Source organism: Saccopteryx leptura, chromosome 1 (assembly GCF_036850995.1).
Source record: "Saccopteryx leptura isolate mSacLep1 chromosome 1, mSacLep1_pri_phased_curated, whole genome shotgun sequence".
In the NCBI taxonomy this organism is placed as follows: Eukaryota; Metazoa; Chordata; class Mammalia; order Chiroptera; family Emballonuridae; genus Saccopteryx; species Saccopteryx leptura.
Window position 1 is genome coordinate 174609310 of NC_089503.1, and position 241035 is coordinate 174850344.

The window sequence follows — 241035 nt, forward strand, 5'->3', positions numbered from 1 at the left end:
GGAGCTACTCCATTCACGCCCATTTTTGTACCCACCACCAATCAGGATCCTTGCTTTCTCCTAGGTCCTCAGCTCTCCCATCACTGCTAGGTCTTCTTTCCATGAGCACATCAACACCCTAAGGCTCTGCCATCTTAAAATGGAACCTTCTGTTAACCCCCTCTCCCTCCAGTACACCCTGTGGCTTTTCTACCCTGTTCATTGGCTAGCTTCCACTTGGTGTCTAGACGGTCTCACCCACTAGTCATTCCCCAAACCAGTGCTGTACGGGTTCCCAGCACTGCTCTGAGCTCCTCAGTGACCTCTGCATAGCCAAAGGCAGGCCTACTCTTGTCAAATTTCCATGTAGCATTTGACAATGACAATCTGTCCATCCATCCACTGATCCATCTGTCCATCCATCCATCCATACATCCACTCACTTACCCATCACACAGTTAGCTGATGCATCTGTTTTCAGAACTGGCGACCTGGCTTCTGTGCTACAGCTCTCTCTTGGTCCACCCCCACCTCTCCGGTCACCTCTCCTTGGTCCTCTTCCTCAGCATCTTTTCTACTTGCCCTCAAATATCAGTGCTTTCCAGGGCTCTACCCTTGACCCTGGGATTGCTCCCTCTTCACACTCTCCCACTCTGCCCCCACTTCTCCCTGGGTATTGATGACACCCAGAGCTCTGTCTCCAGTGTGGGCCCCTCCCCCAAGCTCCAGAAGTCTCCTGAGCCCTTCCTGTTAGGGTCTCTGAGTCTACATTGTCATCGTCACTCTATGATCAGTGAATGGCTCCAGATCATGAGGGTCATCCTTGAGTCCTTCCTCTCTTTTTTGTCAACATCAAATCTCTCCCTTGTGAGCAAAAGAGTGGGGTCCCTTTAACAGCTCCCTGTGCCTTTGGAGAATGGAGCCCAGTACTCCTCGAGAGTGTCAGGGCTTCACCCACTCTACCTCCAGTGTGCCTACTTCTTACTGACCCCAGCTGTATACCTTCACTTTGAAATAATAATGGCTAAAATGTAACAAGTGCCTACTATATACTAGGTGCTGAGATAAGTGCCTTATGGGTGTTGTCTCACTGAATCCTTACAAACCCTGTGAGCTCATTACCAGCATCCCATTTTACAGATGGAAAAACTGAGGCCCTAAGTGATTTCTGTTGGGCCTTCATGTGTATGGCCTCTTAGACTTCCAGCTTGTTGTGGGTCCTACACAGCCACCCCTGGACTTCACTTCACAACCCCAGAGCAACTGCCGCCCTTACTGTGTTCCCAGAACCCAGCCCATATCAGAGTCCTGGCAGTCTTACCTGCTAGAGCCTCATTTTCTGTGTGCCTCAGTCCTGTCTGCCTGAGTTTCCAAAAAACATTCTTTTAAAAGTCTACTAACTGAAATCCTCTTCCTTCAGGGTATTATTCCAACTCATTCTCCTCACCGCCACAGAATTATTTCTTCAAAACACTAATCTGGTCATGTCCCTTCTAGTTTAAAACCCCTCAAAAACACCTCTTTGTTCTCAGGACAAAGTCTAAACTCTTGGCTTGGAACTGGCCCTGCTGGCTCTCTAACCTCTGCTCTCCCTCTCCCCAGGCAGCCCGGATGCACAGTGGATGTGTGTGCTCCTGCCCTGCCCAAGTTCAAGGTCAGCCTCCCTCATCTCCCTCTTTCTTCTTTACATGCATTTCTGGTATGAGCTGGACAAGCTCTGTTGCTGACCACTGAGAACACAGAGATGAATGGACATGGCAGCAAAGAGCAGGAACCCTGCTCTCATGGGCTTCCCAGACGAGTGGGGAGGGTCAGCCCTCCAGAACAACTTTAATAGAGTGTGGCAAGTGTTGCAATGACAGGCACACCTCCCGGGTTCCACGTCGACTCACTCCCAGAGACCTGGCATTTCACAGGTCTGCTCTCTTTGCCTCCCATACCTTCGCCGCCTCAGCTGCCTGCTTCCTGGTCCACCTCACATCCTCAGGGGCAGGCAGTGGTGGGACTCTGCTCCAGGACACCTCTGAGCACCCTGCTGGAGGCTGGTGGGTACCCTGGACACATCTCTGTAACAGCCTCGAAAGCCAAGGAATAGATTCTGAATTTTATCCTAAATTTAATAAGGCCCCATTTAAAGATTTTAAGCTAGAGGGTGACAGGATTGGGTTGTGGTGGCAGCAGTCCCCTGGTTGCTGTGTGGGGGAGGAATAAGAAGACAGGAGTATCCACAGCAGCAGTGCCAAGCCCTGGGTCAAGTTGGAGTCCCTGAACAATTTACAAAACGTCCAGGCCTGGGCCCCATCCTAGGGATCCTAGTGCAATTTGTCTGTGGGGTAACCTAGGCCACAGGGGTTTTAAAAGTTACCAGATGAACCCACTGTCCCTCTCTGGCTGAGATTGAGAACAGTGATCTTAATTCCTAATTCAGGTTCACCTGGCAACCACCTGGGGAACTTGTAAACAATGCCCAGGTCCGACCTGATACAGGGAACCAGAGGGGGCTGGCGGGAGTTGAGATGCAGGTTTTAAGGAGGCAGCACTCTGGAGCTCGGGGATGGGTTGCACAGGAGGGTCTAAGAACTGGAAGGCCATGAGGTATCCTGCTCTCCTGACTTGATCAAGGGGTAAATGGTAGCAGAACACATCACCCCAAAATATACTGCTTTGGCTTACTGATTATTTTGAGCTGTAGGCACTTAAAAACCAGTGAATGCAGAAGAGGCTTTCTCTTAGCTCCCCTTATCAATTGAAAGACAGATCTTCCAAATGGACCTCAGCTGTCTCAAATCCCTGCCCCTCGAATTTCATCAACCAGAGAAGATTCACTCCCATCACAGAAGAGGATAATTAAAGTTGACACGACACCCAGACAAGTTTTGTCACAAACTATACCACAGCTCCTATCTATTCTTCTGAGGGCCCTTTACCTTTTTAAAAAAAATCATTTACTCTCCCCTAAAAGGTCTACGTGTACTCTCTCTTTCCCCTATTAACATGGTATTTAAACCTGAATTCTAAGCCACCTCTTTGAGTTACTCATTTCTTCCTTGGTATCACCCACTTATACAAGAGATATGCATGTTAATGCACTTGAATTTGTTTTTCTCTTATTAAGCTGTCTTTTATTGAAGGAGCCTCAGCCTACAACTCAGAAGGGAAGAGACAAAATTATTTTTCTCCCCCTTCCAGGAGCAAAACCGGTGGCTTCCCCAGGCTGGGATCAACTCCCCCAGCCTTTGCCCTAATCCTAACTCTACTGCTGCCACCTATGGTCTCTGCAGCTGACAGCCACTCAGCTCACGTAAGTTGCAATATTCCAGGTGTGTTCCATTGGACGAATGCCAGGTCCCGCTGTCTCCTGATGTTTGAAAAACCTGGAGAATCTCTGTGCTACCCTAAGGGACTTCCTCTTCCAGTGAGGGCGGGGGGAACTGAGCCCATGGACAGCAGACAGCACTCTGAACCTCCCACAAGAAAGGGTTGACACCCAGATCATGGGATGTGGGAGCAGAAAGGGACATCAGAGACCTGCTCTGTCACCATGGGGGGTGCCTGTGTGGGAGAATGTGCCTGGGCTCATCTACAAGGGTGTCTTTTTTTTCCTGCATCTCATCAATTCTGAAACACATTTTGTCTCATATTTAATGTTGAACAATCAGGTGGCATTATACAATCAAGTACCATTATTTAAATGACAGACTTTAAAATTTATTAGCGGCACACCAAACAAAAGAGCACCTTACAATCCATGACATCTTAGAGATGGTGGTATCACTGTACTTTATTTTTATAACCAACCTGAACATTAATTGAACAAGAGGTTCCATTGGCCAAGCACACAGTCATCTGGCTTCACGACAACGAAAAATCTGCCAACCAAGCAATTCCTTTGGGAGCTGAGGTTGTAGCTCACCTGAAGCTCCAAGCAGTTAAACAACACACAGCTCTAGGTCAGGTGACAACTTGAGTCTTCTGACTCAGAGGACAGTCTTTTCTGTAGATGTCTCTGAGAAGGGTGCAAGCTAGGTAGTGCCTGCCCCCAGCTTATTTGGGGACTCCAGCCTGAGCAAGGCCAGAGGTGGCACCTTCACCAGCCAGTGCCCCCCCCCCCCCCACCAACTTTTCCTCCTTTGTTTGAAACCTAAGCCTGAAGAACTTTCTTAGACGCACTGCTCATTAATTCTGGTCCCCTCTCCAAAGCGGTTCTCTTGTTTCACATGGACCAGCACACAAGAAACACTGGTGACTTATTTTTGCAAATCCCGTAGGGCTTGGCACGACCCACAGGCCGGGAGACGCTGGTCCTATAACACAGCTGCAGATGGGGAGCAAGCTAGGAGCCAATTAATGGTCAAGGTCATTGGAAAAACCATGAAAGCAGCCTCAAGTGTTAGGCCCTGAGGGCTCCTTGAGCGGCAGACCTGGGTCAGCACAGCCAACATGTGCCCAGCCTCCCCTCTGCCAAGGCACCTGCTTCCTGAAGGGGCTGCAGCCCCAATGAGACATGATGTCATTGGTTTTTATCACATTTCAGTAAGAGGAGACAGAAAAACAAGCTTCGTGGAGGTAAAGTGCCCAAGCTAGGGGGAAAGAAAACACAAGCTTTCCAACCCGTTGGATCAGGTCTTCAAGATTCAGGAATAAAGCTGCCTTGTCATACTGGCCTGGACTGCGGCGCCTGGGCAGAATGAGGACCCCGAGTGTGTCCTTCCTGGGAGTTGTCTGTAAAATAAGAACGTTTCATTTCTGAAGAGGTCTGTCTAAATGGAAGGTATTGTGATCACGAAGAAAAAAAAATTAACTTCTAAGTAAAACAGATGAAAAGTCCCTTTAATCTTAAGAAAAATAAAATTGAGCAACACATTGTGTATTTGTATATGTATATATATGTATGTATATATGTGTATATATGTATGTGTGTATGTATCTATATATGTATATATAGGTACATATGTATATATGTGTGTGTGTGTTTGTGTGTGTATGTGTGTGTGTGTGTGTGTATATATATAGTTCACCTGTTGAAATAATGTTGTTTCTCTTTGTTGGTGTTTTAATTTCAAATTTTTGGCTAATTCTATCTCTCCCCAGGACAGAAGTTAACCCCATTTTATATATGCATATGTTGACTATTTATTTTTGTTATTATTAAAGTATTAATGAGATGCACACATAGAGTTAAACATTAAATAACACACTGGTTCATATGAAAGCTTCCACTCCCCTACCACCCCAGCCTTCTTTGATCTTTCCAGCCCCCCACCCCACCCCAGCACAATCACTGGGTGTTCTCTTTTTGTTGGAGCTAAGAAGCACACTTAGACCACAGCCCACCCCTAACAAAGAGAAGGCAGTTAGGCAGTGGATGTCTTATCAGCTCTTCATGAATTGGTCTACTACTTGTCTTTTATTCCTTTCATAAAAATTAAAAAAAAATTGTCTCCTTAAAAATTCGTTTTCAGGCCCTGGCCGGTTGGCTCAGTGGTAGAGCGTCGGCCTGGCGTGCAGAAGTCCTGGGTTTGATTCCCAGCCAGGGCACACAGGAAAAACGCCCATCTGCTTCTCCACCCCTCCCCCTCTCCTTTCTCTCTGTCTCTCTCTTCCCCTCCCGCAGCCGAGGCTCCATTGGAGCAAAGATGGCCCGGGCACTGGGGATGGCTCCTTGGCCTCTGCCCCAGGCGCTAGAGTGGCTCTGGTCGCAACAGAGCAACACCCCGGAGGGGCAGAGCGTCGCCCCTGGTGGGCGTGCCGGGTGGATCCCGGTCGGGCGCATGAGGGAGTCTGTCTGACTGTCTCTCCCCGTTTCCGACTTCAGAAAAATACAAAAAAAAAAAAAATTCGTTTTCAATCAAAAAGTGATACCACATGGAAAAGTGAACAAATTAATTGGTACAGACAAAATGCGTTGTCACAAGGTGCGCACGACCACCCTAGCACCATCAGGGTCAAGAAATGAAACATGGCCAGCATTTCAGAAGCGCTCTCCTGAATCTCTCCGCAGCCTTCCTCCCCAAGGTAACCATTGTCCTCACGATCGTTACAGATGAGTTTCGCCTTTTTGAAATTTCTGAAAATGGAAGCACTCAGTATGTAAAAGTTAGGCCTCTGCTTGTTTGACTTAACATTTTTGTGAGATTTACTCATGTTGTTGCATGTAATTAATTGGTGGATGGCTATTTATATGTAGGTTTTAATGACCATAATTTATTTAGCCATCTTATGGTCGATGGACACATGGTTTGTTTCCAATATCAGCTGTTACAAATGATGCTGCCATACCATTTCTGTCTTCTGGTTCATGTTAGGGTTAAGGTTAGGGTTAGGATTTCTGATGTGTATATAACCTACGAACTGAACTGCAGGGTCATAGGGCATGTGTGAACTCAACTGTAGAAGATAATGAGACTGTTTTTTGTTTCGTTTATTTTTCTTTTGTTTTGTTTTTATTTATTACTGATTTTAGCAATACAGGAAGGGAGAGACAGGAACATAGATCTGTTCCTGTATGTGCCCCAACCAGGGATCAAGCCAGCTACTTCTGCACTTTTGGATGAGAGGCTATTTTTTAAAGTTAAACCAATTTACATCCCAACCACATGGTTGATCTTTAATTGCTCACATCCTTGCTAATGCTTGATACAGTCTGTCATTTTCATTGTAGCCATTATGGTGAATGTGTGGCTGTCCCTGATGACTACAGAAAGTTGAACATCTTCTCATTTGCTTTTGGACACTGGTCCAAAAGCAAATGGTCCCTTTTGGGGACTTCTCGAGACTCTTGTCCATTTTCTTTTGTGTTGTCTTTCTCTTATTTTTTTTTTAATTTTTATTTTTTTTACAGAGAGAGAGAGTCAGAGAGGAATAGACAGGGACAGACAGACAGGAACAGAGAGAGATGAGAAGCATCAATCATTAGTTTTTCGTTGCGACACCTTAATAGTTCATTGATTGCTTTCTCATATGTGCCTTGACCGTGGGCCTTCAGCAGACTGAGTAACCCCTTGCTCGAGCCAGCGACCTTGGGTCCAAGCTGGTGAGCTTTTGCTCAAACCAGATGAGCCCGCACTCAAGCTGGCAACCTCGGGGTCTCGAACCTGGGTCTTCTGCATTCCAGTCCGATGCTCTATCCACTGCGCCACCGCCTGGTCAGGCTGTCTTTCTTTTATTCATTTGTAGTTCTTTCATATTTCTGCAATGAGTCCTTTCCGGATACAGGTGTTATTTTTATGTGCTTATGCTGTGTCTTTTTAGTCATTGATGATCTCTTTTGATGAATAGAAGGTCTTTCTTTAAATGCGGTCATCTCTCTTGATTTCCTTCTTCCCTCGGATTGTAGCCTCTTAACTGCCTTGCAGCTCTCCAGTGCCCCTAAAATGATTTAAAAAATAGTTTCTTCAGCTTTTCTAGATGTTTCCAATGGAAAAATTGGGCAGAACTCCCTCTGGCGATCACCATTAATTTGTATAGTTCTTTCTTCTGGCATTTCCTATTTCTTAAAGTACACTCAGGATGCTATTGCTTGACCTAACATTCTAGACATTTTATATTGATTTTGTCCTGTGGTTGGTGAGCATTTATCTATCTTACACTTGAACTTCATACTTTCCTATCCTCCCCACTAGAGTTATTTAGTAATTTCAAACTTTCAATCACGTTTACTTTTCCTTATATCAAGACTATCTAAAAATATGAGTCCGTGCCGATTCAAGTGGTTGACAAGAAATGTTCAAAGTCAGTTATATTTGGGGCAGTGAGTCGGTTTCTCTCTGAAGTTTTCAGCAGCCCCAAACAACATTCTAGATTTTCCCCAAAGAGTCTCAATGTCAAATACAGCAAGTTTTTGCCCTTCTTAGAATGAATTGTGGTGGTTTTTCCTATTCAGGAGTTCCGCCAAAGGACCACACTATGTAGAATTAATCAACTTTCTGACTTGGCGCTGCTGTGCAGTGGAATTCAGGAGCAAGTAGCACCCCAGCGGGCCACCTGGTGCCCACAGCTCACTGCTGAGCTTTGCTCTCGCCATACATACAGAGACTCTTGTGAAGTAAGACTTGGAAAAGTGGCCTCAGAAAGAATTTCAGCTGCTGGGGGTGTGGCACAGAAGAAAGGGTCTTTACTCATGGCACTTCTACCCCAGAGGAGTGGGCAGCCAGACAGGCTCACCCTCTCAAAGGGGGTAGGCAGTAGTGCTTGTTGAAAAAGAACAGCTAAAGTGCTAGGAGTTTGCACAGAAGGGAGAGAGGACTTTGCGTTGGAGGCATCCCAGGAGGCTTGGTGGGCTGGGATTTGAAGAACAGGTAGGATCAATGTACAGAAATGGGAGAACATTCAAGAAGGAAGGGTAGAATAGGGTGTGTGTGTGCTATGCATAGGAACAGTGCTAACGGGCACAGCCATTGTTCAAATATAAAAATAGTAAGTGCAGGGCAAGCTCAGTCTCATGGATTAGAGGGGCCAAAAAAGCCAGGATGAGAGTAGCTACTTTGTGTGTGTGTGTGTGTGTGCGTGCACGCATGTGTGTGTGTTTTGGAGGAGTTAACACTTGGGAGGCACAGACAGGGGAAAGGAGTGATATTTGTCCTCAAACAGCAGCCCCTGACCTAAGGCTCTGCTGAACTTGGACGAGGCTGTATGTCAAGCCGTGGGGTAATTTTGGCAAACCGTCCTTGCTTTAAATTTAATACTTTTAGAAAAACATTTCTATATTAAAACAAACATTTAAAAAATAAAACAAAATGCAAAATACATATAGGCTTCTTTGATGATAATACAACTTCAAAGAAATGTTGACTCCCCAGGAGTCCCCTCCGTGTTTGTATCTTCTTGTGGCCATTGGATCAATTAAGGAACCAGATCTGAGGAGCCCTGACATCCTTGGCCAACTCAATTTTCACAGCAACTCTACAAGGTAGGTACAATCATGCGTACAGATGAAGAAACTGAGGTTTATCATGGGTATATAACATGCTCAAGGTCACTGAGCTAATGAGCAGCAGCATCAGAACTCAGACCAGGATCTGTGTTCAAAGGCTAAGTTTTTCCCCAGGAGCCTGGGTGGTTGATAAATGATAAAAAAAGAGATAAACCTTAGATAGGCTGGTGCTAAATCACAGAAGGTCTTGGATACCAGACTGAAATAAAGGTTGCCTGCCAAAAAAATGTTCATAACCCACCAGGGTTTCATCTGGAGGAGCCGAAGGTAAGACCAGGAAAACAGCTGTGGCCACAACAGATCAAGTTATTCTCATCTCGGCTCCTCTGGGGCCACCTCTTAACCCTGAGACAGAGCATGACCTTGGCCCAACAAGGGCACTGTTCCCATTGCAGAAGTAGAAAACGTATCTCTTTTCCTCCCTCCCTCCCTCCCTTCCTTCTTTCCTCTCTCTCTCTTTCCCTCCCTCCCTCCCTCCCTCCTTCCTTCCCTCCCTCCCTTCCTTCCTTCCTTCCTCCCTCCCTCCTTCCCTCCCTCCCTCCCTCCCTTCTTCCCTCCCTTCCTTCCTTCTTTATTTCTACTTAGTTCTGTCCTGCAGAGCACAAAGGGCTCAGAGTTACTGGCCAGCCCCTTCTGGAACTGAATGCTGGAGAAAAGGTGTCCTTCCCAGGACTAGGAAATATTCCCTAGTTGACACAACAGGAGAGAATGGTATTATTGAGTCTGAAAGGGAATCAGGGGAGAGTGGACACCTCTGGGGGCAGCTGCAATCTTTTAGATCTATTACTTTCCACTTGGAGGTCAGTGAGACAAAACGTCGTGTTGCCATGAAAATCAAGAGCTTTCTGTTTTTTTTCATAGGAGGGAAAAGAAACTTCAAAAAGGACCTCCAAATAGTAATTCAGGGCAAATACAAAGCGGAGAGTTATTGGTGGCTTGAGATCAGTTGAAAACTGCTCCTTTGACTAGGAGACAGTTGCTACGGTTCGCAATGGAATGTTTTTGTCTTTCTTCTTTTCCTTTTTTAGTAGGTGTTGCGAGAATTTATTAAGAAACCAGCCGATATCCTGGAGATCCTCGGGCCACCTCAGGTACTGCTGTTGCTGTACAAACCCTCTGATGGACTCATGTTTCATCAGCTGGTACTGAGACAAGGACCCGACTACCACCACGATGAGGGCGCTGTTGAGCTCAGCTAAGCTCCTGCTCTGGGCATAACGGAAAGCTTCCAGGCACCACCCATCTCTAAGGAAGTGCCTGCTCACAAAGCAGACAGTCTTCCTGCTGCTCCACACGGCATCATGGATGTTGGCAGTGTGGGTTTTCCCTGGCATAAAGTCTCTTTCTTCGAAGCACAGGTGAAATCTGTTTTGGTCGCTGTACTGAGCATCGAGGTGTTTTAGCAAAGCATTCTGTACCCATTCAAAGTCTTTGCTACTGAAGCACACATAGGCATCATATTTGTATGTATCTAATTGTCTTGTCTCAGTTTGTTCCTTGAACACCAGTCTCTGGACTGTCTTGTAACAGAGGAAGCAAGACCCCCGGAACTTCGTGACTATGAGGACAGTCATGAGAAACAGAATCAAAGTTACAGTGAAGAACATGTAAAGGGAAAACCTCAGAGACTTCAAGCTTTCCTCTTCATCACAACCCTCTGTGGACAGAGAGTAGAGGGAAGTCCCAGAGAGCGAGTTGGGGTATGTGCAGTATATGTCTGCACGAGACCCAAATATGGTGACATTGGTTTGATTGAGCCACTTGATGAAAGTGCTAAGTTCACACTCACAGATGAGCTTGTTATGAGTGATGTCCAAGATACTAAGGGATGCAAACACACTAGGATCCGGGGAGAGAAGCTGGTTTCTGGATACATCCAGGATCTCTAAATTAGGAGGTAAGTCACTGGGAGAAAGAACTGTCAGCCTGTTAGAGTTGAGGTGAAGTCCCCTTAATGTAATCAGAGAGCTAAATACTCCTGGCGGAAGGAAATTCAGGTAGTTACTATTCAAGTACAGGACTTGGAGACGGGAAAGCCCCTTAAAGACATCCCAACAGGACCCTGTCTCCCAGGCAAGTTGCAACATATTTTCTCCAAGGAAAAGCTGCTCGAGGCTGAGACTCCCTGAAGGGGCATGAGTTTGGGGACAAAAGGAAAAGCGATTTTGATTTAAAATGAGAATCTGGAGATGTGGAATCTGGAAAAGAAAGTAGAGATTATCCAGGCTTTCTAGCCTGTTCTCTGATAATTGGATAAAGTTGGCTGCAAGTTTGATGTTTGGCAAAGTAATCAGTTTATTGCCACCCAAGAAAATAGTAGATACGTTTGGGATAAAAGGAATTGTTTTCAAAGCATTATCCTGGAGGTCCAAGGTACTTAATCTTCCCAGGGATCTGAATGTATTGTCCTGAATGATCCCAATGTGATTCCTTTGCAGATCAATATAGGCGACATTGGGTAGTCCATAGAAGTTCGAATTATACAGTTCCCCCAGAAGGTTATATGACAAATTGAGAACCTGGAGTTTGTCGAGTCCATAAAATGCCTCATCTGCAATCTTGTTGATCTTGTTGTGGGCAAGGTTCAGGACCCTCAACTCCTTGAAGGTCTTAAAGAGTCGGAAGTTCAGGGAGAAGATATAGCCACGCGAGAGGTCCAGCTGTATGACTGGGCTTCTGGCCAGGCCAGCAAACGTGTTCTGGTCAGGATCTTTGAGGTTATGGTATCCAATCCCGGAACCCATAATGTGGGAGGCAAGAACCAAAGAGGAGATCTGGCTGCCATTGATGGCATTGCTAAAGTATCTTGTGATGTCCACAGTCCAGCCATTTTGAGAAACATCTAAGGTGTCCAGGACCATGTTCCTGAAGGGGTTCCCACACTTTCCCCAGTCCACCGAGACCCTGTTGTACAGGTGAGTAGCAGCAAGCCTTAGGAGGGACAGTGTCTTCCCTTGGAGGGGCTGAAGGTCGTGTTCACACACAATGGCTATTTCGTTGAGGAAAAAGTCAATGGACTTCAAGGAATTTAAATCCCAGATGAAGAATGAAGGGAAAGGCTGTGAATGTGATTTATGGACAGGTCCAGGCGAGACAAAGACTCTAAATTTCTGAAATAACCATCTTTTAACACAGCATCAGAGAGATTACAGGAAAAGAGTCGAAGTTCAAAGAGATGGCGCAGTCCCTGAAAAGCGTCTAAATGCAAGAAGGCCACCGAAGTGTAGCCCAAGTCCAGGACTTTAAGATTGGACAGGTTTCTGAAGGCTTCTTTGTCAATCGTTAGGGAGGTAAACTGAGCCCCAAGCTCCAGCAGCTGCAGCTTCTCCAAGAAGGGGAATGATGTAGCTGTGACAGTCTTGATAAAGTTGAAGCTGAGCAGGAGGTGCTCAGTGGTGTTGGGGACCTGGGGGACGTGGGTAAGATTGCAGAAATGATATAAGGCTATCCGACCATCAAAGGAGCAGGAAGAAATTCCAAGCACAGGACTGGCCATGAGCACCACTCCTAAGAGAAGGTAAAGGTGATCTCCCATTATCCTACAAAGAAGAAGGGAGAAAGAAAATACAGTGATCTAAGCTTGAGGCATTGCACGTGGGTTTTTAGCACTAGGGAGATCCTTTGAGCGTTAATGTAATGTGCCTGCTCTCTTAGACCCTTTGATCTTCTGGCTCCATGAACATGGCTGTTGACAGATATGGTCTAGGGTAGACAGAGCTGTTCTTTCTATCACTTACATTGCATTTCCTACATGCCGCAGTGGTTCTGAACTGTTTTGAGGTTATGGACCTCTTCGAGAATCTGATAATAGCTCTGATTTCTTGTCCTCCAATAATGTACTTGCACATCAAAACAAGTTTTGAATTTCAGGGGTTTCACTGACCTCTTGAAGCCTGCCTCTTTCAACTTCACATCAAGAAACTTTTAGTTTATATAGAACAACCACCACATTTTATATTCTGCAACAGGGCTTGGAAAACTTTTTCTGTAAAGGGCCAGATGATAAATATTTTAGGATGGCAGTCCAAATGCCATAGTTGCCAACCTCTTTCTAGAAAAAAAAAAGAGAACAGAAACTTTGATTTCACAAGTGAAGATTTTAAGTGTCTGTCAGACATGTTCTGAACTACCAGCAGTTATGGGAAAGAGCTAATGTGGCCCCAAGTTGCTGACAGCTGCTGTTTTATCCAAGCATCAGAATGGATTCTCATCTTTTATAACCAAACAGAAGAAACCCTGCAGAGACACAGGAGTGAGAACAGCTCAGAACAACAGAGCTAAAGTTTCTAGTTTCACTCCTATCTTTCATACACAACTCAGTGCCGCTCCACAAGTAGACACTTAACTAGGTGTTGACCTTGAATGTGTGGTAATTAGTCATGAAAGAGAGCCCCAAACGACATCTGTCCCAATAGATAATGATTTCCAAATCCACTGGCTTGTGGTGGCACAGTGGACAAAGTGCCGACCTGGAATACTGAGGTCACCAGTTCAAAACCCCGCGTTTGCCCAGTCAAGGCACATATAACAAGCAAGCAATTAATGAACAATTAAATTGAAGCAACTATGAGTTCATAATTCTTGCTCCCCCCTTTCTCTCTCTCCTCTCTCTGTAAAACCAATAAATGAAGTCTTAAAAATAATTAAAGAAAGAAACAAGCAAAACCCAGCACTACTGATACCTGAGCCTGAGCGCTAGAAATGCAGGTTCAGTGGGTCTGATAGAGCCTGGAACGTACATTTTATAGCCAAATCCCAAGTACTATACTTTGAAGCAAGCAGTTCTTGGACTATGATGTGAGAAACACTCAGAAGCCCGAGATTCTCGTAGAGGAAGGACGCAGAGGGTGGCTGAGGGCTGGGCTTTATTACGAAGGCTGGGCTAACATGTATCCAGGGCTTTGAGGGGTAACGGAGCAGCCTCACTACTCCTGCCAAGTGCTGTTAATTAAGATAATGAGCCCTGAGGGAGAAGGGTCAGCATCTCTTTCATCCGAGTGGAATCCATTTAGCGTAACTCCCAGCCATTAGCGGAGCACATTCCCTTTCTTGCCTTAATTGCCGGGACATCACCGCTGCTTGCCTGAGCTTGGCTGAGTTATGGGCCATGGTGTCTCTGTGGAAGCGGGCACCTGCGCTCCCCGAACACCACCGTGAGCCCACAGATCCCTCGGGCCGGGGCCAGGGCTATTCCTGTGCTAATATAACGCTTGATCCTTAACAAATAATAGTACTCATGGGCTCCTTGGCAGGCCTGGGGATTCTGAGCTGGGCTGCAAGGCTGTGGAGAGAACGCTTCTCCTGACAAGTGGTGGCCCACACCTGTAGGCGACCGGAGCATGCGCGTGGAGGACTCGCTGAGTACGTTGAATTCATTTCCAAATGAGCGCTTGGAACAGTTTCCCCAAAGTTCATGTAGCATTAAAGGTCCTGGGCTGAATCCAAATGTGGATGCGAAATGCAAGTTTAGCTTTGGATAAAGGCTGAAGGCCAGGGGACAGACAAGGTGAACATCACACAGGGCACATGTGTTCTCTAGATGCAGAATCCAGTAGCCGGTCAGGACAACCAGCTGTGGGCACCATGAAGTCCCAAACATTGCTAAGGCTGCAGTCCTCCCAGCCCAGCATCCTGCCTCCCATGACAGTTCCGAGAAAACATGTGGGCTACAGTTGCAGCTCCCTTCATAACCACCATGATGACCTTGAAGCACTTCTGGAGTGACCTGTTTTTCATTCAACCCCACCTCTGCATGGAGACCAGCTGCTGTAGTTAGAATTCAGACTTGTCCTGAGGAAGTCTTGCTAGGCTGAGGCTCCTACTGTGCGGGGGTCACTATGCTAGATGTGGACGTGTCACTGCCTGCAGGGGGCTCACGGTCCTAGAGGCTCTAGAGCAGTCATGTTCAAAGAAGGGTCCCAGACCAGCAGCCTTGGCATCCCCCGGGGCTGGTGAGCTTGGCCTGCCCTGCTGAGTCAGGAGCCCTGGGCGGGGGCCTGGCAGGCTGTTGGATCAAGCCCTCTGGGTCTCGCTGATGCACACTCACATCTGAGAACCACTTGGGATTGGGTGTGGAGGGAGGACAGAAATATATACTAATGCCTACGATACCATCTGCTGGGCAACCTTCACCTATACGCTCCTCCCCACACAGCTCTGAGCTTCCTCCTTTTTCTTATTATCTCAGTCTTTGAAAGGTACTCATGTTACCCCCATTATACAGATGAGAAAACTAAGGCCCAGGAAATTTAGATCACTTAATTAAGACTACACATCCCTGTCTTCTGTATGCTACCCTCTCCTGGGTCTCCTAGCTGACGACCCCAGTAAGTCTGACCCAGACACACGCATCTCTCCCTCAGCTGCCCGAGGGGCTTGCAGAGCACAGCGGTGATTAGAAGCCCTTTGCCGGCTCCTGCTGCCCGTGAAGGTCAGACTCTTCAGGACAGGAGTTCAGGGGCCTCCCGTGGACTATAATTGAATCCTGGAATGGTGGATTAGAGAGGGCCTTAGTGCTTGACCTCTCTCATTTAACAAAGGGTGAAAGTCAAGCCAACCTGCCTTCCCGGCTAAGTCTGCAGTCTTGCCCGGGGCTGCAAGAATAGCTAGCTTTCTCAGAACTTGGCCTCCATCAGATTCCTCTGCTCAGGCTGGTCCCTGGGCTGGAATGCTACATTTGTCCCACTGCTCATTCAATTCCAAATGACCCATCCGAGGGGCCAGCTCCTCCATGAACTAGCTCTCATATTCCTGCAGGCACACTTGAGCTCCCCCCTTCATAGTCTGTTCACAGCGCCACAATAGCACTTTCTTTATGCTGTGCTCCCCCCCACCCCCAGATGGTAAATTTCTTGAGGACAACAACCCTGAAGTACATAGCACAACTGAAGCACTCCCGGAATATTTCCGCCATTAGTAGTTTTTGCAATCATTTTACTTATCTTTTAAATTTTATTTTTTATTATAGTTGATAGTCAATATTGTATTAGTTTCAGGTGTACAACAAAGGGATGCGACATTTATATGCCTTACCGTGGGATCCCCACGGTAAGTCTAGTACCCACCTGTCACTGTACATAGTTGTGACGATATTATTGATTATGTCCCCCACGCTGCACTTTGCATCCCCATGACTTATTCTATAACTGGAAGTTTGTACTTCTTTCTCCATGAACATTTTGAATAAGACGTATTTTTATCAGGAGTACATACCTCCCAGTCCAAACACAAGGAGCGTCTAATACGTTCTTCTTAGTCTCGGGGTGCAGCTCCCCTGGTTGTTTAAGAACTTCAGTTCCTGAGACTATAGGAACATCATCACAGTGATGATGGTGGTCAGTGTTTTCTTAGTGAATCAGGAGAAACAGCTTTTGTTTTCCTAAGGAAGAGCAGGGAATCCAATTAGGAAGGAGAAACAGAAAACATTACGTAGGTGTTTTTCTATGCCACACATCAATTATTTTTGCAGGAGAATTTAAAACCTTGGGTGTGTCTCTTATTAAGCAGAATTTTAATCGGAAAAGATCAAAGTCATTGTGTTAATCAAATTATGCCCAGAACCTCAGATCTTCAGAAATCTGAGGTCCAGCCTCTGGTTCAGAATGCGGGTGTCTAAGCCAGTCGGTCAGATGGGCAACTTTCTTATCTGTAATGCCGGAAGGGGAAACTCTATACAAGGGGTCGGGAACCTTTTTGGCTGAGAGAGCCACGAACGCCACATATTTTAAAATGTAATTCCGTGAGAGCCATACAATATGTTTAACACTAAATACAAGTAAATGTGTGCATTTTATGTAAGACCAACACTTTTAAAGTATAATAAGTCTCTGAATTCTTTTTAATAACGTTGTTATGCTGTTGCTAACCAATGATGAATAAAGTACTTCTTACCATTAATGCAACTTCTGGTGCTGCATGGTTTTGCTGATGGCTTTGCAGTCTGGTTGATACATGGTGAGGTTAAGCTTCACGCAGGCGTTGAGACTTCCATCTGTTAAACATGATCGTAGGTTGTCTTAACATTCTTTAGATGTGAGAAAGACTGCTCACATGCATATGTAGAGCCAAACATTGTCAATACAGCAATACTCACATGCTGCAGTGTGTGGTATGTGATGGGAAGCGCGTTCCAAGTTTTGACAATCAGCTGGTCCGCGGGTTGAAGTTTTTTCATTTCTCCCCACTGTGTTTGCTCACCAACTCTGCTTGCTGTCATGCAAGTCTTTCCAAATCTTCATTCAGTGACTTGAACTTATTCACCCACATGTCTGAGGCCTTCAGGTCAGCAGCTTGTAGTTCAAAATCTCTGACCGAGACATCAGGGATGTAACTCAGGTTGGCATTGTCCACTGCACACTTGTGTGGATAGATGATGAACTTAAAAAGACGAGTGCGCTCACGAAATTCTCCAAAGTGCACTTTGAATGACTGCAGGAGATTAGATGTGAAGCCTGCTAGCTGCTGGAGATCAAGATGTTGAGCAGGGTCACTTGCTGTGCATGCATCTTTAAACTCTCCCAGTTTTTCAAAGTGTAGTAAACGACCTGTTTCAGTGTCGGAGATGAAGAGTTCCAGTTTGTTTTCAAATGCAAACACTGCTTGTTGAAGGGATAAGACTGTATTTCCAACACCTTGCATTTTCACATTGAGCTGGTTCAGATGTTCAGTCATGTTTACAAGATAGAACTTCAGGAGCCACTCGGTGTTAGCTAACTCAGGATGCTTGACATTTTTCATTTCAAAAAAAGTCCAGATTTTGCTCAGACAAGCCGTGAAATGGCTGAGCACCTTCCCTCTTGACAACCAACGGACATTGCTGTGCAGAAGCAGACCAGGATAATTATTCCCAACTTCATCCAGCAGTGTTTTAAACTGGTGATCATTTAAAGCTTGGGCAACAATAAAGTTGACCACCCGAATGACCAGCGACATCACCTCACCAAGCTGCTCACCACACATCTGAGCACAAAGTGCCTCCTGATGTAGGATGCAGTGAAAACTTAGGATGGGTCTCTTTTCATTTTCACGAAGAAGTGCTACAAATCCTGTTTTTCCCCACCATGCACAGAGCACCATCAGTACACATGGAAGTAAGTTTATCCATCGGTAGATTTTTTTCTTTATTGAACTCAGTGAAAGACTTGAATAAATCCTTCCCTCTTGTTGTCTCTTTCATAGGCAAAACAGCAAGACTTTCCTCACGTAGTGTGTCACTGACAGCATACCTTGCAATCACGCTGAACTGGGATAAACGGCTTACGTCTGTTGACTCATCCAAAGCGAGAGAAAAGAATGGTGCTGCATTTATGTCCTTCACTTGTGTTGCCTCAATTTGATTTGCCATCATGATGGTACGATCGTGAACAGTTCTTGCCGACAGGGGCATGTCTTTTATTCATTTGCTTATCTTGTCTTTATCCAAAAAGTCATCAAAAAGTTCATTGGCAACATCAAGCATGAGTGTTTTGGCATAGTCCCCATCTGTGAATGGCTTTCCATTTCTCACAATTGCTAAAGCACCAGCAAAGCTAGCCAAATTCCAGTCACCTTGTTGGGTCCAAACATGGAGTTGCTGCTGACTAGCTTGCACTCTGCACAGTAGCTCTTGACATGCTTTCTTCCTGCTGTCCCCTGCTGGATATTTCGATGCAAATGTAGTATGGCGTGTGTTGAAGTGCCGCTTTATATTTGACCGTTTCATCGATGCAGTTTTATCATTGCATATTAGACACACTGCAGAACCTGCTCTCTCAACAAAAGCAAATTCCTCTGTCCATTCCTGCTGAAAAGTATGATACTCCTCATCTTTTGTTCTTTTAGCCATCTTCTTTGTCAAAAGGGTTTCTGCAATTAGTTAGCTAGCTACTTGATTAAAAGGAGGGAAGTTTACTTCCTGACCTCACAACAACCCGTGTACAGTACGCATTATCCAAAAAAATTTGGTGTTGTCCCAGAGGACAGCTGTGATTGGCTCCAGCCACCGGCAACCATGAACATGAGCGGTAGGAAATGAATGGATTGTAATACATGAGAATGTTTTATATTTTTAACGTTTTTATTATTTTTTATTAAAGATTTGTCTGTGAGCCAGATGCAGCCATCAAAAGAGCCACATCTGGCTCATGAGCCATAGGTTCCTGACCCTTGCTCTATACTATCATAATGCAGCCCATTTTTGTTAAATCACTGTGGTGGAGAAGTGTCTCCCTTGGATCTAGAAGTCCCTTTCACAACATTTCTGTGGTCATTTGGTTACTGGGGACTCAAGCACACGGGTGTGGACAATGCACTGTTTACAGTGAGTAGAGACTTGCAGGTTAGTGAAAAACCCCTAAGATCACCACCAGAGTGGGACATTTCTAAGCAGCACGACTAGGTAAATTATGGCTGAGTAGGAGTTGGGTAATTACTAGGTCTCAGATTTAGGATGAGACGGATGCTGGAAGTTGAACTGACGTATATTGCTTTCCATTATTTCATAGAAGATTAAACTGATGCTCACAGGGGTTAAGCACTTGCCTAGGGTCGTAAATCTATTGAATTGTGGAGCTAGGACTTGAATCCACTTGCAAACTTAGTTGTCACTTTTGATCTTTAAAAAAAAACCCACCTGACTATATGGAGAAACAGTTACAGATCCTCAATGGGTGCTTTGCATATTAATTACCTGGAGTACTTGCTGAATTGTGCGTTTCTAACAAGCCTCCAGGGCATTCTGACGCTGCTGGTTCACTGACCACAATGTGAGTGGTAGGGGCTTAGGTGACCCGTTATTTGAGCCACTGCTTACAACTCAAAATTGCCTCCTCCTGGGAATGCACCATGACTCGGATGCGCCATGATCACTTTTGAGAAGAGAGCTTCCTTAAGACAATCACCCCCAATTCTTCTCGGCCCTGAAGGGTGAAGGATCAGTACTTGCTCAAAGAGGATTCATCTGAGGTTTCTGAGGAGGGGGAGCTGGACAGGTCATATAGTTTTACTCGGGAGCTATGGAAACGGGAGAGCTTGGGTGTAATTTCTCTGGTTCCAGGGCAGGTGCTTCTGGAGACCAGCAGGGGGCGCGCCAAAGGCAGAGACCGAGGGGAGGAGCCTGCATGTAGGAGAGGCTGAGCTTGGGGGTACGGAGAGGGCGGGGGGCGGCAAGAGCTGTTCTAAGCTGAGTTCCACGGAAAAGCCTGTCTTGCTCGTTTACATTTACAGTGCTGGCAGGCCATTCCCAAAGATCGCAGGGAGAGGAAATCACTACTGACTTTCAGAACAGGACTGTGATGTCTCTTCTTCCTGAGCACGCACCTTAGAAGGAATTACCCACCCTCCACCCCTCGCACCCTTTGAAGCTGTCTCAGTTTTGCAGTGGACACAATTTTGACTTCTTCGAAAGATCAAAACGACAACGAAGTTCGTAGCTAGCTTCCAATTCTAGCTCCACAATTTAATAGACATGTGACCTCGAGCAAGTGCCTAACCTCTCTTGAGCTTCATTTGAATCACCTATATACAATAGCACCAATAGCAGTTTTCACTAGCCCTCCCCACCTAGAAAGCATTTACGTGGGCTTCTGAGGACCCTCTGGTGACCAAGCCAGAGAATCAGTTATTGGTGCATAATTCTGTTATTTCTTACTTGCTTAAGTAGAGACATCATTTATCGAACTGCAGGCACCTCACTAGAAATGTTTTCCTTTTAGAAACCACTGAAGGGGAACAGTGAGAGAAAAACAATGGAATTTCTCAATACACTGGGGTGAGCTTGGGGTGAACTTGTCTCGCTTGTCTGCATTCATGGGAAATTCTGTAAAGGCTTCCCCTACTGTCTTTAATATCTCAGGTGGTTCCCTTTGCAGAACCACAAAACAACAAAAACAGCAGTCAGAGGCACTGATATTCAAAAAACAGGATGTTGGCCCTGGCCAGTTGGCTCAGCGGTAGAGCGTCAGCCTGGAGTGCGGGGGACCCGGGTTCAATTCCCGGCCAGGGCACATAGGAGAAGTGCCCATTTGCTTCTCCACCCCCCCCCTCCTTCCTCTCTGTCTCTCTCTTCCCCTCCCGCAGCCAAGGCTCCATTGGAGCAAAGATGGCCCGGGAGCTGGGGATGGCTCCTTGGCCTCTGCCCCAGGCGCTAGAGTGGCTCTGGTTGCGGCAGAGCGACGCCCAGGAGGGGCAGAGCATCGCCCCGGTGGGCAGAGCTCGCCCCTGGTGGGCGTGCCGGGTGGATCCCGGTCAGGCGCATGCGGGAGTCTGTCTGACTGTCTCTCCCCGTTTCCAGCTTCAGAAAAATACAAAACAAACAAACAAACAAACAAACAACAGGATGTTGAAAACCCAAATGGTTTAGATACAGGATGGCTACTCTTCTGTCTGCTCATTATGAGCTCGTTAGCATGCAGATTTAAAGCATCTGTTGCAAAGAAATAACTCCATCTGAGTGATTACTAAAAACTAACAACTAGCACGGTACATTTAAAATCCTTGGGGAAAGAGAGCTCACCAAGGAACTGCATATCTTGACCTGTCTTCAGGTTCAGGCAGCACCGATATTCTCAATTAGAGAATTAATGTCTCTGGTGCCGAGAGCCTCCCTGAATGGAGCTCAGCTGAGGCTGGTGTGTTGATGGGCAAAGCAAATTGCCAGGAAAGATGGGCAACTGCAAGGTCAGGAGCCAGACCAGATGGGAGCTGGGAGTCCGGTATTGCATCCCCAGAAAGTAATGACACGGACAATCTGCTGAGAGCAGCAAAAATCATTTGGATTGTGACGCACACTGGAAGCAGCTGGGTGGGTGGGGCACTGGAAAGAAGAACCTTATTAAATTGCGATGTTAGACACAGAGAATGGAAATGGGAGAAGAGATGATAAAACCCTGGAGAACCACCCTGTGTGGGGTCTGGAGTCTGTTAGGCTGGTAAAGGCATCCAGAGAAACCTCCCTGAGTGGACAGAATCAAGTCTGCTCTGTAGCTGACAGAGAAACCCCCTCATTCAGGGTTAAGGAGGGGATAGGGAGTCAGGCCAGCTGGAGTGAGTCCAGGGTCTCCATGCCTGCTAGATGCAGAAGAGGAAAGATGATTCCATTGGCTGAGCTGCAGGGACCCTGAGCAGGGACGGGGCAGGGCTGGGAACCACACCCTTCCTGGAAGTACCCATTCTTCCTCTTCCCCAGGGATGTGAATGGAGTGAGGAATCTGCCCTGGGCAGGGTGCCCGGGGTGGCTGATCTCCATTGAGTGTGGGTGGCATCACACAGAGACTTGGCTCTGACTACCTGTGGGTGGTAACTTCCAAGATGCCTGCGATCATGGCAAAAGCACTGGGCTGGGAGGGGAGAAACCTGGGTTCCAGACCTCCTCCACCATCATTTGGGCACCTTAACGAGTTTGGTTCCCCTGTCCTGTTCCTGTATGTGTATAATGGTGAGTGTGAGCTGCAAGCATTTTTTTGTCTCCCTGGAAACTCTAAAATTATCTCATGAGATTTGCTGAGTGTCATGACAGCAATCACAGACCAGGGCACAATCTTCCTAGGAGTGGAATATTCACCTTCCCTTTTGGCAAATGTGTGAGTCTGTTATAGAGGCTCTAGAAAATATCTAGTGGAAAGTAATGTTATTAATGTACCAATAAAATGCACAAATAAAATAGATCCATATATAGTCTGACCTTAAATAGAAAATCCTCCCCCCTCTCCTAAGGATTTACTCTCAGAGGGGATTGCTTTTGGGGCTAGATAATGCTATTTTGAGGGTAGAAAGCTTCCTCCCTATCTTTCCCCACCCACCTTCACACCTGCAACCTCCCCACATCATTGCTCCAGGCCAGGTATGAGGCAGGATAGTGCCCAGAAGAAGCCTGTATGTTTTTCTGCCTTTGATTTTTGAAATATGGCCTCGGGTCAAGGGCTCAGAGGCTTTTCCAGGAATTGCAGTGTGGGGAAGAAATGGGAAGAGAAAGTAGGTTTGCAAGTCACCGGAGGACAAGACCCTGGCAAGACCTCAGAGTGCCACTGTGTGGTCCAGAAGGAGCAGAGCCCAGGGGACAGGGACAAGAACGTGCTCACTGGTAACCCGTGTGGACCACACTGGTGAGCAGCATCACCCCCACCTCTGCCCCGGGGTCCTGACAATGTATAACATCTGGATGCTGTGGCACCAAAGCAGTGGTTTCTATTCTCCCCAACCTGATGAGATAAAGGCTTCAAACTAATATTAAATTGATATCTAGAAAAGAAAAGAAGAGGCAGCATTTCTTCACACCTGAGCACGTTAGAGATTCATCCTCTCTCTCCTTTTATTGTGCGTGTTGGGAAGGAAAATAAAATCAGCCTTGGAACTACAAGTGCTCCTCGATTTACAACAAGGTTACATCCCAATACACCCATTGAGTTGGAAATGCACTTAATACACCCAACCTATCAAACATCATAGCTTAGCCTAGCCCACTGTAAATGTGCACAGAACACTTACATTAGCCTACAGTTGGGCAAAATCATCTAAAAAGCCCACTAAAGGATTGAATATCTCACCTCATTTATAGACAACTGTACCGGAAGTGAAAAACAGAATGGTTGTATGCACTGCTGACAAGTCGAAAACTGTGTGTATCCAGAACTAGTTATGTCTCTGACTAGGATGCAAAGGAAGTTCAGATTCACAGAAACTTGGAGCTGAAAGTGCCTTTGGTTCCTGCTTTTATTACGTCTGTTTGCGTTCAAGGGCTGGTTCAGTTTCACTGTCTACAAAACGGAAAGGCCCTGTAATGAGTTCTGAAGATCACATGAGAAGAGACATGTAGCTCATAATTTTGGGTTCCTGCCACGCTTTGCATGTAGTAGATTACTTGTTGACTATTCATTTGCTTATTGACTGTGAAAGCCAATCTAACCCACAGTGAAACTGGGTCTAGAGAGATCATGGGTTTGGTGACCTTGGGCCAGTCATGCTGTCAGCAGTGTCAGGACTATGAATCTTGTAGCAGCATCAGGAACGTGAACATCAATCTATTTTAAAGCATGAACTTCCTTTTTGTTGTCTGAAAATGAGAACAATAACAATACCCTCTTATCAGTACTCAGACCAGTGTCTTGCTCCATGTAAATACTATTTATGTGTTTGCTGTCATTATGGTGTTATTACTCTGGGTACAGTATAGGAAGAAATGTCTGGCCAGCACCATTATGAAGGAAAGTCAAGTCAGGGGGCATTTGAGACAAGTGCATCATGGGATATAGAGGTGAGGCCTAATCATTTCAGCATTGCAACATCCCATCACTGGATTTAGCAATACCATGACTTTGGAGATTACCCAAAATGAAAGTTCTCTGGGACATTTGTGGGGGAGGGAAGAAAAGAGAAGGGAAGAAAGTTTACACAAAATATAATTAATGTGGACAGGGGCGTTTATCCAAATTCCTTAGCATAAATGGGCTTCTTCTCCCCTCCATTCCTCTGTAGTCAGATCTCTATTGTCTTCTCTTGGCACGAACGTCCCTCCGTCCTTGCTGAGAGATAATCTATCCTTTCTTTCACGGTTAAATTGCTCAGACATGAAGTCAAACAACTCTACCTGATGTTCCCACTGCCCATTCACTAGCCTCTTTTTGACTCTATGAGATCTGGCTTTCCTATGGGAGCTACCCTCTCAAAAGTTGCCTCCTTCTGGTCTATTCTTGTCTAAACCTCCTGTTCTCTTTTTTAGCATAGGCAGCTTTTTCTTCTTGAAAAATCTCTTCCCAGTACCTGATTTTCTTCCCTTTCTCAATTCTGTCATTCTTTTTTCCACCAGTTCCCTCTTTCTCTCACCTGCTCTAGCTTGTCTGCTCTCCCCAAGACCGTAGGCTTCTCCCCTCAGTAGACACATTCACTTTCACAAGTTGGAGTCTGCCCACTACACTCCCCAGATCTCCCTCTGGCTTTGACCTCACCAGTACTCAAAGTATGTGAATATTTCGGCTGATTAAAGGGCATCCTTATTTTGATGTCCTTTTATAACGTCAGCTTCAATATGCCCCAAAGCGATTTAATAGTTTTTGAATTTTGAAAACCCCCCAGAGAACAGAAACATGTTTGCACAGCAATCAGAAATGGACTTTGCACTCGGCTGGGGACCCAACTCATGGGTGACACCACCTCCACCGGCCTTGAAGGTCATAAACCAACCTTCTCCTTTACTCTTTCTAGAACGAATCACCAGATCCTACTTCTTTCCCTTCCAGTGTCTCTACAGACATTGTCCTTCCTTTTACATTTCTATCACCCTGGTTCAATCTCCCCTCTCATCCGTGTTTGCTGAGCACTCTCTCTCAGGAAAGATGATAGCCAGTGGGGCGTCCTCAGGGAAACACACAATTACTGCCTTCCAGAGAGCTAAGTTGTGAGCAGGGAGGCAGTCTCAAGAGGGCGGGATAGTGTTAGAGGATGTGCACCCATGCTGTGAAGCCAAGGAGGAGCACACCCAGCCTGAGGGACCGCTACACCCCAGGGACAGAGACACTGAGTCCTAAGAATCAAGAACAAGCTAGAGGTAGCAGTGGGCATTCCTGGCAGAGGCTGCCCAAAGCATGGTCAAGGGAGGGAGGCCCACAGGTGGCTCAGAAGGCACAAGAGTGAGTTCAAGGTGGGAGCTGGTGGGAGCTGAGCCTGGAGAGGATACCCTGGGCCCCATCAAGAAGGACCCTCCACCCCATCCTGAGGACAGTAGGAGCTGCTAAGGGTTTGAGCACTGCCACGGCACTGAATGCAGACTCCTTAAGGCCTCTGGGGTTTAGCTCTCCCAAACTTATCTAATCTTAAATTCCCAATAATAATGCTTAACCCATGCCTTCTGCCCCAAGTAGGTGAGGCGCCTCCCTATGCCCTATAACCAGAATCATTTACCAAATGTCTGTGTGTGTCCACCACCAACTCTGGCTCAGAGGATTGTAAGGCGAGTGAAACCCAGCCCCGCCTCAGCGAGTGGGCCAGAGACCCCTTAACTCCAATGGGCAATACAGGGTGTAAGAGCTTTGATAGAGGCGCATGCAAGGGGCAATGAGGGCAGAGGAGGAACTCCAGTTCTGCTTGAAGACTGGTGTCGGGAGCCGATCCACAACTGCTGGCTGACAAGGTCACAGCAGGAGAAGACCCACAACTGCTGGCTGACAAGGTCACAGCAGGAGAAGACCCACAACTGCTGGCTGACAAGGTCACAGCAGGAGAAGACCCACAACTGCTGGCTGACAAGGTCACAGCAGGAGAAGACCCACAACTGCTGGCTGACAAGGTCACAGCAGGAGAAGACCCACAACTGCTGGCTGACAAGGTCACAGCAGAAGAACCACAACTGCTGGCTGACAAGGTCACAGCAGAAGAAGATCAAAAACTGCTGATTGACAAAGTCACAGCAGAGAAGACCAATGGCTGCGGGGTGACAAAGTCACCACAAAGGATAGGCACAACGATACTCCCCCCTTTGACTTTTTAAATTAATCTGGCCTTATATCCCCCCTTTTCTGGGTGTGTGCTATTATTTGTGGCACAGGGATAATAGTACCATGCTTTCCCTGTAGATTTGTAGTGATTTCTTTGGAAATGAGACAGAGGGTGTGAGTTCCACAGAAAAGCCTGCAAGCCCCTTGAACTGGGCTCATAGACATAAGAGGCTGGCTATGATATCCCTCGTGAAGGGTTAAGTTTGTAGGAGAATTCCTTCTTAATCATGTTAAAAAGAATAGATTGTGACTTGTGAATGGGTAGGAAGCAGTGGCTGTGCACAGAGCACCCTTAGGCCTTCACTTAACATTTTTCCTCCCTAGCCTTTTCATGTGATAAGTAGAGAAACATTCCTTTCTTCTTTGATCTGCAAATAGTGGTATATTCTGAGAAGAATAGAGTCAGAACTTAACTAGTGTTTAAATATAATAAGTAAGTAATATTTGATTAGACAATAGTATCTTAGGTAAGGTATAGTAGAATGGCCCATTGTGTGGCCTAGGATGAGAGCGTAGTCAGCAAGAAAAGAATGTTTTACTAAGAGAATTGTCTTTTGACTAAAGGCAATTGCTAGGCTTTCTCAATGAGATGTTCTCATGAGATTTAAAAATGTAGGGAAATCCATGGAATGTCTTGTGTTGCTGCTGGGCTATCTTGCAAGTGCACTCTGCATGTCTTTGGGTGAAAGCTATTCTTAATGTTATGTTGATTTCTTTAGAGGCAAGCCTTTCAGAATCTTGTGAGAAAAAGTAGGACACTGCATAAACCCAAGGCCATTTACCTGAGCAAGCGGTGGTGCATTGTTAGTCCTCTGCTAAATCTCTCTCTGCCCCTTAACTCACAACAGCAGTAAAGTTAGTTAACTTTTAGAACTAATACTCTAAAAGCTTTTACTGATGTTGTTATTGCTATTCAAGTTATTTTGTATTTTGAATGATTTGCTACCTGGTTTGTGACTCATAGATGTAAATTAACTGTTATCCGGAAACATGCAAACATAGTGAAACAAAAGTAATAATTAACACCATGTGATTGTAACTCGGTGTGCGTGTATAAAAAGGGAGCTATACTAGCATTTGGTAGAGATGCCTGGCAGTAAATGCTAACCGGAGAATAAAGAGAAAGAAAAGAATTTGGCTCTCTCACTCCATTTTCGCCGACGCCGTCTCCTCCTGTGGGACCCCTGGATCCCCCCCGGGGCTGGACCCCGGCAGACTGGCATGAGGGGACAGCCAGGGAAGTCTTCAGTTGAGAAGGTGCCATTTGAGATGCTTCTTTGAAAAGGTAGAGGAGTCCCCAACAACACTCCGGATGGGAAAGCACGGGCAAAGCAACAGGCATACAGGGAAGACCTGGACAGAACCTGATGGGAGGTCAGTGTGGCAGGGGACAAAGAGAGTGACAGGGACAGAGCTAGAAAGGGAGGCAGGGGAATAGGGCTGCGTCTGGTGGGCAGTGAGTTCTTTGCTTGTTCTGAGCTTCATATAAGACTGCAGCATCCTTCCCTCTGCCTGGCTCTGTCCCCGCCTGTCATTTCTAAATGCCACTTGAAACCTAATTGCTCTGGAAGCCCTCTCCACCTTCTCCAGCCCTCACCAGCTGTCTTCTTTGAAACAGCAGATGATAAACCACTTAATGGTGCGCTCACTGTCTCTCAGGCACTGTGCTTGTCTCCCCACCTAAACCTGGAAGCTTCCGAAGGGCAGGAACAATGTCTTGATCTTGAGTTGGTCCCATACTACTAAGTACACTTGGCCTACACAGTGTGGGGAGGGGCAGGAGGCGCTGCTGCAAAAACCAGCCCCAGGGATTTCCCAAGCCTGAGGCTTGACTAAAGAGTCAGATCTGCCATCTGTATTCTTCTCCACAAACTATGAGGGAAACAGACACACTTGGATTCAGTAAGCCTACGTTCCAGGGGTTTCTTGTTACTGTAGTCTGGGTGCACGCGGAGACAAGCAAACAGGCCCATCTTGACTTCCACACTCAGCAAAGCCAACTTCCTCAGGAAGGAACTTCAAGACAGGTGACTCTGTGAAGCTGGACACAGCTTCCTCGGGGTCTCCCCTCCTCAGACACAAAACCAAACACTTGCAGGGTGGGCTTTGCATTTGGACATGGGAATCTAAATGCTTCCTGCTTTGCTCAGAGCTATAATGCCCAAGGGGACGATCCCGTGACTTTCCTCAGGATGAGAACCAGACAGGCTGATATGCACGGGTGTGGGCGTACTGATTGTTGAAATATGCTTGGTTATTACTGCAGCCTGGGCCCCTCCTAAGGAACCCCAGGGGACCTGCCCCCAAGCCCACAACTGAGGGGTTAGTGTCTAGCACCAGACCTTCTCCCAGGGTTCAGCCCAGGGTTTCCTGGCCTATGAGGAGGCTGCTGGCCACTGTCTTCCATGCACAGGGGTGATCCAAGTCAGGGAGTCTGGAAGACCTTAGGCAAACCAGTCAGTGCTCAGACTGGCCCAGTAAATGCAGGGAAAAGCTATCAGACCACACGTGCCTGGCTAGGGCCTGGCTGCTACCAGGGCAGCCACACACATCATCGGTCATTACTACTGCCCATCACTCTTCCAGGGCCGAGTGAGAGGATGGCATCCCAGATGCACTTAACGTCCAAACAGTGCATGATATTGACTGGGTCGCTGCTCAGCAACCGTATCACTTGGAGGCTTGTGTGTGGGCCAGGGGCGCATAGGGGTTCCAACAGTCGGGGACTACACAGCGAACCCACGACAAGGAGGAAGCCACCATCAGCTCCCACTAACGGGGGCCTCAGCAGCCTCATTGAGACCTCGCTTCTCACCCCCAGGACAATCGGGCAAACCCACCTTCATCCTGAGAAAATGTCACCCAACCTGTGATTTTCCAAGGGCATTGCCATCATGCTTTTATCTTCTTAGATTATTGTTATTATTATTTTGTGGGGGTTTTTTCTTTAGTTGGAAACGGGGAGGCAGACAGACTCTCGCATGCGCAGAACTGGGATCCACCCAGCATGCCCACCAGGGGGTCATGCTCTGCCCATCTGGGGCGTCGCTCTGCTGCAACCAGGGCCATTCTAGTGCCTGAGGCAGAGGCCACAGAGCCATCCTCAGCGCCCAGGCCAACTTTGCTCCAATGGAGCCTTGGCTATGGGAGGGGAAGAGAGAGACAGAGAGGAAGGAGAGGGGGAGGGGTGGAGAAGCAGATGGGTACTTCTCTTGTGTGCCCTGGCCAGGAATCGAACCCGGGACTCCTGCACGCCAGGCCGACGCTCTACCACTGAGCCAACCGGTCAGGGCCTATTATTATTATTTTTAACATGAAGGTCAACCAGGTTTACCTTGGAGCCTCTGCCCGAGGGCTCTGCCACGTGCTATGCGGTGGACGGGTTCAAGGCCTTTCGTGGAGCCGTTCAGGCACCATCTGGGATTCCCACGGCCCTGCTGGAGGTGGCTGTCCCCCTTTTCCAAGGAAGAGAGTGAAGCTACTTGCCCCTTTCAAAGGTGGGGACAAAGTGAAAACAAAGTCTGATAAGACTTCAAAGAAGGACAAGTAGCGTTTCCTTGTGTCTCGCCTGCCGGGCACAAAAAGTATGCACATTCCTCCCCTTCCCCCTTCCCGGCCAAGGGACCCCCACACCGCCCAAAGACCTCCGGGCTGGGGGCAGAGCGCGCGGTCCAGGGATGGGAAGCCCGGCGCTGGGACGGGAGCTGGAAAGAGCTCAGGACCCCCCAAGAGGGAAAGACACGCCCGACCCGTCGCGGGCAGCCCGATACCCGCGACTCCGGGCCCCCGCGCTGTCCCCTGCTGGGGCTAGGCCTCCCCGCCCCCACCCGCCGGGCTGCGTCCACTGAAGAGTGCTCACCTCCGGGGACGCCCGCCCGGGCCTCGGCTCGCTCCTCCTCGCGGAGCGGACGCCTGCGGTCCGGCTCCGGAAGCCCCGCCGGCCCTGCCCACCTGGGCCGCCCCGCCCCGACCCGCCGCCCAGGTAACCTCTTCGTGCTCTGGGGCGACTGGGGCGACCTCCAGAGCTCCACCCTCGGGCGCCTTGGACTAGCCCCGGAGACCCTGTGGCTGCGGGAACACGACAAGGTGTCCATTTGCCAAGGAAGAATAGAGGGGCCCGTGGGTTTAGGGGGCAGGGGGCAGGTACTGGGTGTAGGGGGGGGGTTCCCTGGATCCGAGAGGAACGGCTGGAGAGGGGCGCAGAGCTGCAACCTCTGTAGTTATCCAAAATGTCCATCGAGGCGTTCTGGGGCAGCATCGCCCCTGCCCTTCTTCTCCGGTCAGAGGAGGATCCCTGGGCCCCAGGACCTGGAGTAACTGTCCAGAGGCACAGCCAGGGCTGGCAAAGAGGGACTTGACCTCATGCCCAGAGCAGTGCTCTTTCAGCTGCACCAAACATCCAGCGACATTGTGAAGATCTTGATGACAGCCAGTCAGCAAGTGCTGCGTGTATTTGGGAGCTGGGATGATTTGAGGAAGAAGCCCAGAGTCTGGTGGAGAACCAAAGAGAAGACAGACATTCTGTCCCAGGAGCACAGTGCTCTGACTGGCCTTCTCTTTCTTTCCTACCTGTCTGTCCGCTGCTGGGCTTTGCAGCAAGAGGGACCTGTCAAAGGAAGGAACCTGGCTCCCCAGAGGCCAGAGCAAACAAAGGGTTAAAGAGAGGTGAAGATGAGAAATTACAGTGGTTCTTTGGTTGAAACCCAGTTCAGTGACAGATATGGCACTGTCTTGAGTAAGTCATGGGGCAGAGTGGCTGAGCCCCCTCCCCCAGAAGCCTACCTCTGGGACCTGGGGTGTGATCACAAAACAGCTGGCGCCGCACTCACTGGCCAGTGAAGCTTGGAGGTCTGATCAGGCAAGGTGGCGTCGAGGCACTTAATTACAGCGCAAAGATCTCATTATAGAGTCTTCTCGGCTCCCCTCCTAGGCTTGCAGCTTGAAGTGTGAGTGACAAATTGCCTCAAGTAGGTCTCTAAGGCCTGTGTGCAAAGGAGTGACACTGCCTCCTCTCTCCATGCCAAACCCATTGGGGGGCGGTGGAGATGGAGGGGTGCCCCCACTCTGCTGTGCGGGTGGAGTGGGGAAGGGTCTATAAGGGTACCCAGGCAGTGCTGAGAGCTGGCAGCCTCAGCCCCAGGCCTTGACCGTAAGCCACACTTTGTGGGGGTGGGCCCATATTTCCCTGTTTGCTAGGTGGGACCCAGAGCACAGGTGGGGAGATTGATACATGGCACCTGCTTACCCTGCTTGACCCTGCTTCCCATGTGGACAGTGCAAGACCAGCAGGGGCCTTAATTACCACATAAGCCGGAGCACTGGGAATATATAGGGAAGGGACGAACATTCCAGGTAGTCTTCTGGCCTCCCAGGGACTTCCAAAGCCCTCTCCCCAGGTTGACACTTGGTTTTGGATATGGGTTCCAGCCACCTGACCCCAGGGACTCACATCAGACCTGAGAGGACCCTTATGTCCTGTCTACCTGGCTCTGTCTTTCAACAGGTGAGGTCATTGGGGAAATGATAACTTCAACCTGAATGGCCAGGACAGTTTAGGATCATCTCAACTTATGGCCCTTGATACGAGCTTCGGTTCTCTCTCCAGTGTGGCAGGGAGGGGATCAATGTGTGATCAATGTCGTTGCTGGTTAGGGCAAGGGGCCGTCACTTGCTTTTTGTCCATTAAAATCCAGAATAGTGTACACACCCTCAGGGGCACTCCCAGACAGAGCCTTTTAGAGGTTTTGTGTCACTGCCCTGTTTAAACCTTCAGTCACTTCCCTGTGCGCTGAGAATAAAATCCAGATTCCATATCTAGGCTTCATGAGAACAGAAGTTATATCTGATCTGTTTACTACATCAAATCCAGTATCTGAAAAGTGTCTCCCAATAAATATCTGTTGCCAAATGAATGAACGAATGAGTGATATTAGCAGTCTTCATTGTAAAGGAAAAGTTAGAACTCAAAAAACTGGTAACAAGCATTAGTGATTATTTCTAAGAAAAGGTAATGGCCAAACAAGCTTCAGGGTAGTACAGATACCAAGGTTGATCACGGACTTTTAAAAACTAACCAGCAATCACATCTTCAGCTACAGACCCTGAGCTACTTGCTAGAAATACAAATCTGAATACAATTTGTCTTTTGGTATCAAGGAACTCACTGCTCAGAGGGGAAGATGGGCATAACATATGTACCTAACTCTGTCTGGAAGCCCCTGCATCCGGGACCTGGTGATGCCGTTGTGTCAGGTGAAAAGATAAGGATTATTTTGTCAGCTGGATAGGACAGAGGAAGAATATTCCTGGCCAAAGAAATGAGGGGAGAAGGGAGGGGGCTCACTTGGGGAACTGCCGCGGGGGATCCAGCAGATGGTGTTAAGCCATGGAGTGACATCACACCTTTATATCTGCATATTAGGTGTGGAACTCTTAACAGCATTGTATAGACTAAAGGGGGAAAGGGAATGGGTGATCATTAGAAAATAAGCCTAGTTAGGAAGCTACTGCTATTGTCCAAGCCTGGCCAGGGCACACAGGAGAGGCGCCCATCTACTTCTCCACCCCTCCCCCTCTCCTTCCTCTCTGTCTCTCTCTTCCCCTCCCGCAGCCAAGGCTCCACTGGAGCAAAGTTTGCCTGGGCGCTGAGGATGGCTCTGTGGCCTCTGCCTCAGGTGCTAGAATGGCTCTGATTGCGGCAGAGCGATGCCCCAAGATGGGCAGAGCATCATCCCCTGGTGGGCGTGCCGGGTGGATCCCGGTCGGGCGCATGCTCCCCGTTTCCAGCTTCGGAAAAATACAAAAGAAAAAAAAAAGAAAAGATAATCAGATTGTAAATAAGAACAGTGATATTCATTCATTTTGGCCAATGAAACTGTAGGAAAGGCTAATTTAATCTATGGTAATAGGATAGGCCACAGCTACATAATTTGTGGGGTCCACTGCATTTTACTATGTGTAAATTATACCTCAATACAGTTGATTTAAAAAACCCCTGTGCTATTTACTTTGCCCTTGCCCTATGCCAGCCATTTTGCTAAGCATTTTATAATATTAACACTTCAGTGTGTGTGTGTGTGTGTGTGTGTGTGTGTGTGTGTGTGCGCGCGCGTGGTTATGTGTATCGCATCTTCTTGATCCACTGATGGACATAGACAGACGTCTAGGTTGCTTCCATAGCTTGGCTATTGTAAATAATGCTGCAAAGAACATGGGGGTGCATAAATCTTTCCAAAGTGTGTTTTTATTTTCTTCAGATAAATACCCAGAAGTGAAATTTCTGGGTCACATGGCAGCTCTATTTTTAATTTTTTGAGAAACCTTCATACTGTTTTCCACTATGGCCGCACCAGTCTGCATTCCCACCAACAGTGTACAAAGGTTCCCTTTCTTCCACATCCTTGCCAGCACTTGTTATCTGTTGACTTTTTGATAACAGCCATTCTAACAGGTGTGAGGTGATATCTCATTGTGGTTTTTATTTGCATTTCCCTGACGATGAGTGACGTTGAGCATCTTTTCATGTGTGTGCGACAGGCCAGCTATTATTTTAATATTGACAATGGTTTGATAAGGTAGGCATTATTCTTCCTATTTCTCAGATAAGAAACTGAGGTTTAGCCTGACCTGTGGTGGCGCAGTGGATAAAGCGTCAACCTGGAAACACTGAGGTTGCCGGTTCGAAACCCTGGGCTTGCCTGGTCAAGGCGCATATGGGAGTTGATGCTTCCTGCTCCTCCCCCCTTCTCTCTCTCTCTCTCTCCTCTCTATAATGAATAAATAAAATCTAAAAAAAAAATTTAAAAAGAAACTGAGGTTTAGAGAGATTGAAAAACTCATCCAAGGTAACCACACTTATGTAACACATAAGTTACACAACCTCTTCTTCAGTTTCTCCACTTGTAAAATGGGGATGATAATGGTTCAGAGGGTTGTGGTGAAAATTCAAGCACTCGATGCATGTGTAGTGCTTAAAACAGTAGGACTCATCATAAGCACTTGAAAACACTGGTTATTAATATTGTATCCTACCACCAGCATGGTGCTTGTTTCATAAGAGCATTGTGTCAGGGAGTGAGGTTTCTAAGGCAGCAATGCAACAGCTGGCCCAGGACAATCCATGACCAGGGATCCCCGGCGACTCCTTGCCCAGGAAACGCTGTGCTGTCACAGCCTGTGAGTGAGGACAGCCTCAGAGGGAAGTGAAATGCAGAAGGGGCTTGGGGCTTAGAGACATGAGATGGACTAGAGATAGAGGGCACGCTCCTCTTGGGCAGAGGGAAGGGACCCAGGAAGACAACTCTGGCAGGAGCAACTGGAGACCAGACAGCTAGGAAGGTAGTCAGTTAGGAGCCACGGGGATTTTGCATTCACCCTGTAAGGTGTGAGGAGGCCTCAGAGTTGTCAGAGCTGGAAGGAGGTTGCCCTGTCATGAAAGCAGATTGGGAAGCATTTGTTTAACATCTTCGCACCAGACTGAGCAGTGGAGGGGAGCTGCTGACTCCCCAGCGCAGAATAACTAGGGTGATTATAAAAGAATATTTGCTCTGAAGAGAGCAGTCAGTAATCAGAATAGATTTCAATATTTAATAGGGTGTTTCTCAAATTTTTCTTGACCCAACCAAAGAATACATTTTACACCAGTAGTCAGCATGCATGCACACACACACACACACACACACACGCACACACACGCACACACACGCACACACACACACACACACAATTGATACAGAAGTTACATGAAATAGTCTCTTCTCTTATTATGTGCAGTGCATTCTGAAATTTTCTATCCTATTCCATTGTTTTATTTTCTTCTTTCTAAAATTTTTTATTGGCTTTATTGGGGTGACATTGGTTAATAAAATTATATAGGTTTCAGGTGTACAGTTGTATAATATATCATCTGAGTATTGTATTGTGTGTTCATCACCTCAAGTCAAGTCTCCCTTCATCATTATGTATTCCCCTTTTCCTCTCCTCTACCCCCACCCCTTTTCCCTCTGGTAATCACCATACAATAGTCTGTGACTATGAGGTTGTTTGGAATTTTTTCTTAATCCCTTCTATTCTATTTTTTAAAAATACTGGACATTAATCAAAGTCCCATGATGCTCAAGAAGTCTCATTCTGCCATTGGAACCTTGCTTTCCAAAATTATGCTAATGTCCATTGCTAACACTTAGGGCACCTGCTTGAGCTTTATATATATATATTCACTGCCTCCACCCCACGTGCCTGCTTTGCAAGTGAACGGGAGGGTGACATAACTTCTAACCAGTAGCACAGCTGGGATTTGAGTTCCACTCGATGCTAAAACCCCCGGTATTGTCAGCCATTGTGTTTCAAGGATCTAAGAACAAGAAATTGGGAAGTCACAGTGGCCAAGTTGCCCACATCCTGAACGCCCTGAAGGAAGCCCAAGAATAAAATAGAAATGTCAACAAACTGAGCAGGGCGCCGGCCAAGCCAGAGTGTACACCACCGCCAAGATCTCCGTTCACAGAGAACGTGCTGTATTGTTTTCAAAATGGGCACATGTTCAAATAACCCCTATAAGCAGAAGGCAGAAAGGCCAGCCCTTGCTGTCCCCCCCACCCTGTCACTGCAATCCCTTGGAGCCCTGGCTCAGCATGGCCCTAGCTCAGCATAGCCACGAGAAACAGATTTTTTATAGACTTTGTTTTTCAATCTAGAGGAGGGTGTAGAAACACAGCCTGCTGGACCAGGAAAGACTCCATCCACCCCATCTGGCCTGCACGGAGGGGACACTGGGAGCCTGTCAGCCCAGGGAGGGGTCTGGGGAGGAGAGCATGTGGCTAGAGAGACAGGGAGGCTTTATAAATAACTCTGCCCTCCCTCTGCCTTGCAACCAGGGCACCATGACAGGCTGTGAAATTAAATGAAGAGCGAGCAGGGCCCGGGAGGAGCAGTCGGGCAGCTAAGGGGTGTGTGTGTGTGTGTGTGTGTGTGTGTGTGTGTGTGTGTGTGTGTGTGTGCGCGCGTGCGTGCATGTGTGAAACAGACACAGAGAGAAGCCTCTGAACCCCATGTGTATTTCTGATCTCCCTCCCTGTTTAAAAACAGAATCAAACTCTCCTACTTCGAGGTTTGTCTGCCCACGCCCAAACTCCCGGCCAGTCTGTGTCTACCCTCGTCCTCACAGGATACCACAGACTACTTCTCAGGGAAGATTGCCTTTGAAATTTCACATCTGACACCCTCTGGTCCGGAGTGTAAGGGTGATTAGGCATCCTGTTCTCAAACAGGGGCACCGGAAATTAAACCAGATCTTCTGGGGAGAGGGACAGGCTCTTCTGCGGAGCCCAGCCTCCCCTCTCTGGTCTGCCTTGGGAAGTCGAGATGTGCTACAAACCTACTCCCTCAGAGTTGTGTCCCTGAGGCAGGGAGATGACTTCTGGGACATGCTGGAATGTCCGGGGTGAAAACTCTATTTGGGAACGGGTGTTCATCTTTGCAAGGAGGTTAAGCGTTTCCTTCACTAGCTCTACTCTGTGGCTGGTTCTTTGATTCCACCTCCTTCAAAGTCCCCTTCTCTGTTGAAGCCTCTCTCTTAGACCTTCATGTTTCCCCCTCCCTCATACCCTTCCCTGTGCCAGCAGCCTCCCTGCTCTGAAGCTGACCCAAAGGAATTCCTGTAATGCTATGGACTTCATTGTGATCCCCCAAATCTCACCATAAAGCCCTAACCCACAATGTGATGTTATTTGGAGGTGGGGTGTCCAGGAGACAATTAAGAGTAGATTGAGGTCCTGGCTGGGTGGTTCACTGGATAGAGCATCGTCCCAGCACACAGAGGTCACTCATGATGGGATTTGTAGCTTTAGAAGGAGGGGAAGAGCCTGACCTGTGGTGGCACAGTGGATAAAGCGTCGACCTGGAAATGCTAAGGTCGCTGGTTCAAAACCCTGGGCTTGCCTGGTCAAGGCACATATGGGAGTTGATGCTTCCAGCTCCTCCCCCTTCTCTCTCTGTCTCTCTCTCCTCTCTCTCTCCCTCTCTGTCTCTCTCTCTCCCTTTCTCTCTCCTCTCTAAAAATGAATAAAAAAAAAATTAAAAAAAAAAAAAGAAGGAGGGGATGACAGAGCAGCTCCAGCAGATTGATGCATCCTACAAGTAATTCTCAGGCTACATGAAGATGTAGCATTTATTGAGCGTGGCACTCATCGAGGAACTAGAGAATGTTGAAGTCTGAGATGCTACTGTCCAGTTTTTAAGGAACATACAGTCTGGTTGGTGATATAAAACTCACTATAAGGCAAAGATATATATTAAGGTTTCTGAATGGGATCAAGTCCTTATGCAGATCAGCATATTCTGGGCACATTTGGCTCAAGAGTGCCCATTAGCCGATATACACAGTCATGCCTACAGCCACACTTTTCTTCTCAAATCCTTGGTAGCTAGTCTGTGTGATCACATTGGAATGAAGTAAAGAGACATCTGCAGCTTGAGTGTCTCTAGTGTCAATTCCCAGAGTGACCTTCACAAATGGCATCATACGAGTTAAGTTCATAACTTAAACCAGTGGCTTTTGCCAAGTGGCTGCAACAGTGACACAAGGAAGACACACCTGGCCCTGGAACCTTTAATCAACTTGACTTCGATGGAGTCTGGCCGCTTTCTTTGGATGATTTTGAAGCCAGAGTCGGACATATCTCCTTGCTCACTGCCTTCCATCGCTTGATTAAATATTTACCTAATAATTTCCTTTACTTCGGCTAGGGGAAGAGTTTCTCGAACTTGAGGATAACCTTTGAGTGACTTTGTCCTCATAGTCCCTCCGAAGGATGTGAATTTGCTCCAAGCTCTGGGATTGAGGTGTTAGCCACCTCTTCCGGGGTTCTCTCAATGAGAAAGGCTTGATGTCAAGTTCAGCTTTTCTTCTCTCTACAGGAGCCAGCTGTTACAGAATTATGAAAAGCTGTTCCTTAGAACACGCTGCCCACTCCTAGAAATCTCCCTGAGACCTACAGATCCTGTGGGAGTCCATTTATATAATGCCAAACGAAAGAGTTTGCCACAGACAGAGAACTTCAACATCCTCAGATAAATAACTCTGCAAGGGAGAAAATGCAAATCATGGCGTAAAGGGGGCCTCCAATTCCACACAGCGCATACCAATGCGGCTTTACCCTTTAGCAGTATTGTGCCTACTTATTTTGTGCAGATAGATGCCCTGCGTGAATTTGTTTCCTGACTGTTAGAAAAAGAAAGACTATTAGCTGTTTGGTTTTCCCTTTGGAAACCCAACAGGCACGAGGTCAGGTGCCAAGTCTTTGAACACCAGGCTTAGGCAGTGACCACACTTGAGAGCATCACTTCAAGCAGGACTGAATAGGTTAAAGCAAGTCCAGAGGAAGGGGCAGGCAAGTCTCAACTCAGTGATTGAAGGTCCCCCTAAAGTGCAGAACCTAGAAATTCTGTAGTAGAAGGGCAACATGTGAATTCCCTCCTGTTCCTTTCTCTAGGTCGGTACATCCTGATTCTCTCCTCTTTAAAAGCAAAGCGATGGCTAGGCCTGGGATGTTCCTACAGAGTGAAGGTCTGTCTTCTGTGTCCAGAGCAGAGCCCACCATGTGTATGTCGAATAAGTATTTGTTAGAAAGGGGGATGGGTGTTGGATGGAGAGGCGATCGCTATCAATCCTGACAGCAGGCAGTAGAAGGGTAGAGAAAGAAGGAGAAAGAAAAGACAGAAGGAGAAAGAGGAAGAGGAAGAAGAGGAGGAGAAAAGGAGGAAGGAGAAGTCAGGGCAGATGGAACGTGCAGTGGGTTTGGGCACTGTGATCGTGGGTTAGCAGAGACCTCATTGCACATTTACTGAGCGGCCCATGGTATGTGGCATCAGATACCCTGCCTAGGTGGTAAGACTGCTTCTGGTTCCATAGCTCTCCCTCTCTGCCCACCCTCTGTGAAGTAGGTGCACCTGCCTCCTTCAGAGCACAGAAGGAGGAAGACTCGAATATGGAGAGCAGCCACCATGTGGGAGTGTGGACTCTGCCAGGCGCTATCCTAAGCAGTCTATCTCATCATTGTCTTTAATCTCTCAGCAAACTGTGAGCTGGGTGCTGTTAGCATCCTCACTCACGGGGGAAGGATGGGAGGCTTAAGCGTCAGTGATCTTGCCTGACTTTGCTTTTGTAAGTGACAGAGCTGACATTTAAATCCAGGTCTGCTGAGTTTCAATGCCCAGGAGTTCAAGTAGACATTACTGTCCAAGTGCCCACTCCAGGTGCCCAGAAAACCCAAAGCTGGCATGGCTAACCCAGCGTTGGGGGCCCCTGAGGGTCTGCAGGGCCAGAGCGCTCCTGAGAGGCTGGACATGCCCATCCAAGATGGTACTGGACCAAAATGGAGAAGGCAGCCTGTGACCTATGGACTTGTGAATTCAATGCTGGTGTTAGACAAGCATCCGACTCAATTCTTAAACAGAGGATTCCTGATAAGCCCTAGATACAGATGTGGTGGTTGATACAAACCACTATATACTTATAGTGGTAGTCAACCTGGTCCCTACCGCCCACTAGTAGGCATTCCAGCTTTCATGGTGGGTGGTAGCGGAGCAACCAAAGTATAAATAAAAAGACAGATTTAACTATAGTAAGTTGTTTTATAAAGATTTATTCTGCCAAACTTAGCAAAAATCCGACATCAAGTACTTGGTAAGTAATTATTATTATATGCTTTAACTTGCTGTAACTCTGCTTTATAAATTTTATAAAATCAAGTTACTTCCCTACTTTATAAATCATTATTACTGTGGAACTGGTGGGCAGTGAGAAAATTTCACTACTAACAGAAATATAAAAGTGGGCGGTAGGTATAAAAAGGTTGACTACGCCTGTTATAAATGAACGAACAACAGGTCACAGCAGACTAACCTCATTCTTCTTTATGGTTTTGCTCTCCTGATGGTTTCGGGGGTGTCGGAGATGCTCTTGTAGACAGATTTCCACAGGGGGTCTGCTCCAGTGTCCCCTGATATCTGTGAGGACTGATTGAGAGAAATATCTACTTCCTTCGCTCTTACCCCCCTCCTACAAAATACATAGTGGGTGCACCTGCTTCAGAGAATAGGAAATGCTACACAATCGGGACAGAACTGATTTAAGGAATTTTCTGGGACTCCAGGATGCGGGAACGGGGGGGGGGGGTACCATTAATGTCTGCCCCTTCTGACCAATGGGTCAAGAACTGCCACTGAGGCCAGTACTGTGGCTGGTGTCCCTGTCCCCACCCTTATCCTGACCAAGGTGGTTGCTGAGTTTCTAGAATGTAGAACCCTCCTAAAGGGCTGCTGGGGGGCTGCTCCTGAGCCCCACATGCCAGAGGGAGAAGCAGCTGGAAGGAGTGTCACACACTGTTGGTGGGGACAGAAGAAGCAAGAAGCAAGTATTTGACTCTGAATTAAAAAAAAACAAAACTTTTTTTTAAAGCGAGGAAAAAGAATTTTTACCCTGTCAGAGCTGGAAGTGATCTTTGAGACCATCTGTTGTGCTCCCTTATGTACCAATGAGGACCCTGGGGCCTGGAGGGGTCCCCTAGTGGCAGCCCCAAGCTGTGCTTGAGTGACCCTGACTCCTAGGCCCGTGCTCCACAAAATCATGGTTCTCCATCTCACCCTAGTGACTTCTCATTCTCCTAAGTGACCACTTACCTCCTGAGCTTACTCCTGGGCTCTGGCCCTGAGTCACCTCTTCGGTTCCATCTCTGTCCCCCGTCCCCCTCTTCATAGCCTCCCCTTCTTCCCTCAGCCGGCTCTCCACCTGGGACCTTACGGCCCTAAAGCACAGAACTCTCTCCTTTTACAACCCCATTCTCCAGCTCTCCTGTACCTCTGACACCCCCCCACACACCCCCTGTACCAGCTCTGCTCTGCTGCCCGAGGGCACCTCCCTGGGTGCCAGGCCTGGGGCCCGGGGTCCTGTGCTTGGTGCTCCCAGTTTGTAGCTGTCTGTTCACCAGTCCTCACTTCCCACACGACTACAGAACACAGGCAGGCCCTGCACACAGCAGGTGCTTAATAACTATTTATTAGCTGTAACTGGGTCTATAAATATTTCTCACGGGCTCCAAGCAGAAAATACTAGTCTTGCTATTTCTTCAGGCTCCAGCCTGCCCCCTTGCCCCAAAACTCTATGTGCATCGGCTGGCATTTGGTTTCTTTATCCCATGGTCTTGGAGGACCAGGGTCTGGGGTCCCTGCAGGCTCTGAGTATGTTGGTAAGTCTCCTACTTAGGTATCTGGGACACTCACTGTGCCTCGCGGGTCCCCCAAACTTGGTTTCTGCCCAGCGTGGAGCCGGCATGCTGCCTGCCACGGCAGTTAAACACAACTGTGTCGACACCCCACACTCGATGTTAAAGTTTTATGGTGCCGAGCCGATGTGAGCAGCAAGCAGTGCTTGACCTGACAAGTGACTGCGGCTCTCGGGGGCCCTGTTCTGCGAGACCAGGCATCTCTACTGGGGACCTTCCTTTTTATCACCCTGGAAATGCATGGGCATTAACTTTTACGCTTTAAATCCAAAATGGACAATAAATCTAGGGAAGCAGGTTAGTGTTGATCCCCAGGGCTGCCTACGGAGGAGGCCTGAGTCCTTCAGAGTCCTTGGGGAGGCTTCTGAGGTTGTCCTGCCCTCCCTGAGCAGAACTTTCTGTGGCACTCAGGGAGGGCAGTGCTGGGGGGGGAAGGGAGGGCAGAGGGCCGAGGGTCAAGGATTGACCATTTTTCTTTGCACAGAAAGCTTAGCACATAGAAGCCAGGGAGGGGCTTCCGGGGCGAGGTCTGAGGGGACTTGGTAGGACACATTTTATCCATCCGCTTGGGCCAGCTCCAAACCAGCTCCTTCTGCAAACACGTCAGAGGCGGGCAGGGACAAAGGTAGGTCAATGGTGCGTAGGGACACATGCATCACCCCACCGATACCCTCCATCACACTGGGAACACAGCTGTCACTTACCAAGTGCTTACTGTGCACTGTCACTTAGAGCAACTGTCATCCTCTCCATAACCCAGAGGAAGGCAGAGGTGAACGATCTCTAATCTCTGCGTGAAGAAACTGAGGCCCGGGAAGGGCAGTTACTCGTCCAAGTACACGCCAGTTAATGGCAGAGTCCGGCTTTGAAGTCAGCTGTCTCCCGTTGCACAGCTTTAGCTCTCACAAGCTGTTTCGCTGCCCCTGTGGGGGATTCACAGGGACCAAGGTCGTGCGGGGAGGGCTGCCCAGCACTGCCTGGTGTGGGGGGAGGGAGCAAAGGAGTGGAGAAGTGTCCGCACCCAGCAGTGTGGCCCACAAGACTTTGCACTGGACACCCACCTGTCCAGCCTGCTGTGTGGCCGGGGCACACCACTTCTGCAGGAAGAAGGGGCAGGCTGCCCGAGTGCCAGCTGCTGGCATGGCTAGAATTAGGTGGGAATGGCCCTAAAGATCCCACACCAGCAAGCCATAGCCTTGCAATTAAAAAAAAAAAAAAAAAAAAGCTATGTGGAAGCAAAGTGTGAAGATGTCCTGTGACTTCTGCTGGGCTTGTGACAGGGGACACATCAGTCAGAAACCCATTGCTCCATGGTTCCTTGAAGTACCCACTTATGTAAACACCTCAGGTCGCCTGACCTGTGGTGGCGCAGTGGATAAAGTGTCAACCTGGAAACGCTGAGGTTGCCGGTTCAAAACCCTGAGCTTGCCTGGTCAAGGCACATATGGGAGTTGATGCTTTCTGCTCCTCCCCCCTTCTCTCTCTCTCTCTCTCCCCTCTCTATAATGAATAAATAAAATCTTAAAAAAAACAAACAAACAAAAAAAACAACAATAAACACCTCAGGCAGATGCCACAGACAGACACCCTGGGGCTTCCTTCTGCAGGCTCCCAACCTCGGTCCCCAAGGCGCCTCCCTCCCCAGAGCAGGCTGCGCTGGCCAGGGATGTCCTCTCACCACACCACACCTCCAGGCTCAATTCACAACACGGCTGGTGTGTTCTCACAGCCACTAATGCCTGAGGTGGTTCAAGAAAGATTGATTCTGTTCATACCCAGATGGCCTTCGGGAGCTTTGAAATGAAGAGTCAGAATAGGGACATGCTTAGGGCATCATGAGGATTCTTTCCTGCCACTGCAGCCCACTACAATGAAAGAATAAATAAATCACCATAATTAACATTTGTAGGTGAGATGCTGATGTGACCACAGACTAAAGGAACCGAGGTGGGGATTCAGGTTAGACATTGTCTGATGAGGTCAAAGAACAGATAATCCCTTCCTGTGAGCCTCAGTTCTTAGAACAATGTTGGCATGAATACATGGATATATGTGGCATCTGTGGCACCTGTCTCTCAGGTGCGGGGGCTAGACAGCAGCATGTATGCACCTGGCTCACAGGTGAGGGGGCTGCACGCTGCTGCTGTCTGCTTTGGGGTGGAGAACGGCTCCTGGAAGGAAATGAGACCAGCCTGGAGATAGCCGCACAAGCCCCGTCCCACCTGTTCAGTGGGAAGGGAGGCACTTACCTGGTGGTCTCTAAGACACTCCCTCCATTTAGGGGACATGGAAGGGAGGACAGGTATAGGCATGGGGAAGAGCGGAGACCTGGACTAACAGGAATGCTGGGAGGGCTGCCTGGTGGAGGTGGGCTCAAAATGAGCCCTGAATGTCCCCCACTCCCACCCAGCCTTCCAATGTCATTTCTCCTTGAGCGAACCAGGTGGTGCGAAAATCATCTCCTTCTATGGGGCTTGTAGTACAAGTTTGTGCCTATAGCAGGTGAGACCATCCGTGAACAGTTATAATTACTAAACACAGTGACTCACGTGCCCAGCACGCTGGTGCTGCCCACAGAGCCACTCACTCCCCAGGGAACCGGGCCGGGCCTCAGGGTCTCAACACTTTATCTCCGTCACCCGTGATCGCTGTCAATGCCCCACCCTGACCACCCAACTCCACGCCACTACGAAAGTCACACTTCAAACTGACATTCGCTTTTTAATTTTTAATCAGTCTGTGTCAAGAACAGGATTTGCTCGGGCTTCTGGCTCGCACAGCTCTATCGTGTAGCAAGGCAATGGGTCAGTTTGTTTACCTTCCTCTAAAACCCAGTGGGAGGAAAGGAACTGACTCCATGTATGGATTTGTATTTGAAAGACACTTTAGGACTTGGGACCGTTGTTGTTTTTTGTTATCAATCATTTCCTTAGGAACAACACCCAGTGGGCCCCGGGAGCCCTCGCTGCAGGAAGGCAGGTTGGCAGATGGGCAAGGCAGCCAGAAACCTTGGAAGGAGGCGGGCACAGCCGTCTTTGGGCTGGGAGGCTGGCCTGAGGACTTTTCAGGACAAAATAAGAGGGGAAAAAATAAATAAATTCAACCTCAGACTTTATTTGGAGGGAAAATGTGTTTACAGAAACAATTTCTGTTTTGGAAAAGAAAATATGGCTGCGTTTGGGAGTGAGGGCCAACATTCTTAAGAGTTAACTAGAGAGGACTCACAACTCTGAGATAAATGTGTCGAGTGGAATCTTTCTAAAATGGCGAAACAGAACATAAACCTCGCTTACTTTCTCCACCATGAGATGTATTTGAACACATTCTGGCCATGTGTAAAGTCACAAGACTTATTATCCAAAGCCATGAACCCAGGCGCTAGACCATGAACACAAATACAAACGTTATTTCACCAAAGGACAGCACGGAGTGCATGAACTCTACTCTTTGAAGCAACTTCCAGAAAGCAGAGTCTGCCTGAGTCTTGCCTTTCTCACTGGGACTGCCACCTCCTGCTGGAGTCTTGCTCTAAGTAGAAGTGTCCCGATCCAGGAAGATTGTCCAGACGTCGAACGAGAACCTTCCCTTTGGGAGCCTCCAGGGGGCACTCTGCTGCTCTTCCCAGCTCAACCCAGACTTCCCACAGAGGCTGATCCAGCCTAAATTGGAATCCAGAGACAGTTGGAAGCAGATTTTTTGGAAGCAAATTTACATAATGTGACATGCTTTCAGAGGACGCAGGTAGTACTCATGACATAAGTCAATGGGACGTGGGATTCAGTGGCAGGTGCGTGGGCCTGTCTCCTATCCCCCAGCATGAGATGCACTTGACACCTTCAATCCAGGCCCACACGGGGGTTTCCCCTCATCCTTTGTTTCCCATTGGTCTTGGCAAATCTTCCATTTAAAATATCTGTCACCGCAGTTTGTCAGTGTTTGTCACCCACCGTTGAGTCCGTGATGTACGATGTGAGTCACTGTCCCTGTGTGGACAAGTTAGAACATATCCCCCATTACCCCACGCTCTGTCCTTCTGTGGCCTCACACCAAGGTACAAGGTTCCCATCCCCAAAGGAGCAGTAGAATCATGGGGACTTGGCCTGGCTACGGATCTTCTTCCATTAGAGGGATCTCTATAAGAGAAGAGATGGTTATTGTTTAGTACACCGAACACACCACCTTGGTCTGCGACTATAAGCTTTATTAGAATATCCACAACTCCTGAAATCAGTAAGGAGAAGAAAACTTTAAGTTCCACGTAGCAGTTAATAATGAAAGAAACAGAATCTTCCACATAACAACTATATGCTGGGGAATCTCAGACCCAGCTCATAAAAACTAAAATGTTAGATTTTAACCTTGTCCCCTAACGGTCATATAAGCCAAGAGGAAACAAGTTCAAGTGCAGAGAGGCAGCAGGACCTGCAGCAAAAGGACTCAGTGCGACCCAGGAGACCCCTGTCTCTGCATTACTGCCACTGTTGTCGCTAGGAGCTGGAATCAGGGCCTCATTCGCAAAATGGGGCTGGTGTCCCCTCCCCTGGGAAACACCCCTATTTAGACTGAAACATTTTTCCTACTTTACATGAGCCACGGTCTGCCTTTCCTGTGACAAGCAGACATACATATATTACATATATTCTACTTCACGCCTGGCAAAAATAACCTGTGTGTACACAGAGCTTCTCCGGGACCAGGCCAGGGTCTCACCTCCTGGCATGTGTGTGTTACCCTCATCCTAAGGACCACTTTTAGAAACCCTGCCTAATTAAGGGAAAAAGGGGAAAAGCATCCTATATCTTAAAGATGCTGTGAAAACCAAGTACCAGCCACCGGAGCCCCTCTGCTCTGGATGGCCCAGTGCCCTTCTATGCCTCCTGAAACTTCAGTCAATGGGCGCATCATTTGTGGGATGATGACAACTCCTCCTACTAACTGGCCTGGCCTGTGGCTTCCACATGCAGAGGGAGCAAGAAGCAATTTAAGCTGAGTGGGGGGGAAAGAGATGGATTCGGCTCCGCGCTGGCTCGAAGATGCAGATGCTGGGTGGAGATGCCTGTGTGCGCCAGGGTGTTCAGGCCTCGGGGCAGACACTTACCATCTGCAATGTCGATGCCCAGGCTGGTGGATGCCACCTCCCCTGCCGTGCTGGCGATTGGGTCAGTGCTGTCGGAAGTGGGGCGGGTGCCCCCTTGGCACATGGGAGAAGAATATAGACTCTGGAGCATCTCGGAAGAGCCCGAGACGCTATCACCAGGTTCTGACTCCCCTGGGGCTGTGTCCGTGTCCTCTGAGCCGGGGTATGCTGGGGGGCTCTGGTCATCCACGGGCAAGGGGCAGCCTTGGCCCGCAGAGGCCAGGTACCCGGGGCCTAAGGCACTCCTGCCGCCCCGCACAGCCTCATCGTAGGATGGGAGCATGACGGGCACACCGTCCACCACCACGAAGTCAGGGTCGCTGCCGGAATTCCTGGGAGGCCCCCTGTGCAAAGAAAAGTGAGGCTTTGTCAGGGACATGCCACCCCAGGAATGGAGCCACCAGTGCCCCTGACTGCAGCTGAGGGCCTCAGGGCCCACGATGTGCAGCAGACCCCAGCATGGATGTGCTGCGGAAGAACCAGCCTCCCACCTAGGCCTCCTCTGGCAGATGGCGCTGTTGCCATGGCCCCTCAGGGGAGCAGAGGTTTCTTCTCCTCTTTTTTGTGCCCTCCTGCCTGTCCCCTCTACTCTCTCTTCACGCTTCCTTCCTCCCCCTTGGGCCTCTGGTCATAACCTGGTGGGAAGGGGACCGTGTGGCCCATTCCAACCGAGCATCAGTGGGCCTCCCTGGTGTCTCTTGGGAAGGCTGCCAGAGCAGAACAGCTCCACTAAGAGTATAGGAAACTTGGGACATTACGTGCCCACAGGGAAAGGGGAACCCCTGTGATGTTTATGCCTTTTTGCTTCCTGTTATAGTATTTTTAAAAAATCACTAATTTTTAGTCAAGATAGGAAAACAACAGGGAAAAAGAGCTTGGAGCACCATCTTACCACCTGACTCAAGATACATTGGAATCACGTCCACCTGCTGATCCAGTGGCTGCTTGCACATCAGTTACACATGTGCCACCTGCCGCAAGGGGTCCTGGAAGTGGGCAGACTGTCTCTCATCTCCACAGGCAGTCCCTTACGTACCATCCGTGCTGCTCCTGGCCCTTCCCCTTTCAGTCTCATCACCCTGCACATCTGAGCCCAGGGGACTGGAGCCCAAGCAGAGCCAAAGCCCCAGCCTCGTCCAACTACCACCCTTGGCTCCTGACCTCCTAACCAGAGTGCCGAATGAATGGTCAGTCTCTCCTCCCTTTGTCCCAGCCATAACACTCAGTTCCCACAGACACAGACATCAGCATGCCCTCTGTGTCTGTACCTGTGGGACCTGGAGAAAAAAACAAAAAAACAAAACTACTCCATTCTGGTCTTGCCCTTGTTATCTATTTGGCTAGATGAGCCCAACTTTTCCAAAAACAATTAGAACAATGTCAGATGAAAATTACTCCAGGGAGTAAAAAAAAAAATCAAGTGGAAGAATTTGAGGGAACATTTTTTAAAATCTTAATATTTAGTCGATATAACTTTTCTTCGAAGCATACATAGAAAAATAGCTCTTTGGACCGCTTTAATGGACTCCAATGTACCATAAATCACAGTGTGTAGTTTCGCGTTTCTTTATAATCCGCAGGCCTTTTTCTGATGGTGTAAGAGCTACACGAGAGAATATGGTCCTTTGATTCATAAGTAATAAGGCTGAAGAGCGAGAGAGCGGGTGGCAGGTTTGAGAGATGGTTCTGGCATGTCAGCAGAGCTGGCTCCAGAGCCAGGGCGCCAGTGACACTCCCGGGCCTGGTGAGGGATGCCAGTGGCCCCCAGACCTAGCACATGCCACCCTCCTTCTGCACTGAGCAGCCTTCTCTTCTCCAGGGTATGGCAGGCACGACCCTGGGGGTTAGTCTGCTCCCGTGGGCAAAAACAAGCGCCCTTTCCTGGTGCAGAAGGTCCCAAAAGGAGGAGATTGACAAGGGGACGGATTCCAAGGAAGGGAGGTTCCTCAGTGACAGCCGCTGTCTCCGTGAGCCCTGGCTCGTGTCCCATGACGCTCGGCGCCCTGCCTCCTTCTCCTAGTGTTCACGAACCCGTCCCTTTGCTTTCTAAATGACGTCTTCCAGAACGGTGATCTGCCAGCAGCAGGGCCAGGGACACTTCTTTGTCCCAAAGGGTGCTGTGAGAGAATGTGACAATCTCCTCTTTGGGGATGACGGGTGGGACAATGAAGACACCAACCCAAGCTCCTTCATGCAGCCCTGCACAGGCCCCGCTCTGCATGGTCAGGTCCTGCTTTGAGGCAAAGTCTCACTAGCCTGGTCCTCACCCCCCATCCAGAAGTTTTCCCAAGACTTCGCATAGCACATTATGTTTCGACCTCTGTTGGGTCACACACCTTGACCTTGTCCCCTGATTAGCTCTGTATATTCCTTACCCTCCCTGTGGACCGGAAGCTCTGGGGGACAGGACTCCAAGACCACATGTGTGAGGGTGGCAATGCATATGGCGCCCCCTGGAGGACAGGCCTGGTGCACAGCACTACTTCTGAGTTTCCCTCTCACGGCTCACAGGCGGTAGGGGTGCAGGCAAAAGAGGGAAATGAGGTCTAGGCATTCAAAACGTCCAGCAAAGTTTTTAGCTCTCCCTGTATTCTCCCTGAGAACCTCAACTTTGCACTCATCGAGGGTCCAGCTCACGGTCTTTTCTCTTCTGCTCGAGGTGGCTGCACTGAACCTGACCAACGGCCATGGGTGGCACTGACCTGGAGGGAAAGTGGGCCTTGAACTTGGTCTGGAACATCCTGGCAAGGATGACTAGCAGCAGCACCAGCAGCACACTGGTCGCCGTGAACGCCACGATCTTCCACGTGGTCAGGAGGGTCTCGTGGGTGTTGGGCCACGTTTCCTCTGGAGAGAGAGAGAGAGAGAGAGAGAGAGAGAGAGAGAGAGAGCGCACAAAAGGGCACATGAGGTTACCAGGCTGTCACAGGTACACAGGTCCCCCCGTGCCTGTCTGCAGCATCTGCCTGGCACAGGAGCTGCTCATGACATGCCCCTGGGTGCCCCCCAGGCTGGCTCATGTGCTGTGGCACTGGGATCCCAAAGCACTAAAACCCGTCTCCAGTGGGATTTCCACTGGGTTGAAGGCAGACCTGCATGCTGACATTCCAGACCAGGAGAGAGCCCGGCATGGGGCTAAATAAAGTATCTGCTTCTCGGGCACAGAATGAGAGAGGGGTCCTTGTGCTAGGGGGATGGGGAGCTGAGTGGAAGCCCCTTGTGTGTGTTCTGGAATAGACTGTGAGGTGGCTGAAGAGAGGCCCCGAAGGCTAGAAGGGCTGTGATGCCCATTGGCCGTCACATCTGCTGGGTATGGGGGGACAAGGGCCGACCCTTCCAAAGCAGAGTCCTGTCCTTTGGATGCAAGCCACACTGTCTCTTACACGTCACCCTCCATTGCTGCCGATTCCTTTCCCCTCCCCTCGCCTTGCTCGGAAGCACGCCCTAGACCTCCTCTGCACTCCTCCTCTGGCTGGTTCACATGGCCACCTGTGGGCTGCCAAGTGCCTCACCTGCTGTGTCCAGGGCAAAGTGTGCAGCCATCCCCACTGCTCAGGGCAGGTGGCCACAGGCACACCTGGAAAACGCCAACACGGGTGGGCTGGGGACAATGAGTGGGTGTCACTGGTACTTTGGTTTCTGTCGTGGGGTCCCTATCCTGGTGCCCTGAGACCAGTGCTAAAGTTGGTTGGCGAGTAACTTGTTATGAACTGTGAAGAATTTAAGGTTGCAAATGGCTTACGTTTCTCTAAGCAAGAGCACATCTTACCCACCATAATACCAGTTTTTGTGGACCCTGGACCCTCCGGCCAGGGCGAGGCCCTCGACGTGTGCTCACCTGACTTGATACAGTAGACTTGATAGGAAGGAAACCAGTCCCCATACTGGCAGGTGATGTACTTGTAGTCACTGGTGAGGATGTAGCCGGGATCGCAGTAGAACTCCACGACAGTTCCGTGGTTGTAGCGATCACAAGGCCGTGGGTGGCAGACGAAATCACCGTGACTCACCGTTGGAGGTAGCGGACAAACTTGGGCAGTGGGGGAGAATAAGTGTTTCAGTACCACGTGCTCACCACGTGCAGACCCCACAGACCAAAGATCGGGCCAGAAGGCCACACCCCTTAGAGACATGTTTGCACATTCATCACCAGACTAGCGAGTTGTCCTGGAGACAGTCCTTTCCTCTGAATCTCCCTGGGAGACCCACGATATTCTGAGCACATGCTGCTGTCACATGGTCTTACAAAGCACGTTGTAAAAGAGAGGTTCAATTTCCATTGCAAGGGGTATGCCTATTTAATAGACAGTATTAAGCTCTTCTATTAATAATGCATGCTGCCCTGGCCGGTTGGCTCAGCGGTAGAGTGTCGGCCTAGCGTGCGGAGGACCCGGGTTCGATTCCCGGCCAGGGCATACAGGAGAGGCGCCCATTTGCTTCTCCACCCCTCCGCCGCGCTTTCCTCTCTGTCTCTCTCTTCCCCTCCCGCAGCCAGGGCTCCATTGGAGCAGGGATGGCCCGGGCGCTGGGGATGGCTCTGTGGCCTCTGCCTCAGGCGCTAGAGTGGCTCTGGTCGCAACATGGCGACGCCCAGGATGGGCAGAGCATTGCCCCCTGGTGGGCAGAGCGTCGCCCCTGGTGGGCGTGCCGGGTGGATCCCGGTCGGGCGCATGTGGGAGTCTGTCTGACTGTCTCTCCTTGTTTCCAGCTTCAGAAAAATGAAAAAATAAAAAATAAAAAAAAAATAATGCATGCTATTAGGTGCCAGGCAACCTAGTAAATAAAGCTAAGATTTTTATGGACAAAATAGTTATGGAAAGGAACAGCGACTATCCAAACCTCTGAGCAGTGTCCCTAACCTGACTCCCAAACGCCCTGCTGGGGTTTGGCCTGTGGCAAATGGGCAGCAATTTGCTGGTTCTGCATGTGGACCCACCCCAGCTGGGGCAGGCAAGGAGGAGGGAGAGAGAAAAAGGCACTGGCAACATTTAACTGGTCCTGGGATGTCACCAGGGACGCAGCAGTGAGGGCTTCTCCCTCCACAGCAGCCCCGCCATGCAGTTTCTAGGCAGAACCCAGGGAGGAAAGGGTGTCCCCTTACTCCGACCCCTGAAGGCTGACGGGCTGTCAGAACTGCCTTTCCAGGCTGAAGTGTGCCCTGCCGACCAGAGCAAAGGTGGAATGCAGACTGGGAGATTCCACATCTGCTGTGTGGCCAGCTTGACAGTGACCTTTACCACCCCAGTGGCCCCCAGAGCTACCCTAGCTCCTCTGCACCCCCATTAGTGCCCCCTAGCTATGTAGGGAGCTCCTGGGGGCAGGAACTTTGCTGGGAGATGAGCTCTTTTCCTGGTCAAGGGTACTCAGAGTAGGGGTTCTCCTCCTAACCGGCCCTCTCAACAAGCCCCCTGTAGTATTAGAAAATTACCAGAACATGTTCAAGGCCCAGCAAACCCCGGGAGAGGTCAGAAGAGGCTGGCCAACGTACGCCAGTGGGCTGTCAGCAGCACGTTCCCTCCCTGGGCCCGGAGGATAAAGAACTGTCCAAGGCGCTGTGTGAACTGGGGGGCAAACGGTCCCTCCTGCGGCGTGCTAAAGAATGGTGGGGCCACACCAGTCAGTCATGTCATAAGGGGAGTTGCAGGACACAGGACACAGCATCCGGACACAGGCTGTGGAGGTCCCCAAATTTATGTTGTGAGCTGCAGGGGTTTTAGCTTCCCTGTCCCCTTAATGAGGGAAACACTTCCTAACTTTTAGGGTTGTGGTGACGGTTAGAAGTAGGTGAACGTCCAGAACACAGGAGGCACTTCATACATAACAGCTACTAACTGGTGATACAAGTGCCACACTTTCTGGGGTTCCTGTCCTGCCTTTGGTGCCGGGTCCTTGCCAGGCTCCATGAACAACCAAGACACCTGGGTGGCACCAGGCCAGCCCCAGCGTCCCTCAAGAGGGTCTAAATGTGTCACCTGCACGTTTTCTCAGAGGCCACTGCAAACCATGCATGGGAGAGGCTCTGGTTCCAAGACTGTCATAATCGGCCACAATGGAGATGTATTTGCCCCCTAAGTGGAAATATTTATAATATCTTCACACCTTGTAGTGTTCCTAATGATTGCACTTGGCTGGCCATTAGCTTTGCTGCAAGGGAAACCCCTGTGTGTCCTGGTAGGAGCAGAAGGTAGGGGCCAGTCTTTTACCATGGAAGAGACAACAAGTGTGTGGTTAATAATAAACTCAGGACGCTGACTTCAAAGTAACAGGGTGGGAGGAGCCGAGGCTTTGGAACGTCCGCCTCTTTCCACTGCCTCTCTCTTGTTTCTTCTGGGAGGGGACCAGCACCTTCCTCTTCGCAGACAGGGCTCCCCTCTCACCCAAGTCACCACTTCCATCTCAGCCCCTGATCAGTCTGCCGGTGACTCCCAGCCTCTTCAGTGATTGCTGTTCATGACACAGGGTGGTGGTGGGGGTGTCTTGAGGTCCCCAGGTCAGGCAGCAAATGCCACCTTGTGTTTGGGGGGCACTGGAAACAGAAACCCACACTGTCCCCACCACCAGTGTGTGGTCAAAGCATGGCTCCCGTGTGGCCTTTCTGTCTACCCAGGCCTCCACGCCCACTGTTTAAGCTCGGGGAAAGCCAACTAATTCTACTGCCTGAAGTGGAGTGAAGCTAGAAGGGAAGTTTGATGCACTTCTAAGTGGGGAAGAAACGATTCTCCAACCACCTCTTCCTGTTTTGCGTCATCAGCACGCTGACAGCCACATGGGCACAGACAAGGGAGCTGGTGGCACTGGACAGGCTGCATGTCAGACACCCTGATTACATCCTTTCACACACGGGAGAAGGTGGCCCTGCTCTCTCTGCGTGAGCGGGGACACCCCTCTCCTCCTGCCTCGGCCACCATCTCCTTGGTCCCCAGGCCTCCAGACTCCAGCTGAAGCACACCACCAGCTTTCCCGGGTCTCCGGCCTGCAGAGAGTACATCATGGGTCTCCTTGGCCTCCGTAATTATGCAGCCAATTCCTATAATAAATAGCCTCTCTCTTTTACCTCTGCCGTTGCTTGTAAACTGAATACTCAGAATGCTTCTTCTAAGGCTCAGGGACTATTGAGAAAGAGGTGGGCATGTGAAATTGTAAAAGTTGGATGAGAGGAGTACAATGAGAAGAGTCCTCCCTCTTAATTGAACCTGGACCCAGCTGCCCTATTTCCCTCGAGACTGAGGAAGGACCAACAGAAAGGGAGGCTTCATAACCTCAGAACCAGCTCAGAAGGGTCCTGTCCTGTTTAATGAGATACTGAGTTGCTTTTCAGAGACAAGAGACCAAACCTGGAAGTCCTGCAGCCGAAGCATACACAGAGGAGAGAACCTGGACCTCTGGCCGCACCTGGTGCCAAAGTCTCACCCCAAGAAACCAAAGGACCAGAACACAGGTGGAACATTAACCCCAGAACCCTCCAGAAGCCAAGGGTCTATTATCCAAGAAAATCTGGTGTTGACACCCCTTTATCATACATGGCCAAGTTCCAAGGTCCTCCTATTAAAACTTGCTCCACTGGGGCTTCCGCATACCTGTTCTCCCAGCTCCTGAGAGCCCTTAACCCGCCCAGTGAGCAAGATGGGTATGAGGCTGCAGTAGGTTCTTTCCCATCGCCTACTCAATCAATAAACCTCTCACTCTAAAAAGAAATCCTCTTTTATTATCTATCTATCTGTCCATCTACCTACCTACCTACCTCTCTATCTGTCCATCTACCTACCTACCTACCTATCTACCATCTACCTACCTACCTATCTACCTACCTACCTATCTTCTATTGGCTGTTTCTCTGGAGAACCCTGATTAATACAGTTTACCCACCTGAGTCTCCAACCCCACCCTAAATCTACAGGCTGGATTTTACAACTGGAACTGGAGGTTAGAAACAGCTCAAGCCTTGGTGAAGGAATAGGTGTTGTTTCCTGATAACAGGTGGAAACACTGTTCTCTCCCTCTCCCCTCCCCAAAACCACAGCATGAGCAGCACCTTCAACAGGGAACATGGCAGTCAGAGACGAGTCAGGAGATGTCACGCATCAGCTGGCCAATAGACGGATGGACACCAATGGGAAGCAGACCAATGCAGTAACAGTATTGGGGATGGGTGTGGAAGAGTCGATTTTAGGTGGCATTTAAACTGAATTCTAGAGCAGCTCTGTAGACTAGTACTGGTGCACAAACGGTTTGTAATGAGTCCACAACAAAATAAGTAGAGAAGTCAAGAGTAGCTGTTTAGAACTTTTTGTAGTAATTTTGACCTTGTCACAACATCTAAGGGTGTTTTTTATTTCTATTTATTAAAATGTAATTTTACTACTGGTGAATCAAGTAATAAAAATGGGACTTGTATTACATCTGTCTTCTTGTTTTATTTTATTTTTTTCTATAATTCATTTTTATTTAAGATTAGTCTGAAATGTGCTGGAAAACAAAACCCAAACCACTGGTTCTTTCTCCACAGATAGACAAGAAGCCCTGATAGTTCCATCGCTGCATAAACAGACCTATGACAAAGACTAGAAAGGACCCAGTCGAGGAAAATGTTGAGAGAGACAGCCCAGGCAGAGGGAACGACACATGTGAAGGCAAGTTGGAGGCATGCAGAGAAGCTGGAATGGTGGTCGTGTGCGACAAGGAACCGGGAGGGGGTGGAGAGGTAGGAAAGTGTGTGGCAATGCCACGGGCCCCGTGGCAAGAAGTGGGGATCTTATCACGTCAAGAGCAAGCACAGAACCAGTATAGGCACTGCTCCTGTGGACAGAGCCACCCAAACCTCTGTCTTCTAATAATCGCAACTGCCATGACACCAGCTGAGTTTGAGTAATGATTCCAGGCAGCTGGACGAAACCCTCCACGCAGAGCCGTAGCTGTTGCCAAGGCTACGTGCGAAAACTTTGCTCTTAGCTCAGGGAAAATCAATGAACATTATACAGCACACTCCACTGTCTGTTTCTGTTTTCCTGTAACAACAAGGAAAGCCAATAAATGTGTCCACCAAGGAAGCAAATGATGATGAGGCTGGGGCTTTGCTTGTTCCCAGGCTGGAGGGAGCATGGTGTTTACTTGCTCAGAGGGGTGCTGGCAGATCAATCTAAGATCAATATTACCCAGAAACCCTGAGGGAGGAGCTCAGATCTGCCTTCCATTTCTGAGTTATCGCATTAGGGTGTCCCCGAAGATATGCAGAAGTAGAATACATCGGATGACAACTGTGAAACTTCAGTTCCAAAAACAAAAAATAAACAAACAAACAAAAAAACACACCAAGAAAACATAGCTTCACCTAAGAAATCTGAAGTGTGTCTGGTTTTGGAGTCAGGATGAAGCCATGGAGGAGGGAACAGATGTCAAACTGTGATTAATGGTGACAGTTTTTTTTATTTTTTTTTTCAGTGCGGGAAGGCTGATGTTGAAATCAAAAGCTGACAGGTGTTTCTGGTTCTCATGAGGCTGCTCTTCTTTCTTTGCTGGGACCTGAGCACCAAGAGCCCAGCACAGCCTCTATTACCGCAAAGTGACTGGACACAATGAGACATCTATGATGTCAAAGTGTACTGATGTTCGTACCTTTTATCAAAGAGAACTCCCCTGCTGTTGGAGTTCTTGATGGTAATCAGGGTGTCTTAATTTTTGGAAAGGGGAAGAAATCAGGGACACAGGATATCTGTCTAAGATACTAGACACTGTGCTTTCTTCAAAGTGAGGTACAATAAACAGTCGTGTACACTAAAGTGGTTACCTTATGAGATGCGGTGCAGTGGGCAGGGTGGAATACAGTAACACAGGAAGCCTGGACCCCAGGCCTTGAATCTGAAATATCCTTGGGGAAATGTCAGTCATTCTTCTCTTTGGGCTATGCTGGTAGGAACCAGGTTGGGGAGCTTTATGATTTGGGGACAGCAGTCACCCACAGTTAATGCAAAGGGCAGCCATCTCTTTGAACATGCCAAGCAGTAGAGGAAGGCTCCTCTCATAAGCTACCTTAATCATAGTTGTCTACAGAATTCTTGGCTTCTCAGCTTTTTACAAATTACTTTTCCTCCCATTAAAAAAAAAAAATTCCCTCCGAATAAGTTATTTATGATATGAAAATACAGATTGATGTAGGCACAGCTGTTTGCTGGAAATTGCTTGAGGTAAGGACTAGTTTTAACATCTGAATTCCTATATAATTGGCTTCTTTTTTTATACCTCCAGCTATTTTTTTCCACCTCCTTAATGCCTAGACTTATTAAATCCCTGCACAGGAGTGGAAGAGATCGGGTTAGAAGATGCATTAGGTTCTCATCCATCAAAGAACAAACTGGCCGGGATGGGACCCAGGTCTCAGACTTTTCTGCAGGAGCCGCGGTTACTAAGAAACAGTGAGTGGTCAAAGCGCTGTCTCTGCTAAACACATGAATGCTAGAGAAATCCAGGTGCGACTGAGAGTCGGCACCATTGTTTTACAAAAACGAAACCGGAACAACAACTAAAAAAACCCCTCCTCCTGGACAAAAAGAGAAAATGAACCACATGAGAAACCAAGAGGGATGTGAAAAGGTGTGAACATTTTTCCTGCCTATCACTCTAAACATCTAATTACCTTGAAAACAAAGACAGGGAATTTGGGTAATCATTTTTGAAGGAAAGTGGGGATGGTTGGAATGACCCCCAAACCACCCAGCCCAATACTTACAAGCAATTCCCCTAAAAAGGACCCAGGGAGTGAATGACTCAAGGATTTATAACCTTCTAGGTTGCACCTGATTATAAGCGGTTTTATTGCCCTGAAATACAAGTTCCCTAAATTCCCAGAGACGAAAGGAGGAAATAAATTCTGCCTGGAGCAGGAATGGAGAAGATATTCTAGAGTTTAAGGATGAAAGTAGAGACTTTTTCATTTGTATAGGTCATCTATACTCTGAGCATCACAAAGTCACCCTCTTGGTACAAGCTAGTGGCTCAAACCACACTGGTCCCAGCTTGTGACGCTTCGCTCCTCTGCACCTTTCAGTGACTGACATTTAAATCTCATGCAATAAAGACCTCTGCTGGCTGTGAGTTTCTCACTAGGAGGCAACGACGACAAGGCAAAGTGCGAACCCCGTTGGTGGACCACGCACCCAATGGAAGAAAGTTCTCTGCAGCCACTGAGGGTATGAGCTCAGATACATTCAGAATGGTGAACCGCTGGAGAAGCTTGTGTGTGGGATTCTCACGGACGAGCAGCTCTCTGCAAAAGAACTTGCAACATTCTGTCTGGCACAATCTTACAAAGGGCTTCCCCAGAGCCACAGCACGTGGGGATTTTCAATCTTTAGATTTATTCGCTGACTAATGAGCCAACCCATCCCCACACTTTGCTCCCAAGAGACAATTTCATAAAGACATGAGTGGTGCCACTTGGGCTCTAATCTACTGTATCCCCTGGGCCAATGGAGGCCCCCCCGAAAGGCTGCCTGCCCAGTGACAGCCCAGGGGTGGGGGGTTTGGGAGCAGCTGGGCTGGAGCCTGGTGGGACTCCATCTGTGAGAGTGAGCGTGTGGTGAGGGGAGGGGTTATTCGAGTCCTCCCTTGGTCTTCTCATTTCTCAATGTCGTGGGAAAAAACATTCCAGAACTCTGCCACCTTTGCTCCCTTTGGTGGGGAGAAGATGTCAACGTAAATCTCTGCATGTGAATGAGGTAAAAAAAAATAAAACATTCCAGGGGTCCAGGGGAGCTGGAGGGTTGATGGTCACGCTTCCGGATGCAGCTGAAAGGAAGGCGAGGTAGTGAGACACCTGCCAAGGGGCTAAGGCTAGTGACCGGGACACGGAGAGAGGGGGAGGGGGAGTTCAGGGCTATCTACCCGACTGGGACTCATACGATCCAAGAGAAAAATAGCCTAGAAAGAAATAGCAGGAAAACTTGGTTCTACTTGAAAAATAGGAACAAGGTCCCTTGGTTTGCTTAGCATAGAAAGCTTCATGTTTCTAGATTCAATATAGAAAAAAAAAAAAAAAGACGTTTCTTGATGCCACGGCACAGGCTACTTTTGAGTCCAAAAGTGATGTGTGACCGTGAAGAGGAAGAAGCTACAGTGGCGATTACTCATTGTGAGAGCGAGAGAGAGAGTAAAGCCCAGGATCCCTGAGACCTGCCGGTGCGGCACATAGGCAGTCACTTCCCAGGAATCACTCCGCTGTGATGTACGAACGGTGCACAGGAAGGGTATTACAATAATTTACTATTGCATGTGAACAATACATTAACAAGATGGCTTGCTGTTTTGCCTTTCCCTCTAATGAAAGAAAAAAAACAGAGATGACGTCGGAGTGATGGCACGGTAGGAAGCGATACCGAAAATCTCCCCATAAACTCAACAAGTTCTTCAACCAGAAACAGAAAAACCTATCCTTGGAGTCTTCAGATGCTTCACAACACACCCGAAGGTAGGGTCGAGGGAAAGATTGACTAGATATATGGTCAAACCCCGGGGGAAATAAGGAGTAAGAAATGCTCCGCCTTCCTCTCTAATCCAAACAGGATGGCTTTCACTGAGAACTCTGAATATAGAAACTAAGGCGGGCATAGGGAGTGAATAGATCCAGGCCGTGGTACAAACAGCTAAACCAGGCTGTGGCACGGAGATCCAAGCCGCAGAAAAACCTGGGCAATTCAAGCTAACACGCGTGCCAAACCCAGACAAAGAAAGACAAGTGGGGCAGCCATTTTCCGCATCTCCTGGTCGGAGCGCGCGTGGATAGTGGGCAAGAGATTCCTACGAACACTTCAGGGGTGGGCGCAGCCCGTGCTAACCCACAGAGAAGCAAAATCAGAGGCCTCTGTGTGGGCAAAAAGCAGCATCTCCTAGGAGCCCCAGAGCCCTGAGGGGACCGGGCACGGGGAGGGAGCTAGAGCCAACTCCAACGGCGGAACTTTTCTGTGTGGGAGGAGGGCTTTCTCGGAGTGAGAGGCGTCCCGCCTGAGCCTGATATTCTGGTCAGCGCGCAGGTACGGAGAGTGGGCAGGAGATTCCTCCGAACTCCTCAGGGGTGGGCGCCCATGTTTTCCCACAGAGGAGCAGAGTCAGAGGCCTGTGAGCGGGCCAGGAGCGGAAGCCCCAGTGCCCTGGGAAAGCCGCACGGGGACAGAGCGAAAGCCAATTCCAATGCCATAACTTTTCCGTGTGGGCAGAGGGCTTTCTCGGAGTGAGAGAAAGCCTGATTCCAACTGGCCTGATATCCAGGTCGGGGCGCACGGAGAGTGGGCAAGAGATTCCTCTGAACTCCTCAGGGGTGAGCGCCCGTGTTTTCCCACAGAGGAGTAGAGTCAGAGGCCTGTGAGCGGGCCAGGAGCAAAATCTCCAAGCCGCCCCAGCACCCTGAGGGGGCTGCGCACAGGGAGAGAGCGAGAGCCAATTCCAACGCTCGATCTTTTCCGTGTGGGTAGGGATTTCACTCGAAGTATGACCTGGCTGGTCTGACATCCTGGTGGGCGCGCACGGAGAGTGGGCAAGAGTTTCCTCCGAACACCTCAGGAGTGGGCACCCGTGTTATCCCACAGAGGGGCAGAGCCAGAGGTCTTTGAGTGGGAGGAAGCCCCGCCTGATTATGCTAGCAGCTCTGACTGACTGAGCCTTACTCAGAGCCCTGTGCTGAGTGGGAATAGAGTGGGGAGTTGCCAGCTCTTTGAGCCTCTTACTATCCAGGCAGAGGCAGCAGCAACCCCATAGCTGGATTATCAGGCTTCTAATTGTGGAAGGAAAGACTAGGAGAGAGGCTCCAGGAACACTCTCACAGTGAGAGACCCTCTCACTGTTGGAGCCTATAAACACTAATGAGCCTCGACTGCCAACGAGACTGAAGCCCAATACATGACATCGCCATAGAGAATTATCAACTGCAAACCTCTTCCAGAGCGTGCCACAGGGGCAGAACCCGGGGTACAAAGTCACCGACCAGAAAGACAGAAAAGAAAAAGCAAGACGACAACCTCTCAAAATCAAGAATAATCTGCAGACTTTATAACCTATCCCATTTTATTATATTTGTTCGTCTGTGTCTCTTTTCTTCATTCTTGATTTTTTTTTTCTATTCCAATTTGGTCATTTAATTCTCTCTCAGTCTTACTCTCGCTTCTCTTTGAACTACACTACCCATAAGTGTTACATCTCCCATTATCTTTTCTTTCCTCCTCCTTTCTCTCTATGAGGGTTGCAATCCAAAACCCCTAACTCTCTCTTTCTCTCTCTTCCTTTTTCTTTTTTCTTCTTTAAGTGGTTCCATCTTTTCTCTCTCTCTCTCTCTCTTTTCTCCCTCTATATTAGTCTCTTCCTCTCTCCTTTACGTCTTCTCTCATTCAAACCTCAATAACGAACAAATTATCTTATCTGGGACTCAAACTTAAGTTTGTGGCATTTTGGAGGGTTTTTACTTCACCTTTTTAACACATTAGCAGTGCTCCCATCCCTGGCTCTCCATTTTATCTAGTTCTTGTTCCACTAAATACAATAGTAATTTTTTAATTTTCCACCCCTTTTTCCTGTTTCCCTCTTATTCCTCTCATCATAACTCTGAGTCAGCCAACACCTAAAAGCAAATCATTTTATTCTTGACCCAAATTTTTTCCTAATTTGCTTTTTGTGGGTCTATACTGCCCCCCCTTTTTTATATGTATATATATATATTTTTTTTCTTTTTCCTTTACCCCTTTATTACTTCTCCCCAATTCAGGCCCTCCACTACAGGTATTGTTTGTTCTATTTAGTACAATATAATTCACAGTTCATCACAAGATTTTCTCAAGAAAGAGGGGAGAGGAGAGGAGAGGAAAAAAGGAGGGGAAGGAATAATTCCCCTTTTTTCTCAAATTTTTATCTTATTTTATTTTTCTTTATTTAATGATTAATTTTAAAAAAAAAACGCAATTTTTTATTTTTATATCTTTTTATTCCTTATAAAATCTCATTAATACTATCAAGAAAACCACCCTCAGATGCCATTAAAGAAGAGAAAATCGAATATCATGGATACAAAAGAAAGAGAGGTAACACAGAGAGATGAGGAAAAATCTATGGAGAAAAAATTTAAGATATTGGAAACCTTGGAGTTAAACAACAGAGAATTTAAAATAGAAATCCTAAAAATACTCAGAGATATACAAGAAAACACAGAAAGGCAATTTAGGGAGCTCAGAAAACAACTCGATGAACACAAAGAGTATATCTCCAAGGAAATTGAAACTATAAAAACAAATCAAACAGAGATGAAAAACTCAATTCATGAGCTGAAAAATGAGGTAACAAGCTTAGCTAATAGAACAGGCCAGATAGAAGAGAGGATTAGCGAAATAAAAGACAAGCAACTTGAGGCTCAACAAAGAGAAGAAGAAAGAGATTCAAAAATTAAAAAAAATGAGATAGCCCTACAGGAATTATCTGACTCCATCAAAAAGAATAACATAAGAATAATAGGTTTATCAGAGGGAGAAGAGAGAGAAAATGGAATGGAGAACATACTCAAACAAATAATAGATGAGAACTTCCCAAGCCTGTGGAAAGAACTAAAACCTCAAATTCTAGAGGCAAACAGAACTCCAAGTTTTCTTAACCCCAACAAACCTACTTCAAGGCACATCATAATAAAATTGGCACAAACCAACTGCAAAGAAAAAATTCTCAAGGCAGCCAGGGAAAAGAAGAATACAACATATAAAGGAAGGCCCATTAGATTATCATCAGATTTCTCAACAGAAACTCTAGAAGCTAGAAGAGAGTGGACCCCAATATTTAAAGTCTTGAAAGAGAGGAACTTTCAGCCATGAATACTATACCCATCAAAGCTATCCTTCAAATATGAAGGAGAAATAAAAACATTCACAGATACAGAAAAGATGAGAGAATTTATCACCAGAAAACCCCCACTCCAGGAAATACTAAAGGGGGTTCTCCAATCAGATACAAAGAATAAAAAAAACAACAACAAAACCACAAGTAACAGCTCCACCAAGAACACAATAAAACCAAATTTATACTGTGACAACAAAAGAAAAAAGGGGGGGAGAGGATGGAGATTAACAGTAGCAAAGGGCGATGGAGTGCAAAAGTACTCACAAAATAGTGCACTACAATGAACAGGGTAGGAACCCTTTTCATTACTTAATGGTAACCACCATTGAAAAAACCACCACAGAAGCACATGATTTAAAAAAGATAGCAACAGAGGAAAGATGTATGGAACACAACCAAATAAAAACAAAAGATAGAAAAACGAAAGAGAAGAATCAAACAAGGCACAAAACTAACAGAAAGCAATCTATAAAATGGCAATAAGGAACTCACAAGTGTCAATAATTACACTAAATGTAAACGGATTAAACTCACCAATAAAAAGGCACAGAGTAGCCGAATGGATCAAAAAAGAAAATCCAACTGTATGCTACCTACAAGAAACTCATCTAAGTAACAAGGATAAAAACAAATTCAAAGTGAAAGGCTGGAAAACAATACTCCAAGCAAATAACATCCACAAAAAAGCAGGCGTAGCAATACTCATATCTGATGATGCTGACTACAAGACAGAAAAAGTACTCAGAGACAAAAATGGCCATTTCATAATGGCTAAGGGGACACTGAATCAAGAAGACATAACAATTCTTAATATATATGCACCAAACCAAGGAGCACCAAAATATATAAGACAGCTACTTATTGACCTTAAAACAAAAACTGACAAAAATACAATCATACTTGGAGACCTCAATACACCGCTGACGGCTCTAGATCAGTCATCCAAACAGAGAATCAACAAAGATATAGCGGCCTTAAACAAAACACTAGAGCACCTGGATATGATAGACATCTACAGGACATTTCATCCCAAAGTGACTGAGTATACATTTTTCTCCAATGTACATGGATCATTCTCAAGAATTGACTATATGTTGGGCCACAAAAACAACATCAGCAAATTCAGAAAAATCGAAGTTGTTCCAAGCATATTTTCTGATCATAAAGCCTTGAAACTAGAATTCGACAGCAAAAAAGAGGGAAAAAATCCCACAAAAATGTGGAAACTAAACAACATACTTTTAAAGAATGAATGGGTCAAGGAAGAAATAAGTGCAGAGATCAAAAGATATATACAGACAAATGAAAATGACAATACGACATATCAGAATCTATGGGATGCAGCAAAAGCAGTGATAAGAGGGAAGTTCATATCACTTCAGGCGTATATGAACAAACAAGAGAGAGCCCAAGTGAATCACTTAACTTCACACCTTAAGGAACTAGAAAATGAAGAACAAAGACAACCCAAAACCAGCCAAAGAAAGGAGATAATAAAAATCAGAGCAGAAATAAATGAAATAGAGAACAGAAAAACTATAGATAAAATTAATAGAACAAGGAGCTGGTTCTTTGAAAAGATCAACAAAATTGACAAACCCTTGGCAAGACTTACCAAGGAAAAAAGAGAAAGAACTCATATAAACAAAATCCAAAATGAAAGAGGAGAAATCACCACGGACACCGTAGATATACAAAGAATTATTGTAGAATACTATGAAAAACTTTATGCCACTAAATTCAACAACCTAGAAGAAATGGATAAATTCCTAGAACAATACAACCTTCCTAGACTGAGTCAAGAAGAAGCAGAAAGCCTAAACAGAAAAAAAACGCTGCTAGGGTCACAGGCAAGGTGGTTATAATACAAACAGTGCCAGGATAGAGGAATTTGCCGGAAATAAATGTTTACAGGAAACGAAACAGCAGAGGGTGTTGGGCACTGATTCTACATGCTTAGACGGGAGAACGAGAACGCATCTGCAGTCCACAGAATCAATGACCTCTGTGTTGTTATGGACGGGCTTCCCTAAGTAATGTCACTGACATTGGCAGGGGCAGTACCTAAAATTTCTTTATTCCCAGGCCCAGGGGACACACATCTCTCTGCAAGGGGAATGGAAGCTTCTTTCATTTTTGAGAATAATTTTTTTTTTAAACCCTGTAAGACCTTGACTGATGGAGACTGGGTTCCTGGTTAGGGTTCTCAATTGGCGGTCCACTCACTCACTCACTCGAGGGCTGGGAGTCTGAGGAGATAGGGGTGCTTGTTGTGACCCAGTAAATCACTTCATTTCTCTAGTCTCAAGTTCCTAAGGAGGCAGAATGAGATGAATGAGTTTCCTACTTGACAGTGGCAGGCTCTTTCTGCAGATAAACCTGAAGTGGGAACACACTATGTGAAGCAGAGCCGCAGGGGGTGGGAGTCAGAACCGAACTACATAGGCTGCTTGGCTTCCTGGGGAACTCCCTGGGCCTTGGAGCCCCTACCCACCTGGCCAAGGTCACCTCGCCTGGTCCAAACCTCTTACATTAGGCTGAGAAGAGAGAAGGGAGTAGGCTTGGCTGGGCAGAAAAAGCAGAGCCCTCCCCATCCCTTCCCACGAGTAGAGGCCCTGCTGCTGTCCTGGGCAGAGAGGACAGAACAGGGACATTCGCTTCTCTTTTCTTCTTTTTCTGCTGATTTAGTTTCAGACTGGATCCAGCTGCTGAGAGGATCAAGGGCAATTCTACAGGGAGCTTGGCAGCCTGGGGAGGGGCTAATGAGACCACAGCCCTGGCCAGTTGGTCCATTCTGCATGGGGGAGGTCTGGGAGGGTATGGGTGACCAGTTGGCTACTGCTATTATCATTTCAGGTGAGGCAAGCAGGACTTGAATTCCTCATAGCAATGGCCCCAAGCATGCAGTACTGTTCTGGTTGGTACCAGAGCCCAACCTGGGAAGGAGGGAGAGATGAAGGGAAGGGAAGGGAAGAGAGAAGGGAAGGGAGAAGGGAAGAGAAGGGAGAAAGGAAGGGAGAAGGGAAGGGAAGGGAAGGGAAGGGAAAGGAGAAGGGAAGGGAGAAGGGAAGGGAGAAGGGAGACGGGAAGGGAAGGGAAGGGAGAAGGGAAGGGAGAAGGGAGAAGGGAAAGGAAGGGAGAAGGGAAGGGAAGGGAAGGGAGAAGGGAAGGGAGAAGGGAAAGGAAGGGAGAAGGGAAGGGAAGGGAAGGGAAGGGAGAAGGGAAGGGAGAAGGGAAGGGAGAAGGGAGAAGGGAAGGGAAGGGAAGGGAGAAGGGAAGGGAGAAGGGAAGGGAGAAGGGAGAAGGGAAGGGAAGGGAAGGGAGAAGGGAAGGGAGAAGGGAGAAGGGAAGGGAGAAGGGAGAAGGGAAGGGAGAAGGGAAGGGAGAAGGGAAGGGAGAAGGGAAGGGAAGGGAAGGGAGAAGGGAAGGGAGAAGGGAAGGGAGAAGGGAAGGGAGAAGGGAGAAGGGAAAGGAAGGGAGAAGGGAAGGGAGAAGGGAAAGGAAGGGAGAAGGGAAAGGAAGGGAGAAGGGAAGGGAAGGGAAGGGAGAAGGGAAGGGAGAAGGGAAGGGAAGGGAGAAGGGAAGGGAGAAGGGAAGGGAAGGGAAGGGAGAAGGGAAGGGAGAAGGGAAAGGAAGGGAGAAGGGAAGGGAAGGGAAGGGAAGGGAAGGGAAGGGAAGGGAAGGGAAGGGAAGGGAAGGGAAGGGAAGGGAAAGGAAGGGATGGGAAGGGAAGGAAAATTCCCAGAGTCCACCATTATATGCAGTCCAGCTTGGACCAAATCATAGAGTGTGTCCTCTGACGTGATAAGAATCCAGGGTACGGGGACCATTTAGAAGTTGCCATGGGCAGCTGGGCAGACTCTTTAGAAGGCAGGGTATGTCCTCTTTCACGCAAGACAGTGCTGCGCAGCTAGAGAGGAACGCCAGGATGCTTTTGGCTCTTGACTCTGCACCTCAGTCGAGGCCACGCTGCAGGGTCTGTTGTCCATTGTTGACAAGGGAATAATAACACTTGGAGTCGCCTGGAGGCTAAATGAAAATCACACGCGAAGCGCTTGGTGCTCAGATTGTTGTAAAGTACCAAAAAGCTAAAAACTGATATTGATATTCTGGGAGGAAAGGTCAGGCTTTCCTATCAGACTTTCCTGTCCCATCCCTCCTTTAGGGAGGGGAGGAGAAGAATGTAGAAGTTTCTGGCTTGCAAGAACAATGGGTTATTCAGTTTTAAATCTAAAATAAAGGTTAACCTAGAAACTTCTTCTCTTTCAATAGGAGGCAGAATTTACATACCACCTTGCATTGATTGTAGTTCCTCCCCCTTCCTGGAATCTTGAGGGTAAAATACCTCTAGGCTAGTGAGGGAAGATGAACCCTGAAAGATTTGTAAACATCTTTGATTGTGTTACCTTGAGAGTCTTAATGTTTCTGTGTATCCCCTAAACAAATGTTGCCAGCTCGTACCATGATGTCATGCTCTCCCCCACTGGCGTGTGAGCAAGGGTATATAAACAGCCCCTGAACTACTTTTGGCACTGCACAATTTGGGCCTGCAGATGCCCCATATGAGGCTGGCATATTTAATAAATCTCCTCCTCTAATAAAACTCTTCAAAATTTATCTGGACTGGATGTCTCTACATGAACTCGATGAAATAAGGTACAGTGCCTTTCAGAATCTGGGGTGCGGTACTTTACAAGATGACCCTCAACAAACACCTGTTTCCACTCCCTGCCACTGTCCTGCTGGTGATAGAAGGCTCCAGGGGTGACTATATGAGCTATGTCTCAGGGACATTGTTAGCAGGCTTCAAGGGGGAGACTCCAATCACCCCCATCCTGAGGACAGGGCAGCTGCTCTGGGGACAGTGTTCGGTGAGGAGTAGAGTCCAAGGATGTGGCTGCCAGGAAGAAGTTTCAGGGACCAACTCTGCCAGCTCCTCCCCTGCCCATCTGAGGAGATGGATTTCCCTGGCCAGTAGGTAGCAGAGCTGGGCTGGAACCTAGCCCGTACTTTCCAGCAGGCACTCAGGGGAGCGAGTGTAGGCTCAGCAGGTGCAAGGCGGGCCACCTGTGAGCAGGTGACCTTGGGGAAGAAGGAAGCTCACTGAGCCTCCATTTCTTCATTTGCCAGTGGGCACCATTCATTGCCTGTGACACCTTTGAGGATGAGAGATCGTGGGTGAAAGTTACCTCCACAGTGCCTGGCATTGAGTAGGCCTCTGTATGGCCAGTAGTTGTGGCTGTCGTGGCCAGGCACATGCAGATTTTCATTGGATTCATGCAGATGGTAAAGAAACAGTGTAGTCAAAAAATGGTGGGCCATTCTTTTATTAAAATCTCTCATAGGCCAAAGAGCAAACACAGAGGGAAATCATTTCCCTTTCATTCAGAGCTCGCAAATCCCTGACACCTTCTCCAGTTCCATAACCAGGAGAATCTTCTCCAGTTCCTCCTAGAATCAAAGGCCCCACCAGTCTCAGTGGAGCTTGCAGAGCCCCTCAGCTCTGGTTCCCCATCTGCCCTCCTTCTCTTTCCCTGCCAACATGACTTCTTCTTCAGCACTCTGCATTCTCTCCTCTCTCACTCTGCAAACATGGCTTCCTCTCTGCCTCTCTCCTTCTTCTCTCCCTTTTCAAAACTTTCTGGTGCAAAAGCCTCTCCTCCAGCAAACATTAGCAAAACAATGGCCTCTACCAAGCAGGAAGTTAATCCGTAATTTGCAATCAACTACCCTGCTCTGAGGGCAAGCACACATGTGGCTGCCCAGTGCCATTTTCTAACAATAAAAGTGAGCAAACTCAAAAAATACAAATTTATTTGCCCAACGGCCTCCAAAACTGTCGAATGAATCAAGGGAAGTGCTAGCTATAATATTGATAGCTCCATTTTATACACTCCATGCCAGGCGGGGACTGCAGAAAGAAACAGGTGCTTTTTGTCCCTAAGGGACTCCTGGGAACATGAGCTTCTGAATGTTGCTTCTTCCTACTCAAGAATGTAGGTGAGGGAGGGAGAGGAGATTGAGAGGCATGGCCCTTCCCATGGCCAGGTGGCCGGATGGTGCCAGGGCTGGGTGTGGTTGTGAGAACCTGGCACCCTCAGGTGGGGGGCCTTGGAGAAGCCCACTCATTCCTGGCACCAATTCATCTTTGCAAAGGAGGTGCTAGGTGTGGTGCTGTGCAGCAGGGTGCGAAGGCGCAGGGTGCTGGAAAGGGAAATTGGTGATGCCTAAGGCTTTCTAAAGTCTGATTCTATGATCCGTGATCCAAAATCAGCACCTTAAACCCATGTGACTCTGTTCTGTCATTTCCCTTGATCTACTTAAACTTCGATACAGAAGTTTCCAGTTAAATAAGAAATCTAATTCGACCCTTTCGTATTAAAGGGTCTCAGGCAAGAAGGTAGGAGGAGGGGCACCAGCTGGCCTGGGAGGTGTCCCCACTCTGGTTGGGGGACTGACACATGACACTTGACCTCATCATGGGCAATAATTTACAGTAACCTTCTTCAGCACAGACCCGAACTCCAGTTTTGTGCTTTGAATGGGAACGACTTGGGCACAGAGTGGGCTGTAGTTACACCTGAGGGGCTGCAGCTGCTCTCTAGGGCGGCCAGTCTTCCACTGGGGAGGCCCCGGTTTCTCAGCTGTCTTTCCCGTTCACTGCAAAGGATTCACTTTGATGCCCCAGGTGGTTCTGCAGGAAGGCAGGGTTCCTGGAGGGAGAAATCCAGGCGTCGTCTCTGGTTCCTGACTGGGTTGTGACTTGGGTACAAAGCTCACTGCAAAGGTGGTCTGGGAGCTGGGAGCCCTCCATGTCCAAACTGGCTTTGAGTTTTGATCCCAGATTAGAACCTTTCAAGTCCTTTCACATTTGGCCACACAGGGCTTTCCAGTTACTTATTTTTCTCCTTTTCTTACATAAAGGACACAGGCCTGAAAGGACTCCTTGGGCACTGGTAGGTCCTTAGGAAATCACACAGCTGCATTTACTGTATTTGATTCTGAAACTGATTAAACTTCCATCTCCTGCCTGCAGGAGCTCTAAAATGAATGGGAAGGGGAGAGATCGCTTTGGGCATTCTGAGTTGGGTGATGGGTCAGATTTAAAAACAAAGCATGGCTGATGTTCAGCTTCTGAGGGGGTCAGGTTTGTTTATTGCTGGGAGAAATGCCAGCCAAAAGGCTGAGCAAGCCTTTTGAAAAGGTCAGCATCCTGGAAGCCACTGCCTAAGTCGTTGCAAATGAAATGTTCTGTACCTGTGGTTCCTGGAGTGATTCATTTCCCCATTTGGGAAGAGGAAGCGAAGCGTACCGGTGCAACAAAGAGCCCTGCACCCTGGATCCATGGTCCCTGACTCCCAGAATGCCTGTGTCCCTGCTGCCTTCTAGATAAGCACCAGACGTCATGACCCAGACCCAACACAGCAAGGGGACTCACCCACACTACCCTCCTCCGCTCTTTCAAAATCACAGAGACCCTCTTTAGAACCCCTTTGGGTGGGTGGCCTCAGAGAATAGAACCACATTCTCACCATCAGAAGCCCTAATGGAATTCCACCTGGAACAGGAGTGACATTTCAGGAACAAGGCATTAAATATATGAGCCCAGGGACAGGACACGTGTGTAAAGTGTCTGCCTCTATTCTCTGCACCTTGCAAAACAGTTGGCCTATAGGCACATACAAATGTGTTTACTGAAGGACTAAATGGATCTCACAGGCATTTATTTAAAAGAGATCATGGTTCCTTTTTAAACTCCCACGTAATGCTTGGCTGGCCCTTTCTAGATTGGAGCCTGTCTTTCCCTCTAGAGATCATACTGAAAGGACTTCTGGTAAAAGGATTTTGTCCTCTAATTTAATAGCTGAGCAAACAGAGGAATCTTTAAGTGTGGGGGGTGGGACTCTAATTCCAAGTTTTGTCTTGAGCCATCTGTCCTCCTGGCTCCTTGCTTCCTGCCTCCAAGGTGCAGTGACATGACCCCAGCTGGCGTTAACCTGCCCCTAGGCATTCCTGTTACCAAACACCCAGCACCTATGCTACTTCTGGGCTATCTGAAAACCTGAATGTGAAGAGAATGTTCCAGTCACTTAAGGCTTTTGGCTGGTTCTTCCTCATGTAGAGAAAGAGCCCTTTTTCTGCCGCTGCCTGTAGCTGGCATCCCTTGCAACATGGGGTAGTTAGCGCCTCTTCTTAAACTGCCCCATGTATGGACGCGGCCCTCCCTGTGACTGTTAGTTGCAAGGCTGGTTCATTTACTTATTTTTCTGCCCCTCCTGCCCTTCCATATCCCTATCTTTCAAACCCCGGGCCAACCTCCCTCACACACACCACGGCATTCTGCCTGGGCTGAAAAGCTCTGCAGTTTCACAACGCACAGTCCTTCTGCATGAGTGAGATGTTTAGACGCATTCTCTCTCCCCAAAGCTGAAGTGGAGACAGAAAGCGTGCTGCTGGCTCATCTCCGGGGAAAAGAACCAAGAACCCTGTCAATCCCTGGATAGAAATTTTCATTATATAATTGTGGTTTCACCGACTAGAGCTTTCATCTCACCATTTCCAAATGCAGAAGCACACATGCGCCCCTGGGCAAAGGTGCAGACACAGACGCCCTCTGGAACGCGCTGGTTTCCAGATAATGCGACCTATCATCTTCTCCTCCCCAGGAGACTATGAACGCTTCGGAGTAAGGAGTTACGTCCTCTCCTTTCTTTGCAGCTCTCCAGTTTGCTGCTGTTCTGTGCCTAGCAGGTGTTCAATAAGCACCACTGTCAATGCAAACTGAGTTCTTAGCCCTTACAAATGAGAACATGCCCACCTTTATTGTTAAAGGTTGTTTTTCAAAACAAGATTTTTTAGAGTCAGTGTGTGAGTGTGCATGTGCAAATGAGCCAGAAAGCTTCAAAAACAGAGACTGGGAAACATTAAGACACAGAGATGAGGCAAAGCACGCAGATGCAACAGATACACAGGAAGACAGACCAGCACGTGGGAGCCCATGGAGCTCCTTCTGGGTCCCAACGTGTACGTTCATCTATTTTTAAATGACATAACCAACACTATGGTTCAAGATTTTCTGATTTCGGGAGCTCTGCCCCCACAACACAGTGACAGGAAAACAGTCATGCTCCAGGATCGTGCCCCTAAATAATATCATTACAACAGCAAGGGCCTTATAATACATGACCCACACCTTTGCTGAGGCTGCCAGGGCTTTTTATTCCACATTAGAAAGTCCTTCGTGAAGCCAGGCATCAATTATGAGCCTGTTGACATGTGAGTGTGACAGCTATCATTCAATGTTGCAGCAAAGCCTGCCCTCGAAAAGAGCTCCTCATTTCACTAAGGAGAGGAGGGTCCACGTGGCAGAAGGAGCCACAGACCAAGGGTTGGAGAGTCTGGACAAGTCGGGTCATCCTTCAAGGTGTCAGTCTCCTGGTCTGGGAAAGGAGGCATAATCCATGACCCACTTAAATGTGGGACCCTGTGGGCACATAAATGGTAGCTGAGAGCTCGCTGCAACCCAGTGAGCAGCAGGGTCTCCCTCTAGACTCATGGTCCCCTGAAGTTGCAATTTCTACAGGGAGAATAACTAGACTAGACAAATCCCTTCCTGCATGAGAAGTCTCTTAAATTTTTTTGACTCTTTAAAAAATGGCTATCAACCTATCAAAGCATTTCCCTGTTGGATTATAAAGCACTTAGAACCCTTAACCCAGGGGTCCCCAAACTTTTTACACAAGGGGCCAGTTCACTGTCCCTCAGACCATTGGAGGGCCAGACTATAAAAAAACTATGAACAAATCCTTATGCACACTGCACATATCTTATTTTAAAGTAAGAAAACAAAATGGGAACAAATACAATATTTAAAATAAAGAACAAGTAAATTTAAATCAACAAGCTGACCAGTATTTCAATGGGAACTATGCTCCTGTCACTGACCACCAATGAAAGAGGTGCCCCTTCCGGAAGTGCAGCGGGGGCCGGATAAATGGCCTCAGGGGGCCGCATGTGGCCCGCGGGGCCGTAGTTTGGGGACCCCTGCCTTAACCCTTTGGGTAGTGAGTTTTTCTCATGCTTGCTGACCCCTGGGAGTGAGTTTTTTTCAAAAAATGAAATTAGTTCTAGTTCCAGTTTTATTAACTTAAAATCATGTTTGTTTAATAACCAATTTGTGGAAACAAGAATAACATACATTTGCCTTTATTTTTTAATGTTGCCTTACACATTTTTAAAATAAAATTTTTTGTTACAATTGTACTCTGGATGGTCAGGAGGCACGAGGATGTACATGAATGTTCATACTACTCAAAAGGTTAATTAGATAATGGATCTTGTTGATTATGAGCACAAGCTTTGACGTGACAAAGACCCAAGTTTGAGTCCCGGCTCCCCCACCTACTAACTGCGTGACTTTGGGCAAACTGCTGAATCTTTAGAAGTTAGGGTTTGCTCACCAGTAAAACGGGGTTAAAAATAGTACCTCCCTCACAAGGGCAATGGATTCAAACATTTTGACACATAGCAAGCTCTCAAAATTAAGGGCAATTATCATTGTTCAGTATTTTCTCTCATTATCTGGGATTCATCTTAGACAAACTCAGCTCAAAGTATGCAAGTAACCAAAATAGCATCTAAACGGCAAAAAGTGTCACAATGTCTATTCATAAAAGCCTGGGTACTTCATTCACATAGTCATGCCCAGGTGCCCACTTATTTACTGTGGTTTGTACATAATTTTAGAGTAAGAATAATGATTAACACTTGATTGGCCACCTGCTACATGCCAAATACCTCACAAAATGCATTATATCTGTCACCCCACCGGGTCCTCGCAGTCCCACGAGGTAAAGACGGTCATCTCCCCCACTTTATAGCTGAGGACATGGAGGCTGCTAGAAGCTCAGTGGCTTGGTCCAGGTCAAAACAATTCAGTAGGAGACCCAGGATGTGAAGCCAGCAGTCTGATGTCAGTTTACACTCTTAATCCATGTGCCACGTTGTCTCCATGCTCACCCTGTGATCCCATCTCCTGGCTCGCAGCAAGTTGGAAAAGAAGCTGGGGCATGGGAAGCTGCCGTGACAGGGACACCAACAGCTGATGGACGGATGGGTGCACAGGGAGACAGGACAGAGAAAGGGATACAAAGCTCAAGGAGAGAGGCTTCCACAGCTCAGCTGCCCAGTCCCAGTCATGTCAGGGGTCGGAAAAAGCTAATACATTGAAAAGCCCCTGAGAGCATCTTAATCCCACAGCACGGTGCAATGATTGTCACTAATGCCTACAAACAAACAAACAAACAAACAAACAAAAAAACAAAAAATCAAACTGTGTGCCGAGAGACACAGGAAACTGAGGGGTGCTATATTAAAGGGTTCGATTATCTCGGGACAGCTCATCCATGCTGAATGCCCTATGACAACATTGTGTAAACGAGACACTATCTTTTAAAAAGACACCCTGCAATTTAAGTAAGAGTTAACCAAATACCAGCACCAAGGTGGGTCTGGATAAGAATTTCATGAACCCTTCTCTCTTATTTTAACCTGTTGCTTAACCCTTTGAGTAGTACGAACATTCATGTACATCCTCACTCAGAGGTTAACAGAAAACTTACTACTCAGAGGGACATTTAACCCAGTGTCTATCAAGCCTTGAGATAAAACAATACGAGCCAAGACAAAAACAAAACGCAAAACAACCCTTTAGTCCACTCTGTGCCTCTCAGTTTAGAATCACGGCTCCAGTGGCTTTAGCCAGTGGGACATTTAAAAGTCTCACAAATGAATTCCAGCAGATAGTTTAAAGGGATGTATATTGAAAAAAAAATGTAAAGATTATTAAAAAAAAACCACCCTGAGATAAAAAGGCGTTAAGCGACAGTCTGTCACAGGCAGCTGTCACCTGCGTCCTCAGTGTCCTCCCTCAACCACAACCCAGGCTGGTGGAAGGAAGAGGACTCCTGTTAAACCTGGAGACTCGGCTCCAGTCGGAGGCCAGTCACTGCTCCCAGTCCACAACCTTAGCCCGCTGTCCCTGGAAGTCCCATTTTGTTTTGTACCTATTCACAGCACCTTTCGTGGGCTCCATCAAAACTGCTTTCGAAGCCCCCAAATGATGCTTATCGGAACACAGCTGCTGGAAAGGCACTTAAACCAAATTTGAAAAGATTTAAAAGAAGGCATTTCAAATGGCTATACAGGCAGTCCACGAGGTTACGAACAAGATTGGTTCTGTAGGTTTGAAAAATGTTTAAGCATTTATATGCTCAGAAAGGTAAAAATAAATACTATGTGAAGACAAACATCTGTCTAAAGTTGCATTTAACAGATAAATGTACCTGTTCCAACGTACATACAAATTCGAATTAAGGACAAACCCATAGAATCTATCTTGTTTGTAACCGGGGGAATGCTGGTAATGGTAAGAACGATCCCTTTATCTTGATTCCTGGTAACCTGAGCAGGGGGAAGCCTCCAGAACCCAGAGGGCCCTTTCATCAGTGGCCTCCCACTCACCCGAGCTGGCCAGTGGTGTCCAGACAGCAGAAAAGCTATTCCAGTGGAAACAGACCATCTGCCCTTATCCCTCGGGCCTAAGGGTTGCCAGATTTCATAAATAAAAACATAGGACCCTTGGTTATATTTGAATTTCAGATACAGAAAGAATAATTGTTGACCTAAGTCCCACGCTATTTTTAAATATGTTCACATTAAAAAAAAAAATTATTTGTTGTTCATCTGAAATTCAGATTCAACTGGCATCCTGTGTTTTATCAGACATTTCCTGATCCCCTAGAGCAGTGGTCAGCAAACCGCGGCTCGTCAGCCACATGCAGCTCTTTGGCCAGCTTAGGAGCGCCCTAATTAAGTTAATAACAATGTACCTACCTACATAGTTAAGTTTAAAAAATTTGGCTCTCAAAAGAAATTTCAGTCGTTGTACTGTTGATATTTGGCTCTGCTGACTAATGAGTTTGCCGACCACTGTCCTAGAGCTTCTGGGATGGGCAAGAAGTAGGGGCAAGGAGGCTCTCCACTTATCAGCCCAGGAGAGTGGCCAAACTAATGGCCTGGGCTGGGCATCATGGCCCCTTGGAGCACCAGGCTCCCCTCCCCTCCCCCTTCCCCTCCTTTCCAAGATGATGCCATGGCTCCAGCCAACCCCACTCCAAGTCCCGTTTTGGCATGTAAGACATGCCTTCTCTGATCTCTCTGGCTGTCCCCTCCACAGCACACCTCCTAATCCAGGGGTTGGGAACCTTTTTGGCTGAAAGAGTCATAAACGCCAAATATTTTAAAATGTAATTCTGTGAGAGCCATACAATGACCCATGTACCTTACACATTATCCAATAAGAATTTGGTGTTATCCCAGAGGACAGCTGTGATTGGCTCCAGCCACCCACAACCATGAACATGAGCGGTAGGAAATGAATGGATTGTAATACATGAGAATGTTTAATATTTTTAACGTGATTATTTTTTTTATTAAAGATTTGTCTGCAAGCCAGATGCAGCCATCAAAAGAGCCACATCTGGCTCACGAGCCATAGGTTCCCGGCTGCTGTCCTAATCTGACCTTCTGCCCTGAGGTGTACACGTGGAAATGCTGCTCTATAAGAACTTGTCCATTTCCACATTCTATTGTATCCTACTTTGCTTCCCAAGAAAGGCTGCACAAAGGCTTTGGAGGGCCTCCTGACTGGGGGTTTCCTTTCATTTTTCCCTTTCCCCATAAAGAGCCCCTCCCGCCCACTGCATTCAATGGAAGCCAAGAAACACATGACTGTTTGTTCTCTTCTATCACAATTTCAAAACGTGAACTAAAGTGAGGGCTGAGCCCGCACATCCAGCTTGCCTGGCGGAAGTTGTTGGGGACTCGACACCCACAGACATGGGGCTGCCTGCCCCCCTCACTAATGTCACACCACTGATTGGTGATAATGACTGAAGCACACTCTAAAATTACCCATGCTTAACAAAGTTGGGGAGGCTCCTGCATGTGTGCTTGTAGCAAAAGTACTCACAACGAAGTCAGAAAACGCATGGGAACAGGAGGAAACGTTGACACAATGCTAAAATGAGGGGGGAGATTAACGATGCCGTAACACAATCTGTTTTCACGGGGTGCAGAGAAAATTAATTTCTGGAGACATTTCATTTAACTTTGCAATATTTCTCAGTGAGCCTTTGATGCTTGAAACTTTTCTCTTTTATCCCCTAACTTTAAGGATGGAGGGAGAGGGAGTGGATTTTATGTTTGGTTGTAAGTATGGTTTCGTGACACATGACAGGCTTGCCACCACTCCAGAGAGAGGCAAGCAATGTGTCTTCAGTGAACGCAAGTTATGGCCGACCATAACTCGCAGCTCTTCACTATCTATTGAAACATCCACTTTAATCATCCAAGGATTCAACTGCCAAATGAATAAGATGTGTTACCTTCCAGAGCAAGGCACCGAGGTGGGCTGGACGACCAGATGAGGTTGTTTAAGCACTCGAGATATTCTGACCCCTCGAGTTTGAAGCCAGGAAAGCAGTGATAGGAGATGACCGTTCCCACTGGGAAGGAGGTCTGGAACTCGGAGATGTTCACGTAGCCATTGGAAGAGGCCAGTGGTCTCAGGCAGCCTGTGATACGTAAAATGGAAAAAAGAAAAGTCTCAGTCGTCTTGGTGCACCGCACAGATAAGCATAGCACTGGACCCCTCTCTCGGATTCCCCCACTCCACATGTGGCCTCCAAAGAATGAACACATCAGTCTTAGGCGTTCACACTCCACATCTGCTTACCCATTCTATTTGTAAGGCAGAAGTTTGACTGGATAGTTTCAGATGGCACTGGAGGGTCAGAGGGGTGGGGAAGCAGTTAGTGAGGCTGTTGCCAAGGGTCCAAATGCCCTGTACCCAGGGTCAGTGGACAGCCTTGTCACCCCTATCTTTTCTAAAGCTCCCCAGATAATCCAAATGTGCCATCAGGATTGACAACCACTGAGGTAACACAGAGGAAAAAGACACCCCACTGTTGTGGTGCAGGATATGGGACAGACACCGGTGTGACACTGTGAGCTCAAGCTTTTGAAAATCTAGTTAGGTTTCATGTGCAATAGGTAAGGACCCCCGGGGTGCAGTGGTTCTCAAACTTGAGAATGACTCAGGGAGAGGGCCTGTTAGAGCACAGAGCTTCCAGTTCAGGGGGTCTGTGTGGGCCTCAGGATGCACATCACTACGGTTTCCAGGTGGTGGTGCCTCAGCTGCACCAGGGTGGAACCCCTGCTGGGTCCGAGAACCCCCACTGTGGGGAGCCAACATGGTGGAAATCTGCATGCTCTCTGAGTGGGAGGAAGGCCTGATGCCACGTTCCTACTTCCGCAAGAAAAGACAGGAGTTGCCTTTTTTGTCTAGAAGCCTGTGCAGCTCAGGGCGTCGTTCCCACTGCACGAAATCCCATCCTGTGCAGCCCCCACTGTGGTCACCAATGTCTTACTGGCGGCTCCAGCAGTTTCACTGGAGGGTATAATGACCCCGCAGAGCTGGTGCTCTTCCCGGGGAGAGCTAATTACGTGTGAAGTAAATAATGGATCATGGAAATACCTGGTTTCCCTTCCAGTCACCAGGGACAAATGATATCAGATGGCTGAACCCTTCTACTGGGCAAGCTTTGTTAGAGATGGACGCTCAGCATGGAAGAGTTTGGTTGCAGCAGTTTGCTTTGGTCTGCACCCCAGTATCTGGGGGTCCGAGTATCAGGGCAGAATTTAGGGAGGTGCTCACCCTGGGGTGCAAGCGCTGACCCTGTACTGCTGGGTGATGGTGTCACAGAGCTCTGATGACCCAGCAGACCACTGCCCAGAACTAGCCAACGCACAGGATGGGCTGTGTCTGAAATGCGTGGTTCTTAGCTGTCCCTGTAGGCAGTCCTCCTGGCATTACGTGATATTTTTTTTCTGAGCTTTACAAAAGTGAAATGTGGGGGCAGGGGAGAGGTTGGGAATAAAGGGAAAAAACAATCAATAATTGAGTAAAATTAATATTAGAACAAGTAAATGTAGAGAGTCACAGACATAGTTCAAGTAAGTCGGCTCAAATGACTGTGCCCATTCCTCCTTTTGAGGAGTTGACCTTGAACAATGTCAGGGTTAAGGGCACTGAACCACACGTAGTGAAAATCTGAGTACAACTTTTGACTCCTGAAAAACTTCAGTCATCCCTCAATATCCGTGGGGGATTGGTTCTAGGACCCCAAAATCTGAGGACACCAAAATCTGTGGCTGTTCAAGGCTCCTATATAAAATGGCCTAGATGCATGCTGTAGTTCTAAGCTACCCATCTGGATGAAGTAGCTTCCCTAATTAAAGACTGACACTGAGCTGCAGCCAGCAGGAGGCATCAGGACCCTGCCTCGGAACAGCCCTCCTCCCCGCCCCAAAGGAAATGGAAGGGGTTATAACTCGGGCAGTTAATCAGAGATGGAAAGATATGCTCACTCTTGGTTGGAGACAGCCTGTTCTAAATATAACAGGAGAAAACTGGCTTCCACTCAATAGTTCAACATGATTTCTATTTGCACTTCTAGAGAATAGAGAGAAGGCTCCTCAGGGTTTAGCTCCTAGATCTATAGGTGCAAATAAGTTACAGAACGAATTGTCACTCTAAGGGCCAATTATATTCCCCCTGGGGGCTCGAGAGGTGTCAGCTGTCTAAGGCAACCTGACTCATCATTGCTCGGGCTGTGCCCAGGTGGTGTCGGGGCGGTTGGGCAGCCTCAGGCAGCCGGAGCATCAGTGAGGTCCAGGGGGTGGAGGGGAGAACAGGGCACAGACCAGGGGCACCTCCTTTGTGGGGACTAGGGCTCTGAGGAGGAAGGAAGGTGGGCTGTGGGTCATGCTGTTGTTTGAAGAAACATGCTTCTCAAGGGTGGCCACACAGCTCTTTTGTTGTGCAAGAACTCTAAAAGCTACATTCCAGCTGAGATTTGAGTAAAGCAGGGGTCCCCAAACTACGGCCTGCAGGCCGCATGCGGCCCCCTGAGGCCATTTATCCGCTGCCGCCCCCCCCCCCCCACCGCACACCCGGAAGGGGCACCTCTTTCATTGGTGGTCAGTGAGAGGAGCATAGTTCCCATTGAAATACTGGTCGGTTTGTCGATTTAAATTTACTTGTTCTCTATTTTAAATATTGTATTTGTTCCCATTTTGTTCTTTTACTTTAAAATAAGATATGTGTACTGTGCATAGGGATTTGTTCATAGTTTTTTTATAATCCGGCCCTCCAACGGTCTGAGGGACAGTGAACTGGCCCCCTGTGTAAAAAGTTTGGGGACCCCTGGAGTAAAGGGTGATGGAGGGGGAAGGACAAGAATGGCCAGGCAGAGCAAATGAAAGCCTTGTCTGAACTCCTGAAAATGACACCCCAGGATGTATACCACCATAGGGTACTTTTAAATAAAATCACTGGGGCAAAAAGGACACTTAAAGAAGGATACTGTATTTAAGTGACATAAAAGGAAATAGAAAAGGCAGGAGAACAAAAGGAGAAGTAGACAACATTAAAGCAAGAAGTGCCTGGAGTTGAAGGTCACTTTCTTTGCCATTACTCAGAGAGGTCCGCAGGACTAGAACGAATTAGTGGTTAATAAAGTTCATTTGAATAAGTAGCCCAACCCAGGAGCAAGCTGCTAATTTTGCAGACTGTCTCTGAAAATGTAAATGAATCACATGTCTCATTGGAAAATATAATATCTAACATGCTAAACACCACAGGAAGTTTTAGGGGAGAGAGGGAGGAGCAAGGTGATCTGGCTGCCCCTGTGCTCATTGGAAGCCTTTGTTGTTGTTGTTTTTTCAAGAGGCCATGACTCTTAAGCTGTCACATAAGAAAATGATTTATTTCCAACTATAGGGCTCGCAAAGTAATACCAGAGTCCGCCGGTTATGATTTCCAAGCCCAAAGTTAACATCTGTCTCCACTCGCACACACCAGAGCTTTGGGTGCAAATGAGATTGCTCTCCCTCTCCCCCGAATTTTGAATTATGCATCAGCTTCTAGGTCCTCTGGTCCAAGCCACGTGTCCAAAATAAAATCAGAATTAATGTGAACTTGAGGACTTAGTTTCACAAATAGGGCCCTGTATTGTCAGCCCAGGCTAATTTAAAAATAAAAAAAAATAAAAATGGACGAGAATAAATATTCACCGTGTGGTCTGGATGAAATTTGAATTTGATTATTTTTCTGTTCCTCATGCATTATAAAAAGGGAGACCATTATTAAGAGAAAATTGCCACTGAAAGATTGGTTTCTAATGTATTCTTAGTGTTACTGAAATAAATATAAATGTTTTGCTATTTCCTTTAAGCATGCAGTAATTCATCAGCGTGTTCACAGACCAGTTATGAGTCTCCTAATTCTTACCCTACCTGGGGTTTTGCAGTAAAGGAGACATCCAATGTGCTAAAGGATAAGGTTGTTCCCACTTATACTTTAAAACAGGGGATATGGAGCTGGATGAAACCACACAGGAAGTAATGTGACAATCCCGAGAACAGAACTTGGTGCTCACAGGAAGACACAGCTGGACAATGTGGGCAGCGTGGTGACTTTGTTTCTCCCCTCCGTCATTTCTCCCAGTCTAATAGAGAAGCTTGCACACACCCTACAGCACAGTCTGCGGGAAGAGCACCGTGAACCACACAGCTCTGGCTTGTACCTTGACAGATGGGCAGATTGTCCCAGGTTCCATCATCGCGGCATAACGAAACCAAGTTGTACACGTCAGGGTAACTGATCTTGTATCCTTCGTGACAGGTGATGATCAACTGGTCTCCGTGCCTATAGGTCTTGTTGTGAATCTCAGCATCCTCGATTTGAGGGATACGGCAATCTGCAATCGTGTAGAAAGGACACATTATTTTTGAAATTTAAAATGGTCTGCGGTTCACGGCTTCAAAAGGAAGCTCTTGTTTCCAGACCTGGTCTTGACCTACATAGCAATTGGATTTGTTTATTTATCGGTAGGCTCAGGTCCCCATGACAAGCAGCAGAGGCTCAGGAAAAGGGACCAAGCGGGAGGGAATCTGGTCACGAAAGGAACTTGGTTTCCTGCCCGTGACACTTCACACTGTCCATTTGAGCTTATGGACAATTCTGCAAATACACAAAGTAAGACCAGAGTTGGGGATTCACCTGAACTATCCACCCGATTCCACACTGTGCCGCGTTTGTGGACAGCATGCAGCATGGGGCAGCCTGTCTGGCTAGTCTCTCCCAGTCATTGCCTATGGGGCGAGGACCTGGGCCTGATGAGAAAAGGTGCTTTATAAATAGCAGGGGGCTGAGCCGAGGCAGCACCTGCTATTAGCATTTCCGTCCACCTCATCTGATCTGGAGAAGACAATAAAGAGAGCAGCACACCACCATCACCAGTCTCACTAAGGCTCAGAGCAAGCTTCCTACTGCTGCCTAAAAACAGAGGGAGAGCAGGATGCATATGGATGGGAGGAGAGGCAAGGCCAGGAGTTAGGAGGAGGGCGATGGCGGAGCAAGAGGCCCAGGCAACAAAATGACCTGAAGATAAAATAAAACGAATCAATCATAACCATCCACTTCTGACTCTCTCGACATCCAGTTGACCATTAGGGCCTCTCCATCCTATGCTACCAAGTCAGGCTCTTGCTCCCTCTGCCCCCTTCCACCCTAAAGACCACCCAATCAATCCTGTCTAAGTCTCTCTCCATCTCTTATTGGCACATCTCTGTTTAATATCTCTGATTTTCCACGTCTATGTGCGGGTAAGCTGGAGCTGTTTATTTCCACCTGTAGAGTCAGAGAGAAGAGAGACCCTGACTTACAGATGAGTTAGAGTCCATGTCTGCTCTTTCTAAATTCTTTGAAACAAGACAAAATCCAAGGACAGCACTTTGACAATCTAAGAAACTTCCTCCAGAGATTTCTCAACACTCAAAAAGACTGTTGGTTCCGCAGGCATTCCACGAAGCCTATAGAACTCACCATATGGTTGGAATGGTACCCTGACCCTCAAGTCCCTATCAGGGTTGAGCTGTCAGCTCAGAAGCACTGAGCCCTGGGGGTCCTGATGCAGCAGGAAGGGATGGAGAGAAGCAGCAGGCAGCTGGTTAATGGCTCTGGTGGCATCAAAAAGAGCACATCCCAGGAGCTCTGATGTGGATGGGGCTGGGTTGCTGGGAGCAATGGAGAAGAAGCTGACAGCAAGGGGCTCTAGAAAACAGAATGTCCGTGATGGGAAAGATTGGGGCAGAAGGGGACCCTGACAGCTCAGTCAAAGGGTGGTGGCCATTCTGTCTGACATTGGCAAGATCAGGTCTGCTTTTATTTCATTCCTCCGTGCCACTATTAATCAGAGGGCAGGGACTGTGTCACCCTCTTTTTCTGACATTCCCTCCAGCCTCCAGACCTCTGTATACACCAGGCACAGAAGAAAAGCTAAGGGGAGCCATACGGACCGCTGCCCAAGAAACTTCAAACCCATGACCCTGCAAGACCCTGATTAACAGGCTTTGGGGCGAGGCCTTCCCCTGAGGAAACCCTGCAGCAGGCCACCCTTTGAATATAGATTTCAGCCAAGCCAGTCTGGAGAGCGGTGTCCTGGTTTCAGTTTTACCTCTCATGTTTGCGCTTCAGGCTGTGGAAAGCTGTTTTCTAACTGTCTATGTTCAACCAATACTTTTTCTACTAGACTGGCTGAATTTCTGCTAAATCAATCCCAGAATGCTCCACACTGGAGTTAAAAACTGCCTTCTTCTTACTGGAAAATGTGAATTCCATTTTTTTTCAGTATCACTTTACAAAGATTAAAGCAAATAAAAGCACATTTATCAAGGCATCCGTCTGTAAAATCTTGGCTGTAAATAGATCCTATGACAGTCATTTACATGATTAAACAACTATTGTCATGGTTGACTTAAAACTTACTCAAGAATTAACCAGTGCCCTGGCAGGTTGCCTCAGTGGTAGAGTGTGGGCCTGGCATGTAGATGTCCCGGGTTCAATTCCCGGCCAGGGCACACAGGAGAAGCGCCCATCTGCTCTCCACCCCTCCCCTTCTCCTTCCTCCCTCTCTCTCTCTTCCCCTCCCATAGCCAAGGCTCCATTAGAGCAAAGTTGGCCCGAGCGCTGAGGATGGCTCCATGGCCTCCACCTCAGGAGCTAGAATGGCTCTGGTTGCAATGGAGCAACACCCCAGATGTGCAGAGCATCACCCCCTAGTGGGCTTGCTGGGTGGATCCCAGTTGGGCGCATGTCTATCTCTCTGCCTCCTCGCTTCTCACTTCAGAAAAGAAAGAAAGAAAGGAAGGAAGGAAGGAAGGAAGGAAGGAAGGAAGGAAGGAAGGAAGGAAGGAAGGAAGGAAGGAAGGAAACTTACTCAAGAATTAATTAGTAACTCAGGAAGTGGCCAGCTCTAGGGAGTAAATTCAAAGGACAGAAATATGTATTTGGACACTGCGGACATGTAGATAGTGGCTGACCAGAAGCAGAAGCATCCTTTGTAAGGATAGTTTCTCTGTATAGTGGTTTATAATATAGAATGCTTTGAACTTGTAATTAGAACTCTGTTTCCATAAACAGGACTTGGGGACGACTACAGAGCATATGACACAAGGTTCAAAGGAAATTCACAGCCTCCTAAATCCCAGCAATTATGTACTCTTCCAAAGAAGAGTTGCCATAGGGAATGACCCAGGACCCATTTACTAGGTAAGAGGAGCCACATATTCACTGGGAACTCAAAAGTTGGAGTTCAAACTTCACCAAGTTAGAGAGGCTGGGAGAGGCTGGGCCCTAGGTATCAGGACAAAACTGAAATTGATCAGCTCTAACAAAGCCTAAAATGAAACCTCGACAATCTTTCCATCCACAAGGTTTGGTACCTAATCCTCCCAGTGAATAGGAAAAAGTTGTCGGTAGCAGTAAATAACTATGGACCTTACTTTGATGAACAGAAAGCAACCAGGAGCCTTAGTACCAGAAAATAAATGTGTAATCTTGATCAATTCTAAAGTATCAAATAGAAATAACATAATTTTTCTATAACATGAATTCATCTGGTTGCCAGGAAGAATTTTTGAAAGCCACTTGAAAATATTGTTACCAAGGACAATGAAAAAAAGGACTATTAATACCTGATTCTGTCATGTAGAATCTGGTTGACAATCACAACTTATCCAGAGATAGCACAAATGGGCACTTTGGGGGTATAACTTCCATCAGCCTACCACTGTCATTATTGTTTTGTATTCTGCTTCTAGTAACAATGGGGATTTAATATAACAAATAAATAAAAGGGGGTAGTTGAAGGTCCTAAAGCAGTATTACACATTTACACATAAGTAACAAATTAATTGATAAGATTATCAGATTAGTTAGCAGAGAGCAGAGTCTTAAAGGATGAAACAGAAATAGTAAAAGAAATATTAAAGAGAGTGACGTCACGGAAATGGCACCGTGAGCAGCGCGTCCGACAGATCTCCCCAAAATAACAACAAATTTATCAACTAGAAACAGGAAAATTTATCTTCGGAGCATTCCGGAGTTCCACACAAACTGAAAGCGAAGGGCCTGTTATCACTTGGATCTGGGAGACGAGGGTGTGGAGGAAGCTACCGCAGGGACGTTCATTCAAGCCGCGAGGAAGTGCGCCTGTGGTGGTGGTGAGTCAGCCCATACTCGGGAGCCGCGAGCCGCCGCCGCGAGCCGCCGCCGCGAGCAGCGCCCGGTTCGGTTGCAGAGCGAGCACCGCCGCCGCGAGCCACTGCGAGCAGTGCCCGGTTCGGTTGCGGAGCGAGCGCCGCTGACGTTCCCAGCGGCCCGCGTAAGGGGAGCGGGAGAGGCCCCAGGGCGGTATTCCCTACTTGGGAGATTCTCTCCGCGGGCGGGGCACCTCACCCAGCCATTCAAGCTAACAATCAAGCGTTGGGGGAGGGGCGCGCGCAGGCAGCCTGAAATACCTTCGGGAGCACAGCTGCGACCCAATTACTGAAATTAACTTAACCCGTGAAATCTGCTCACCCTCGGTTCTAATTGATAAGATCTCTCTCAGTTCACCGACCCAAGACAAGAGGCGTGATAGTTTTTAGTGCCTCTCGCTAAAGGGGCGGGGGCAACTTCTGATTGATAGAGCCTCCATATTCAGGGATAAACGCTAACAAGAAGGACTTGGCAGATAATAAGATCTATACTACACTAGTCGCAAGCAGAGACTAGTGCCTCTTCTTCCCAGCCAAAACAGGCTACAAAGTGTGGAAAGCCTGGGTTGAGAGGTCCAACGGAATGCTAGGCGCTGAACAGTCACCTTGACAACAATTGACTCCCACCCCCGCCTGATTACACTGGAGGCCCTGACTGCCAGAGCCTTTCCCAAAGCCTTGCACTGAGTGGGGATAGAGTGGGGATTTCCCAGCTCTTTGAGCCTCTTACTCCCCAGGCAGAAGCAGTGGCAGCCTTATAGCTGGATCACCAGGCTGCTAATTCAGGAAGGGGGGACTAGGAGAGAGAATCCAGGAAAGCAAACTCTCTCATCGTTGGACCCTGCAAACGCCAACAAGCCTTGACTACCAGCAAGACTAAAGCCAATTATATGACATTGCCATAGAATCCCATCAACTGCAAATCCCTACCTAAGTGTGACACAGGGGCAGAGCCTGGGGTACAGAGTCACCGACCAGGAAGAGGGAGAGAAAAGAAAAAGGAAGAAGTTAACATCTCAAAATCAAGAAAAATCCACAGACTTTACAACTTGTTCCACTAATTTTTTTTTTTTTTGTTGTTGTTGTTGTTTGTTTCTTCTATCTTATTGCCTTTATTTCCTCCACATCGGTCCTTATATTCTCTGCCCATCTTATGCTTCCCTTTTCTTGAACTACACTACCCATAAGTGTTACATTTTATTTCTCTTCTTCATCCTCACCCTCCTTTAAGATTATACTCCAAAACACTTAACTCTCACTTTCTCCTCTTTTGTTTTTTTTTTGTTTTTTGTTTGTTTTGCTTTATTTTGTTTTTTTCTCTTCCTTTTTTATTTCTTCCTTCGTTTTTCTCTTTTTCTTATTTTTTCCTTTCTATTCGTTTTTTCTTTTTTTTTTCTCGTTTTACTTTCCTCCCATTTAATCCTCAATCACGAACAAATTAGTTAATTTGGGACTCAAGGCTTTTTTTTGGCTTTATTTTTCTTTTTCGCTTTTGTTTTTGTTTTTTTCTTGTTTGTTTATTTTTGTGGCATTTTGGGTCCTCCCAACCCAAGGTCTCCATTGTATTTAGTCTCCGCTCCACTTAATACAACATATTTTTACTTATTATTTTTATTTTTTTCTTCTTTATTATTCCTTTTTTTGTCCTTTTTCTGGTTCCCTCTTATCCCTCTCATTATATCTCTTAGTTGACCATCACCCACAAGCAAATCATCTTATGCTTGTCTAAGATTTTCTTCCTTTTTTTTTTTTTTTTTTTGCATTTAGTAGGTCCCTACTCCCCTTTTTTTTTGCCCCTTGAACTCTTCACCGCAAATCAGACCCTCCATTATGGGCACGATATTTCCCTGAGGAGGGGAGAGGAGAGAAAGAGAAGAAAGAAAAAAAGGGGGAAATAATAAATTATTACTGCTTTTTTTTGTGGGGTGTTTTACCTTTTTTTTTTTTTTTTTTCTACTTTTTACTCTTTATTAATTCTAATTAGTGCTATCAACAAGACCACCCTCAGATGCCAATAAGAAAGAGGAAATCGAATATTATGGATACAAAAGAAAGAGAGGTAACACAAATAGATGTGGAAAAATCTATGGAGAAAAGACTTAACATATTGGAAGCCTTGGAGCTAAATGACAGAGAATTTAAAATAGAAATCTTAAAAATACTCAGAGATATACAAGAAAACACAGAAAGGCAATATAGGGAGATCAGAAAACAACTCAATGAACACAAAGAATATATTACCAAGGAAATTGAAACTATAAAAACAAATCAAACAGAAATGAAAAACTCAATTCACGAGCTGAAAAATGAGGTAACAAGCTTAGCTAGCAGAACAGCCCAGATTGAAGATAGGATTAGTGAAATAGAAGACAAACAACTTGAGGCACAACAGAGAGAAGAAGAAAGAGACTCAAAAATAATAAAAAACGAGAAAGCCCTACAGGAATTATCTGACTCCATCAGAAAGAATAACATAAGAATAATAGGTATATCAGAGGGAGAAGAGAAAGAAAATGGAATGGAGAATATACTCAAACAAATAATAGAGGAGAACTTCCCAAGCCTGTGGAAAGAACTAAAGCCTCAAATTCAAGAAGCAAACATAACACCGAGTTTTCTTAACCCCAACAAACCCACTCCAAGGCACATCATAATAAAGATGACACAAACCAATGACAAAGAAAAAATTCTCAAGGCAGCCAGGGAAAAGAAGAGTACAACATATAAAGGAAGGCCTATTAGATTATCATCAGATTTCTAAGCAGAAACTCTACAAGCTAGAAGAGAGTGGACCCCAATATTTAAAGCCCTGAAAGAGAGGAACTTTCAGCCAAGAATACTATACCCATCAAAGCTATCCTTCAAGTATGAAGGAGATATAAAAACATTCACAAATACAGAAAAGATGAGAGAATTTATCAACAGAAAGCCCCCACTCCAGGAAATACTAAAGGGGGTTTTCCAACCAGATTCAAAGAACAAAAGAAAACAACACCACAAGTAACAGCTCCACCAAGAACACAATAAAACCAAACTTAAACTGTGACAACAAAGGAAAAAAAAGGGGAGAGGATGGAGATTAACAGTAGCAAAGGACGATGAAGTGCAGAAATACTTATAAGATAGGGTACTACAATGAATATGGTAGGTACCCTTTTCATTACTTAATGGTAACCACCCTAGAAAAAACCACCACAAAAACACATGACTTAAAAAAGGTAGCAACAGAGGAAAGAAGTATGGAACACAAACAAACAAAAACAAATGATAGAAAAACAAAAGAGAAGACTCAAACTAGATACAAAACTAACAGAAAGCAATTTATAAAATGGCAGTAGGGAACCCACAAGTGTCAATAATTACACTAAATGTAAATGGATTAAACTTACCAATAAAAAGACACAGAGTAGCAGAATGGATTAAAAAAGAAAATCCAACTATATGCTGCCTACAAGAAACACATCTAAGCAACAAGGATAAAAACAAATTCAAAGTGAAAGGCTGGAAAACAATACTCCAAGCAAACAACACCCAAAAAAAAGCAGGTGTAGCAATACTCATATCTGATAATGCTGACTACAAGACAGAAAAAGTACTCAGAGACAAAAATGGTCACTTCATAATGATTAAGGGGACACTGAATCAAGAAGACATAACAATCCTTAATATATATGCACCAAACCAAGGAGCACCAAAATATATAAGACAGCTACTTATTGACCTTAAAACAAAAACTAACAAAAATACAATCATACTTGGAGACCTCAATACTCCGCTGACGGCTCTAGATCGGTCATCCAAACAGAGAATCAATAAAGATATAGTGGCTTTAAACGAAATACTAGAACACCTGGATATGATAGACATCTACAGGACACTTCATCCCAAAGCGACAGAGTATACATTTTTCTCTAGTGTACATGGAACATTCTCAAGAATTGACCATATGTTGGGCCACAAAGACAATATCAGCAAATTTAGAAAAATTGAAATTGTACCAAGCATATTTTCTGATCATAAAGCCTTGAAACTAGAATTCAACTGCAAAAAAGAGGGGGAAAAACCCACAAAAATGTGGAAACTAAACAACATACTTCTAAAAAATGAATGGGTCAAAGAAGAAATAAGCGCAGAGATCAAAAGATATATACAGACAAATGAAAATGAAAATACGACATATCAGAATCTCTGGGATGCAGCAAAAGCAGTAATAAGAGGAAAGTTCATATCACTTCAGGCCTATATGAACAAACAAGAGAGAGCCGAAGTAAACCACTTAACTTCACACCTTAAGGAACTAGAAAAAGAAGAACAAAGACAACCCAAAACCAGCCGAAGAAAGGAGATAATAAAAATCAGAGCAGAAATAAATGAAATAGAGAACAGAAAAACTATAGAAAAAATCAATAAAACAAGGAGCTGGTTCTTTGAAAAGATCAACAAAATTGACAAACCCTTAGCAAGACTCACCAAGGAAAAAAGGCACAGGACTCAAATAAATAAAATCCAAAATGAAAGAGGAGAGATCACCACAGACATCATAGATATACAAAGAATTATTGTAGAATACTATGAAAAATTATATGCCACCAAATACAACAATCTAGAAGAAATGGATAAATTCCTAGAACAATACAACCTTCCTAGACTGAGTCATGAAGAAGCAGAAAGCCTAAACAGACCAATCAGCAGGGAGGAAATAGAAAAAACTATTAAAAACCTCCCCAAAAATAAAAGTCCAGGCCCAGACGGTTATACTAGTGAATTCTATCAAACATTCAAAGAAGACTTGGTTCCTATTCTACTCAAAGTCTTCCAAAAAATTGAAGAAGAAGCAATACTTCCAAACACATTTTATGAGGCCAACATAACCCTCATACCAAAATCTGGCAAGGATGGCACAAAGAAAGAAAACTACAGACCAATATCTCTAATGAATACAGATGCTAAAATTCTAAACAAAATACTGGCAAATCGAATACAACAACATATTAAAAAAATAATACATCATGATCAAGTGGGATTCATCCCAGAATCTCAAGGATGGTTCAACATACGTACAACGGTTAACGTAATACACCATATCAACAAAACAAAGAACAAAAACCACATGATCTTATCAATAGATGCAGAAAAGGCTTTTGATAAAATACAACACAATTTTATGTTTAAGACTCTCAACAAAATGGGTATAGAAGGAAAATATCTCAACATGATAAAGGCCATATATGATAAACCATCAGCCAACATCATTTTAAACGGCATAAAACTGAGGACTTTCTACCTTAAATCAGGAACAAGACAGGGTTGTCCACTCTCTCCACTCTTATTTAATGTGGTGCTAGAAGTTCTGACCAGAGCAATCAGACAAGACAAAGAAATAAAAGGCATCCATATCGGAAAAGAAGAAGTAAAGGTATCACTTTTTGCTGATGATATGATCCTATACATCGAAAACCCGAAGGACTCCACAAAAAGATTATTAGAAACAATAAACCAATACAGTAAGGTCGCAGGATACAAAATTAACATACAGAAGTCCATAGCCTTTCTCTATGCCAACAATGAAATATTAGAAAACGAACTCAAAAAAATAATCCCCTTCACGATTGCAACAAAAAAAATAAAATACCTAGGAATAAACATAACAAAGAATGTAAAGGACCTATATAATGAAAATTACAAAGCATTGTTAAGGGAAATCGAAAAAGATACAATGAGATGGAAAAATATTCCTTGTTCTTGGATAGGAAGAATAAATATAATCAAAATGGCCATATTACCCAAAGCAATATACAAATTTAATGCAATTCCCATCAAAATCCCTATGAGATTTTTTAAAGAAATGGAACAAAAAATCATCAGATTTATATGGAACTATAAAAAACCCCGAATAGCCAAAACAATCCTAAGGAAAAAAAATGAAGCTGGGGGCATTACAATACCTGATTTAAACTATATTATAGGGCCACGATAATCAAAACAGCATGGTATTGGCAGAAAAATAGACACTCAGACCAATGGAACAGAATAGAAAGCCCAGAAATAAAACCACATATATATGGTCAAATAATCTTTGATAAAGGGGCCAACAACACACAATGGAGAAAAGAAAGCCTCTTCAACAAATGGTGTTGGGAAAACTGGAAAGCCACATGCAAAAGAATGAAACTCGACTACAGCCTGTCCCCGTGTACTAAAATTAATTCAAAATGGATCAAAGACCTAAATATAAGACCTGAAACAATAAAGTACATAGAAGAAGACATAGGTACTAAACTCATGGACCTGGGTTTTAAAGAACATTTTATGAACTTGACTCCAATGGCAAGAGAAGTGAAGGCAAAGATAAATGAAAGGGACTACATCAGAATAAAAAGTTTTTGCTCAGCAAGAGAAACTGATATCAAAATAAACAGACAGCCAACTAAATGGGAAATGATATTTTCAAACAACAGCTCAGATAAGGGCCTAATTTCCAAAATTTACAAAGAACTCATAAAACTCAACAACAAACAAACAAACAATCCAATAAAAAAATGGGAAGAGGACATGAATAGACACTTCTCCCAGGAAGAGATACAAATGGCCAACAGATATATGAAAAGATGCTCAGCTTCATTAGTTATTAGGGAAATGCAAATCAAAACTACAATGAGATACCACCTCACCCCTGTTAGATTAGCTATTATCAACAAGACGGGTAATAGCAAATGTTGGAGAGGCTGTGGAGCAAAAGGAACCCTCATTCACTGTTGGTGGGAATGTAAAGTAGTACAACCATTATGGAGGAAAGTATGGTGGTTCCTCAAAAAACTGCAAATAGAACTACCTTATGACCCAGCAATCCCTCTACTGGGTATATACCCCAAAACCTCAGAAACATTGATACGTGAAGACACATGTAGCCCCATGTTCATTGCAGCACTGTTCACAGTGGCCAAGACATGGAAACAACCAAAAAGCCCTTCAATAGAAGACTGGATAAAGAAGATGTGGCACATATACACTATGGAATACTACTCAGCCATAAGAAATGATGACATCAGATCATTTACAGCAAAATGGTGGGATCTTGATAACATTATAAGGAGTGAAATAAGTAAATCAGAAAAAAACAAGAACTACATGATTCCATACATTGGTGGAACATAAAAATGAGACTAAGAGACATGGACAAGAGTGTGGTGGTTACCAGGGGTGGGGGGAGGGAGGACAGGGGGAGAGTTAGGGGGAGGGGGAGAGAACTAGATAGAGGGTGGCGAAGGACAATCTGACTTTGGGCGAGGGGTATGCAACATAATTTAATGACAAAATAACCGAGACATGTTTTCTTTGAATATATGTACCCTGATTTATTAATGTCATCCCATTACCATTAATAAAAATTTATTTAAAAAAGAAAAAAAAGAAATATTAAAGAGCACGTGCCATGTGGTAGATTTGCTTTTCTTTAAAATGTTAGCTATATGTGCAGACAAATCTGATTCCTTAAAATGTCAACTTTTGACATCAATCCTTCCCTCAAAATATGTTCCCAGGAACTTGAATACATAATACACACTCAGAGATTCAAAATTCATATTAGCATATTGAAGGCTCTGCACATCTCGCTGTGAAGAATGAATTTTGCTCAAGTCAGCCTTTGTAAAGCTTACTATTTTTTTCATCCATTGGTTCATACTTATTCATTCACTTAGTGAATTATCGAGCCCTTCTCTAGGTCTAGTATGTTCTAGGTGCTGGGGATAGAGAAGAAGTCAACGATCTTACTCTTGATCACATAAGTCAAAGGTAAATGAAACTTAAAATCATAGCACGGTTAGGGATGCATAATTATGAGCTAAGTGAATACCATGGGAATTGGTCATCATGACTCGGGGGAGAAGTTACCTCCGAGAGGGAGGGAAGAGGCAGTGGGCTTCTGGGGTGTCAGCAATGTTCTAGACCTCTTCATCTGGATGGTGTTAACATAGGTGTTTTCTTTGTGATAATTCATTGGGTTGTTTGGTTTCATGAACTTATAGACATATGTCATATTTTGTGAATTTTACAAAGGTTAAAACAACAACAACAGTGAAACTAATTCAGAAAGAAAACTAAGGAAACTCGGAAATGAAGTGACATATTTTCCCAACTAAACTAGGAATCTCTGGGCCTGGTAAGTAGAAAGTGCTTCACAGGATTTGGGGGAATGAATGACTAAACATACAGGGGTGGCAATTAAATTTCCAAAAGCATAAAAACTTGATTATTTTCCAGAAAGTTTTCCAAAGGCAATTTGGCCTCTTATATAAATACACAGATGGTTGGAGAAACTGTTTGCCCTTGAAGACAAATCTACCTGATTCCCTGTTTTTATTTGATAAGCAGAACTATTTTACCTTTAAAGAAACATTCCCTTTCAACAACAAGGAAGTGACAGAAAGCACTTGGTTGCCAGAGCTGAGCTCACAGAAAAAAATCAAAGAAGGCATTTCAAATGCTATTCTCGTGGGCTGATGACTCATGGAGGTTCCATCTTACATCTTATGTTCTCCTGTTTGAGTGCCTATGGCAAGTATCGCAAAGTGTGCGCTGAGGCTCACCAGCACAGGCATCTCCCAGAGCTGTCTCCTAAATTCAGATTCCTGGCACATTAAAAACCTGTAAGAGTAGGCCTGGAAATGTGCATCTTTAACATGCCCCTCGGACAATTCCCATGAAGTCAAACATTAAGAACTGCTGCATTAGATGGGCAAAGTGATCAATCAGCAATTTTCAACGGGTGTGTTGCAAGTTTTTAAAACATGCAGTACCTGATTTTTTAGAGAGGGGGCTGTGACCTCTTTCCCCTTAGACTGTCAAATTAAAAAAAAAATGACAACAGCCAACACAACAATAGCCACCAAGTGTGAATAAATCAAAATTATATCTTTTCATCAGATCAGCAAGAAATATATTTTTTGGCGTACTGCACAATTGTAGGAATTGCCTATGTACGCCATGAGATGAAAAAGGTTGACAATTACTGGATTAGATTGAAGACAGCCATCCAAATGCAGAGGCTGGCTCAGATTTAACAAGCCCCAGCCTACCCCTTAGCATGTGTGTCAGACAAATCTAATAAAGAACAGAATCTAATCTGCACAGTCTGGGAGGCAGCTTGGCACCCGGGACCTCTCGCACCTGCAGGCCCAGCATGGGGTTTGAGGAGCTTGACATTAGTGACAAGACTCTCAGATGCTGACTGGGAGCCATGCTCAAGACTGGCACGGGAGAAGACGAATTTCATCTGCAGTGAGTTTGAAAGGATACCCATGAGTGGCCCTGCATTTTTCATAAGCAGTCAACTTAATTCTGGGTTGTGTCCGTGCAGAGATCGTGGACAACTGTTTTCTGGGGAATGGCCACGATCAGCTCGGTGTTCAAAGTTGCTAACAATCACACTGTGGCCTTTATACGTGATCTGACAAGGATCTCTACACGTGCTGATGCTGTTTTCCTGCATTTGTCTCAGTCTGTGACTTAAAGCAGCTCTCTACCTCCATGGCCTCTGTATAGGAAGGGTGCACTATACAGAGTGCACTCCTATGCACTCCTATGGCATGGGAGATGGCACAGGGCCACTGGCAAAGGCTGCTCTGATTGGGAATTTCCCTCTGCATGTCTGGGGAGGGTCAGCTGCACAGGCTCCCGGACCCTTGTCTGGGGCAGTCCAGCTGTCATGTCAACCACGATAGCTGATCGTTCCTGTCACTCATCTTTGCTGCCACTGCCCCATCCAACCTGACCTTATTTCCTCTGGATATATATTATTTTCCTTTCAAGTCATGACCACATTTAAGCTCGAGAAATCTTTTTAAGAACAAAAACCAAACTCACTCTGTAAGCCCACAAGGGAAGGGGAAGTAGGAAGCAGTGAATTCTGTTACAAGAAGCATAAATAAGAAATGACAGTGGTCCTGTAGGCGAGGAGGGGCGCCCCTTTGCTCCTTATCTTAGAAGATGGAAAACGAGAAAAGGTGGTCTTAGGGATGGCATGCAAATACTTGCCCTGGTGGGCACAGGCTGCTGTTTCTGATAACCCGTGTCTAAGGCATCAAGAAAAAAATTTTAGATGACAGAGGAGGAAGGGATCCTAAATAAAATATTTTTAAAGCCTCCATCTGTTTCAGTGAAGTCTCTGAAGCTGGGGGACAACTCACTTTAATACAGGAATAACTGGAAAACGAGCATGCCTCACCTGCTTTTGAAAAATGCCTGCGCCCCACCGTGTCAATGAAGAAAGGAGTTACCTTCCACCCTTACCGCCAGCTTTTAACTCACGAGTCAAGCTGCATCTTTTAATTAAAAATTTATAATGTCATAACAATACTTCCAACTCACATTGTACGTTTTCTCTCCCCGCCCCCAGGAAGCTCAAAGAAACTTCTTCACAGCAAATTAGTCATCTTTTCTAGCAATCCCGGTCAAGGGTATTGGCTCAGGGGTTCCAACCATGTTTCCTTCCGCCCAGACTACTCCCACGATGCTGCGGGTTCTACCAGATGTCAAGCAAGGGGATACACTGGTCAGGGAGATTCTCAGGAGGAGGAAAACCTCTCCAGACCAAAAGGAGTTGACTGCCAATTAGAGGAAGAATTTTTCTGGAAAAGTCCTCTGCTCAGGCAGTTCATTCTCAAACCAGTGCATTCTGCAGTGGCAACCTGAGCTCTCGTACTTGCCTTATCCTGGGCTAGCCTTATCCCGGGCTAGCCTTTTCCCGGGCTAGCCTTATCTTGGGTTAGCCTTATCTTGGGCTAGCCTTATCTTGGGTTAGCCTTATCTTGGGCTAGCCTTATCTTGGGTTAGCCTTATCTTGGGCTAGCCTTATCCCGGGCTAGCCTTATCCCAGGCTAGCCTTATCCTGGGTAAGCCTTATCCCGGGCTAGCCTTATCCTGGGCTATCCTTATCCTGGGCTAGCCGTATCCTGGGCTATCCTTATCCTGGACTAGCCATATCCTGGGCTAGCCGTATCCTGGGCTATCCTTATCCTGGACTAGCCGTATCCTGGGCTAGCCGTATCCAGGGCTGTTTAGCAGGGCATCCCAGTGGTCCTAGCTGGTCTGGAACCCGCTCTGGAAGATTCATACTTAGGCTGCCCGTGAAACATGTGGGACTCCAGCTTCCCCCAAATCCCTTTTTATTGGCTTAGTGAATTTATCTGAAGTTTACTTGCATTGAGTAACCTATGCGACCAGTGACTATTTGCAGAGTTGCTCCAGGCAGGAGGTGAGGAAAAAAGACAAAGGTCCCCTTTGGCTTAGAGAGAAGAGCTCTGTGAAAAAAGGCCTGTGATATAAAAGTGCATCACATGGAAAGGGAAGTTGGCCATGGCGTGAGCTCAGTCTGTCTCTCCCTCCCCAAGGGCACAGCCCAGGAGGAAAGTCAAAGACAAAAAAAGTTATGTTTCTGCAGGAGGAGTATGTCGTCTATGCCCAGAGGTGCTCAAGGGACACCCTGAATCCACCCGTAAGCCTAAGCTCTAGCTAGAGGCATATGACCTTCAGAAACATCCCCAACATCGAGCGCCCCAGGAGTGAGACCCCTAGGGGAGGAGGGACCTGGTACTGTAGAACTTTGTCTCATCCTCTAAGGAAGGCTCTGCCCTATCCGGTAACCATGCACCACGATTTATTTCATCTCCTTTTTGAAAACAAAACCTGAAACTGCTATCTTGCCTGCAGAATTAATACCATCAGTGTTGATATGTGTTCTGTCCCCCAGCCGGAACCAGGGACGGGTAAGCAATGAAGTCTTTCCATTAATGCTGATAATAAATAGGTTTGGGCTGTTCATAACACGTATGGGTTTGAATTCATTATACTTTAGTAGCCTTAGGATATTGATTTTTTAAAAAAATACTATTTTGGCCCTGGCTGGTTGGCTCAGTGGTAGACCGTTGGCCTGGTGTGTGGAAGTCCCAGGTTCGATTTCAGGCCAGGAAACACAGGAGAAGCACCCATTTGCTTCTCCACCCCCACCCTTCCCCTTCTCCTTTCTCTCTGTCTCTCTCTTCCCCTCCCACAGCCAAGGATTCATTGGAGCAAAGTTGGCCTGGGTGCTGAGGATGGCTCCATGGCCTCTGCCTCAGGTGCTAGAATGGCTCCAGCTGCAACAGAGCAACACCCCAGATGGGCAGAGCATTGCCCCCTGGTGGGCATGCTGGGTGGATCCTGGTCGGGCACATGCAGGAGTCTGTCTCCCTGCCTCCCCGCTTCTCACTTCAGAAAAAAAAAATTAGTTCTTTGTGCAAACTGTAGTCTGGACCACCCCAGCGCTGTCCCTGCCCCTACAAAGCTGTGCAGGCTGGGACAGCATCTTCCCACATTTGACACATGCTCAGTGTCACTAAAATGAATTTATGTCAAGTCTATCTTTTCTCATGAAAGGTGGGAAAAAATTGTATTGACTGAGGGAAAGTGGCCCCCCACAGTAGACCTACTAACTGGTTTAGGAAAGGAAAAGGCTCTCGTGGTGGCTGTCACCCTGGCCTTTAGTCACTGTATTGACATCAGCAGCCTTGTGCCCACGGGGCATATTTTCAGGCCTTTGCCAACTCCAAGGTCTCTTCTCCACCTTACTGGCCACCTGCCCTGCTCCCTGGACCACAAACATCCTCAGCTCTACTTAGGGATGGGCAGGCTCTAGTCTCACAGAATCAACCCAGAGAAGAGGACATCTCTGTGTATATCTAGGTTGGAGGCTTTGGGTGCCATGAAATTAATTCATTGCCTGTATTATCAGTCCCTTAGGTCCAAGCTTTTATGCATTGAGTTTACTTGGAATAAACCACTTAGATTGGAATAAATGGACCATGAGAGAAGGAAGATGGCTGAGACATGTGGCAGAATGTCATGGAAAGTAAGAGAGGGAGTTTATGTAAATGAACAAGAAAATGCATGTCTATAACCACCTGGCTTCTGCAGAACACTTGCTATTATAAAGCATTTTAATGCACATACACTTTTTTTTTTAATCTGCATCTCAGGCAGAACTTTGACAGAGGGAAAGACTGAAGGGAGTCCAGGTGACAGTGAGGAGACCTGGGGCTGTACAGGTCTGTCCTTAAGTAGTCATTTAACTCTGGGAAGGCTCTTAACTTCTCCAAGACTCAGTTTCTCTGTTGGTCAAACCAAAACTAAGCCGGAATGAGGGCTTGGATTATGTGATTTCTAACAGTCCCTTCAACCCTGAACTTTGATGATGCCATTTACTGTGACATGCTGCTGTTATATAACTGATTAGAGTGGGGCTTTTGTGACACAGAGAAAGGGAGACTTAACCTTGTATGGGAAAAAATGCTGGCTGAGATGTTGTTCCAGCTCTGTTAGTGACCCATCAGCTGTGTGACCCTGACAAAGTAAGGGAGCCTCTCTGAGCCTCAGTTTCCTACCGAGAAAATGAGAACAACAGGACTTATCTTGATGGGTAGTTGGGCATATTAAATGAGATAGTGAATATGAAATTTTAACCAGTAATGACCTATAAAAATGAGATAATTTATTATTGTTATTACTATTACCACCACACAAAAATTCATTAGCCTTCTGAGAATTACCTGACAAGGGATACAAATGAATTCAGCAGCCCCTATTATTTCCAGCATTAATCCTGATCAGGGAGTGCAGGCCACTTATAAATCAGGGGGGGGGGGTAATGTTTAGCTTCTTCACTGCTATATGACAGCCAGGGTAAAGGCTTCTAGGGGGTCCCCTGCCCCCCGTAAACAGCTAAGAATAAAGAAGAGTTATTAGGACATTAGCAATGGTGATTTTCTCCACCATCAGGGTAACAAAGGCAATCTCTTTATACAGATCTTTCAAAGACCAACAAAGTTATCATTAATATTAAAAATCAATATACCATCATACTTAGAAAGGCAATGCCTGTTCTTCCAAACTTTCTAAAAAATAATGAGTAGAGCATACCATGATGACCAGACTGCAGCCCCTGGACCCTCCTTTGGATACATGTGGTCTTATTTCAGTATGCATAATAACAGATCTGACCACCATTGCCATCCCCACTTACATAGCCCCTAACCAAACATCTGGGGCTATGGGTGAAGAATTATGCATGCACACCTATACAACCAAGATTCCCACTCCCAGGGGATTTTTCACTCCCTGTCTTGAAATTACTATATGTTAGGTAACTAACACAGAGTTGGAAACATGATCATCTAAAAATGGATAAAATATTCTCCCTAGGATGGCAAAATAAAGAGGGATTTCATCCCTTCATCCCTGGGAAACATTCAGGAAGCCTGTTGGGATTCTTTTTTGTTCTCTGATGTTCTTAAACTTCTCTGGGTTTTAATTACTGGGTATCTGAGGGCATGGGTTTTGTCAAGGAAGTCTGTATATACAAACCAAATAAACTATTAATTAATAGAATCTTATTAAAACCATAGCTTGCATGAGCTGCATATAAAAGGAAAACTAAATTTTTTTTAAACCTTAATTCTTTATACTAATTTTGCTTTCAAGAAATACCTTGAAAATAAGAGCAAAGATTGTAAGTACTTTAAGGGGAAGATACCATCTTATCCATATTTTAAAATTCTCAAAAGGAAGTTCACAATAAATGGTTGTCAAATTAAATTATTTTAAAAGTTTCATAAAGAGATAAATGTAAATCAGAGTAATAGTTTATATTATTATAAAAGCTCCATCCAAAAATAAAATCAGTAATGGTGTTAAGAGAAACTGAAACTCATTTCTAATGAACTCAATAAAATGTTAAGTTCTACGCCTCACAGAAATTTGGGGTTAGAATTAATTCTAGATTCACACTTACTTCTGCCTTGCCAGCCCTTGGAGATAAATAATCAATAATTTAGCATTCCAATCAGTTAAACTCAATGCATTTGTTAAACTCTAAAAGTATCTATAAAAAGCAAAAACAATATATATACAAAGTTGTTTCAACCAACTGATTTAGGGATAGTTGCTAGAAGTAAAAGACTATCTTGCCATGACCAATAAATTTAGGGGTGATTACTAGAATAAATGTCTACCTTGTCAATCTGTCATTGCTTGTCATAGTTCTTTCTTTCCTTAAACGAATCATGTCTAACAGAGAACTGATAAGTAGTAATTGATTTAAGCCTCTAAGTAAACTGCATCATCTGTGTCATTATATATAGTTTTCGCCCAATGTATTTACTATGCTTTTTATTGACTAACATGGAAACGAGTGTGGAGTTGGCAGCCTGATAATAAATAACCCTAATGTTATCTGAGTTTCTCTCTTGCATTGACAGCAATGGTGATAAATTGGATGGTAATTGAGATAGAGAAGGAATATGATTACTTCTAACGCTGAGATGAATTTATCTACCCCAGCTCTCTTTATAATGTGTACACACATGCTTTTCCATCAGCATCCAAGTCTAGCCCCGAAACAAAGACAGCAGCCTATGGTACCGACCTGTCTGGTAGACATGGCCTTGTAACCTTGTAACCAGGCAGTGTAAACTGACCACGTGAGAGGTTTCCATGGGACAGGGGACAGGGGAGTGGGTTAAGTACCTTACCTTCTTGCACACAGATGGATTTATCACTTGGGATCCAGCCTAGGGTTCCATTAAGGTGCTTCATACACAGTCTTTTTGTAGAGCCCTTCAGCTTGAATCCGTCTTGGCAATGAAATCGGGTGACAGAGCTTTCAAAGAAAACCCCTTCACTGGGTGTCCTGAAGCCATTCTCGGGGATGCCTGGGTCAGCACACACCTTAAGGTCATCGAACCCTGTATTAACACAGAGAAGAAAAGGTGTCTCTGAATATACTCTTATGCCAAAGGTCTTCCTAGGTAAATGGCAGGTGCTGTGTTCTCTGACACCATGGACCACCCAACTACAGCAACCAAAAAGCCAAGAATATAGGCATCTAGTGCACATTTCACTCTGCTTTTTGCTCTTTGCTTAGAACAGTGCAGTTTTCAGTTCCATGGTCAAGTTAGCTTTTCAAGGAGGTCACAGGAGCAGGGAGATGAGGAAAAGTACATAATAAAAGGAACACAAGAGGGTGAGAGCCTCAACAGGTAGACAAAATACAGAAGGAGCCGAGGAGGGAGGAGTGGTTGAAAAGGGTAGGAAGGAGATAGAATCTGAGCAGGACCTTGAAGGGTGGGTAAGATTTCTACAGACAGAACTGGCTTTGTGGAGGGCGGCACGGATGGCATTCCAATAGGAAAGGCATGGGTGATGGCCCGGGGGCTGGGGAGGGTGGTCCATGTCTGGAGAGCAGCACATGGGCATGAGAGTTCTATAGGCATGTGGAAGAGGCATGTGGGGAATGCCAACCTGCCCCCTGCCCCTGCCTTTGGTCTTCGCCTTCATCTGCCAGGCCACGGCCAAAGTCCTCCTCATCTGGGAGGCTCCCCAGCCCAGCCCCTCTGCATTTCCCCACTGTTACGTGAACACAGTCCTGCACTGAATTGGTTGGAGAGCAGCAGCCTCTCATTCCAAGCTGTGAGCCCTTCAAGGACGGGTCCTGAGAGCCTCTCATCTTTGCATCCCCAGAATCTCTTACAATCTCCTACATAGGAAGTGCTCCAGAAACATTTGCCAAATGAATAAACAGGGTCATAAAAGGAAGCTAGAGACATATTGGGGTGACCCCAAGAAGCCAGGCTGAGTGAGGAGGCCAGTATGGAGCCCATGGGTAGGCCAGAGGGCTCCGGGAGGCCGACAGGTGGGGTGGATAAGGAGTGCTGGAGGGGCAAGCAGGGCACAAGGGTACGAGGCATCTCAGTTTCAGGTCCCCCTTGTCACCTGACTGGAGGACAGGTGAGAGAGATGCCCAGATGGCTGAGATGAAGGCAGACCCCTGAAACAAGCATGGCTGTCGTGGGCTGGCTGGGGACGCCAAGGATAAGGAAGGGTCTCTTATATGCATATGATCTGAATGCACCCTCAAAGGGAAGGACGGGAAGCATGCTTCTGAGTTCTTACAAAATCAATAGACAAATCCTCACTGAATAGGTACCAAGAACAGACACACATAACTCCTCCATCCAGATGGGGGCTGGTGTGCCCATCTAACCCTATCTCCAGCACAGATGCTCATGCCAGGAATCCTGGATACCATCAAGAGGAAACAGTCTAAACCAGTGGTCCCCAAGCCCTGGGCTACGGACTGGTACTGGTTCGTGGGCCATTTGGTACCAGTCCACAGAGAAAGAATAACTTACATTATTTCTGTTTTATTTATATTTAAGTCTGAACGATGTTTTATTTTTTAAAAATGACCAGATTCCCTCTGTTACATCCGTCTAAGACTCACTCTTGATGCTTGTCTTGGTCACGTGATACATTTATTCATCCCACCCTAAAGGCCAGTCCATGAAAATATTTTCTGACATTAAACTGGTCCGTGGCTCAAAAAGGTTGGGGACCACTGGTCTAGACCATCTGATTAAATCCTAGTGCAGACCAGAAGGCAGTATCACTGAAGATCTTGGAGTATTTCCCTGGTTTTCAGGTAATGCCCAGATATTGGACTCATCAGCTACTTGGTCCTGTTTAAAATACTGAGCTTGCAAATGTCCTCAGCTGGTTGGTGACACTTCATCCCAACTTTATGTGCTCATATAGGACTCACTTGCTGCCTCCCCAAGTGGCCGCATGACCTTGGACATTTGCCAGAAAGCCACAGTGGTGGGATGTCCAGAGGTCATGGTTCAAGCACACTCTGTGCAGAGGTCACAAGGCACGGGGAGTGAGCGGCAAGCCAAGGAGGGAGGCAGGAAGAGCAGACTGCACCTTTAAGTAGGAGCAGCCCTGGTATTTTATCAAAGCAGAAGCAGGCCTGGTCTTTTTTATTATTATAGTTGACATATAATATTATCTTCGTTTCAGGTGTACAACACAGTGATTCAACATTTATATTCCTTACGACACGATCACCACGATAAGCCTAGTAACCATCTGTCACCATACAAAGTTATTTCAGCATTGACTATACTCCCTGTGCTGTGCATCACGTTCCGTGACTTATTCATTTTATAACTGAGGGTTTGTACCTCTTATTCCCCTTCACCTTTCCCATCCTTCCCCCATCCCACCCCCGCCCCTCTGGCAACCATCAGTCTGTCCTCTGTATCTGTGAGTCTGTTTTGCTTTTTTAGATTCCACGTGTAAGTGACATGGGGAACGCTTTTAGGAACCATCATCCAGCCTTCGCAGCAACCCCCCCCCACCACCACCACCACCTCCGCAGCTCTGCTGGAACTGCGCATGCGCCCTGACCTCCGGGCTGTGTCCCGGCCAGGCAGGGGGTGATTCACCCCTGTTGGGGGTGGAGGGCATGGTGACAAAGTATTGACCAGTCATTGATTAAGTGCAGTCTTTGTTTTTATTTGGAAGGAAAAGGGCTTCCTAAGCGATAAGTGGCAAAGCTTTTCTTCCATTTGGCGGTCTCAGGGTGTGTCCAGAAAGCCTGCGGCACACGCGCAGAGTCCCTGGTGGACGCTCCTAGTGGCCTGTGGGCAAAGTGGTTCTCATGCACACGCTGGAAGTCAACGAGAACCTGTCTGCTCATATGGCATTGGGCAGGGCAGATATCTGTCACCGGGCGGCCACAGAAGGGTAACTCGAGTGTTGCACAGTATGGGGCAAGCCTCTGGAATCTTCCCGGTGAGCCTACACTGACCAGACAGAGGGAGCAAGGGAACTGTGGGGAGGGGCCCGGAGGCTTACAGGCTCCGGGCATAAGGGCCTGCTGTAGGTGGGGCTCTAGGGGAGGAGGAAGAGAAGGGGTTGGCAGGTGGGCTAAGTTTTCCCAACCTAGATGTGGGCTGGAAAGGAACCCAAACCCTGCAGGGACTTGCCTTCTACTGAGGCAAGAAGGGGGCTGATGCCAGACTTCCACGGAGGAAGGATGACCCCCTAATGTGCTGATCCTCCGAGACTTAGCTTAAATAGCACATCCCCCTGGAGGCCTTCCCTCCCCCTTCAGTGTTTAACCGGAAAGCCTCTCTTCCCAGAAGGGAACCCCGGGGTCACCTCTCTGGGAGTGCTCCTCACCCTGATAGGCATCGCTTGGGCTACTCAGCTGTCTCCCTGACTGGGCTGTGAGCTCCTGGAGGCAGGGCCAGGTCTTCCTCTTCCCCTCCTCCGCACCTAGCATGGTGCGTTGTGAGTGTAGGCATGCACAAGCACTGCTAATAAAAGAGGAGTGAACGGAGGAATGGAGGGAGAGAAAGAGGGGAGGAGGGAAGAAAGGTGGGATAAATGGATGATAAAGGACATGTGGGTGGGTGGGTGGGTGGATGGATGGGTGAATCGATGGATGGATGGATGGGTAACAAATGGGTGGATGGATAAAGAAATGGATAGAAGGAGGATAAATGGATAAATGAGTGAGTGATGGATAGATGGATGGATGGATGGATAAAGGATAGATGAATGTATGGATAGATGGATGGAGGATATGTGGCTGGGTAGATAGTGGATGGATGGATAAGTAGACGATTGGTAGGTGGGTAGATGGATGTATGGATAGAAAATAAATAAAGATGGGTAGGTGGATGGATAGAGGATAGGTATAGGGGGGTGGATGGATGAAGCCACATGCCATCTGCTCTAGTGGGCTCATTGGGCAAACCCCATCCCACCGTCGCTTTGATAGGTCCTGAAACTTCTGTATCCATAGGCAATGGCAGTGTGCCATGCCCTCCCCTAGCTCAGACACACTCTCTCCAAACACCCTCTCACCCCCTTCTCTTCTCCTAACCCGAGTGGACTCCATTCTTTAAATATTTACAACCTTCTTCCAATCCACATGCCCAGACACCTCATTCCTCTTCCCTCTCCAATGTAGTGCTAAAGGCAGGTGTACACTAGGGATCTGGCTGAGATATCTGTGTCTCCCTGTCCCCCCTCCACCCCACAACACACTTTTTGACCAGCCACAGCCTAACCAATGAGCCACACTGCTTGCTGAGTCCTAGGCACAGGCTCTTCAGCTTGTCACACCTCCCTGTCTTTGACCACAAACCTAGCTGTCCTCTCTCAAGAAGGACAGGTAATTCAAGGGGGAGATGAAGAATCCATCAGAAAAATGACCCCTGCTCTTATAAATAAATAAATAAATAATGAGAGCACCATGAACACGAGGACTTGAGAATAGCAGAATTTCCTTGTGAGTCCACCTCTGTACCTCTCCTTTATGTAGTCCTTCCCCTTTAAGAGAAAATCCCCATCCAGTCTCTCTGCTTTCACATAACCATAGTTACCCTCTGACTCTATGTTCATGCCTGGGACTGGGCTGACCATCAGCATGCTGCCGGCCATGGGATATAGCCACTGGCACAGAAGAGGAGAATGAGAACAAGCCGTGAAAGGAAAGCAATCAGAAGGTGGGGAGGCATAAGAAGAAAATATTCTTTGTTCTGGACAACTAATCCCATTGAGCAAGACAGTCATTTTCTAGGACTAGCCAGAGCTTCAGATTCCACCTTCCAAATTGCCTCCTAGTGGACCAACTGGGGCCATTTTTTTTTTCCTGTAGAGCTGTTCTCTTAGTGTCTTTCTATAATGTTAATGAGCAGCCCCATCAGATAATGTATTCACTGAGGACCTGGGCTGGCTTAGGTGTTGGGGAAGAGGGATGGAAAATAACCTGTATGCTGGCTCACTATATAATCTTACCCTAGGATCCTGTGGACTTGAAGTCCCAACTCTTCTCATTCCCATTTTTTTCAGCATCCATGATTGCATTAGTCAATTCCTTATGTGTGTGTGTGTATGTGTGTGTGTGTGTGTGAGAGAGAGAGAGAGAGACAGAGAGAGAGAGAGAGAGAGAGAAAATCTCCTATTGGTTCTCTTTTCTCTGGGGAACCTAGACTAATAGTCTTCCTAAAGGTACTCAGACTCTTTAAAAATGAGAATGACATGAATTGCAATTGTCCTCACATTCCAGAGGATGCTATTTCTCTCTGGACCCCTGAGTTCAAATAAGCAGCCTGTTGGGGTGGGAGCAGTGCATGGGCCCTGGGGTCTGAACAGCCCTGGATAGAACCCAACCTCTAGTCTCCTCTGGTGCTCCCTTGGCCTGTGTCACCCTCTTGGGCCCTGGCATCTCCATTACTGGCTCTGTTCTTCCTGCCCAGTGTTAGTGATCCTAGGAAAAAGTCTGGTTCTCAATGGAAGGCAAGATCTCATCCCTTTCCCCAGACCGAAAGCTATGGTAGTAACAAGGAATAAGAGCGCCCCCGGTTCACACAAAGGAATTTATCAAACCTCCATTCTCATTAGGAGGTCTCTACATTTCCGGTTGGTTACTTTGGGGTCTGCTGAAACCTACCAGTTTTACTGTGAGCCACAGAAGAAGTCTTTGGAAAGAATCAGAAAACCAAAAGAGGTGTGAAAAGCCATCTTTTGGCTCATTATAACTGTAAAGTCGTATTCTAGCAAGGAAGGGTGTATCAAATGTAGCCAAATCAATTTAGAACTGGGGCTGGGTTTCAAGTCCTCTGTAAACTGCTCAATGAGTCTTTGGGGAAAGAAACAGGATATAGGCAGAAAAATGGATTTTTTATGCATTTACTTAGTGAAAGGATCCCGGGACTTCATCCTCACTCTAGTTGAAACAGACACATTTGCAAACTTTAACTGGAATCAGAGCACCCCCAATCCTCATCCCCCGTATCTCCCCATTGCACTCTCTGTCAGTCTCTTAGAGATGGCATTAAGGTCACCTTGGGGGTCTCTGTTATGACCCCTTTATCTCCCAGAGGAGGATGCTGAAGCCGGGAGAGGTGGCACGGCCACCCCAGTCACTTTGACAGCTAATGGTGAAGTTGGAACAAAACCGGAGCCTTCTGATCTGTAGTCCTGTGACCTTCCTTCTTACAATGTTGCCTGCACTTAGCCTTTGCCTGTCATATTTCAGCTTCTGAATGACACAAATCTTCACGATGTTATTATAAACGTTTCTAAATGTATCTGAGTCCCTTTATCTGTTAAAATACAGTGAGGGTGAAATGTTTCATGATTCCATAGGAAATGGTTCCCCCGTAGCCGATACCTGCCAGTGCCCAGTCTCAGTGGAATAGGGCAGGGAAGCCTGACTTGTTACTTAGAGCATCCGAGAATCCAGGCAGTCCACCATCACCCCGCCATTGACAATGACATGCTTCCGCAGAGCATTGCTGTGATGACAGACGCTCTTGTGGGGATCCCAGTCTGACCCCAGATACGGCGTCATGAACCAGAAGCAGTGCTAGCAACTGACATGCAGAATGCCCGCAGCGGGGGACGCATAAAGGGAGAAGGATGTGGTCAGCTTGAGAAAGTCCCTCTGGACCACTTAGGACTTTTCTCCATCAGAGCTGAACACTCCACTCCCAGCTGCCCCTGGGCTGAAATATGCCTTTTCCTCATCACCGGCCACACTGATAAAATTCTTTCAAACCACCTAGCAACTAGTAAGATACCACTGTGCTTCAATAATCCTATATACAGACAGGAACCCTTCTGTCTCAGAGAAAATTCTTCAAAAACCTCTCCTATTTTTTATTTTTTAGAGAGTAAACTTTAAATTCTACTTGCATTATTTATAGCAATATAATTATATGAAACCCATATTCTACTTTTTAAAAATGTATCTTTGATGTACTGGGATGACATGGTTCGCCAAACCATACAGGTTTCAAGGGCACAACTCAGTATAACATCATCTGCACAGGGCATCCTGTGCCCTCTGCCCCAAGTACTCTCTTTCTGCCCCCTTCCTCCCCTTTTGTCCTCCTCCCCCCTTCCCCCTCCCCCCTTTGTCCTCCTGCCCTTTTGCTCACCTCCCCCACCTCCACCCCTCCATTTCCCCCCCTTGTCCTCCTCCTCCCCCCTCCCCCCTTTGTCCTCCTCCCCCTTTGCTCACCTCCCCCACCTCCATCCTCTTTTCCTTCTGGCCATCACCACATGGTTGACTGTGTCTATGTATTATGTATATATGTTTTGTTTTTCTTTTAATTTTTATTGATTTGAGTTTATTGTGTTTACATAGATTCAAGTGTCCCATTGACTATATCTCCCTCCCCCCATCCTCGTGTTCCCCTTGTGGTTGACTGTGTCTATGTATTATGTATATATGTTTTTCGGCTAATCCTTTCCCCTTCTTTTATCCAGTGCTCCCAATCCACATCCCTCTAAACCTTTCCTATTTCCTATTTTAAAGACTCTGAACATTTAGTCACCTGGACTTGTTGAGCTCTGAGCACAAAGTAGAATTGTGTCGGTGTTGAGGATTTATTGATTAGGGGCCCCTCCAACATCTCCAACGCATGCCTCACCCATGCTACCCTGAGCTTCCCGATCACCTCAGAAATATTTTCTTTATTAGAACTACCTTAACTAATATTTTCAATGAACATGTGTCGATATCCTTCTTATTCTAGAACCTATTTGAGCTGGTGCTGTATCTATACCAAATCATCAGTAATGAAAAGATGAAGAGAAAGGCAATATTAAAAAAACCAAATTGGATGAATTCTATTCAGCAAATAAGCTTACATAATTCTCTAATACCAGTATTTTGTTACACAATAAAATCAAGTACTTCTCAGATAGTAAGTATACAATCAAATGATTCCCTAACACCAATATTGAATAGCACAATGCTCCTGGCTGCTGGTGTTTGGATAACATGGACTACCCGGCATGCCAGAAGTTTCCAGGTAACTGTCCATTTGGGCTGGTCCATGCTCCACCCACCATTAGAGGTCCTTGCTGTTGCTTCAGGGTGAATGTCTGCATTGGGGTGTTTTCTCAAAGTTTCTAGAGAAGTACTTACATATACTGGAGGTCTGTTCTGAGCAAAGGTTAGGCTGAAACATAAGGATTCTACAACTTGCCCCCCTCCCCTATGACAGAGAGTTTATGAGCTGCCAAATATCTTCCAGAAAATTCTAGAAGAACTGAGTAAGCCAGGCCCCAAAGCTGCCCTGAATGCCTCAACTCTTGTAAAGGCAGAAGAGGAAACAAGCCCACCCCAAACTCACCTGCCTCTAGGAGAGAGACCAGAGTGGGCCCCAGAAGACCCTCATAGGAATAAGAGGGGATCCCAAAGCCAGAGTATGATAGAAATAGCAATTTAACACTGTTCAAATCACCATTAACACCAGTGGGGAAATGTGATTTTTCTTTTAGAAATATCACTTATAACTGATAATTCCATAATGAAATCATTATTGTACCTTGACCTTCTCTGTTTCAGCCTAAATCATCTCCCTGTTCGGTAAAATTGCAGCTCTCTGTTTTTAAAAAGAAAAGGGGGAAAGGGGAGAAGGGAATTTAAAGAAATAGAGATGGGGAAAGAATTTAATAAAAATTTAATAATCTCTTTATACATTCACTCAGTCAACAAATAGTGAGCGCCAGGCACTGGGGGGAAAGGACCCAACAGGCATCCACTCAACAAACGACAGAGGATGCAAACCAGGGCCTCCTGACGGGCAAGCTGACATCTGGGACTTGCAGTAGCTTTTTATCTGCAAGTTGTGACCTTACAGAAGGTCATGAAATTCATTTTAAGGGTCATAACCAGCACTTTTTAGAAATGAACCAGAAAGCAAAAATCAGAGTGCATCCTACATGGTGAGGGTGAGTATCGTTCTATGTGGTTTTATTGGTTCTATTCATGCATGTGTGCCAGTCTGCGCTGTAAAACATATTTCTGTCAGTGGTTCACAGTCAAAAAGGTTTGTAAGGCCTGGCTGGTTTGCTCAGTGGTACAGCATCAGCTCGGTGTGTGGATGTCCCAGGTTTGATTCCTAGTCAGGGTGCTCAGGAGAAGCTCCCATCTACTTCTCCACCCCTCCCCCCCCCTCTCTGTCTCTCTCTCTCTCTCTCCCTCTCCTGTAGCCGTAGCTCAATTGAAGCAAGTTGGCCCCAGGAGCTGAGGATGGCTCCATGGCCTCCACCTCAGACGCTAAGAAGAGCTTGGTTGCTGAGGTATGGAGCAACGCTCCAGATGAGCAGAACATCACCCCCTAGTGGGCTTCCCAGGTGGATCCTCGTCGGGGCACATGGGAGTCTGTCTCTCTGCTTCCCCTCTTCTCACTGAATACAAAAAAAAAGTTTGACAAACACCACTTTAATAGACTCTACCTATTTAAAAACATAAATTTACTTCAAATGATGTAGTTGGGGCTTACGGTTCCAACCAAATGAGTCCATATGTTTTGAATCCTGATTTGGCCATTTTCCTGCTATGTGACCATGGCTAAATTGCTTAACTTCTCTCTTCATCTTAGGTTTCTTTATATGTAAAATGTGTATTGTAAGAATAGCTCCTACTTCTAGGGCTACTGTGAAATTTAAGTGAGATGCAAATACATGCAAAGCATGACTAGCACATGGTAAGTACACAATGAATGGACGTTAAGTGCTTATGTTATTAATTTTCAACCAGTTCCCTAAAGAACAGAAAAATGTAAAGAGGCAATCTCCTAATTTCCAAGAGGCACCTTAATTCCTAAAATTATTCAAAGCTTATTTTCCCCCCTAATTTGCTGTAGAATTAAGTGTCTTTGAAAATGACTGTTGAATTTAAGAATAACAACAGCACCCTTCTCTTGGCCAACATTCAAGCATAAGACATTAATGGTAACAGAAACCTCCAGAGAACTGCACTCCGATTTCTTTAACCTGAGACCCAGGATTGGAGGGGAACTTGGAGACCCAGTATTTCAGTGCACAGACAGCTCTGGTCTTTGCTATAAAGATAGCAGCTGGCTCCTAGTGGAAGCCCCTCCAGTGCCCTCTCTTAGGGTGAGTGACCCAGCTCCACAGAACCCCCGACTCAGGAACAAGGACGTGTACATTTCTAGGCGTCAGAGAGTCAAACAAAACCAAACAAACAGAAAGCCCCAAGAATTCGAAGATTCATGGAGAAAGAGCTCAGTGCAAAAGAACCAGATTAAGACAAATTTTTCAGTAGGAGAGAACACAAAAAAATTCAACAAAGGAAACCAAAGATTTCTAAATGAATTTGGTTTGTGAACTTAATGCTATGTCATTCTATAATTCAGCCTATTATCAGTTATGTATTTAAGAGGTATCTGAAGAGGAAAAAAGGGAAGCTGATTACTGTTACCATTTATTAGGCTAAAAATATTTTTTCACCACAAAAGCAGTGTCCCCTAGGAAACACAGCAATGACCAAGCTCGTTACTATAGTAATATTTCTGCCACAACAAGAGCACAAATCACAGCAAATTTATACTAACAAGATACCACTTGAACAATGAGTTGGGGAATAAAGAATTTATCTGTGTGTGTTGAAAGGTCGACATTTTGGATTCTATAACCCAGAGTACACATTGAACATGGTGCCCATGATAATATTATACTTATTGGTCACAAACATAACAGCAACTCTGAATATTTGGATGGCAATCAAGTTAGGTAACTGTTCCCTAGAAATGGTGAGAATGTTTTCATGTTTCAAGCAAGATCCAGAGATGAACAGAAAGTCTGCTGTTTCTCAGCAAGAAAATATAACAAAAATAAGTCTTAATAGCATAATTTAGACTTGATTAAAATGGATAGAGACCACAGATGTGGAAGTCATAGCATTCCCCATTTGATGCCAGGACTGATCGTTCCTCCCTCCTGATTTAATTCACTTTGATTACCCAGTTATTCCTAAATCTTTTCACTCAGTCTTGGCTCCAATAAAACTGATAACAATGCAAACTCATAATGCAATTTTTCACTCTGGTCTCACGATAGCACTTCATAAAACATGTCTCACAACATAACAAACATGTCTCACAACATAACAAAATCGAAAAACAGAATAAAACTTTATCTATTCAAAATAAGGGAAGATGGTGGTGTGGGGATTTCCCAGTTGGGGAACAATCAAAGAAGGAAAGGATGAATTTAAAAAACTGATTCGTAAGTTTCAAATGTGACTCTTGCCAAACGCAAATTCTTATCAAGTATAATAAGGTTGCCTGTTAAGCTAAGTCCTGTGACCCTGGACAGATAACTTGATCTTCCAGAATTTTCACTTCTTATCACTAAACAAGGCAACTAGATGATTTGTTTGATCCCTTCCATTTTTAAATCCCAGGTCTAGGCTCTTTTTGATAAACATTACTAACAAACTCCCAAAGCACAAACAAACCGAAGCCCTCAGGAGACAAATATGGATTGTTCAAACAAACAAAATTCCTAGACCACATTCTCAAAATGCCTACGGCTATTTGCCATTTTAAAAAACTCAAATTTCTTTTTTGAGAGCAACAGTGGAGCCATACCAAAGCCACTTTCCACATGTATGAACTTTACAGTTTACGAAGTGTTTTATGTGCACGACCTCAGTTCCGCCCCATAACAACTCCGTGAGATCAACAGAACGGTTTAATAGCATTCATTTTCACAGTCACTTTATGAACACCCAACTGTTAATAATAACAATCTTGTCAGGAATGTTGCGTATTCCCTCCCCACAGTAGTTCATTCACAAACTAGAGTCCAAATCACAGGTGTTACATTCTCAAGTGCCACTGGGACTTTCCCAGGGTTTTGGGAGAGGGAGGAAGAGAAAGGTACTATGGGGAACAGAAAATGAAAAAGAAACCATTAGCCAGGTTAGGACTATCATGCAAGAAGACTTGTCTTCTGTCACCACAGAGATGACCTTCCATCCTAGTAACAGGTAGACCTCAGTACACACTTAATCAAGGAACAAAGAGCTTAGGGCTGTGTTTGATGTTCTTTTGTTTTTCTTTCCTTCCTTCCTTCCTTCCTTCCTTCCTTCCTTCCTTCCTTCCTTCCTTCCTTCCTTCCTTCCTTCCTTCCTTCCTTCCTTCCTTCCTTCCTTCCTTCCTTCCTTCCTTCCTTCCTTCCTTCCTTCCTTCCTTCCTTCCTTCCTTCCTTCCTTCCTTCCTTCCTTCCTTCCTTCCTTATTTCTTTAGAACAGGGGTCGGGAAACTTTTTGGCTGAGAGAGCCATGAATGTCACGTATTTTAAAATGTAATTCCACGAGAGCCATACAATGACCTGTGTACATTATGCATTATCCAATAAAAATTTGGTGTTGTCCCAGAGGACAGCTGTGATTGGCTCTAGCCACCCGCAACCATGAACATGAGTGGTAGGAAATGAATGGATTGTAATACATGAGAATGTTTTATATTTTTAATGTTATTATTTTTTTTATAAAATATTTGTCTGCGAGCCAGATGCAGCCATCAAAAGAGCCACATCTGGCTCGGGAGCCATAGGTTCCCAACCCCTGCTTTAGAAGATGATTAGCTCAAGAGAAATCTCACTCCCATCACCTAGATATAGTCACCATAAAAAACTTGCTCAGATGTTCAAGCAGCCACCATTTCTGCTCTGTCCCCTTAAGAATAGGTTGTCTTTGGTTAAAGCCACAATATTGCTCATGGATCAATTGTTGGCATTGTGTCAGCAGATCTTTTATATGAACGTGGTAGGGTCACTTATTTGAATAGAAATACACTTTCAACACAAAGCTTTGTCACCTATATCCCTTACTTAAGAGCAATGGGATCTTTGAGGAAAACATTTTGCAAACTACAAAATAATAGGCAAGGACATATAAGCAGAGATTTTTCAGCAATACACAGTGTTATTGCTGGAAGGGATTGTAGATTTCATCTAAGTAATTTCCCTCATTTTATAGCTGAAAAATTTGAGACCAAAAAGTTTTCATGACTACAGACTCACAGAGTTCTTAGTGCAGAGAGGGATTTGAACATGGGTCCAGAATCCCAATCCCGGAAAGGCGGCAAAGTAAACATCACAGAGGAGCTGCACTTGTTGGAATGGGCATCTTGACTTGACGGCACTGACACCTCAGACCTCTACCCATATTGTCTTGTATGAACTCCTTCAAACAGACTTAGAGAACACTATTCTCTTCTGACTATACAATTTGGGACACGTTACCCTGCTGGTGCACAAAGAGACTTGTTTGTTCTCTCTCTTCTAATAAACTGTCTGAGAGCCCAAAAGGTGAAGACATTAACCTTCCTGCAAGAAGTCAACATGTCATGCCAGCGGTCATCTTATAGGCCAGTGCCCTCCACTCCACGTAATCAGCCCCTCCTCTGGAATGGCTGCAGTGTTTTCCACTTATACCCTGCACTGTGCTGTCTACCTATTCGTTGTCAGTTATCTTTGCTAGCAGAAGAAAGCTAGGTCCGGGGAAGCAAAAAAGGGGCCAGTGTCAGGGAGGACAGAGGTTCTGGAGAGCTTCCCCAGGGACAGGAGGGGAGTAGGGGCTTCGCAGGTGTCATTCAAGGGCCAGAGAGGTGGGTCTGGAGTTGCATTCAGCTTTGGGGGGCTATGGTGAGTAGGAGTGAGTGCTTCAAGGGGCAGCCTGAGCCCACTCTGGGAGCTACTAGCCTATCGCCAAGGAGGAAACAGTAAAATGAAAGCTGGTAAGGACTAATGACCTGGGGCTTTCCCTGCGTGGGATCCAGCCTTCTTGTCTGATCCCATGAATGTAGCTGTGGAAAAGGAGCCTCAGAAGTCCCCCCTCCCTGTGTACCCCCTACACCAATGAAGTTCTCATTAGCTAGGCAGTTAGGGGTCCAAAGCAGATTACATTTAATTTACAGAAACACAGGCAGGTGCCACTTCTTGCCTCTTGGTCTCACAGGCAGCCTCATCCCTGGCATGTAAGTGTGGTGCAAACAGGGAGGAGCTCTCTGGTACCCACTGGGATAGTCACTCCCCAGGACAAGATGTATTTCGCCAAAGGACCAATCCTTTAGGGAAACCTTCTGAAATGTCTTTGATTAGCAGAGTTTTCCGACCTCATTTTATTATTCACAGACCCCAGGTAATTCGGTTTCCCCGTGTGACCTATATTGCTTATGAAATGTCACATCCATGCCACCAGCGTTTCATGACTGAGTTCTTACATCCAGTCTACATAAGGACTTGAGCACCAGGGCCTGCGGGGACAGGTGAGCTGGCCTCACTGGTGGCCCAAGTGACCAGTTAGAGAGGGTCATTCTCGATGCAGGCTCGCAAAGGCTGCACATTTGATCTTTTACTGAACAGTCTGGGAGGCCATCCTTCTCCACAGTCCGGACAGACCTGGGACAGTGCCTTTAACCTAACAGACAGGGCAGTGAACCTGGACAGTGCTCTGCAGAGCCAAGCTCTACAGCCCAATTCTGATATTTTTTAAAAATTTATTTCTTGATTTTAGAGAGAAAGAAACATTGATTTGATGTTCCTCTTTACACAGTCATTGATTCTTGTGTGTGAGCTCAACAGGGATTGAATCTGCAACCTGGTGTATCAGGATGGTACTCTAACCAACTGAGTCACCCAGCTAGGGCCTGCAATTTTTTAGTAAGCACAACAGTGGTGCTAAGGCCTTGGACTTCGGGAACAGTGTGCATACCTTGTTGTTCTTCTATGGGAACCCCTGTATGAGATGTTATAGTGCCCAGTGTATCAAGATGCTGGTCACAGAGCTTTTTCTCAGGAGTAACCTGAACTGAAATAATTGCTAACATCTATTCATACAATAAAGTGCTCTGAAACCTTTAATATTATGTTTTGGAGATTTTCTAACCAGTAAATGTTAATGATTATGGGACAGTTCCCCACATATACAGTTAACTAAAAAAATACAAAAAAAGGGTATTGTAGCATGATCCTTGTTTTGTGAATACACAAAAGGGATGCGTGTGCATAGAAATAAATAAAAAGAAATCTGCCTAAATATTAACTGGGTTATTTGGGATTGAAGGTTGATGGGTGATTTTTACATCCTCCTTTATATATATATATCTGTATTTTCCAAATTCTCTGCAATGAGCATTTATAATAAAAAAACAAATGTTTTTTTTCCTAATGTATTCTAATGGCAAAGGTGTGTTATATTGGGGGTGGGTGACATAAGGTTCAGTCCCAAATATTAAGAAGAGAACAGCGAGGTTCTTCTAGAGGAGTGAGGTACTGGAGGCCAGCTCCGCTTTGACAGTATTACATCCCACAGAGATGCCTGCAAATAACATAATGTCACTTTAGTGATTTCCTTAAATCATCCTCCTGCAGGAGGAGCACAGCTAACTGGGAGTGCCCCAGACTCTGAAATGTCTAAGGGCTGTTGAAATCTAGAATGCTGCCATTGTGGTTTATAGCTCTCCTTCCCAAGAGGATCACCGGCACGCTGAAAATAAATGGTGCTCACGCTGGGCAGGCACCGTGAGCCGAGGAGAGAAGCAAAGCAGGTGGATGCTGAGGATAAAACAGCTATCTGGCAGGGACTGATAATGAACCATTACATCCTATCTAAAATTACTTAATTTCCAAAACACTGTATTATAAATATGCTGTCCATGGAGTTAGTCAATTTGTGAAGAAATGAGGTGAATCATAAATGTCTAGATGAGGCCCTGACCAGATAGCTCAGTTGGCTAAAGCATTACCCCAGTGCACCAAGCAAGGTTGTGAGTTCGATCCCCAATCAGGGCATATACAAGAATCAACCAATGAGTGCATAAATGAGTGGAACAACAAATTGATGCTTCCCTCCACACCATCCCCCTCAAATCAATAAAGAAAATGTCTGGATGAAATACTACTGATTCCCAAAACAAATATCCTTTTCTCTGATCTTAAACTATGCACCACCTGGAAGATAGAAACACTACAGATGATGTAAGATGTTCTCCAAGCAGGCTTGGGCTGCCAGGGAGCTGCCTCACTTCAAAGGAAAAAAAAAATCATAGTCACTAAAGGGTATCAAAAAATTGGCTCTTTTTATGTGTAGATTTCTGCCCTAATTTGTGGTTTAAAATGCCACGTTCCAGCAGTAATGGAGGTAGAGGGTATTCGTGAGCAGTCAAATAAAGGAATGAGTAAATTTAAGATTAATGCAAAAAAAAAAAAGTAAAGAGATACTTATTTACTCAGAAATCAGCTTTTTTTTTTTTTTTTTTTTTTTTTTTTTTACAGAGACAGAGAGAGAGTCAGATAGGGACAGATAGACAGGAACAGAGAGAGATGAGAAGCATCAATCATCAGTTTTTCATTGCAACACCTTAGTTGTTCATTGATTGCTTTCTCATATGTGCCTTGACCAGGGGGCTACAGCAGACTGAGTAACCCCTTGCTCAAGCCAGCGACCTTGGAGTCTGGAACCTGGGTCCTCCACATCCCAGTTCGACGCTCTATTCACTGCGCCACCGCCTGGTCAGATGAAATCAGCTCTTATTGTAAATTCCTCTTGCAAAATTTTATAAAATCCTCAAACCTCTAGAACATAGAAGCAAATATGTCTTTCTTTTTCTCATGCCCAAATGCAGCCTGTGCTATCACTAATGGCCAGAAAGTAAAATCGGAAAATCTGCATTTAGGATTTAGGGAAACGGGAGCTTTGTGTGTCTGTTCTCACTGCTGAAAGAACAGCATAGAACTTTCTGCTCTAGGAGTCAGCTGTTTGCTAATTTCCTCTAAGCTCAATTTATTTTCCAACTTCACCCCTCCACTCTTATTGCAGTGAAGGGCTCAGGGAGGGTCTCCACCTGTCAGGCAGTATTAAGTTACAGCCAACGGGGAGAGCAAAACCACGTGCTCCATTTGCATCACTAATGGTTCGGTTCCTGAATGGTGGTGCTCAAAGCATTTTAGACCTGCCAATCCGGAAATAAACTGTATGATTCTGGTTACACTGAAGGACCCTTGGCTCCTGCAGGCCAGGACAGTCACACCTTGTGCTACCATGCAAATCATTTCAAAGTTGGAGAGGAAGGAACATGAAGCAGCTGCTATTTAATTTTTATGGAGCCTACAATTTGTCTCATTATCTGGCAAATAGGATAGGCTGGGAGCTAGCGCAGTTTCAGCTCCAACTTGGCCCAGCAGAAAACGTGACCTGGATCAAATCTCTCACTCTGGTGGGGGTGGGAGGGTTGCTTTATGTCATGGGTGCCAGGCTGGTGACATCATCAGCTCAGTGACATGTGTCTTCAGCAAATTACAGAAGGTTCCAGAGCCTTGGTCCCTTACCCAAAAAAAGAAGAATTTGGAATCACCCTGTGTATCTCTCAGAGGTGTGGGGCACCTGAGGAGGCAGGGTTTCTCTAAGTGCTCTGCACATTCTAAAAGGCTATTCCAATGCAACTTGAGAATGACCCACTGGTAAACTGAGGCCTGAGGGCAGGGATTTACACAGAGGTGCGGCCGGTAGGCTGGGCTCCCTCATTCACAGACTTGAGGAAAACCCCTCCGTTACTCCCTGTCTCTCTCATGGTGTTTCCCATCAACCAGTGAGACAGCAGAAGAAATGGAGGCTGAGGGTCAGTATGTTTCCTTGGTCACTTTCGACTTAGAAACAGGATGGTGTTAACCTGCTCATGGAAGGCCGGAGACCACACAGAACAACAGAGCTGGGGAGGTGGGCAAGACGCGAAGAGAAACAGAATCCTGCTGTAAAGTGAAAAATACCACTGGCCTCTCTGTCCTTGGTCCCTAAGAGGTCCCCTCTAAATTCTAGGACTTTCCCGAGTGATATGTGTCTTGATAGTTCCCAGATAGTCTATGCTAAGGCAATGATCCCAGATGGGGGCTCAGCTACTCCAGGAAAGACAGATCGTGTGATTCCATCACAAATATGATGCTCTTCCCAACTGTACAGACTAAGGAAAGTTGCTTCAGATGTTACGACTGGCATACAAAGGCTGGATGGAAGGGCATGAGGTAACCATGGGGGCAACAGAGGTGTGGCATGGGCTTGCAAGAAGGGTGACAGCAAAGTACAGTGAATGAAACCTAAAATAACTTGCAAAATTAAGGATCAAAATCTGGCAGGGTAGGGATGGAGAGTGAGTCTATTCATACATTTATCCAGTATCCAGGAACCAGGCACAAGGTCAAGTGCTTCTGGGGAGAAAAAGTGACAGACAATGTCTCTCCTTTTTACAGTATCGTGATGGGGATGCCTTGCACCTGTGGCTTATGAAATTCTCACTGAAGACAGCTCCTCTGTCTTAGAGCTCCCACCATGACCCCTCCCTGCTCCCTGCCAGACTGAACCCTAGAGGAAGGGTGATGAGGAAAAATCTATGACAGACACCATGCAGTACTGGGACTCTCTTCTCGGCCCTGGTAACTGACACTGGTTGAAGCCATCTATCTACCCGCCTTTTTCTTCCCTGTGGATGAGTGAGTCAATCTCTCATTAAGCCTTCATTCAAATACAGTTCTGCTAATTCCAGGACCTACCTACCAGGTCAGTGCCATGCCCAGTGGAGGGCAAAAGGTAGCTGGCCTGGGGTGCACGGCCACATACCAATTTACAACTGAGGAAACTGAGGCAGGTTAAGTAAGTTGCCCAAGGTCCTCAAGTTAGTAGGTCACAGGACCAAAATCTGAATTCAGGACTGTGCAGCCCACTCTATCCCTACACAACCTCACCTTGAGCCCCTGAACTGTAGGATTTGGTTAGTAGAAAGGCAAGGGAGGGGGCCTGTGGAGGCAGGAAGGCCTGGGAGCTGGTGAGACCACTAGTGGGGATCTTATGTGAGGAGGTCATAACCAAGGGAATCAGCACAAGGTGGGGGGGCCACCGCGCAAAGCGTCAGAGTCTTGGAATTTCTCAGATCTCAACCTGTGTCTGGAAAGAGTTAGCTTTGAAATTCCATTTAGTGTCTCAGAAAGTCTTCAAGAAATTTGGGTAAGTGGTCTTTGCCAACAGTTCACATTCCTCCTTTACTTCCAAAAGGTCTCTCCCCTCCCTCCCTCCTTTCTCCTTCTTCCCTTCCTCCCTCCCTCCCTACCTCCCTTCCTTCCTTCCCAAGTCACTGTTTCTCCAGAGGCCGGGAAACCCACTTGCTCCAGATCTGCTTAGCTGCGCTGCCCTGGAGTTGTTGACTCTGTCTAATGCCCCACCATCTGCACATGAGATGAATGTCCACACGGACCCTGGCCCTCTCAGTGGGGCTGAGCTAACCACCTCCCCAAGAGACACCCTCTTACCCCACTGCTGGTTCACATGCATGCACCCAAAACACATGGAAAAGCACAGCACACCAAAGCATGCCACACAGAGGGCTCTGAGCTACCCTGCTCCATAAGGAAAGGAAATGCCATGCTTCCTTCTGTCAGAGGTTAGTAAAAATAAAAAAGCAACATTTTCTAATCTCAGTTCACAGACCCTGTGAATTCTCTTGAGAACCTTGATTAGAGTTCATTGTTCTATTTATCTTTGAACCTTGACCTTGAGTATAGAGCTTGGTACACAGGAAGGGCTTAAGATATATTTTTTTAATTAATGAACTTAAGACACTGTGCCAAGTATTACAAATCAGAAGAGGCTCCTGCTTTCTAGAACAAAATCTGTACACAGTAACTGCAACACAAGATAAATACTGGAAAATGCCATAATATAAGTGACAGGAAGGTCAGGTGGTCTGTGTGCATGTGTGTCTCTGTGTGTGTGTTAGGGGAGTGTGCGTGTGTACATACATGCGTGTGTGCATGGATGTGGCAGGGAATGGAGACCTACAATGGGAGTTGTGCATTTATAAAATTATTTTGAAAGTCTAGGTTATGAATCCATCTCCTTGACTAGACTAAGCTCTTCGTGGACACAGACCATGTTTTATTTATATTTGTGCAACAGGAATGGTATTTTGAAAATATTAAACTGATGTATATTTCATTTCCTTTTAATCATGTCCTCTATAGCCCTTAAGCAACTACAGTGAAGACACTCCCCAAGGAAGAGGAGCAGAGTACAAGGAAGGCCACAGAAAGGGAAGGAGGGGGACATGAACAGAAAGGCTGCCACCTGCCACCCAACAGCACAGGAAGTGGACAGCCCTCCCACCTTTGGGTTGGGGGCTGGAGGGAGAGAGAAGTGAGGGGCAAAGGGTGGACCCAGAGACCTGCCCCTCCTCTCCTTGGGTCTGATCCTCACCATGAGGGAGGGTAAAGGAAGGGAAGGAGAGAGGGAGGGAGGGAGGGAGGGAGGGAGGGAGGGGATGAGGTTGGTTGAGGGAAGAAGATACAAGCTGAGGACCCTCATTTTCTGTGTCCCTCCCAGACTCTGGGTGAAGCAGACCACCTTGCAGACATCAACAGATGTCCGCAACAGAAAGGAAACGCAATGTGATGTGTAGGGTTCTGATAGGCAGGGGCCCAACAGAGCAGCCACAGGGGTCACTTGGCTTCCATGTGGCATGAAGGGCCCAATGGGGAATGTGTAATGTAGCTGTAAATTGAGGTCCAATAGGCATGTCATGAAGATAGCACGGAGAGAAGAAAGGGACTTTCAAAGCTATGTGGCCTGACATCTGCATCTCTTCTCTCCTATCTCCCCAGAAGGAAAAACCCTCCCGCATGCTGAGGTCTTTATTTAAAAGAAAAACAAACAGGCTAATTAAAAATAAAAGAATTCCTCCCAATAATACCATTGTTTGATTGCATTTAGCCATAAGAAGAACTCAGAAAAGACATAACTCTAACAGAAATGTATTGAGAGTGACTCAATACATTTGGATTGGAACTGGTGGTAGTTTTACCAAATTCTAAGAAAAGACAATTCATAAGTCACATTGAGGCTTGTCTGTGCACACAGTTTCTATGGCTTCAACCAGTTCACCACAGAGAGTGAAAGAAAATGACTTCATTTCCCTCCCTCCCTCCCTTCCTCCCCTTCCTTCCTTCCTTCCTTCCCTCCCTCCCTCCCTCCCTCCCTCCCTCCTTCCTTCCTTCCTTCCTTCCTTCCTTCCTTCCTTCCTTCCTTCCTTTCTTCCTCCCTCCCTCCCTCCCCTTCTTTCCTTCCTTCCTTCCTTCCTTCCTTCCTTCCTTCCTTCCTTCCTTCCTTCCTTTCTTCCTCCCTCCCTCCCTCTCCTTCCTTCCTTCCTTCCTTCCTTCCTTCCTTCCTTCCTTCCTTCCTTCCTTCCTTCCTTCCTTCCTTCCTTCAGGGGAAATTGTGAGACAGACTCCTGCATAAACCCCAACTGGGATCCACCTGATAACCCCATCTGGGGCCAATGCTCCAATCAACAGTGCTATCCCCAGTGCCCAGAGCCAACTCTCAGATCAACTGAGCCATTCATTGGCTGCGGGAGGGGAAGAGAAAAAGAAGGGGGTGGGGTGGGAGAGAAACAGATGGTAACTTCTCTTTTGTGCCCCGGAATTGAACCTGGATGTCCATACACAGGGCCGATGCTCTATCCACTGAGCCAACTGGTGAGGGCTGAAAACGACTTTCTTTTATATGGTTAACACCAGACTGGGTGACTCCACTGTGCTTGGGGACATGACTTTGCGGAGCTCTAGAGAGCAACTCTGGGCTCCTGCTTGCTCTTTGGTTCCTCTAACTCAGTGCTAGCCCATAGGGAGCCTCTGTGCATTTGGGAAAAGGTAGATGGGGTTCCAGGCCAGAGCCCAGCCATCAACAGAGACTTCTCCTGGCCTGGCACCCTCGGGCCAAAGGCCACCTACATAACCCTATCACAGGGAGTTGTCACCAGCCTCAAAGATTCAATAAGGCAGTGGTCCTCAAACTTTTTGAAGTCGGAGCGCATTTAAAATCCTACAAATAATTGTAAGCACACTATATACAAATTTCTGAGAAATATGTTATAATAATTAAAGTCAAATATTAAAGAAAAAATATAAAGTCCAAGCATGCTTTTATGGTAATTAAACAAAATAAATATGACAAAATTAAATTTATTCTGACATTAAAAAGCACTTTTATGTTGCATTTTTTGAGTTATGCTTTTTAGAATTCATAAAAAGAGGGGTTAAAAATTAAAAAAACAAAAAAAGTTATCTTTTTATATATACAGATACATTCTTAGTAAGATTTAGTAAATTTGGCAGGTCCCGGTGTGAATGTGTTAAGTTTTTTCATTCTTGTGTTTATGAGAAACATGAGCCTGATGTGTCCTAGCGATTTCTTCAATATTTGGGCATATATTTGAAAGGCAAACTCTCATTTCCTCGTCAATACATTGAAGAATTCCTCTCTTTTTACTCTTAATTGTATTGAGGGTAGGAAATTCTAATTCACATAAATAGGATGTTGAAAATTGTAGTAAAATGTTCAAAGCTTTTTAAGATATTGCCACATATTCTTCTTTTATAGAAATCCAAAAGGCTTCAAGAGATAATTTCTTATGTTTAATCATCAATCCAAAACCCCCATCATACATATCATCTTAACTTGACATCAAACAAAGGATAGAAGAAACTTGCCTCCAGTCTTTCCAGGGAACATGGGGGGTAGTGTAGACAATCCAGCACCACAGCTTAACAGCCTTTTACAACCTACTCAAGCAAGTGAGGTGGGGGGTTGGGCAGACTGTCAGCTTACAGCCAATTCCCCACACCTCTGTCCCCCAAAAATCTAAACTCCAAAAACCCTGTTGGGTTTTTGGTCCCCAACAGGCACATATTTCTCTGGAATACCATAGGGCATACCTGGAAATCTTCTAGAGCACACCAGTGCTCCCTGGCGCACACTTTGAGAACCACTGCAATAAGGTATTACATTTACACACATAGTTTTCTTGTTCAAACCCTTGAACCATTTAGAACAGTGTTTTTCAACCACTGGTCCACAGACCAGTCTGCCAGATATTTCGAGCAGGTCTGCAGAGAATTAACCACCCCAGTGCTGTATGAAGATTATAGACCCAATGACCTCAGTCGAATGCTCTTATTTATGCTCAGGATGACTTCTGCCTTAGTGGTCCCTGAAGTAATTCTCCTATTTTCACCAGTCCCGAAGTGTATAAAGGTTGAAAACCACTGATTTAGAAAGCATAGTTTGCTGAAAATATATCTTCTTGAGGAGCAATTTCTTGTTGGCTCTAGTCTGCAGGGAAGCAAGAAGCAGAGAACAGAACTCTCAATAGCTGATTCTAATCTCTTTATCCACAAAGAAAATCTTTTCCTTCATACTCAGGATTGGATGGAGATGGAACGCTATAGGGGCAATGTCATCTGTCAGCACTAAAATAATTAGTGTTCTCTAAAAAAAAAATGTTTAAGAAAACTGGTATTTTTTTAACCTCTGCTACTAGACTTATATTCACAGTATCAAACTGTCCAAGCAGGACCATTGTTAAAATACCCCCCGTGCTGTACAAAGGGCTCTCAGGGGCGGTGTCTCAGTCCTCTTTACCGGCCCTTGCGTCATAAAGGCACCAGGGCTCTGAGATGTTAAGTGACTTGTTTATGGGCTCAGAGCAGGTGACAGCACCAGAACTAAGATCAGCACCAGCCCCCCTTGCTCTGGCCACCCACCAATGGTCAGTGCGGGGTTGTCTGAATTGTTCCAAGTGCAGAATCTACCATCTCTGTTCTTAAAAAGTTTCTGATTCGTCTTGTGAGACATTCTAGGGACTCCTCTCTCTGTTCCTCTTTATTTGCTTTTCCCCCACCTGACTGCCCACACTGTTCAAAGACTCAGTGCACCTGTCAAAGGAAAGAATGACCAATAATATAGCTGCTTATGCCATTCACCAGCCAGCCTTGTCCCATGTCCCTCATTATTTCCCCATGCCCAGACTTCAAGAGAACCTGCAAGGCTTGCTGGGTGTAAACCTGACTCTGCCAGTGCCATCAGAACTAGATGTCAACAGCTGGGGCTCAGGGGCAGTCACTGCATCCTTGGCTGATAATCCAGCTGGCTCCTCAGAATCCATCAGGGACTCGACCAGGCAGGGTCAAAGTTGGCTCCTAATGGATCCTCTTCGCTATAGAGATATCTACGCCTACCACCATTCCAGACTTTTAATTTGGCTTAGAGTTGGATGACTATCAGTACAATGTACCTTCCACCAGGCTTCCAAATCCATCTGTCACTGGATTGTGCCAGGAAAGCAAAAAACAGCCCCTGTCTTCAGTCCTGACTAGCGACCTTCAGTTGTGCAGAGCTGATGATCCTGTCCTGGCACTCGGGGCACCTCCTCGGCTAACATCTGTGCCTCTCCAGCTCTCTGTACTCTCTGGGGGTGATATTTCACTTCCCTCAGCAGCCTTCTCAAGGGGTATAAAAAAGAGTGAGAAAAGGGGGATTTTAAGTCCTGTTTTCTACACAGCTCACAAAAATCAAGGGATATTTTATCGCTTCATATTCATTTTGAAATGTCCCCTAATTTTTGTGAGCAGTATATTTATAGTCAGGGAGAAGGCTAACATACATACAGATAAAATTTGGGGATTATGTATGGCCTTTATCTCCCCAAATTATGCTATTCTTGATCAAAGAATGCACAAGAATGATTGTGAGTTGTCTGTTCTGACTTAATAAGTTAAAATCTCATTCCAAAAAACTTGAAAACACCTTTGCCTGAAATTGCCTTGCCTTTCCCCCATTTGTTCAATGCTGTTAGATCCTTCTTCCCAAGGTAGTACCTTTCCTCCTCAATCAATCTTCCCCAGAACTTCATCTATGTATTCCTTTATTTCTTTCATCTTCTTTATTTTGCAGCCATTTGTGTTCTGTGCTTATCTCTGCCTCTAAGCTCTTAGAAGGTACACATTCCTGATTTATTTTTGCCTAAAGTGCTTACTGCTGGCCTTTCACATGGGCAGACCTCAGTAAAAGTTAATTTAGTGAATGGACCAATGAAGGATGAATGAATGGATAGATAGGCAGACGGGTAGATGGCCAGATAGATAGATGGATGGATAATGGCTGGCTGGCTGGATGGATGGATGGATACACAGATGGATGGATGAGTGGACAGGTGGATGGATGGCAAGATAGACAGATGGGCGAATGACAGATGAATGGAAAAAATGGAGGAGAAAAGGGAGACTCTTCCTTATGTATGCGAAGACAACTTACTCTCCTTTTGTATTTCTTTGGAAGAGCCACTCATATTCATCCTCATTATCACGCTCATTTGATTCCTAAGCACATTCTCAGTTGAGGAAGTTTTGCAATTACTCTACTGCCACCACTAGATTAAAAGCACATGGGCAGGCTACACAGCAAGGGACGTCCATCAAAAGTCTGACATTTGAAGGGCTAACCCACAACCTACACATCACCATTCACACTTCATATTTAAAAAAATAAGAGTTTTCTGTTTGGAAAAATCCCCAGGTCTTCCTTCTCTCACCTGCATAATATGCTTTTCAAGTTCTCTTGAAATACCTTTCTTCGTTCCTAAGACTTTCATTGCCTATTTTCAGCACATGTTAAGTCTTAAACAAGGAGATTCGGAAAACACCAAAGCAAGAAAAATAAAATAGGTTAGTCGACAGCAAAAGGAGGATCTGCCAATAACAACACCATTTGTCTTAGTTACTGCTTTTAACTTTCTCTCTTTCTTGGCATTAATAGAAATAAACACCACACGTCTCCAGCCTCCTGCTGCTCATGTGCAGTTCATACCCTGGGCAATCTGAGCCACAGAGTTCAAGTACAGTGGAGACAAATACAAGTAAACAGATTGCAGACACGATTGATTGCAGCATTTAGTCTCATGGTACTAGTCACCATAGCTGGTGGGTCTTATGTAAAAAACAGGAGAGTCCTAGGGGGGAACGGCCCCATGTAGACAGCTAGGGCCTCCCATCACAGAAGTATTTACCAGCCAGAAATAAGAGATGAAAGGAAGGCAGAGAGAGGGGAATGGAATGAGGAGTTCTGCCAAATGGTGATTTGGGATCTTTGTTCCAATGAATGTTCCTGCACACCCACATTCAGTGTCTCTGCAGCCTGCTCCCCCATTCTCATAACTGCTAGAGGTATGACAGACTGACTCACTGCAGGAGAGGGTATTTCTCTATGATAGGCCCACTCAGGCCCTTTAATGGATCCACTCAAAGGTCGCCTGTTCAGTTCCTATGCTTCTTTCTCCCCGATCATATTCACATTATTTTCTCTGATGGCTTTGGCAATAACAACTGATCAGCATGGTGACTACTGACCATTATCCAAAGGGTAATGAAAACAATGTCTTAGACTGGCATTGGTGGCGCTTCAGAGAGTTTGCAAGTTGCCTTCAACTTCCAGCGTCACAGAGAGACCTGCTCTTTAGCCTGTAACCGATGCCCTGGGCCACTGAGGTCCCAAGGGCAAGTTTTCCCTTTCTCTTTATTCCCAGCCCAAGACAGCTGTGAAATCTGTGTGCCAGCAAAGTCCGTCACTTCCAGTAAAACACAGCTGAACCCATTTCCCCACGTGGTTGGGTTGAGCGCAACTAAAGGAGTCCCTAGAAAGCAAACACAAACCTGGCCTGGAAATAAGTCACTCCACACTGTCGACTTAAAAGGCCTTGGTTTCTCTCCAAGGTCTTTGACACTTTCTGCGCAAGGCAGAAATGAGGTGCTGGGGCCTGAAACTGGCCTGACTCGCACTGTGCAAAGCCTCCATTCACATGACTTTGTGTGACTTTGGAGCCAGCCAGAGGGACTCCAACACAGCTATCTGCTTCCACAAGCAGGAACCCGAGGAGCCCTTGGGGCCCCAGGAGTCCTGACCCCAGCCTGGCAGGAAGATGCATGCTTACTTTGTCTTCACCAAGACATCACCCCACAAACCCACTGAAGGACAGCAATGACATGTCCACATTGCATTGAAAACAACAGCAAAGGTAACAATAAGATAACTGCTCATGAAGAAGGAAGGAACAATCCTTCATAAATCCTACGGGGACATTTTGCAATACCAGGATTCCACCCCCCCCCCCATTCTGACCACCCACCTACACTCTGTTTCATGAAACCCCAATGCTGCAGTTCAACAGGGTTTCCACGGACCCCTGCAGGGAGGGCTGAATCTTAGGGACAGAGACACTTATGTGGCACTGGTTACAAGCCCCCTCCCCTTCTCTCCAGCTCCTAATTCCAGTCCTCTTGGTCACATGCCAATTACTAAGTAAAGCAGCATCCAGGTAGTATGTCAGGGACGCTATATGCAGGCATAAAATACCTGAGATTTGCTTCATAAAATATTTGAAAGATGTTATCAGCAAGTATGGTGAAGCTACCTTGAAGCAACTTGTTTTCTATGTGACCATATAACCACATATCTACAGAAAATATCATAGCATATATATAAGTGACATATCTATATTTAGACATAGAAAACTGAATTCCAACAAGCATCAAAGGGATTAAATTACTTGCTTTCTTGCAAAAAGAAAAAAATGAATATTTACTGCTGCTGACATCGGTAACAATTTTCAGGGGCTCCTGTTACCTAACAACTGCCTTCCTAGTTCATTACAGAGAGATATATAAAGTTTCTTAGGACCTGTCTGTTTCAACTAGAGGTCATTCATTATTTTTAAGGCTATAATTTGGATTCGAGACTTTAAAATACATATCCCAGGTAGTGAAGCATGGCCTGGCGCAACAGATGAGATCTGCAATTCTTGGTGAATGAAGGAAGTCATATAAGCCTCTCTTTCTTCAGGCCACATGGAGACAGGACCAGGGGTTAAAACTTGGTTGCTTGGTGGTCCTACACGGGGTCCCTTACTCTCTGGCCCCTGTCCCTTATTGGTCCTTCTAACTAAAGGAGCATTGTAGAGCTTAGGGACCACCCTAGGAGTGCCTCACCATTGCTATCTTCCACATGTCCCCACCCTGGCCACGTGCTCCTGGCACTATGAGTGGGCACTGCCCCAACTGCCACCCACCACTCCACGCCACCTCGCTCTCCTTGAGCCTCTCTCCTTCTAGATCTGGGCATAGCCTTTCTTCCGTGTCCCTATAACAGGAACCCAGATCTATCTGTAAGTCCATACATGTCTGGAAAGACTTTACAAAGTTCACCCAGCTCATGTTCCAGGTGGGCTTGAATGCCAGGTCTCTGCACTCCAAACCTAATGCTAGCTTTAGCTCCCCAAATCCTGGTTCATCGGAGGCGTCCTGAGTGTACCTATAAAAAGGTGTGAGCCCCTGTGCCCCACAGCCTGTGACTCCAGGGTACCTTGCGTGGCTCAGAAACAGTCCCTGAAGAGCCCAGAGCCTGGTGAGTGTGTGGCTGAGATGGTAGGAAAGGCTCCTGACACCAGCTGTCCCACTGCTCACCCTCTGCCAGCCCTGCTCCCTGCCAGCGTGTCCTCCTAACAGTGTACTTTCTTAAAAGAAATCTTCCCAATGCACTGTGATTGTTTCAGTGCCATCATCCTCTGGACTGGACACTCCGTGAGGCCAGACCGTGTCTGTCTTAGTCGCCACAGTTCCCTCAGTGCTCCAACATTAGTGTCATGCAGGAACCATGCCTCCTTGAGCCTCCCCACAGACTGCGCTGAGTGGATGGCGACCAGCGTGTCTAAATTCAGCTCGAGGTGCAAGGGACCAATGATACAAGGACCCACGTCATGTATTCCCAAAAACAGGGGTGGGAGGCAATGGAAGCTCCTGTCACCTCTGCGTGTTGACAGCAGACACTATTCTGAACCCTTAACACCGCCGGATGAGCCACCTGCTCAGAAAGTGGCAATCACGACACTGTGGCCCAAAGCCCGGTGCCACGTGTGTGCTCCCGTGAGCTATGTACCAAATTGTCAGATCACACGTGGCCCTTCCTTGCTGCTGTCAGCTGTGTAGTTACCTGCTACACGATCAATTGGTTTACAAAGTCACCACTCAGGCTAGCTCTGGAACTCAAGAAGCAGGGCTATTTTTTTTTTTTTTTTTTTTTTTTTTTTTTTTTTTGCATAAACAGAGGCAAAAACAAAGGAGGCTTAGAGTGAGAAAATGAGGCCAACACACACCGCATCCCTCAGGAAAGATCCCAGATGCCGGGGCAAGCCTGTCCGATTGAGCTGACCCAGTACTCTGGGCAGGGCTCTTTCACAAACAGGACAGAGATCTGTTATGCCCGAGGTCCCCAGACTCTCAGACACTGAACTATTTTTCATTTCTTTTGAAAGGTGAATGGAAACAGTACATTTATCCAAGACAAATCTGCACGGGCCCACGTAAACATGTGGGTATTGTGGTTTGGTTGGAAATGCAGGGCAGTGAAAAGACTCTGCTCGTGGTGATCACGCAGATAGTTACATCTTTGATCAAAAATGGGAGAACTGGGTTATCTACAGCTCAATAAAAGTAGCCCTTCTCTTTCAGAACACAGGATGGGTGGAGGAGCCTGGAGGGGTCTGGAGGGGAGGAGGCTGAGAGCCACTGTCCTCAGAGGGATCAGTGGGTACATTGCTTTGTGGTCAGAGCCATCGGGGGCTACAGACAGCAGCCCAGGAGCCTTGGTCACTGCGGACAGCCGGCCAAGGGGGACAAGTGGCAGAAAGGAAGCAGGACAGGGAGGCAGATGCAGCTGGCAGAGGGCTCTGCTACTGCGTCTGAGTTGTCACCCTGCCTGCAGTGAGGAACCAGTGAGGGACGTGAGCAGGAAGATGGGCCAAGCAAACTTGAGCTCAGAACAGCCTCCTAATAGCAGGGGTGATGGACTACAAGGGGCAAAGCTGGAGGCGAGCCCTCGAGGAAGCTGTTCCAGTGGTTTGGGAGCCACGGGAAGAGAGCAGGAATGGGGGCAGCAGAGATGGGAGGAGGGGCGACGCTCCAGGAGCCTATGGGGGGAAGGCACCAGGGTCAACTGAATTGGGGTCACGGCGTGATCCGGTGTGGAGGGCCAGGCAGCTAATAATACCATCCACCAAGATGGGGAACTTGAAGAAGGGAAGAATACAGTTCTGTTTTAGACAAGTTGAGTGGGGCAACAGCTCATTAGAAAAGTCCAATAGGCAGTTGCATAGCCTCATCTGGCCCCGGAAAAAAATCTGAGGGGGGGGCCCTGGCCGGTTGGCTCAGTGGTAGAGCGTCGGCCAGGCATGTAGGAGTCCCAGGTTCGATTCCCAGCCAGGGCACACAGGAGAAGCACCCATCTGCTTCTCCACCCCTCCCCCTCTCCTTCCTCTCTGTCTCTCTCTTCCCCTCCCACAGCCAAGGCTCCATTGGAGCAAGGATGGCCCGGGCGCTGAGGATGGCTCTGTGGCCTCTGCCTCAGGCGCTAGAATGGCTCTGGTTGCAACAGAGCAGCGCCCCAGATGGGCAGAGCATCGCCCCCTGGTGGGCATGCCGGGTGGATCCCGGTCGGGCACATGCAGGAGTTTGTCTGACTGCCTCCCCATTTCCAGCTTCAGAAAAATAAAACATAAAAAACCTGAGTGGGGCAAATACATGCAGCTCTAGGTGGTGATTCGAGTCACGGGGTAGGTGAGCTTCCCTGGGTAGACTAGGGACGGGCCGCAAAGAGACCCAAGACAGTGATGTTCCAGCAGTCACAGGAAGAGAGGATTTCGAGAAAAAGTTGGGGAGCACTGCTCAGAGCCCAAGAAAGATGAGAAGAAGACAAGACTCTGTCGTGCCCATGGATGTGGCATTGACGTGTCTTCTGGGGGTGACCTTGACCAGGACAGTTTCAGTGGAGTGGTGGGGGTGGAAACCATGTTGCAGTGGGTTGAAGAGGGAGTGGGGAGGAAGGGAGAAGACTGAAAATGGACTGTTATCTCTAGGAGCTCATCTTTGGAGGAAGGAGAACTTTAGGAAAGGGCCCGGATCAAGGAAGGGTTTTGATTGGAAATGTTGGGCCTCTCGGCTGCTGAGAAGAGCCAGGAGGCACAGTGGTCAGGTGGAACCGAGGGACTCATACTCTCCATGGTGCCAGCCCCCACCTCATCTGCCGGGCCTCTTAAGGTTTATGACATCTCCCACTGGCCAGTCTGTCTTGGGGATGTGGCCACTTCCCTCGGGAACAGTTATTAAATAGATAAATCTGCACCCTGGTCTATCTTCTCAGAGCCTCTGGCCACGACAAGTAATCTTTGCAGAAATTCCCCAGTGATTTCTGATGCACTGGGCCATCACCAACGTAGCAAGCTCTGTGAACAGTGCAGCGAAGGGCCAGCAGGAAGCAGAAGCCGGTCCCACCCTCCATCCAGGACTAGCAGGTCCCGGGCCTGTCCCCTACTTCTGCCCTCACAGTTCTGAGTGATCTCCAGCAGCCCCAGAAGAAGCAGACACTCATTTGCCAAGTTCCAGGGAACGGGGCTGTCATCCACCAGGACTCTTCTGACAGAGTAATGATACAGAAATCCTTCATCTCCTTAAAGGTGTCTTCCTGAGCCCAACTGCGCTAGGATGGGCTGCAGGAAACAAAGCCCCAAAGGCAACTTGCTGGGGCCACATCCTCTGAAGATGACCACATAGAGTCAAGTCAGAAAGAACATTCTGGCTGCTCACACGGGCTTTGGTGCCAGGCCTGGCCCCCTGAGACAACAATGAACAATGCCAAGAAGTTCAACACCCTGTCTGTCTGAGAACAGGGGAGCCACGTGGTTGCTCATCATTCCTTCTCCTAAGATAGCAACTGGGCTCTTGTGTAACTGACCCCACCTACTGGAACTGACAAGGACTCAGGCTCCGGAAGCTTGGAAGAGCCACAGGCCTGTCTGTCCTTCCAAACAGGAGGCACAAACAGATGAGCGTCGCAGCAGACACAAAGGGATGGCCTGACCCCAGGAGATCTCTGCTTGGGGTGTGGTGCTGGGAGTCACAACACAGTCACCCTTGTGTTGGAGGAGAGATAAGAAAAGCATCCTGTGCAGAAAAGCTTTGGAGGGCTGACATGCCACCTTCAAAAGTGAGAAGGGGCTGTCAACACTTAGTCCTTTAAATTCTTGCTTATGCAAAAGGAGGCGTCTGTCCAAAGGCTACACCCCTCAACCTGCTTTAACCACTGGGGAGCTGGGTCCAAGAGGTTCCATCCAAGAGATCAGGGGTAAAGAACAGGTGAAATGGGGGCCCTCTCAGTTCTGCAAGCCCTTAAGGTGCTTAGCGAGGGAGAGAGAACCGTGCAGACGGGCCTGCAGTGGGGGACAGTAAGGCCAAAGCTGCACACTCCCTGTAGGAACATTCCTTAAATCTCCTTTGTTTCAGAAAGATAATAAACACCCAAGCCGAAACTGACTTCTAGAAAAAGACATACTTGACCTCATATATCTAACCCCCTATGTGTTTTGCGGAGTCTTTTAATCTGGTGTGCATGTAGGTGCTATCTGCTCTAAGAGAGGGGATGAAAGCAGCTTTGATTGCTAAAATATACATGTTTGACTGCAAAGCCCTCCTCTTGAAGCAGTTCCAGTAATGATCTGGAGTTCTTTAGGGAAGTGTCATTGTTATAAATTTATAAAACCTAAAGGTACATACAAGAACCACGGCTGTGCTGGGTCTGCCTGTTCCCCGTGTCTCCAGGGTGTTCATCAGCCTACCTGCTTCCGCCATATCAAGAGAACCCAGAACGCAGAGCCAGGTGCCTGTCTGGGTACTTGGCAGGCCACAGGCGCTGCTGCAATTAGCAAGCTGGATCATGATTCAGCATCAGACGCGGACAGCCTCCACTGGAGCATAGCAGACAGCTTAAAAATAGCAGGGCTGCGGCTGCATCTCGCCAGCCCAGGCTCCCAGTGAGGCAGGGCAGCTGCTACCAGCGAGGCCTAGAGAGGGTCCCACCACCCACCCGCCTGGGGCCCGCCTTCCAGCTCTGACAGTGCGTGGGAAGCTGAAGGGGCAATTCTATCAACCTCCCCACACAGAACACCCAGCTTAGAGGTGCCGGTGGTCCCTGGATCCACCGATGGGGCACCCGAGTGTTTGCAGCTCCAGATCTTGGTTTAAAACCACAAACAGAAAAACATTCCTCATTCCTCCCCTGCATTATAAATATAATGACAACTGTGAGTGCATGCATCCACATCCATAGGGGGCGCTCCCAACTCCTCCCTGCCCAGTGAATGACCAGCAAGACGACCACTCAGCCTGAAGGAGGGAAGCAAATATCTTGGTCCAGTGGGAGGGGTTGGGACTCTGTGTTCAGAGAGGCCTGGGTTCAAATCCACGTCAACAACCTGCCTCTTATTGGCTCATCAAGACCCCGCTCTGTCTTGGCCAAGTTCTGTCATTTTGTGGGGTCTCACTCTGGAATAAAACAGAGTTATTGATCACTCATTTGTTGGCCATGTGAAAGGTAAACGAGGCCACATGCAAAGCAATCAGAAGGGTGCCCAGTGTAAAGGAGTCTCGATAAATCAACACCTGCCTTTCATGGCTTCTTCAAACTCAAGGCTGAGGTGGGCCACAGTCACAGTGAGATACCAGAGGGTCCTCATTGTCCTGCCATTGGTCTAATTGCCATTTCACTTGTGTTCTCTGGGTCCGTGATATTTTCTAGATAAAACCTGGCCGGTTGGCTCAGCGGTAGAGCATCGGCCTAGCGTGCGGAGGACCGGGGTTCGATTCCTGGCCAGGGCACACAGGAGAAGCGCCCATTTGCTTCTCCACCCCTCCGCCGCGCTTTCCTCTCTGTCTCTCTCTTCCCCTCCCGCAGCCAGCCGAGGCTCCATTGGAGCAAAGATGGCCCGGGCGCTGGGGATGGCTCTTTGGCCTCTGCCTCAAGCGCTAGAGTGGCTCTGGTCGCAACATGGCGACGCCCAGGATGGGCAGAGCATCGCCCCCTGGTGGGCAGAGCGTCGCCCCTGGTGGGCGTGCAGGGTGGATCCCGGTCGGGTGCATGCGGGAGTCTGTCTGACTGTCTCTCCCTGTTTCCAGCTTCAGAAAAATGAAAAAAAAGAAAAAGAAAAAAAAAGAAATGCTCTACCCACTAACCCAAAGGAGACTTAAAATAACAAAGAGGTTTGCCATTTTTCAGAGAGCAGCAGTATTGAATAGATGTCACTTGTCCTCGAATTAATCTACAAAATTAACAAAAATAATTCTAAAATGTATCTGGAAGAATAGTTTTATGGGACTGGCTGAGAACATTTTGAAAAAGAGGAGTAATGAGTGGGGATTTGCTCTGTGAGATTTTTAAAGGAACAGTAGTAAAATCATGTGGTAATGGCATAGGGAGAGAATCAAATCAATGGAATATAATAGAAGGTCCAGAAACAGACCCAAATATCTAAATGATGTTAGTATATTATGAAGGTGGTATTTCAAAACAGCGGAAAACAAGAGAACGACTCAGTAAATAGTGTTGGTGCAACAAGCTAGGCATTTAGATGAACATAAACTATATCCTCATTTCCCCCAAGACACAGAAATGAATTTCTAGATCGAGTAAAAGTTTAAATATAACAAATGAACTATTAAAAGAGAGGCATCTATTTAAGTAACCTTGGGTTGGCAAAGAACTTTCTAAGCATGACATCAAATGGAAGACAACATAGAGGGGGGGAAAGTTCACAGAATTATCATAAATGCATTAAAAGGCAAATGGAAATAGCAGAAATAATTATCGTAATATATGTGAGAGGGTGAGCAGTTAAAGAGTTTTAACAAATGGATGAAGAAAGGATTTTAAAAATCAAGAGAGATTTCAAAGAACATGAACCAATGATTCAAAACAGAAAATACCAATGGCCAAGAAAGACATGACACTTTCTTCCCTCTAGCCACACCGACCTTCTTTTGGGTTCTTGACTATTCTATGCTACCTCCTGACACAGGATCTTTGCACAGGCTGTTCCCTCTACCAGGAACACCCTCTCCCTAGATCTTCACTTTGTTAAATCCTTTGAGTCTCTGCTCAAAGGAAACTTCCCTAGAAGAGCCTTCTTTCTTTGAACACCCCCACCCCCAACACAGTCTAAGCCAGATTTCCTGTCCCCCTAGGTAAGCACTTTCAACACCAAGTCATATTCCTCATGGCACTCTTTACAGCTTGTAATTAAACATTTATTTTTTGGGATTCTCAGATTGTCTCTCCCAGTGGACAAACTGCCTCCCCTTTTTTGATAATCATTGTATGTGCATTGCAAGAGTTAAATACACTCTGGGATAGACATAAAATGGAGTACTCTACCGCAAGTTAAAGTGATGCTATTGAAGATTAACTTTCATATGAGTATAAAAGGTATCACGATATATTGTTTAGTTACAAAAACAGGTCACAAAATAATGCGCCTAGTACCATTTCAGGGAAAAATATGTACACATAGAAAAGAGACACACATCACATTTTTAACAGAGGGATAGTGTGATGTTTATTTTCTAAATTTTGCTTATCCAAATTTTCTTTTAAAAATTCAACAATAAGTATACACACACACACACACACACACACACACATACACTCTCTCTTTTAAATAAGGAAAAATGATTAAAACTAGCTATGGTTCTCCCTATACCCACGGAGTCCCTGTGTCATGTCTATAGGAACTGTAGGGGGTGTCCCTTTCCACAGGTTCACCCTGACCCTCCTCTGCCCCTTCATCTTTACTTCCCCCAACAGAAAGAAAGAGAACACAGCCCAGCTCCAAGGCACCGGGTAGAACTCTGTTTAGCCACCTTTAAGCCCCAGATTACCCATTTTCAGAAAATACAAACTAAATGGATGAGCACAGCAGATTCTAAGAAAACCTTTGTTTCCCACTAAGTAGCCAGACTCCCAAAGACAGCTCAAATGGAATGTGAATTACAACTTTGGTGATCTGTCTACACTTAGCCAGGAGAACTATATCTACTCAGTGCGTATCTGTGGACAGCTGACCACCTAATAAAATAGAAGAAGGGGCATTTGCAGGTTTTGATATCGAATGGCAAAGACCATTCTTACAGTATTTCAGCGAGATGGGTGCATGGTATGGGTCCGGCATACACTAGGTATGAGATAGGGAGACCCAGGCAGGTAACAGTGTCACAGTCAGATGTCAGGGGTAGAGCGGATAGGGACCCAGCTTCTTGGGTGAGGAACTCCCACGACTACAAGTAGGTGAGAGTTCAAGTTCCCCACATGTCTGGCGTTCCTAACACAGTGAGGCTGTGCTGACATCGCACTTTCCCAGGGCTCTCTCTCCTGAAAATACAATTGGCCTGATTATTTGTAAGAAAGGAGAGAGCCAGGCTATACTTCATACACCTAAGGAATTGCTTTGAAGAACTGTTCATGGCTGAGCAAAGCTTCCCCTTGAAGAGCCGCCAAGGGCATTGTCCGCGTTCCTTATCTATATGAGCGCCTTACATCAGATTTCAATGCCAGAAAAACTCCCAGCCCCGTCCTGTCTGCTCCTGACCCCATGGCCTGGGCATCATCAGGATGGACAGCTCTCATTTGAGCCTGGGCACAGTCTCCTTGCACAAGGTTCTAAGACAAAGTAGGCCTGTCTGTGGTCCAGGAGGGATTGCACCTGTCCTCATGGAAGGCAGGCAGATTGCTTCCTTGAGTCCATCTGGACGATTCCCTGAGTTTAGAACATTTAGTACTGCTTCTGTTCCAGCCTGGGAGTTTGAGGCTGAGAAAGAAGACAGATTCTGCAGAAATACTCACACCTTCCTCTCTGTGGTCTCCCTCCTCTCTCCTCTCACTCATAACTCCTCATCTATTCATCTCTTTCTCTCTATATATAGCGTCTTTCCCTTATTTAAGGGGGGGGGGGGAGATGACACCAATAATTTACTATTATGTACACACAGACACAGCTTCTGTTATGTAAAAAAAAAATCAGATGTTGTAGTGAGGCCAGTGAGGCCCACTTATGTTGAAGGGATGCTCACAAATCACTCATGAGAATGCGGTCCCCAAAGTCACTAATGTGTTTGTCACAGAGGCGCTGCTTTTAGCTCCCAGCCATTTTCTTTGGCTCTGCAGAAATTCACACGTTGACCACCCCTTCCCTAAACGCTCCTGTCCCTGGGTTTGGCAACACTGCATTGTCCTGGCTTTCTGTCAATCTCTCTGAACAGTCCCTTGGTCTCCTTTTAGGAAAAGGAGGCTCAGAGAGGTTCAAGGACATGTCTAAAGTCACAAGCTTATTAACAGATACAGCTGGGATTCAAAGCCAGGCTTTCTGACTGTCCCTCTCCACAGCCTTCAGGGGCATCACTCACAGGCCCCTTGTCCCTTAGTCTTCTCTAGACTACTGAACACACAGTAATTACTGCTTCCCAGGTTATGACTCCTGAATCTGCATTTACAGCCCCAACTTCTCTCCTTCCACCATCATTCCCAAATGCCTGCAGGGCAATTCCACCTGCGTGTCAAAATTTAAATATCTTAAGACCAAACTCATCATCTTTCTAAAATCAGCGTTTCTTCCTGACATCTCCATTACAGTTAATGATCCTGCTCTTCTCTCTGACACCCACACAGGAAACCTCGGGCTGCAATTTCTTCCCTTGATCTTCCCCTGTTCTCTTGAATTCATCCTTTGAAATGTCTTCCCGGCCGCCTGTACCTCCTCTGGACTTTTAGCACCCCTCACCTGGAACACCTCCTCCTGGCTGCCCGTCTCCACCTCCACGCAGTGTACTTTGCCTGCCCCCCCAATGTCAGAATAAACCCAAGAGCAGGCTTATCATCCTCGGTCCATGGACATTTGGGGGGTTGGGTAGCTCCTTGCTGTGGGGGCCACCCTGGGTGTTGTAAGATGGTCAGCAGCAGTCCTGCCCTCTAGATGCCAGGAATGCACCCTCCTCCCTCCCTTCAGTCATGACACCCAAAAAGGTCTCCAGGTATTGCCAAAGGTCCCGGGAGGGGCAAAGTCACCCCATTTAAGGACCATGGCCCTACCACCTGGCACAAACACTGCTGAAACTCTCAGTGGCTCGCCAGTGGCCTCCGATGAGTTCTTAGGAAGGAAATAATTTTCAATACATTAGGAAATGATGCTTCCTATTTATGATTTTCTTTCTCTTGAGGTTTTAGGCTTCACCCCCTTTGGGATAGGGTTCAAGCTGTGCTGGGAAAAGAGAGTCTAATGAGGAGAAGCAGACGGGGCAGCAGACAAATTCATCTGAGTCCGACATCTGGGACTCTGGTGGCCAAGCACCCCTAGGCTGGTGGCGGGGAGGCAGGTGGTGGTGGAAAGTCAGGCTCCAGGGCCAGAAGGCTTGGATCAGAACCCCAGCCCATCACTTCCTAATTCTAGGACCATGGGTCTGTCCTTTAGTCTCTCTCTGCTGTAGTTTGCTTGCCTGAAAATGAGGATGAAAACAGTACTTAATTCATAGAGTTACACGAGTTAACATGCATAAAGCAGTTGAAAAGCACCTGGCATAAAGCAAGCAATTGATAAATATTAGCCATTACTAGTACCATTATTGTTTATATCATCACTACATTTCTAGCCTTGCTGCCTGTATGTCAACAAAACAGGCTCTCAGTTCAAGCCAAAGAGAGCCCCACCTGGGAAGGAACATGCCCTGTGCTTGCCCACGGCCACGCCTAGGGTCATGCTCTTTCTTCTATACTCTTCAGTTCTTCTTTCTTTTCATTGACATTGTACACCCTTCTCGAATGACTTCCCTATTACCAATCCTGCCTTCTTCAAGCTGAACGCCACAGTATTCCTTTTTTTTTTTTTTTTTTCATTTTTTTCTGAAGCTGGAAACAGGGAAAGAGAGTCAGACAGACTCCCGCATGCGCCCGACCGGGATCCACCCGGCACGCCCACCATGGGGCGATGCTCTGCCCACCAGGGGGCGATGCTCTGCCCACCAGGGGGCGATGCTCTGCCCATCCTGGGCGTCGCCATGTTGCAACCAGAGCCACTCTAGCGCCTGAGGCAGAGGCCACAGAGCCATCCCCAGCGCCCGGGCCATCTTTGCTCCAATGGAGCCTTGGCTGCGGGAGGGGAAGAGAGAGACAGAGAGGAAAGCGCAGCGGAGGGGTGGAGAAGCAAATGGGCGCTTCTCCTGTGTGCCCTGGCCGGGAATCGAACCCGGGTCCTCCGCACGCTAGGCCGACGCTCTACCGCTGAGCCAACCGGCCAGGGCCTCGCCACAGTATTCTGATTTAGCCCTCGACACAGACTTCCTTCTGTCATTACAGGGGACTGAATTATTTCCCAACTAAATGCATCTCAACCCCTAAGGGCAGAAGTCATATCTTAGACATCCCTCTCTAGAATCTGCGATAGCTCCCTTCACAGAGTAAGTACTGAGTAATTCTAACTTAAATGCATAAATGAAATAATTCATCTAAGCCATGAGTTTATCACACTGATTTCTTATCTGAGACAAGCATTTTAAAACATATGAGTATTTGACCTCTGCTATACTGAGCTGTGTATTCTGGCTAGCATAGACTTGTAAGAGGAAACTTTTTCAATTTTCAGTTCTTAGTTGTAAGGTCGTAAGCGTGACAAATACCATTTCTCCTCTGTTTTTAGTATGTTAAGTGTTGAGTGAATATTCTCACACTGATCAGTAACTGCACTTGGTACTTCTGCTTCCACACTGGCTTGGCGGATTTCACTGCAGTAAGGCAGGGTAAGACCTCACAGTTCCTGTTCATGGGTGTGATGTTCCTGGCATGAAGGGCAGGGTTCCAGAGTGCGCATGCTCCTGGGTTTCGGTGTGAGGGAGCCCAGCCTGGGGAAAACAACCTATACCGCACATACTGCCTGAAATAACGGGCTCCCAGCCATCCGCGTACCACACAAAAGACCTGAGTTGGAGCCCCTGCTCCCTGGGGACAACATCTCCCAGTGCACTGCCAGAAATGGCAGGAGAGCTGTCAACAATGCTGTGGATGTCACCAGAAAGGGACTTGTCACACGGGCCATGGACCAGCACACATGCCTGGGCAGCTGACTGCCAGTGTCCTTTGGCCAAGCCTCAGGGGACCAGAGGGCCCCAGTCCAGTGGAGGAAAGTGTCAGGCATACAGAAAGATGACAAGACAGAGGGGAGCAAACAGACAGTGACCTTCCCAGGGGAATGAAGTCTGAAAACAACAGCATATTGAAATTCTCCAGAAATGTGCAAGGCTATCTGAGTGTCCCCTGTAACTACAAATGTATTTAAAGGAAATTAAAAGTACTTAACAGCTTATGAGCATATGAAATACATTGCTGAAGACACAGAGGGGAAAGGGGCCTATTTGAGAAGGGTTAAATGACTTTACAGAGAACAAGATTCATAGGACAGAAGGAATAATGAAAGTGATAAGGGCTGGCACTCATTGACCTTGTCTCCTGGACCAGGCCTTGTTGTAAGTCTTTTCCATGCATCTCATCTAATACAATCCCTAAAAGATGAGTCCTGTTGTTAGAATCCCCAGTTGTCCAAAGAACAGCAAATGATGGTACAGAAAAGCCCCCCGGAGAGAAGGGGTCCCAGTCTCAGCTCTGCCACTGACCAGCTGTGAAATCGGCAATGCACACCCCTCCCCGGGTCTCCATTCCCCTGCCAGTCACTACCATAGCCTAACTACTAACCCAGAGCCCAGACTAAATCAAACAGATATCTGAATAACAGGGACATTTACTATGTTTTTAATACTCCTTATGGCAAAAATAAAAGAAAATAAACAATTTTTTCTCACATGCACTAAAACCATCAGTTTATAATACTGGAAACAGTAGCATAATCACAGTTGTAAAGTCTCTAATGCCTCAATATGTCATACCAACATGGTGAATTACAGACATAACTGACACAAAAGCATCGCTTTCCCCTGTTTATTAGAAAACGTCTCTTTCTGTCCCTATTTTCGGGCGGGGGGAGAATAAAGACGGATATCTTCCACACATAATTGTGGTAATAGCACAGGCTTTAGGGTCCCGCTTGTCATTCTTCGCTGACCCTTCCATCCCGCCTGGCCCGTGCCTTGCGCACAACAGAGGCTCAATAAGTGTTTGTTGAATAAATGATCATCTTACCTCTTCTCTATTTATTTTTTAAAACTATCTACAGAGAACCCTCTTAACAGCAGAGTTCTAAATGGCACAGTGCTTGCAACTGCCAGGGTGTGTGAAGGGTTAGATTAAAGGAGCAGCTTTCTGATGGTCCTCGGTCCAAGTGAATTTGTCAGCCACCCTGTCTGCTTTTATATTTTCTTTCCCCAGTACACCTTGACCTGCAGCCCACAGATGTTTAAGCCCAAAACTTAAAGAGGAAGATATATATATATATATATATATATATATATATATATATATATATATACCTCAAGCCCTTGAAAACAACTTCCTTCGCTGCAGTATGTCAGTCTGTAGGCGCAGACTCACTCTGAGCAGCTGGTCCTAAGCCTGTAGTTATTTTATTTCTTTTTTAACCTTTCTTGGGTCATGAACGCGTCTGAGAACCCGTTGGAAGCTGCAGATCCTCTTTAGAGAAGTGCCTACACTAGTCTGTATGCATGCTCAAGGATGGGGGAGGGGCAGCTCATAGACTCCCAGAAGTGGTCCATGGCACAGGGCTAAGAACTGCTAGAACAGCGGTTCTCAACCTGTGGGTCGCGACCCCGGTGGGGTCGAACAACCAAAACACAGGGGTCGCCTAAAGCCATCGGAAAATACATATTTATTATACAATACATTTTTAAATAAAATATGTATTTTCCGATGGCTTTATGGCTTTAGGCGACCCCTGTGTTTTGGTCGTTCGACCTCCGCCGGGGTCGTGACCCACAGGTTGAGAACCACTGTGCTAGATTGTGGGGGACACAGGTGGTCAGCAAAGGGAGGTAGGCCCTAGCTGCCTTGGTTCCACCTTCTTAGCTCAGACCCCGTCTTTAACGGAAACGGCTGCTGGTCTCATAACACCAGCTCCTTAGAATGGCACCACCACCAAACCAGCACACAAGAATCATTCAGGATCTTCATTTGTTCCAACATAAAACATCAGAAAAAGAACAAAGAAAATGTTTTGACTAGGAGAGAAGAAATTGTCCCACAAAAGAGAAATTCAAAATGACTTCGCAGTACAATCGGAGATAACTTCTTATTATGGTAGATATTAACCAATCACTTTTCCACAGACTAACTCCATGTAATAATTCAATATTTACTTGACCTAAACCAGGGCTGGGCCCACTGGGTGGCCTGGGGAACCCCGCACAATTGACTTTTTAGTGGCCAGCAGCTGTAATCGAATAATGGGAATGTCTAGCAGTAAGTTGATTAGGTTAAAGCAAACACTGCGGCCCTGTATTTGGGAAACTATGCAAATTTGAGCTTCCAGATAATCTCTGGACCGTGCCAGAAGTGTCTGCATGCTGGTCTGTGTAGAGCAAACCTGAGAAAACACTTGGTGAATGTCTTAATGAAAGGCATGAATAGGTAAAAGAATGTCTTGTAAATAACCCCACCACCACCACATACACACACACAGGCAAGTTCATGTGGCTACACCTTTGTTCATATTGCTTCTTCCTCCTCTTCTTCACCTAGTTGCCACTCTTCCTTCAAATTCAGTTCTTTTTACACCTCCTCCTGGAAGCCTTCCCTGATCTCCCTTGGTAAGGATAAGAGCTCTAAGTCCCCATATAGTAGTATCTTTTCATCAGAATTAACATATATCTTCCTTTAGAATCTGCTAAGGACTGAATCATGTCCCCCAATATTCATATATTAAAGCCCTAACCCCAAATGTGACTGGGTATTTGGGCATAGGGCCTATAAGGAGGTAATTAAGATTAAATGAAGTCATAAGGGTAGGGTTTTAAGTCAACATAACTGGTGTCCTTATAAAAAGAAACATCAGAATACTTCCTCTCCTTCCTCCCTCTCCCTCCATGCACACACACAGCAAGGAAAGGACACATGGGGACACAGCTAGAGGACAGCCATCTGCAGAAACTAACCATGCTGGCACCTTGATCTTGAACTTCCAGCCTCCACAACTATGAGCAAATAAATTTCTGTGGTTTAAGTCACCCAGTCTATGGTATTTTGTCGTGGCAGCCCAAGTGCACTGATGACACATATGAACACATAGACTTGATCTCTTTGAGGTCTGGGGTTATAGCGTACTTCTATTTCTAGTCCTAGTGCCTACTTAACAAAATCCTTGCACATATAAATTGCCTAATAAATTCCTGCTGAGTAAGCATAAGTGTGAATGATAGAAGATAAGAGGCTGAAAGTCCTGCTCACATTCTCACCCATAGGTGCTCAAAGCCATGTGTGAACCCATCAGGTCATGGTGAAAACTCTGACCCTCGAGTGCTGTCACTCACCGAGGGACAGGCAAGGTTTAAGGCAGAGCCAGATGGCAACCCTCCCACTGTCCTTCCTGCCATTTATGCAGCTGTTGTTGTATCTTGAACAAGATGTCAGAAGCAAGAGAGAAGAGAGAGTTTACTAATAATCAAATGCTCCACTTAACACGCTCTTATTCAGAGAGGAAGAGGTCTTGGCTGCCGAACCTGGATGCCAAGTCCACTAACCCACTGAACAGTCTGTGGCTGTGGGCCTGGGACTTGGCGTCTGGTGGTGTTGTGCGAGGTCACCGCCCCCTAGGACTGCACACCCACTGCGGATGCCTGCAATAGGGTTGCTAACTTCCCAATGCTTTGCACATTCATTAGTCACTAGGCAGGTTTCCTGAGTATCAGAACATGCACAGCATGGTCAGGGAAAAGGAAAAATAAAAACATGAACCAGCTGTGTATGTTAGCTTCCAGAAGCTTCTCTAAGTAAAAAACAAAAACAAAAACAAAAAAAAAACCCCAGTAATAATGACGAAGTTAATGAGACTGACAGTCAATACTTTAGTCAAATCCCACTACATGCCAAGCTCTAGCCTGTGTGCTTTTCATATATGAACCTATGGCATCTTCACAACAGTTCTATGGAATGGCTCTTATGCCCATTTCACAGATGTGGAAACTGAGGCAGAGACAAATTAAGTAGTTTGCCCCCCATCTAAAGCAACCAAGCAGTAGAGCTGGGATTCAATCCTAGGGGGTCTATCTCTAGATCCTTGTTCTTAGTGACCACCCTAATGTGCCCCATGGGTGACAGAGACCTTTTTCCCTCTTCTTTAGAATGACAGGGCTGGACTGGGCGCAGGGTTTTCATAGGTGGGTGAAAAGTTATGAGGAGGTACTGGGTGGAAAGCAGGTTCACACCCAGGGGAAAGCAGGAGGGGGCTTAGGGGTGCTTACTCAGTCCTTTCAGTCCCCACTCTGTCCAGGTAGACCCTGTGGGAGAGCTAAGGGGCTTTGCACCAACCCCCTGGACCTCCCAGCCCAACATCCATGATTGCACTGTTCTGAGAATTCTCAGAGCTAGGGAAGCCAAGGACCATTCACAAGGTCATAGAAAGAATGGAAATGAGTTATAAGCTGTCTCTTCAGGGATGGGAAGGCTCTATGAAGGCAGAAAGGGGACACGACGGGGAGTCCAGGCATGGGAGTGGCTGTGTGGCAGCCAGCTGGAGGAACCCACCCCGCACCTCGAGGCAAAGCGAACTAATCAGACCAGCAGGTCTGATTTGAATTTTGCCCCCTGCCTTTGTTTCTCCTGGTCAATGGACAATCCTTAGTGCAGCACCTTCTGAAACTCTTAGTGAGCATGGGGCCATCTCCTCTTGAACTTTAGGAGAGCAACTGCATGTGACTAGCTTAATCTGGCAACAGTACTGAAAAAGTAGAGTTTAAATGTAAATTGAAGGCCCAGGGAGACATGGGCTTGGTACCGTCTCTCATGTTTGCATGGAAGTCAGTTTCTGCTACCTCATTGGGAACATGACCCAGTTTAGCAACAACATCAACACAGCAGGTACTAGAGAAAATGCCAACTATTACAAGACCGAGGCACGTAGGAGGTGAGACGTACACAAACCATGTAGCAAAGTGCAGGTAGATAGAGACCAGTCACCAGCTCTGCTAGATGAAACCACGCTGCAAGGAGAAAGCTGAGACAGAACAAATTTTAACAGCAGCGGCAACAGCAGACTCATGGGAATATGCTCTTGAACATGGCTGTGACTCACCCAAGGCCCAAAGGTGACTGCTACAGAGACAGGGCAGGTTAATCAGCACTTTTAGGGCCTCTGTATGTTTGGGGAGCCCCCAAAGAATTGGGTTCTCCTCCATCTGGCGATGACAGAGGGCAGAAGCTCTGCATACTCATGACCATGTAAATAAAATCTGCAGAGGCAGGGGTTCAGCAAAGCCACTGCAGGGATGGAAGGTGAGGGGTGGGAATGCCTGGCTACTTCATTAAACCATGCCAGACCCTTCTGTATTAATTCAAAGCTCAACGATCAGGTCTTTCTTTAGGAACTCCTTCCCCAAATTAGACCCTGGCATTCCAGGAGCTCATACATGGTAAAGAACTGAAGACAGTCAGGGCCTAAAAGGAGGCTGCAGTGAGGTGACCTTGGCTGGCTGACAGCCTGCTTTCCTGATGGGCTCCCTTTGAGGCTGGAACACAGACAGAGGATTCCCAGGTGTTCCCGCTAAAGGCAAGGAATCCCAGCATCTCCAGCCCCCAGACACCCAAAAGCAGCATCCCACTTGCAGAGCTATAAAGAGATCCTCAAGAATTAGACACAACTGGCAGCTGGAGGTAAGAGGAGGCATTCAACGTGAATAAAGCAAGCCTCTCATCTAAATGCAGCTCCCCATCCATCCCACGGTCCCACCTGAGCCTGAAGATGCTGGCCCACAGCATCCAGATGCCTCCAGTAGCCAAAATGCCATGCAGGGTAAGGGGGAGGCAGACAGGGACACGGAGCACCTGCCTCCCTCACAAGCCCCTGAAGCACCTATAATGAATCACTCACCTGCTTCACGTGTTCAGTGTCTCCCCAGCCCCTCCCCCAGGCTTCTGTGAGCCCACAAAAGGGACTGACTGTGCTTTTGGGCCAACAGCTGTTGAGAAGTTCCTCTCGATGGCACAAGGACCTTCTCCCTCTCCAGATGCGGCTGTTCACTGAACACGCTAGCAGCAGGGACGGAGCACAGATGGGCACATCCCATTCTGAAGCAAAAGAGCTCGTCCGCTGCCTGACAGCATGTCCATACAAAACAAGCTCTCCCAGGGGTCAGGACCTGCACGTGGGGAGGTGTTTACATGTTGTGCAGAGCATCCCTAACACTCCCTTCCAACTTAGGGAAGCAAAAGGCAAAAATGGCCCAAGGCACAGTAGAGAGAGGTGTCCTTCCAAGCCTGTGATCACAACTGTTTTGTATTTATAAAACACCCTGTCTTTTGACCCTGCCTCCTCCAGCCGCGCACACCCAGTCCCCTGGGAAGTGCAGGGGAACAGCCCTATTACTCCTGATTTCCAGATGAAGAAACCAAAGCATGGAGAGGTTAAGTGACTTGCTGCGGAGGTGACAGAACTTGTCACAGGCAGTGTGGGTGACAGAGGGCTCACTCTCTGACAATCGCACCTTTGGAGTTAAGTGACAGCCCGAGAACAGGAATCTTTGAAGGACAGGGAGCACAGAGCTGCCCAAGGACTGTGGAGGAAGGACAAGCATGGGAAACACTGAGCACCCCAGGAATATGGGAGGTGTGACAGCACAGGGGAACTCCTCCACCCACCACCACAACACTCCTGCACAGGGTCCCTTCTGCTCAACATCTCTAGAAAGGAAATACTCAAAGCCCCCCATGGCCACCTAGTGACACTGTTGAACTCTAGTTCTCTGGTAAGCTGTGTCCTCCCAGTGAATGCTGGAAAACATTCTGACCCTTCTACAGTCAAGTCTCAGACATCTCTATGTAGACCCATCACCCTCCCAACCACAGCCTCCCCCTCCCTGGCCCTGCTCCCCTTTCAGTCCAGTCTCTATGGCCATCTAGAGCTCAAAGGACTTACACCATCCTACCAATAACACAAGAATGAATCTCCTGCTCCCAAATCAGAATGCGTGATCAACAGCCAGGATCAAGTTCTGTTATTGCCGTACTATTATCAATACTGATCATTGGCACAATGGCTCCTCCTCCTTACTGGCTTCCTCTCTTGATGCTTAAATGGGCAGGTTTCCTGGGCTTCATCCTCAAATGTTCTTCTTGGTTCACTGTACAGTCTCTTCCTGGGAAAGCCCACCCCCTCCCGCAGCCCCGGCAACCCTGTTCATGTAGACAACACACAAATCTACGACTCCATCTCATCGCTCTCCTGAGCACCAAAGCGGGTTTTCAATCGCCTGATGGACAGATGGTGCCCAAATAGATGTCCCGCAGGCAACACAAGTGTCCTCATCCAAAATGAACTCATTAGCCTCTCTGTCACTGACCACTGCCAGGGCTCTGGGAACTGCTCTCCCTTCATCCCCACATCCACCCGGCTTCTCTTTCACATGCATTTATATTCCTCTCCAGTTAAAGCCCTTATCATGTCCCTCCTGGGCCAGTGCAAGAGGGTCCTAACTGACCCTCACTAGAATACAAGTTCCCCAAGCGCAGGGCTTTGTTTTGTCCTCGCTGTACCCTCCATCTAGTCACTGGCAGGTGTACAATAAACAGTTAATGAGTAAGGGCCCCTCTGTCTCTCCTCCATCTTTTCTGACACAAAAATCCCATCATGCTATGCTCCTGGGGATTAATTTGTAGGCTCCCGGCTGCCGACACATAATGCCTAGCTGCCGTGTGGGTTCCACCTGCCTGTCTAGCCTCTTCTCAAACTCTTTGTCCTTCACAAGGGCTGCTCCAAGCTGGTCCTTGTTGCCCATACATGTGCCTTCTCCTTCCGGGCGTCTGCTTATGCTATCCTCTCTCCTGAAAAACAGCACCTCTCAACACCTGCTCTGCCTGGAAAATGATTTTATTACTTAAGATTTATGGGAGGTGGGGGTTGGGGAGATAAGTGAAAAGGGGAAGGGATTAAGAAGTACAAATTGGTTGTTACACAACAGTCACGGGGATGGAAAGTACAGAATAGGGAATATAGCCAGTAATATTCTCATAACTATGTATGGTCAGATGGGTGTGAGATTTACCAGGATGATCACTAAGTAAGTTATGTAATGTCTAGTCACCAGGGTATACACCTGAAACTAATATAATGATGTATATCAACTGTAATTGAAAAATAAAAATAATTTTAAAATGGGAAAAATAAAAAGATTTAGCTCAAATGTCATCCTTTTAGGCTGCTGTGGGACCTGTGACACCATATCATGATAGAGAGCTCTGTGGGACTCCTGGGACCAAGGATCAGTGACCACCTAATAATCTCAATACCACACTTCCATCTCGGCCTGCACCATTGCAGATTACCATGCATTTGTCATGCTATATCTTTTCAAGGTAAAGGAAGCTTGTGGTAACTCAGCACAGTGCAAATAGCAAGCATGCATTACCAGTTTGCAGGTGATGATATTGGTACCTCAAATAATGATATTTTCCCCATCAATGCATTTGATTCTCACAACCACCATGGGAGGCAGGTATTGCAAGTATTATTCCCATTTCACAGGTAGTGATAATAAAACTGAGGCAGAAATTAGGTTACTACCACTTAGCCAGTTGGCAACAGTAGCAAGTGGCCATGTGTACTTTTTACTGGACAGGTCTTTGGCGGGAGAAACTAAAAATATATCCTCCTCTAAGTCATTGTGACAAGCCAGTGAGCACCTCCCATCTACAAAACAATGATGGTAACAGAAGGGTAATAGAAAAAAAAAACAGGAAAAACTTAAGTAAGTCTTTTAAAGGCCACATAGTGATTCATAAGTGGAGTGCTCTACACCAGAGGAATGACAAGTTTCTAAAAGATAATTTCCCCATTCTTTTTTTTTAAGTATGACTTAAACACAGAGGTGGCCCCAATCAGCCATTCAGAATACACTGTCATACTAAGGCTTAAATCTGCAGATGCCCTCCCACAAAAGAACTGTTAAAATGCGTCCTCGGATTAGATTCCTGAGACTTAGCGTTCATTAACCGAAGGAGTCTCATAGAGCCTCTCACAGGAATAATCCTCAAAACCTATCAAATTTTCCACAAAACAAGTAGGTCCTGTTGTTTCCTGCCGGGTGAGGCTCAGAATCTTCTGAAGGTAAGTGGTCAGGGAAGTCCTGAGGATTCTTCTGCACACTGAGAATCTGAATTTGGAAACCAGCTAGATCAGTAACAATGTTGCACACCCACAAATCATATAGAACCCCCTGCAAAAATGGATTTAATTTCTTTCTTAAAAGAACCTCCCTCTTGCCTGACCAGGCGGTGGCACAGTGGATAGAGCGTTGGACTGGGATGCAGAGGACCCAGGTTCAAGACCCCGAGGTCACCAGATTGAGCGCGGGCTCATCTGGTTTGAGCAAAAAAAAAGCCCACCAGCTTGAACCCAAGGTTGCTGGCTCCAGCAAGGGGTTACTTGGTCTGCTGAAGGCCCGCAATCAGGGCACATGTGAGAAGGCAATCAATGAACAACAGGTGTTGCAACGCGCAATGAAAAACTAATGATTGATGCTTCTCATCTCTCTCCATTCCTGTCTGTCTGTCCCTGTCTATCCCTCCTTCTCTCTGAAAAAAAAAAAAAAGAACCTCCCTCTTACTGGTTCACCAGATTCCATCATATGTATCTTTGATAAATGCAATCGGACCGAAGAAATAAGGTCTCTCTGGATTTTGCTATGCTGAGAAAAGGGGATACAGCACAATGACTGACCCTCACTGTGCAGCTCTGCTCCCACACTGGTAATTCCGGCAGATTAAAGTCCCCAATTTCAAACAGAAACATGAGATAGCCAGGTCAAACCTTCGTTTCCAAAAAAAAAAAGCCTGACTCATCCTTTCTTGAAGAGCTCAATTTAATGGGATAATGATGAAATGACCATTGATCAAGTTTATTGAGCTCTGCAGTTCCTCTCATTTTTAGGAATAAAAATCTGGAGACTAGGCATTTGTTCTGCAGGTTCACATTCGTGTCTGCCCACAGCCCTACCCACCGGGGCCTGAGTGTGCCTTCGCTCTGGTGTAAGATAATAGAGGCTCATCCACCACAGCGCTCCCAACTTCACTGGCAATTCCAAATGACATCAAGAATAATTTTGTTTTACTTCTCTGATGTCCCTAGTTTACCTTGTTTAAGATTAATAAAGCAATTCCAATCCTCTCAATTAAAAAGCTATTTTAAAATGCACTTCTAATTCTAGTTTGTGAGCTACTCATGTAATTATTTCTATTTGTTTTTTCTTCTTAAGCGGGTAATTTCTTCTGTCTCATAATAGCGTGGGATTCTTTCTTCTTAAAGAAGAGAAAATATTGGGCCAAATTCCTCCCAAAAACTTAGCATCATAGGTTCTTCCCCTTTAACCCTGGGCAGCAGAGTAGGCAACTTTCATAAACCATCTTCTCTGGTTCTTACGTCAAAGTTAACCTTTCTGATGGACCTGGAGGCTGTGATGCTGAGGGAAAGAAGCCAGACAAAGACAAACACCATATGATTTCACTTATCTGTGGAATCTAAAAAACAAAACCAAAATAAACAAAACAGAAACAAACTCATAGAGAGGAAAGATTGGCAGTCACCAGATAGGAGTGGGGTTGGGGAGCAGGATGAAAAAGAGAGGTACAACTGGCCAGTTATGAAAACAGTCATAGGGATATAAAGCAAAGTATAGGGAATATAGTCAATAATATTGTCATAACTAATCATGGAGTCAAGTGGGTTTTGGGCTTAACAGGGCAATCACTTTGTAAGGTATTTAAATGTCTAACCACTATGTTGTAGACCTGAAACTAATATAATATTATATGTCAACTGTAATTGGACAATAAATAAAAAAACATTTTTTAAGTTTATCTTTTTGAGGTGCTCCAGCCATCCCCTCCCTCAGAGCCCACCTCCTCTCTGGAGCCCATCCTGGTATTTCCTCCAGCCTCCGAGGCCACCTCCAAATGGAAGTGGCCTCTGCTGCCATGAAACTCCTGCACCTTGTCACCACCCCTGGGAATTCTTTTCACTGGGCAAAAAAAAAAAAGAGTAAAAGGAAGGTTCTTATAGGTAAAACAAATAATATACAATAATGCTTGGAACAGGGTGGGGGTGGTATGCTATATGTATTCAATGACTGAAGCAAAGGCCCAGGTGGTGACAGCATGATCGTAGCCCTCCCCACTACTACTGCGTACCTTCATGGAGCATCTACATGATTCCATTGCTCATAACCACCCCGTAAGTTAGACGGCATCATCCTCATTTAATGGATGAAAAGACTGAGCCTTTCAAGGCCCCAAAGCTATCAAGTAGCAGAGCTTGGCCTGGGCCCCTGATAATATTGGGATGTGCTAATGAGCCTGCCTTCAAGGACTGATTTATTCTCTGCCTACATGGACCACTCCGGGCAGCCCTCAAACTCGTCCCCCAAATACCGCATCTGGTAACATGGACTGGGATGAAGGAAGAGAAAAGGGGCTAAAGCCATGCTCCATGCAGATTGCGGGGACCTGTGTCTCCATATCAACCTGATGTTAGCCCTCTCAGGGCATTTGGTCTTAGCGGCCCCAAATGAGGGTCCTTTTTCCTAATTTACAAAAGACAATCTGGACAGAGCTACCCAAAAGTCACCTGAAGCCAATTCAGGCTCCTGAAAGCTCCCCTAGGGCTCAAAGAATTGAATCAAATCGCTGGCATTCGGGGACAAAGTATTTTGTTTTTGATAGAGTCCCCCCTCTCCCCCCGCCGCCTTTTCTTCATCTGATCATTTTCTCAATTTCCCCCTTCCTCATTCAGGCTTTCCCTGTCATATCTTTCTTTCTCCCGGATAAGACTATTATATCTTGCTATTGTGGTGTTCTGTTTCCATTGAAAGCAATCAGAAATGAAAATTCACATTTCAGAACAGTCTATTAAATATGGACCTTTTTGTGGGGAAAATAAAAGCAAGCACTCTCTGAAGGCTGATTTTCAGCTCTGTGTATCACCTGGAGATGAGACGCTGAGTGAGACCTGCCTCCTCCCAGACCATTTGCATTTGGGTAACTGAGGGTGATGCCAAAAATCTAGAGTCAGATGACTTATTTTAAGGAATGCCTTAGTCTAAAACATCGCTCATCAAAGTGTGGTCCTTGGACTAGCAGCAAGGGCATCACCTGTGAGCTGACTGAAAATGCAGACTCTCAGGCCCCACTCCATACCAACTGAACCAGAATCTGTCTTTTAGCAACATTGCAGGTTGATCCGTTTGCATGTTCAAATTTTAGAAGCATTGGTCTAGAATTAAGGTGAATTTCCTTTTATTACCATTTTAGAGCCCCCCCCCACTCCCACCCATGTAGGTTTCTTTCCTAAGAAAGACATCTCTGAATAGTGAACTGCATAGAACATTCCCACCACCATTCTCCACCCAAACTGTATACTCATAGGGAAATTCTGGAATAATAAATGTTCTTCCAGAAATCACAGTGTGAGCCTGAAGAAGTTCAAGATCAAGCAGTATGAGCTCCTAAATAGAGGGATCTTGAAACTGGCAAGAGGTGACAGGCAATCCTTCTTCCCAGTTTCCTACTGCAAGATTCTAGATCTCTGTGCTTGACATCTTCTCCCCCCGGAAGAGAGGCATGATCGGCATGCTATAGAGCTGGGTGGGTGACTAATAGGAGGCCAAGCGGGCCGTGCATAGCACGGAGCTCTGAGATCCCAGAGCAAATGGCAGCACTGAGCACACAGCCTTCAAGTCTGACCTGTGCTCAGACCTCACACCTCCAAGAACAACCCTCAAAACATACATAGACGAGCCCTGATTAACCCATCATCTACGTGGGAGAAAAGGACCAAGCAGAAGGGGAATCACTGGACCTGGTTTGAGGGAATAACTGAAAGCAAGAGAAGAGAAGGGGGAAGGAAATGAGTGCTCTCTACTCAGTGCCGTCCTGCCCACCTATTCCCACTCACCCGTGAGAGCAGCTAACATCCAGGGCCCCACAGAGGCTCTGACCACAGCCCTGGTAGCAGGGGCCACCTTGATGTTGCCCTCTATGAAGAGGAAGCCTGTGCCTCAGAGACATTTCTATAAAAATAAGAGTACCAAGAAAGTGACTTTTTGCTAAAAAAATGAAACCAAAAACTGAAATAGGGCCCCCATCCAAAGCAAGGGCTTTCTCACTAAATTTGACCAGCCCGTGATGGAAAGTTCCTTTATAATCTGGGCGTCTTTCAGATCTCTAAGTGGGGGTCCTGTGTTACTTGATGACTCTGTGTTCAGATCCAACTGTTATTCCCCTCCCCCATTTTTGCTAATTTTTACTCATTTTTTTTCCATCCTCACCTTGGAATTCTCAAAAATAGCAATATTTTAAAGCACTATAATGATTTATGTATACCTATCAATACTTGTCTTTCCACCAATTATAATGTATTTATATATTAGCAGTGTCTCAGCTCTGGAACACAATTCTGTCCTTTTAACAGGAGCATATCAGCAAGCTCTCACAGAAAATCTGGGAGGGAGAGCAGTGATGAACAGCAGTGGCCATGGAGGCAGAGAGATTCTTAGGCTCTAAAATTCAGACAGGACCTCCATCTCTCTCCCTCCCCCACAATCCAAAGACAGCCCCTCCCCCAGAACCGTGTATGTTATAAGTTGGCCATCTATGGAGTCTGAGGCCACCACCACCTTTATTTTGGATAACTTCCACTTCTTAGAAAAGCGCTCGACTTTACTCCCTCTGTAAATCAGGCCTGGAGAAGCCACGTAACCCTCCTGAATCACATCTAGAAAAAACCTCCACATCCCCTCCCTGCCCCCCACCCGCACAGACATGCCTGAACGCATCACCTCCCAAGGAAAGAGAAAGTTAACTTTCAAGTAACTGTCCTGCAGCCAGTCTGGCCGTGTTCTCAGACCCTTCACAGTCGCAAAAGTGGTTCTCGCAATGGAAACCTGACCTGTGTCTGCTGAGGGCACCGACAAGGGTCAGAGGTCCACAGCACACACTGTCCACAAATCTCTCCCTCTCTCTCACTCTGCCTCGCTGCCAAAGTGAGGATAATAGGCCAGTCTTACTGTCTTTCCTTCAGAGAAGCGGGGCTGGGCAGCTGGTGGGAAGCTCCAGACAGAATATAGGTGTGTGAAGCTGCCCGGGTTCCAGAGGAATTTTTTGGACACTCCAGGGGTTTTGAAAAAGGATGGTCTTAGGATGGGACACAGGGGCTGCTCGGGTACCCCAGAAATCTGAGCGTACGAGGGAGTGGCAGGGCTGTCCTGCCCATCAGGCTCCCCTTCCCTGCCACCCTGGGTCCTCCTGGTCACAGCGGAGTCACTCACCTCCCGTGAGCTGTGCAGGGCCAAAGCACAGGGCCAGCTGAAACCACAGGATCAGGGCCAAGAATCTCTGGGGGGACTGAGGCTGCTGCTGCTGCTGCTGCTGCTGCTGCTCTAGAAATCCATCTCCATGGCTCGGGTTCATTCCATAATACATCTTTCATCCACAGAGGGCATCCGGCTTGCGAGAGTCTGCAACCAGGAATGAACACGACAATACCCCAGGCTGCCTGGGCTCTGGGAACCACGCTCCCGCTCCTCCACCATGGGACAGGGGTAGGGGGAGGCTCGGCTTCCCCGGCTCTATCCCTGGTCCTCCCCTGCCCCCTTTCCCACGGCACGATCCCACGATCCCCCACCCCCGCTTCCCCCCAGCGCAGGTCCACTGAGTAACAGCCGCGGCGGGATGCTGCGCGTGCTGGAAGGATGGAGGAGGGGAGGGAGGGCAGCGGGTAGCGCACATTGGCTCTGCGCGGGTCCCCGGGATCCAGCGGTTGTGACCATGACAGGAAAGTCTAAAGCCTTCCAGCGTCTTGGGGCTGAAAAAAAAAAACACTTTTCCCTGGGCCTAGACCCATCACTAAGGAATCTCACGGTGTGGCACCAGATTCCCCAGGATACTTCTCTGGTTTTTCCCCAGGATGGAGATGGGTCCTATTGCCCGGTCCCCAAAGAGATTGCTCTGCGCTGTCAAAAAATTCCTTCCCTGGGAGGCACTACCAAGCACCAACTCCCCGTCCTGGGCCTGCGCGCGCCTCCCCGGGATGCAAAGCCCTTTCCGGGGCTCTAGTTCTTACCTGTGGGTCTCATGCATGCAGCTTCCTTCCCTCCTCCGCCGCCTCCCCCCGCCTGTCTCACCCGCATCTGTGCGCGACCTCTGCCGCCGCCGCTGCGCGAGCCAGAGAGACAGAAGCCTTGGCGGCGGCGGCGCCGGGCTCCGGCTCCCTCCGCCCGCGCTCTCCCTCCCTAAGCTCCTGGAGCCGCTGGGTGCGGGGTGGTGGGGGAGGACAGCAGCCCGGCCGCGCGCCCCCGAGAAGGCGCCCGCGCGTCCGCTACCTGAGCTCGCGAGCGCGCGGCGGCGGCCGCGGCCGCGGCGCGGAAAGAGGGAGGTGACAGGGGCGGAGCGGAAGCGCGCTTTGGCCGCGAGGGAAGGGGACCCGCGCAGGCGGGGAATGGGAAGGGGGCCCGCCGCCGCCTCTGCGACCAATGGGAAGCCGGCGCGCCTGCACCTGTCGGGGCGCGAAGTGCAGGCCACCGCTCTAGCACACGCGCGCGGGTCCCGGTCGTCCCCTCCCTGGCGCTGGACCGCGGTCCCCTCCTGGGTTGAGCGAGAGCCCAGTGCCCGCTGCGGCCTCCACGCGGCGTCTAGTGCCCCCAGCGCCCGCGCAGCGCAGGAGTGTGCTCCACTTTAAGCCGCTACCATTGTGGTAGCGCCAAACCGTAGGACAGGAGTGAGCTGCCGGGCGGGTCACCAGGTCCTGACCCTCACCGCCAACAGGGTTAGGTTGGAGGGGCGGGGTGCCGCCCATTGCTACAGCCTCTTATTTTCCAAAGTTGTCCGTAACCCTCTCCCCTCCCCAGGGTCAAAGTTTTTGCGTGTCCCCTTGGATTCCGAAGGTAACTCGCCCCCTCCCCAGGTCCTTAGCTCTTTGACCAGCGAACTGCGGGTGTCCTGTGCCAGGACTCTTGAAGCCTGTCTTTGGGATGCACTGGCCCCTCAGAACCTCCGCCCGGTGGCGCTCTCCCGTGGTCAGGGGTAGGGTGATCTGGGCTGCAGAAAGTCCGGTGCCGAGGACCGGGTCTCCCTGGGGCGGTGGATCAGAACCCACAGGGGATCTAGGGTGCTTGCTCTCCTAACACTCTGTGGAGCAAGTTCACCCCGTCAGTGCTGTCTCTATACCCTTTCTGGTGCCCGCGCTGGCCTGGCAGCGGGTGTGACTTAGTCCCCACAGGTTCTGGCTACCAGCTGTCCCTCCCAAGATTGGCGTTTCTCAGCAGGCCTGCCTGGCCCGGGCAAAGTTCCAGCCACAGTAGTTAAGAGGTGTGTGCTAATGAAGTGATACTAGCAGGGAGCACATCAGAACCAGTGGCACCTCATTATTCTGTAGCAATTTGTGGCTATGAATATTGTGTTTCTGATACTGCCATCAAATCACCCCTTACCTCTACTGGCTTTCCTCAAATCTCATGTACTGGTGGGAGTTGGGAAATTACAACTTCTATTGGGTCAATGCTTACTGGAAAGAATTTTAACAAGATTCTTTCAGGATAGATTAAGTTTTAGTATCAAACTCAGCATTTTTATTTATATGGGGGGGGGGATCCTCTGATTATGGCAATCTTGATGTTTCAAATTTATGATACTCACTCCCATAAAAACTTTTAAAAATTGAGACATGAATGTTAAGGCAGATTTTGGAAGAGAAAACGTCATCAACTTTCCAGTTTAACCTGGAACAATTCTTTAAGAAGGTAGAGAGGCTTGCAACAGATCCTGCACCCTCTACATCAGCTGCTTCTCGAGATGAAACACCTGTAGTGCAGGTAGAATCATCTCCAGTATCTCCTGCATGTTCCTTAGGCAATCCTGATTCACCTGACCCAGTATCTCCAGTACCTTCTGCAGGTTCTCCTGCCTCTCCAGCTTCCTCCTCCCAATAGGTCACTCTCTCCCACCTTGCAATGACCCTTCAGTGTGCAAGCCAACCACAGGAATAAAGGGAAGGAATTTCCTTTTTACACTATTTTTTTGTCATTTTTCTCTGTCAATACAATACAGGCTACAGTACAGTATGTTTATGTCCTTTTCCTTTTTCTGTGGCTTAGTTGTGTTTTTCTGTTCTAGATTATGATTTTACAACTATGTTAGGATAGGTAAGTGACATAGGCTAGGGTGTGTTTCAACTTACACCGAAATTCGGGTTACATCACTGTCATAGGAACAGTACTGTGTCATAACCTAAGGACCCCCTGTATATTTATTTTTGCTTTGTAAAATTAGAAGTGGCAGTTTTACACAAAATCAGTTTAAGATTTTGACTAGCACAAGTTCATGCCTGCTTTATATATACTTTGGGGGCCTCCAGAATCTTAGTTGGGCAACTTTCCACATTTCCAAGATCCTTTGACTGACTTCTACAGTCTGAATATTTATTTCATTTTTTTTTCAGTAAATTTTCTAAAGCTTTTCTGATAGCCATGAAATCAACAAAGCTCAAAAAACATCTGTTGATCATGCACATGATCTGCTATTAAGATCTGTTCTTCAATTGGAACACGATGCATTTGTACAGAAGATATCAGGATTATCTGGTCCAAGGAATATCAAGTTTATCTGGTCCAAACACCCACTCTACGCTTGAGTCCCCTCTGTGACGTTTCAAATAAATGGTCATCCAGCCCCAGTGAAGACTTCTGGAGGGAACCTGTTGTATTTGCCAACAGCTGTCTTAGAAAAACCTTCCTTATATTGAACTGAGATCTACTCCTTGAAACTTTCAACCACTGACTCTGGCTCTTTCCTCTGGGCCAAATCAAATTTTTCTTTCTTAAGACAGCACTTCATTTTGGAATGGCTTCATATCCCCTTGAATCTTCCCTTCTCTGGGTTAAACTTAGCTACTTCCTTCACTGGGACAATTCTGAGACTCCTCACCAGCCCTAGAGCCTCCTCTGGATCTGTCCCAGTTTCTCAATGGCCACCACTCCCCCACCCCCCGCAACAAAGTGTGTTTCCAGAAAAGGACTATTTTCACACTTAAAATTCTGACCAGTACATAACAGGACTGACAAGTTATTTTAAATAATTTGCTTCTATTATTGCAACTTAAGAAGACAAGCATTTGGAGGGTAGCCATAGAGTACCATGTTGTTAATTTTCTACATTAGTTTGCTAACAACATACCTCAGACTGGGGGTGGGGTGGGGGCTTAAACAACTTACACATGGATTCTTTTACTTGTAAAGTCCCCTCATGTTTTAGTATGTTTCTCTGGCAACTACTACAGTCCCCCAAGTACATCTAAATTGACAAAGAGCAGAAACTAGGTCTTAATAGCACCATAATGCTTAGGTTATTATTAACAGGGTTAATAAATGCTATTGGCTTAATGTATGAAAGCGTTCTCTCACGGAAGCACAACCAGTGTAGCTAAAGCAGGTGAAGACCCACAGAAGCTGAAAATGCCTTTTTCATTTTCATTATCTATAAAGTCAACCAAGTAGCCAGAATCTCAATGAGGTTTACATCCGCACACCACCGCTGCCATTTCCCCTTCTGGTTTGAGGACTGACATGAGAGGGGACAGAAGTGGACGACTCCCTTAAAGATGGCATCATAGGTAATTTTTGCAAAGGGCTCTATAATTTTTTTATTCTCAAGGGATACTTTTAATTCTATAGAGGCCATGGTAATATGAGAGACGATACAGAAAACTCCAAGGCATGTTTGGGAAATTGTGGATAATCCCTTGCGCCTAATGAGTATGTGTGTTTAGGGGTATGTTGGGGGACAGGGTGTTACTGTTAGAAATAAAGGTGGAAGACCCTGTTAGGGCCACACAATTAGGGACCTTACATATCACACCAAGAAGTTTAAACTTTATTCAAAATACCGTGGAGAGCCATCAAAGGATTTTGAGCAAGAACGTATCATGGTTAGTTGTATCAGACAGGAGTCTTTTAGGAAGAATGAAGGTTGGAACAGAAGAGGTGGTGGGAATGGGTAGAGAGATAAGACAATGAGGAAGGTATCCCAATGGGCCACAGTGAACAAGGGCCATGGCTGTGACCATGAGGCTCTGAAGAAGGGTGTTGTCAGACAGGATGGCTTGAGAGTGAGGGGGAAAAAAAAGAGAATGCAGAAATGATATGAAGATAGAGTCTAAGAGACCAAGCTGTAAACTGCTAATAAAAATAGGAAACACAATTTAAAAAGAGGTTTTATGAGGATAGTGATGAATTTGATGTTGAATTTGAGTAGCTGCAGGGAAAGCCATCTGGAGAGATCCAGCAGGTAGTTTGAAATTAGAGCCTAGGGGCTTTGCAGAAAGGTGGAAGCAAGAGAAGTGGGCCCACAAGTTGCCCCAAGGCTGTCCCTTAAAGCTGCAAAATAGATGTGCTTGCCTGGCAAGTGCCCAATAAAAAGAACAGAGACCCTGGACAGAACCTTTGGGAACTGCACTATAGGAAATAGAAAGAGGGAAGGGAGAGGAAGGGCAGTTAGTAAAAAAAGACGAAGAGCAATGGTTCTCTAGCTGCAGAGGGCAAAAGAACCACCCAGAGATATTCACGCAGATTCCTAGCCCTTCTGCAGAGAACCAGATTCAGTCGTCCTGGGCTGCGGTCTGGGGCAAACAATTTAAAGAGCATACCCCCTTCCTCATGATACCTAACACACTACCCCAAAACTTAGCCTCGTAAGTCTCTAACCTTCAGCTCTCTGGGGACTTACTTGGGCTGGAGGACATCTGTCTGGGATATCTGTCTTGGCCTTCTCAACTCTGTAGGAATACTTCTAGAGAAACACAACTCTTTTAAGCAACTCGTGGTAAGAAATATATTTTACTTCACCATCTGGTACACAATGCACTCATATGCTTCAAGTCTTCACATAGCTCCTCCGCTGGAACCCTGCAATGGACACAGAGCACCCAGGAGAGAGGCTGGTGCTCTCAGGGGAGCTAGGAGTGGATCGTGGGGGATTTCATCTGGTCAGGGAGGTCAGAGAAGCCTTTCCTTGAATCGAGGCTTGAAGAAAGGGCCCCATGCCATGCAGTTCGCAGACATAGCCACCATGGTTGTCAACGTCCTACTCCAGCCCCATGTGAGGATGGCTTTGAATGAAAAGAACACTGTGAGATGCCTGCTGAAAATCTTTCTAAAGTAAGATAAGCCTGCTGCATGCAGAGGCTGGAATTTTAGTGGGCTGAGGGCGCCTACACTGATGATCACGTCAGAAAGGAGTCACAATGCACAGGGTATCACAGTACACGGAGAGTCAGCAGTCACAGTAGACCACCCATCACCAAACCATTATAGAGGATCTTCCCTCACTGAGACCTTTCTAAAAAACAAATCCCGGAAGTTAAAAACTCCAGACTCAATTCTATCAAATCATAAAAATAAAATAAAACAAGACAAAGCACAGAACTTTTAAAAATCCACACATTATTTTTAAAGTTTCACCAAAGCACATTTTTTTTTTTTTTTTTTATTCATTTTAGAGGGAGGGGGGAGAGATTGAGAGAGAGAAGGGAAGGAGGAGCAGGAAGCTTCAACTCCCATATGTGCCTTGACTGGGAAAGCTCATTCTTTTTAAAAAGTATCTAATATTGAAGACAAAGAAGTAACTCCAAATGTGATACATTATTCAGTGCAATGATTTCCCCAAGTTTTCCAACAGGAAAACCTCTTCTTATGTGTTTAACATTACAAACTATTTGTGATAAAATTTCAAAAATCAATAACTTCATTGTGCAGTGCCGTATTTCCATGTCACTGTTGAGTGATCCTGTAATTACATTCTGCTATCTCAGGGCAGAAGTGAACTAACTTTCGGCTCTGAAAGTACTTACTCTCAATCCTTCCTTTCTTCATAAAGAAAGAATTGGTTAATTACTCTCTCCAACTGTTGATGGACTTAAGATCACAAAGGTGTAAAACACTAAAATCTTAAGCTGCAACCAAACCAGAATGATTTAAAATCCTCTCCTGCTCCCCTGTCCACCCTGACTTTGTCTGGCTATTATTATGCAACGCTAGCTCAGAAGACCATGGGGAGGAGAGGCTGGGGTGAGGCGGCCTTCGGCCTTCGATCCTGACTCCACAGCCCACCTGATCTTAGGATTCTCTCTCTGAACCTCGGGAAAAGACAGTCCTCACTTCAGCTTGTTGTGGTGGCGTTTACCTAGAAAGCTCTTAGCGCAGTGCTCCAACATGTGCATAATATGTGTCAGCCATCATGCCATCATTTTTCCACACGCCAGCTCTCACACACATGGAATATTTGCATTGTGGGTAAATGATTGTTTCCATAGGAACGTAACTTTCATATTTCTAGGCTCTTATCCCACTAGTTCCTGCTTTTCTAAAAAAGAAGTTTATAATCCACAATTTTCATCTTCAGCACTGTATTTTTTTTTTTTTTTTTTTTTGTATTTTTCTGAAGCTGGAAACGGAGAGAGACAGTCAGACAGACTCCCGCATGCGCCCGACCGGGATCCACCCGGCACGCCCACCAGGGGCGATGCTCTGCCCACCAGGGGGCGATGCTCTGCCCCTCCGGGGCATCGCTCTGCCTCGACCAGAGCCACTCTAGCGCCTGGGGCAGAGGCCAATGAGCCATCCCCAGCACCCGGGCCATTTTTGCTCCATTGGAGCCTTGGCTGCGGGAGGGGAAGAGAGAGACAGAGAGGAAGGAGGGGGGGGGTGGAGAAGCAAATGGGCGCTTCTCCTATGTGCCCTGGCTGGGAATTGAACCCGGGTCCCCCGCACGGCAGGCCGACCCTCTACCGCTGAGCCAACCGGCCAGGGCTCTTCAGCACTGTATTAACGTAAGTATTTTCATTTACTGCCCTGGATGTGTTTACGTAAGATGTTTTGGGTTTTTTTTTTACTGTTTTGTGTGTCGGCTATTTTCAATGAGGCCCTATATATCATAGGCACGTGTATAGAGGGACCCTGTTCTGTCTTCTCAGATACTGTTACTTGGCGGCATCAGTTTTCCTGTAAAGATGGGGCATGAAAGAACTGAATTCCTATAAAATTGTCCTGCAAAGCTGAATTTCAAAAACTAATAATTTACCCTATATCTAGCCATTAAGAGAAGAAAAAAAAAGACTTAGGACCTAAATATTATTTTCTTAGAAAAGGATAGTTTCAAAGTAATACATTGACATGAAATAAAAAAAATTGCCTGCATGTTGAAAGCTGTCACTACCCCACGAACACTGGGGACACTCAATTCTCTACAGCACTGCTATCCAAAGGAAGCTTGCTGCACGTTCTGTAACATACGATGTGACAAGTAACATGTGAAATTCATGTTGACAATATATTTTATTTAGTCCATTGTATTCAAAATACCATCTCAACAATAACCAATATTAAAAAGAAAAAAGGCATTGGGTCATTTTACTTTTTTTCTCCCATCATAAGTTTTTGAAATCCAGTGTGTACCTGATACTTACAGCTCATGTCTGTTGGAACTAGCTGTGGCCACTGGCTGCCATATTGGACAGGGCAGCTCTTTGCTCCATCCAAGCACTAGGAGCTCTGCTAAGAGACAGAATTGGAAGTCACTATGGTAACTGACAGCCGTCCTGAGGAAGAGCCCAGAGCACATTCCTATTTCACAGGTTAATTTGAATTGTGGAAGCAAGGCACATTTTGCCATCTTTTCCAAGTTTCCAGAATAAAGATAAGAGGCCCAGGTCTTCATTTGGCAGAAGGCCCAAATTCTGGGGCCTCCAGTGAAATACACTGAGGATTGTTCTGCGAAATAAAAAGGAGGCTTAGTATCAAGGGAATGAGTCACAGTTTACATTTGCAAAACATCTTTTTCATCTGCCTCCTGAGGGAGCTGATGTGGCTTCCCAGCTGGAATCCTCCCAGAGGCCTTAATCAGACGCTAAGATGCAGGTGACAAAGACCTTCCCTGCTCACCTGGAGCCTCCTCCAACCAGTCCTTCAGAGGCAGAGGGTCTCTTTCTGGTTTCTCAGTCTCTTCCAGAGACTGTCTGCTGTGCTGTGAGTCCTTTGCATGTTATTATAGCTTCTTTCACCTGATTCCTAAGATTACTTTTCAATGTCACCTAGATTGAGACATCTTGTTATGGTCACTCGTCATCTGCCTCCGTCCTCAGGTTAGAAACCCTCTTTCTCCAGCTCTTCAGCATTGGCCTCTTGACCTTTGAACTGTCCATTGAATCTACTTCTCCCTGTCCCCTGTCACTGTCCAGGTTTACACTTCCTGCTTGCTGCGGGGATTACTGAACCAACCTCCTAACTGGCCTACTGTTTCCAATTGCCCCCCCTTGCCTCTTTCCCCCAATTTATCCTCTATACTGCTACCAGGGTCAGCTTTCTAAAATATAGATCCAATCAGGTCACTTTTTTGGTTTCAAGACTTTCATTGACCTGACCCCTCACTGTCTACATAGTAGATTTCTGTGTTTTTATAAATAGAACCCCAAATTTTTTCAATGAGATGTTACCGGGAGCCCCAGGATATAAAACAGATAAAATCTGAGCTGTTCTGGTGGCAGAGAGACAGGGACAGAAGCAGAGAGAGACAGAGACCTCAGAACCTGCCCTGAAGTCCCCAGCCCCGCCCACTCCGGCTTGGCCCTCTCCCCTCTGACTGCACAGCCTGGCTGTGCACACACCTGGACTCCTCTCAGATGGATGTGCCTTCCTCCGAGGCAGGAAAGGCTTCTCTGTGACAGGAAGTGGCCAGAGTCACATTTGGATGTGCAAAATGTTTCACAAAGCTGTACTTTGAGATACGATCCTCAGGGAACAACACAACTCAGTTCATGCCTAGATAGTTTCTAACTTAAAGTTAAATGATTCCATTCCAAATTTAATTTTAAAAAACCCAAAAACGGTGCCTCCTCATAAAAATTACAAATCACAAAATAATTTCCCTAAGAATGGTGTGAGTGGTGCCAGTAGGACTCTAGGATAGAAACCGCTTATCCTCAGTTATAGATGTGCCAAAGACTGCACAGGGAATTCCATCCAGGCAGAGTGGGCCCTGGGGTGGGCTCAGCCACTCTGAGCTACCACCTGACTTCAAGGACATGGCTGCCATGACCCTTCGGTGCACATCTGGCCATAATTTTCTTAAAAGCATATCATTGTAGGCAGCTCAGACTGCTATAACAAAACACCATAGACTAGGTGGTTTAAACAAGAGATGTTTATTTCTCAGTCTGGAGGCTGGGAAGTCCAAGGTCAAGGTGCTGGCACAGTCAGTTCTGGTAAGGGCCTGCTCACTGGCTTACAGCCACCTACCTTATGGCTGTGTCCTCACATGGCAGAGAGGGGAAGTCTAGTCCCTTTCTCTTCCTAAAAGGATACTAATCTCATCATGACCTCATCTAAACCTAATTACCCACCAAAGGCTCCACCTCCAAATACCAATGCATTGAGGGTAAGGTTTCAACATATGAACTTAGCAGGGTGGGGGACACACAAACATTCAATCCATATACATGTGTCAATACTAAGTGGTTTCCTGAGAGGTGGCATGATGTCATGGAAAGAGAAGTGAATTTGAAGTCAAAAGTCCTGTCACTGACCCAGTGACTTTAGGGAAAATCAGTTAACATGGCCAGTGTCAGATCTGCCCTAAGGAAATGTTGTCAATTGTACTGTTCCCCCTAGCTATGGCTCTCCAAGGAGGTGTGACTGAAGACCACCAGAGTGAGTAAATACTTATTTTTCTTCTTTAAGGAGTGACCCTATTTGGAGAATGTCATCCGGAACTGTTTCCACCTTGCACCTCAGAGAAGGGAAGAGATATAGCCATAGGACAGAACATGACAGGGTGTGAAGATTGCCCCTCCCTAGCATGCTACTCATTACCCAAACTGTTTTAGGATTACCTTAATTCCATTCTTTTTGTCTTAAATTAGAAATCTATAGGAATTTTCATAAACCCATGTGTTAAGTCTTAAAAAATTTTTTCTTTCTTTTTTTTTTTTAATTTATTCATTTTAGAGAGGAGAGGGAGAGACAGAGAGAGACAGAGAGAGAAGGGGGGAGGAGCTGGAAGCATCAACTCCCATATGTGCCTCGACCAGGCAAGCCCAGGGTTTCGAACCGGCGACCTCGACGCTTTATCCACTGCGCCACCACAGGTCAGGCCAAGTCTTAAAATTTTTAACTGAAGCTTGGTAGAACATCAAAACATTTGTTAAATTCATTAAGCTGACTAGCTCTTGATACATAATTTCACCTGGCCTTTGGGACAACCCTGCAGCGCTGGGGTGACCACAGCCCTTCCCCCACTCTACTTTTCCAGAACAAGGGTCTGGAGAGGTAGGTAACTTGCCCAAGACCACATAGGTGGAAAGTGGCAGAGATTCCAATCTAATGCTTTTGCCTTTAGCCCACGGTTCCTCCACAAGGAAAAAATCCCACAAAATTGGAGAAAAAAGACAAAAATCAATTAATATGGTTCCAGCATGTTGTTCAATGATGCTGTTTCAGAAATGTTCATACATATTTTGACAAAAGTAGTAATTGCCACATTAAGGGGAAAATAGACTGGTCTTTCTCCTGTTTTAAAGTTTAAACAAGTAAACAAAACATACTTGGGGCTTAAAATGGCAAAAGTGTAATGTGTTCCATGAATGTGCTTCCCGGGCCACTTAATTTGCATACTCTGTAGAGGAGCACAGAGGTGGGAATGGCAACCCAAGGTCACTGAAGGATGGCTCAGTGACTCCTCACTCCACCCATTCCCTGCCACTGAACCTGGACTCTTCCTCACACCTTCCAGTCTGGAGGTGATGCCTTCACCACTTTCTTTTAAGACTCTGCCATTTCAGATGTACACATGCAAGATCAAATCCCTGCCTAGATTAATGGTGGTGGTTTACTATGCACCTCAGCTTTACGGTTCACTCCTGATTTCCTACAGCCCCCCTATCCCCTGAGCCCTCTCGCAGCCTCCTGCCCCCCACTACCCCCACCTCGAGGTGCTGAGTTCTAAGGGGCCCGAGGTGGGTGACGGTCGAAAGCCGCAAGACCGAGTGGCGCCAGAAGCATTGTGAAGTAGCCGGAGCGTCACAAGCGCCCAGGGATCGGAGGACAGAGCGGGTCTCGGCAGCGCCCCCTGGAGGCCCCGGGACCCTGATTCAGACGCTGGGTGCGTGGGGAGGGAGCATGGACAGCTGCAGCCGCTTCTCCTCTAGGCCCTACCGGGACTTCTGGGAGCCCCTGCCGGCCAGCGGAGAGCGCGCAAGCTCCGCAAGGCTGCGCGGGCCCGGGGCGCAGACCCAGCCGTCGCGGGGCTCCTGGGCTGGGACTCTCCGCGGGGGGAACGAGGCCGCGGCTCCCTGGCGGCCCCCACGCTGCTCTCCCATTGCGCGGCCTCGCCGGCACCGGTCCCCCGACTCACCGCGGGAAAGTCGCAGCCTGAGCGACGTGGCCCAGAGGCCCTCGGACAGCGCCAGGAAGCACAGGCCCCGCAGCTGGCGCCTGAAAGATGCCTGGGGGGAGCCAAGGACCCAGCCCCAACCGCTGGGGGACAGGCGGCACAGCCCGGCCTGCCAGCACTACCCTCCAGCCCAGGGCGACTCACCCCCACCGTACCCTGAGGGCGCTTACACCCCCCTAAGCGGAACGATCGGGGCAGAAAAAGGGCAGAGCGGAGACCCGTGGGCAGTGCCCATCTGCAGAAGCTTAGATCGCTGGTCCCTCTCCTCAGTTCCCACGGAGAAATCGTCACCCTCCCAAGAGTTCAGGACGCTGTCTGCTCGCGTGTACACCCCGAAATGGGACTGTAGTGATATGGCGGAGCCGTTAGCCAGCCAGTACTTTCAGCCCGCAGTCTCCAGCAAGGAGAGCCAGCACACCCAGCTCCTCAAAAACAAGCTGGAAGAGGCCGTGATGTCCTCCAGGGACCAGAAGATTGTAGCCCTAGTGCTGACCCGGCTCAAGAAGGCGCAGAGGATGCGGGAGCTGCAGCAGCAGGCCGCCGTAGCCTGGGAGGAGCTCAAGCGCTCAGACCAGAAGGTGCAGATGACCCTGGAGAGGGAGCGCAAGCTGCTCCTGCAGCAGAGCCGCGCCCAGTGGCAGCCGGAGAAGGAGCAGCGCAAGCCTCGCCCAAGCCGGGAGCAGCGTGTCCCTCGGCCGCGGGACAACCAAGCCAAGGACAGCCAGGAGAGCCAGGGGAAGGCGCCACTGGAGGACCAGGAGACCCGGTATCAGCACAAACTGGAGAGGACCCGCCCCGAGGCCAAGCTTAGGAAGCAAGGCCAGGTGCAGCGCCTGCAGGAGACGGAGCAGGGGCAGGAGAAGACGCTGCAGGACCAGAGGCTGGAGCAGGCCTATCACAAGAAGCAGCTGTCCACCACGGAGGGCCAGAAGAAGGTCCAGGACGCCCGTCTCAGCTCCGTCGTCAATTACGAGGCCCGGAAGATGCTCAAGGATTGCCAGACAAAGGCTGAGGAGCTCCTCCGGAAGCTGTCCTTGGAACAGAGCTCCCAGCGAGCCCAAGAGATCCAGCGAGGCCTGATGAAGGAACGTCAGCGGGAGCTGAGGGACAAGGCCCGGCGGGAGGGGGAGCAGTACCAGCAGGTCAAGCTGCAAGAGGAAGAGTCGGAGGAGCAGAGGAAGATGCACAAGCAGCTGCTGATGGAGCTGACAGACCAGAAGATCCGGCAGGCCAGGAGTAACATGCATAAGAACATCAGGGACAAAGTGCAGCACATTCGAGAGCTCAACATCCTGAGGGAGAAGAACCATCATATCCTAAAGCTGAAAGCCGAGAAGGAGGAAAAGTGCCACATCGAGGGCATCAAGGACGCTATTAGGAAAAAGGAGCAGAGGATGGAGCAGATGTCCCGAGAGAAAGAGGCCACCTTCGAGGACTTCCAAAAGATCTCCAGGACCTCCAGGAGAGACAACACGAGAGGGCTTGCCAACAGCTTCTTTGATGGGCTGGAGGGGGAGGCCCAGCTCCACGCCAGTCAGCATAGAGCCAGCTACTGAGACCCTGACAACAAATAGCTTACAGCCCAGGCGGGAGATGTGGCAATGTGAATCATTTTATAATCTGATCATAAGTGAGCAATGATTTTTAAAAACTTATAAAATAGCTGCAATTTCCTCTCATGGACTAGTTTAGTTGATTCATTTGGATAGCTGAGAAACTTGGGAATAGAAGTTTGGGGATTGTAAGAGAATTACTTGCTTTTGTAAATTTTGATTTAAATAGAATATATTAATTTAGCTCTCAAATAATCTTAGAGGCGCCCATCAGGCACATCTTGGAGGAACCAGAGAAAACTCTACAGCACGAGAAATATTTCTGTGTCATGTTGTTTCCTCTCCCAGAATTTATGAAAGGGTGAAATGTAAAGAACCTGTCATAAGAAATCCCCAAGGGGGAAAAAAAAGTATGTGTGTTTTTTGGAAGGATGTTCTTTAAACAGATTTGAGAACCCTGCATACTGCATCCCTCTTAGGAGTTTATAATGCACACAAAAATTTTAAAGGCTCTGAAAAGGCCTGCAGTAAAGAAACTAACTTGTCCTGGCCCATTGGCTCACTGGTAGAACATCAAGCCCACATATGGATGTCCCAGTTGGATTCCTGGTCAGGGCACACAGGAGAAGTGACCATCTGCTTCTCCACCCCTCCCCCTCTCCCTTCTCTCTATCTCTATCTCTATCGCTCTCTTTGCCTCCCACAGCCATGGCTAGCTTGGAGCAAGCTGGCCCAGGGCACTGAGGATGGCTCCATGGCCTAGCCTCATGCACTTAGAAGAACTTGGTTGCCAAGCAATGGAGCAGCGTCCCCAGATGGGCAGAGCATTGCCCATGTAGGGGGCTTGCCCGATGGATCCCAGTCAGGGCACATGCAGGAGTCTGTCACTCTGCCTCCCCGCTTTCACTTCAGAAAGAAAGAAAGAAAGAAAAAACTAACCTGTTCAAGCTAGTGTTTTTCACAAATCATAGACCCCTCTATTTTTTCTCAGATCATTCCATAGAATTGGTGTTCTGTGAAATGTTTTTGGAAATGGCTCTCTCTAGGTCCTTCCAGGTGGTGAGCCTCTTTGGTCTTCCCTCCCTGCATGGACAGAAAATGTTTATAATTTCTTTAGCACTACAGCTTGACCACTCTACCACGGACACACTATTGGAGAGCTCACTGCAGTCTTTTGCTCTTTATTTTTCCCCCCTTTGGTCAGTACTATCCAGTCCTTCAGAACAAAAATCTATTAGAATCCTTCTATACCCCATCCCCCATTTCTCCTCTTTTTCTTTGGCTGGAGGTCTGTGATGTCATTATATCTGCCAACATTGTGTCTAATTAACCTGACTAGGCTCTGAATGATGACTATGCACGCATGATTCAGGACTGTGACATTTTAAAATAAGGAGCCACAAGCCAAGTAGAATTTAACTCGTCATATCTCAAAGTCTCCAACAAAAGCTCCTAAAGGTTTTCTTTTAGAGTCTCTAATATAACATTTTCCTTTAAAAGAAAAAGAACTAGCATAAGCCCCATTGGAAGATTTTTGTCACATTAGTATTCTTGAAATGATATGAAAGGTTACCTAGCAAAGGATTTTTTCCAGAGGTCAGTGTGAGAGTCCCATTCTCATATTTTTTTTTATTAAATTCATTAGAGTGACATTGGTTAATAAGATCATATAGGTTTCAAGTGTACATTTCTATGATATGTGGTCTGTATATGCATTGTGTGCCCACCACCCAAAATCAAAAGATCTCCCATCACCATATATTTAGCCCCCTTTATCCTTTACTACCCCTCCCCCACACCTTCTCTCTGGTAACCACCGTACTGTTGTCTGTGTCTATGAGTTTAGGTTTTATATACCAAATATGAGTAAAATCATATGATTTTTAGCTTTTTCTGACTTTTTTTTGTTTAGCATAATATTCTCAAGGTCCGACCATGTTGTTGCTACAAATTATTTCTCTTACGCAAATCATTTGAGAAAAGAAGAAGAAAAAATTCCCAACTTATTCTGAGTTCACTTTACCTTTGATACTAAAACTCGAAAAATGTTATAAGAAAAATCATAGGAAAACCTCATTCATGAACATAAAGGCAGTTGTGCTACACAAATATTAGCAAAATGAATCCTGTATTTTATGAAAAAAGGTAACATATCGTGACTAAGCTGGATTAATTCCAGAAATATAAAGCTTAACTTCAAAAGATCTGTAATTATCATTCGCTACATTTGCATATCACAAGAGCAAAACAATGTGGTTATTTCAATGGATGAAGAAAACATTTGATGAAATTCAAAATACCTATTTATAATTTTTTTAAATTGAACTAGCTCAGAATAGAAAGGTATTTCCTTAATCTGATAAGGAGAGTCTACCAAAAACCTAAAGCAAACATTATTTTTAATGGTGGACCAGTGTCAGAAAGGAAAAAGAAAAACAAAAGGTACAAAGTTTGGAAAGGGGAGAAAGCCCTCAAAACGTTCATTATTCACAGATGATAATGATCATCCTTATAGAGTATTTATTACCACTGTCAAAGTTTATATGTTCACAATAGAGATTTTGTTTGTTTGTTTGTTTTGGTAATAGGCAAGAACCAGAGCAATTCGACATCCATCAATGGCAAAATGGATAAATAAATCAGGGCTTGGTCACCCAATGCTCAGCAGCCATACTAACAAAATGGGTGAATCTCACCAACTTGATGTTGAGTGAAAGGACCCAGGCACCCAAAAGCACACACTGCATGATTCCATTTCTATAAGTACAAATACAGGCACGACTAATCTCTGCTATGTAAGTCAGGACAGTGGTTTGTTTCCCTTGGTGGGGGCTCATGGCTGGAAGGGGTACAGAGACGCAGCAGGCAGTCACGGAGTAAAACATGGGATGTAGAGTCAATCAGTGTTGAGCATAAACTCTGGCTCTGCCATTCACCAGCTGTGAGACTCAGTTTCCTTCACTGGAAAATGGGCATAATAATGGTCCTTGTCCTTCTGGAATGCTGTGAACAAGGTCATGTATGTGAATTCTGTGGCTCAGAAAGGTCTGGAAAATGGGCATTATGGTTGTTACCTCTTCTTCATAACCCCTCCACCAGGAGCCTAGTGATTCCCTGGGGATAGAGGGGGTAAAATAAATAGAGTTTTCATTCAGTAGATGGCTGAAATTGCAAGACATTATCTCCAAAGCTGCTTTGGGGACTTTCCACGCCCCAGATATGTCCCGTTCAGCCTGCACTGATGTTGCTTTGTCACTGAAACTCCTGCTAAGGTCACACTCACTGATTTCAAATGGTAAATTCTGCAAGGGGAAGGCCTGAGATACAAATTCAACTGCTTGCTTTACTGGGCTTCTTACAAATCTCAGAACCAGCCAGACAGACCCTTCCTTCTTGACTTTATGATCAGAGTTGGGGCATTGACGTGCATTCTGATAGCAGCTGTGTTTGGAAAGCCTTCTCACATCACTTAGGGGATCATCAGGCAGCCTCCCACCTTACCCCAGCCCGTGGGTGGACAGGCATCTCTCATGAGAAGAATACAGCCCCCTCCCCTAAATTTCCTGCTGCTCATGAAAGTCTCTAAAATAGATTTTGAATTGTACAGTTTTTATACAAGGTTGTTTTGGCAAAATGTTTCTAGAATACTTAGTTGTGCTCAGCGTTTGAAAGAGAGAAGGAATATAATGTGCCTATTTAATATAAACTATAGAAATGGGAGCACCCTGGAGCCACACTGAAAGAGATGGAGAGGGGACCGGGGAGGACCAACACCTGGTCTTCTGGGAGGGGGCCATGAACATGAACTGCCAGAGCTCCGCAGAGCTCTACCAATTAGTGTTCACTAAGCTTCATTCATTTGACAGGGCATTTGGGGAAGCGGCAAGCATACACACCCACACATAAACACACTTCAAGGGAAGGGACACAGGAAGAAGCTATTGGTCCAAGCATCCTACAATGTGACTTATGCTGCATGCCAGCATGGGTCTCAGGCATTTACAGCAGCGAGGAAAATAGGAAACACCCCCCTAGTTCCTGACATGAAGCAGTAAGGAACTGGAAGTGGGTTGCACTGGGTTAGGAGTGGTGCACGAAGCCCACAATAAAACTGGGAGAAAGCCATGCTCTCCGTGTACAGGCTAAAGAAGACACGGTCCAGAGCATCCACTCTGCCGTCCTTTAGTCTTGCAGGCAGAAAAAGTCCTAGTGGAAGTGATGTTGCAGGTTGAACAAAAAAGGATTCTCTTGGGATCACAGGGGGCCGATGGTGAGAGAGGTGAAAGCACTTTGGAAAGCTAAAAGGATAATGCGAAGGTGAGGAACCATGGTTAGCAGCAGTGTGTTGGATAAGATGCCAGGATATTTCTTCTCCATCAATGGTCACGGCAACAAAAGGACCTATCTTGCCAGGATGGAGATAGTGTCAGACCTGTAGCTGGTTAAGCGCATTCCCACTTCTGATTAACTGCTGACTACCAGCCAGCCCCTTGTCTCTCTGGCCTTGAGCTTCCACATCTGTAAATGGGGTATAATAACCCCCTGCTCGCAGTTTGGTGGGATGCTGCATAGGTAACGTACCCAGTACACCGGAAAACTTCCAAACTAGCTATTGTTCACTGAGCTCTTATTGTGGGCCACGTTCCACCCTGAGTGCTAGTGTCCAGTCTCCCATCAATCTGCACAAGAAACCTGTGCGATAGGAATTTTTATTCTCCGTGTAGGATGAACACACGGAAGCTGTGACATGCTCAGAGGTCAAGTAGCATGCCCGAGGCCTCAAAACCCATAAGTGACAGGATCAAGGCCCAAACAAGCATCAAGTAATCCCAGCCCCAGGCTCTGTTCACTTTCAACCATTTTTCCTTTTTTTTTTTTTTTTGTATTTTTCTGAAGCTGGAAACAGGGATAGATAGTCAGACAGACTCCCGCATGCACCCGACCGGGATCCACCGGCACGCCCACCAGGGGGCGACGCTCTGCCCACCAGGGGGCGATGCTCTGCCCCTACGGGGCGTCGCTCTGCCGCGACCAGAGCCACTCTAGCGCCTGGGGCAGAGGCCAAGGAGCCATCCCCAGCGCCCGGGCCATCTTTGCTCCAATGGAGCCTTGGCTGCGGGAGGGGAAGAGAGAGACAGAGAGGAAGGAGGGGGGGGTGGAGAAGCAGATCGGTGCTTCTCCTGTGTGCCCTGGCCAGGAATCGAACCCAGGACTTCTGCACGCCAGGCCGACGCTCTACCACTGAGCCAACCGGCCAGGGCCCATTTTTCCTTTCAAAATGTTGGTTGGAGCCCAAGTTGGTTGTCCATCTTTGGAAGGCCGGTACTGTTTTGCATTTCCTGAACTCACATATGCGAGCATCTGTTTTCCCGTTGGCTGCCAATAAATATTTACTGAAATTGAATTGTAACCATTCTGTGGGAAGGTCCCTGCTGGTCAGGACAGGGCTCCGACAGCTGTTCCATGAGCTCCATGTCTGTCCCCAACCCAGGTGGGATGACCTCTGCACAGCGGGGTTTGGAGGCCGTCACACATACAGCTTACAAGGACCGCAGATAAGCCAACTGTCCCTGTCCCCACCCTGTAAAGAGAGACTCAGATCAGGTGCCCTTTGGGTGATCAGGCAGATACCTGAGACACCAAGGGCACCATCCAATCCTGCCATAGAAATATAGTCTCAAAGGTTCCCCAAAAAATCACTTGAGAAGTAACATTTGTAAGAGCATAGCTGTCCGGCATTATAAATCTTGGCATGTTTTCAAAAGCCTGACGTGGAGACTGTATCGTTGAAAACCCTGCACCACCAGCCACCTACAGATGGAAACTACTAAAGCATCCACAGTGGGAAATGCACCCAGCATTTCAAACTAAGGCTTCCTCACCCAGGACCTATTTCTTCATTCTTTAAGACAGACGTACGGGGTTTGATTTGACATGATACTTAAATGCAACTGAAGTATAATTTAGGGAGCTTGCATTATCTTTGAGTCGATGATAAATGAATGCCATTGCCCATTTTCTTTACGATAACTTCTTCATATGCCAGACAGAATAATATCTATGACTCCCGCAAACTGAAAGGTGGGATGGAATATTTCCCGGGAGCGAGCCGGGAGGCCTGGGGCAGACACCTCCTGCTGGAAGCGTGCCTCCTTTGCTTCCTGCCTGGGGGTTCCCCTGTGAACAGAGCTTCTGCTGCATCTGTCACCCTTTGCATGTGCCTCTCTCAGAGTTAGGTCCTTTGGGGGCTACCTAGGGGAGAGAATGGCTATTCCTCTGCCATTCAACCCCCCCAGGAAACACCAATGACAAAGCAGGAGATGACCGAATTGTGTTGACAAGCCTGGGAGGCTGGCAGATGGAACAGCTCACCAATTTGGCACCGCGCTGGCATCCAAGCAAGCCCCACCTCCACTGCAATTAGTGTAATTTTCCAGGGACCATTTGCCAAGGACTGTTTGCCGGCTTCTAGCACAAGTTACCCCTTCATTTCAATTGGTTTATATCTAGACCTGCTCACATAAGATGTGAGATTCCTATCAAGCCCAGAGGTGTTTCATCTCTGTCCTGTCTTCCTGAAAATCTATGTGACAGTGGCTGGCAGTGTCCCTGTTCCCTTATACTGCCACTGCAGCCCAGAATATGTAAAGTAAACAACCCTGTCCCCCACTGTGAGTCCTGCTTTGTCACTGAGACACATGTGCCGCTGTTCACATTCTTAGACTCACTGTTTATAAATCAAGACAGTTCCTTCAGCCACCACCTGCAATCCTCTGCACTCTGCTTGTTGTCAGGTGCCAGGCACAAGTCCCCAACCACACTGGAGCCCTGTGTTCTTGCAAACTGACACCTTCTGCCAGACACCAGCTCACCAGACAGGTCTAGACATGTTTACTCTCAGCGAGAACTCCAGGAAGAACACCTACAAGCAGAAATAGTTTGGGATTTTTTGTCAACATGACTAATTGTATGCTGACAGTTTCTCTTGGAAAAAACTGAGATGATGAATACATACATACATGCATGCATGCATATCTCCATGCACACGTGCATGTATACAGAAATGGGGGGAAGGGCATGAGAGAGTACTACCTTCCGGTAGGAAATCAACAAATTCACATAAAAGGAACAATGGATTTAGAATACCAGCATTTGGCGGCTGTCATCATTATCATGGATTCCAGCCGAAATTATTGGCAGATGCTCAAACTAGCATGTGGAATCTGGAGTATATTTATAATCTCAAAGTTCTTCCCCAGAAGATACTTATTAATTACAAAGTAACGCTCCAAAAGGGGAAAAGGAGCTGCCCTGAAGAAATATGGCTCATTTGCACCTTCCCCAAAGATCAAAGCTAACATCCCCAGTCAAGACACAGAATGACAGCTTGCGCCTCCCGCTCTGGGCTCCGAGAACACGGTGCTGCCCAGAGTGAGGGAGCGCCAACAAGCATCTGACCTGGACGCTGTCACACGGACACATCACACAGACGCAGATTGTGGGACATCCTACAAAATAACAGCCCAAACTATGAACACATATCAATATTGTGAATAGAAAGACACACTCAATCACTGTTTGAAAATAAAAGAGACTAAGGAATCAGAAGAACTGAATATGTTTTGCTCTAAAGGACTTGATCTGAAAAACTGGTGAAATCTATATAAGGTCTGCAGATTAGGTGATAGTATTGTGTCATTCTCACCATAAATCAATATAGATGGTGAGGGATGTTTGAGAAAGAACAGGGATGAAAATTTCTCTTTGGTGGACCAACCAAGTACAGGGCTATCGAAACATTGGGAGGAGAGCAGGTCGAGTGGTGACCCTTATGTCAAATGCTGCAGCCAGACCAAGGATGATAGGGACCAAGAGGGACCACTGGGCTCCGCAAACAAGTCATCGGTACACTCTGAGAGGGAGTTTCATTGACATATTGGAAATAGTAGCCAAGACCACGAAGGAGAAAGGAAGAAGCTCATGGGCACCAGTGAAGGCCCTCCATGGCCACAAAGAAACAGGGGCCAGGTGGGAAGGGCCAGCACGACAGAAGGCTGGAAATCTGTCTGGGCAAATGGGATAGGCGACTGAGGCCTGGGTGGGACACCTGGGCCTTGGACTCCACAGGGAAGGTTAAAAGGTGGGTTGAACAGCAGGTCCACCCATGTTTCAGCCCTCTGTGCACATCTAATATTCTCAACTCTACAAGCAGAACAATTTGGAGCGTTGTCCTACCATTCTCAGGAAGACAGGTGCCCATTTGTGGGTGTCCCTGCGCCCTCTTTGCATAGAAATGCCACACAGCAATGCATTTAAAATTGTGGGGGTTTTCTGCCAACTCATTCCCTTCACACATTTCTCACCACGTAGCGATTTAAAAATATGGTGAAGCAACCTGGCCAAGGATCCATATTATTTCTTTCCTCTCTTTGGTATCTTAGGAGTGAGAAATAAGAATCTGTCAAATTATTTATGATAAAGTCCCATACATACACTTCCTTTGACATTCAAATCTTGACTTAAATACCACGAAACACGCATGCCCTCTCTAAAGGATTGCTTCTCTGAAGGCATATAATTCATCATTATCTCTATACAGCCAGGTGTAATTCGCAGAACCAGAAATTCATTTTCCTATTCGAAACAATGAATGGAGCTGAGATGCTGACGTGGATGTAGACATGTTAGGCTGCCAACTCTGGATGTTTTCATCTTAGATCTGGGCTGATGTTTGTTTCAGAGCAAAACCAGCCAGGAGCAGTCAGCTAGATAAACACGTGCTAAGTGGCAACTCTTGCCAAGGGGGAAATCTTACCTAACCTGATGTGCTGGCCCACCAGCCCATGTCTGCGGACAGGCTTGGGGTCCAAGAGGAAAGCTGAATGGCCTGGAGGTCACACAAGCTTGCCTCTGCCTTCCCAATGGGCCACATCAATTAAAGTTAAGCAGACCTATATTAGTCCTTCATAACATTGCCAAGAGATGATGAGATGATTACTGGGAAATGGAGGTCACAGGAGGATTTGAGCTATCCAGAGGCGCCCTGAGCCCTCATAGTGGTTCCTTCAACCCAGAGAGGAGAAATGCTACCATTTGGAGCCCAATCTATCTACAGCATCCTATTCAGAAGGACACAGTTGAGACCAGGTATATCAAAGTGATCACGGTCAACTCTCAGGGAAAAGTTGTGTGGGGTACATGGTTTGTTTTATCTCGTTTTATTTTTGCACAGCTTCATTGAAGTATAATTGAAACACAATAAATTGCACTTATTTGAAGTGTGTGATTCAATCAGTGTTGACATGTACACAACTATGAAACCATCACCATAATCAAGATAATTAACTTATCCATCACCCCTGGAAAATTTCCTCCTACTCCTTACCTCCCCCCATTCCCTACCCCCATCCTTGGGCAACTACTAATCTGCGTTCTGTCACTATGGATTAATTTGCTTTCTCTAGACTTTTATAGATATGGAATCATTGAGTATGTGCTCTTTATGTCTGGATTTTTTTCATTCGGTGTAACTGACATGCACCTATGATATTGTATACATCGATACTTTATCCATTACTATTGTTTAACAGTAGTCCATAGGTAGTATGCCACTAGCCATGATCAGTCTATTCATTCACTGGTTGATGGATAGTGATTGTTTTTAGTTTCTAACTATTATAAATAAAACCGCTGTAAACATTTGTGTAAAAGTCCTTGTTTGGACATGAGGTCCATGGTTTGATTGTGGTGTGTTGGTTTTGTGGGAATGGCTTTATTTTCTGTGTGGGCATGCGGGCCCCACAGGAATGTTTTAAAGGGTGAGTGTCCCGGCAAGATGCCAGAGCTCTAGTTGGCCAAGGCTGGCTTGCTGCTGTCAATGTCACCGTCATCTCTGGGGTGCTCTGACTCAGGCGATCCTTCCTGGCTTCTGCTTTGCTCTCCTTCCCGCCCCAAACTCCATTGCTGCCATAATTAGTCACTAGATTAGAACTTAGAGAACATAGTCATCAAGGAGAGAAGAAGTGAAATCAACTCTAAGCACACTAGCTGGGACCACCCTAACACCAGAAAAGAGGGACCACTGCTCTGAACCCTGTGATTAGAGGTTCCCTCTCCAGGCCTCCAACCACACCACACTCCATAGGACAAGAAGCCCACCCAATGCCTGTGCTACCATCACCATGACCTTGATCATACTCTCAGTACTTGGGCCCCTGGCATTGCTTGTCCAGATTACCTCAACCTTGCATATGGGATGTCCCCAGATCTGAGCTGCCAAAGGTGGACAGCTGTGTGCAGAGGATGTGAACAGAGCTTGCTTGTGTTCACAGGGTAACCTCATATGTGTGCAGAGATGTGTGTGCACACACTAGCACACAAGGTCCCCTGCAGTATGGATTCCATTTAGAAGTGAAAAGAGAAAGAGGCAGACCATGGCCAGCACCTGGGGTCCTGGGGCCAACTCCTCCCTTGCTCTCAGCATAGACTTCCAAGGTGTTTGAGAGTTTTAAATCCAAATCTGGACCACAAGCTATTATGAAGATACATTTGAACAGGTAGGAGGCTAGAACATATTTCCTTTAATGCTCTGGCTAAATTCAGAACTCTTGTATATTTGGACATTTTGTGCATAAGCCTCCATTTGTATTCTTGCCTTAAACCCACAGGGATTAAGATGGGCCCCGATCACCCACCCCACTCCTGCGTCACATCTCTCTCATGCTACTTGTCAGCTTTGATCCTTTTACTTTTTTATTTTTATTTATTTATTTTTGCCTTTTAGGGCTATCCTTGATGTTCATTTTAATTTTCCTTCAGGAGCATAAACGTTGAGAGAAGGCAGCGTGATTACGGCGGGGAAAGTGGGAGGCACGTATGAAGTATAATCCACTCCTACCCTGCAGTGCTGGGGGCCAGGTTCCGTGCTGACTGCAGTGAGTCAATGTGTCTTGTCTGGATTATGGGAATCAGGGTGGCCTCGCTGCTTTGAAGCCGGGCAGCTGGAGTCTCACTAGAAAGCCATCCCGAGTGCCACTGTGGAAGAAGGATGGTAAAAATGGCTCCACTTCTGCACTCCTCTCTGTATCCACCCCCTTGCGGCCCCTCCCAGGAAGAGCTGAAGTCTGTGTCTCTGCACTTGGGGCCTGGACTGCCCTTGGGACTTACTGTGACTGAATGTGGCAGATGGGAGAATGCCTCATCCAAGCCTGGGTCTCGAGAGGGCTTGTGTATTTCACTTTTTCTCGGATCCTTGCTTTTGCTATGAAGATAAGGCTGGGCTGGACCTCTGGATGACAGGCTACATAGTGCAGAGAGCCAAGACATCCCTGCTGAGGCCACCACCAGCCAATCTGCCATGTGACTGCAACTACACAATGAACTCCACTGAGATGCTCAGACAGCTCAGATCAGAACCACCCATCTGACATGTACACTTGCAAGAAATAATAAATAGCATTCTAAAGCTAAGTTTTGGGGATGGTGCATGATTGTATAGAAACTAGTTCCAAGCTCTGCACATGTAGTGCTTTCTAAAAACATTTCATTGAGATTTGTTTCCTGGGCTAAAAGCAAGCCCTGAAAGGCAATTTACAACAGATTAGCTGGTGAGGGAGGATTCTGGAAAGATTTACCTAACTCTGGAGATATGTGCACATTTCAAGGGAAGTTGAGGTCTGGGAATTTGGAGACAATGGGCTTATCTTTTCCTCAGAGAGATTTCTTTACATATCAAAGGATTAGGGTAAGGACGCTTCCATTGAGACTCTAAAGAGGCCCTCTCAGGAGGAAACGGGGACAAAGCTGCTTATTCTTCCTGTGTATAGACACCGAAGATAGATTCATTTCTCTGTACCCTGTGCCTACAGAAGGAAACAACCACCCACACAGAGCTCTCACTGTGTCACTCTGCGTGGGGTTGCTGGGCCTGGAGACTCAGCCCACACTTTTTCTCTGGCTGGTGATCATCTTGCGGTGAGTGTAAGAAATCTATCTCTGAGCCTGACCAGGCGGTGGCACAGTGGACAGAGCGTTGGACTGGATGTGGAAGGACCCAGGCTCGAGACCCCGAGGTCGCCAGCTTGAGCGCGGGCTCATCTGGTTTGAGCAAAAGCTCACCAGCTTCAACCCAAGGTTGCTGGCTCGAGCAAGGGGTTACTACTCAGTTCGCTGAAGACCTGCGGTCAAGGCACATATGAGAAAGCAATCAATGAACAACTAAGGTGTTGCAATGAGCAACGAAAAACTAATGATTGATGCTTCTCATCTCTCTGTTCCTGTCTGTCTATCCCTCTCTCTGACTCTCTCTCTCTGTCTCTGAAAAAAAAAAACAAAAAAAAAACTCACCGTTTGAGCCCAAGCTCACTGGCTCGAGCAAGGAGTTACCCAGTCTGCTGAAGACCCCCGGTCAAGGCACATATGAGAAAGCAATCAGTGAACAACTAAGAGTTTTGCAATGCCCAACGAAAAACTAATGATTGATGCTTCTCATCTCTCCGTTCCTGTCTGTCTGTCCCTCTCTCTGACTCTCTCTCTGTAAAAAAAAAAAAAAAAAAAAAAAAAATCTATCTCTGAGCCAAAAACTTCATGTGTGCATTTAGAACAAATTTAATAAAGATAAATGACTTGTTTGTTATGTAGCATTAACTGTGGCAACAGCTAATTGATACAACCACTAAACTCAGTCTCATTGGTTACTGCATGTGGCCCAACGAATTGCATGTGATCCAGATCCAGACACAGAGCCTAGGTGTAAATCAGAATTCTTTCTTTTTCTTTTTTTAAAATTTTTAATTGGATTTACTGGGGTGAGATTGGTTAATAAAATTATATAGATTATAGGTGTACAATTCTATAATATATCATCTGTATATTGTATTGGGTGTTCACCCCCCCCCCCAAGTCGTCTCTTCTATCACTATTTATCCTCTTTTAACATCTTCTTTCCCCCCCCCCAATTCCCCTTTCCTTCTTATTATTCCTATACTGTTGTCTGTACAGAATTTTTTTTAACATTGTTGTAGCGAAGGGTTATTTCTAAACTCAGGAATGTAGAAAAATCAACGATTCCAGATTTTATCATGAACCTTTAGTAACTCATACAATGTTCTATAAAATGATAAATATGTTTAGAAAATTCTGGGTGAAACCCGGTTAAACAAAGTCAAAACTGCTTCTTCCCTCAGTGTCCTCAGCTCATTGACACAGAGCTGTCTGATCAGTGTGCCCCTGCAGTGCAGACAGACAGAGCCCATCAGATCTATAAGCAGAACTGTAGTTTAAAAAATATATATTAAAGTCACATATGAGGCACTAAAATGTGAATTCCCTCAAATGTGGATTAAATTACATGATCATTCATTTTTCTCCTCAGTCTTGTCCTATTCACATTCTCAAAGTGAAGCAATGACACTAAAACACAGGCAATAATAGTAAAAATATTGCCCTGACCGGTTGGCTCAATGGTAGAGTGTTGGCCCAGCATGTGGAAGTCCCGGGCTCGATTCCCAAAGTGCCCATCTGCTTCTCCACCCCTCCCCCTCTCTCCTCTCTCTCCTTCTCTCTCTTCTCCTCCCCTCCTACAGCCATGGCTTGATTGGAGCCAGTTGGCCCCAAGCCCTTAGGATGACTCCATGGCTTCCGCCTCAGGCACTAAAAAATGGTTCAGGTTGCAACAAAGCAAGGACCCCAGGTGGTCAGAGCATTATCCCCTGGTGGGGTTGCTGGGTGGATCCCGGTCGGGATGCATGTGGGAGTCTGTCTCTGCCTCCCATCCTCTTGCTAAATAAAAAAATTTTTTAAGTAAAAACAGATAAATTGGATTACATCAAAATTAAAAATTTGCATCCGAGGGCATAATCAACAGAACCAAAAGGCAACCCACAGGACATTGTCAAACATATACCTGATCAGAGGTTAATAATCTGAATATTTAAAGAACTTCTATAACTCAGCAACAACAAACTTTTAAAAAACGGGCAAATGAGAGAATAGTATCAACAAGATGGTGGAGTAGGAGGCACTAGACTTCATTCCCCCACAAAAGTGATTAGATAGCAGTCCACCAATAAAAATAATTCTGTAGGGCCTGAGAGTCCACTGAGGAACTTATCGTAACACAGGGGAGTGAAAAATGGAGACTATCGTCCAGCATTGCTTGACTGAAACATCTGGAGATAGCTAGGAACAAAGAAGAAAGGGGACACTATTAGGTATCAGACATGTGGTTCGTGCCACTGTGGTCCCCAGTGGTCTGCTCTGCAGAGGACCTCAACAGCCCCCAAGTAGCCATAGACTTCCCCCAGTTTTCAGAGCAGAGGACCCCACAACATTCACTGGTGTGGAATCCAGGGGAGTTCGAGTCCTTGTAAAGATGTAGTTGACCATAAATGTGTGGGTTTGTTTTTGGTCTATTCTGTTCCATTGGCCTATGTATCTGTTCTTACGTTGGTTCCATACTATTCTGATGACTATAACTCATAACACAGTTTGAAATCAAGGAATGGCCTGACCTGTGGTGGCACAGTGGATAAAGCATCGACCTGGAACACTGAGATAGCCGATTTGAAACCCTGGGCTTGCCTGGTCAAGACACATATGGGAATTGATGCTTCCTACTCCTCTCTCCCCTTCTCTCTCCCTTTTCTCTCTCTGTCTCTCTTTTCTAAAATGAACAATTTTTTTATCTTAAAAAAAATCAAGAAATATGATGCATTCAGCTTCATTCTTCTTTCTCAAGATTGCTTTGACTATTTGGGGTCTTTAGTGATTCCAAATTTTAGGATTGGTTTTCTATTTCTGTGAATAGTGTCATTGGAATTTTGATAGGAATTGCGTTGACACTGTAGATTGCTTTGGGTGGTAGAGACATTTTAACAATATTAATTCTTCTCATCAAGAACGCAAAATACCTTTCCTTTTATTTGTGTCTTTTTCAATATTTTTTCAACGTTTTAAAGTTTTCAGTGCACAGATATTTCACCTTCTTGATTAAATTTATCCCTAAGCGGCCCTGGCCGGTTGGCTCAGTGGTAGAGCGTTGGCCTGGCGTGCAGGAGTCCCGGGTTCTATTCCCAGCCAGGGCACACAGGAGAAGCGCCCATCTGCTTCTCCACCCCTCCCCCTCTCCTTCCTCTCTGTCTCTCTCTTCCCCTCCCACAGCCGAGGCTCCATTGGAGCAAAGATGGCCCGGGCGCTGGGGATGGCTCCTTGGCCTCTGCCTCAGGCGCTAGAGTGGCTCTGGTCGCAACAGAGCGACGCCCCGGAGGGGCAGAGCGTCGCCCCCTGGTGGGCAGAGCGTCGCCCCCTGGTGGGCGTGCCGGGTGGATCCCGGTCGGGCGCATGCAGGAGTCTGTCTGACTGTCTCTCCCCGTTTCCAGCTTCAGAAAAAATAAATAAATAAATAAAAATTTATCCCTAAGCATTTTATTGGTTTTGATGATATTGTAAATGGGATTTTCTTATTTTTTCCCCTGATAGTTTATTATTAGGGTTTAGAAATGCAATTGATCTTTGTATGTTGATTGCAAAAAACTTCCAAAACAAAGCATAGGCAATGAAATAGTCAAAGTGACAAATGGAAGCACTAAGACAAATATTATCCAAACACTATGCATGCTTGTGCCTTATTTGTATAACTGCAAAGGCAGGAAAAGGAAAAGGCTTTTATTTACCTGTAGTTTACCTGTAGATGTGAATTTTATACAGAATGATACCATAAACATGGTGAATCTAATGAAATTTAAGCTACACAGTCCCGTCTGTTTTAAGCTTTACATAAATGGTAGCATAAGACCCATTTCTGCTGCTCCAAACCGATGTGTATTAGCTGGCCAGGGAAAGAATTGTGTCAGGATTTATGAACAAAAGGAAGAATTAAATATTTATTTATAAATTGTTCATAGTATGGAGATGTACTAAAGAATAATTCATGACTTTTTAAGTGGTTTATTTAATTAACAGTTGTTGAGCATCTATCTGATGGAAATGAATTGAAAAATATAAGAGCAGCAAGAAAACATACAAATGTGTATGGACAAAGTTTATGATTCAAAGCAAAAAAAAATCTCACTTTGGATAAGTGGGGTTAATGTGATTTACCAGCGATATTAATCAGGACTAATATAGGAATCCTAAAAGTGATTGAAGACCAATAGAAGAACGTCTGTGTAGGCTTAAGGGAAAGCTTCATTATTATCTAGAAATACCCAATCTGATCAAGTTTGATTGCATTCTAAATCTATCCACATTATCGTGAGATATTATATTTGTCAATGAAAGAAAAAAAGATAAAGCAGCTGGACTTAGAGAGAACCATCTCACCCTTAAAGTACAATTTAAAGAAATCAAATTATACAGATTTTGACAAATGGTGAGGGGGAAATTCCATCCCGCTGAGAACTAAGAGATATTAGTCTGCCATTTGCTACAACGTGTGTCCCAAGGGGGACTGTTAAAACTTTGATTAAGATTTACACGCTGCCATTTCAAATATAAAACCTGATATTAAAAAGTAAGTTCATGGAAGCAAGCTCCAGTTTCTCATTAAAGACTGTTTCCGGAAAGTAAGACTTTGTGTTTTATTCCCCAATCGCAAGCATATACTAGAAAGGAAACGTAATATATGTAAATATAATCCCCGCTTGTTTACTCCAGTGAGCCATAGAAAGAGGATCACCATTTTCTACATGTGCAATGTCAAAAATGCTCGGAAGCTGTGCTTTCATATATGCACTGTGTGTATGCAAAAGGGTACTGCAGGATGCAGCTTGTCCCAAACTTCATCATGGAACTTTTCTTACATGTCAGTGGCTCGTGTCTATGGGACCCCGGTGCTTCATGGAACATAGCACAGAGACAGCCATGCGAGTACACCTCTGTCACACAGATGAGGGTCACGGAGGGGAAGGGAACCGCCCAAGGTCATAGGACAACACACATCTCTGCTTTCAAATAATTTGTTCTTTTATCTGGCTTCCCCAGGGAGGCAATCAAGGTAGGATTTTGATCTGTCATCATTTTAACTTCAGCCCCACAGGAACTGCAGGGGCATTTACTGTGTGGTTTCCTGTCGTTGGTTTTGGCGTGTGCCCTCAATTTCTATTATTAATTCCCACGACTGGTTTATGTTGTCCTCTCTCCCTCTTTGTGGTTTGTCACAGAGGCACTTAAGCAGCCAGGCTTAGAGCCTGTGAAACATCTAAGGAAACAACCTCGCAACTTCATTCTCAGCTCCCTACTCCCCTGGCTCCCCCGCTGGGCTCAGACTGATGTTCCTGGAGACTTGGCTAGGAGACAGGTCCAAGTGACAGCCACTGCACTGTGCCTGGGAGAAGCACGGTCTGGTGAACAACACAGGTTCCGCGTTGGGAACCTGGCTCGGCCATTTACTATGAGTTCTTGAGCTCAAGTTACTTAAACTGTGTCGATTTTCTTATCTAGTAAGTGGAGCTTCAATACTTCCTCCTTCGGAGGGTTAGTGGGAGAAATTAAAAAATGAATGTATGTCCCATGCTCAGAACAGTGAAGACTCAGTAATGTCACTCCTTTTCAGAATTGCCCTCCCTTCCAAGCCCTAGCCCGTGCTTGGTAACCGACTCTCTGTCCTTAGGCTTTCTCTCCAGGGACGCCTCAGGTCCTCAAGCAGGTTTATGACTGTCCTGCCTCTCCATCTTGCTATGCAGACCCCAGTGATGGCACAGGGCAAGCCCCAACTGGGACCCTGTACCGCATGGCACTAACAAATAGACCTGGTTCACTTGTTTTGGGGCAGGATCCTTGAGGTCTTTGGGTCTCTAATCACCTCTGACCTAGTTAGTGTCAAGGGAGCCCTGCCCCCTCCAGCACTGCTGACCTCCCAGGACGACGAAGGCACCCCAAGTCCCCCATGAGTTGTCTCTATTGATCTATCCCTAGGTTGCAACACAGAAATGTCACATCTCTCTTTGCAATCCCCCTTCTCATTCTCTAATCATTACCGGGAGCAGAGCAAGGAGTGTGTATCTCACTGCCCACGTGTGCCCCCCCCCCCCCCGCCCCGCTGGGAGTTTAGAGTGTGTTTGGCCTGCAGTCCCCTTCTACACACAATGAGGCCTCTGTGGACTGCTCTCCACTCACATCCTCTTGCCAAAGTTCAGCCCTGGTTCTGTCCCTGGCCAACTTTGGCCAAGTCACCTCACTTCTCGGGACCCAGCTGGCTTACTTATGGCTGAAACAGGAGCGCTAAGTCACATGACTTCCTTGGCTGTCTCCAGCTGTTTGTTGCTGGGGAGAAGGAAACACAGAAGCCCAGGCAGCAGACAGGTGAGTGCTCCTTCCAGCCTTGTCAGCTCTTGCCACGTGGTCTCTACAAATCCCTCTAAGCCTCACTTTTGCATCTTCAAAGAACAGATGATGGGCCCAGCTTAATAATAATAATAATGTTCTGACCCTGTCTCCTGCCGGCCCATCAAGGCAGCCTTTTCCAAGAAACCTCTCCTCAGCTCATCTAAATGTGGTTTTCCCTCGTAATTAAGTCACTGTCACACTGATTTTCTACCTTTCTGGGTGTACAAAGGATGTGTACCTTGCATTAAAAGCATTACGGTCTGGGGCAATGTCATCCCTATACCCTAGGCCAAGACCCAGCACAGGGTCTTACACATAGTAGGTCTCCAATGACTGTCAGCGGACTTGATCGGTAGAAAAGAAACAAAGGCTTATGTGTACCCTCATCTCTGAAGTCCTGGCATTATGAGCATCTCAAAGGAGGCGTTCTAGGGTTCAGAGAGTGGGGGACAGTTTATTAGGAGTGTGTAGCAGGGGACTTGGCAGAATTGAACTTGCGAAACCAGAATTCACGTCTGAAGGTTGGTCTAAATCTAAGGAGGATAAACCATTCATTCAGGCCCCCGACCCTTTCCACTAGCTGCCACCACTACACCTTAAATAATTCCAGATGGTCCCTTGGTAGGACCTCAATAGCATTCACCAGTGTTTCCCCCTCTTTTGTGGGGAGAGCCCTGGAGGACCTGGGGGCAGGTCTAGACCCACCTGCCCACACGCAGAATCTGGCTTTGCAAGCGGATGGGTACAACCCTTCTCTGTGCACGACTTCCCATACCCACCTGTTGACCTGTTGCATGCGGGGGGAAGGGGCACAATGGTAATAAAATAATCCGTCTTTTTATACCTCAGCCATCACTTCCAGACTCGACTCTAATGATCTTAACCACCACAAAACCCTCTTCAACAAAAGAGCACACCAATTAATTTTCCCTTATCTGACGGGAGGTCATAATGGATTCTCCTAGGAAAGACAAGCTCTGGGAATCGGGAAAGAAAAGGGGTTTCAGGCCTCCATTGTCATCTCTAATCCTCTTCCTTGCGCAGTGCTGGTTTCCACGTCCCTGGAGCAGGTATTTAGTGGGAACCTGAAGTCATTGGGGCCGGGGTCCTCGGGCAGAATGACAGCGTCGTAATCATGCGTTTGCTCTTCAGAGTCATTTAGCATTTCTCGTGGTGCCCGCAGGCAGGCAGGCCCAGAATGCAAATGTTATCATGGCTTTCATTAAATCATCTTTTTATGACTGTATAATTTCAGTAATTAAAACCTTTACTAATATATTCTATGAAGCAGGCAGAATGTTACAGTAATGTATAGCCCTTATTAATTTTTGAAAAACAGGGGTAAAATTGAAATAACCTGCTTCTGAATTCTTAAGATCTGTGGAAAGGGGTGTGTGTGGGGGGGAGGAGCTGGATATAATTTTGATAAAGGTAAACTAATTAGCCTTGATTGCTTTTTATTCCGTCTTCCCCACCTGAAAAGTCACCATAGGGAGTATTCATTTGCATTGGCTATTGCATATTTCAAATTCTAGCTTTTTTTTTTCTTCCTGCTATACCTTTGGGTTTGTTACCCAAAAGAGAGTGTGTAGGTCTTGAATCATCACAATCAGAGATGAAGAAGCCTAAACATCATCTGTTAATCCCAAGCTAAATTCCCCAGTGAAGTTCAGCAGTTGTATGTGTCTGTCTGTCTGTCTGCCTGCCTCAGAAAGTTTGAGGGGCTCCTGCTTTTCCCCCAAAAGACTTTGCTATCTCCTAAGCATTGGTGTTCATGTTTGATTCCTTAACATGCCGGTGGGCATCTGCGGGCACATGCTGGCACGAGAGGGCTCAACCACACTTGGACTTCTACCTGGGCGCTATTGTGAAAAGATCAGTAGGAGCTGAAATTTGCAATACGGATGGTTTCAATTAGATCTGGAAGCAGGGCCATGCCCTGCAGTCCTCTCCCACAAAACCAGAGAGGTCAGGTGCTCACACTTTATAGTAACAGCCTCAAGAAAGCACACTGGGAGGCAACAGGGGCTGAATCAATTTGAGTCTTTGCTTAAAAAATAGCTCCTCTATCTACAATACACATACCATTGCCCCTTCTGAAAAGAACCGTCTCCAATATGGAACTCAATCCCATCACAAGAAACTCCAAGGGGGAGAGCTAGTCTTTGGTTTCGGACAAACACTTAAATAGCAAGTCCGCTGGGGTTTTACGTAGGTAATTTTGACATCCAGGTTTTGTTATACTGGTGTATGCTTCAGTTCAGTAGCCATCACCCCCAATAATAGTTTTTCAAAACAATGTTTTTGAACTTGTAATATGTGCCCAACTCCACCCTGAGCTCAGGACCAGAGCCATCAGTGGCTCCCAATCGCCTATGACATAAAGTCTGCTCTTCAGGGTCCTCCGTGATCTGGCTCCAAACCTCCATTTCCCAACATCGTCTCCATCGTTCTACGTTCACCTTCGGGTCTACCTGTCGCCCCTGATACACATGCCGTATTTGCCCAGTTCTGCCTCTGCTGACGCTATGCTGTGTCCCCCAGCTGGAAGGCCCTGCTCGTGGGTCTCTGCATTTCTCCATCCTTTGCTCCCTACGGCGCATCACGAATGCCATCTCCTTTGTAAGGCCTTCCCCCACACAGGAGACCTGTGTTATCTGAGTGTTCATGTCTGTGTCCCACAGGCATGGGGCAGTAAAGACGTCTCCTCTTGCAGAGAGTGAGTGACAAAGGAAAAGGAGTGCTCCATGACCACAGGGGACACCAGCACTCACTTTGCCCAGCCTGTGCCCTTCAATCTGTCCCTGATGGGAACTGTTTTAAACATCCACCCCACAAGGCACACACAATGCAGGCTGACTGCAGAGGTAGGCCAGGACTCTTTGGAAAGATGTGAATTTCATGAAGTCCATTAAAGGGAGGCTGGAGAACAGTCTAATCTTATACCAAGTCATCAACACATAACAGTGGAAGGAGAGAATATCAAAGAGGAGGATAGCTCTGAAGGGACTTTAGAAACAATGATTTGAATGCCAAACAGCTACAAGAGGCCTCTGGGAAAAATTAATAAAGCCTTTGAACATTTTGGGGGACCTTTCTGATTAGTCCATGAAAGTTGAAAGAGGGTTGTCTTCTATGATACAGTTCTGACAATTGTGCAAAAAAATAATTTTCAAGCCAAGCCTGGATTCAGTTTTCATTTATTCTAACAATGAATGAGAAGTTGTGATGAGAACTTAAATTGGGTAAAATCAAAGGTCAAAATCATTTTATTCATAATTCTTTTTTTTTTTTTTTTTTTTTTTTTCATTTTTCCGAAGCTGGAAACAGGGAGGTAGTCAGACAGACTCCCGCATGCGCCCGACCGGAATCCACCTGGCATGCCCACCAGGGGGCGATGTTCTGCCCCTCTGGGGCGTCGCTCTGTTGCATCCAGAGCCATTCTAGCACCTGAAGCAGAGGCCACAGAGCCATCCCCAGCACCCGGGCCATCTTTGCTCCAATGGAGCCTCGGCTGCGGGAGGGGAAGAGAGAGACAGAGAAGAAGGAGAGGGGGAGGGGTGGAGAAGCAGATGGGTGCTTCTCCTGTGTGCCCTGGCTGGGAATAGAACCCGGGACTCTGCACGCCAGGCCGACGCTCTACCGCTGAGCCAACCGGCCAGGGCCTATTCATAATTCTTTATCTGATGTTTCAAGTAGAAGTCCCAATCGAACTTCTTTCACAGTATTTACTAGTTAATGCCCCCATCCCAACAGGCTTTTCTTAGAACCAATTTTCCTTGGATAGCATAGACCCCCTGGACCACTACACCGATGGGATCTCATCCTTCTCTGAATACCTGTAGCTCTTCATCCTCCAGCTTATGTTGTGGCTACTGATGAACAAGTATTATCTCCTCACCATCCTGACACAAGACCCATGTTCTGTGTATGGGAAGCTAAGAGCTGCCTTTGGGGTCAGGTCTCCTACAGTGAAATCCCAGCTGCGTCTCCTTCTGGCTGTGTGACCTCGATGGGCTCCTAGCCCTTTGTGCACCTCAGTTCCTCGTCTGTAAAATGAGGGACAATACAAGTGAGTACCCTGTAGAATCGTTTTGAAGATGAAATTATTTAGTAGAAATAAATGTGCTTGAAATAATGCCTAGCACATATTAATTACTCAATAAATGCTAGCCTATTTTAATGTTATTATTTCCATCCCCTGGAATGTCTAGTGGAAAACAATTGTTACCTATTCCTGAAGGTTTCTCCATGTGGAGGTGTGAGACCCTTGTCACTGTCCCTTTCTTCCTCTAACTTGCTTCACCTGGGGCAGGAGACATGACTTTGTCTGATTAGAGGTTTTGGTAAGAATACATTGGACATCCTAGGTTTGACACCATTTCTTCCTTTTTCCCTCTTGGGATCCAGACTGCTCACTGCTACTGTCAGCAGCCCCACCCTGTGGGGAGGAGGGGGCGGGCAGCGCTTCTGTGGCTGGGTCAGCTTGTCTAATTTGAAGATTCAGTTAACATGCCCATTTGCCCCTACTCCAAGCTGCATCTCTCAACCAATCAGTACTCATTGTGATGGTTTGTCCTCCCTCTGCCTTATTCTTTGTTTTATTTTTCAGTTAGTTCAGAACTTCAGTACAAGAAGGAAAATAAAAGCCACTGATTAGAGGTCATTGTCTCCTCTAAGATTCCCAGCTGGTAATTCAGCTTGTGTTTGCTGGATAAATTCATAAAAGCAGAGATTCTAGATTCTAGTTTTGCTTCTTGAGACACTATTTTTCAGATAAGACTATAATATCACAAGCAAAACCCTCATTGTGTTCAGGTCTAATGAGTTCTGTGAAAGGATTAGCAGAACATCTATCAAATACATTCCTGGGAGGGAAAATAGGATACTAAAAATACAGTAACTGCTCACAAAATCCCTTCCCCCATGGCCATTTCAACTTAAAGACCTGGAGATCCCAACTCCTCTACCGTTGTTCCGAGGATGCCAGCTCTGAGCATTTCATAAGCCTCACCTGAACTTTTCTGGCCAGAAATTCGCTCTGTGGCTTTGTGAATTGAGACTGGTGAAATACTCAGCCTCTGCTTGGGTTTGATAGCTGTGTTTGTAAAACTTCCTCCCTCTGCAACAACTTTCTTTCCCCTAGACCAGCTCCATTTTTCTCTCGGGCATTGGTGCTATTCTGTGTACACGAGCCCTTCCCAGCCTAGTGCTCCTCACTGCCTGCTGTCCCCACTGATGGGCGCTTGCCTCCATTGAATGAGGCCAGAGGGAGCCTCCTGGCCTGGTTCTGCATTGCCTGAGATGCCTGGCCATGGAGCCTATTGATCTCTTGTCCCAACTGGTTTCTCTTACTGCCCAGTGGCATGCCCATGCCCATCACTAGACTCCTATAGAGTGAACTTTCTCCCTAGGTCATGTGGTCCCGTAAGCCTAGTGGCGTCTCATGCAAGATCATCACGTCCTCAGGTGATCATCTTACCAGCCTCCTCCTGGTCATCCTTGGGCACTTAAGAGGGCAGTCTGTTTCAGCCTCTCCTTGTCCCCCACCCCTGCTCTGCTCTACTGCCCAAATATGGAGTCCATTAGCCATCACCCCAGCCCCAGTGGGCTGCAGCATTCATCCAGACTCCAGTCCTAAGCCCCAAGGGTTTCCTGAGTCATGGCCTCCCTCTCTTCACTCCTTTGGTGGCTCTGGTCTAGGAGTGACAAGTCAGTGCCAACCCTAGCAACTGGGAGCGACTCCCCAGAACATTGTGTTTGAGTGCCATCCATTTGACAGAGCTTCTGCCTCAGTTTCCTAAGAAGCTCTGATTCCCTGTTGACTCTAAAGTCTGGCCTGATCTCTAGCCCTCATCACTAGAGCCTCAAATCTCTTCCATCCCTGCAGGGGAAAGCGACCCAGTTTCTTGTCCCCTGCACTCCTGGCTGAGTCCCACCCTCAGTGGACTGGTCACTTGGGACCATGACTGCCATTGTCAAGTATTTTGGTTTGCTCAGCTCCTCCTGCCATCACCTCCCACCTGCAACACTGGGCACTTGTTCAAAGTCACAACGAGCAAACCCACTAGGAGACCTAGAACCAAAAAGTCGGATAATGACTAGTGTAAGCGAGGATGTACAGAAATCAGAACCCTCATGCACCGCCTGGTGGGAATGCAAAATGGCGCAGCCACTTTGGAAAATAGTCTGGAAATTTCTCAAATAATTACACACAGGTTTCCATTTGATTGAGCAATTCCACTCCTAAGTAAATACTCAAGAGAAATTAAACATGCCCATGTAAATATTTGTACATGAATGGTTATAGCAGCATGCTTCATAACAGCCAGAAGGTAGAAATAACTCACATGTCCATCAACTGATGAATGGATAGGCAAAATGTGGTGTGTCCATACAACAGAATATTATTTAGTTATAACTATGAAATTGTTTATTCTGTATTTTAGAATATAAATGGGGGAGTATTCAGCTGTACCTCTTTAGCCTACCTGAAGCAGGTATCAGAAGGAAGTACTGACATCTATGACGATGTGGGTGAACCTTAAAAACATTATGCTAAATTAAGAAAAAGCCAGACAGAAAAGACCACATATTGGGTGATTCCATTTGTATGAAAGTCCAGAATAGAAAAATCTATAGACAGAAATTAGATGAGTGGTTGCCTGGGGCTGGGAAGAGAATGAAGGGTTGGAAGATTGATAACTAAATTGTACAGGCTTTCTTTTTGAGGTGCTGAAAATGTTCTAAAATTGACCGTGGTGATGGTTACACAACTCTGTGAATATACTAAAAGTCACTGAAGTGAATACTTTAAGTTGGCAAATTGTATGTTATGTGAATTATATTTCAATAAAGCTGTTTAAAAGAAATTTTTTTTAACTGGAAAACGATTTGAATTTGGGTGAAGGGCACACAACACAATCAACATTTCAAATGCTATAGCGATATTCACCTGAAACTTATGTACTCTTACTGATCAATTTCATCCCATTCAATTTAATTTAAAAATAATAAATAGAAATAAATGTAAACAACTGGCCTGGCCTGTGGTATCACAGTGGATTGAGCATCAACCTGAAACACCGAGTTCGCTGGTTTGAAACCCCAGGCTTGCTGGGTCAAGGCACATATGAGAAGCAATCAATGAACAACTAAAGTGAAGCAACTATAGGTTGATGTTTCTCACCTATCACTCCCCCCTCCCTCTCTCTCTCTCCCTCTAAAGAAAAGAAAAAAACAATAAATAGTCTTTAAAAAAACAGACCCTGATGCCAACACCTGCCTGAGCCAAGACTGGGGTCTCTGTGGGCTCCATCTGGCTTGAACTGGGCTGCATCTCCCCCTTTGTGCCTAGGGTAGGAGGGGGGACTTGGGACCAGCACTGCCAGACTCCAGCCTCAGTGCTCAGGAGTGCGGCACAACCGGGAAACACAGGCACACAAAGCTGGCACAGTTCCGTGACCATGAGGATGGTGAGGGCCATCGGAGTCCATGTTCCTCTTCTGTTGGAGCTGCTCTTACAACTGCTGCCAATGAACGCACCTCAGCAGTGTCCTATGGTGTCATACCCTCTGTCCCAGCTGCCTCCTGAGGGTCAGGTGGACGCATTCCTTGCCCAGCCCTTAACTGATGCTGGTCTCCCTACTTAGGGAGTCTCTGTTCTCTCAGGCCCCCCGAGATCTTGTTCCTCCCCAATCCTTTGGCATGGCCATCGATCAAGGACATTTTTCTCAGTTAGGGCTACTGTGACAGAAGCCACAACACTTGGCTTGAGCTGGCTAAAGAAAAAATAAAGGCCTTGACTGGTTGGCTCAGTGGTAGAGCATCGGCCTGGTGTGCAGGAGTCCCGGGTTCGATTCCCGGCCAGGGCACACAGGAGAAGCGTCCATCTGTTTTTTCACCCCTCCCCCTCACCTTCCTCTCTGTCTCTCTCTTCCCCTCCCGCAGCCAAGGCTCCATTGGAGCAAAGTTGGCCCGGGCGCTGAGATTGGCTCTGTGGCCTCTGCCTCAGAGCTAGAGTGGCTCTGGTCGCGACAGAGCGACGCCCCGGATGGGCAGAGCATTGCCCCCTGGTGGGCGTGCCGGGTGGATCCCGGTTGGGTGCATGCGGAGTCTGTCTGACTGCCTCCCCGTTTCTGGCTTCAGAAAAATATAAAAAAAGAAAAAGACAAAAAAAGAAAGAAAAAATAAAGAGGTGGGGAGAAAAATTCATTCCGAAGATTCAGAGTAATGATGGCGTGAGAGACCCTTGATCTCTCCCCTTGAAATTACAACAAATTGAACAGCTATAACTCAGCCCCAGCTGGGCTCACAGGTGTGCCTGAAAGATCTGTGCACACAATTGACTAAAGGTGGGAAAGGTAAAAAATGGCAGGGGGGCGGGGAGGACAAGATGCACTTTTGGCTGGTCCAGAGAGGAGAGAGACCCAGAGTGAGTGGGTCTACTTCTGCTGGGAGGAGAGGAGAGATTGGGAGGAATCTGGTGTGATACTGAACCAAAGCGGCAGAGCCCTGTGGGGTCACTGCCAGTGTTCCCACAGTCTGCCGGCAGCCTGCACTGGGACAGAGACATAAAAAATACAAATTGTGGCCCCCATCCTCCAGATCTCACCTCCCTCCCCTTGTGGGCACAGAGAGTAGCAGAGTCTATACCCCACAGCTAGCTCTCCAGAGCCACACCCTCTCCCCTGGAGAACAGAGGGGCTCTATGTCTGGTCCCCAGCTCTGTAGGGATGCAGGGAGGAGTGCCCAGAGGCCTGAGATCACCATTGCTAAAGCAGTAAAGCCCTTCACAACACATCCCGCCCATCACCACAACTGCAGCCCCACCTACATCATTGCAACAGCAGCTTCTCAGCAGAGTTCTGCCTGGGATTTTACAGAGCTAAAACTTGTAATCCATGCCACCTACTGGAAAAATATAGAAAAACCCCTTGGAAATATTTTCTTTTAATTTTTTGTTTTTCTTTAGTTTTTTTGGTGTTATTTTGTTTGCTTTCAATTATTTTTTTATGTTTGTGATTTTTCTCTTTTTAGTTTTTTATTTTTATTTTATTTTAAATTTATTTTTATTTTTTGTTGTTTTTTTGCTTGATTTCTTAGCAATACCACTCTCAAATGCCCTCAAGGCAGAAAGAAAAATACTATGACTACCCAAGAAAGAGACACAGTTCAGAAAGAAAATGAAAAATCTCCAAAAAGCAATCTCAATCACATGGAAGCCTTGGAGTTAAATGATAGAGAATTCAAAAATTGAAGTTCTGAAAATACTCAACAAGATGCGAGAAAACACTATAGGCAACTTAATGAGCTCAGAAAACAAAATGAATACCTCACCAAGGAGACTGAAACTTTAAAAAAAGAGATGAAGAACTCAATACATGAACTGAAAAATAAACTAGCAAGTTTAGCCAGATAGAGGAGAGAACCAGTGACATCAAAGACAGTCAGAGATTCAGAGCTATGTTTCTCAATCTTTTATTATTATTACCACCCACCTTCAGGAGCCATTTCATACATTTCTGTGTGAAAATCAAGGTCCCCTGACCCCATAAAATATTAATACTTCAGATGTACTATGTATCCATACACACTATGGCCCTTGGAGGGCCCCAAGTCATTGCAATATCTAAGGCTTTTTGCCCCACAGAATTAATTTTGCCTTTTTTTTTTTTTTTTTTTTTTCATTTTTCTGAAGCTGGAAACAGGGAGAGACAGTCAGACAGACTCCCGCATGCGCCCGACCGGGATCCACCCGGCACGCCCACCAGGGGCGACGCTCTGCCCACCAGGGAGCGATGCTCTGCCCATCCTGGGTGTCGCCATGTTGCGACCAGAGCCACTCTAGCGCCTGAGGCAGAGGCCACAGAGCCATCCCCAGCGCCCGGGCCATCTTTGCTCCAATGGAGCCTCGGCTGCGGGAGGGGAAGAGAGAGACAGAGAGGAAAGCGCGGCGGAGGGGTGGAGAAGCAAATGGGTGCTTCTCCTGTGTGCCCTGGCCGGGAATCGAACCCGGGTCCTCCGCACGCTAGGCCGACGCTCTACTGCTGAGCCAACCGGCCAGGGCATTTTTTTTTTTTTTTTTGTATTTTTTCTGAAGCTGGAAAGGGGAGACAGTCAGACAGACTCCCGCATGCGCCGGACTGGGATCCACCCGGCACGCCCACCAGGGGCGACGCTCTGCCCACCAGGGGGCGATGCTCTGCCCCTCCCGGGTATCGCTCTGCCGTGACCAGAGCCACTCTAGCGCCTGGGGCAGAGGCCAAGGAGCCATCCCCAGCGCCCGGGCCATCTTTGCTCCAATGGAGCCTCAGCTGCAGGAGGGGAAGAGAGAGACAGAGAGGAAGGAGGGGGGAGGGTGGAGAAGCAAATGGGCGCTTCTCCTATGTGCCCTGGCCAGGAATCGAACCCGGGTCCCCCGCACGCTAGGCCGACGCTCTACTGCTGAGCCAACCGGCCAGGGCATTTTTTTTTTTTTTTTTGTATTTTTTCTGAAGCTGGAAAGGGGAGACAGTCAGACAGACTCCCGCATGCGCCGGACTGGGATCCACCCGGCACGCCCACCAGGGGCGACGCTCTGCCCACCAGGGGGCGATGCTCTGCCCCTCCCGGGTATCGCTCTGCCGTGACCAGAGCCACTCTAGCGCCTGGGGCAGAGGCCAAGGAGCCATCCCCAGCGCCCGGGCCATCTTTGCTCCAATGGAGCCTCAGCTGCAGGAGGGGAAGAGAGAGACAGAGAGGAAGGAGGGGGGAGGGTGGAGAAGCAAATGGGCGCTTCTCCTATGTGCCCTGGCCAGGAATCGAACCCGGGTCCCCCGCACGCCAGGCCGACGCTCTACCGCTGAGCCAACCGGCCAGGGCAATTTTGCCTTTTAAGGGGTGATATCACCCCTGTTAAGAATGTGGGCCTGACCTGTGGTGGCACAGTGGATAAAGCATTAACATGGAAACGCTGAGGTTGCCGGTTCAAAACCCTGGGCTTGCCTGGTCAAGGCACATATGGGAGTTGATGCTTCCTGCTCCTCCCCCCTTCTCTCTCTCTCTCTCTCTCTCTCTCTCTCTCTCTCTCTCTCTCTCTCCCCTCTCTATAATGAATAAATAAAATCTTTAAAAAAAAAAGAATGCGGGACATTCTTGTCTGAGCAAGCAGTCGCACTGTGGATAGAGTGTCCAACTGGGATGCAGAGGACCCAGGTTCAAAACCCCAAGGTCACTAGCTTGAGCATGTGCTCATCTGGCTTGAGCCTGGGCTCACCAGCTTAAGCACAGGGTCACTGGTTTGAGTGTGGAACAATAGGCATGACCCCATGGTTGCTGGCTTGAGCCCAAAGGTCACTGGCTTGAGCAAGGGGTCACTCAGTCTGCTGTAGCCCCCTGATCAAGACACATATGAGAAAGCAATCAATGAACAGTGAAGGTGCCTCAATGAAGAATTGATGCTTCTCATCTTTCTCCCTTCCTGTCTGTCTGTCCCTCTCTCTGTATCTCTCTCTGTCTTTGTCACACACACAAAAAAAGAGAATGTAGGACATTCTAGAGGGGTCTCATGGGACATAAATGGTCCACAACAAGAAAGGTCAGCATCTCAACTTCTCTCCTCCTATTTTATCCTTATTTTACCTAGGTTTGTGTCTTTGCCTCTGCCCCCCCCCCCATCTCTCTGTCTCTCTATCTGTTCTTCCCCTTCACTCTTTCTGCAAAGTAGCATTCTCACTATGCAGCCATATGTCAGAAGCATTGATCCTGCTCTGTTCAAGGAGCCAACCCAGGTGAAGGCTAGAACTCCTTTATCTCCATCCCAGATGCTCACGGAAGAAATTCTTCTAGTCGATGTTGGAAGATGTCACAGCAGCAAGCAGTAAGCTGAGAAGTGGAATGACATGCCCTCGAATCCAGAAACTGGCAAGATGATAAGAGATATCAAGAAGTACCTGGAACAACCTGGTTGTGTCCAACTGTGGCAACAGCTATGCACTTGGTATTCTGAGCTCTCGAGAGGTTGGGACATCCAGTAGGGACGCCCCACCTGTCTCAGCAGGGTCGGAGAGAGTTCTGTACATTCACTTCCCAGGAGCCTGATGAAGCCGAAGGAGGTGGGAGGCAGGCAGGCACACTTGTCTTCAGAACTGATTCAGCATAACAGCTCTACACAACCAGGCGAATGGTTGTGATTAAGAGTGAGTCCTTCCTTCCACCCAGGTCTCACAAGAGCCTTCACACTCACAGGCAGCCAAGTTTTCTCATAGAGAGTAAGTGATCAAATAACATTCAGAATGGTTTTATCAAGGGTTGAGTCATCTCCTGCATCTGCCTCTCTGCATGCACTGGGGTCCCCTCTCTCTCCCTGAGGACTACTTTTCTGTACCCCACCTTCACCATGGCTGCCTCCATACATGCTTCTCAAGCGATTTTCTGGCCCACAATGCCTATGTCCTCTGGGAAGATCCCTAAAACTCAGAGGTAAGCCCCCCACAGCTATTTCTGCCCCCGCAATCTTGCCACTGCCCAGAACTGATTGTCCCAATACTAGACGCCTGACCATGCTGAGCTGGCCAGTTTCTTCTGCAAATCTGAACTTAAGAGAAGAGGGATGTGGTGACTGGAGCATGTGGAGAAGAGTCCCATTGGTGGCAGCTCAGGAGAGCCGACCGCTCTGTGTCTGAGTCAGTCCCAGGTCCTCAAATTCCTGTGTTGATTGAAACTCTTATTCTTGCTACATCTTTGCTTAAGTGAGCCAGGGTCAGAGTCTGTCAGATTGTTCCAAAAGAATTCTGAAGCTAACTAAAGCTTTTCTCTATGTTTCTGTTCCAGACTCCCTGCAGAAAGAATCTGGTTTGACCTCACCTCTGGCTTTTCCTGGATCCGTGTTGACCCCAAGGTCAATCGGCTGTGTCCAGGAGTCAGGGCCACTTAGGAAGGTGGCTGTAGTGGTCCACTCTTGGGAACATCAGAGGTGGCTCAGTGCTGAGGAAGGAAGGCACCCTTCCAGGTGGGCTGGGAAAGCCCCTAATGAAGGTTCTCCTACAATGAGGTCAGGCAGGGGACGAGAAGAGGTGGTGGGCATAGATGAGGAGAGTAAGGAATCTGGTCTAACTGAGGCAATGGTCCTACGATGGAAAGCACTGGAGTTGAGCCTATAAAGTCTCTCTGAGGCAGGAGAAGACATTTCTAGAATTACATCTCCAGTCAGCTCCACAAATCTCCCCTGGGCGCCTTGGTGCCTGGTGGGCTGCAGAGCCGCAAGCTTTCGGGTGAAGGATAGCAGTGCTGACCAGTATACTTCCATAAGCACTAACTCACTGGTTATTCAGAGATCTGTCCAAAGCTGCGAGTCTAATTAGCTATAATATCCTCTTTGCAGCAAAACCTAATGTGAAAACACAGACACATGTGAGGAAAAGACATCTGGTTAACCAGCCTTGTGAATACAATGCTCCTTGCTTGGGTTCCAGCTTGCAGGTCCCTGAACTCAGCAGACTGAGTCGCAGCCACCTGGAGATGCCACTCTGAGGAGAGTGGGCTCGGGGTGTCCTGCCTGCCACCACCTCCCCCTACTGGGTGCCAGAGGATGTGAGCTGGCTGCTCCTTTTCATCTCCAACATCACGGTCAGAGATGGAGAGCGTTGTGGAGTTAGACCTGAAAGGGCCGTTAGGAAGCACCTGGTGGAACCCCTCATTTTATCACTTTAGTTATTTGTCTGTCTTGTGGTGAAATATAAATAAATGTAAAGTCTAAGGTTAAGTGTACAATTTAGTGGCATTAAATAAATCCACATTGTTGTGCAACCGTAACCACCATCCACCTCCAAGCCTTGCAGCCTCTCAAGCAGATACTCACACCCACTCAAGAATAACTCCCTGTACCCTCTCCCCCAGCCTGTTCCACCATTCTACTTTCCATCTCTACGAAGTTACCTATTCTAGGCCCCTCATATAAGAGAGGTCAGACAATATTTGTCCTTTCGCATCTGGCTTATTTTACCTTGTGTATTGTCTTCAGGGTTTGTCTATGTTGTACCATGTGTCAGAATTTCATTTCTTTTCAGGCTAAATAACATTCCACTAGATGAGTACACCACATTTTGTTTTCTATGCACCTGTGGATAGACATTTGGGTTGCTTCTACTTTTTGCAATTGTGAAGAATGCCACTATTCACATTGGTTTATGTGCTTATCATTTTTAATTTAATATTGTATTACACAGGTAACCTATGCTCAGTGTAGAAAGTTTGGAAAATGCAAGTAAATTCAAAAGCATCAAAACAAGCCTTAACCTTATAACTGAGAGACAACCCTATTAACATTCAGCATTTATCCTTCCAAGCATTCTCTCTCTCTCTCTTCTTCGGGTTCTTCCTTTCTCTTCCTAGATATCCACATAGACATATTTGTAAACACAATGGAAGTACACAGTACCTATTAATTTTAGAAACTCTTTAAACTTATATGTGTTATCATCGCCATTATTTCCACGTCTTTCTCTCCCACTCTATATAAATAGATAGGTAGGTAGGTAGATAAGCAGACCTATATCAATATAGATACTGCTATCTGATAGCAAAGATTGCATTCAACTTCACTCTATGGAGGTACCATTATCAGAAACACCATCTTATAATTTGCTAGCTTCCTAGTATTGTTGGTTATTTTCAATATTTGGCCATTATAAGCCATGCTGTGATGCATCCTTATAGCTGAGTCTTTATATATAAGTTTTTATTTATTCTCTTAGGATAAATTCCTTAGGAATCATATTCATTGAGCCCATACTGCCCAGTACTATACCTAACCCTGAAATTCCATGTCTCAAATGCTTGGTCTTGGTATCCTACCCATATATATATAGTCTACTGGAAAGTTCTGTCCGTTTCTATCACAACAAGTTTTGACACGTAAGCACATGTTTATTTGGCACATGTGTGCCTCTCTATTTTTATCACTTAATGTATACATACTGACGTAGCAAATTAACTAAAACAAAGTTGATTCGCGTTAGTCTTATGTGTGAGGCGATAGTGTACCCATGGTTACTGATAAAGTTCATTTACACCACTGTAATTTTTACGAATTTCAACAAGGAAGAAATGCTACAGAAGCATGTCTGTCGCATCCACCATATTCCCCGGACTTAGCACCCTCCGACTATCACTTGTTTTTTGTCCTTACAAAATTTTTTGAAGGGCAAAAAATTCAAAAATGAAGAAGATATCAAACAAGCACTGGTTCAATTTTTTGCATCAAAAGATAAAACATTTTTCAAAAATGGGATATACAAATTGCCCTCACGCTGGCAAGAAATCATTAATAATAATGGCAATTATATTATTTAATAAAGTTTATTGACGGTAAGAAAAATTTGTATTTTCTTTTATTCCAAAAACGGACAGAACTTTCCAGTAGACCTTATATATACCATATATATATATATATATACATACACATATACATGCACTATCCATATATATAATATATGTGCTCAAATACTTGAGAACATCCTCTTCTGATGACTGTGAATTCTGGGGCCCAAAGTTCAATGCGTGCTCAAACATCCATGGCCATAGATTGGCCATTAACCAGGTAGCTCTTAGCACTACCGGAAAGGGTACAAGGTATGTTTTCAGAGCCCCTCTCTGGTCTACCAGAAGCCAAAGACCTTCATTTCTTACTGATTAGAGACCAGCCCCCAATATTGACCTTCCTGAGCCAGGGTCACCCATGGCCATTTCAGCCACCCTCCTCCACTGAACATCCCAGTCCAGTGTGCCAGGGTTTATCAAGTCAACCAATTCACGCTGGGCTGAGGTGCTCACAGTGAACAGGGGTTAGTGCTTCAGCAGAGACGACATTGACTAATGACCTTGGATGGGGCAGTGTATAAGGATGAGATTCCAAAACAAAGTATTTGATACTAGAATTTCAGGGGTACTTATAATGCTGTGCAGTACATGTTCAATAAATAGTTGTTAAAAACCAGAGGGGAGGAAGGGGAGGAAGGAGGGAGGGAACCTGGAATCTAATACAGTATTCTCCCCCCCCCCCCACTGCACTCACCCTTGCTTCTAAGTTAGGGTGAAAGTCAGCTTTCCTAGAGAAGACAATGCCAAGGGGAGCAGAGAGAGAGAGTCAGCTCCCTGTTCATTAGGCCATGAGCTGGGAAGAGCAGGCTGACTTATGGGGCTCTGAGCCCCCATCATTTAAAGCAGCGTGATGAATTAGGGTGGTCATGCATCGCAGGCATAGTCCTAATGCAGTATGATGCTCCAACCTGGAGAACTTATGGAGATAAAATTGTGAATATATAAGTAAGTGGGAAAAATTGAGCTGAACGTGGGAGAGAATAGGGGGAAGTAGACTCTCAGGGTAAGCTGTGCACCTAGACGTCCCAGCCTTAGGCCTTTTTTTGACTTAAACAGATCCACAGTTGCCTGGCATCTTTGGGTCTGGACCACACAGATTCTAAACAACCTCTGTTCACAGTAGCAGCCTGGCATTGGCTAAATGCAGGGTCTGATTTAACCCAGACAGGCACGGATACAGCTCCTGAAAGCCACCATGATCACTGACTCTCTAGACTCTTCCATAGACTGTAAGCTACTCGAGAGCAGAGACCATTTCTTCTCAACCCTGTATCCCCAGCACTTGGCCACCATGAATGGGACACACTCTATGCTCCATCATTGTTTAATCAAAAAAATAATAAAATGAGTTATTCACGTTTTATTTATTTACCCAATAAATACATGTACAGGCCACATAGAAACTATCTATAACCCAAAACTGAAGGTTACAGTCCCACAGGAAGGTTCAATGAGCTATGCAAGTTCAGAGGATGTAGGAAAGGTTGCACAAAGGGGTCCACGGAACTTCAAGAAAACGGTGGCATTTGAATGGGGGATGTCTTCAAGGATGAAGTCCTTGGGAGAAGGTGAGGTTGGAGGACACCCTCCAGGTAGGTGTGGCATCCCCTTCAGTTAGAGTTTCTAAGTAGAATCCTAGAGAGAGAACTGGAAGAAAGGTAGCCTAGAGCCAGGGCATGCTCTGGGACACCTGTGCGGGTGTTGGCTTGGGGCATCCATATGTGTACCTGCACGTGTGTATGGTATGTTTGTGTGTGGGGCAGTGTGGTGTGTTTGTAAGGTTGTGTGTGTTGGGGGGACAAGGACAGGTATGGGGTGGTCATTATAAGAAGGTCAGCATGAGCTCAGTGATAGCCAGCCACCTGTAATTAGAGTCCAGCTGTGAGTCAGAAACTGCTAGAAGAGAAAGAAGAGAGAAAAGGAAAATTAATGATACAAATCACTTGTCTTATATGGATTTTTGTTTTGCTTGTTTGCACATCATTTAGTCATTAAGAGCTTTGAGAAGCAAAAGAAAACACAAGCACAAGATCAGACTCAAGTAAGTGCTTGATCAATACCCTTTGATGATGACAAGTGGCAGTGATGATAATGAGACTACTTCCCTCCACCTCCTGCTGCTCGGAGCACCCTGGGATCCTCCTACTTCAAGCTCTTCCTCTAAGAGTCAGTGGTGAGCTGGCCTCAGCTGTCCACCTTTTCAGGAGGTGGCTCATAGCAGGTACTTATTGAATGTTTCGACTTTGACTTGAATCGGTGGGGATGTTACTCCAGGAAGGCTAGATAAATCATACCTTCCCTTTACATTTGGTTCTTTTCCTCAAATATTCCATTGTGCAGAAGTTCCCAGCTGGATTCTTTTGCTAGAGCTTGTCAACAGAAGTTTGCTGCCACCAGGCCCGTATGCACAGGCATCCCCCAATCTGGGGTGCAGTAAAAGGAGAAACTTGATTCAGGTTCATTACTTTACAAACATTCTGGATGGAGACCAAAAGTGCTCTTGAGCACTGAGACAAAGGGAAAGTCTACTTTTATCAAGTTCCTACCCTGAACCCTGATTGGTCTGAATAGCACTGCCCTGATTGGTCAGAATTTCACATTCTTATTGGTCGTTATGGAGCTGCTCTAATTGGCCAGTAAAAATGCAAATGAGGATATAGCTATGCAGTTCTAATTAGACTGGGCAGGTCTCAGCCCATTGTTTATTTTGTTTTATTTTTTATTCGTTGATTTTAGAGAGAAAGAAAGGGAGAGAGAGAAAGAAACATTGATTTGTTGTCCCACTTATTTATGTATTTTTAGTATTGGTTGATTCTTGTATGTGCCCTGGCTGGGATCAACCCACAACCTTGATGTATCAGGACGATGCTCTATCCAACTGAGCTACTGGGCCAGGGCTTCAGCTCATCGTTTAAAGGACAATTCCAGGAACTCCTTTATTGGCAGCTTGGATTGTGGCTTTTTCCCCTGAAGTGCAGTGTGGTGAGAGGCCTCCACTGGCGAGGCCTACTAGACTCTGGTTAGAGTTTTGAGCCCAATTACCTACAAGGAGACATTCTTGCAGGTTATTTCTTCTTGGGGTCAACAGGTTGAATTTAACAAAGCACCACAGGCTAGACACAACAGAAAACTCTTGTCTCACAGTTCGGGAAGCTAGAAGTCTGAGATCAAGGTGTTGAAGGGTTGGTTTCTTCTCAGGGTCATGAGGGAGAATATGTACCTTGCCTTTCTGCAGTCTGGGGGCTGCTGGTAGTCTGGCATTCCTTAGCTTCTAGAAGCATCACCTTGACCTCTGCCATCATCTTCACATGGCATGTATCTCTGTCTCCAAATTATCCCTTTTTATAAGGACACTAGTCATATGGGATTAGGGTCCACTCTATTTCAGAAAACTTCATTCTCACTTAACTAATGATATCTGATACAACTTCATTCTCAAATAAGACCACATTCTGAGGCACTAGGCATTAATAGTTTGACAGATGAATTTTGGAAGATGCAATTCAACCCAACCCCAGGCATCCACACAATAAAGTTAAGATTCCTTATGTTAAGGTGACCAACTTTTTTACAATGAAAAGGAGGACAAGAATAAATTGAAGAAAACAATATCGTAAATAAAAGAAACATTTTATTCACTGCAATAATACACTGTAATATGATAAATGCATAATAAAAACATTTGTAATATTTTATATTGTAATTATGCTTACATGCCTATTAATTTTTAATAATAACTGTAAGAAAAAAAGTACTCATTTAGATACAAATACATCATATCATACACAATGGATCGACTCAGCATCGATCGAATACAGACATTTATAGATTAGTCTTCCAATATCAAAAAGGAGGACATGTAGGAGAACACTTTTCGAGGGAGGATAGAACTTACAAAAGAAAGACTGTCCTCCCTAAAAAAGGACAACTGGTCACCTTACTTATGTGGCATTCAAGGCCTTCTCTAATTGGCCCGGACCCATGATTCCAGCTGTGTCTCTCTTACTTTTTCCCTACATGCATATATCTGTTTCACAGGAAGGTAGGGCTTCTGAGATTAGGGAGAGAAAGAAAAGGATTCAGAGAGAGAGAAACATTTACAGAATGTTTACAAAATGCCATGCTCAATGACAGGAGTGTCCTATGATCCTTACAACGGGCATTTTGACACAGGTTCTGTGCCCACTTTACAGGTAAGGACACTGAATAAACTTGAATAAACTCTGCCTTGCTGTCTTTAACAACTGTCATGAATAATTTTCCCTTTATTAATATAGGATGGCATGTTATTCAGGTTTAATAAGGAAAGTAACTCTGATTCCTGCAACAACACAAAGGAACCTTGAGGGCATTACGCTCAGTGAAGTAAGCCAGCCACAAAGACAAATACTATCATATTCCACTCAGATTGAGGTGCTAGAATAATCAGATTCACAGAGACAGAAACTAGAATGGTGGTTGTCAAGGGCGGTCAGCAGGGGACAGGAAGTCACTTTTAGTGGGGGCGAAGTTTCTGTTTGGGATGAAGAGAAGGTTCTGGAAATGGATGGCGGTGATGGTTGCACAATGGTGTGAATGTACTTAATGCTGCTCAACTGTACACTTAAGAGTGGTTAAAATGAGAGATATTCTACCATGACAACTAAAAATAAATAAAGGGGAGCATGACCACAGGGTGTCACTTCAAGATTAGTCAGGGAGACTAATCAGAGTGCCTGCCCGGGAGGCTGTGTTGGAAGGACAACATGAGACAGGCTATTCAGAATGCTTGTCACATAGCAACAGCTTCAATAGATGTGGGTTAATATTATGAGCTTTTAAATCAACCAAGAGTGAATAATTCCTACTCTATTCCCTGGGCCATGGTGGGGGAATACAAAAATTGTCAGATCTGCCCGGTTCCTGCCTTCAGGAGTCTACAGCTAGACGACTTTACAACACCGTGCAGCTTGAGAGAGATATATACCTAATGCTATGGGAGTTCAAAGCCAGAGATTTAATCATCACAGAGTTGGAGAACAGGAAAAGCCTGAAGGCACATGGTGTCGGAGCTGGCCCTGTGGGGATGTGAAACAGAAAGCTGACCTTTCTCTGACCTTGCTTGATGACATCCTTCTCCATCTCCAATGAGATACCCAAGCCTTACAGGGTCAGGGTGACTCATAAAAAAAAACCCATCCCCATGCCTACCCCCCCAAAAAGCTAGGATTCATAATCTAGTGACCCTTGTCACTAAAGAGCACCTGGGAGGCTGACAGGCCTCACTGCCTGGATGTGGCCTCACTCCAGGGTCAAGGGCCAGCTGCATACAGGGGAGTGGGCTCTGGCCACGTGCAACTTTCCATGCCCCCATGGCTACCCTCCTCCGGGCCAGGGGGAAGCACCTCCAGGCCACTGGGGTGGCCTTTCCGATTGGGGACCGGTAAGCACCACAGAATGGAGATGACTCTGCTGGGGAACCAGCTGGCTGGGGGAGGGTGGGCAGTGTTTTTCATGGTCTTCCTCTGACCCTTTGTTCTCCCAGCACAAAGCTTTGGTGACAGAGAAGCCTTCCCCATCTTTAGGGGGAGTTCTGGTCATTAGAGCTCAGAGGGGAGGAGGCCCTTCTGCTCCTGTCAACCTCGCAGCTTTAATGCCATCGTGGTTCCTGTTGAACAACTAGATTTGGAAGCAGTCGGAGGAGTACACTTAAGGACTGGAAGTGGTCTGGAATGACAAGCATCCAGGTGTACCTGGAATGTTCGTAGTTTAAGTCAAAGGTGGGAAAACTATAGCCCACAGGCCGGTCCGGACCTGAGCCTGCTTTTATGTGGCTAGAAGGCTAAGAGTGGTTTTTATATTTTTAAAGAGTTGCAAAACAAAGACTATGCAACAGAGACATATGTGACCCACGTAGCCTAAAATATTGAACCTTTGACAGGATCAGCTTGCCAGCCACTGGTAAATGAATGCTGTCAATCATAAAATGTACAAAACTCACAAGAAAAGATGATGACAGGTAAATCTCTGGGGGCGAACACCTGTCTCCCATTGACAATTACACTACATTCCTGGGCTCACAGCCCCTCTCACCTGATGCCGCCCTGCCTGCTTATTATGGGATGTGGATGCATTTCCTAGACCAAAATGAACAGAGATTGTGCAACATGAAGGCCTATGATGGTTCATTTTTATATTAGCTTGGCTGGGCCACAGTGCCCAGATATTTGGTTAAACACATCTGAATACTGCTATGACAGTATATTTCAGATGAGATTAACATGGAAATTGTTAGACTTTGAGAAAAGCCAATTACCCTCCATAATCTGGGTATAGCTCATCCAACCAGTTGAAGCCTTAAGAGGAAAAAGAGTGACCTCCCCTGAGATGCCCATAGGACTTAAGCTGAAACGTCAGCTGCCCCTTGGGGCTCCGGCCTGCAGGCCCACCCTGCTGATTTTAGCCGCACCAGCCTCTACAAACCAATTCCTTACAACAAACAAGTATCTTTACCTCTCTCCCTTCTCCTGGCCTCTCCACGACACTGTGGGTCAGAACAGCTGGGTTCTTGGTCTGGCTTCTCCATTTTTGACTGTTTGTATCCATCTTATCTGGGCCTCAACTTTCTCACTGGAAATATGGAGATAGGCCAGCCTTGATCATCAGAGTGCAACTGGACATCAGTGAGGCCATGTCTGCAAACAGCATTTATAAACAGAAATGACACTTACATGACCGTGCACTTTTCTCGCATTGTGGTCTACCAGCAGGAGTTATGCTCTGGGTCATTTCTACCTGCTGCTTATTCTCTGTTCCTGGCAGGCCTGTGGTTTGCAGTCAAGGGCAGGGTGTATATGAGAATTACCTGGAGAGCTTCATCAACACGTGCCCCCAATCAAGATGCTCAAACATCCTGCAGGGAGGGCGCTGGGGAAGATGTGTTTTAAAAAGTCTCCCAAGCAGTTCCACCATGAACTGCTACCTCCCAAGTTAAGTCTCCACAAGCTCAGCTCCTCCAAGGAACCAAAGGCCCAGATATTTCCAACACCTCCAGCTAGTTCAAGGTCTACACCCAGCACGAGTTCATCGAACCTTCTGGAACGATCAGTGTCATTAGACACACAACATTTACTGAGGCGCACTGCACCCCAGGCCAACCCCTTTCCAAGCTCTGCCTCACTTAATCCTCACAGCAACCTTATGAGATAGGTCCTCTATTACCCCATTTTCCAGATAAGAAAGCCAAGGCTCAGAGAAGTAACTCAGGCCAACAGCCCACAAGTGTCAGGACTAGGATTTGAACCTCACTGTTTAGGAGAGGTGGAGGCACCAATTCTCAGAGAAAAATAACGAATGATCCACCAGACAGGGAACTCAGAAATGGTCCTTCTACTAGGCTTAGCCCGCACGGGGTCAGTGGTGTACGTGTAGGAGGGGCATGGGGAGGAATTAGAGCATCCATGCCTGGTGGGCAGCCCTTGACATCTGCTCAGACTCCCTGTTTTATAGTAAAGTCTCTGAGGTTGTCCCCAGGGTGACCCCGTCTCCTTTTCCTTGGCCCCTCCCCTCATCTTTTTCTCAGGGGAACAGGCTGGCCTGACCATTCAGTTTCGAGCCCACAGACCTGGTCCTCTCTGGTCTCAGTGTCCCATCTGCTCTGCATTTTTAAGAATCAGGAGGAGGAAGTCCTCATTTGATCTGAAAACATCTGGGCATCGAGGCTCTTGGGGGCATCTGCAAGCTTGGGGTGGGGGGCTGTAGCCTGCAATTTGGAGTTTAAAAAAGTCCGGATCTATGCCCTTCCTTCACATGCCACCATTCACCAGGAGACCGGCTCTGTGAATGCACTGGTTTCCACCGACTTCTCCTTTCCTCCGCCCCTGCTCCCTCCAGCTGTTCTTCCCAGTGTTTACTCTCATCATTACAAGACCCTGATTCCTTAAATGTTTGCTTGACATTTTTTGCAGAGCAAAGAAGAGAGCTCTACAGGCCTCTGCAAACAGCCACTTCCCAAGGCAAGGGAAGAATATTCCCAAAGAAATGCTCCATGCAGAGGCTCTGTGCCCCCAGTACCCCTGGTTGAGGCCGGGGCAGCTCTCTGTGTAGCCCACTAACCGACCAGTCGCACCACTTAAGAATTCACCAAATAAGTCACAACTAAGACTGACGTGACAAGAATATGAAAAATCTCTTGAAGGGAAACAAGTTGCCTGTGCAATGAAGAGCATGTCCTTGGCATCATCTGTGGGCAAAGCTGCTGCGACAGAGAGACAGAGGGCTAGAGGGTGGCCCCAAATGATCCATGATGAGAGCTTGAGCCTGCCTGCCTTTGTTTCTACAAGCGGTGGTTTCCAGGGAGATCAGGGTCCGCCCACACAGCTGGAGGACAGGAGCCCACCTCCAAGTGGTTCTGCAAGTAATGGGCCTCAGCTACTTATATCCGTAATAACTGTGAATCAAGGGTATAAAGTGATGCTTTAGCCAAGACACGCAAAGGGTAGCAGTGGACCCTTCTAGAGATGAGATGGCTCCTGTCCAGAGTCATGTCATGTCCTGTCACAGACCCTGCGCTGCCCCTCACCCTGGAAGAAGATTTCTCTGGTCAGTAAGTCTAGGACACAGTTGGCATGGCCAACCTCAGCCCTTCTGCACCCTCTCTCTATCAATCTCTCTTTCTCTGTCTCTCCCTTTCTGTGTCTCTCTCTCATATCTCTTTCTCTGTCTCTCTCTATCTCTACCTCTATTTCTGAATCTCCCTCCCTCCCTCTCTCCCTTCCACCCCATTCACCATCATCAACTCTGATTTCCCAGTAGAGAGCTTTACAGCCATAATAATACAGTCCATTTTCCGGAGCTTGGGGCAGTTTTACATATTATCTCATTCGTCTTCTCAGCATCTCTGTAAAGTGGAGATTTGACAGAAATAGTAAAAAAGAGGTGACATCTATAAAAGAATGTATGTGAGGTTCAGGGTCAGAGTGCGAAGGTGCTGGGGGTCCGCGGACTGAAGCCTCCAGAAGACCCCCTGAGCTGCGTGGACACACAGGGCTTTAGCCGCTGACCCCTTCAACGAGCCTAGCAATGGGTTATAAAAACAGATGGTGTGCCACAGAGCCAACCCAAAGGAGGGAATTGACTCTGCCTGGGGCTTCCTTTCTGATGTGACAATGTGACATTTCCGCTGAGCCTTGAGGGATGAGTAGGATTTTTCCAGGCCGACTGAAGGAAGAACAGGAAGGAGGGGAGCAGAGGGGCACCAGTGTACCAACTTGTCTGGGCTCCTGGAGCGGGACAGCCAGCGGCCAGGGAGAGCTGGAATATCAGTCCACGAGGAGAGAGGGTTGGGGGCTCGTAAAGCGGGGGTCGGGTGGGGACCAGGGGTGTGACTTGGAAAGTCTGTTCTGGTGATCCGGACAATGAAGTGACGTGGAGGAGGAAGAGGAGGAGGAGGGGACAGAGAGCTCATCAGGGAACTGCTGGGGTCCAGGGAGGAAGCTGTGAGGGCCTGGATTAGGGCAGGGTCGTGGGAATAAGGATGGGATTCCAGGGCCCGCCATGACTTTTCCAACTGGAGAGGGGCTGCGGTTTGTGCGCAACTCCGTGAGTGTTCTGAGAGGGTTAGGACATGGCCCTGCCCGTGAGGGGTTCTAACCTAACTGGGGAAACAAGGTCCATGACATCCAACCATTGAAGAGCAATTGCCTTAGAGCAGTGGTCCCCAACCCCCCGGGCCATGGATCGGTACCGGTCCATGGGCCATTTGGTACCGGTCCACAGAGAAAGAATAAATAACTTACATTATTTCCGTTTTATTTATATTTAAGTCTGAATGATGTTTTATTTTTAAAAAATGAGCCCTGGCTGGTTGGCTCAGCGGTAGAGCGTCGGCCTGGCATGCGGGGGACCCGGGTTCGATTCCCGGCCAGGGTACATAGGAGAAGCGCCCATTTGCTTCTCCACCCCCCTCCCCTCCTTCCTCTCTGTCTCTCTCTTCCCCTCCCGCAGCCAAGGCTCCATTGGAGCAAACATGGCCTGGGCGCTGGGGATGGCTCCTTGGCCTCTGCCCCAGGCGCTAGAGTGGCTCTGGTCGCGGCAGAGCGATGCCCCGGAGGGGCAGAGCATCGCCCCCCTGGTGGGCAGAGCGTCACCCCTGGTGGGCGTGCCGGGTGGATCCTGGTCGGGCACATGCGGGAGTCTGTCTGACTGTCTCTCCCAGTTTCCAGCTTCAGAAAAATGGAAAAAAAAAAAAAAAATGACCAGATTCCCTCTGTTACATCCATCTAAGACTCACTCTTGACGCTTGTCTCGGTCACGTGATACATTTATCCATCCCACCCTAAAGGCTGGCCGTGAAAATATTTTCTGACATTAAACTGGTCTGTGGCCCAAGAAAGGTTGGGGACCACTGCCTTAGAGAATGTAGCCCTAAATCCAACTGAAGTAAAATTTCAAAGCAAGGAGATATCAAGAAACCCAAGAAGTCACTATGAGAGAGGGAAGAGAGAAGTGAGGGGAAGGAAAGCATTTAGACAGCAAAGAGGAGGAAGGACACTTAGGGCAGGCCTGGAGTGGAAGCCAGTCTGATCCCCATCCTCTCCACACCGCACGTGTCCCCAGACAGCTCTCCTACCCCATCACCCTGTTCTCCATCACCCTATCTTGATTCACATGGTGATACTTTGACCAAAAAAAAAAAAAAAAAAAAAAAATTCATGAGTCATTATATTGCTCTCTCTTTCACCTGAAAAGTCTACTTTTTTTCGTGGAAATTAAATCAAAGGGTGGGGAAAGGGGGATCCGCATCCCTCAGGAGGATGAAATGTTTTTAAGCCACTGAAAACTTGAACTTCTGCCTGCCAGGTCCTTTTGGCGGGCAAACTCAGAGTCCAAGTTTATTTCTTATGCCTGAAACCTCTTGAGAGACACTGGCTGGTCCAGGGGATGGTAGAGAGCTTGAAACATGTTGGTTCTCAACAATTACTTTTTGAATGAATGAGTGAATGAATGAGAAACTAAACTTCCTTTACTTTCCCCTCCCCCAGCCATCACAGACAGCTCACCATATTCCTGTGTCTGAGTGAATGAACGACTCAACTTTGGTCAAACGTCACATTAAGTATCCTATTCACATTGTCTTTCATGCCCCCGACAACCCTAGAAGAATGTTCATCCACATCTGGCCTTGGAGGAAACAGGAAACAAAGTTCAGGGAGGTTATGATGAACCATCCTGCTGAGAATAACAATGCCAACCATTGCAAACTCTCACTGAGCACTGCCCACATGCCAGGCATTGTCTAAATGGCCTAACACATTATCCTGCTTAATCCCACAACAACCCTATGAGATACCACTTTGGAGATAAGAGAACCAAGAAAGAGTGAAGGAATGCTCCAAGGAAATGAATGAAGATGAATGGGCACTGAGACAGCAACGAAAACAGGAGGTCACTTCAATCCCTTCCTTGCAAAAGGGGGGGGGGGGGCAGGGGGCATGCCTGAAGCAGAGGTCAATGGCCACAGGTGGGTGTGGGCCCCAGACCCTCTGGATTCAGAATCATTGAGACTGCTCCTTGTGTCACCTCCTCCCACCACAGGCACAACAGCCCTTTAGATGATAAAGCGCCTCAGGAATGGCTTGCCCACGGCAAATAGGAGTCTGATTACTCCCACTGCAGGGAGTTGATGACTTGTGACAAAGACAAGCCCCACTCCCAGAAAGTTCTGTCCTTCTGCCCCTGCACAGGTAGAAAGGCTGGGGCCTCTTCTTCCCCCAGAAGCCAGAGTTGCCACCCAGCCCCCTCCAAGCTGCTCCTGTCCCATCCCACCACCCCCCTGCCTTGGCTGGATTGCACAGTGACCATCAGCAGTTTTCTTATGGGTCCTCACCTCACCACCAGGGAAGTGTAGAGAAGGTTGGGTGTCAGCAAAGCCTGGGCCTCTCATCCCTGCTCCATTGCCTGGATACTCTGACTAGTTGCTTTTTCTAAGGTTACATGACCCTGTCTCCCCCATTTATGGAGGTCAGCAGGAAGGGCTCAGGTGCGCAGGAAGAGAATCTAAGTTCAAATCTTGGCCTTTTCATTTATTACCTGTGTGACTTTGGCTGCATTTCTTAAGCACTCTGAGCGTCTGTTTTCCTATTTTAAAAAGTAGAAAAACATAACTAATGCAACAGGATCTCATATATAAATTTCTCGACACAATATTATTCAGCAAATGTTAGTTTCCTTCCTATGTATAAAATAGAAATAGTCCTGCCTGCCTCTCCCTAAGGGGTCAGGTGCCAGGGAGGTGGGGTATCAAATATGAAGATGTTCTGACTGTTACCTACATAGAGCACAGCTTCCCCTCCATCATTCTCACAGGGAAAGTGCAACACTCATTTCCGGGACCACTGAGCCACCTCCAGCCCCTAGCAAAGCTCAGGAGAGGGAGGGACCGGGCCCTGTGCCCTGGGGTTAGGGGGAGCAGGAGGCCCCAGGAAGACAGCGCAGAAGACAAGCTATCACAGCACAGTGATAGACCAGACCAGACAAGAGGGCAAAGCCTTTCCGAAGGCCAACACTGCTCCCAGAGGTGGGCAGAGGCAGAGCATTCCCACCAGCCTGGGGTAGGATGCAGGGCCAGCCTGGCACTGCACAGAGGCTCTTGGCAGGTGTCCTGACAGGTGGGAGGCCATTGTGGAGCACCTGGGGAAGCTGGGGTCCAGGGGCAGGTCGGTGGGGGGCTGGGGAAACCTACAGCAGGGCCCATGTGGTCATACAAGATGGTGGATGGATGAGTGGGTGAGAGGTGAATGGGTGGGTGGGAGGGAGGTTGGTGACCAAACACAGAGCAGGAACCAGAAAGCCAGAGGTTGCGAGGCCATAGGAGGAGCAAGGTCACAGAACTGCAAGTTTCCTGATCCTCTTCCCGACAGCCAGCACCATGACCTTAGGCAAAGGCACCCACCCGTCCCTCCTCAGTGCCATCTCCTCATTAGAAAGCCTGAGAAGACAGCAATTATCTGCTTCAGTTTGAGAAAGTCTTTAAATAATTAACATTTATGGGACAGCTTTGAAGTCCTCAGATAGGCGCTGCTGTGAAAGTATTATTATTATTTTGAAATAAAAGATGTCTGCAGTCACTGGCTGTTGCTAACGGGGCTGTTATCTCATCCTTGCGGGTAGCTGTTTGCAGGCTGATTAATTAGAACTCCATTTTTCAGAGTTTTTAATTTAGATGTTAATAAATTCAATAATTGTATCCATTTATTGTACCAGATAAGATCCTTCGGGAGTAACTTCTCATTCACGATAGTGACCTGGGCAAGAAGGCTCATACTGTTATGAATGCCTTTGATATGAAATGATGAAAATCACACTCAGAATTCGGTACCCTGGCAGGCCTCCAAATTCCCAGACCCACTACCCAGCCCAAAGACCATGATGAAGTTCAATTCAGATTCCTACAAGAACTGTTATGCTTCCCAGTCTGGTTCTCCATTTAACTTCTCGGCCCAACCATATTGACTTTTTCATTTAATTGACTTTGCCTCCATCTTTACCCAAAGTGAAAAAGATAGAGAAGCAGAGAGGATGTGACATCAGTCGAGTCCCTCTGCCTTTCCCGTCTGATGCAGCCCCACCCCTCAGCCAGCAGGGGACACGGGTACCTGCAAGTCCATCGGGGAGAGCGATGTCCCACTCCCATAAGACAGTGGGTCACCCTTTCTTGGGATGGAGGTGGCCGGCGGTGGGGTCTCAGAGCAAGGGGCAGTCCAAGACGTGGGGGAGGAGAGGGCTCCTGCCTGTCTGGGCTGGTGGCTCCCAGCCCTGCTGGAAACTCTAGCCAGCAGCAGCCTCTCTGGGGCTAGCTTGGTCTTGGGACCACACTGGGGACATGCCATGGGGTATAATCTTTCTCAAAAAGGCCAACTCAATGCCTATCTAGGTTCCTAGGCCCCTTTGGAAAGGACCCCAGCCCTCCACTGGCATCACTGTCCAGCTCACACACACTGCAGGGAGTCCCAGTTTGCTCCTTGCAAGCCCCATCACCCTGCCCGCCCCTCTTCTCTGCCTGCCTGCTCGGGCTCCCCCCCACCCGCTCTCACCCACCTGCAGGCTCTTCTCCGTCAAAGCTTTGATTCACTTTTCAAGTCAACCATAATCACCAATTAGCTGATCAGAAAGATTCCCCCATCAGTTTTCAGTTACCTGCGCTGAGATGGGAGGCAGCGCCCAGATGAGACGGGGCCAGGAGTCACCGCCAAACCACAGACATTGCTTATCTGGAAGACGCTTAGGCTGGTTTTGTGAGTTACACTCCCAATTACGCCATCGTTGGGCTACTATCCAGATGAACCTCACTCTGTGAGTGGACATTTGTCCACATGTGGTATGTGGACAAATAGGGCTGAAGTAACACACCAAATCCTTGACAAAGTGACCAAGTCAGAGGCAGGTCCTGGAGTCAGCTCTGCCCAGTGATGCTTTCTTTCAGGCCTGGTTTTACTGGGGACGTACAAACGGTCCCAAGGGGTTGAGGGTGAGCGAAATGGAAAGAATTTCCTTCGAGAGGGAGCCACAGCATCAGACCATGAGCTGACAAGCTGGGGGAGAAGATAAACCCCCTTGGATTCCCGCCCAGAGAGAGCAGCGAGCGTGTTTGGAACAGACAGCGCCACACCTCAATCTGCGCGTGCAGAGCCCACTTCCCAAGTCTGGGTGAGCCTACAACACCTGTGCCCCGTGGCCACCCCCAATAAAACATCCAGGAGATAGTGGGGACCAGTGCTCACTGAACTCAATCAGTTTGGCTCAGCAGCCCCCCCCCCCCCCCAGGCACCACGAGCCAGCCCCATCTTCCTCCCCTGTGTCCTGGATGTGGCTGGAACAGCCACCCAGGAAACAAGTGAAGGAGCCATTTCTGTGACATCATCTTGCTCAGGTAAGTACTTTGTTCATGCAAGAACCTTACCTGCCCAGGCGGTGGAAGCCTGGAGACCCTGCAGACTGACAGGGACATGAGAGAGCCTGTCCCAGGCTTGACCTCAAGGGGTCCTGCTCTCTGATCTGGACATAGAAGGACTTGTTCACGGTCCTGGAAAATAAATGCTTCATGCACAACCCTTTAGAAGTGCTAAAACCAAATAGCTTTCAAGGGACAAGAAGAATAGGTCTGAAGAGAACAGAGTCAGACCCCCAGAGCGCCTCATCCTCAGTTGGAACCTGTGGGCAGGACGCTCCCTTGTTCCTCAAGATGCAAATTGGGACTCACTAAGATGGCACAGCCTCTGCAATTCGTGGTTGTGACAAAATCTCTGTGATCTCAGCAGCTCTACCAGCATTCTTCCTGTTCCCATCAGGTGCAGCCCACAGGGCCACAGGCCATGTTGGGGGCAGAAGGAATGCAGACGTGTTCATTTTATATGTAAGGAAACTGCAGCCCCCATGAGAGACTCACAGGCACTGTGGCTCATCAGAGAAGCTAATGGCCCCTGCTCACTCCTAATGAGTTGTGTGATCTTGGACAAGGTGCATAGCCACTCTGAAATTCGTTCCTTCATCTGGAAAATGGAGTTAATGATGTTGGCTGCACAGGGCTGTGACCAGCACCAGACACAGTGAGACCTGTAGTGGTGGCGCTAGCGAGACCTGGAAGTCTCCGTAACCATCTCTCTTCTTAACCCTCCCCGCACTCGGCCCCGGGGGCCCTGGGGGAAGCCAGAGGCTGACCACTGTCACAGCATAGACACTCTTCTCTTTCCCCAACACGACTGCCAGCTGGGGAGGGAGGACGAGGGTGGGCAGGGGATCCTACCATGAGTCCCCACACTCAAAGCATCAGCCAGAGTCTGGGTGGTTCTTGGAGGAACCAGAGAGGCACGACTCCCTCTGTCTCACTTGCATGTAGCCATCTTTCTTTTTGGCCCCACAGAGTCACCGAGACTCAGGGCCTAGCTCCTGCTGTGGGATCTGCATTTATTTCTCCTTCTAAACCACACACTCTGGGCTTGTCCTCATGGAGGCTGCTGTCCCCACTTCAGCTGCAGCCACCTGTGGGAGCACTTCTTGCCTTCAGGAACCAAGGACACCAGCCCCACCTATCTCTCACCCACCTTCCCCGGGACTACCTGGACGGGAGGACCCACTCATGTCCCAGTATGTAGCCCAATGTCTGCAGTCAGTGATTACCTAAATGAGAATAGCGCCATGGACCATCCCAGAAAAGTGTCCTCAGGGGAGTCATCATTCACAGAGATGAGCTCTTCTGCCCCAAAGTTCCTGGGTCCCTGGCACAGGTGAGTGTCCCTGGATGTCCTGAATACTGTGCGCTGGCCAAACACCAGCAACCAGCTTTCATGGTCCTTCTGATCCCTGTGAGTCTCACATTTGAATCAGAAATGTCTCTAGCAGAGGAAGCTTCCAACACCAACAAAGATAGTCAGAATCCATGGACAGCCCTGGGGTGGCGGCCAGGATTCTTGCTTTAGGACCTCTATGGGACCTAAGCAAGAAGCATCATGCCTCCAGATGCTCTAAAGCAGTGTTTCCCAACCTTTTTTGTGCCATGCCCACCTTAACCTTTCTAAAATTTTTATGCCCCCCCCCCATGTAACATACATAATTTTTAACATTAAAAAATTGATTTGTTCACTTAATAAACATAAATGATAGGTTCTAGGAAGAAATCACTATGAAATTGTTAACAAAACACAGTAAGTAAAATTTCAAAACCTATAATGAAAAACAGAAATTTAAATTCCAAATAATTTTAATACAGATTTTTCTATATTAATTTATTATTTTAATTTAGTGTGATCCTTGTGCTTGATGCTTGCTGCACAGAGATTTTATATTAGGTTCCAATTTGGTTAGCTTTAGTCTCAAGTCTCCACGTTGTGTTATATCCAGCCGATTTCCTTTTTTTACCAGTAAATCATTTACAGCACTAAATCCACATTCAGCTAAAAATGAAGATGGAAACGGTAGCAATAGTTTTCTTGCACATTTGGTTGAATTTGGGTATTTGATTTCTGTTTCCTCACAAAGCCATGCCATTGCTCCTTTGATATTAAATAAAGCTTTAACCGACTCATCATTTTGCAATTCTGCGAGTTCTTCTTGATACTGCATATTTGATATATCAGACAAATCCACTAACATTGGCTGCATCATCCATGTTGGGAAATCAATTTGTTTTAAATCAGAAAATCTTTCTTTTAAATCAGCCGATAGAATATTCAAATGATTGACAATAACAAGTAAAGCGGTATCAGTTACTTCACATTTTTGGAGCCAATGAAACTGTTTAAAGTTTTTGTTGTTAATATGTTTCTGACATAACTCAATATTGGTAATGAAACCAAATATCTTTGCTTTTGCATCGACAAGAGTTTTATTTGTTCCTTGAAGTTGCTTATTTAATATATTTAGTTTTTCAAAGATATCGGCTAAATAACTCACAAATGCTTTACCATCTATTGTTAACAGATACTTCATTTCAGGTTTGTCGCTTAAAAAATCACTAAGAGTATCAAACAGTTCCATAAATCTTTTCAAACAGTTTCCTTTAGATAGCCATCTGACTTCAGTATGAAGTAAAAGTCTCACATGGTCTTCATTTTGTTCTTCATAAAATAGCTTGAAAAGACGCTCACATTTGGCACTAGCTTTAATAGCATTAACACACTTTATTACTGTATGTAATACTTCATTCAGAACAGGCGAGATGTTTTTAGCTACCAAGTTTTCCCTATGAATAACACAATGCACAAGAATTATTTCTGGATTCGCATCTTTCATCAATTTTAAGCAGCCATTTTTCTTGCCCATCATATTGGGAGCACCATCTGCAGCACAAGATGTTATATTTTTCATTGGTATATCATTGACATCTAAGTAGTTTTTTAGCTTATTATATATATCTTTGGAGGTAGTGGTGCTTTCTAATCTTTTACAGAACAACATTTCTTCAGCAAAATGTCCTTTATCAATATATCTTACGTAAGTTATCAATACTGCCTCACTGTCTCTCAAAGTTGATTCATCCATTTGCAAGGAGAATTTTCTTGTTTTCAGCTTTTCAATAAGTTGTTTTTCAATATCCTCACTCATTTCGTCTATTCTTCTGCTAACAGTATTGTCACTGAGTGGCATAGCTTTTACATCTTTGTCATCTTTTTCAAGAACCGTTTTAAGAAATGCTGATATTGACGGTTTTATTAAATTCTCTCCTATAGTGTGATTTTCTCCAGTTTTAGCGATGAATAAAGAAATTTGATAACTAGCCTCAAGAACACGATTATTAGTTGAAGTATGAGCAGTAAATAGAGACTTTAATGTTGTTCTTTTTTCAAAATTTTTCTTTAAAGTTTTAAAGTAACTCAAATCTGAATTAATATGAGCACTATGTTTCGCCTTCAAATGCGCCTCAAGACGACCTCGTTTCATTGATTCGTTGGTCAAGCATTGCTGGCATAAAAGACAAAAAGGAATCCACTCATCGTGAACAGCAGGTATGAACCCAAATTTTAAATATTCCTCCGAATATTAACGAGTTTTTTTCTTGCTTGCACCACTCATTTTACTATGGGCTATAAGAAATAAAAATGAGATCAATTAAAAACTAATATTAAAATATGTGTTAAAATATATTCAATGTGACATAGAGTAAACGTATACTAAAAATTCATATTTATTTAAATGTATATAACACATTTACTACACTACCACCGCAAATCAAAAGGTATCTATATTTTTTCCACTTGACAAAATTTTCTGGAAAGTTATGCTTCTAAAATTAAAATTGTCGTGCATGCACTATTATAGCCCCAATAATATTTATAAAATATTAGTGCTTTCTAGCCCCGATGCAAGAAGTACTTAATAAAGAGTTTAATATTGATAAAAATAAAATCAAATACTTACCAATTATATCTATACAATATATATATGTATATTTATTAAATCAACGAGCTTTTACAACAGTTTTGACTGACACTTATTTCAAATTAACACCAACTGAATGATGTGAAACACTACAGAAGTTGCGATGGGCCAATTAGGTGAGAATAACTGCGTTGTTTAGTGAGTTTTTAAAACGTCCGGGGTTCCCCGCGGCAGACGGCACGCTCTGCGGTGAACCCAGGACGAAGTTTACTTGACGATGCCAATCACCCAGTTGATATTTTGGTCCCGTCATACGAAATTATACTTAATAATTATTTACCGCAATTATTTAAGAATTGCATTTTTTGTTAAATTTGGCACCGATATCTAGCATTGCATTTAAATGGCCCGGGGCGAAAGAGTTAAAGTCGTGTCGAGTCCATTTTCAAATTGCCCCCCTTAACTATCAAATTGCCCCCCTGTGGGGCGTGGGCCCCATGTTGGGAAACACCACCTAAAGCTTGATATGTAGACATGATCTCCCTCACAAGGGCGTCGTAAGGTGTATCTTTAAAGCACTTTGCAAAGTGCCATGTAAAGAACTCTTCGTGTAAATGATTGTCTTGTATATATATAAAATGCTATAGATGGTGGCCCTCAAAAAATGATCACCAAGGCCTGGCCTGTGGTGGCACAGTGGATAAAGCATTGACCTGCAACTCTGAGGTCGCTGGTTCGAAACCCTGGGCTTGCCTGGTCAAGGCACATATGGGAGTTGATGCTTCCTGCTCCTACCCCTTCTATCTTTCTCTCCTCTCTAAAATGAATAAATAAAAATCTAAAAAATAATAATAAAATTTTAAAAAATAAAATAAATGATCACCAAGGGCAGAGACACCCAGATTCATGTCAGGAAAGCAGGTCTCTGGGAGTGACGTACCCGTAGGACCCTGAGAATTAAATGTCAGCAAAGACACTGTCCCTGACTTCACTTCCTGTCTGCCACATGCAGATAGCAGGAGATGTGTGTGTGCATGTATAATTTAAAAGCCAACCGTAGTAACAGCCACTTAAGATATTAAAGCAGCCCTAAGGTATGAAACTTACAAGGACACCGATTCTATGGAGGATTGCCTTCAATTTCCGGAAAAATATGAGACGATCAAACATAACCATTACTTTGTGATCTTATTTGTGGTTTACTCATTCTTTACTTGATGAGCATCATGGGGCCTTTTAAAGGGGGTCCCCCTTTAAAGGGCCCCATGATGCTCATCAAGTTATTTGTTCCCCCAATAACATGGTGTTTAGCATTAGGTAGATGTCATTTTCAAGAGCAGCTCAAGGCCAAACTATGCCCCGCCCCATGAATTCCCCTGCATCGATAACACAGATGAGAAATCTGAGGCTTGGAGAGGCTCAGTCACTTGGCCAGGGTAATGTGGCTAGGAAATGGAGATTCAAAATGTGTCTGAGTCAGAGCTCGAGTTTTCAGTCAATATACATCCTGACGTTTTGCTGGAATTTTGTCTCAACGTCCTCTGCTGCTTCTAATACTTTATTTTTACCTGGCTTGAGAAAAAGAAACTTCTGCCCAAAGAGAGAGAGACACCTCCTATCCATTGAAATGCTCACTGATTTCCTGGGCCAGAGTGCAAGTTTCCTGACGTCGGTTTCTATGCCAAGGGGAATCAGAACTCCATGTGCTAAACTTCCATCTGGCTTGAGGATTAAAGGTTTGGTGGCAACCTCTCCCTACAAGTCATGCGACCCTGAGACTCTGCTCTAACATGTTTGGTTTGGCTGAGAAGACTTTGCTGAAACTCAATTAGACTGGTCCCTTGGATTATGTCCAGAAGAATCCCTCACTAGGCTACAGTGCTGGGGTTGTCCCTCTGGGCTCAATCATTACCCTGTCCCCCCAAGAACAGCCTTCCCTCATTCTTGCTGGGCATGCGGAAACATCCCAGCTTATTCTTCCATACCTCATAGTTACTGAGTGGGGTCCCAACTGGCTCCCCTACTTCAATTCCTTTAAAGTTCTCTACATACTCCAAAAAGAGCTGCCATAGTTGTGAACACCAAGCACTGCCCATACTGACCCTTCTTATCATCAGCGCCCCCTAAACTCACCCTCCTACTTGCTTCATGCCTGGGCTCTGCTTAGTCCATCTGTCTTCATGGTGAGCTAGTTCTTGGACCATCTGTTCTGCTCAGACCCTGGCCCCCTCAGACACTGATTCCCATGTCTGCTCCTTGGCTCAGGGTCCCCCTAGGAGCTGTGCAGCCCTCCATGTGGCCCAGGAAAAGGGGGGTGGGGAGAAGGGGAAACAGACAATGGAATCCCATCACAGAGAGAGTGAGAGGGAACACCCATGATGCATAGACGCTTTGCAATTATCACTTAATCCTCACAACTACTCGTAATTTATTTGTCTTCTACTTTATTCCACAAATGGGTTAAGAAATCTTATGAGACTATTCATAAAAGACCAACTAGTATAAATGAAAAGCAGAAACAGAAGAAGAAAGAGAACTACCAGGGCACACAAACCAAGATTAAAAGGCGAAGTGTGCTATCCAGAGTCTTGATCTCTAAGACCTCCTGCCCTCAGTCAACGAGAGAAGGAGACCCTGAGCAGTAATTTTCAGTTGACCATGAGGAAACAGACCAGAAGGTTGAGTGACTGGTCCATAGTCACATGGCCAGAGGTGGGGATAAGATTAAATCCAGGCCTAAACAGAAGATGCTTGCTATAACTACAGATTAACAAGGGGGTTTCCCATCATTCCCTTCTAGGGCCAGCACTTCTTCCTGAACAAGCAGGGTCCATCAGCCACCTGTGGCCCTTCCTCCAGATACAGTGGTATCCCTGGGCTTCTGTGGGCTTGTCCCTTCAGGCCGTGGCAATGAGGGATATGGGCTCCCACCACTGCTCTGTCCTGGTAAGCAGCAGAACTAGCATCCCACAGGACAAGGCAAAGAGGCCAGGGAGCTGAGGAGGCAGCCTGCAGGATGACCATCCTTCTGTGGGGCCACCTGCTTCCCTGCTTCCACCAGAGGCCCCAGACAACTAATGGTTTTGTCATTTGGGGAGATGACATTAGCCTCATCATTACCATTTTACTAAATAAGTTGTTTTAAATTAGTTACATTGCACTCTGGAAAGAATTAGCTCTGGTTGACTTTTCCATTCCTGCTGGTTAGCGCATTCTCAGAATTCATCAGTCCTAGAGATAAACTTGAGTGTGTGTGTGCGCACGCGCTTGCGCGTCCACACTGGATATAGACAAACCCACTGACGCAGACTTTGGTCAGAGCCAGGAGCCCAAGTCCATGGGGAAATGGAGTCTGTGGCTGGGCAGCATGCTCGGGTCCACCAGTGACTGCTCGTAGGGCCACAGCCCTTGACTCCAGTCATGAACTTGAGCCCCCTCTGCCTCTGAGAGTGACATCAAGCTACATCACTGGTTAGCTCTGTCCTTCACCTCTCCCTTTGGTCCTGTCAGAAAATCTGTGAATTAACATGTCAACCGCTTTCCTCTCAATTTAAGAGTCTCAAAGAACAGACAGATGGAACCCTGAGGGAAGGGGACAGGGACACATACTTTTTGGCCCTGGACCCTGTGCTGTGGAACAGGCCAGGGAGGACCATTCCAGGAACACAAGTGTTATAGAGTAGACACGTATGGACAGTCACACACTTCAGTTCCACCGTGGCCTCTACAATGGGCTTAATGATTGTGTCCCCCAATATTTATGTGCTGAAAGCTAACCCCTAATGTGATGGTGTTTGGATGTGGGGCATCAGGAGATAATTAGGCATGAGGGTGAAGCCCTCTTGAATGGGATTAGTGCCCTTATAAACTGGATCCCGGAGAGATCTTAGTCTTTCAACCATGTGAGGACACAATGAGAAGATGACAGTTTGCAACCAAGAAGAGAGCCCTCCCCAGAACCTGACCATGGTGGCACCCTGCTCTCCGGCTTCCCAGTCTCCAGAACTGAGAGACACAGATGTCTGTTGTTTATAAGCCACTCGGTCCGTGACACTTTGGGATAGCAGCCCGAGCTAAGACAGCCAGCCACCTGCCCTTAACCTCCCTAAGCCTCAATTTCCTCAGCGGCCAGTAGAACCATAGTCCTATTGGGTAGGGCTGTTGAGAGGGCTATTGTGTGCAGTGTTTATAGCTCGATTTTAATAGAGTACTTACCATGCGCTGAGTACATGGACTATTTCATTTAACCCTGACCACAAGGGTTGTAGTCAGGCTTAAATGTGGTAGCTAAGGGGTACAATAATTATTCCCATTTTCAGGAGAGAAAATTTAGGGACAGAAAGGTAACCAATGAACAGATGGCTCGAGGTCACATGGCCAGTGAGTGACAGGTGGGTCCTGCAGTTAGGTGGCCGCCGCCACAATTCAGCTCTAAGCCCCAGTGCCTGATTGATTAAATGAGATGGTGCATAAAACAGTTCATAAACATTCTGGCATCTAGAAAAACTCAACTACTGTTAGTTGTTATTCTGTTAATTTTGCACCTTAGTGGGATAGAGAGGAAAGACCAAAAGTTCCATTGGAAGGGGCCCCACTACCCTAGGTTCCTAGCTTCCCACTGTAGCCCAAGACCTTCCTGCTGAAAGGTATCCATTGCAGAAGCTCCTCCCTCCACAGATGCTGTAATAATTTTCCCAAACACAGAACGGTGGGTTCAGAGAGCTGAAAGGGAACCAAGTGGCAATCTAGCCTAACTCTCACATTGCAGATGAGGAAACTGAGGCCTGGAAAAGTCACTGGGGGGGGGGGGCAATGGCAGTAGGGCATCGAGCCTGCAGGGAGCCTGGATCCCCTGACTGTTCCTCTCCAGCAGGTTTGATGTCCTACACTCTTTATTTGCATGCAGCTTTCCATAAATTTGCATATTGGGTTCCAGAGACTCAGCAGGTAAACAAAATGAAAGAATTTGTGGACACTGGATTCAAACTTAACAATCGACCCGACACACTTGACATGCACAGCAGAGCCCCAGGCTGTGAGGAAGGGGAGAAGAGGCTGGTGAGGACAGGCACGGTGCAGGGCACAGCCACTCTGCCCTGAGAGGCATCACCCTCAGGTGGAAGCTGCTACAAAGAGCCACCGAAGAAGCCCCTCCACAACAGCCCTCAGGACTGTCTAGGACACAGGGGCTCCCAGTGCAGCTTTTGTGGGCACTGGGGCCCCCCAAGATCACTGGATAGTTAATGACACAGCCAATCTTCCAACTCCCAGCCCCACAATGCCAGCCACCTTCACAGCAGAGCGGCCTTGTGACCCCTGCTGAAGTGTCTTTGCTTCCTTCCCTGGCCAGGGAGGGGGGAGGTCTCAGGATTGCCACTAAGCCTCCCTTGTAGGTTCAGAGCTGTCCCTTTAAGGTATTATCACCTTGGAAAACCCAGAGGTCACAAACAGATGAGCCCAAGAACAGGCAAGTGCTGGAGCTGTATGGACACTCAGGAGGCTCCCCCAGGGGCACAACTCTGGGGTAGCCAGCCCTAATACTGGGATGACCCCACTCTGAATCTGTTAGCTGTGTCTAGTTATCACTAATTATCATCTGGCTCCATATTAGGCTCTACCAACAGGGGGCGCTGGCAACAGTTCAATCCACTTTACAATTACTCCTGCAATACTAGAACCCACCTCCTCCTGGCTGTAGCTTCCTGCTCTGTAGTCTGAAAGGGGTCCAGTGCAGAAGCTGCTCCTTCTATAAAAAGTAATAATTTTCCCAAACACAGGATATTAGGTGAGGAGGGCTCCCTGGCACTCAGGATCTAGGTAAGATTGAAGGAAATTCCTATTTCACTTTCTACTTTCTTCCACGTAGCCTTGCCTGAACCCCAAGATGCAGCGAGGGCCCTCTGAATTCCTATGCCCGTCTCCACTGCTGTCCCATTGCCTCAGATTGAGGCCACATGTCCTTACACCTGTCCTCTCCTCAGACTACAGTGACACACCACCCAACAGCAGGGATCATATCATATCATATCATAATCATATATCATATTGTGATCAACTGTGTCTATAGTCCTCTGCCTATCACATACTTCCTTGCATATAGTAGGTGTTCAATAGTGCTTCATGACCCAAATAAACTTTTGATAATCCAGAGATTCCAACACCATACGAAAGCCTCTTGGTTTAATGTGTAAAACCTGGTAAAAGTAAAAAAAATAAAAATTAAAAAAAAAATCCATCGGGCAGTAAGAACAAAACAAAACAGAAAACAAGAGAAAGAGAGAACCTAGAGCCACTGCTTTAATCACCACAATGCCAAACGGGACTCAGTGACGAAAACGTACCAGTCCCCAGTGAGTCTCTCTGCTCGTAATGGCAGGCTATAATTATGTTTGCATCCTGTCTGTGTGTTTTTATTTACATATCCGTGTTGGTGTTTGCACAGGAGGCAGGGTTCCTGAGGAAGCCTTTCCTCTCTGAGCCCAGAGACAGCTGTGTGTCTCCTGGAAGGGTGGCTGAGGTCCCCAGAAGCTAAGCTCCTCTTGGTGACAGCCAGCCTCCAAGACCAGGAGAGTGTCCTTCCTGTTCCCAATCTCTCCATCTCTCCCTCCTTCCCCTCCTCCTACCCCCTGCATCAACCCCTCGCTTCCTCTCTCATTTCTGGGAGAGCAGTCTATTAGAGTCTCTTGTGTAATAGATAAGACCCCTTTAGAGCTGTTTGTGTTCCTCCTGTGTAATTAGAAAGTGCACTGTTGTGTGATTCAGAAATTAATTAGTAGTAAATGTTTCAAGAATGCAGGTGGAAGTGGAGGCCTACTGTGCTCCATTGGCCATGCATCTGGACTGCTTCTCAGCTCCAGGGGAACATGTCTGGGTTCACCCCATGACCTGGTGTCCATAAAAGGCCACCTGTGACCCTGGGGGGCGGCCCTCTCTTCTTCACCCTAGGGCAGTGGTTCTCAAAGTGTGTGCCAGGGCACACTGGTGCACCCTAGAAGATTTCCAGGTGTGCCCTATGGTATTCCATAGAAATATGTGCCTGTTGGGGACCAAAAAACCAACAGGGTTTTTGGAGTTTAGATTTTGGGGGACAGAGGTGTAGGAAATTGGCTGTAAGCTGACAGTCCGCCCAACTCCCCACCTCACTTGCCTGATTAGGTTGCAAAAGGCTGTTAAGCTGTGGTGCTGAATTGTTTACACTACGCCCCATCTTCCCCAGAAAGACTGGAGGCAAGTTTCTTCTATCCTTTGTTTGGTGTCAAGTTAAGATGATATGTATGGTGTGGGTTTTCTGTACTTGGTAAAATTCTTGGGTTGCCTTGGAAACATGATCAAAGATCTCATTGGTTTGCTAATGGCCCACTTTGCCCTATAAATAAAACAAGATGCGGTGTTGGGGCGTGCTTTGTTCTTGCCAGCAGCAATTACAGGGCCCTCCTGACCCCATATTTTCTTAATTCCACGTATTTTCTTAATTCCACACCGTTACCACTCAGGACCTGGAATTACTAGCTGTGCTGGTTCGCAGCATGTACCCAGATATAAAAATAAATATAGTTACTCTATTATACCATTTCATTATGGAAATACCACTCTTTTTGTTAATACATCATTATTATATTTATTATTAACACATCATTATATTATTTCTAGATAAATATACCCAAATAAAATGGATAGATTTCTCAAAAAGAAGCGTGATATTGAAGAATTTGATTCTGGAAGTGAGCAAAAGTTACATGTAAATAAAATAGGACTTGAAGGCTGATGGGCAGAATTTAATTTATAGCATTTTCCATCACTTAATACTGAACAATACAATTGGATTAGAAACCCATTCATGGAAGCTTCAAGTGATTTTGGTTTAACATTAACAGAAGAAGAACTGGCTGCTATATCCACTGATCATAGATTGATGATTAAACATAAGAAATTATCTCTTGAAGCCTTTTGGATTTCTATAAAAGAAGAATACGTGGCAATATCTAAAAAGGTTTTGAACATTTTACTACAATTTTCAACATCCTATTTATGTGAATTAGAATTTTCTACCCTCAACACAATTAAGAGTAAAAGGAGAGGAATTCTTCAATGTATTGATGAGGAAATGAGAGTTTGCCTTTCAAATATACGCCCAAACATTGAAGAAATTGCTAGGACACATCAAGCTCATGTTTCTCATAAACACAAGAATGAAAAAACTTAACACATTCACACCGGGACCTGCTGAATTTACTAAATCTTACTAAGAATGTATCTGTATATATAAAAAGATAACTTTTTTGTTGTTTTTTTATTTTTTTAACCCCTCTTTTTTACAAATTCTAAAAAGCATAACTCAAAAATGTAACATAAAAATGTTCTTTAATGTCAGAATAAATTTAATTTTGTCATATTTTTTTGTTTAATTACCATAAAAGCACGCTTGGACTTTATATTTTTTCTTTAATATTTGACTTAATTATTATAACATATTTCTCAAAAATTTGTATATATTAGTACACCTATAATTATTTGTAAGATTTTAAATGTGCCCTGACTTCAAAAGTTTGAGAACCACTGCCCAGGGGTTGAGGGCAGCTGCAGAGGCCACAGCCAGCCGCACGGAGGCGCCTGGGCCCACTGCTGGGCAGTGACATGGAAGGTGCCTCTCAGCTGCCAGAAGAGAGGGTGCCTGGGGGTCCCTCCAGCGCAGGGAATGGAGTGGGGCGGGAGGGATATGACCAAGCAGCCTGAACCACAGGAGCCCAAGGATGTTGCCCTATCTGGGGAAGAGCCTCAAATGATTTTACCCTGATAAAGAAAAAGAAAACACCTTATGCAGGATCGTAACACTAACAGTAGGAATAAGCAAGGAAGAGAGCTGCTTCCTGCCCAGGCTGTCCTGTGGGGCTACGGTGAAGGCCTCAAAGTCACAGTGCATCTCTGAATCCCACAGAAGAGCCCGGGATTCTCCAAACAGGCTCTGGCATCTTTTCCTATGCACTTGCCTTCTCTCATGTCGTCCCCTTCATCTAGAACATACTTCTCGCTCATTTATCAGTGTCTGCACAATACCTGGAATACAACTACTGCTTAACAAATATTTACTAAAGGAATGAATGAATGAAGTGCCAGCAGTCATATTTCTTCCCAGGTACATGAAGCCTGCTCCTTGTCTTCAGACAGCGCTGACCTCTCTCTCCTCTTATGACCTGACTTCCTGTACCTCTTTTGATGTTTCACTGTTGCAAATTGTTCTTACTTTTTTTTTTCACAGAGACACAGAGAGAGTCAGAGAGAGGAACAGATAGGGACAGACAGACAGGAAGGGAGAGAGATGAGAAGCATCAATTCTTCCTTGCAGCACCTTAGTTGTCCAATGATTGCTTTCTCATATGTGCCTAGACCGGGGGGCTAAAGCAAAGCAAGTGACCCCTTGCTCAAGCCAGCAACCTTGGGCTCAAGCTAGCACCCATGGGGTCATGTCTATGATCCCACACTCAAACCAGCGCTCAAGCCAGATGAGCCCGCACTCAAGCCGGGGACCTCGGGGCTTCGAACCTGGATCCTCTGTGTCCCAGTTTGACACTCTATCCACTGTGCCACCACCTGATCAGGCTGTCCTTATTTCTTTATGAGTCTGTCTCCCCCATTAGACTATAAGCTTCTGGAAATATTGCAGAATCTCAGGGTCCTCTATCTTAGACCTAAAATTAATCAGGACCAAAGGGAAGCCCAGGAGGCAAAGCTCAAAATATAATACATAAAAGAGACCCAAATTCTGCCTCTAGTCAGAAGCACAGCAATAATAATGGCTGATATTTATGGCATGCTTCCTGCAGGTGTGGGTGCTGGTCCATGTGCTCTCATTTACCTCACTCATCCCTACGACAACACTATGAGGTTTGTGTGATTATCCCACTCTACAGATGAGGAAGCTGAGGCACACCCTGACCGTCTAGGAAATCAATAGAAATAAGCTTGAAGATGGAGCGAGGGAGTGGTGATTCACATTCACCTGGGTGAACGACAGGACATTCCAGCCCAGAGGACCCCAGCCCTTTCTGAAAGGTCTGGAATGGCACCTTTGTCTCACCTTTCCCTTTCCCAGCCAGTGAGTAGCTTCCTCCACACAGAACAACTTACCAAGGCCTCAAATTTATTCTCCAGGGGAGTCTCCTCCCCTCTGTCATCAGCAAGTGGCCAAACTGAGTGCTCTCTGTGATAAACCAGCAGCCAGAGCAGAAATTCTTTCCAGGGCTTTCCCCGGAGTGGCAAGAAGAAAGGACTGCGAAGTGCTCCCAGCAGAGACCCGCCTCCCATGACCAGGCTCCAGCTCAGAGGAAAAAGCTGGTCTGAGCAAAGCCCAGGAGTGGCCTGAGGGGCGGTTCCCGCCCAGAGCTGAGAGGACACCAGCGGAGTTTCACCTATAAGGACAGTGCCCTAGGATGACAACCACGGTGAAGGGGATATTAGACACCCTTCCCCCATATTCAGTGCCCTGTAAACGGGCCTGCCTACAGAATGACCCTAGAATGGGGGTGGGGAACCGAGCTGGCCGCCCAGGTACTCTGTGTGAGATTCAATTAGACTGGGAAGCATGCATAGCGGGTTCATATTGTCAGTTCTTTCTTAAAAGTCCAATTATTCATTAACCATTCTAGAGCATGAGAGAAAAAAGATTGTTCTAAATCAAAAGGGGCAAGGTGAGGACCTTGCTGGAGAGCCCACTCAAAGAAACCAACTCTAAAAGTACATTTTGGAGTCAATCAAGGAGATTTTAATATAAATTGTTATTCGATGTGACTAAAGAATTATTATTAATTTTGTTGGGTTGGATAATAGTATCATGCTGGTGTAATAAAATGTTCTTCCTAGCCATGTGTAATACAGGGTAAAATGGCATGTTTTCTCTTTGGTAGCTCTCTTTTTTTTATTCAATGAGAAGAAGGGAGGCAGAGACAGACTCCTGAATGTGCCTCGACTGGGATCCACCTGGCAAGCCCACTAAGGGGCCATGCTCTGCCCATCTGAGGTGTTGCTCCATTGCTCAGAAATCAAGTTCCTCTTAGAGCCTGAGGTGAGGCCATAGAGCCATCCTCAGCGGCCAGGTCCAACTCGCTCCAATCGAGCCATGGCTGCAGGAGGAGGAGGAGGAGGAGGAGGAGGAGGAGGAGGAGGAGGAGGAGGAGGAGGAGAAGGAGGAGGAGGAGAAGGAGGAGAGAGAGAGAGAGAAGCAAGAGGGGGAGGGGCAGAGAAGCAGATGGGCATTTCTCCTGTGTGCCCTGACCCAGAATCAAACCTAGGATATCCACACGCCAGGCCAATGTTCTACCACTGAGCCAACTGGCCAGGGCTATGCACAGAATGTTGTGTCCCTCAAATTCATATGGTGAACACCCACACACAAACACCCCATGTGACAGTATTAGGAGGTAGGGTCTTTGGGAGGCTTTGATGAGCTCATGAAGGTGGGCCCTCATAAATGGGATTAGTGCCCTTATAAGAATCATGAAAGGGCTCACCTCCTCTCTCTGCTATCCATGTCAGAATACAACTGAGAAGTCAGCTGTCCGTGACTTAAGAGGGTCCTCACCAGAACCCAAACATGCTGGCACCGTGACCTCAAACTTCCAGCCTCCAGAATGGTGAGAAATAAATGTCTGTTTTCTGTGAGCCGCCCTGTCTATGGTACTTTGTTATAACAGTGCGAGCTGACTAAGACATTCATCTTCCTTCATACTTCAGCTCGGAAGTCTGCGTACGAGAACCACCAGCTCTGTCCCTATTTACCTATTAGGACACTAGGTTGTGACATCTACTTTCTTTCTTTTTTTTTTTTTTTTTTTTTTTTTAAATGAATTTTTATTAATGGTAATGGGATGACATTAATAAATCAGGGTACATATATTCAAAGAAAACATGTCTAGGTTATTTTGTCATTAGATTATGTTGCATACCCCTCGCCCAAAGTCAGATTGTCCTTCGCCATCCTCTATCTAGTTCTCTGTGCCCCTCCCCCTCCCCCTAACTCTCCCCCTGTCCTCCCTCCCCCCACCCCTGGTAACCACCACACTCTTGTCCATGTCTCTTAGTCTCATTTTTATGTTCCACCAATGTATGGAATCATGTAGTTCTTGTTTTTTTCTGATTTACTTATTTCACTCCTTATAATGTTATCAAGATCCCACCATTTTGCTGTAAATGATCTGATGTCATCATTTCTTATGGCTGAGTAGTATTCCATAGTGTATATGTGCCACATCTTCCTTATCCAGTCTTCTATTGAAGGGCTTTTTGGTTGTTTCCATGTCTTGGCCACTGTGAACAGTGCTGCAATGAACATGGGGCTACATGTGTCTTCACGTATCAATGTTTCTGAGGTTTTGGGGTATATACCCAGTAGAGGGATTGCTGGGTCATAAGGTAGTTCTATTTGCAGTTTTTTGAGGAACCACCATACTTTCCTCCATAATGGTTGTACTACTTTACAGTCCCACCAACAGTGAATGAGGGTTCCTTTTTCTCCACAGCCTCTCCAACATTTGCTATTACCCGTCTTGTTGATAATAGCTAATCTAACAGGGGTGAGGTGGTATCTCATTGTAGTTTTGATTTGCATTTCCCTAATAACTAATGAAGCTGAGCATCTTTTCATATATCTGTTGGCCATTTGTATCTCTTCCTGGGAGAAGTGTCTGTTCATGTCCTCTTCCCATTTTTTTATTGGATTGTTTGTTTGTTTGTTGTTGAGTTTTATGAGTTCTTTGTAAATTTTGGATATTAGGCCCTTATCTGAGCTGTTGTTTGAAAATATCATTTCCCATTTAGTTGGCTGTCTGTTTATTTTGATATCAGTTTCTCTTGCTGAGCAAAAACTTTTTATTCTGATGTAGTCCCATTCATTTATCTTTGTCTTCACTTCTCTTGCCATTGGAGTCAAGTTCATAAAATGTTCTTTAAAACCCAGGTCCATGAGTTTAGTACCTATGTCTTCTTCTATGTACTTTATTGTTTCAGGTCTTATATTTAGGTCTTTGATCCATTTTGAATTAATTTTAGTACACGGGGACAGGCTGTAGTCGAGTTTCATTCTTTTGCATGTGGCTTTCCAGTTCTCCCAACACCATTTGTTGAAGAGGCTTTCTTTTCTCCATTGTGTGTTGTTGGCCCCTTTATCAAAGATTATTTGACCATATATATGTGGTTTTATTTCTGGGCTTTCTATTCTGTTCCATTGGTCTGAGTGTCTATTTTTCTGCCAATACCATGCTGTTTTGATTATCGTGGCCCTATAATATAGTTTAAAGTCAGGTATTGTAATGCCCCCAGCTTCATTCTTTTTCCTTAGGATTGTTTTGGCTATTCGGGGTTTTTTATAGTTCCATATAAATCTGATGATTTTTTGTTCCATTTCTTTAAAAAATCTCATAGGGATTTTGATGGGAATTGCATTAAATTTGTATATTGCTTTGGGTAATATGGCCATTTTGATTATATTTATTCTTCCTATCCAAGAACAAGGAATATTTTTCCATCTCATTGTATCTTTTTCGATTTCCCTTAACAATGCTTTGTAATTTTCATTATATAGGTCCTTTACATTCTTTGTTATGTTTATTCCTAGGTATTTTATTTTTTTTGTTGCAATCGTGAAGGGGATTATTTTTTTGAGTTCGTTTTCTAATATTTCATTGTTGGCATAGAGAAAGGCTATGGACTTCTGTATGTTAATTTTGTATCCTGCGACCTTACTGTATTGGTTTATTGTTTCTAATAATCTTTTTGTGGAGTCCTTCGGGTTTTCGATGTATAGGATCATATCATCAGCAAAAAGTGATACCTTTACTTCTTCTTTTCCGATATGGATGCCTTTTATTTCTTTGTCTTGTCTGATTGCTCTGGCCAGAACTTCTAGCACCACGTTAAATAAGAGTGGAGAGAGTGGACAACCCTGTCTTGTTCCTGATTTAAGGTAGAAAGTCCTCAGTTTTATGCCGTTTAAAATGATGTTGGCTGATGGTTTATCATATATGGCCTTTATCATGTTGAGATATTTTCCTTCTATACCCATTTTGTTGAGAGTCTTAAACATAAAATTGTGTTGTATTTTATCAAAAGCCTTTTCTGCATCTATTGATAAGATCATGTGGTTTTTGTTCTTTGTTTTGTTGATATGGTGTATTACGTTAACCGTTTTTGCGTATGTTGAACCATCCTTGAGATTCTGGGATGAATCCCACTTGATCATGATGTATTATTTTTTTAATATGTTGTTGTATTCGGTTTGCCAGTATTTTGTTTAGTATTTTAGCATCTGTATTCATTAGAGATATTGGTCTGTAGTTTTCTTTCTTTGTGCCATCCTTGCCAGGTTTTGGTATGAGGGTTATGTTGGCCTCATAAAATGTGTTTGGAAGTATTGCTTCTTCTCCAATTTTTTGGAAGACTTTGAGTAGAATAGGAACCAAGTCTTCTTTGAATGTTTGATAGAATTCACTAGTATAACCGTCTGGGCCTGGACTTTTATTTTGGGGGAGGTTTTTAATAGTTTTTTCTATTTCCTCCCTGCTGATTGGTCTGTTTAGGCTTTCTGCTTCTTTATGACTCAGTCTAGGAAGGTTGTATTGTTCTAGGAATTTATCCATTTCTTCTAGATTGTTGTATTTGGTGGCATATAATTTTTCATAGTATTCTACAATAATTCTTTGTATATCTATGATGTCTGTGGTGATCTCTCCTCTTTCATTTTGGATTTTATTTATTTGAGTCCTGTGCCTTTTTTCCTTGGTGAGTCTTGCCAAGGGTTTGTCAATTTTGTTGATCTTTTCAAAGAACCAGCTCCTTGTTTTATTGATTTTTTCTATAGTTTTTCTGTTCTCTATTTCATTTATTTCTGCTCTGATTTTTATTATCTCCTTTCTTCGGCTGGTTTTGGGTTGTCTTTGTTCTTCTTTTTCTAGTTCCTTAAGGTGTGAAGTTAAGTGGTTTACTTTGGCTCTCTCTTGTTTGTTCATATAGGCCTGAAGTGATATGAACTTTCCTCTTATTACTGCTTTTGCTGTATCCCAGAGATTCTGATATGTCGTATTTTCATTTTCATTTCTCTGTATATATCTTTTGATCTCTGCGCTTATTTCTTCTTTGACCCATTCATTTTTTAGAAGTATGTTGTTTAGTTTCCACATTTTTGTGGGTTTTTCCCCCTCTTTTTTGCAGTTGAATTCTAGTTTCAAGGCTTTATGATCAGAAAATATGCTTGGTACAATTTCAATTTTTCTAAATTTGCTGATATTGTCTTTGTGGCCCAACATATGGTCAATTCTTGAGAATGTTCCATGTACACTAGAGAAAAATGTATACTCTGTCGCTTTGGGATGAAGTGTCCTGTAGATGTCTATCATATCCAGGTGTTCTAGTATTTCGTTTAAGGCCACTATGTCTTTGTTGATTCTCTGTTTGGATGACCGATCTAGAGCCGTCAGCGGAGTATTGAGGTCTCCAAGTATGATTGTATTTTTGTTAGTTTTTGTTTTAAGGTCAATAAGTAGCTGTCTTATATATTTTGGTGCTCCTTGGTTTGGTGCATATATATTAAGGATTGTTATGTCTTCTTGATTCAGTGTCCCCTTAATCATTATGAAATGACCATTTTTGTCTCTGAGTACTTTTTCTGTCTTGTAGTCAGCATTATTAGATATGAGTATTGCTACACCTGCTTTTTTTTGGGTGTTGTTTGCTTGGAGTATTGTTTTCCAGCCTTTCACTTTGCATTTGTTTGTATCCTTGTTGCTTAGATGTGTTTCTTGTAGGCAGCATATAGTTGGATTTTCTTTTTTAATCCATTCTGCTACTCTGTGTCTTTTTATTGGTAAGTTTAATCCATTTACATTTAGTGTAATTATTGACACTTGTGGGTTCCCTACTGCCATTTTATAAATTGCTTTCTGTTAGTTTTGTATCTAGTTTGATTCTTCTCTTTTGTTTTTCTATCATTTGTTTTTGTTTGTTTGTGTTCCATACTTCTTTCCTCTGTTGCTACCTTTTTTAAGTCAAGTGTTTTTGTGGTGGTTTTTTCTAGGGTGGTTACCATTAAGTAATGAAAAGGGTACCTACCATATTCATTGTAGTACCCTATCTTATAAGTATTTCTGCACTTCATAGTCCTTTGCTACTGTTAATCTCCATCCTCTCCCCCCTTTTTTTCCTTTGTTGTCACAGTTTAAGTTTGGTTTTATTGTGTTCTTGGTGGAGCTGTTACTTGTGGTGTTGTTTTCTTTTGTTCTTTGAATCTGGTTGGAAAACCCCCTTTAGTATTTCCTGGAGTGGGGGCTATCTGTTGATAAATTCTCTCATCTTTTCTGAATTTGTGAATGTTTTTATATCTCCTTCATACTTGAAGGATAGCTTTGATGGGTATAGTATTCGTGGCTGAAAGTTCCTCTCTTTCAGGGCTATAAATATTGGGGTCCACTCTTTTCTAGCTTGTAGAGTTTCTGCTGAGAAATCTGATGATAATCTAATAGGCCTTCCTTTATATGTTGTACTCTTCTTTTCCCTGGCTGCCTTGAGAATTTTTTCTTTGTCATTGGTTTGTGTCATCTTCATTATGATGTGCCTTGGAGTGGGTTTGTTGGGGTTAAGAAAACTCGGTGTTCTGTTTGCTTCTTGAATTTGAGGCTTTAGTTCTTTCCACAGGCTTGGGAAGTTCTCCTCTATTATTTGTTTGAGTATATTCTCCATTCCATTTTCTTTCTCTTCTCTCTCTGATATACCTATTATTCTTATGTTATTCTTTCTGATGGAGTCAGACAATTCCTGTAGGGCTTTCTCGTTTTTTATTATTTTTGAGTCTCTTTCTTCTTCTCTCTGTTGTGCCTCAAGTTGTTTGTCTTCTATTTCACTAATCCTATCTTCAATCTGGGCTGTTCTGCTAGCTAAGCTTGTTACCTCGTTTTTCAGCTCGTGAATTGAGTTTTTCATTTCTGTTTGATTTGTTTTTATAGTTTCAATTTCCTTGGTAATATATTCTTTGTGTTCATTGAGTTGTTTTCTGATCTCCCTATATTGCCTTTCTGTGTTTTCTTGTATATCTCTGAGTATTTTTAAGATTTCTATTTTAAATTCTCTGTCATTTAGCTCCAAGGCTTCCAATATGTTATGTCTTTTCTCCATAGATTTTTCCACATCTATTTGTGTTACCTCTCTTTCTTTTGTATCCATAATATTCGATTTCCTCTTTCTTATTGGCATCTGAGGGTGGTCTTGTTGATAGCACTAATTAGAATTAATAAAGAGTAAAAAGTAAAAAAAAAAAAAAAAAAGGTAAAACACCCCACAAAAAAAAAACAGTAATAATTTATTATTTCCCCCTTTTTTTCTTTCTTCTCTTTCTCTCCTCTCCCCTCCTCAGGGAAATATCGTGCCTATAATGGAGGGCCTGATTTGGGGTGAAGAGTTCAAGGGGCAAAAAAAGGGGAGTAGGGACCTACTAAATGCAAAAAAAAAAAAAAGGAAGAAAATCTTAGACAAGCATAAGATGATTTGCTTGTGAGTGATGGTCAACTAAGAGATATAATGAGAGGGATAAGAGGGAACCAGAAAAAAGGACAAAAAAAAGAATAATAAAGAAGAAAAAAATAAAAATGATAAGTAAAAATCTGTTGTATTAAGTGGAGCGAAGACTAAATACAATGGAGACCTTGGGTTGGGAGGACCCAAAATGCCACAAAAATAAACAAACAAGAAAAAAACAAAAACAAAAGCGAAAAAGAAAAATAAAGCCAAAAAAAGCCTTGAGTCTCAAATTAACTAATTTGTTCGTGATTGAGGATTAAATGGGATGAAAGTAAAACGAGAAAAGAAAAAATGAATAGAAAGGAAAAAATAAGAAAAAGAGAAAAACGAAGGAAGAAATAAAAAAGGAAGAGAAAAAAACAAGATAAAGCAAAACAAAATAAAACAAAAGAGGAGAGAGTGAGAGTTAAGTGTTTTGGAGTATAACCTTAAAGGAGGGTGAGGATGAAGAAGAGAAATAAAATGTAACACTATGGGTAGTGTAGTTCAAGAAAAGGGAAGCATAAGATGGGCAGAGAATAGAAGGACCGAGGTGGAGGAAATAAAGGCAATAAGATAGAAGAAACAAACAACAACAAAAAAAAAATTAGTGGAACAAGTTGTAAAGTCTGTGGATTTTTCTTGATTTTGAGATGTTAACTTCTTCCTTTTTCTTTTCTCTCCCTCTTCCTGGTCGGTGACTCTACCCCAGGCTCTGCCCCTGTGTCACACTTAGGTAGGGATTTACAGTTGATGGGATTCTATGGCAATGTCATATAATTGGCTTTAGTCTTGCTGGTAGTCAAGGCTTGTTGGCGTTTGCAGGGTCCAACGATGAGAGAGTTTGCTTTCCTGGATTCTCTCTCCTAGTCCCCCCTTCCTGAATTAGCAGCCTGGTGATCCAGCTATAAGGCTGCTACTGCTTCTGCCTGGGGAGTAAGAGGCTCAAAGAGCTGGGAAATCCCCACTCTATCCCCACTCAGTGCAAGGCTTTGGGAAAGGCTCTGGCAGTCAGGGCCTCCAGTGTAATCAGGCGGGAGTGGGAGTCAACTGTTGTCAAGGTGACTGTTCAGCGCCTAGCATTCAGTTGGACCTCTCAACCCAGGCTTTCCACACTTTGTAGCCTGTTTCGGCTGGGAAGAAGAGGCACTAGTCTCTGCTTGCGACTAGTGTAGTATAGATCTTATTATCTGCCAAGTCCTTCTTGTTAGCGTTTATCCCTAAATATGGAGGCTCTATCAATCAGAAGTTGCCCCCACCCCTTTAGCGAGAGGCACTAAAAAATATCAGGCCTCTTGTCTTGGGTCGCTGAACTGAGAGAGATCTTATCAATTAGAACCGAGGGTGCTTCAGATTTCACGGGTTAAGCTAATTTCAGTGATTGGGTCGCAGCTGTGCTCCCGAAGGTATTTCAGGCTGCCTGCGCGCGCCCCTCCCCCAACGCTTGATTGTTAGCTTGAATGGCTGGGTGAGGTGCCCCGCCCACGGAGAGAATCTCCCAAGTAGGGAATACCACCCTGGGGCCTCTCCCGCTCCCCCCGCTGCTGGCGGCTGGGGTGCACCGGGCGCAGGATGATGGGGCACCCTGGGTGTGCGGGCCAGCAGGGCGCTCTGGGCACGTGGAATGCCCAGGGTACACGCGCGAATGGGGTGCTCCGGGCACCGGTGGCTGGGGACTCTCACTCACAGTGCGCGGGCCACTGGGAGCGTTAGCAGTGCTCGCTCTGCAACCAGACCGGGCGCGCCAGCGGCTGCTCGCCGCTCAGGAGTGTGGGCGGTGCTCGCTCTGCAACCGAACCGGGCGCACGCCTGCAGCTGCTCACGGCTGCTTGCGGCTGCTGTTCGTGGCTGCTCGCGGCGGCTGCTCGCGGCAGCTGCTTGCGGCGGCTGCTCGCGGCTCCCGAGTGTGGGCCGACTCACCAAAGGCGCACT

At 46.3% G+C, this 241035-nt stretch overlaps 3 protein-coding genes across 3 annotated transcripts; 1 reads left to right on the forward strand and 2 right to left on the reverse strand.

The window, feature by feature from the left end:
* Positions 1-9481: 9481 nt before the first annotated feature.
* On the reverse strand, positions 9482-30297 carry TLR5 (toll like receptor 5). The gene is given in 4 exon segments (XM_066360889.1): positions 9482-11945; positions 11948-12450; positions 16124-16289; positions 30233-30297. Coding segments are annotated over 2 exon segments (2568 nt in total). The 5' UTR covers positions 12447-12450; positions 16124-16289; positions 30233-30297; the 3' UTR covers positions 9482-9876.
* A 14451-nt stretch (positions 30298-44748) lies between these two features.
* On the reverse strand, positions 44749-156413 carry SUSD4 (sushi domain containing 4). The gene is made up of 9 exons (XM_066380577.1): positions 156108-156413; positions 155314-155502; positions 100938-101150; positions 81360-81533; positions 77097-77285; positions 50630-50821; positions 49494-49638; positions 46753-47135; positions 44749-45787 (listed from the first exon to the last, which is right to left on the reverse strand). The coding sequence occupies exons 2-9, from the start codon at positions 155465-155467 to the stop codon at positions 45759-45761; spliced, it is 1479 nt and encodes a 492-aa protein (XP_066236674.1). The 5' UTR covers positions 155468-155502; positions 156108-156413; the 3' UTR covers positions 44749-45758.
* A 10792-nt stretch (positions 156414-167205) lies between these two features.
* CCDC185 (coiled-coil domain containing 185) lies at positions 167206-169035 on the forward strand. Its single transcript, XM_066360141.1, has one exon. It carries the CDS (start codon positions 167206-167208, stop codon positions 169033-169035), a length of 1830 nt encoding a protein of 609 aa, XP_066216238.1.
* Positions 169036-241035: the final 72000 nt, after the last annotated feature.

What these genes read in the sequence shown, in the direction of transcription:
- SUSD4 (XM_066380577.1), bottom strand. Translation starts at nt 155,467, where the DNA reads ATGTATTATGGAATGAACCCGAGCCATGGAGATGGATTTCTAGAGCAG. An exon ending in CAATCTGCCCATCTGTCAAG is followed by an intron (nt 77,286 to 81,359) that starts GTACAAGCCAGA and finishes TACGTATCACAG; the next exon opens with GCTGCCTGAGACCACTGGCC. An exon ending in TCGGTGCCTTGCTCTGGAAG is followed by an intron (nt 50,822 to 77,096) that starts GTAACACATCTT and finishes CCACTGCCCAAG; the next exon opens with TTTGTCCGCTACCTCCAACG.
- CCDC185 (XM_066360141.1), top strand. Translation starts at nt 167,206, where the DNA reads ATGGACAGCTGCAGCCGCTTCTCCTCTAGGCCCTACCGGGACTTCTGG.